This window comes from Leptonotus elevatus, chromosome 1 (assembly GCF_054856555.1).
Source record: "Leptonotus elevatus isolate MCC_2025b chromosome 1, RoL_Lele_1.0, whole genome shotgun sequence".
Classification (NCBI taxonomy): domain Eukaryota; kingdom Metazoa; phylum Chordata; class Actinopteri; order Syngnathiformes; family Syngnathidae; genus Leptonotus; species Leptonotus elevatus.
The window spans coordinates 33,325,367-33,613,724 of NC_141239.1; the positions used below are offsets into that span (position 1 = coordinate 33,325,367).

The following is a 288,358-nucleotide window of genomic DNA, read 5'->3' on the forward strand; positions in this document are numbered from 1 at the left end:
GCAATGAAACAAAGATAGGACACGCACTTATGGCTTGTACGCCTACGTTTGACACTGAGCTAGGAGGGGCAATGTCGTTAGCGACAAGTGTCAGTGTCAATGTACACGGTGCACAAAAACGTACAAATTACAATCATTACAAGCAAATTGGGAAGAAGTACTTTCTACATCTATACACACACACACACATATATATATATATATATATATATATATATATATATATATATATATATACACACACGTATGCTCTTGCTCAAATGTACTGTATTCATAGCACACGTTTAGGCATTAACTGAGTAAACCTCATGAAAATCTGTGAAGAAATGCGCAAGTTTACAATTAGGACTCTTCAATGTCCATGCTTTGCCTTTGACGGTAAAGTTGCCCCTATCAACATGGCCGCCACGTAAGCACGGAGGTTAGCTTGCTACCCGTGGCAGTCGCTACCAAGAGATTTCCGGGACTTTTCCCGCATCGAACAACCTCTACATAGGAAAAGATTAGTTTAAACGGAGACGTTATTTGCCCATTACAACCGTGAAGCCTCACACAATATCGTAACAGGTAAGCATTAGACGGATTTATTATTGTCCATTCCACATGTTGCGCCGTATGGTATGGTTTAATTTGCTAACGGGCTTTGCTAACGCTGTCATATTAGATGATGGTAAACTATGCTCGCTATTGTTTCACGTCACTGTGTGCCACGTAGTTCCGTTGTACGAACTCACAGCCGGCTCATCTCTACTCCGTCTATGTCCAAGCGAGATGACTACATATTTCACAACTGTGATGTTCTAACCAGGGGTGCGAAACAATGTTGGTGTGGTACTCAAATGAGCACCAGAGCTTGTGTTTTTTGCTGTTCCTTTTTTCCCCGTCACCGGCATCAGGGATGAACGTACAGTAAGCAAAACGGGGCCCGCGGGCACGTCCATAGTATCACACTGGCCCTTGCAGTCTTTATAAAGTAAAAATAAAACGTATATGCTTCTTTTATTTTCCTGTGTCAGTAGGACAAGCGAGCAAGATCAGCAACTTGGCTTCAGTATAAACGGGTATCGCACTGAGCGAATGCTTGCGAACATAGTGAATTTTTGGTTTTCAATTTCATCAGGTTTTGTAGCATGTTGGCACACCGTTTTGTTGCAAACAGTTTTTCTCGTCGCAATTTTGTTTTTTTAAGCTTTTGCGAACCCTAACAAAAGCTAAACTTTCTCTAAATTTGCAAGTATCCGCTGCCCAGTGACATACTAGCTTTAGATGTAATGGGCCTCATTCACAGAAATTTGAGTACTTGAAATTTTGCATAGTCTGCTAACCAACTTCCACAGACCATGCATATGCATATGTGCATATGTACTTAACTGTATGAATAATCCACCAATGTCTGTGCCTCCACAGTTTATGGCTGCATGTTAAAAAAATAAATTAAATTAAAAGACGTCAACCGCAAAAATTGAACAACACAACAATATATGGCTCAACTCTATAATTAAAAATGTTAAAACCTTATTTGCGATGTCCAGAACATGGTTAGCCCATTTTTGCGAGCTCTCAAGATTTTATTTACAGTATGTCCTCTATTGACAAGCTACAGAAATATTGTAAAACCATACGGTGCTTGGTATAAACGTAATATTTTACCATTAAAAATACAGTAACACCCCCCTATTGACACAAAAATGATTTGAGACACCCGATGCCTCTAACCTCTTCCCAACTGAACTGCAGTCAATATAAAGTAGTTTGAGTAACTCTCCCTTACTTAAACAAGGACATGTGACAAATCTCTCCACTTCTAGCGCTCAATATCAACACATTCTCATTACCTGATCTAATTTCTGATGCATTTTACCGTAGGTCACGCTTTATGTTGTCAGGGAGGAGTTAGCAAAAAAATATTCTTTAGCTAGGAAACATTACAGATGGTCAGAGAGCGCCACTGCCCTTTTTTTATTTGCAATGAGAAAAGCCCACTTTTGCCATACACACGTGTTAATATGAAAGTGCTGCTGACTCGCTAACTGACCGGATGTCCATGATCTCTGACTGAGTCAGTCCTATTGTGTGCCTGCGTGTGTTTGTATTGACATATTTATTCACTTGGCTGTTTTCTGTTAGGCCTTTTGGCTATGGCTCAAGATTTAATGGAAGAGGAAGGCATTTTTTTTGACGAATTCAACAAACTACGAGCACTCGAACCAGATGTCAGCCAAAAGACTTCAGAACTCAAGGAAGAGTGCAAAGAATTTGTTGACAGTAAGATCTGTCTTATATTATTCTCGCATAATATTGATTAATTTGCCTCATCCGCTGTCTGACAACATGCATGTTTCATTTTGCATCTTTTACAGAAATTGGACAGTTTCAGGAAAAAGTTGGTTGCCTAATTGAGCTTGTAGATCAGTTGGCAAAAGAGACAGAGACCGAAAAGTTCAAGGTAAGGTTGGGCCTTTTTGATGTATATCAACATCAAGTCTGCAAGTGTCACGACTATCATGGATTCTGTCGTTTTAGGCCATTGGAGCAAGAAACTTGCTGAAGTTGGTGGCCAAGCAAAGAGAGGCCATGCAACAGCAGCTTCAAGCTCTCATTGCAGAGAAGAAGACGCAACTTGAAAGGTAAATGACAACGAAAACCACATCTTAGTTTAAAATTACTCGTAGTAGTAGTTCAGAGTGGCAGCTGTCTGCATCTTTCTGCACAACTCGGCACTCTCGCACTTTAAATGGTATTCTTAGTTTACATTTCCTAACGACTCTCTGTACTTTAAGTGTTACGTCCTAAATGTTCTTTTTGTTACAGTTGCTTGTTGCTGTAATATTTGTGTAGCTCAAACTGCCGGAGACAAATTCCTTGTATGTTTTTCGTACTTGGCCAATAAAGATGATTATGATTCGGCTCACAACTCTACTGAATTTTTCACGTTGAAATTCCTAAATTAATAGGTTTTACATATTTATCTCAACTTCATACTGTTTTTGTTGTATTTTACACATACACACACAAAACCCACTTGTACTTATATAATTGTGAGGACATCCATAGACATAATGCATTTTCTAGCCCCTCCCATAACCCCAACCATCAAAAATGATTGCCAACCCCCATTCCTTACCCTAACCTCAACCATAACCCAATTCAAACCTAAACTCTAAAACCAAGTCTTGACCCTCAAAACGAGGTCTTGAGTTGTGAGGACCGGCCAAAATGTCCTCACTTCACAAAAAAATCCTCAATCTGTTGGTTAAAGACGTATTTTGTTCCTCACAATATAGTATGTACAAGTACACACACACACACACACACACACACACACACACACACACACACACACACACACACACACACACAACACAAAAATGTGTATTGAGCTATAGTTGAATTTACACTGTGGGCGGAAGACTACAATTAAGTTATTTTTAGTGTTTACAGGGATGGTCAAACCTTTTATACTGCATCCTTAGGCTGTTATTTGTAGCTCAGCTCCAAATGAACAAGAGGTTCTCTCAATTCCGACATTGAATTATGCAAACTATGTCAACTGCTATGATTGCCATACATTGTACACATCACTTTAGAGGAGACATTCACCAACCATCACTGATTGGCAGAAAAATCATCAGATTTGTTTTTATTATGAAAACAAATGATTTGATATTTGAAAATTGTCAATATTTAGTAGATAGAAGTTTTTATTTATTTTTATTTTTATTTTTTTAACATGTAATGAGATATATACCCTTGTTTCAGATATCGCATTGAATGCGATGCCTTGGCTAAAGTGGAATCTGAGCAGAATGAGTTCATCAACCAGTTTATTTTGCAGTAAGTATGTGCTTTTGTGCTCTATACCCTCATAGGTTTACATTGCTTCACATCAAAATCTCAAACTATAAATAAAACAGGCATGAACAGGCGACATCGCATCAAAAGGAGGATGGCAAACAAGTTCACACTCGCACCTAAACAAAACGCACAACTTGTAATGATACTAGGGTTGTCTGCCAAAGATTAAAAAAAAAACCCACTTGTTTACTTATAAGTCATTTGAGAGCCAACCGGCATTGGCAATAATGATTTAGCCATGAGGTAGCCGCACACGTCAGCAATACGTATTAAGACAAATCCATACAATTAAAAAAAAAAAAAAAAGGTCTCAGACTCATTTTACATGTGGCACGCAAAACTTAGTGGGAAAAAAATAGATGTGACACAAGATATGAAGACAATCTGTGGCTACCCAATGACAAATTGACTGGCTTGCAGGTGAATTATGCATTGTCATAGTGTTTTAATTTGTTCATTTTTTTTCTCTTTACAGTTGATTAAAGAAGCCAACCAGCACTTCATTAATGAGGCATTCAAATACTGGGAGTGACATTGTTCAGGTGGAAGAGTGCTCGTTATAAGTGGAAGGTTCAGGTTCAATCCCTTGTCCCTACTCGGTCCTTTTGAAGTATGCTTGAACCCATGGACATCGGTACATTTGGGTTTCGTCCCTGTGGATGCCTTGCAATGCCCTCTTTGCAGCTGACTTCAGTCTACGTAGCTATCTAACTGGAAGGTGTACAGATTGCACTGGGCTGAAATGGCACGGGATGTGAACGGTCGGCTATTGTGTAGGGACACTAAACCTCGTGTCTCATCTTAACTAAACCTAAACAGGAATGTTTGCAACAGGTGTATTTTATAAAGGTGGTAAAAAGATAGACTCACGGCTTTAATCATATTTTCTTTAGCAAGTTTGATAGATTTGATCTGCGCACAGTCATAGTCAAGACATACTAAATAGTCACAGAAATGGCCAGTGCCTCGTCATCTGTTTAAACAACTAATTAGACTATCTGTCAACTGCACACCAAAGAGTCTCTCATAGCACCAACTGACACAGGCTATGAAACCATAGCAGACAACATTACACAGTTTAGTAACCTCGACTCAATGCCGATCAAAAAATAAATCTGGCACGACTTGACCATGGGAATGGTATAAAATCAACATTGAAAGAACAAAATGCAAAGTGGCACAAATACTGTTATCAGAAGTTTTCAGGTACAAAATTGGAACGCGCAAAACGGAAGCACAAGTCAGAGGAAGATGGCACTGCTTCAAAACACATTTTCACAGGTGGCACGAGCAGTGGTGGTGATGCTGCCACGGGTGGAACAGTTGGCAGCAATTGTCCCAAATGCTTCTTTTGTTCCGAGCCACAAACAAAGGAGAAACTCCGCCAAGTCTGTACATTTCAAGTAGATTATCGTGTGAGGAAATGTGCACATGATCTACAAGATGAAAATCTTCCTGCAAAATTAAGTGCAGGAGACCTTATTGCACAGGAGACAAAGTATCATCCTAAGTGCCTTACCAACCTGTTCAATCGAGCACGTGCAAAGGTCTCACAGGATCAAGACGCCCCAAATGACCAAATATGTAAAGGAATTACTTTGGCTGAGCTGATGTCCTACATTGAGGAGAAGAAGCAAGATGAGGACGTGAAGGTCTTCAGACTTGCAGATCTTGTGAAGCTCTACACTGCCAGGCTAAATCAACTTGGAGTGGAGATTACTGCGCGAGTCAACTGTAAGCATCTGAAAGACCGCATTCTCATGCATCTCCCAAGGATGAAAGCTTACAATGAAGGACGAGATGTGTTCATGGCTTGTGAAGAAGACGTTGGCTCTATTCTCCGAGAAGCATACCAGACTGATCGAGACGAGCAGTTTGTCATGATGACCCAAATTGCTGAAATGAGGGACACTTCATCACCAGTGCTGCATGCACCATCGATCACAACCCGAGCTCCGTGATATCAACAAGTTCATTCCATGGCACCAGCTTGCCCTTGTTCCAAAGTCTCACTCCGCAAGATGTCTGTGGAGTGGAGGGCAATGGCCGAGAATTCACTCATTCAATAACTCAAGAGACGGGTTCGAGAAAAATGAAAGACTTGCCAATTTAGTACACTGAAAAAAACGATGTCTTTGTCCCGCCCCTCCCTGCAGACATGGCTTCTTCCAACAACTCTTTGACCAAGGATACGAATCAGGAATATGACTTGGCTGAGTCATGTTGAGAAACATTATGCAGATGACATATCAGCAGAGTCAACTTTGTCTTGGGCAGCATACCATGCCAGCAGAATGCCAAACCCAGACATTCTGCCATCTGTGAATGCCATGCTGCCCCTCTTTGCCGAGAAAGCCAGTTCACCATCTATGCTTCGGCATTGAATGGAAATAGTGAGGTCAGCAGTTCATCACCCCAACCCCGGCCAGACTCCAGTGATTAGTGTAGACCAACACCTGTATGCTAAACTGAAGCAGCTGCAATGGAATATGTCTGAACTATATGGCGAGGACAAGTTTGTAATGCTTATGGGAGAGCTACACACTGAAATGATGGGCTTCAAAGCTTTGGGCCATTGGCTTGATGGAAGTGATTGGATGGAAGTTCTCCAGGAAGCTGATGTTGCCACGCCAGGCATTGCTGAGTCTTTCCTGAAGGCATCACATGTGACTCGAACCCGTCATGCTCACCAAGAAACTGCATGTGCATTGTACATCGTTCTCAAGAAGGCCTATGATAGATATGTTGCAAACAATTCTGAACAATTCACAGACACTTTCAGCACATGGTGTGAACTGCGAAAAGCCGAACGTCCTCAGTTCATGTCCTGGCGTACGAGTTTAGAACTGGAACTTCTCCTCTTCACATTTTTTGCGATCACTACGTTCTGGTGACTTTGATTTGTACGAGGATACGTTGAAAAAATTGACACCTTGGTTATCCAGTCTCAACCACACCCACTACTGTCTCAGACTCATCCAGATGTTGCCAAAGAATTTCAGCAAGGCAAATTTGTTGTGGCAAAATCCCAGAGAAAGTTCTCTCTCATTGCTATCGATCATTGCCATGAACAAAACAATGGTGTAATGAAGGATGAAGGTGGAATCATTGGTCTTTCCCAGGATGCGAACACCCCTTTGAGATGGGCAGTGGCAGGACCAGAACTTGTCAGAGTAATTTCTGAGTTTGAAGCAACCATGGTAGGAAAACAACAAAGTTCTGGGCAAAGAAACCATTATGAACATACACGGTCGACCTAGAAGTTATTTGCTGGACAGGTTCAGGTGGTTGTCGGTGTAATGGAGGACATGGGGAACCCATTTGAGGAGGAAGGTCCGGACCTTCACAGACTTCATACAAAGGAGATCATGGATGAGCAGTCATTTGAGTGTCCAACCAGTCTCGCATCAAAGGGTCAGAAGCAATATGCAACATTTGTGGAAGAGCGACTCAGAACTAATACTAAGCCAATCACAGCAGCATGTGTCAGGAACAAGGTGGTACTGTTCAATGTCGAAGTCAACCCTTCAAAGAAATTACAAGACAGTCAGTCTCCTCAAAATAGAATTTTTGCTATTTGCAACTCTGTATGTTGCATGTCAGGCACGGAAAGGTGACTTGAACAATTTCTTCAGTCATGAAAACCTCGCATACACTCCATCCCTGTCTGCCAATGGGCAGCGACGTCCAGGGGAAAAGTCTGTTCTCATAGAATGTTTTGAAAAGAAAATGGCATCATCGAGTGAAGTGACACCAGAGACTGAAGTGCAAATCATGGATGGCGCAGCACTTGCTCACTTTCTTCGACCTGAAGGTTGCAAGACATTTGGAGACCAAAGCTGTCATGGCCTTTCTTCCACACATAAAGTCAGGCTTTGAGAGTGGATGTTGTCTGGGACTAGTATTTCATGAATCGCCTCAAGGCACAGACAAGAGAACGTGTCACAGGTCCTATTCAGCACAGACGAGTTGGAGCGTTGAGCCCAATACCAAAGAACTAGCAGCAGTTTCTTCGCCTGGCCGACAACAAGACCGACTTGTTCACATACACTACCGGGTGGGCACCACTGGGGCTGCACCACCGTGCCACGCCGACACTTGCCCCACAACAGTGGAGACTTCTGTGGTATACGTTGCCCGAAGCCAGTGCAAACCTGTCCAGAATGATTGACATTGTTGGAGCCATTTTCTCTAAAGAGAGTTAGAATTACTAAGTTTTTGATTTCATAGAGATTAGTTAAGTTGAAATAAGCAAGTATGGAAGTTATACTTTTTGTGTTACTTTTGCTTTGTTTTTGAAGTCTTAACCATAGTGTGATAATTTGTGTTTTGTATGCCCCCACTGGCCAGGTATGGCTACTACATTTAGATGTGTACACTTCCTTCTTGGAAAAGGTTTAAAAAGCAAGATGGCTACCTTGGCTCTGGTTGTGTGTGTGTGGGGGGAGACGAGCTATAGGCAGGCCTCTCGGCTTGTTACGGTTTTTCAAGCGTTATTGGCATTATTTATGATATTCTGCAACATTTCAAGCTGAAAGGATTATTTTTGTTCATGAATCAACTCCTTAAACTACCCAACATCCATAACCCGGTTCCTGACCTCATCGTCTGAGCAAACAATTATGTCACAGTCCACAAGTGACGTAGTATGTATTGTCTTGTGTAATGAGGGGACAAACAGTCAAATGGAGTTTATCCCAATGTGTTACCTAAAGATGGCGCCAAACAAACGTTTTTTGCCCCAAATTTAAGCTTTCAACAGGATTGCCAGGACATGTAGACAGCATTTGTAGACACCAGTTTATAGTTAATCAGCAAAAAAAAATGCAAAAATTTGTGTTGATTTGTCGTTTAAAAGATGTGTGCACTGAAGTGAATTACTGTATTCCACTTTTAAATGCATTGCATCAGACCCTGTCAAACTTGAGACGTACTGTATCAAATCTAATTGCAATGGATCAAACCGGATCAAATCGTTCCACTTTAAAATAAACTGTCTTTGATTTGTACCACACCGTGACTCCATGTATCGAAATACGTAGTTCTTTTATTGGAGAGATGCACATCCCTAGTCATTCCTCATTAATGCTTAAACAGAAACCAGGTTTTAGGAAATGAATAACAAGAAGTGGAAGGAGTACAAGTTAGATAGACATACTGATGACAATAACCTATTCTGCCCATAGAATCACTCATGAATTTAAACAATATGTCAACGTATCATAAAAAAATAAAAATGAAAGCAGCACTCCTACATAAAACAAAAAAAGTGATACATTTATACATAAATAAAAAATGAAAGCATACCTAATCTTGTCCCACCTTGTTTTTATTCATGCAGAACCAAGACAAGTGCAACAATCTTTGGTGTGTAGATGTGAATGAGTGACATATGAGAAACACCAAATGACTAGCATTTTTTTTTATTTGGAGGCAAATCAATCAGGCTAAAATTCACTAGTAAATAGCTAAGAACAATTATGACTAGCAAATTAAAAAGCAGTGGGAAAAAAAAAAACATCTGAAGTGTGTATTATTTAGTGCTACCTAGTGGTGAACTAATAGAATGCAATGATTTTGAAGCACGCGCACGACAGTGCCTCAAAGAGACCACACTTCGCAAGGCTACCACCAATTATTATTTTGAGTGAGCGAAGCAAGCAAGCAGAAACTCGTGGGAGTGGCGAGCAAGAGTGACTAGAACTCGCTGGAGCGGCTAACAAGAGCGGCTAGCGGGAGGAGCTAGCAAAAGCGAGCAAGAGAAAAGCAGAGACAGACAAACGGCGGGAGCCTCAGTGACCACCACCTGTAAGCCCCAACTGTGTTAGATAAGTAGCAGTCGACCCATTGGGTCCAACACTAGCTGCCTGCAAGTACCACCAGAGGCTAACTACATATCTAGTTCTTCACCTTCAGATATCCGTAGCAGAAATAAGGGGCGAAACATGTTAGCCTTGAAATTAATAGTGGGATTTTTTAAAACAATTTAGTTCAACGCTAGATGGTGCTAAATAATATCCACTGTACCTTTTAACAAAGCAGCAAATGAGGATGTGTTACTTCCCAAATAAGGCTCAGAGGGTAAACAGTATCCACCCATTCTCAAAACACAGAAAAGAGCAGACACATGTAGAGTCTTCACATTGATTTTTTTTGTCACATGATCATGACTAAAATGCCTTTGTAAATACAACAATGACATCTGTATACTTGTACAAAATACATTTAGGGTAAAAGCAGCTATCGCTACAAGGTCACTACAAAAACGACAGGGACCGCTGCATGGTCCTTATTGTTCTGTAGAGAAAAAAAAAAAATTGCGCAAAGAAATTCATTTTAAAGGGCCTACATGCACGAAAACTCCCCTGTTACACAAACATCGGTTTTGTGAAAAATTTGGTATGTTAAAGTTGTCGTATACAAAAAAAAAATTGGTTGTGTATAGAGGTACTGCAATCCCCTATCCAGGTACGTTTGACATAAACCCATGAAAATCAGATAAGCTCGAACCCCGAGATGCCAATTCAAAGTCATTATGCATTTAACATGCCTGAGTGGTGGATTGGTTTGAGAGGTGCAACACACCTCGCTCTCTGTCCTCTGCCTGTCAGATCGCCGGACCTCACTGAGTGTGACTTTTTCTTGTGGCGGTAACAAAGTGAACGTACCACCACTTCCAGCAAATATCGATGACATGAAAGATTGAACAGTTGCTATCATTGCATCGCGACATCTTACGTTTGGGAGGAATTCTCATATCGGCGGCTTGATGTTGTCCGTGCTGCCCGTGATATTTTTCTACTTCTCTAGATGGTGATCTTGGTTTGAAGAAGAAAAAATACAAAGAGCACCATCTGGAGTAAAAAAACAAAACAAAAAATCAAGTGGCTCTTGAATTTTCCCATCAGTACTGCTTACCAAGAAAAAGTTGTTGAAGGCCTAACAATAAACAAAATGAACTCATGAAATTTACAAGATGTTTAGTGGTTGGAGGACAAGTCCTTTTGTTTTCAAGCTACGCTCAAGCACAGATCATTTATGCATATGCGCAGCAAAAGATTGAGAGATGAATTCCCATGTGTTTTTATCTGTTATCAAAACCAAGCTAAATCGGAGTTCAAACCTACAGCAGGAGTAAGTTAAGTCATGTTCATTTTTATTTTGTATAGTCCTTACTCACAAAAACAGTCTTAAAGGGCTTCACAGGCTCACAGCTGACAAAAACTGGCCACATCCCATGATCCAAATCTCCAACCGTACGAGGAAATACCCATTTCGGGGAAAAAGCAGAAACTTTGAGAAGAGACCAAAGATGAGGATCTAAATGCACAAAATCTCATAAAACTTTGCACACGTTAGGGCTGGCAAAAAAAAAAAATCCACGTTAGACGTTTATTGTACCATTTTCAAAAATATTCCAATTCCAACGTGCCAGTGCCCCAATGTGCCAGTAGCCCAACATGTCCAGGGCTGCGAGAGCCCTTTTTATCTGCTCACAGCTCTAGTCTTCTACTTCTATTTCAACTGCTTTCTCTTCAAGTTGTGCTTCTTCTAATTCTTCTGCTGCCTTTCCAATTGTGTCCGCTTCAACGGCCTCTGCCGAATCATCGCGTGTTTCTGCATGTTTGTGTTCTTCTGTATGTGATGGGAGAGTCGTGTCTTCCTCTGTCTCGTCCACACTATCATCTGAGAGGACTTCCTCATTTTCAGTATCAACCGAGAGCACTTCCTCATTTTCATTATCATCCGAGAGTTCTTCCTCATTTTCAGTATCATCCAAGAGTTCTTCCTCATTTTCAGTATCTGAGAGTTCTTCCTCATTTTCAGCATCATCTGAGAGGACTTCCTCATTTTCAGCATCATCTGAGAGGACTTCCTCATTTTCAGCATCATCAGAGAGGACTTCCTCATTTTCAGCATCATCTGAGAGTACCTCCTCATTTTCTTCTATTATTTCTGCTCTGTCTTCCACTTCTTGCTCGTTATCATCTTCATCTGTAGCAGACTCCTCTTCTGTGGGCTTTATGGAATCATGCAAAAATGTTGGATTGATATCTTCTATTCCTTCTGTATGCCTCTCAGAAGGAACTGCCTTCTGTTCTTCGGCTACATCCGCAATGACTTCTCTTTCTGTTGATGGGATGTCTTCGGTGGGATCATAAAGAGGCGGTGACCCCCCTTCGCCCGTTTCCTCCACATTCTCTTCTGAGGGTACGGCCGCCTCTCTTTGGTCATATTCAGCATCAGCCCGCACCTCAGATAGTTCCTCGGCTGTTTCTACATTTTCCTCTTCCTCAGTGGTTTCCTCATAGTCCTCTGTGGCCCATTCTGTAGCTAGCTCCTCGATATCTTTCCAAGTTTCTGGGGAAGTTGCACTTGCTGGCATTTCTCCACTTTGACCAACCTGCTGAACAAAAGAAAAGACATTTGCTGTGGACTCAAAATGTTTGTGTTTGACATTAAAAGTTATGAGACAGGTGATCAACATTTCATCTTTTATTTTTCAGGTATTTTACACCTGGAACCACTAAGAAGCACAACTAAGACATCACCTTTTCTTTTAATTCCCCCCTAGTTTTTTATAGGAGCAAAAAGTATTGGAAGACAATTGGCAGATGTGTTTTGTTGGCCAGGTGTGCATAAACATTGACAAAGCTCAGTTTCAGATTTCAATACATACAAATACCAAATGCAAAGAAAAACCTGTCAAATATATATATTTTTAATTTCAGACTTTTGTCCCAGATTTTACGTGGGAGCGTAGTATCGACTGAGCGGGGTGTTGAATCATGAGGGACAGCTGCACAAAATTGCTTTGGAAACTCCCCCAGTGACGGTGCTTTCAGGAAACGTAGGAAATAAAAAATCAAACTCCATACTTATGTACACCATGTTTATGTGATTTGCAGAATAAGAAGTGATGGTCCGTGTACTTTTCGACCATTCGTAAAATATTGCCGTGACCGGTGTGCTGCCGTGAATCGTCTCCTAAAATTAAATTAAAATGGCAAATTCTGTTGAGTGTGTACATATTCATGGTGTATTGATTAAGGTGTTTGCCTCATAAGTGCAAAGTCAAGGGTTTGGTTCCCGTCACCTTTTTTATTTTATTTTTTATATAATAATACATATATTACTACAATTTCTTGACAACAGCCTGTATGTGTTTTAAGGGTTATGGTTGAGGTGTGTATATAAGTATTGTGTTCGATTTCTTTCCTACGTTTCCTGAAGGCACAGTCACTGGGGGAGGTTCCAAAGCACTTTTGCGCATCTGTCACTCATGATTCAACGCCCCGCTCAGTCGATACTCTGCCTCCATGTAAAATTCCCACACACAAAAAAAGAAACATAACAAAACCAAGATTTGAAACTGGGAGGAAAAAAAGATTTGAGACTGAAAAAAGAAAGTTCTCAAAGTGAAAATAAGTTTTGAAACGGTAAAGAATAAGATCTGAAAAGTAAAAACATGCAACTGAAAAAATAAGACCTCAAATGTCAAAAATATGAACGGAAGCGAAAAGTGAAAGTAATTTATTCAAAAGAATGACCGAAGAGAATCAAAATTTAATTTGACCCGAAAAAATGTTTCTCACACTTATTTTTATTTTGAATACAATTTTATATTTTGCAAAATTTAAGATCAACACAACAATTTTCAGTTCAAAACTACAAGGAATAATAAAATAAAGGAGGGGAAAAATACCTGTTTTTAACCGAAAGTCACACACACAATTGTACATTATGGAACTTACAAAAAAGCTGAAATCAAACAAAGGCCGGTCCAAATTTGCCACCGTTTATGCGGTCCACGGAGGCTACATGAGGAGTCGCCTTTGAAGGACGCAGAATATGAATTTGGACACAACTAGTCTGTGTGTGTGTGTGTGCGGTCTTGTTTTTGTGACATAGTGGGGCCGACATTCCAGGAATTCACAGAGTTGTGGGGGCCCACAAGTTTAGACCTCTTTTTGAGGGTCAAGACTTGGTTTTAGAGTTTAGGTGTGAATTGGGTTATGGTTGAGGTTAGGGTAAGGAATAGGGGTAGGCAATCATTTTTGATGGTTGGGGCTCGGGGGAGGGGCTACGAAATGCATTATGTCAATGACATGTCCCCCACGATGATACAAAGTGTGTGTGAAATTTGGCTTAATTATGCTTCATAAAAATTGTTTATTTACATTCTTTTTGATTATGTTTTTTCATTTATATTGCAGTGTAATACTTCAAAGTATTTTATTTTTTTTGGGTGGGGGCTGGAGTAGATTAATGACATTTCGATTCATTTCAATGGGGAAAATTGATTTGCTCTATGAGTCATTTGACAAATGAGATCTCACAGAATGAATTAAACTGGAAAGTCTAGGTGCCCCTCCCTGTATAACAAATATTTTACTGTACAAACAAGGTCATGTGGAAGCACAGTAGCTACGCACCTTGCTGGCCAAATCTTCAACAGGTCCGCCCATTTCAACAGCAGAAGGCTCCTCCTGCACCGCCTCAGGCTCTTCCTCAAATATCTGAAAAGGAGCATGAGTGTTATCAACGTCTCATCAATACTTATGGCAGAAGTTCTTTGAAGCTGATGTACTTGCTGATTCAAGAGTTTGCATTGTTAAAGTGCTCAAAAAAGCTTTTGTTAGCATGATTACAAGAGCTTTAGCTTGTGGGTGACTATTTGCTTAGTGAGTGCGAACTGTAAACCACATGCCAGCCCTCATAGATGAGAGGTGGTGAATTGCACCTGTCGATTTGCGCGCAGATCCCTGTATGTGGCGCATGCAGCACACACATCACCAAACACAAATTAGAATTAAAAAGTCATTTTTCAATAAATGTACACATTAAGCACCGTGTATATGAAATATGCACATTTTCCACCAAGTTCCATCTAAAAAAATACATTGTATTTTTGGTAAATAAAAATTCATTTAAGGTGTAAGCGCAAAGTTGCGATTTGGAACTTTTTTTTCCAAAAATAACTTTACAATAAGCTTTTTATTTGACTAGTTATGACTGAAATGCCTTTTAATTAGTAGATTAACACCTCAGCTGTTCTCAATGGGTACTCCTGCGACTGGATTCAGGTTAGAATTTCCCGCGCCCTGTCTGCGGATGTGACGTAATGTGCGTGGTGTGTATGTGAAGAACGGTATGTGCACTTTCATTTTTCGTCAGCAGGTGGCAGTAGCGATTCGAAATGGAACATTCTACATTCAGTAGCTTTAAGTTAAATACAACAGAACTGTACTTGGCCAGTGATTTGTGTAGCCCGCATACTACACTTTGACCATCACTGATCTACCTAATAAAGTTTATCCTTTGCCAACCTCAGCATGGTCCAGATTCTCTTCCTCTAGCTCCTCATCCTGTTCTAGCTCCTCCTCTTGTTCTTGCTCCTCCTCTTGTTCTTGCTCAACGAGGCTGGCTTTAGTTGGATCCTCAGGTTCGGGCACTAGGGAAAAAACAGAAAAGCTGTGCAGAATGTAAGTCTGTCACACTGTTTGACCAATTAATTAGCGCATAATCAACTTTGCAGTGAGAGGGCTGGTATAGTATATATGTCATTGGGCTTCAAATGTAATAGCTATGAAAAGCCAACACCCCATTGGCACCGGTATTTTTTTTGTCAATGTCATAATGGGACTAAGACAGGCTTTGCGGAATTGCATAGCAATCAAGTGGAAAATCAGTCAGGGCTGCACATAAGTGGTGTGCACTGTAAATATTACAAACGCTCCCGATTGGAGTTCCACTGCGCATGAGTGAACGTACTGAAAGGAATAACTTCATGGTCTGATTCATCACTTGCTTGGTTTGAGCTCAGCCAGACGAGCATGCTGCATGGGAAACTCCACCACACGTTTTATTTGTCGGACAGAAAATGAATATTTGGTATGAAATTAAATGGAATATTTAATAAATATTTAAATGAAACTAAATAAGAGTAATTTTAGATTTAAAAACATAAAAACAAGTGATGTGTTCAATTATAGTGGCATATATCCATATTGTCTGACTGCTTATTATTTAAATATAATAATTATTATTTAATGGGAAGGCACTGCCACACCCTGTGAGGAAAGAATGCAACGTGTCGCAAATAGGACGGGGCAGGACAGAACAGGAAATCACTACCGGCGCCGTGTGGTGGTGATGGGAGTGGCTATGCCACTGCTAAAACACCTGTAAATAATTGGACTCTTTGGCACCAAACAGATGTGTCTGAGTTTCTACTTAAAAAAAAATCCAAACATTTAAAGACAAGGTATTATTGATCACTTCATTACCCTCTTGTGAAGGTTCACGAGCAGAAATCACGACTTGGGCAACATCATCTTCATCATTGGAAGCCATGTGAACAGCATTGGCTTTCATTCCTGTGATATTATGCACATATCAGTGACAAATAACACATTTTTTAAATATGGCATTCAAAAAAACACACATGACTCTTAAAATGAAAGCAGATGCACTAGTGCAGGGGTCAGCAACCTATCCTGTCGAGAACGCCATTTTAGGTCGAACAAATAACCAAAATCTGTCTGGAGACGCAAAACATTTGAAGATTGTGATGAAGGAAACTGTTATTTAGTGTTAGTCTAATGTACTGAGGGCCCAAGAGCTCATTGGAGCTGCAGCAGAACATAAAATTATGCAGCATCCAATACTTTGAGATTCCTTTTCTTCTACTTTTCGTTTTCCATTTTTTATTTAAAAAAAATGTCATGCTCCATTTTTAGATTTCCGACCTTTCTGTCAATTGTTTTGAAATTTTTGACAATTTTATGGACAAGACTAATGGTAATTTTATGCTCTCCTTCCTTTTTGGACATTTTATGGCTATTTTTGTGTGTGCATTTTTTATGCCTTTTATGCTATCAATTTCTGACATTTTTAGCAAATTTGTGGACTTTTTATGGTAATTTTCAGGATTTGTTCATTTGTTTTTGGACAATTTATACTTACTTTTTAAACATACTTTTTTTGCCTATTTTTATTCAATTCTCTAACATTCATTATTTCATACTTCATTTTATGGTAATTTTCTGCGCTTTTCCTTTTTGGATATTTTATGATCACTTTTTTAGACATTTTTAGGTAATTTTTAAACTTTTTCATTTACCTTTTGTCTCTTTTCTGACGGCTTAAAATGTTGGACTAATACAAATGTTCTTATCTAAATCATTAATTCAAATTTAAAAAATAAAAATGTAAAAAATATGTATATAATTTATAGTAATTTATTTTAGAGATCACATGGTTGCACAGGAGAGGGCCTAAAGAGCCATATATGGCCCCAGAGCCACAGGTTGCAAACCACTGTACTAGCCCATTTTTTTCCTTTGCCAATCTCGCATTTTGACTGGGGACTTCATTTGGGGGACTTCAAAGCTCACGTGGGCACTTACGCCACTCAGAATCAAGAGTTCTGTTATTGGACTTATGTGCTTGTTATGGATTACTGGTACCTTAGTGTAAAAAAATAAATAATAATAATAAAAAAGCCAGAGCTATCGAGGTGTCAGAAAAGTACCACAGGTGACGACACTTAATGGCTTTCAAGGCCCTGTTATTGGTTTGCACAGCTAACCAAGGTAAAGTGGAAGAAGCTTGAAAATTGTGAAGAAAATGCAAAAGTGACACGATGGGCTACTTTCTAGGCTAGTCTACTTGTGGTGATTTTTTTTTTACAGTATATTCTGCTTTGCAAAATGGGGGAAAAAATAGCCTTGTGTACCGGGTAATCAAACTTCTTTTTTCTTTCCATACATTACTGCATTTCTCATTACATTCATTGCATTCCATTTCCACTGACAACAAAGTAGTTTTTTTTTTCTATGGAAAAATATATACTTGCCAAGAAGCATTTTGGCATCCTCAAAATCAAAGTCGCCATCCCCATCGGTGTCGTATGCCGCCAGTTTACCTAAAACACAAGCAGAGAAGCTTGTTTGTTCTCATTGTAAACTTGCCGCCACATTATTTATGAAATGCCACAACAATTTCATATTACATTATCGGTAATATTACATTATTAAAATAAGAAATGTACACACCGTTTTCCGATTTGTCATTATTTATTCAACTATAATTTTAATAAGAATCATGTACGTGACATGTGATCAAAAATTCCGTCCGTTACTGTTTTCTGTACTGTACATGTTTGAATGCTTACCAATTATTATTCCTTGCTGCTTCTTCCAAAAACTCAAATGGCATTGCTGGTATTTTGGATTTTGTTTGGTAGAAAATAAAAACCTAAATTAAGGCTACAATCGCTTCAAAGGGAAATGGGCGGGATGGCACGACCACATGTTATTACATTCAAAAAGACATCTAAATTTGTCAATTCGGTATGAAACCTTGACACACCAAAATTGGCACACCTTATGACATCGCTGCTTGATGACCAATCCCCTCCAGCTTTGATGTTTTGTTTTTTACTTCAAATTCATCTTTTCAGGATGTCTTGTTAACAAAAAAATAGACTGTCGATCTGTGGTCAATGTGAAAAGTTCAGTAAGATTTGGAAAGAAGGTCGCCTATCAAAGTATTTTTTTGAAAATAATTAAAAAGACGTGCTCTTCTTCCAAGTGTGCGTGTAACTGCCAGCCAGAGTCTTCTGCATGTCCCAAATGGCCGACGACATCTTGTTTCTTCAGTCCATTAGATACTTGTTTTCTAGTTGGACTGAGTTTACACGTTCATAATTTGGAAGGTTTGTTGTATAATGTTTTGTTTCAGACTTGTAAACAAAGCAGATCATGAGCAACGAACACAAAGTAGCAACATTTTGTCCAGACATATGTATTGAAATCAGGGAAGGCTGAACAATAACGATCTAATTTTAAAAAGTAAATAAATAAATGGCTGATGTGGCAATGGCTTGTCCCATGTTCAGTACTCACCAAGAACTTCCTCATAGTCAATTGGGTTGAAGTATACCAGTGCTATAGATGTCCAGACACCCAACAGTGCAAGAACAATGAAACAGGTGAAGAACGTGTTGCCACTTGAAGCGGACTCCATCTTCTTTGCATTTTTTTTTGTCGCCTGAGTCCTCGTACCACCTAAAACAGAAAGGAAAGTCTGTTGTTGTCCATCGTGTCTCTTACAAGACAGGAACGATTTATTAGAACAACACTGTGAAAAATTTGGCTTGACTGTGAGCTGACGTCTGTAACTGTATAGGGATACTTGACTCATTGAGCCATTTTCGGCAGTAAAAAGCTCATACTTTGTCCAAAATTAATTTGATTATTTTTCCTGAACAATGAGTACCGTAAAAAAAAAAAAAGTTTCCCACTTGCTGTTGACTGAATATGACATCACGTGAAACAGGTAACGACCAATCCCGCCTCACCCGTTTTCTGGGTTTGATCAGCAAACTGAGCCATGATTGGTCGCTACCTACTTCCTCAGCACAGGTGATGTCATCTTCAGTCGACAGCAAGTAGCAAAATGGCTTTTTAAAGGTATTAATTGGTCATTAAAAAATAATGAAGTTGTCACATTCATTATAGACAAAATAAAAATAAAAAGTATGTTCTTTAGTAATCACCATTTTAAAATAAGTAATTTGAGTGACATTGAGCGAAAATTGAAAAGATACGAAGAATAGAAGCTTTTTGTGAAAAGATTTTCTGCTCAACAGTGACTTTGACACTAATATTTTTGGTTTATTGACGCTCTGTGAATTAGGTTTAATGTGACAAAGGCTTTGATCATTCACATCATTCTTGAAAACGTTCACCATATCAGTCGTGATTCACAGCAATTGCATACACCGGCAGAACATTGAAAAGAGATACAATGCTGCTATCTGCTGGCCATAGTTTGTTTGTTTGTGATTTCACAAGTCCATCGAGTAGGCAGCACTGCGCAACAATTTCCACTGCCCATTTAGAAAAAAAAACACCTAATAAACGTCAATTAACGTTTTTGGCGGTATTCATTTGGATTTTAGTCAACGTCATTAAACGTTTTTGGCGGTAAAAGCGTTACGTTTATATAATCACAACAAAAACATACTATAACAAGTTTATTAACTCATTCACTGCCATAAATACATAAAAATAAAAAATAAAGATTATTAAAAATTAGGGGCGACAGGCGATAATTTTTTTTTATTGTAATTAATCGCATGACTTCACTAGTTAACTCACAATTAATAAAAATGTTTATATCTGTTCTGAATGTACAATAAAAAATTCTAGGTTTTCATACTCTTGTTAACAAAAGTGGGGAAAAAATGTTAAATAATAGAAATAGTTCAAATTAATTTTTGACGTTTATAGCCAATGGCAGTGAAAGAATTAAAAAAAAGAAAACATTATTAGAAATTTGGGGCGTCAGGCGATTAAAATTTGTAATTGTAATTAATCGTATGACTTAACTAGTTAACTCACGATTAATCACAAATTGTATATCTGTTCTAATGTACAATAACATTTTTTTAGGTTTTCATACTCTTGTTAACAAAAGTGGGAAAAAATGTTAAACTAATAGAAATAGTTCAAATGCATTTTTGACGTCTATAGCCCTCAATGGCAGTGAATAAGTTAAACATAACTAACATGTGTGGAGATAACTGACAAGGAGGCAATATAACGAATAGTAGTAGTACTGTAATACAGAACATTGCTATGGCGGTTTTTATAGTATCGTTTTTCATTAAACTACCTTCGACAGTCTATTAAACTCCCTCTGGAAGTGTCGTAATAAAACAATAAATATCCAAACACAGGCTCACAGATCTGCTTAATTTGTAAGTAATGCAGCTAGAGTCCGTTTGAGGCATACCAGTCCTGCTTTGGCAATTACCGTTAGTAAATTATACGCAAAACAAGTTGAAAAGCGATAATAAGGCAATGTAGTTTCGGGACATAGCGATAGCTAGCTAGCGCTGACTGCTGATGCTAACGGAGGCACTTGCTTACACACGTAGACTTCATGAAAGACAATACATGACAAGAAAATATGACATTGCTTTGTGGCTCAATAAAATAAAAACAAAATAAAATAACCTCATGAAACGGGCCTCAACAAAAAACGATGGAACCGCTAGAAAAGAACGAAAAATAATGTAATTTTTACTTAGCACTGCGCTGTTTGCTATCATGCTGTGTAAACTAAATAAACATGACCCGAGGAAGCAAAGCAGGCAGTTGTCTCAGGAGATTAGAAAGAAAATTAAACACAAGAACACTAAAGGTAAATGCTACAAGGCCACATCCAAGTAGTTTGATGTTCCTGTGACTGCAGCTCATCATATTATTCATAAATTTTAGATCGACGGGATTGTACACTGCTAAAAACAAACATGTTAACAAAAGAGTCATTTTCCTGCAGCTGGGGCGCCAAAAAATACAGTGAAATAACAGAAATGTACTTACTACTCCATAATTAAAACACAGCTTGTAGATTTTGCCTTATTTTCAGGTTGTTTTGAATATTTAAATAGAAACATCATCACATTTTAAAACAATTAAATTACCTAGAAACATTGTAAGTAATTAAAAATGTTATATCTGTTCTAAATGTGCAATAATTTTTTTCTAGGTTTTCATACTCTTGTTAACAAAAGTGGAAAAAAATGTTTAACTAATAGAAATAGTTCAAATGAATTTTTGACGTCTATAGCCGTCCATGGCAGTGAATGAGTTAATTTCTTAGTAATTGTACATAATTCCCCCCCCCCCCCTTTTGTTTTTGTTTTAACGCTGCATTTTACAGTCTATTCCCTTAAATAACAGAAAAATAATTGTGAAATTAAGATGATTTTGTATTTATTCATATTTTAACAATAAAGATATGTATTGTGTTTTTTTGTTTTGTTTTTGGTAAAAGAACACAAACGTGTTTTCACAGTTACAGATTTCATGTTAGCACAGACCAGTCTATTTTAAAAATTAAATGATATTTTAAAAATGTAGGAAAAACCTATAAAATAAACAGTGACATTTTGTTGTTACTTTATTTGTATTTAATTTTTGTGTGTAGCCAACCTCCCTGGACATAGCCGCAGGAGGGAAATTGAAAAGATGGACAATATAAACGTCACAAAAGAGCCCATAACAACCAACAAAGAAATTAAAGAAGAATTCCAAGGTCAAGAGACATCATTGTTTGACCGCATCATCTGTCATTGCTTGAGCCAAAATGGACGTCATAGGCAATGACCAGGGAGGCACACAACTCTCACTGGAAGTTACAAAAAATCACTCGATTGCAGTGATGGTCTCAAAAGGTTGTGAAACAAAATAGGAAGTTGAGGTGTTACACATAAAATCAATAAATTATTACCATCATTATAGTTATTAAGTTTATTCATACACCAGATTTAACTCATAAAATGCCATAAATTAATTATAAAAAAAGATGATTAAAAATGAGGGGCGACAGGCGATTAACATTTTTAATTGTAATTAATCACATGACTTCCCTAGTTAACTCACGATTAATCACAAATTTGATATCTGTTCTAAATGTACAATAAAAAATTCTAGGTTTTTACACTCTTGTTAACAAAAGTGCAAAAAAAAAAAAAAGTTAAACTAATAGAAAAAATTCAAATGAATTTTTGACGTCTATAGCCGTCAATGGCAGTGAATGAGTTAAACAGGTTCAGCTGACCAAAATCCATACAAAAATAACATTAAACAGAATAAAAAGGTAAACAGACACAAACAAATAATGAGCACATGTCTCCTATTCCCTGTCTGTATTGCGTGGATGATTTATAATGGCATCAAAGAAAGCATAGAGAAGGTTTACCTTCTGTAGGTCATTTATGTGAAGTCTACCTCTATTTACATTGCCATGCCATCGAGTCATTAGCACATTGCAAAAACTCTTCATGTGTTTCTAATCAAGCTGTTATCTTACACGTTTTAACCTTTTCTCAAGTGTTTTTTTTTTCAAGCACAACCTTATCTGTTGACCTTTCTTCCTCACCACTTGCCTTCCTTGCTCCGATCACAAAACCGCTCCGACGAAAGCAGTGGATTGGCTGAGTCGCGTCACGTTGGAGGAGGAATCGCTGGTGTGCTTGCTGCTTACATTTACAACCGTAATGAGCAGAAGACTACCGTAAATACGTTGCGCTGGTTAAATGAATGGACCAGAGTCCACCTTTTGTCCCTTAGGTCTAGGGTGTAATCGGTTTGCCATCTGGGACGTGGGGGAATAACTGTGCCACGTACACGCGCAACTTGTGGCGGAAATGCTAACAACTCCACATTGCTCAGAAGCAACATTACAACAGGCTAAACTGCAGCCCCATTGTGTGTGTTTTGTCCTTCACTCATCATACCCCGTGTTCAAAATGAACTTTCTTGGAACATTTATACAAACACCAAGGTGACTCTTGTTACTTGTCGTGCTACTTTTTAACAGCTACACTGTCGCGATACTGTAGTTGGTACAGTATTTTAAACACAGTTCCCTGTATTGATGGGTTCATTGTAGAACGCTGGAAGGCTTTATGTGCCGCGACAAGGCTTGTTTACAGAGTGGTTTTGCTGTAAAAGCTCTTCACCAGACGTTCCGCCAATCCGATCTGCTAGATGGGATCGTCTGATATTTTGCATTTTATGCAAATTTTGTGATTGGCTGTAATGTCATAATTCGCTGACCGTTGATCGGATCAGCGAATGAAGACTTCACTCTTGTTTACTCAAGGGACGTTCATCGCTGCCATTGTGCATGTTTGAGTCCGAAAGTTAGTTTACTTAAAGCCTTGCCGCCTGTCTTGTGAGGGGATCTCGGCACTTGTTGGCAGAAGTTCTGCCTCCGCATCCTCAACCATCCAAACACAAAGTAATTGCGTTTGCATAAGATTTGTGATTGATGTAAAAAAGGTGGAAAATTACGTTACGTAAAAAAATAAATAATAATAATAATAGCCTTGCTTGAATTAAGACAACGAACGGTTAACGTGGCATAATCACACCAGCTATTTAGATGCTCAGATGAAATTGCTTTGCGTTGTTGTTTTTGGTATTGGCATTTTGAGACTCCACAGCAGAAAGTATACCAAAATCTACAGAAATTGTAACATGATCAATAACCCAAGCAGGCAGTGTAAGTATTTAGGTCATGTCTCTTTGTTGTCTCATGCGAGTACAGTAATTTCTGGACTGCAAGCCGCCACTTTTTTCACTTGCATTCGACCCTGCGGCTAATATAAAGGTGCGGCTTATCCATCAGATCACAAGGCAGCGCACTATAAAGGAAGCGCAAGAGCGTCAGGCAGAGCAAAACAAACCAAGTGAGCCCAAATACGGTAGGAGAGAGCAACACAATTTGTGCCCTCATTATGGAAAAGAAAGTAGCGGGAACACGGTGCAGTAACATTAAAACACCTGCGGTTTATATGTTTAACAAACTCGAGTATTCCCCAAAGTTAGCTAGCGCGGCTTATAGTCAGGTGTGCCTTATAGTCCAGAAATTACTGTACTCTTATACCTTTATATAAAATCTAGTTGCAACCAATTTCCTTCAAAGCTTTGTCACAACAATGAAGTTCCCCATTTTCAAAGTTTTCTCCCTAAATGCAAAGTTATGGGCCTGATTTACTAAGATTCCAACAGTCGAGTATTCCCCAAATTTAGCTAGCGCGGCTTATAGTCAGGTGCGCCTTGTAGTCCAGAAATTACTGTACTTTCATAGCTAGATTTAAAGAGACAATGTTGAACTAATGAATGCAACGACTTAAAACTACTAAACGTAGAATCTTCCATTTCAAATCGCTACTGCCACCTGCTGAGGAAAAATGAAAGTGCACATACCGTTCTTCACATACACACCACGCACATTATGATGTCACGTCCGCAGACAGGGCGCGGGAAATTCTAACCCGAATCCAGTCTAAAAACTATTGGCCACAGGCTTGCAGGAGTACCCATTGTGAACAGCTAAGGTGTTAATCTACTAATTAGAAGGCATTTCAGTCATAAATGGTCAAATAAAAAGCTTATTGTAAAGTTATTTTGGGGAAAAAAGTTCCATATTGCAACTTTAAGTTCAAAGCATGCGCACTACGGTGCCTCAGAGAGACCACACTTCGCGAGCCTACTGCCAAATACTATGTTCGCAAGTATGCAATTACTAGACCGACAATTACATTTTACAATTACAATTACATTAAAAAATTTACTTTGATGTGATAGAACATATTTTGTGTATATTATTGAAATCAATATGGGTTTTAAAAATTAATAAACATTCCCCCCAAATTATTATTATTTTTTTAAATAAAAATAATAATATCACAAAAATATTACTGGAACCCCTTACACTCCCATATATAGTATATTTTTTACTGGTGCATTTCAACCAATGTCAAATGAATTTCTACTGCATTTTTAATCACACTTGCTTGCTTATACAGTTAACTATGTAGTAAACATGACAGTTATCATAGGCTGATAAATTAGCTGTAACTGGATGACCTAGTCTTTCCAAATATAAGATCTAAGTTGTTGGTTTCATGTTGAACATTGTAACAATATAGTGGTGGGTGGAGCTAAGGACAAAGCTGAACATCTTGTTCCCAGAGCTTCTTATATAAACATGCAAACATTGCATTAAAAAAAATCATCTCCATTTTCATATTTACATTGCATGCATGCATTGTTAGCAACCCACCCAACCAAAAATAATAATCGGCATTGTATCTAAAATGCCCCACATCTACTCAACCACGTGGCAATGCAAGGTTCAAATAACTTTTGTATTCATTTGTACCGCTTCTGGAACGCTGCATTAAAGCAGATTAATCAACTTTGTGTCTCACGTGTGGAAGCAAAAGTCCCACCCACTTCAACGTAACTCCAAAAGTTCTGAGCACCAAATTACACACACCCTAAACTAAAAGCCAACATTGATGTTTTATATGAAATGTAGCTGTACAACGTTATGGTATGTATCGTGCTATGATATCGTCGGAGCAATGCATTTGCATACGCCAGTACGTGGCTTTGGCACCAAAATAAAACTAAATGAAAAGTGTTTTAAACCCAGCACTTGGACGTACACGTTGCCACAGTGCTGTGGCCCTGCATCAAGTTCACGCTTAGCGTATAACGCACTTTATAACGTCCTTGTTACCTGAAAGCGAATGGGATTAGACGCAGCAACAATACCTTTCGTCTTCATTTTCAAATTGGCGTTTTCCGTTTGGGTCATGATTCTCGGTCACCAGAATTCACGGCAGAGTGTCCTGCTGGACGAGAAGGCGTGTTTCGAAAAGGAATTTGAAGCGCTTGTGCAGTGTCTTAAAAAATACCGAGCTCGTTTGTTGCCAGATTGATAAACCTCACAACCAATGGCTGCTCTCAAAAGAGGACCACGATCATTGCGTCATACACTGAAAACCCGACGAGGGTGGGAGCCCGGCTTAGTGACGTGCTTACGTGGCGGCCACTTTGGTGGGGGCAACGCTCTCATCTGAGGAAACGCATGTAGGAAAGTCAGAACTTTCGCATTTCTCAACGCATTTTTCAAGGTTTTCTTTTATGACAATGTCAAAGATATGCGCTATTAATACAGGACGTTTAAAAAAGGTGCACCAAAAAATATTAGTTGCCCAAAATGACATCACAACGCCTAAGGGCTCAGGTAACTTTGGTCACGTGACGTTTGTAAACTGAGCCTTTATGATGCATTCGAGGAAATTGGGAAATTGGAACGTTGTGACCTACGACCAGGTAAAGTGCACAAGACTGCACCTTTGAACTGGGAGGTCCGATTTACGAGTTAGGGGGTGCTGAGAGGGGAGGAGGGGGTCGGTAACCGGTTTTAACCTGACGTTGTTACACTACAATGGCGACCCCCATATATATATATACACATACACACACACACATATATATATGTATGTATGTGTATATATATATAACATGAATTGATTAATTTCATTAATTTGAAATAAACTTTATGTAACAGAATGTGATTTGTACTGACTGTGTTAACCAGAACAACAAACAATTTATCAGAATCAGCTATTTTTTGTTATTTATATTCACCTCGAACATCAGACATCAGAACCTTCCATCTTCCTCAAACGCAGCATATGGCACTGTGGTGTCTTTTTCAGCAGCAAGTGGCAAAATAAGATTCATCAAATTGGGTGGATTTTGCTGCTTAATTCATATTCCATCAATGTAATTGTAATCACAGAACCATTTTAGACTAAATGTTATTGTAAAGAAAATGTTTGACTTGACTTCCTCTTTAAAAACAATTATGTCAGACGTAGCAAATGGAGTCTATTCAGTTTTTCATCTCACAGTTTTTGCAGTGGAACCAAAATTCAAATGTCCCTAAAATTGTCATTCTGTTCCAACACATTGCCCATCCTATGCCTTGTCTGTGTTGTAAGATGTTTTCCCCCATAAAATCAAATGCAAAATCTAATTCTATATTCATCATCTGCAGCCTACAAGCAATGTATACGCAAGTGAAAGCAAATGCTAAACACTGCATAATAAAACTATATGGCTATAATAAAATCTCTAAAATAACTCACCCTTTGATAATGTGCGATGGAAATGTAGTGATCATAAGAAAAGATTGTTGGAAATGAGTGCATCGTGCTTTTAAACATTCGTGTCAAGTAGGAAAATTGCTAACCGCTTATCGCTGATATTAAAAATCAACATAAATGAAAGAAAATATTAAAATGGACAGTGATCTGGGTTTAATCTTTATCTGAAGACGTCATAACAAGATGATAATCTTACTTTGCACATCTATTATTGCCATCAATGTTACAGAATGTTATCTTAAAAAAAAAACAGGACATATGTTTTGCACTGCCATAAAAAACAAATAAAAAATTGCACCAGAAATAAAATACTAATTATTTGCTTCATGGAAACATTTCGTTTATCCCGCTACCGATGGTGCATGAGAGGAAGATGAGCCACGGGATTCATGGATCACAAGTTCAGTACTCATTCTTTTTAGGAAGCCATTAAAAGAGACAAGACATTGCCAGCCCAAAGTCAGCTCAAAGATTTGAAGGTATTAAACACAAATAAAACAGTTAATAATGCAAAAGGGTAGATTTATGTTTCTGCTGCATTATGAGTCCTGCAGGTTTTGGATGTTTCCCTTCTTCCACACACCTGATTCATATGATCATCTTATCAGCAAGTTCTGCATAAGTCTGATAATGATCCTTGTCATTGGAATCAGGTGTGTTGGAGGAGGAAACCCGCTAAAACCTGCAGGACTCCGGCCCTCACGGACCGAAATTGCCCACCTTTGCTATAAATATTGCTTGGTCCTCCTGGAGAGAGAGAAAAAAAAAGGAACAGTAGCACAAGTCGGTTACAGAAAGTGACATTCATGTTTCTAGTGTATTTCTATCTTTTCTGAAGCAGGTGCTGGACATTTAATTTCAGATTCACAACATCACTATCAAAATCATTATATTGAAATTGATTGCATTTTATTAATTAGAAACAAACACTTCATGTAAAATAAAAACGCTCCACGGAAAACAGAACTGCCAACGACTTCAATAAAAAAAAAAATGGAATCAAACATGACACTGAATCAGGAATGATTAAAATTTATTTTGTAGTACCTGTAGTCTAGTGGAGGAGAGATTGTACTAGTTTTCAAAGAATTTAAGTCAAAGTACTGCTTTTGCCGTTATGCCTCAAAGGACCAAAGCTAAAGCACTGTTAAAATAATGACATAATCACCCACCATAGTTATTGGTTATTGAGACTTGAGAAATAAGGGTGTCCACATGTGCACTCGGCACCAGGACATCCTCGGCTGCAGACTTAGTGCTGCATGTCTTGGACACTCGGGGAGGCGCTGTCAACAGATCACCCCTGGTGGTATGTTGGTGCAGTTGGACGGGGAAGATACCGGTCCAACTTGGCAGACCCAAGCGTATTGTATCGCGTCTGCTGTCTGGAACAGTCCCTTCTCAGAAAGAGTTTCAACTCGCACCTCAGGCTGCTGGAGGACGACTGGAGGATTGCGATACTGCCCTAACTGGAGGAGTTGAAGTATCTTGGGGGAAGAATGAAGCGGAAGATCGAAAGGCGGATGGTTCTGAATCTGCAGTGATGCAGATTCTGTACCCGCCTGTCATGATGAAGCCGGTTTACCGGTCAATCTGGTCCTACAATCATATCACGGGCTGTTGATGACCAGAAGAACAAGATCGACCAAAATGAGTTTACTCTGCAGGATGTCAAGGCTGTCTTTTAAAAGTAGGATGAGAAGCTTAGTCATCCGGGGGTAGACTCAGAATAGAGTCGCTACACTTCTGCATTCAGAGGGTGAGGTGTTTAGGGCACGTTTCACTGGGAGGAGACCCCGGACATAACCCAGGACACAATGGAGAGACTGTCACCCAGTTGGCTTGGGAACGCCTCGCGATCCCTGCGGAAGAGCTGAATGAGGCTTCTACGCGTCCCCGCTGAACCCGCGACCCAACCCGGATTAGCAGAAGAAAATGGATGGATATTTGTCACCAGAAAGAAAAGCTGATCATTCAAAAACACGAGATTTGGTGGGAAACCCAGGCATGGCACCTGACGCCTTTTTGAGGTTACCATGCCTGTGTCAGCAAGCACGACATGATTCAAACAAAAAACATCTGATTATTTACAAATGGCACAACAAAAATGTAACTAGTGACTCAGATGACCATTCATAAAGTTAAGGGTGGGACATGAACTGAGAAATTGTGTTAGTATTTGTCCGCTTTTATGTAGAAAGACAACAGGTTCTCATATTCGGAGACAGCACAGCTGCGGTCCAGCCTAAGAGCTGGCACGTTTTGATTTGCATGCTGGTGAAAGCATTGTTTAGCGCGTTTGAGAATTTTGCACAAGGGCCTTTTCTATGACACACTTGAAAATTTGGTGATTGAAAGACTAAGCTTTACTTCTGCTGGAACCAGGTCTAAGTTCAGAAGGTGTAACATGGTTTTGGTGAATTTGATCAAGATGCAGGCAGAAAGATTCTGAGCTTCGTGAACACGCGTGGTGGAAGTCATGGAATTCCACACGGGCACGAAAGATTGGGGTGGAATGTGAGCTCCAAGTGTCCACTTGGCAGTGGCGATCTGTGATCGCCCTGGTCATCTTCATCCGCCTGCAGGGGTGCCAAGCATGGAATTATTCATACCCCCGGGGAATTTTGAATTAAAGTTACTTGTATTCAACCATCAATTGTTTTCCTGGATTGGAAAGAACAAAGGTGATTCCCAGAAGATAGAAAGTTGTACAAGAGGCATCACTGTGGAAAAAAATACCTATACTTACCGATACCTAATACTTTGTGGGTGTTTTTCAGCCCATGGACCAGGGCACCTACTACCTAATCACAGTAAACCGCACCATGAAAAAAAGAAAAGAAAGAGAAAACCACATTGGGCAGTCTGTGGTGAAATTTGGTTTTAGGCACCATTGGACATTTTAGTATGAAAAAAATCCCAAAACACACAGCCAAAGTGGTTAAGAAATGGTTCATCGGCAAAAATATTGACATTTTGCGGTGGCCCAGACTGTCCAGACTTGAATTCAGTTGATAATCTGTGGGGGGCCCCGAGATGACAAGAAAACCCTCCAACTGGAAAGAGATGGAGCTCATTGCTAAAGATGAGATGGCAAAAATACCAGCCAAGACATGTAAAAAAAAACAAAAAAAACTGATCAGCATCTATAGCAGGGTTCACCAATTCCGGTCCTCGAGGTCCAGAGTCCTGCAGGTTTTAGATGTTTCTGCATACCAACACACTTGATACTAAAAATCAGGATTGTTATCAGGCATGCTGATGAGCTGATTATATGAATCAGGTGTGCTCGTGGGCGGAAACATCGAAAACATGCAGGACTCCGGACCGTGAGGACTGCAATTGGTGAACCCTGAACTATAGGATTTGTTTTGTGTGCTTTAATAGCCAATAAAGACTTTTCTATTGAATTTTGAGAAGGGTATAAAATAATTTTGGACAACATCCTATTATCTTCTGGGAGACACCTGTGTCATTTGCAATCCAGGAAAAAATGGCTGGTTGAATACAAGCAACTTTAAATCAAAGTGGTCCTATGGCCCTTGAAAGGTGCTATAAAAATTGTAACAATAGTAACAGTAATGTACTATTACTACTAAAAATAATAAAAATGATAACAACCCAGATGCGACCTATAAAAATAGGTAACATCCTTTACATAAAAGTGACACATTTCATTTGTTAAACTGTAACATTATAAAAAACACACTTCTAAAGAAATTTGCTTACAGTCACAGAAACAGCATGTAACAGATTGTCAACTAATACACTTATAGACTTATGTATACCTGTATATGATTTCACACATCACCGGGTGTTTAGAAAGCTAGGAAGAAGATGTTCTTGGAATTATAATGAACATTTAGGAAGAAAAAAAAACATTTCTACACCTCAATCTAACTTTGTCCACTTTCGACTCATAACCGCAGTTACAAATAGCAATTATTTGTAACGTTTGTGTTGATCATATTCTCCATCCATATTAAATCTGTGAAGGTGAACAAAAATAAGTAACATCTTCCTCAAATATGCAATCTTGTATGGTGTGTGTGTGTGTGTGTGTGTGTGTGTAAAGGATGTATGAACCTGAGACAGACATCAACTCAGGTGCAATTTGTGGTCCATAGCAGGAGTGCCTTCGAAGTCGTTCTCTGCCTGAACGGTAGCAGAGCTCCAAGTGGAGCAGCGTCACCTCATGTCTGTATAGTCTGCGTAGGTTCCAAAAACCTGGATTGTTCATGCCAAACTGGAGGAATGGAGGTGAGGAATGTTGAGGAGTGGGTGTCATTTAAGACATCTTGATGACATGGATAGTGGTTCCACTCACAAGTAGGGTGAGGTAAGAATCTTGAAGCTTATAAGTGAAGGTAAATTACAGGTCAGAGTACGGAGTGACAGTTTTTCACTCTCAATTGTGTTCACTCTCTTTTGAAATAGTGCGGAACCTGTGCGGAGGCTCACGCGTTGAGAGGTTTCCATAGGCATGAGAGTCAGTTGAGTTCAACGCCCAACTTGCTGGGTAATTCCTTGCTTAGGAGGAAGCGTTTCCTCCTTTGAATAAATTCTGCACCCAGGCAAGGGGCGTGGCCTGATGTCAGGAGTCGTCATCTGTATCATCTATCAGAACCTTGGTATCGCGGGTCTTGGATCTGGAGGACAAGGACAAACGGAAATTGGGAGGCTAGAAATAGCATTGTTAAGTCTATATACATGCATTACCTCTGACGTATAACGTTAACAAATCCAAAAACTTAAGATGCATTATTGGGGCGAAACTGCTGGTACATCATACCCAAGGCCTGATATCAACGTTTTTGCTTACCAGCCGCCACCAGCTACTAGTTTCCCAGGGTTACTGGCCACCCAACATTTTATATATTCATCAAAGGGGGTGGTTGAGTTTAAGGTAGGATGAAAATACAATCATCAACATTTTTAGATGTAAAGATTTAAAAAGCCTTGATGAGAAGATTGCCACCACCAACATGGCCGCCACGCCAAATAGCTGACCGAGATGACAGTCTGTGTTTGTCAGAAATAATAATGATGCAACAAACAGCAAGAATATTAGCCCGGAATAAATATGCCTCACTATAACTTTGTATGTTGATAATGTTTACCGGCAAAATATGTACATGTATCTATCGGAAGACTTACTGTGATGCAAGTCTTGGCCTACGTAGACTCATGCTATAGCTCCGTTTCCAGCTCTTTTTGCCTTGCCGGTTCCTGACTCCATCCTCTTGATCCATCATCTGCTCCAGCAGGGTCTGGTCATCAGCATTTAGTGGAGCCACGCTAATGTCTCGGACAGCTCTGAACTCACCACAGTTATTCAGATGTTCATTCTCCAGCCTGAAGAAGTTCCACACAAAACGCCTGGAATAGAGACATCACAGATGTGACAGTGTTCTATTGTTTCAATTTGTTGATCCTTGCCTATTGCTAAATACAACACATCTCAAGTCCAAGTTTAAGGGGAGGAGCAGAGCAGCTTCTCAGACCTGTCTTGTGACAAAATTGTATCAAACTTGTCTCGAGGCAACAACAAACGTGAAAGGTCAAAATTGGTGGGAACATTTAAGGATAGATGATGTGACGTGCAGAGCAAAGCCTTATACAATAGATAGCCTTTATTGTCACTGGCTATAAACATGTACAATGAGATTAAAAGTAGGCCCTTCGCCAGGCGAGACAAATGTAAAATTTAGAATACAAAATATGGGCGCCAGGGCACGGGCCCTTTTGGCACGGATGCCCAAAGTGCCCTTTTGTCCATTTATTTAGTTATTTTATTTTTGGGGTTTGTGGAAGTAATTTTCTTGCCTTTCAAAACAAAAATTCAGCAACATAATTTACATAGAACCAATTGTTATTTTGGTATCCTTGGATGACGTCATACTACCAGACGCGCTCTCATTCGCTCGCCGCTGCACGGGTTTGGTCGTTCCGTTTTTATTTACGTAGTCTCACTCACAGTAAACAAACGCCAAGGTCATAGAATGCAGAAAACTTAAGCAAAACCAATGCCTTTATTTGATAGATCTTGTCGACATGATCACAGAGCATGCTGCGTGCTAGCCTAGCCTCAATTGAAATGTAGTGACACAAGTTGTAATCAGCCAAGCAACTACGATGAAGTCTGACATTTGGGCGCAGTTGGCTCTGAGGACGCGTGGATGATGTCACCCTCAGTTTCATAAAGACCATGTTCCCTCCCATCTACTTTCGCCGCGGCAAAAATCTTGCCGAGATGTGGCAGTTAATTGTCGAGTACAGCCCCAATAATAAAATATTAACATCTATACCTGCCCAAAAATAATAAAATGAATTTAAGTCAAGCTAAATGTAAAGTGAGACATTTTAAAATTTCATGTATATTTTACATAATTTATTTATGTAAATTTGTTGTTCATAATTGATTCTTCATACACACATGTCAGCCGTGATTCGCCGTCAGCCTATTATCCGGTATGAAATACCGGTACTTCAAGAATACTTGGTCAATTGAGTTGAAGGTCCATCTGATAAAGTCCATAATTTCGATTTCAGGGAAAATACAGCATGAGGCTCGGGTGATAGTTTTAGACAAAAAGACTACTCGAGACAAAGCCAGCAAGCAGGAAATGTTAGGGAAGTGAGGGAGCACAGTAATAAGCTTCTGCCTCTGTCAACAAGAGCCAAGAAGTAATCATTCTTGCCATCCTGGTACACACACACACACACACACACACACACACACACACACACACACACACACACACACACACACACACACACACACACACACACACACACACACACACACACACACACACACACACACACACACACACACACACACACACACACACACACACACACACACACACACACACACACACACACACACACACACACACACACACACACACACACACACACACACACACACACACACACACACACACACACACACACACACACACACACACACACACACACACACACACACACACACACACACACACACACACACACACACACACACACACACACACACACACACACACACACACACACACACACACACACACACACACACACACACACACACACACACACACACACACACACACACACACACACACACACACACACACACACACACACACACACACACACACACACACACACACACACACACACACACACACACACACACACACACACACACACACACACACACACACACACACACACACACACACACACACACACACACACACACACACACACACACACACACACACACACACACACACACACACACACACACACACACACACACACACACACACACACACACACACACACACACACACACACACACACACACACACACACACACACACACACACACACACACACACACACACACACACACACACACACACACACACACACACACACACACACACACACACACACACACACACACACACACACACACACACACACACACACACACACACACACACACACACACACACACACACACACACACACACACACACACACACACACACACACACACACACACACACACACACACACACACACACACACACACACACACACACACACACACACACACACACACACACACACACACACACACACACACACACACACACACACACACCCACAAATTATAATACAACACTATAATGCTTCAAGTTTTTCTTAGTCCATTTCTAGTCCCTCTGTTTCCTTGTGCAAGATGGTGGCTGTCTTTAATGGTGACGACCTGTGACGACTTGTGCTGCCTTATTCATATATTAATCACTAGTGCAAAAATAACAATTTTGTGACCATAAACCAAGAATGCAACATCACGTGGTTTGTTGTGACACATTTTGGTAACAAATTTGTGAAGACAAGTTGGACCGGGGACACAGAGAAATTGATTTTAAACCCATCAAATGATTTGGATGAGAAAAAGCAAACTACAGGTATGAAGGCCCTTAACGAGTACTTCCTTAAACATACCACAACATGGATGGATAGCTACATACCTAAAGACCTCCATTGGGGCCAGTACAGTTGCCAGTATGTCAGAGATGCCATGAACACTGGAGACTGTGCTGAGGGAGATGGTCAAAATCCATGAAAATCTCAACAGTACATCCTCCACTATGGCGCTGTAGTAATAAGCCTACAGAAAGAAACACAGACTTTGTGCATCAACAGACTGCGGTCAGGTACTCGGTGCCCATAGACAGAAGAAGTTGTAAACAGACCTTATGTGGGTAGACGATCTCCTCCCTCAAAAAGGTGTTTTCTCCAGCAGTGCGGTCAAAAAGGCCCCAGTCCATCTTCAGGTCCCAGATTAGTGTGTAGCAAGAGCTGACCACCAAGCATGTGATATATAAGTAGAAGAAGATCTTGGCATCATATGATTGAGCTGAAGAGGCGAGACAACATAAGTAGTCGGTCAGATTGGCAGAAAAGCACACGCAGATATTTGTTACATGAGGATTCAGAATGCGGATTGCGAATAAGCCTTTGGTAATTGGAAACAGGTAAATCAGTCAGGTTTTTACTCATATAGTCTTAATGTAGAATTTAGGCTAATAATCAAAATAGAATATTGTCATAATTAAACTAAAATTTTGATTACCAAGTCAATCTTTCAGACGGATTACGTTGGCTAGCAGTTATAAGCACAACCTGAAAGAAACTCATACTGTGAGGCTGAAAAACCTCATTGACTAAAATTGGTAGCTGCCTACATAAAAAATACGAATGGCGCTTGTTCAAATGTTTTATGGTCAGACAAGACTAAGATTGAGCTATTGGACATGGCTAGAACGGTGGTGTTTCGCTGCCAGTGGTATTGGCACACGAGAATGGAATAATAGGATGACTGCCTCGTATTTTTTCAAATTCACCTAAAATGATTGACATCAATGAAGCTTGTTGTTGAAAGTTTCCCCTCCCCCACAGTTTTCTTGAACTGATTCCATTGTAAGTCTATCAACATAGAACAAAAGCCTAATAGTGCACGATGCGGGCTAAAATATTTACTTAAAATAGCCTTTTCCCATCAACTCTATTTTTATTTCATCATAAGGAAACTTTGTTTCAGAGAATTCTAGAGTACATCCATCAGACTAGTCTCTGATACAGACTAGTCAAAGGGAACAATCCGCTGATTGGTGTATATGTACTACAGTATAAGTTTAACAATCTTTAAAGTGGAAGTCAACCTTAAACATTTCTAGACAATATGTTATATGTGACCTCGCTAGCCTAAACATGACATTCTGATTAATATTACATTTGTGGAATAAGAGTTATGAAGCAAAAACCAGCCGTTTTTATCCATCACAGGACGGCCATTTTGCCACTTAGTGTTGACTGAAGATGACATCAATGGATTTAGCTGCTTAACTCATATTCCACTAACACAATATTAACCAGAATACCATATTTAGACTGCATAGAACATATTATTGTCGAAAATTATTTGTGTGTGTGTGTGTGGGGGAGGGGGGGTGTTGACTTCCCATTTAAATAAAAATGAACCTTTTGTTTGGTCATGGAAACAAACAAACAAGTGATGTGTCTGTCTGAACGTAATTTACGTCACCATAATGGAATTGTTATAAAATTTTGAAATGTTAGTATAACATTTCCTAGTGTATATTGTCGTCATCAATCTGTGTGAAACTGTCTTAATGATACCTTTTTTATGTGTGCTGTAGAGAGCGGCAAAAGTTACAACAAAGAAGGAAGTAGAATATTTCCCAGCATTAACCAGGTGAGGGAAGGCCCTTTTCGTGTCCCGGTAACGACGAAGACACTGGATGAATCTGAACCAAGCAGGAAGACAGTGAACCACTGCGCGGACGCCATAGGAGTAGGTATTACACACATCGTTACCTGAGCAGGATGACATTTCAATCTCGTTACAATAAGATTGGATTGCTGGCAAACTATACAATTTCATTATTTCATTGCAATTGACCTCACCTTCACTGTTGATGAGTCCATCGTGTTTTTTCCAGTCAAGTTCAAAACTGTAAAAACAGATCATGTACTCTATATCTAGCAAAACAACTCCCAAAGAGTTCAACTGGTCAGCCAACCAGAAGTCTGCAAAGCCAACACGGTGGAATGGTGCAGTCATAACCCGAAACTGTGGAAGAAAATAAGGATAATGGTGCTATTTTTTCCCCCCAAGTAACATTTTAGATTGCTTGTGATAGGTGATTCTTTCAAACCGATGACCAGAACGAAATCTAAATCACACTTCAAAGTTGAATCTGCATATCGTTTCGTTTTCTTTACAATCAACATTTTTGTGATAGTGAGTGATGTTACCAGAAGTTTGAGAAGCCAGAAGCGTGACTTGTAGTAGCAGGTCTTGAATGGGTTGATGAGGAAAAGAATGAAGACGCCATAAAGAGCCAAAGGGTTGGCCTGCATTGGCACTGGAATGCTGTCACTAAATAGGCAGGACAGCAGGCTGACACACCACAACACTCCCAAAAGGCCTGCAATCTGAAGACAAAAAGACAAAATCAGCCAAATCAACTACTGTCATGATTTCATTTGCATTAGCAATCACCGTCTTTTGTGATGCCATGATGAATTTGAATGTCTATAATAGCAAGTTCAAAAGTCTTGTTTGTGTGTCTTTGCAGGTTAAATGACATGTTGGCAGTAACTATGTTGCGACGGCATTCAAATTACATTCTGAAGTATTTCCCAAGTATTTGGTTAAATGGAGGAACATTTTAAATATGGGATTTGCAGTAATTTGACAGAATTACAACAAAATAAGCTCACATAAAGTAGTAAAAATTGTACTCCCCTTGATGTTAAATATAAACAATCTGTAGTATGTTCCAAGTGTTATTCCCAGGGTTGGGGGACAACCGTAAAACCGTTTAACTTTCGCCACAGGTGCTTCTATGAGCTCGTTTACCTGCCAGTTAGGTAGAAGCACCTGTGGCTAAATCCAATCTCTGGCAGGACTTTTACTTTCTGGACCTGGATTCCCCAACCCTGGTTATTCCATTTTCCTAAACCAGGGGTAGGCAACCCATGGCTCTGTGTTATTAAATAGTAAATACCCAGTGCATAATTAGTACAATGTTTATTGGTAAATAGAAAATACTACTCTTTCCTCATCGTTGCATTGTCTGGATTTTTTTCTTAATGTGACATGTGTGCCATCTAGTGGTGAACTAATTCAATAAAAAAACAACACTTCCAACAATATGTTGAAAAAAAGTATGTTCCATCACATCAAAAGTTTTATATACTGTAATCATAGAGGTCTAGTAATGGCTAGCTATATTACACATTGGTCGCGCCGCACTTTACAGGAGGCTGACATATTCCACCACCATCTTTTTGCTACGGATACCCTTATAGGAGAAGAACTTCGCGAACATAGTTAGCCTCTGGTGGTGCTTACAGCTAGTGGTGGACCCAATGGGTCGACCACCGCTGACCTTGCACCGCTGGGGCATGCAGGTGGCCATCGCTAAGTCCCGTGATTCGGATTCCCGCCGCTCGTCTCCCTCTGCTTTGCTCTTGTTAGCTTTTACTAGCATCACCCACTAGCTACTCTTGTTAGCCGCTTTTGTTAGCCGCTCAAGAAAATCACTCCACAACAAATATTCTAAAACATTTTAAAGCAATTATTTTTCAAGTGCAATGCATGTTTAGGGTATTGAAAAAGTAATCAAAATCAAAATGTAGTAGAATGCAATTTTTAATCATGCATGTGTGCTTGTACAAACCTCAAACAGATGTTGATGGGATAGGTTATTTCTGGGATTGAGTTCAAATATAAGCACATGGTTGACTCCAGCTTGCCTCCATCCATAGGTGTTAATACCTAGAACATCATTAACAAACAAATACATGTGAGAAAATATGTATTCATAATCATTTACCTTACTAGCATTATGTGTATGAAGCTAGTCACCAGCATCTAGTAATAAAATCAATTCCATAAGAAGTGAGCAACACAATGCATTCAAGATCATGATCACAAAAATATAATTCAACAAACGCAGCTTTCTGGCAGTTTTGCTTTTCATTAGAACAGGAAATCTTTCCACATGGACATCTATTGAAACTCAACCCATATGTGTGACGCGCGCGTGGGTGTGGTCTTGTTTTTGTTACATAGTGGAGCCAACATTTTGGGATTTCACAGAGTTGTGGGGCCCACCCGTCCATGTGGGGCCATTTTGCTGGGCCCCACAAGTTTAGACCTATTTTTGAGGGTCAAGACTTTAGGTTTGAATTGGGTTATGGTTGAGGTTAAGGTAAGAAACAGGGGTAGGCAATCATTTTTGATGGTTGGGGTTAGGGGAAGGGGCTAGGAAATGTGTTATGTCAATGAGATGGCCCCACAAACAAACTTAAAAAACAAACAAACGTGTGTGTGTGTGTGTGTGTGCGTGTGTGTGTGTTTACCTAAGAGGAAGAGAAATTCTATTAACAGGAAGCCTCCTCTGTAAATTCTGATCATTGGCCAAACGTCAGCGATGGGAAACATGACAGCTCCTGAAAAAAGGTGTACGGAATTAAAGGTACAGACTAAAAAATGTAAACGGCTTTCTAAAGCTTAATTTAATTAACTGTAACAAAACTGACAGTATGTCAAAATTCTGGTTGAAATTGTCAAGTTATTCTGAGCACAAAGAAGTATGAATTTTGAAGATTAGATTAAGGGTTGCGGAGAAATTGAGTTTTTTAGTGTCAGCTTTTTGGGGACCTTTTTTTGTTTGATATTGCCCATCGAAAACCTGGTCATAAAAAATACTTTTAGAGTAAAACTGTATAATTATTATTTCTCCACAATTCTCCTCGACCCATTTGTTTCACCTGCTATTTTTTTTTGACAAGTGTCACGTTGTTATTTAAATATTCAAAATGTAGACATTTCCCTGCATGCTAATAAGCAAAAAGATGAAAGCACAATTAAAGTGTAGTTGCTCTGCTGATTAAAGTTTTTTTGAGATGACTTTAGTTCAACACTTTCGACCATGGGTCAATTAAACCCCAAAGATGTTCCAAAAAAAAGAGGTTCAGAATGTTATATTGTATTGGATGCATTAAAATTCCTGACTATTTTCTCGCCACCAATTTACTGCTGGTTAAAAAAAAAAAAGTTTACCGAAGTATTCCTACTTTGCTGATTTTTGCAATTAAATGAAATACTTTTTTCTTACTTGAATGTAAGTTTAATAAAGTTTTTGTTGAGCTGATTTGCACAATTTGCATCATAATGCTGGACCTAATACAATTTGAATAAAGAACAAAAGAAACACAATTATGAATGTAACATTTGAGCAGAACACTGGTAATACAAGCTACATTTCCAAGTTTGACTGATGCACGCAGGTTAAAATAATTTTGTTGCAGTTCCTATAAATTACTTTTCAACACAAAGCTACAAACGTGTTTGTCATAAATATGTTATAAAAGTTGAAAAGCAAGTTTCAAATAAGGCAAACTACAGTTACATTACATCAATTTATTTTTTGATGGATTACTGAATAAAGTGGCCTATTGATTTACAGTATCATATGCAGGACCAATCCTCGCCAATGTGCCGTCTAAATTTTTTAAGTGGAGTGTTTTACAACGGCTGCATGGATGCCTTTAACCAGAATCAAGCATGCATTAAAAGTGGTCTTTAACAATTAAATCCAAAATAGCGTAAAATGAGTCAAGGATTGTGTATTTATACCTTCTTTAGAATACTACAATGCACTGCAGCAAATATAGTAATTCCAATGGTGTGTGTAATACCTGTAATAATAACAGTGACCACTAAGACGAGGAAAACACCGCAGTAAAGTCCAACTCTGAAGGTGGTCCAAGCAGGAGCGGGCTGTTAGAAGACAGAAACAGTATAAGGAACACAATATAACAGATCAAAACACAAAAACAAGACGGAACAGACATAAATCATTCAGTTAGTACTCTATGTGGATGCATCTGGACCATCCAAAATAACTTGTGGAAATATGGCTGGGTACACATCAGGAGAGGAAACGTCACTAGAGGAGCCATCTGCACCGAGAGCAGCACATCGCCCACAACCGCCAAGGTGCCCAGCGGAGGTGTGGGAAGGATACCCAACTTTCACCCGGGCCCCACGGGACAGCACCAAGACAGCCGCAGCAAACCACCGCTCCCGGGGCAGAGGGCTCCCTCAGAGGAACACTGGAAGAACCGAAGAATAATAAAACCCAATAAAATTGGAAAATAGATTCAAAAATGATGATGATGATAATATAACATTACGACAAAAACAGTTAAGTAAAAATGTAAAAATAAAAACCAGAGTGAAAACTTGTTTGGGTCATATGAATAAATCAGGGGTCATCCTCCATCCCAGAATGGAATTCCAACCTTTGACCTCATTGTATTTTTTGGTGTCAAAAAATTGCGTTTTTTACAGTGCTGTGCAGCCTTACCCAGAGTATACATTACATTATCGGAGTGCGTGTCTCACCTGTGCAGCTCCCAAGGGAGGAACTCTAAGTCTCTTCATGGCCTTCTGCCTGTCACCACCTTCCAACTCTGTTGTGACCAATGCCTGAAAGACAGCGACATGGTTCTATGGTGTGAGCCACAGGCTGAATCATGTGAGCATTGTTAACGTTCCTTCTAGTGAGTCCGCGGCATCTGGAAGCCTGTTAGCCCGCAAGCTAAATGCTGGCAAGCACCACGTCACGGTGTGGAAAAGCCCCATGACAAATTGGTGGGATAAATTCCAGCCACCGGAGTGTACAGGGATGTGTAGGCATATGCGGGACATGCAAACAAATTTGATTGATAAAGTTGTGTGGGGCGCGTTAAAGTACCACTGATTGTCACACCCACCTAAGTGGGGCGAAATTCAATCTCCGCATTTGACCCATCCCCTAAGGGAGCGGTGAGCAGCAGCAGGGGCCGCGCTCGGGAGTCATTCGGTGACCAACTCGCGATTCTGAAGCCTCATTTTACATACAGCACTTTTACAATTTTTCTCTTTATTAAAACATGTCAGACTTGTTAACAACATTCTTATTTGTGGTGTGTCAAATTTAGAAGACATTTTTATCTTTACATTACAGGGACTATAAACTCAAATAATCATCTCCATTTTTCCCCCTAAATTTAGTTTCAAGTCTATTTGAGCTGATGTCGGGGCTGTGAATAATTGGAGACCAACCATGCAAAAACAATCAATGGTTATCAATGACTGCATTCAGACTGCAGGTATATCTGATTCCAATCAGATTCCTCCTCAAATTTGATATTTAGGGCTGACTATTCACACTGTTTTTATAACAAGTGACCAAATGGGATCTGACCCTGTTCAGGCTGGGCCACCCATCTCAAGAATCAAGAATCTGTGTTGTCATTATGCAAGCTGAACAAAATTTTGTTCCAGCAGCTTTCGGCACAATTTAAAAAGGCACAATAGTTGAAAAACAAACAAACTTGACTACATAAATAAATAGTGCAGGCGAATTGTGCAAATAAGCAGATATTGCAACATTTTGTTAAGGTGTAGCACAATGTTGTCTTTGCAGTTTAAAATACATAGGGTGAGTATATTTGGAGATGGGATGATGCTGTTTTCACTACGCGGGACAAGTCCTTCCTGTCTTGTGCAGAGCAGTTCCCATACCACACTGTTGCACCTAAACAGAGGATGGTCTCTATTGTGGCTCTGTAGAAGTTTTTTTTAGACACTAAGGTGAGAGTCCAGTCCTTCTAAAGCTTCCTCAGGAACTAGAGCCTTTGTTGGGCCTTCTTCACCAGGTGCTGTGTGTGTATGGACCAAGTGAGGTCAGATGTAATGTGGATTCCTAGGAACTTGATGTTATCCATTTGCTCCACCTCCTCCCCATGAATGAGGAGAGGGGTGTGTTCCATCCTCCTGGATCTCCTTAATTCCACAATGACCTCCTTGGTCTTGCTAGTGTGCAAGACAAGGTTGTTGTCTGAACACCAGTCTGTCCTCTCTGTAGTGGGTCTCATCATTGTCTGATATGAGAGCCACTACGGTGGTCATATTTGTTGGATGAATAGCAGAACAGTCCTGTGTGTAGAGGGTGAAGGGAGTGGGGCTGACCACACAGCCCTGCGGTGTGCCTGTACTCTGGATTAAGGAGGTTTCTGTAGCGACAGCGCTGCAACGGAGGTGTCTTTCAGCAAGTGTAGTGTTTAACGTCACATAATTGGGACAGCGACAACAACAAGGACCCCACCGACCTAACAGTCACTTTTTTTTCAATTGCTCGTGATTATAGGGAATCTGTTTACCTCAGTCTCAGATATGAGCTGCGTGATTTTTTTGCAAGTGTAGAACGGAGCCACTTCAACATGGGCGACTCTCCAAAAAGCACCCCGTGATGTATCCAAAATCTTATCATGTTTCTTCAAGATCTTTCTGAAGCCTGTGAAATTCAGGTTCTGCAGAAATGTATAGAATGAGAGAGAGCAGTTAATGGACTTCAGTGTCACGTAAGCGCAAAAACATTCAATGTGGAATTTTTTTATTTTATTGTTTTTACAGTACAAATAGTTGGGTCTCCTCAATGCCTGCACACTCATCAATTGTGAAATGTGCCAACTAGTTATCTTCCTATCTCAGAAATGTTTCTGTGAGCAGGTGATTCTTGCATAACAACATTCTGCAGTTAAGTAGGGTAAAATTAGCCATTGCTGGTTTCACTCAAGCGCCAGTCATTGTCAGTCTGGACCCGGAGGGGTGAATTACGACATCAAAGCTGGAAAGTAAGCAGAGCTCTACCGGGTCTTGCTGCATGCACTGATTAGAATTAGCTAACAGCGTTAAGCCAATGATAAGCAGCAACTAATTGATTGCTTGGTGCGGTTGTCTAAGCAATGGGGGTGGTGTGCATTTGTGTTTGCAGATGCGTCTTCTGCCACGTACACAAGTCCACATAGTAATTGCGGAATCCACACACATGCTATTATTATTTTGACATCTCTGACGTCCAAACTCTTTTACATTTCTCGACTGACCCATTACATTTTAAGTTTCACCTTCTACATTAAAATAAAAATTCCACAACAATTTCAGTCAACTTCAGCTTTTCAGCGTTAACAAATAAATTCTAAAAAAATTACAATTAATTTTAATTGTTTTTTTTGTTTTTTTGCAGCTGACAAGACACAATAACCATTATTCATTATTCAGGGCTACAAGCTAACTATTTTTGGCCTTTTTATATTTTGAAATTTGAACCTATCCGTTTTTAACCTTCTTCAAACATAAACAAATGATTTACATTTTATGATGGCATCATTGAACATCAAAAGATGACCAAGTCTGAAACAAAACATTTTGGAGTGCCGTTTGTGTTTCTATACCTGGTAGTTCTGCAATAGGATCAGACTGAGATAGAACTCAGAAAAGGCCAGCTGAAGGTCTTTTATATTCCTGTGTTTGCATCTCTCTTGCTGTGATAAGGCAAACACAGTTTTTCTCCTCCGCAGACCCCGCCCATTGGTTGCAATCTCCCTCTGGGCATCCAATGATGACTGCAGTTCATTTTGTAGAGTGGCAAATCTCCGCTGAGCCTCTGCCAACTTTTCTGCAAGATAGAGGAAAATAAAACTGAGGGATAACATTTTATAGAATTAAATGTATTGTGGAACAATGAGCATCACTTATTGTCAGATCTTCATTATGTACATTATATGTTGAGATATATATATATATATATATATATATATATATATATATATATATATATAGATATATATATATATATATATAAATAAATAAATATATAAATAAATAAATATATATATAAATAAATAAATATATATATATATGTATTACCTGAGTAAAACGTGTTAATCTTGGCGAGCTCTTTTTCACATGTCTGGAAGAACTTCTCTTCAAACTTTGCATAATATCTTTTAACGGTGTCCTCATCTGTCACTACAGAAAGAGAAATTAAACATTTGCGAACGCTATACATAAGAAGAACAAGGCATGTCTTTATGAATGTCATATTACTGTAGGACGTCATTATCATTTAATTTTGTCAAAATAAACCATAAAGCCTGAGCATGGCTGAACATTAGAATTACTGGAACCAAACTAGCATGAGAGAGAGAGAATACCTTCAATGGATGGGGCCTGGTCCTGAGCAGCATATAACATCTCTTTGAAAGCCTGAAGATACAGAAACAACACATTATAAATACAGTGCTGAGTTATTTCAGGGACACAATGTCTTTATGTATTTATTTATTTTAAACTAAAATTGGGGTTCACTGAAAAAACGATGCCTCTAAAATGCTTGGCGGTTTAAACATCATACATGAGGTCACACAAGAAGTTTAAAAAAGAAAAAAGATTCCTCCACAGAAGGGCTCACAGTGATGGCAAGAGGTGTATAGAATAGGGGTGCAACTTAGTGCAATAGTAAACACGATTCATGGTTTGGTTCAACCTGCAGGACTAGGGCCCTTGAGGACCAGGATTGGGGAAGTCTGGTTTACAGTAAAGGAAGTCATTTATTTCAGAAAATCTTAAGATACTTCTGTAGCCATGATTCTATATGTCTTCTTTGTCTTTTTGCCTCATAGTCATCTTGAGAAACGTTTCTTGGATGGATGATACACCTGGAGCCTCTTGTGCATGTTGTATATAAATATATAATACAGTGAGTTGATATTGTTTATTGTAATAAATATTATTTTATAGCTTGTGTCTGTTGAAAATATTTTGGAAAAAATATATAATGAATAGTGCCATAATATAATTGCAATATTGAGGGAGAAAATAGCGTTGATTATTTCCCAAAATAGTTCAGACCCATTAAAAATGCCAATAAAAGGTTCAGGAAGCGTCCTGCTAATCCAAAGCCTTACGACAACACCCCACCCTCCCCCACAGTATATGAGACAAGTTTTTTTTTAATGCATCAGCAAGAATCGAATCAAAATGTGGTCGAGCGTAGTAAAAGGAATATATATTAGTGCTGTAAATGGCGGCAGTTAAATTGTATCACATAACACTCCCTAATCACAAAAAAATAACATGCTTAGTCAGCATGTACTGGTGTAGTGGTTCGACTTCAGCGGTGTGTGACATGACGCTGGGTTCTGCTGAGTCGCTAACAGATGATGATGATGATGATGATGATGATGATGATGATGATGATGAAAACGCAAAAGAAAAAACATTGCGGAGATACTGTAATTTCAAATAGACATTGATTCTCTTCAACAATTAAACGACATACAATTTGCAATAACACATTTCCATTATTTGTAAACAACACACCATGAGCTTTGTGTTAGCATGTATAGCAGACTTACCTCATACTGAATATACTGTTTTCTCCATTCCGGGGTGATGTGAGCTGAAAGATGCTCTGTGAATTTCATTTTATATATTGACCCCCCACAGGTCGCTGTCCGCTGATCGAGTGCTCAATGAAAACCCACTAGGACAAACGAAACATGGCTAATCTAAAAATGTGTACGTCTAGTTCTAGTCATGATTGATTTTCACAGTAGCAAAGCTATGGACTCCGAATTTCGCCATTCTTCGCGAAAAGTGATAGTGGTGCCTTGTCTTGACAAATTATACTAATATTGAATCTAGCGCGAAAATGTCGCAAGACAGGGAGTTTAATAATCGCATTATTATGTGGAATGGCCTCTTTCGTGGCTAAGGCTTCTCTTTCTTCTTCTTCTTCTTCTTCTTCTTCTACTACTTCTACTTCTTCTACTTCTTCTACTACTTCTTCTGGAGGTTACAAACAACAACTTTAAGAACATTACCGCCACCTTCTGAAGTGGAGTATGTATATAGCTCATAACCACTAGAGGGAGCCTTAGCTCGTCGAGGATGTACCTATCGTAAATCGTGGAGACAAACATGATGAGCAGACAGGCAAAAAATAAAAAGGAGAAACAGGAACGCCTAACCAAACCAAGACCAAAACCAATGACAAATAAATGACAAAAAATCACATTAAATCTTTAACAACCAAAAAAACACAGATCATGACATGACATAATAATGCCTTAACACACTTTGTTGCTATATCTACAAATTAAAACTCTACCATACAAAGTGAAAGCAATACAGCAACAGCACCCAGAAATGCCCCCAACTCCTCTGAGCTTGGAAAAGTTTGGTGTGGTCTAATGAGTCCAAATTTCAAATTGTTTTGGTAAATCATGGATGTAGTGCTATCTGTGAAAAGTTCAAAAGCCAGCATCTGTGATGATATGGGCATGTGTTAGTGTCCATGCCATGGGTTACTTACATACCTGTGATGGCACCACTAATGCTTCAAGGTACAAATATGTTGAAATCCAAGTAACATCTTTTTAGAGACGTCCCTGCTTATTTCAGCAAGACAATGCACATTCACGTTGACCATATTCTGCAGATGTTAAAACAGCATACGTAATAAAAGAGTGTGAGTACTAGAATGGAATGACAGCAGTTCAGACCTGTCCTTCATTCAAAATGTGTGGAAGTACAATACATGACAACAGAGACCTCGAATTGCTGTGCAACTTTACAAGTTGTACATCCAATAAGAATGGAAAATAATTGCTCCCCCCAATTTTTTTTTAGTAACTCCAGTTCCCAAATTTACTCGGACTTGTTAACAGAAATGTGATAGTAGTAATTGGGTAAACATGTCCCAGTTTTGTAGGTAATCTGAATATTTGCAACAACAAAAACAAAACAAAAAAAACAGAATAAACAAAACGATAGTTTATTAAATATCTTCTTATTGAACTGAAAAGGTTGAAAAGGATTTTGTCAATAATTTTATTTTGTTTTTATTCGCGTCACATTCAGGTCATGTTTTACATGTCCACCTTAATTCGGTTGAGGGTTTGTAGTAATTTCTGAAAGGTGTAAATTTTGAATAATATTCTCACAGACAAAATACAAAACCAGGTATTTTACTGCAAATAATTTGATGTATACAACAATTGCAAAATGCCCATTTATCTACCCGACAACAATACTGAATGCACACATGGTATCATAGTAAAAGCTATTGCAGGTTCATCTATATTTGTGTATGCACAAAGGTTATTAAGGCAACACTGAAAAACCCCCGGAATTATTTAAATAAAGTCAAACTCAGTTCTATTGTTTTATAATAATATAATTTTTACATCACTTGAGCCACGCCATACCCCCAAAACATCCAAGCAGTGTCCGCTCTTTGTCATTAGTGACATTATAATTTCCTTGCGTATGATCGTCAACCCTTGCTCATTGTCTTACACCTCGAGTACAAATACATTCAAAAGAAATACATTTCAGCAGAGCTTGTCATGTACACACATTTTCAAAATATCATGTATACAAAGAAAGTTATATATGTCCATTTTACACCGTTTCATGTATAAAAAAAAATCTGGATATTGTTGGTACATCTAAGTTTATGCCGTTTCACAAAAGCGCAATCAAAATGAGCACATAGCCACATGACATTTTTAGTCATTTAAATACATACATTTAAAAAAGCAAAACATTTGAAGTGGGAATATCTTTTTATTATACAACCCACAGGCTAAATGTACTGCTTATACTTATACACAACACAAAATCACAGTTAATCACGCAAGCATTTAGATTCACAAGCCAAAAATTTGGCACCCCCCCAAAAAAAAATACATTGCCATGAGATAACAACATTGTCGTCAGCAAACATGATACTAATAGAATAGAATATACTAATATTTGTAAAATATTTTAAATGTGTTATAAAACCTATTTTTGCAGTCTTGATGCCATTGCATCATAAAGTGCCCCCTCCAATGGGCCAAACATTGGCACTTATTTTATAGTTAAGCATTCCTGCAGAAAATAAAATACACACCTAAACAGACTCGGCAGTAATTGCACCACATCAGCGTTGATCGCATGATTCGTATCTGCTCAAAGCACGCATTTGCCAGGTTAAAGCTCAGGTCCAAAAAATAATAATGGACCGATCCTCTACTTTGAGTCAATAAATGTTTCTTTTAGTGTAAAACAACTCATAAATATTGGTCAGATCCTTTACTTGAGTCAAAAAATGGGGTCATTTTGTATAAAACGATGCAGAAAGTTGGGTCAAAATCGAGTGGGTCGGTCCATTTTTTATCCATAATTGACCCAACTGTTTTTAGAGTGTAATATAGATTAGCAAGTTTTCAGGGTCTAAAATTCGTGATAGAACATCATTTTGGGGTGCTGTTGCGTTGACGTGAGTGCGTAACGGAAAATCATAGCTTGGCGTGAGCAAACTTGCTAAGAGGACAGCTGAATTTTGATTTAAAAACAAACAAACCACTGTTCATTTAAAAGTGAAGACCTATATAGTCCAATATAGCACTTTCCCCTTAAAATCACATCAAATTAATGGCAATTTTCTATTCTTCTAGTTTCTATAAAATGGCCTCAAGAGGGTGGACAATACTGGTATCAGACCCCATCGCGAGTACCAATACCTCGTAATAAGGCTAGTATCAGCACCGGGGGATACCATCCCTAGACATGAGGGCATGTTGATTTTGATGATGAAAAAGGGACATTCAAAGGGCTTTTATTATTATTATTATTATTATTATTATTTTTCTACACATTGCTCTGATTAATGTCTGATCAAAAAATATATAGAGCGAGCTTGTTGATGTATGATAATATACTGTCATGTTGAAAATAAGGTGCCTATATAACATTGTACTTGATTATGCATTTAGGATAGCAAGGCCATAAAGTAACAGTAGAACATTCTTCAACCGCTTCAATTAAGATATCTGTATAGAATTTAATTTGTGGTCATTAAAAATTGAAGTAATAATAGTTTTGTTAAATAAATATTAGAAATATAGTGTACACTTCATTTGATAGTTTTCTTTAAAACAGTTGACTCTTTTTCTACACCTGATATAATAATCTCATTTTATACATTCTATTGCTTTATTATTTAAAAAAAAAATGGTTACATTTATGTCAAGGTGTCCCTAAAGTCTAGATACATTAGCAACTTTATTCTCCACTTATTCTACGTCGGTTTGTACAATTTTTGCCACAATCAAACAATAATTCAGAGTATATGATGATGTGATGTTGCGCTAAGGGGTCGTCTTCTAAATAGAATCTGATTCATAGATCAACGGATTCATCCGTGCCCCAATAATCAGAGGGCAGCAGCGTTGTGAGGGTTAATCAATTATTGTGAATGAGCTGGTATGATTTTGTCAAATGTAAAAGCAGCGAACAGCCGTCAGAAGTTCAGCGGTTTCAGCAGTCCAGTTTTTTTGTTCGCCAATGAAAAAAGTCTGCTGTGTTCACGTATCCAGTCGAGCTCAAGACACACGTTGTTGAAAAATGATCATCAAACTCAACACGGCAGACAACAATTGTCATCAGTAGGTACTCTATGGGCTCTCAGTATGTTCTCTATGGCTTGTGACATGAATTCGCTAGGTAGTTTTAAAAATGTTGACAAGATAAATACAAGAGGATTTTCATCAAGGCCGTGGAGGGAAATTTCCCAGAAAAGAACATCTCCATTGGTGATGCACGGCAACATTTGATCACGTTTTAGTGGATGCGCTTCACATTAAGCTTCCTTAAAGGCCAACCCGAGATTTGGAGGTGGGGAGTGAGTCATAATGGGGCGGGGTAAAGTAGGTGGAGGGTATGGGCCTTGACGGGCAAACATTCCCTGTAAATGCCTGTTGGGGTGGACGGGGTTGTCTTGAAAACCTTTCAGGTTTTCTTGGAAAAAATTGCCGCTTTCACTTTTGAAGACGTCGCTTTTCTCACAGAGAATGTGATCATTGATAAGCCCGGAATCTTGGCTGAAGTGAATATGCGTGCCGCTTTTTCTCCTCAGGGTGGACTCTCGGCTGGAAGATGCGGCCGACTGGCTGTCGGAGCTGCCATCACTACTGGCAGCAGTGCCTTCCACGGGGGTGACCCGAATGGTCGTGATCGCCTGAGGGTGGTGATGGAAAGGCGGAGCAAATACGGCACTGGGAGTGAAAGGTTTGCTTGAGTTGGGATCCTGAAAATGAGACTGTGACTGATATACTACGTGTGGGAGACTGCTGTGTACACCTTCTGCGACAACTTTGCTGTCCAATTTGGTCCCCGGTACGCCCTGCCGGCCATCCTGTGAGCCGGCATCCTGCGTGGAATGGCAGGTGTCCGAATTTCGGTGGAAATCGTTGATGTGAAAAGCCGGCTGTCGGAGCGATGGACGTTTTTCTGCTGGGTTCCAACGCCAAGAGCCACTTCCATCGGTGCTTGGGGGTTTCACCACAGGCCTATTTGACTCCGGGTGAGCGTCAACACGGATTATGCTGCCGCTTCGTTCCAAACCGTAGCCTTGAAATGAAGGAGAAATAACAACAAATATCATTAGAGACTTTAAATCATCATTTGTCTGCGCACAAAGGTTGCCATACCATTTTTGCCAACTCTGCAATAAAGTCTGTATGGGAAAATCTTCTCCGCATCCAAATCACACGATGTTGCGAAAGCTACAAGACGACAACTTGGACGGGCACGGAAACGTTTCACTGGCAACACCTGGCCTTGAAGCTATGAGAGTATTTGAAATGTTACCAGTCTTCATTTTCTTTACAGTCATACACAAATTTCCAATGACGTAACAAATGTTTAGTTACAACGAGACGGATTCAAAATTTTCCCTAAATTGGGTCGCGTTCCAAGGTAATTTTAAACTAGGCTGTAGGCTGTGGCCATGGTTAAATCGTTTGTTTAAAGTTCACTTTTGTTCATTACATAAAAAGCAGAGTGCTGGGATTTTGCTCTTAATTAATTAATTAATCAGTCATGCATTGATTACTAATTTATGCTACAATATGGTGCACTGTGCAAGACCAAACATAAGAGCAGCTGACAACAGAGATTACAAACCTAGAAGTGGTGGCAAGAGTGTTACCTGGAACAGAGGCCAAAAGGAGGCCTTTGTTTCTACCGGCAGTATTTTGGCAGGACAGTGAGGCTCTCTGTTCCTCCATCTATCTTTGAGGCTTTGGGAAATTGCAAAGCCAGCACTCATTAGCAGCTTCTGGCAAACAGGGTGAGCTGATTTTTGTCAAGGATTTGTTATGTGTGTCACTCGGGCATGGAACTGTCCGTGTTTAATAAAGGAGTAGGACCAGAAAAGTTGAATAGCATAAGGGTGGTTTTATATGTACGTGACCAACACGCATCCTTGTGTTAACCATGTCTCTATTCTTGACATTCTGAAACTGTATCCTGCATAGAGGGTTGCTACTAATTCAAATTAATATGTGGCCATTTAACACACAAGTAAAAACAAAATATCCCAAATGATGTAGCCTAATATGTACAGTCATTTCTCAGCCTTGAAAACCTGCTGGAACAGGGATGGGCAACTGAAATAATGGAAGGGGCCACCATTTTTCATCAGCACTGCTGGAGGGCCACATAGACCAAACACTTCCTAACCAGATAAATGACAAGAATGCAATTTCAATTATGGACAAAATATGTGTTGACCCCCGAAACATGGCCATTGAAATGCATTAGGAAATCTGGGCAAAAAAATAATTTTTTGTAAACCCCCCAAATATATTTTTCTAAAGCTAATAAACCCCAATAAGAATTTATTTCTAATAAAAAACAAAAACAACAAATACACTTGAAAATATTTATTTCCCATTTAAATATCGAAACAAATATAGGAAAAAATATTGGTGAAAAAAAAAAATCACAAATAAGTGAATTTGCAGTGCCGAACCACAAGTATGTGAAGGTCCACTCTCGTTGAGGAATTTATAATTGTTATAATTGTGCTTTCATTGCGCTGTGTTTTTTTTTTTCAATCTTTGATTGATTAGAGGGGCATGTCCTCCTGCGCCGCACCTGTTTCTCATTCACAAATCAACGCTTTAGAAGGACTGGAACTGCCGCCACTCCTCATTGGAGTATTGACCTTGCTACGTCCTCGCCCTTTGGTTCCAAATTCCTATCGCTAGCTTCGTTTCTTGTTTCCAGTTTCTCACGTGAGTCTTTTGACACGTAATTTTATGTTGTTGTTTCCTCGGCTTATTGCCTGAGTGCTTGTTAACCACGCGTTGAGCCTTTCTTGCTCTGTAGTTTTGTGTTTCCTCAGCTTTACGCTTGAGTGATTGGTATCCACGTGTTGGTTCTCCCACGTCGCTTTTAGTTTATCCGCTTTGTATAGCTCGTTTTGTATTTTGTTTTTTCTTATTCGCGTTGTGCGTTTCTACAGCCCTCGGGTGTATTTTTGTTACTTTATTTTCTTTGCATACTTTGCAAGCGACTTTTGTTAACTGTTTTTCTCCTGGCTTCGTCCAGCGCTTTGTGTCGTAGAATTCCGTTGTGTACAATTACATTTGTCAATCCACACCCTTTGTGTCTCTGCGTTTGTGGGATCCACTATCCGGTTATTCCGGAAATCATTACAATAATCCCACAAACTCTTAACCCCCCCCCCACAAAAAAAATTTTTTTTTTAAGAATCTATCATTTCCCAATCTGATCATGTGAGATAGCTTAAGGATATATCCTTAATCTTTTTATATACACATTGTCATAGAAAAGTATGAAATCCTGCCACACAGCAAATATCCGTACCTTCCATTACACCAGTAGTGGAGGCTGGTGGTGATGGGTCCTGGTCCATCAGGGTTCTATACCGGATAGATCCAGTGCAGCTGACAGTGCTGCCACCGTCCTCTGATCGAGAATTGAGCAAACCCTGCTGTTTTGAGAAAGAAATGACCTAGAAAGACAGATTAAGGTGAAAAATGACTTTGTGTTGGCTATGGTGTGATATTTAATATCCACTAAACACAAATACACGCTTACAAACAAGAATCATGGCGTTTCAATGTTAACTTGCTTCTAAGTGTCAGAAAATGATTCACAGTGGACCTCGGCGATACGGACTGCCTGTGAATAGTGAGGATCTGTGTATAATTGTCGAAAAAAACTTCTTTTTTTTTAGCCATGTTAAAATGCTAATTCCTCCCCAAAAACATGACCAAAGTTGTGTTTTCCTCCATTTGCCCCTATATGAGAAATTCTAGGTTATTCTGCTCTCCAAGCACCAGCCCCTCCCAACCTGAGAAAACGAGCTGTTGGCACGGTTTGACGTCATTCCGCCTCTGCGGACTAAACGCACGCCCACTTTCTCTGAAACCTCCCTCCATGGGATAATGACCAAAGTAGCCTTTATCAATAAACATTCTGTCCAAATGAATTCAAAGCAATCAATTATTCTTCACATTTGCAATGCCAAAGTGTAATGAAATGACAATTGGCGGTCTTAAAATCCATTGGCTGACACTGGTGTAAACTACAAGTAAAACATTTGCGCTGATGAATTTAAATGAATGGATGGTGTAGTGGATAATGCGCTCGACCCATAAGCAATAGGGCGCGGGTCGCAAACCCGCTGTGGTGCTTTTTTTCCCCTCCTCCTTCTTTCCTCTAACCTCTACTCCCGTCCTCTTCCACGATTTCTTGCGGCAAGGACCCGTTTTGGTTCAAATGTTTATTCAAGAATTGATGGCTTGCGTGACCAAACGCAGAGATCTAGCAGCCCGTGAAATTTAGTGTCCATTTTAAAAATCGGCTTAAAACCTATCTGTATGTTTCGTGCCACAGGGGGAGAGGCGGGGTTTTACTGAACCGAGCGTTTGACTTCCGGGTAAAAAAAAATAGCCACCGAAATAACTCACATTTCATAAGAAATGACATGCCGATTGTGTCAAAGGTAAGATTTCATCATTATAAGCTTATAGTTAACTGTGTCAAAATCCACAATCTGGGTAAAAAGAAAAGGTCAAGTCCTGTTTCTTTATTTGAAAAAATTAAAGCTGCTTAAACAGGAATAAAAATATCAGCATCAATCACCTGCATGAGTCGAGGCTGACCACCCGCACTGAGGGGTCTGCAGGGGAGGGTGGTCTTTTCCGCGACTCTCATCCATTTCTGTTTAGCAGACCCGACCACATCAAATGCGCAGTCTTCCGATTCACTCTCCTGATCCTTGATGGTCGAATTTTCCTCCTCAGGAATGTGAACGAGTTGGGAAGATCCAGGACGCGACTGAATAACCATTCTTGGTCCACCAGCAAAGCCAGTTCCTCCATTCTGGGTCAAGGGACTTTTATTGGCAATAGGAACACAGCTCGCAGCTATTTTTATATATGAGGCTGGGATGTGGGCTCCAGCGTCCTGGCCAGTGGCTAAAAGAAGGTGGCTGCCACTGTGGACCTCTGTATCCAAACTTATGGCAGACGATTCAGAGGGGTAGTGTAGCTGAACGTCTCTTTGAGGAGATAAGGACGCTGGTTTGATGCCATCCATCACCTGCAGGGACAGTTTCCTTTTGTCGTTTTTATTCTTCCACTGGCTGAGGAGTTGCTTCGATCGGGTTGAGTCCATTGAAGTGTGGATAGAGGCATGACGTCGAGGAATGCGACACCCCTCCGATGATGAGCCACCATGGGACCTGGAGGAAGAAGCAAAACATTGTATGTATATATATTGGATGGATACACATATCTTAATAGATAATTAGCAGTAATTAAACTTAAAAAGAAACTTAAAATTAGCAGTAAAGCAGGATTCAGTGGTTACCTTGGCAACGTGCTGCTGCTGAAGTTTTTATCACAATTCCCCATTGGACTGGGGGGAACGATCATCTCCAAATCGGCATTGGTGATCTTCACATTGGATTGAGAAGGCTCCCGGTAGGAAGCGCTTCGTGTGAGAATTCGTTCTGTCTGGCCGGGGGACAAAGCGTGGGAAGTGGTCCTGATGTTGACCGGCTCTGGTTGGCTGGCTGTCAACATGTGGTGGCCCACTAGATCACAAGGTAAAGAGGTGAAACTGCTACACAGTGCAGAAAAAAATAAGAATAGAACTGCAAATAGAAAAAGTAGCAATATGGTATTTTAATTGTAGGTTTAGTTCCTGCTTTGAAACTGGTCAGAAATGAGATCAACTGAAGTGTGCCGTTTGTTGATGATCGGGATGATGTGTGTTATCTATCTGCATCAAATACACCTTTCTGTACCTTGGTGGCTGTTGCTGACTTCGGATTGGCAGACGCTGTGGAAAGAAGATGGGGGAGGCTTCCTTAGTGTGAAGGGCAGCGTTTGCATTTTTGACTTATCTTCGCCTGGTCGGAAACTTCCCACTGCAAAAATTCCCTGAATACAAATATACACTGTCAGTCTGATGACACGTGAGACACACAAATACATTAGGCTATGATGATGATGATGATGATACATTGCATTGTGCTCAGCAATTTTTTTTCATTCATTTCAAAGTCAAAGTGAGAGAAAAAAACCTCAATGACATTCATCATGTCTATATCTTGTCTCCGCAGTGTATTCAGTTGAATAAAGATTGAAAAGGATTTGCATTTTTTTTAATATACATTTTAGACGACCTCACTAGAATTTGGGTTTGTTTACTTTACAATATACATGCCATTTTTGGGGTCTCCAGAAAAGTGATGATTTTGGAGGTACGAGATTTCCACCTGACAGAAGCGATATTTATTCTGCCCTTTATAATTTAAACTCGAGTCATGCAGGTTTGTAGGCAGTAAGTTCTGATTTTGTTGTTGATTGGATAATTGTCTGGAAGTACATGTGATGTGAAAATAATACTGTCTATTTGTTTTTGCTATTTGTTATATTTTATTTCAAATTTGAGATTGTTGAACATTTGATGTAGCTCACTATGAACATTAGACAGAGTGTCGTCTATAGTTAGCGAATACCATGTTTGCTATTATTTTCCAATTTGATATACACTTATATAGTCAATCACATTTGGTAGGCTTGTGTGTCAAATTTACAACACATATTTATTTAAACATTTCAAGTCTTTAAGCACTTTTGTCTCTTCCTCCACAAAGTTCTTACATTTTAAATCAGATCGGATCTCTTGTGTTATTTTGTTCTGTGAGCAGTACAGTAAAACAAATGAAAACAATTATTTGTTGACTGCTTTACCAGGTAGGTAGCAACAGCTATCCCGAGGATCCATCCACAGTAGACATCAACAGGGTGGTTTCGGAACTGTATGATCCTGGTTAATCCGGCGAGGATGGCCAACATGATGAAAGAAAACACCAAGAGAGGCTTCAGCAGCTTTGTGGAGTCCGTCAGCACTTTGTTTAAATAGATCTGAAACACAGTTCAAAACATTTGACTTAATTCAATTTCAGGCGTGTACCATACATGACATGACATCCATTTCACTTATGAAAACATTATTTCAATTTTTTTTTTAAATAAAATACTAAAGGTAAGTGCCAATGAAACCGAGATAAAATAAGTCACCTGGTGGGATTTGTGCGCGTGTGTGTTTCTTTAAATGCGTGTGTGCACTTACGGAGACATAAACAGCTGCAAAGCCAGCCAAAGAGGCATGCTGGGAGGGGAAAGACTTCCTTTAAAATAAGAAGAATGAGTTATTAGTGGCTTCACCCGGCAAAAAGATATACTGTACACCACTAAATATTCACTTGTGGTTTGAATAAGGTTACAATTATGTGGGAGCCAATAGGAGCTCCCATGACGACAGCACAATTCCATCTTGGGTAGTTGGTCATGTACTGTATCTGTGATCACAACTACTATTTTAAATGCATAAAATGTATGTAATTTGACGTGTGTATGTGCACAGTGGGGGCACTGTCGCCAAAATATTTGCTCCACATCTTTTCACCGTGGCTCCTCCGCACTTGACCAAATGAATCTACCTCAGTTCTAGTGAAGGGTGGTTCATATGGTAATATTGTATTCTGCAGTAGCTCGGCCATCTGTTGTTGTCCATCAGCAGCTTGTAGCAAAAATGCTTGGACAGTATTCTTCTAATTGCTGCATTTGCACTAGAGATACAGCATTTTAGACACAACTCGGAAAGAAATGAGTTACGCCTACCGTGGCCTACTTCTTTGTGTTTCTCAAGAGGAATTAGCTGTGACACTCAAAGATCTTTCAGTAAGATGCCTGGAGGAGTGGTAAATGATCTTGCTTAATCTGTAGCACCCGTAAAACCTCTGATCCTAGAATGGACCCTTTTGTCAACCTAAGGCAGTTGGCAGCAATGCCTTCGTCACATCTCAGGTGAATTATTGATGTAGTGAACCTCTTGCCTATCAATGCGGGCCACCATGGTTGTTGATGGTTTGGTTTGCCACGTGGTTAAATGACAAAATGTCTACTCCGCTGGTTTCAGCTTTACATAGATGTATTTACTTACATTTTGTTTAAATTGTGTTCAAATATAGACAAAAAACCTGAATGAACACATGACTAAAGTATACTTCTTCTTTTTTTTGCCTTTCCTCACTAGCAACTAGTGATGGCAAAATCGAAACTGTGTTTTGGTACGTACCGGAACACAGGCGGAACTTGTGATTCGAATGGCTTTCCTAAATCTGCCTCAGAATCAGGATGCCACGTGACAGTTGCCTTTCGCTTCCATTACGCCTCCAAACGTCACATTAAGTGAACATGTTATCCCTTTTCTAAAATTACTTCGTAAAATTGCCCCGGCTGCTGCTTCATTGACTTACATAATAAAATGTCATCAATACTTTTGTATGCGTAGGTTGGTTCAGTGGGCTGAGAATAGTAATGTGGGTTATTTTTCCTCTTTAATACTTTCTGTCAAAACTTAAGATGCCTTGTCCCCCCCCCCCCCCACCCCAAAAAAAAGCCTTTGAAATGTAGCCTACAGGTTTTGATTAAATGTGATAGCAACATAAAGGTAATACTTATTTTGACAGAGTGGGGGGGTTATTCAGTTTTTGTTTCCCATGATATTATCTCTCTCTTATGTTTTACAATTACAGTATAAGCCGATTGCCAGTTGTGTAAATTAGATGATGACAGACAGCCAATAGTTAGTTTCCTTACTGGGGAGCTGGCAACACTGATCTAGTGTTTGATTGTAATATTTTACAACTGGCCACCAGATGTCGCTGTGGGGAGATGTTTCAAACGTTCCAAAAGATCAATTATTTTTGTGAATCCATCTTTTCAAATGATTTGATCGTTTCAATGTTCCATTTCTACTAGCAACGTCTGAGTCTCATCATCCCATTAAGTAGATTTGTGGCAAATTGTTGCCACTGCTCCCCCAAGTGGTGGGAGGTTTAAATCCACAAGTTCAAGCCGATTAACACAACAGAAATGGCTCGTACAACTGCAATGCAATTAATTTGGAATCAGAGTTGGCGACCCCTCCCTTAGAGGGTTGCATATACTGCTTCTGTGTGCAGATTCGTCAAAACACAACATCAATGCATTAATTGACACTAAGACACTGTCATGCACACAATACATCCAAAGTACATACGGTATACTCTTGTCTTCATCCTTACCTTCCCGCAATGATGAGAATGGTGTCTTGTCCAGAACAAATATCATCCAGAATAAAAGCTTCATCACAAGTTGATATATTAATGTGAGTTAAATTGGGTTTGCACACATCCAGCCAGTAAGGTGTGTGCTGTCCAGTGGAGAGCTGAAAAATGTCAGTTATCAATGCTGTCACACTCAGGCCGAAGATATGGACGCCTGCAAAAAAAGAATTAGAAGGACTTTATTTCATTGTAAATGATCTGACTTTGTCCATTTGACTTGAAAATAATTTGGATAATGATGTGACTGCACAATAGTCCATCTTCAGTTTCTGAACACAACAAAATGGACCATCACCTTGAGGGACCAGAAATGACGAGAGAGAAATACACATCAATTTACCATCTCACCTTCTCCACATCTTTCGAACCAAATAGACATGACCATAATTTAGGGAGTTATTCATCAAACATAAGTCTCTCACTAACACCCCTCTGCCTTTTGACATGTTTTCGGGGTCACATCTTCCATCCAGCCAGCTCGACCTGTCCAAGCCAGAGAGAAAGCTTGGAGCAACATATTAACGAATTGCTGGCCTCAAGTAACATCACCAATTATCCCCTTACCATTATTGATGACTAACCAAAGCACTCTCAAGAATTTCACTTTGTATCCCTGCGAGAAAATATTTGCACCAAATTAGATTTGAGAAATGCTGGAAGCACATAGTCAGAATCACATCTTTGTGGAACTTATTGAAGTCTACACTTTAAACCCCCTATTGACAGTTTATTTCAAAATCATTTTTGAAATCATTTGAGCAATGTGATCTACAGTTTTATTTTATTTATTATTATTATCGTTATTACATATTATTTTATTTGTATTATTTTACAATCAGTGTTAGGGACATACTGACAATCTGTAACAGCTGACTGCTCTGGATATGCTGAAGTTCAGCACGTGGTCTCGTCTGATCTGACGTCGGAGGCGAGGGGCGCAGCCCGAATGTTACTACTTCTAACTCCCATTTAATGTGAGTGATTGTGATTGGTTAATTCTGAAAACAGTCACATCCCTAGTTATAAGAGGGTGTGCACACTTGTGCAACCACATTATTTCAATTGTATATCTTTACCTCCCTTAGTCAAAACACAAAACGAAACAATTTAGTTGTACACATTATGTGTCACATTAAGAAAATATATTTTTTAATGATTTACAGCAGGCTTCCCCAATCCTGATCCGATTCCTCAAGGGCCGGAGTTCTGCAGGTTTTAAATGTTTCTGTCCTCCAAACACACCTGATTTATATGATTAGTTCATCAGCAAGTACTGCAGAAGCCTGATAACGACCCTAATCTTTAGAATCAGGTGTGTTGGAGGACAGAAACATCTCAAAGGACCAGGATTGAGGAAGCCTGATATACAGTATCTTAGTCACAATTTTTTATTCTTCAAAGCAACTTAAACAGAGATGTGTCGAGCTTTTACCCATCCATCCATCCATCCATCCATTTTCAGAACCCCTTATCCTCACTCGGGTCGTGGGCGTGCTGAAGCCTATCCCAGCTGTCTTCTGGCAGTAGGCGAGCTACACACTGAACTGGCCTCTAGCCAACCAGGGCACACAAAGACAAATAACCATTCACACTCACATTCACATTGACAATTTAGAATGTTCCATCAACCTACCATGCATGTTTTTGGAATGTGGGAGAAACCGGAGTACCCAGAAAAAAAACCATGCAGGCATGGAGAGAACATGCATGCAAATTGCACCCAAGAAGGCCGGAACCCAGATTCAAACCCACGATCCCTGCATTGTAAGGCGGGTGTGCTAACTCGTCGGTAACTGAATGTTCGGTGGGGCCTATTACATCAACAGCTCTCCTGAAATCCTTCAGATGCTCCTGACTTGTGCCTAGCAACTGAATCCAATAGGCTGGGTGAGATCCATGAGAATGGAGCCCGAACCACTATCAGTCTACCACACAACACCGCCCTGTCCAGCCAATAAACTTTTGTGGACATGATGGCATCTGACGCACACCACACCCAAACCGCATGGCCCTATTGAGCAGACAACTCCCAAAACTGTATCTTTGCTCATAAAATGCAGGTAGAAGTCGCCAAGCTTTTTCATTTCTCATCTCTGACTGTTGGTGAATCAAATCATCACAAGTTGGAGCGGGTAAACATGGCCTCCCACCGACATGCATACATCCGCCAGTTGCCCATGCCTGGTTCAAACCCAGTCAATCATTTATTTGTATTTTATGTTAGGTTCATTGTAATTTGTAGTCATTGAAAAAATACATATAGTATCCTGCTGTAGGTGTTTACTCACCGATGAAGCGAACAACTCTGCGAATATAGGAGTTGAAATTACATCCTGCTGCACTGATATTTGATTCAGTCTGCATAGTCGAGGACCTCCTGGATAGATAGCAGAATAGAATAGCCTCTCCTATGAGAATCTAAACAAAAGGGAGAACAAGAAAAAATAATAGTGTGCAATGATTCATTGGGCAGCATTGCATCAAGACTATAATGACTACTTATGATGGCTAATGTTCCAGATATTGCTTTTTCAGTCTATTTGTGACAAAGATAGAACGAAACTGCCCAACTATAGAAAATTGTATGCTGACCAACATTTTTGGGTTGAATTTTTGTATTAAAATATAAATTGGTCTTCCTGCTATTTAGAGAAGTAAAAGGTACCGGTAATCTATTCAAGAAAACGGCGTTGGGGATGGCATGAGCAAAGTCAGAAGTGGCAAATCCAGGTCCAGAAAGTAAAAACCCTGCCACAGTTTGGCTTTAGCCCCAAGTGCTAGCTTGCTAGCTCCCTAGCTGGTGCTCATTTGTCAGCTAGGGAGCTAGCTAGCTAACATCAATGGCGAAAGCCAAATTGTGGCGGGTCTTTACTTTCTGGACCTGGATTTGCTAACAGGTATAACAAATGAACAAGACATAATTATGGTCCAAACACTTTGCCTTTTGCAAAGGTGAAGAAATTATTTATTGATTAGAAATATGTCACTCACTGTTTCACCAGTGACCCATTAAGACACCAAATGTGATTTCACACGACAACGCCGACCGTCCAGGCTAGCAGTGTTCCCACTACGGCAGTTCAAGACTAAGAGGATGTAAGACTCATTGGAGAAAACCCACGCACAGTGGGAAACATGCAAACTCCACACAGGAGGCACAAGACACACAGAAGTTCAAAACTGACTTGCTGTGAAGCAACAGTGCAAAAAATAAAATTTTAAATAAAAATAAAAAAACATTAAAGAAAGAAAATATTTTATTTTATTAGCTACAAAAAATATGTACAAATAAATGGGAATGTAGAAAATAAAAAATAACAATCAACAAATAAATAAAGAAAAGAAAATGAGCTTGTCAATGCAGAGCCCAAATAAGACAATTCTACTCACAGTAGCAGTGGGAATGGTAAAAGCCAAACTGAAGAGCAGTGGCAGGGGACAAACTTCTTTTTGGGGTATGACGTAGGGCAGAGAAAGACTTTTGTCATTGCAGCTGTACCCAGAATGCACTGGCTGGAAAATATCTGTTAGCTCCAGGAAGTAGAGACTGATGACCGAGAGGGCTAAAATAGGTATCTGCAATAAAGACAAATACAAGCAAAAACTGAAATAAGAAATTCTTTAAATTATACATAAAATGGTGGAATCCAGAATGCCAGGAGATTACCCACACACAGGCAAAATGAGAAAATGCAAACTCCACACACTCCACATTGGGACGCACACCTCTTAAATATAAGACACATGTGCTGGCTTATTATTATTATTATACAAGATCTCCATTGCACTTTTAATCTCACAAACTAGTGATTCGACAGTGTCACTCACTAACAATCTGTTAATTAACAGGCAAAAGTCTCTTAAAACTGTTGCTGTTCCTACAATAGTTCAACAAAACAAAAATATGACTTTTTGTAGCTTTTTGTGTATGTGAATTGACAAATTGTAACCCTAATATGTTGTCGTTGTTTCTCGGAGGCTGGGTAAAGGCGGGCTACAAATGGTCTCAAGTTTATGATGATTTTCTGGCGTCTTCCTGCTAAATAAACCAACACGGCAGGACAGGATTCGTACACGTCTCACTTTATTCCTCACTCTCTGGAACGAGGCTCGCTCGGTTACACCTCTCTCTCTTTCTCTCGGCTCATGACATGCGCAGTACACAAAACAAAACACCCCAGTATGAAACTAATACACAAAACCAAAAGTAGTCATAATCCACAAAACAAATTAGTAAATTGCAAGTAAATTAAAAAAAATACACATTTTCAAACGTGTTACAGTCTTCCCATGCTACGAAATGAAATGTCCACATTTCAAATAAAAACAAAAAATACACATTTCCAAACGTGTTACAAAATCAATATAAGTAGCATAATTCAATATACTGTATTTTTTTTTTAAATTAGTAATTCATTTTTGCCACTTGGTTAGCAAAGGCTAAAAAAAACAATTCTTAACAAAGAACCAAAATTCCCATCACTGTGCAAAACCCAATATGATATTTTCCTGTTTAAACAGTTGTAGTGCGGCATGCATGGATATAAAAATAAACCTAATTCAGTCCGCTTTGTTGCCTAGCAGCCGGTTAGCGGGTAGGATGATCAGACAGAGTGAGATATAAAATGCGGACACATAGCAACTGAGAGAGAAACAGAAAAATCATCCATACAAAAACAAATAAATGGGATATATGACCAGACCACAAATTACTACAAAATACTGACCTACAGTTCAATGTCCTGAAAACATTGGCTGAAATCAGTGCAGCTTCTGGACAGATGTGCTTGTACCATTTTGACCACTGGACCTTTGGCAACATCAAAGGCGACAAGATGGCCATTCAACTCACATCTCCCACATTACATTTCCTCCTCAGAATTTGAGCTGAATCCTTTAACTTTGACTCCCCCGATTTGTTGCACTGATGCACATGCTTCATCAAAAAGACAGAAACGTCATTGCGAAGTTCATAAAGTCTCAGTCATGTTTTCCCACGAGGCAACCAGCGTACGTCTGTGTGAAGCAACAGCTGTTCGTGTTCTGTGCCGCTCGAATGACAAAGCCGCTCCAGTCTGTGATTCAAAGGCCGAGATGTGATGAAATTGATCATTTTAACAGCATGATCCATATAAAATACTTGCTCTCTTACGAGCCAGTGCTTCGCGATGAATACACATTAAATGTATATTTAATGTCAGGATTGACCTTTTTTACATGTCCAAACAGCCCCTTCACAATTTTCGTCATCAGTATAGATTGGACTGCAGCTTTTCCATTAAAAATCATGTTCTTTGAAGAAGCTGCCCTGTAACAAGTCTTCCACGGTGCAATCATTTATTTCATGAAGGCTCATCAGCGTTCCCCAAAAAACACCTGAGCGTAAAATAACAGAGCTGACCCCATTTTTCAGATATTCTCCCTTTCTTGCATGGGCGTTAATTGTGTCTTTGCAGTGCAAGCATGCTACGTATTGTCATTGTCTAAACGGCAAGCATGTATGTCACGCTTATTTTTCTCCAGTTTGAAAAAAGATTATTACCATAAGGCTTATGTACAAATATAGCACAACGACAGACACACAAAAACTCATTAATTCATCTTTTTCACAAGCCTCATTGTCTGTTACTGTAGATGTGTAATCTTTTGAAACGTATTCCTCCGAGCGATCTTTTATGCTCCTTGGCTTGTCTTGTTGGGACAGGGAAGTAAAACATTGTTATACAAAGCTTACAATAAAGTGTTGCGTTTAGCAGCATAATTCATACTTTAACGGCTATCTTAAATTTTGACATAAATCAGAATTGGCATCGTAGAAATATACCTTAATTGTCATCTGCTCCAATTATTTTGTTCATTAGCCAAGACAGTTTAAATAAATAACAAATATTATTTGTCATAAATAACAGATGATATTATCATTTAACTCATTCACTGCCATTGACTATAGACGTAAAAAATTAATGTGAACAGTTTCTATTAATTAAAAAAATCATTCATTTTTTTATGAAAACCTAGAAAAAAAATTGTATTGTACATTTATAACAGATATAAAATGTGTGATTAATTGTGAGTCAACTATTGAAGTCATGTGATTAATTACAATTACAAATTTGAATCGTCTGACGCCCCTCATTTTTTATATACTTTTTTTAATTAGGGGCGTCAGGCGATTAAAATTTGTTATTGTAATTAATCACATGACTTTACTAGTCAACTAACAATTAATCACAAATTTTATATCTGTTCTGAATGTACAATAAAAAAATTCTAGGTTTTCATACTTTTGTTAGCAAAAGTGGGAAAAATGCTAAACTAATAGAAATAGTTCAAATTAATTTTTTACATCCATAGCCGTCAATGGCAGTGAATGAGTTAATTTAAAAAAATGATTTCACAATAATTGCTATTACGGAGAAGAAGAAGAAGAAGAAGAAGAAGAAGAAGAAGAACTGTATTGTTGATGTATGGTAGTGTCATTATTGTATGTTCTGAAATAATATATATTTTTTAATTATTATTGCGTTTCTTTTAATGGGCCTGCTGTTTGTCGTATAGTATAAAAACACTCAAATAATAAACAGCAACAACAACAACAACACATTAACAATACAATTCAAAGCCTTCAAAGAACTACAAATTAGTTATTATTGTCCACAGGGTTTACAGCTGGTGAGCCTGTGGAAAACTTGGCCACAAAAACACAGGATGTTTTTGACAAAATTGCACCTGCTAAAACTAAAAATGTAGGGAATCAAAAGGCTCCATGGAGAAATGTTGTGGTCACCGTGCAACTAAAAAGAACGTAGCGCCAGGCACAGTGAAGAAAAACAAAACTATAACGATTCATAATGACATCAATAAAGGAATATGAATGAATATAAGAGAGCAATTAAACAAGCTAGACAATGTTATTTTCTCTCTAAAATTAGAACTGAAAATACAACACAATGAATTGGTTTTCTCCACTGTTGACTAATTCATGAATCCACCATCTACACCCCCATGGGAAATGCAATTTGCCTCATTCTTCAATAAGAAAAATCTGTGCCATTAGACACGGAATCAATACACTAAGATCCAAAAACAAACCTGTACTGTCAACTACAAACCCGACCTGTCTGATGGCATATAACTGCCTAAATTGACAGACCTAAAACATATTATTGGTCAGCTGTGGTCCTCCACCTGTTGCTTGGATCTCCTCCCAACTTAAGATTTCAAAACAGTTTTGGAACTAGTTAGCAGGTCTTCGACATCATACTAGTACAGAAACCACTCATCAAAGTTGTGAATGACCTACAAACACATACTACCCCAAAATATCCATACTCTTTTTGCTTTACCTCCGAAGCCGCTTTGGACACAGCTTGCCGTACAGTTCTACTGCAAAGGCAAGAATGATGGGGTGGCTTAACCGGCCCAGTTCTAAACTGGTTCAAATCTGACCTACTTGACAGTCACTACATCTATCTCCATTGGCGATTTTGCATCCAACACTAAGAACATCAGTTGTGGGGTCCCTCAAGGGTCAATTATTTGCCCACTGCTATTCAATCTCTATATGCTTCCTCCTTCTCAAGTCATACGCGAACATGACATAAATTGCCCAAACTATAACGATGATTTAGAACTTTACTGTACATTTCACTTCATCCTGATAATGTATCTCCCATACATTCTCTAATACAGTGGTTCAACCGCAGTCCTCGAGTACCCCTATCCAGCCTGTTTTCCGTGTCTCCCACAAGCAACACAGGTGTTTCAAACGATCAGCTAATCAGCAGGCTCTGCATGAAGCAAGATAACGATTCTCAGCTGTGTTGGCTGGGGAGACGTGGAAAACAGGCTGGAGAGGGGCACTCGAGGACCGGGGCTGAGAACCAGTGCTCTAATATAATCTACGAATGTCAAATGACTTTCTACAACTATACAAAGACAAATAGAAATACTGCTATTGGGTGCACAGCTTGCAGAATAAAAATCGCAACACGTCTCTAATGCTTATCCCTGGACAAAATGGCACACACCATCACAGTGATAAAAAACAAATCAACTTCTGAATGGTTTAGAAATATCAAATAGTCAAAAGTCTGCACTTGAATCCGATTGAAATGCTGTGGCATGACCTTCAAAATTGCAATTCTGCAAGGAAGAGTGGGAAAAAATATCTTCACAGAGATGTGAAAGACTCATAAAGAAAACACGTGGTTTACAGTTGTTGCTGCTGAGTGTGGGCCAAGCAGTTTTTAGGTTTAGGGGGCAAGTACTTTTTCCATACAGGGCCATGTAGCATTGACACCCCCCCCCCCCCCCCCCCCCTAAATCACTATTTAAAAACTGCAATGAACTTGCATCATTGCACCTTCTTGAACTGAGCTGGACTGAATCAAATGGTTTCACTTTAAAATTAACCATCCTTGATTCATATCACACCCCATATAATCGAGGTACTTATTGAATTGTTTTTATTGGGGAGATGGACTGCTGCATTTCATGTTTACTTGGGTTATCTCTCTTATATGTTTCTATCTGTTAAGCTTTCATAAACAGTATATGTACTGTGTGTGTATGTGTGTGGGTATGTGCATGTTTTTGTGTGTGTGTGCGCGTCTGTGTGTGTAATAGTACGGAATATAAATCAATATAGTGACTATTTTTGAGCAAACCTTCTCAACGGAACCTTAATGAAGGTTCATTTAACCAAACACAAATGTAGCCTAACTGTTTTCCTGATTTAACAAATTGATAAAAATAGTTGAACCACAGTACTGTTTATGATAGATAGATAGATAGATAGATAGATAGATAGATAGATAGATAGATAGATAGATAGATAGATAGATAGATAGATAGATAGATAGATAGATAGATAGATAGATAGATAGATAGATAGATAGATAGATAGATAGATAGATAGATAGATAGATAGATAGATAGATAGACAACTAACCTCTACAAAATAAAAACATGGCAGCAGCGTAACGCTGTCCTTTGTCTCCTTTCCAAATTTCAGACGTTTGAGGGTAGTCATTCCGAGCCGTTGCTGATCTCCCCCGTTGCCAAGAGACAAGGAGCTGCACTTGATACTTGTGCTAATATTGACACAATTCTCTCGTTTTCCTGCAAAATGTTGTCTCTCGCCTGGCGAGATGATGACCTGATGCTGACGCCTGTCCTGCGTTTCGGCTTGGTTGTCCTAAATGCGTGTATCTGGCGCTCTACCAAGGTTCAGTATGATCGGCATGACGTCCTCCCAAATTCAAACTATTATCAGAAAGGAGCGCGGTCCCTCAAGTCCACTGTTCAAATATGGAATGTCGAATTCGTTACACCCCCGGCTCCGCTCCGCTGCAATAGATCGGGATGGCTAACTTGCGGCTCGCGAGCCACTAGCCACGCACGTGTACACGCACACGCCTACACGCGCTCGCGCGCGCGCGCAAGCGGGCGCAGATACGGACACGTACAGCCTGCGCTATTTTATTCGTCCACGACTCCACTTGAATACAATTAAACAACACACACACGTGATGACAGATATATACAGTCCGTGGCAAAGCATTTGCACTCTTCTCAAAATTTTACACTGAAAAAAAAATGGGGAGTGATATTTACTTGAAAAAGGTTAAAGGTTGATGCACTCAGAAATTTTAAGTACATTTTACTAGGAGTATAACTAGAATTTCTAATGTGAACTAACGTTACTAGATTTTTTCAAGTAAATATCAATCCCCATTTTTTCAGTGTACTTTTTTTTTTGCATAGTTTTCCCACTTTAACGTTTTGGATAATAAAACTAATAGACAAAATAACCAACAAAACATAAAGTGCATTTTTAAATGTTAATTTTCATTTTTTTTAAGGGAAATAAACTACTGTATTCAAAGCTACCTGGCTCTGTGTGAAAAAAAAATATTGCCCACTATTAGGCCTATAGTTGGACAAGCGCAGTGGAACCTTAAATTTTAGAGAGCAGAACAGTTCAGAGTGCACACTATCAACCGACTTGTGAAGTAATTTCACATTTATTCACTGCATTACTGATATTAGCTTACTGTTTTTTGGGCGATAGCCTAAGCATGTCTACAACACGAGACATTAGATTGCTGTTACAGTGTGTGTCACCCCTATAGACCCTTTTCTGTACGGGGCAATTATAGGGATAGCTAATAATGACCTAATAATAATGATAATAATAAGTTACCTGTAAATTGCAGGGGGTTGGGCATAATTAAACAACAACAACAAAACCTTACATAATGTGAAGGCACAGGTGTTGCACAGATGTTGTATTTGGAATGAAACAATGACATTCAAATAGTAAATCATAGTCAGCACACGTCTGCCTCCCTTTGAAGTGCCCGCAACAATCACAATTCTGAGTCAGTTAATTACACATTTTCAAGAAACACGTATAATCATGTTATTGTCATAAAGTTCTCGTATAGAAAATAAAAGTTCCGCTATTTGGCTTTTTTCTTTCTTTATCGTGCCTTTCGACCGATGACACTCCAGTCTGGCAGGTGGCGGTATTACACCTGAACGCAGGTTTCTAATTCGAACATCCATTCAAGCAAGAGGAAGTCGACGATACCTTTCATCAATGCTGTTTTGGGGATACTTTACAAACTTCACAAATGGAGAAAAGCTTCAGTGAGTGGAAGAAACGGTGTCTCAACAAATGTGACCTTAGTAAAAAGGGAAACGTGGACGAAGACATTGTGCACTTAGTGTCTTTACTCAATAGCTACGAGGAGTATTTCACCACCAGTTCATGCTCTGGACGCATAACAGTCATTGACACGGTGAGCGACTTGTTGTTTTGTTTTAAAACATTACTGCATATAACGTTATGTGCAATTTTCTTTACTTAAATACAAAAATGACAGTGTCGTCATAGTAGGCCAGAAGGGAACTGGGGTGTATCGTTCTTGAAATCATCATCAGAGGTGGGTAGAGTAGCCAAAAATTGTTCAAAAGGCCAAAATATAAAATAGGAATGTGCAACTATACTGTCCAAATGTAAACGGGTCACTAAAGCTCAATGTGTCAATTTTGAACTACACCAAATAAGAATACTGCAACCAGTCAAACATTAATGATGTTAATTTATATACATTAATAATGAATTATTTAATTAGGCGGTTTTATGTTTTTGGTTCAATTGTAGCCCATAAAAATGTCATGTGGGGCGACGTGTGACCTTGATTAAAAAAAAAATAATCCTCAGCATAGGTCTTTAGTTTTATAAGGTCTCAGTAATATCAACTGTTTAGAAACAACAATCTCATATTTTAGTCCCATAATTTCAACGCCACCTTCTCAAGTGTAGTTAATTGACTTATTTTACCTGTAAATCACATCAAACTGCTAAAAAAAAATGTTTGAAAAGACTAAATTCAGGCTAGCACTTAATAATGGGGGTGGGGGGAGGAAGTTGAGCCAAATGATCACGATCAGATCACTTATAAAGAGCCGTATTATTATTATTATTATTTTTTTAACGAACCGTAGAGTCAGCAATACACTCAAGAAAAAGAAAATGCCATTTACAAATCTTCTGTTTAACAACCTGGTATATCCTATCCCTTGTCTTGGTTATTTCTCTGTTTTAGGCTCCCGAAAGCTGTGTTGTACAGAAGAAGAACCTTGTCTGGCTGTTTGTCTCACATACGAAATGCAAATTTGATGACGTGGTGAGAATCTTTTTTCAATATGTCATTAACTCAATGATGTGACTGCTTGAATGTGCCGATTACTACCTTATTGATTTTGCTTTCCAGATGTCTGCTCTGGCCAGCTCTTGTGGAAGTGCTGTGCTTAAATTTGAGCCGTTTGTGCTCCATGTTCAGTGTAGGACACTAGAGGATGCGCGGTTAATGGTGAGTAACAGGATTTTTGCAAAGAACTTTACACAAACAGTGTAAAGTCATTAAACGCACATCCTAGTATTTAGTACTTTCACTTTTGACGGTGCACAAGGTGCATTTAATGACCATCCACAAAACTGGTCATCTGAAATAGAAGAAAAAAACACTATCAATAAATTAAACCGTACAACAATACAAACATTCCACCAGATGTCAAAGTCATACTTGAAATTAGGTCAGTCAATTCCAAATAATAATTATTATTATTTTGATAACTTGCGATTAATCTCATATTTTATATTTGTTTAGAATGTACAAACAATATTTTTTTTAAAAAAAAATTATCCTCATATTTGCATCAAGTGGACAAATATGCAAATATTGTTGTATCTTTTAGCTCATTGATACAGTAATTTTTATAGTAATTTATAGTTATATGAAGTTAAAAAGATATATTACAATACTGTTAAAAAGAAAGCAAAACATTGAGTCTTTGATTTGTATTGAGCTAAATGTGCATATAATTATTCTGCCGCTAGGTGGCATCAGTGTTTTAGATTGGACATTGATGGCACAGTTACTTTTCAGTAAATTACACTGTGCGTCTGTCCGTCAATGTCCTGTCAGCAAAAAAACTTAAGTCGATAAACACAGAAAATGTATGATTAACTTTTTTTTCTAATTTCAAATATTTTTTTCTATTAAAGTCTCTTTTCTATTGTTTAGCTTTCAGCGGCTGTCCAGTCTGGCTTCAGGAACTCTGGTATCACTTTAAGCAAAACCGGGAAGATCATCATGGTACTGTCAAGTTTCTAAATACAATGACACAATTGCTTGTATTACCCTATACAGCAAAGGTTATAATACAGTAAGCCTGTCATGATACAGTATCGAACAGAGGTGGGCATTCCGTCAATACTGACGAAAGGTCTGTCAATCCGTCAATGACGGACACTCATTTTGCTGCACAATTGACGGATTGAAATATTGACGATGACGGAAGGGTGTCCCAACTGTTGACGATTGCCGAATGACGGACGCTCAAAATTCATTGACGTGCCCACCTGTTATCATTTTTTTTTTAAACAATATTCTTAATACATACCTGCGTCGCTTTTGTAATAGCACAACCGTAACACACGCCTTCCAGAGTTTGTGCCTTTATTCCAAATGCAGACGTTCAAGTGTCGACGTGTCCTTGAGCAAGACACTGAACCCTGATTTGCTCCCAGTGGACCTGGCAGTCGACCACTGGTGTATGAGTGTGTGTGAATGGGTGAATGTGAGGCTTAATTGTAAAGTGCTTTGTGCACCATATGGTGTAGTTAAAGCGTTATATAAATGCAGTCCATTTACCATAAAATCCTTGGGAAGAGTGCATTTCCCCAAAGGAGCTCAGCACCGCCACCTGCAGCACTGTATTTTGTGGGCTCCAGAAGATTGTGACTCACTGAGGAGTCTACATTTAAATTGTGATTGCAGTTTGAAAACTGTAAACTCCTATTTTAATTTGTGCAAATTATTGTGTAAGGTTGTAGCTAGAATGTAATAGATTCACATTGGGCTTGGTATAAAGAAAAATGTAAAGTGTAACGAATTGCTCCCCACTTGTTTCCCAATTCACATTTTTAAAGTATGGCTTGCCTAAATATATTTCGTTTTATTTTAGACTTATGTGTGTTTAATAAAACAGGTCTCATGTTTCACGTTTAATCTGTTGTGTTTTCTATCTGTAGGCAGTCCGCTGTACCCATAGCCTGGAGGTTCCGCTCAGTAACCAAGGCAAGCTCTTGGTTTCACATGAGTATATAGATTTCTTAATCGGGATAGCAAATCAAAAGATGGAAGAGAATTTACGACGAGTTGAAAGGTGAGTGTGGTGTTAGTTCACTTTTCTGAAATGGAAACATAGACACAGGTCCAATAACTAACTATTTCTATTTTCCAGGTTTTATCGGAACATCCAAACAACTGTGATGAAAAACAAACACCAAAAACTACTGGACAAAGAGGAGAAGCTTGCGACAAAGAAGAAGAAATCAATTGTGTCTGAGCAGCGGCAAAAACTAGGGCATCGAACTGATGATTGTCATAGCAATGAAGGCAGCAGTATAACAGAAATGGATGAAGATCTGCATTTAGCTAAATGTTTTAATGGGGTTCTGTAAGGCTCATTGCATTTCATGTCTGACCAAGTTTATTTATAAACATTTACAAATAAGTCAAACTGTCAATACAATACTTGTTGGTTGGATAATAATGACACTTACCAGCTTCAGCCAGCGTCTTCACAATGTATTGGGGCTGATATGCCCATTTTGTACCAAAGCACGTTCATCTTTATGACGCAGAATCTGTCTCCTTCCTGAGCGATACGGCGACTGGACATCTCAGATCAAGGCGCCGCCTTCAGGCATCTGGAAACTACACCCAAATGATGAACCAGACTTAATCTATCCTGGTAATGTGGCTGGTGTCATTAACTTCCCCATTGGAACAATACGAATAGTAAATGGTACTTCATTTGAATCGCCGCTTTTCTACCTTACAAGGCCCTCAAAGCGCTTTACATTAGATTACTCATTCAGCATCAGGAGCAACTGGGGGTTCAAGATCTTGCTCAAGGATACGTCAACGTGTTCACAATGGCATGGGACCGAACCCACAAGTTGACCACTCTGCCACACCGCCACCTAAAGAAGTGTGTGTGAATGCACAGGTTTATCGGTAAACCCATCAGAAGCTTTCAAAGCTTTTCCCAAATCTTAATGTATGTACATTTCAGACTTTGAAATAAGTAATGAAAATTGACAAATATTTATCTAGCATTTGGCAAAACTTTTTTTTTTTTTTATAATCCCAATTGACCTCAGAGAAATTTAGTCTGATTTCATGTCAGATAATGAAGTGTGTGTGTGTGTGTGAGAATCTTTTTATTTATTGTGTGTAAAACGTCAGGTTTCAACATTATTGCGAGGACTAAGGAGTTCAGACTTAGAGCAAACGCGGAGGTGGAAAAGGCCGGAAAAAGATAATCATGTATGGCAAGTTAGGCGGTACAGATCTTTACTGGTTGGCCAAAGACAAAGCTGGAAATGTATTGACTTGGTGCCAGTAATGTGCTGGATAGATGGAATACTTTGAGTTGAATGAGAGGAACGGGAAATGTTAAAAAGGATGAAAAATTTAAAGGGAGTTGGTCCTGATGACATACCGTTGGAGTAGTGATGTTTCATGCCTAGGAAGAGTACCAATGATGCATTATTTGCCTTGAGAGTGTTGATGAATAAGTACAGAGAAAAGGAGCTGCATTGTGTCTTTGTCGATCTAGAGAAAGCCTATGACAGGGTTACGCGACGGTTGGTGACACTGCATGAGGAAGTCTGGAGTAACAGAAGGATGTTAGAACAGAACAGCGGTGAGGCGCTAAACCCCTTTGCAATAGTAGATAGGCTAGAAATCCTCATGGACCACATTGTTTGCAGATGATGTGATCTGCAGTCAAAGCAGGGAGCAGGTGGAGGAACGTTTACAAAAGGTGAGGGGAGCGTGTTAACTTCTAAGCTGTTAGCCCGTCAGAAGTTTCGCTGAAGTTCGTGATTCCTTGCGTCTGCCAATCACATGCCGTGTAAAACATGCATGCTTGGCGCGAGATAACTACTCGCTCGGAAGACATGGCAACTGCCCGTCACAAAATACTGTACAACATTTTGGAAGTCGGTTTTAATGTTACAAAATGGCACTTAAACATCAGATGAAAATGTTTTTTTTTGTTTGTTTTTTTAGGAATACAATATAATTGAGCTTAAGAAGTTTAACAGTAACACAAGAACACAACAAAAACTGCACACTGAAGGAGTGATCGACTGACTACACATGGAATAATGCGACAACATGTTAGATCAGGCAATCATTCATTGATCAAACTATACACTCATTTTTAAGGGGAATTGAGAGAAGTAAATGCCAATACAGTGGTCCCCTGCTAGTTCAGAGTGTTGGGGGCCTGGCTGGCACATAAAGAGCGAAAATCTGCATAAGTGAAATGCAGAATTTGGTGGTAAGGGTGATGACTGAAGCTGCTTATATTTGCTTTACTTATGTTCTTTAGTAGGGGCAAAGTAAAGTTCCATGGGTTTGTTCACCTTCCAGTACTTTTCGCTGACCAGCTCCAAAGAGAAAGAACCATTCAGAACCTGCAGAGAGAATTTAGAAACACCATAAATACACAAATGACGAACCCTATCTGATTAGGGAACTTATTTAATCAATTAAACACTCTAGACTTTATTTAATAAAGCCTGGTGTGACATTGTTCAATTTCTGCAGTCTTATAAGACAAACTGACTGCATTTTTACACCCTTTGATAAGAGCTTGCATTGAATCTTGGCTACTAGGGTTGGGCGGTAAAACGGTATCCCGGGGTGTCCAAAAATGGCAACGGTGTCACTTTCAATACCTTAATTAAAAAAAAAAATGCAGCGCATAATAATGACCTATTATGATAACAACATTTGTAGTTGTGTCTTCAAATTAGCAATACTATAACTATTAATATTACTATAACAGTAATAATAATAATAATCGAGATGACAATTTGAGAAAAATAATTCTGATTTCTTTTTTTCTGTCTTATCACACAGCCCTAATATATACACAGTGGTGCCTTGATATATATGAATATGTATATGTACTCACGGTGAACTGGTTTCCAGCAGTAGGTATGTAGATGGTGTACTGTTTCTCTGAAGCAGCCTCCACATTCACAGGATTGGCCTCTGTGTTTCTTCGAAGCTCCTCCAAGGCCAGACGGACAGCCAAGTATTTTGACAGGTGGTCCACTGTTGCGTTTCCAGATGTCTTTATGTAGCGAGGAACAAACTCCACACTACAGCAATACAAACAGCAACAATTATCATTAACATGTCCACAGGCCGGTTATTAAAACAGCTCATTAGTGATTGATTTCTTAGGAATGTTGCAGAAAACCCCGGTTACCCCTGGCTGGCCTAATTTAATTTTAGTTAACTCAAGACTAAGACTAGCCTGAGACTATTCTAATCCATGTCTGAGAAAGCGATTTCAGTAAATCCTTCATTAAAATATGACTTAATCTAGAACTAGGTATATTCCCTGTATGGGGAGCTGGCCCATTAAGTTTTGATTTACCTGTTGTGACCGTCATCCTTTTCCATGAGTGTGGGATGAGGCCTGAAAACCAATTCTATTTCGCTGGCACCGCTGTCAATCACAGAGTCGCCTCCTCCGTTCTCAGCAGCATTGTCCATGTCAAGTCCACTGTCATCACTTGTCTTGGTGCGCTTTATGCTTGGACCAGCCTCCTGGGGGATTGTGTCAAATTCATAGTTATAATTGGGGGGGGGGGGTAAGCTGAGATCTTGCATAATTTAGCTGTATACTCTTGCAACTGATAAGGATCGTTAAGATGCAACTGAAGTGTAGACGCTTGGCTTTAATTGAAAATATAAGCGTAATTTTTTACTACTGCGGTTCCTAATCATTGAACAGCGGTCCAACTTCAACTTGGTGCATTTTCAAATAAAAATTCCGTAATGAGATTAATTACATTTCGGAATCGTTTGTTTGACATTAACAGTCGTTAAAAAAAAAACATCAGAAGCGGTCATTAAAAAGTTTGACTCCTGGTCAAGCATAAGGTAAACTACGGAAGAGGATTGAGGCCAGTGAAGAGAGAAAGAAAAAAGGTTGGCAGGATTCTCACTTCATTCTCAGAATTCTCACTTTTAAGTGCTACTATTATTCTCACTTTAAAGTGAGAATTATGAGAATAAAGTCAGAATTCTCACTTTAGTGAGAATTCTGACAATTATCACTTTAAAGTCAGAATTCTGTGATTAAAGTGAGAATTATGACTTTAAAGGCGCATGTTGCAATATTGATGCAAATTGGAGTGTTTAAATAACACATGTTTTAAGAATTGTATAATGGACAGGAGGCACTACGGTGGCACAATGGCTGTTGCCCCTAGCAGAGTAAAAATGTAATTTTCCTTTGGGATCATAGAGTACTATGATGTGCTGTCGATTAAGAATTACCTGATTGCTGTGGACAGACGCATTACTGCAGTGTGAGGAGTCTCCATTATCTTCAGCTCCACTACCATTCTCCACCGTTTGTCTTTTACCACGCTGCAGTCTGACAATAAAGGAATGCAATTAGTCGTGTGCAGTATATAAACAATGTTTTCACCAACAGTACAGTACAGGGCAGTTCAGTTCAGCACAAATGTTCAGAGTATCTGACCCAGGCAATCCCACTTTCCAGCATGTCTTTGCAAGAGTACCAGTCACATTTTTGAAGTTTAAATACTACTTCAGAAATATACTTGAGCAAGGTAGAGGTTTAAAAAAAATATTAAACTTTTTTTTTTTAACTATTGAAGATTTAGCTGGAAATAATTATTTATACAGTTTGTATTATTTATATTGATGCACGATATGAAAAATTCCAACCAATACCGATAAATTGATATTGTTATATTTAATATAGTGTTCAATTCTTCATATAATCTGTAATTTGTGCATCCTTGAGAGCAACAAATCTAGGCTGTAGTGATGAAAAACTGATATTTTAGTCGCTCTGATCTATAACAGCAAATGTTTTTCTTTCTTTCAAATGCTTATTTTCATAAACATGCATATATTTGTGGTCATTTTCTGTTGATGACAATAACAGTAGCAAAGACACTCACAGGCCAAACATTTATCATATGAAATGGCTAACATAAAACGCACGTTAGCAAGATGTGTTCTGGCGTGATTACGGTCGACAATAACTGCAAATTGGCCCCTTTAAAAGGCAGAGAGCACGCAAACACATTTCTACCGTTAAAGCCGGGAGCGCACCTGCGCTCTTCTCCCTTTAAATCCCGGAGCGCGGATAAGTCATTTTGTTTTGACCAATTCTTGGTCTCTTAGCCAATGAAATGCAGCAGAATGTGCACGAGAGGGTGACGTGGGCCTCGCAGCATGTCCTGGAATTTTATTCGAGCATTACGCAGATTCGCGCGAGTTATGAAATAAATGACGTGATTGACGACGGCGCGGGTGGTCTTCGAATCAGTGGAACCAGTTGACAGTGGCATAGTGTTAAGAAATATATTGTAGATAATGAGGATGTTGAAAATGTTAACGGCTTTGAAACGGAATGGACGACAAATAGCCTAATTATCACTCGATTCTCCGAGGTTATTACAACTGCGCTCCAGTGTTGAAGGTAAATATATCCGCACATGCAACATTTGCTTGTTGATTTAAAAAATATATATATTGAAGGTTTATAATAATACACTTATGTTTGTATTAACGCCACAGGTGTAAGCTCTGAAATGTTTTTGGAATTATGTTTCTATCTGCTTCAGGAGCTGAGATTTATAATATTGTTAAATTTCCAGGAAAACTTCAGGTTTTGGGGGGTGACTAACGTCATCCATAGGTTTTAGAGACATGTTTTGCCAGGCGCTTTAGGCCTTAGTTGGTTAAAGAGTAGTTGTTAAGTTCACCACTTGGCCTAATCATTCACAGACGCTACAATATTAATGCTTTAACTGCACTGGGCATAGTAGTGATTTTTCTGAAGACATAACTTCTTGTTTCTTCCTTTTCATCGGATAAAATGTACCATCTTTTCCCAAATCAGCAGATATTTTACCGGTTCGAAAAATACTGTGCATCCCAAGTTATTTACTGTCCACATAGAACAATGTACCATGTTCTGTTTTCTTTACACACACACACACACACACACACACACACACACACACACACACACACACACACACACACACACACACACACACACACACACACACACACACACACACACACACACACACACACACACACACACACACACACACACACACACACACACACACACACACACACACACACACACACACACACACACACACACACACACACACACACACACACACACACACACACACACACACACACACACACACACACACACACACACACACACACACACACACACACACACACACACACACACACACACACACACACACACACACACACACACACACACACACACACACACACACACACACACACACACACACACACACACACACACACACACACACACACACACACACACACACACACACACACACACACACACACACACACACACACACACACACACACACACACACACACACACACACACACACACACACACACACACACACACACACACACACACACACACACACACACACACACACACACACACACACACACACACACACACACACACACACACACACACACACACACACACACACACACGCACGCTGAGCAAATGCAAGTCTAACAAAGGTGGAGAAAACAAACGGTACTGTATGGCTTTGTCTGAATATGAGAGTCTACGTGAATGCATGTGAGAAGCTGGTTTACCTGGTCATAGCCTGTATCTTCAGACCTTCCTCTATGCTGTGGGAAAGTGCTTGCTGGTTGTTATGTTTGCTAATGCGGGCCAACACTCTTTCCTGGTGTGCTTCATACTCATCCCGGCTGGGGTAAATTTTACCTAATGGGATAAATCAAAAGAAGAACTTAAATTATTTTTCTCGCCGTTTAAGACTGCTTCTTGAGGATCACTAAACAATATATATATATATAAGTATTTTTTAGATTTTTGCTTGTTGACACACTCATTCAGAGGAACGTCCTTCTTGGGTTAACGCAAAGCAAAAATAAGGAATCAAAGATTGGTGCAAGAACTCAGTAGGTACTACTCAAACGGCAGTGAAACATGCAAATGAGCCTGCATCTTTGTCCATAGCAATAATGTAAACATTATAATTAGAAAAGTATAGTCGTGGATGACACCAATGTAACCAAATGGACATCCTCCGACCTGCATTCCATTCCAGGGGTTTGCAATCGATTTTCATTGTGGGACAATCATTCTAATTAAGAAGCAACCATGCCGTGTCAGATAAATTTGGCCCTACAACTCATCCAAAATTTTAAAGCCTGAAGAATTTGTCCAAAAGGGTAGCATATACACATTTAACAACAGGGGTCCCAGGACTGACCCTTGAGGGGCCAAACTTCTAATGGTTACAAAATAACTCCATGCTTCCAAGTAGGACCTGAATCATTTTAGGAGTGTTCCATTTAGTCCTATCCAAGTTTCCAACAATATATTATGATTTACTGCACTGAGATCCAATAAGACTAGAGTTGATTTTTCTTCTGTAAGTGTTCACTCCTATATCATTTAGTATTTTAATAAGAGCTGTATCTGTACTGTGATGAGATCTGAAACATGATATTTTATTGAATAGGTCATTCGAGTTCAAGAAATTGCTGAAATGATAATGGCAGTCAACAAACAAAACAAGTATTGTATAGGAAACTTACTTATCAGGGCATCGAAATTAGGGTCTGGACGCAGCGACCTCTTGGAAACCAACTTCTTGCGGCACGTAGGACATTCTTTATTGCTAAAAATCACAAGACAAAGAAAATAAATTTGCTGCATAAGAAAATAATAGTGGTGCAATGAATAATCTATTACCCGACAATTTATCAATTATCAAATTAATCAATAATTATTCTTGATAATCAATTAATCATTTAGAGACTTTTTAAATTTACAGCAGTTCAAATCCTTTGAATTTTAGCCTTACAACAGTAAATATTCTCAGATTTCTATAGTCCTCAATGAACGCAAACTGATGATCTTGAGGCGGCTTGTTGGGGGGTGTCTGGGGGATTGGGGGCGGAGGGTGGCGGGTGTGGTTGAGGGGCGGGGGCTGTGGGTCGGTGGGGTGCCTAGTGGGACTGCCGTGCCCCGTTCTGCTGCGTTGGGCTTGGCCTGTCCTGGCCAGGGTCGACGGCTCCCTTCTTTGGTGGAGGTTTTCATGCATGTCAGATCTACCACAACAGCATTTAACGAAATTCAAACATAATCTGCTTCTTCCTCTAGTTGCTGAATCGGTGGAGGCTGATGTCTGTGGATCTCACTCTGCTTCATCTATCTATCCTTCCTTCCTTCAGTCTTTCCTTTGGTCTCTTGACGTCTCCTTAATTTGTTGGAATTTAGATGTTTCTGGGATTGGTGAAAGATTCTGGTTTGTAACCCTATGGGTAGTAGGTGGTGTCTGGTCGGTGCTGGATTTCACTTTTCTTTCTTTTCTTTGATCCTTCCTCGGGTCTCCTGACAACCTCACCACTAGCAGGATTCTGAAGTCTTCGGTTTAGGTGAAGGGTATGGGATTTTTAATAGGTTTTAGGTGAATTAATGAGCACAAACTCACACGCATGCACAATAAATAAATAAATAGATAAATAAATAAACATTTTTTTATGAGAAATAATGATAACATGTTGAATCGGTAAGATTACCGAATGAACAATACTGAGCTCTCAAAAAAGAAGGGGAAAAAATGGTTAAACATGGTTTATCTCAACAACTTCAATTATTGTGTGTTCTATACAAAATACATATTTTATCAACAAATGGCAAAAGACAGTAGAAAATTGCCAATAATTTACATTGGCATAAAAATCAGATACATGACACATTGGTTAAAAAAATGGAATTGACCTGCAGTATGAACATAACCTTGGACAATTTTGGCAAAGTGCAGAAAATGATCCAGCCAAGGATTTTTCTCTTAGGTTTTTTTTTTTATGGTACGGCGTTATGTGTTTGTGTGCTTTGGTTTTCAGCATAGAATTTCTCATTTTCAGTTTTACGCATCAGCCAAGAATTTGCATTTGGGTGCATCCCAATTAAAAACTTCTTTGGGGGGTGTCAATTATTTGTTTTTACTATTTGTGGCAGGTGTCTATCCCTATTGAATAGCAAGACTTACCGTACACTGAAATAACAAATAAGAACAATTGTTTAAAAACACTCACACACAAATCATACTTACCCAGATCGCAAAGCTGTGATAATGCAATCAGCACAGAAACGGTGCAGGCATTCTTTGGTTGTCATTGTGTTTTTCAGCATATCCAGACAGATAGGACACATTAGTTCACTGTGTAATGACCTGGGCGAAACTGCAATCTCCAACCCATCTGTTATAGCTTCCTAAACCAACATACAACATAGTTAGTTAGTAATCGTACATAGAAAAGCAGGAAAAATGCGGACATTCTGCTTTCATCTCATCTTTTTACAAAACTTAAGAAATTAATGATGTAGTAAAAAACATTTTACCTGAGGAGTCCTCTGTAGTTCATAAAGGCTCAACTCCCACGTCTTACTCAGGGGTTGAACCCCATTGGTCTGAACGGTTTGAGTCATTGCTGTAAAACAATCAAAATTTACAGATGTAGTTAGGATGGTAACTAAAGACCAATGAAATGAAAATAAATAATATCCTTAATATGCAGCATCCATGTTATGAATTTTGTGTAGTTACTACTAAATTATGTCTTTGTTTACCTAATGTAAGCTGTAGGACTGAACGATAACCCATTACTACATCAATATCTACTAGATATGAACATTCAAAATACTGATACCGCAAAGTATAAAAATGGTAAGGATGTACATTCCCAAACATTCATTTTATGCTTTGCCAGCCAGCAACAAACCTCATTTCATGCATGCCCTTTATTGACAAGTGGAGCCAGCCAATGACAAACAATTGACAGTAAGTTCTAATCAATAAAACTGCACTTTCCACATCCTTCTGTATTATGACCTTTTTATTTGTTTGAAATACTTAGCTTTCACTGAGCTCAGTCATATCGTATCGGTATGATGTGACTGTGTGTTGTGTACATGTTTAAGCGTTATCAGTTGTCACGGTGACAGCACAGACTAACATAGCAGAATATATATATATATATATTTATATATTTACTTTATTTTAGCGTAAACCTCACCTAAAGACCAAAATATGTATTTATAACAAATCAGATTTTGTTCATTGTAATACAATACAAATTATGACATGGGGGGGGGGGGGGTAATCTCAAATTAGATCGTATTTACAACAATGATGTAGAAATCAGAACTACATTATTTTTTTCAAACCTTTTGCCCTCATCTCAGCCTCAGTAATATTAAAATGGAAGGCTAATGCTAACCTTCTTCGCCATTAGGCCAATTCTTCCTGGTCGAACTATTGGAGTCGTAATCATCAAACAAGAAGCCCGAAGCTAGGAAACATCGACTGAATCGTGTTATATTTAACAGGCCACTAAAAACATCAAAATGCTTTCAAATAAAACGTCAGCATCACAAATGTGACGAAGAGTTAGCTAGTCGTAGAGAAATGGAAAACAACAACAGCAATGTCCGACCAATTAACCCTCCAACCCTACCACAAGTATGAATTCCAAACATTAATTCCAACGTTTTGACGGTTGTAAATAGCCACACAAAACACAGATAACACGAACATACATCCAATAACACTCGTAGTTTGTCTACAATAACAACGTCTCCGTACTTACTTCAAGGTACAGGTCGATGGAACACAGTCCGTTTCGGTGTATGCAATATGGCCGAGAGTACGAGCCGAGGAGGCCTTCTTCTTCGCCTCCTTCTTTTGTCTCGACTGGTGCTCAGGAAGCTCAAGTGCGCATTACCGCCACCTTCTGAAATGGACCGTCGTCCAGGCCAGGCTGGTTTCGTAATTAAAAAAAAAAATTGAAAATAAATAAATAAAAATAATAATAATACATGAGAGAAAGGGCCATTTATTGAAGTTGGTCATGTCGCCTGCGATCATACGTAATAGAGTAATGTCCGTAAATTTGTTAGGGGCGGGCCTGACGAACGGCCGTTGTGACAAGAAAAAAATGAAAGCGCAAAGCACAACGATCAGTCTGCGTGGAGCGTGGGCGCGAGTTGTAGCCGACATCAGCTCTTGAATTTGTATTTTGTGCTCATGCGACTGAAGCAGGGGCGTGCAAAAGACATTTGGATGTGCTGGTGTGCAAAGTTGAAAAAGGGGCACATATCACACTTAAAAAAAATACCAGTAGAAACAATGTTATATGTGCATAAAATGGCAATTTGTGGCCGTTTAATACAAATGTAGCACCCTACTGAACATTTGAGTGGAACAATTGGCTAAGTAAATCAAGAGCTCCTTTTATGTAAATTGTATAGAGCTACAGGCCGGCGCTTAAGATTATGGACAAAGATATCAGTCAGATTTATTATTTTATTTTAAAGGCTGGGAAGCTACAGACACTGTCCACATTTTCCAAAACCTAGAAGAAAAAAAATCTCGAAAATCTCCCGACCGCCCACTTCCGAAAAATACTTAAAATATTGGAGGGAAAAAAATGATGAAAAAAATACCCAAATATGCAGGTGTCGACTGTACATAAAAGGAAAAAAAAATGTCTCAACTACGTACACTATTGTCATATTTAAAGTGTGCTAGCTTTTCCCCATGTGCTCCAAAGTCATTCATATCTCTAAAAAAACAGCATACTCCTTGATTTACACTAGCCTTCAATAAACCACACATCTGTGAAAATGAAAACTTAATAATTCCCTGGTTACACATGGTGGGTGTGTCAAAACTCTGGACAGGAGAATGTGTCGATGAAAAGTGGGCCAGCTAAGGAGCATGAGAAAAATGTTCGAACTGGAGAATTGTGTCCAGCATGCTAAAAGTACCTTGGCTAGAGGAATACCATTATATGAATGAAAAATTGGCAACAGATTAGCATGTATCACGTTTTTAATGCATTAGTCAATACAGTACAGTGCAGGTGCACTAGGCTGGCTTTTTCAGTAAGGAACAGTGTGTGAACATAACAAAAGGTGTTACAAATGACTCGTAGTTACTTGGCTTACAGTTAAAAATAACAGCAAAAGTGAGACAAGAACAACAAGGGACACGAATGATGAGGACATATGATCCAAAATTGGCAGGTGATTGTGGTTTGCAATATTTGTTATATTCATTTTTCTTTTCTTTTTTAAATCATGTACATACCTGTAGTATGGTACAAAGCAATCAGCATCGTGGTAATGTTGCACAATTGTAAGATATTCTGCATTCTTTGCCCGTCATGTGAATCCTCGATTTTTGCCCTTGTGCATGAATATTTATCCTTTCGCTTGCATGATCTTTCTGCTTCCTCTCACTGTCCAAAAACACTAAATTGACCGTCGGTCTGACTGTTAGTCTAGCTGTCTGTCTGTCACCGTTGTTGCACAAACTCACAATTAACACACTTATCCCTTATTGCTGCTTCTTTTGTCTTTACATTTAAAAAGATTGCTGATTCCGCTGCTACCTGTACATATAACATTATTCCACTGTGCCTCACTATTTGCACAGCATAATGTACTCTTTCTTATTAGCATAGTTATTAGTTTTACTTTATTGATAGTTGTATTCAATATATATATTTTTAAACAAACTCGGCGTTGCACCCCAAAAGGCTTTCTATTCTATTCTGTTGCACTGCTTTCCCAGCAAATTGGTGGCTGGCGCAGTGGTCACCTGTCCCTTTTATACAAAAATCCCCAGAGGAGGAAAAATGTCAGGTGAGCGTTCAGTCATTGTGGCTTTGCAGTCAGGTCATTAGATGCATGGCAACTTCTTTGCCATGTTCTGGGACAGCGACAACTGATTTCCCTTCAAATGGGCAAATGCAGTGAGTCGAGTGTTGAACTAGCCACCCTACACACATGCATTTGACACTTTGTGTGAAGCTGCCAAATTCACGTGATCATTCGCAACAATCAATACAATTTTGTCCAAAGTGCAATAGTGTAACCACCCCATATTAATTAAATGTACTGCTTTAAGTTGACATTTTGTGTGGATTTAAATCGCCTAACTGTATTAAAAATGAAGCGTTTTATTGAATGAGAAACACTTGTACGACGAGTATGACACTTCTTTCAAATTAATTTCAACATGCAATACATTTCAGTGGCTTGACAATTCAACACATTCATCTAAGCGTAAAAGAGGCATTGGAAAGGGCCTTGCAGAAGTTTTCTAGAAGTCATAAAACACTTCCAGCAGAGTAGCCAAAGACCATGCTTGTGTCTCACAGCTAAATGGGCAGTACTGGCCATTCTCATTAGTCAACTCTGGCAGACCTTTCCATGGAGACCTATGATAGAGGTAGAAAAAAGTTTAGGAAAAGGTGGAAAGCAACAATTGGTCACAGATTAATGTTCTCCATGATGTGTTTTCCATGACTATGCCCACAATAAGATACGGAAATCCACATTCAAAATAAAATACAAATTGAAACGAGCATCATTTTCATGTACGTAACATTCCTACCTTTCCAGATGAGTATAGTGTCGTGAAAGAACATTTTTGACCAGGGTCACCGTCTCGGCGTAGGTTTTTTCGCCAAGCTTTCTGGCGAAGTACAGTTTAGCACGCAAGAAGTAGCCAACAGGCCAAAGCCATTCCTGGACAAACACACGAGTGTGAAATAAGAGCTGAACTGATTCGTCGACTCGTCCAGTGCTATCCAACAAACAGCCTACGGGCCTCAGCCCGCTAAGCACTTTAATCCGGCCCGCAGGATGAATTTAAAAGTGAAAAAAAATGCAAAATCTTCTTCAGAAATCTCAGGATGTTTTGTAAAATCATGTAAAAAAATATATATAGTTGACTCCAAAAAAATCTTGTCATTCACCCTTAGTTTTAAACAATGACTGTCATCGTCCGTCACTGTCACTACCAATCATCAAACTCAAATTGGCTTTCTCACCGGTCCTTGATGGTAGTTGAAGCCCCTTGCCACGTTATAGTTGTCATTGTCCAGTGCATTGTCATACACACCGCAGTAGATCATATCACTGCAAATACACACAATAAGGAAGCAGATTTAAAAATACAACCACAGTAAAAACAAAACAATGAGCTGTTGGAAGTTTTAAAGGTCAATATTTTTGTTTATATGTTCTAATGCTTTTGATGGATTTTCCTTCATAGTTTGGCATATAGACATAAAGAGTTAATGTACTGTAAGTTTACTGCATTTTTATGTATGTATATTATAGAACCATCAGTGTTCACCAATTCCGGTCCTCGAGGTCCGGAGTCCTGCAGGTTTGAGTTGTTTCCGCCCACTAGCACGCCTGATTCATATAATCAGCTCATCATCATGCCTGATAACAATCCTGATCTGTAGTATCAGATGTGTTGGTAGGCGGAAACATCTAAAACCTGCAGGATTCCGGACCCCGACGACCGGAATTGGTGAACCCTTTAAGTTATATGCATATTCTTAGGGTTAGTTTTGCCTCATTTGTGTAGATCACAAAAACATGGCATTGAAACTGTGTGTATTCATAATGATGGGACAAAATACTGATATTGCATCATTAATGTGAAGTCAACCTTGAACATTTCTTGACAATGATATGTTTATATGCGACCTCACTAGTCTTAACATGACATTCTGATTAATATTACATTTGTGGAATATGAGTTATGAAGCAAAATCTAACCCTTTTTATCCATCTCAGGGATAAAGATAACATCACAGTTACTCAAAAAGTTTCACGACCAATCAAAGCTCACCTGCTTTCTGAAGCTGAGCTGTGATTGGTTGTTACCTGAGACCTGAGCAACTGTGATGTCATTTTCACTTGAGTTCAAGTGGCAAAACGATATTGACAAAAACTGTTGGGTTTTGCTGCCTAACTCATATTCCACTAACGCAATATTAATCAGAATTCCGTATTTAGACTAGTTAGGCTGCATAGAAGATATTATTGTCAAGAAATGTTTTTTTGGGTTGATTTACCCCTTAACTCTCACACTACATTATATTTTGCCATTTGATTGTTATGATCCCCACTTAAATTACTTTTTTTTTGGTATAGAGAAATGAGAAAGATGTATTACTCAGGGTCAAGGGTTTTCATTCCAAGGGGTCCCAGTAATTTCTCCTCAGCCAATTCAAGAGCTTTCCAGGCTCTTTCCACGGTAAACAGTTCTGGAGCCTGTCATGAAAAAAAAAGGACCCCCCCCCAGCTCTGTCAGTACTTAATACTAAGTGTATTATAATCGTAGCATTACCAACTTACCACGACCATGGCAATAGCAAAGTTTGGTCTCAGTTGGTAGTCACACCAGGGGCTAGATGCTCCATAACTGTCCTTATAGATGCCTTTTTTGTGTACAAGGTCAGAATGCTTCTCGTTGGGGTCCATTGGCTCACCGGACACCCAGAAACTTGGCTCAAAGGACTGCTGGATCTGTTCATTCCATTTGGCGTACAAAATGAACACCTCTTTACCTGAAACACAATGCAACCAAATCTGAGACTTAGTTTTTGAAATGTGCAGCATTATTAACGTATTAGTTTGTATATATTTCCATGGGGAACATGAAGGCTATTGGTTAGTACGTCTGCTGCACAGTCGAGAGCTTCTAGTTTCAAAACTTGCATATCTCAGGCACTCATATGTAGAGTTTGTAAGCTCTCCCTGTTCTGTTGTGGGATTTCTCCTTGTACCATGGCTTACAACATTCCAAAAACACACGTGAAACTAACTGAGCTGAAATCGTCCATAGGTGTGTGAGTGAATGGTAGGTTGTCTATATGTTGACCAGACCAGGGTGTAGTCAGTTGGGAGATGCTCGAACTCACCCACGACCCTTATGAGGACAAGCGAGAATAAACATGAATGGATGGATGGACTGAATAGTGCTTGGTAATATGTTCAAACCTTGGGGTTAAAAAAAATTAAAAAATCCTGTTTTCATTTTCTACTGTACCGCTGATCAACTATGTCCTTTGGCTGTAAGGTGATATATATTCAATAATGTTCTCTAACAAACCTCTGAGGGCTTCACAGGATAGCTGCTTTTTATTTTTTACTGACAATACATTACACTGAAGCAACCCAATTAAGTGACTTCTGAAGGAATTGGTTATACTGTACTAAATGTAATTTAGGTTCATCTACGTTTCTGGTTTTCCACAAAGTGTGGAAAATCATGCAATACAGTCCAATTAAAAATGGTATTTACAAAGTCCTCTTTAGCATACTGTTTACATTATGACAACAAACACTACACAATTAATCAGAGGTAACTTATTTGAGCAAGTCTTCACACAGGGCAATCTCCGGGTGTACTACTGTCAAGTAACAACTAATTATAGACAGGCTTGGGGAGTAACGGAATACATATACCGCCGTTACGTAATCAGATTACAAAAAAAATGTAACTGTATTCCCTTACAGTTACAGGAAAAAACATGTAATCAGACATGCGGGCAGTTTGAAAAAGCTTCACGGACGGGAGGAGGAAATGGCGATCGGCATTCAATGGAACTTACTCTGAGCAAAAGTTTGAGCTGAGAGTCCAGCGGCATGCTACGCGCTGTAGCTTCTTGCTAGCTAGCCCGCTAGCCTACAACCGTAACGTGAGTTACACCTTCCAAACAAATCTCCCTCCCACCAAATCACTATTTAAACATCATGCACAACATATACACAGCTAAACTTGTGACTGGAAGAAAATATTAATTTGCAGTTGATGTCACACATCGTCATCCTCATTGGTATCTATCTATGTCTGTCTGTCTGTCTGTCTGTCTATCTATCTACCTACCTATGCTTTCAGTGACAGTTCGAAAACTATTGCTATTTGTAGGCTGCCGGGTCCCTATAACCCCCGCAAATAGCAAGGGCGCATTGTATAAAATATATATTGTGGTGATATTTATTTTTATCTTGTCTTCATGAGCATACTCGCTATTGGAGTAATCCAAAGTAGTCAAGTTACATTACATTAATATAAATGGTACTTGGATTACATTACTAACTACATTTAGCAGGTAACTTCTAACTGTAACGGAATACATTTGAAAAGTAACCCTCCCAACCCTGATTATAGAAACCATGAATACTATGTGAAAGCACAATAAGCAGCATCAAATAAAAACAAACTAATCGGGCAAGAAATCTAAATGTGCATTTGCAATGTGCTTGAGACTATATTTACCATTTCTGTGTACTTTTGCTCCATCATAAGGAAACAGTCCTTTGGCATGTAGCTCCACAATCCAGCGGATGGTTGACTTACTTAGACCAATTATCTCCACAGCTGCTCCGTCCCTGCATAGACAATTTCACATTCACGTTAGTAATCATGTAAAATTCCAGGTTTTCATTGACATGTTTTGCAATAGTTGACTCTAAATATTGGGGAAATGAAATTGAGGTGTTTCTTCAAATGCTTTAGTTTAATATGCAATCAATGTTGTCTCTTTTGCGCTATTCCAGCAATGGTATATATATATATTTATATTTCTTCATAGTGATGGTGTCTCAACTTGCTATAGAGAGTCAGGAGTTCTTTTTTTTTCAACCTGGTGGCGCTGCTACGTCAAATTACCTCCTCTCTTGCTGGTGAGTGCTTTGAAATCTGATCATACAAAGGCTTTACAAGTTTGTCCAATCCGGATTTATTTCCCCTTTATGTGTGGTCAAAATGCCATCAAAGTTGGCAGTTTCACGCAAGTCTTGCAGTGTTATTTAGGTACGTTAGCAACTTAGCAGCTGCAAATTCAGCCGCTGACGGCGTCATTTATGCCATAAAAAGTCTTCTTTATGGTGTTGGTCAGAAATTAAATTCAACTGTGTAATATTTATTAAACCGTAGCAGCACAAATGAACGAAACAGATTATTTCCCCCACATTTTGCGTGTGGTAACAGTATAGCATCTGCTGATTCAGCCACCATGTACAAAGTGCAACATTGGCTACGCATTGGTTCCTCTTTTGGTAGCCTGGAGCATGCTCAATCTTTTTTTGTGTGTGCCTGTTCTTGTTGTGGCAGCTGGTCCACAACAGCTATCAATCATTGTTAAAGTGTGGTGTTTGCCGTTCACTCAAAAGTGGCAGACGTGTTTTGTTTTCTATGCTGCCAAAATGGCTTCGCTAACGCCCATTTTGGGACGCGTGAAGTCAACGTCCGGATCTCTATAAACGGACAACTAAAGACCAAGATCAAATCAACCAATATTCTTTGGATGTTTGGTGTTCAATTATTGACTTACTTCTGTCCTTTGGGTTGTTGTCTGTCATTTGTTAAACCTTAATTGACAGAACAAATGAATAGTAACCCACCAGGGTAAAAGTAATTTGTTTAAAAAAAATAGTGACCTCTTTTTGTGAATTACATATCAAACACAAACTCATCCACCAATTCATGTGTGATCAGTCTCTGTGTTACCTGGGAGTCGCTGGCATGCCTTTGTTTCTTGCTTTCTCACTCTCTCCCATTTTATCCATCCAAGTGCCACAGTTAAAACGGTTTCCTCCATGGACAAAGCCCGTTGCAGGATCCACGTTAATAGCCACATTGAACCCTACAAGGAAGAAGAACGCATTGAGATGGTGCCGCTTATGGTCGCCTCAGTACCGTGCTCTTTAGTACCTTTTTTGTTTATTTTCTTGTTTTTTGGCAGCACTATCATATGCACAGGGAAAGCCTTGTTAAGCATCAGGCAGCCTACTGTCAACATTTTCCCCCAATACAAATTTTTGGGGGAAAGAATACTATCACCGGCAAAGCCGCGCCATTTGTAGGGTCTGAAGCAACTAGTCAAATAGTCAACGCTTCTACTTGATCTCTCTGCAATAACAATTACTGTTTGAAGTGGAGTAATCCCATGTCACATGTTTTGGTGTTAATTAGAAATCACAGAAATCAACAGGTGGTTGTCACTTAGAAAAAAAGAAAAGTCTATCCTCAAATACAAGAAAAGCACAAGTGCTATTGAACACCCATCCAAAAATACCCCTGCTAACGCTAGCTGATAAGTAGCCGAAATCATCAAGTTGAAGTCAGCTGTCGGCGAAATCAACCAGAGAACAGGTGAGCCATGATTGGTGGTTATGTGAGCCCTTCGGCACTGTGTGATGTCATTTTCAGTCGACAGCAAGTGGCAAAATGGCCGCCCCCTGAGATTGATAAAAGTGGGTCGATTTTGCTGCTTAACTCATATTCCAGCACTGCAATAATAATACCGTGTTTAGACTAATGGCGTTGCAAAGAACGTATTATTGTGAAGAGGTTTTTTTTTATTTTTTTTAACTTGACTTCAACTTTAACTAGGATTGCTATCGAAGTTGTGGCCAGAGTTATACTAATTTGGGATTTTTCTAACAGTTTTATTTAGTTTTGACTTCTGTTTTTGAAATTCAGTTATTTTCAATTTGGTTCTAGAGGAGTTTTGTTAGTTTTTATTTTTTCTAAAATGCTTTGTTTTAGAATAGTGTTTATTAGTTTGAGTTTTTTTTCCTGAATACTTGAAATATTTTTCGATTGTAAGATAAGAAAATAAGGTCACGAGTATTGTGTGATACACAACAATTCTGAAACACTGAAAGTATGATCTTCCTTTTTCGGTGTGAACGTACATCAAAAATGAAATAATGAAAATTAACCCTGATGTATGTTTGATAGACGAAAATAAAGGACATTTTGAAATGTACAGTAGTTTGAGGTTTTTGTTTTATTAAAAGCATTTTTGTTTTTATTCTATTTCATTAACACAATTTTTTTGTTTCCTTTCAATTTGAGGTAGGCTTGAAAATTACTCTTAGGACTCATCCCAACATGGTCATAACCTTTCCAAAATGTTGTTTCTCCAAATTGCCCTTGACATTGACTTGTTAAACAATTGACTCTTCTTACATAAGTCAATGTAAGACACAGCAACAATGTGTTTGCAAAGCCTTGGCCAGCTGGCACTTTATCCCTTTGCACACTCTTTATACTATAGTCATGATTTCTTTTCATCATTCACTTGTTTTTTTACTCTCACTCTTTCTCTCTTTTTCGTATACACTCCTGCTTTCTCTGCCGCAGACGCAGCAGAGATTTTGAAAATGTTGCCAAACCTCTAAAGTGTAGGGTAACACTCTTCAAACCAACAAACAAACACACCTTCGTCTCTCATGTTCATATCTATCTTGGGTCCAGCATTTCGCTCTCTGAAGGAAATTCCCTCGAGGTGGCGCTGCAGAACCTCTTGGATCACATCATATAGTGGCTGCTCCTGTCCATAAACACTGTATATCTCAATACAAAATTCAACATGATATATATATATATATATATTGGATTAGTAGGATTAGTATTTTTGAATTACAGTCATTTTGGGAGGTGTCAATCGACACATGAAGGTACAAACCACTTCTCCTGGTACGCTGGGCTCACTATCATCAGTTGTGTACATGCGTGTGACAGGAGACTGAAGGATGCAATGCCCTTGGGGAACATGAAGGACATAATCCTGAAAAGTAGGGGAAAAAAGATAAACAATGTGATAGTTGACAATAGTGACAAACTATTTTATGAAGGCGTCTCCCATTTAGCATTTAACCATGACACTCTGTTGAGCGCAGTCTCAATAAAGCTGCATGCAATAAAGACTTGTTTAAGATCTTTTGACTGTCTAAATGAAAAGTGGAATTCTATTATTGCATTTAAATCCTTTAAACCCATCAGCAGTATGGCTTCATATGTTCTTTCTGTTTTCCTCCTACCTGGAGGCACTGCAGCCACCACCACACGGCATCACGGCAATTGTATCTAGCACAGCGGCCCTCTCCGAGCAGGTTTGGGATCAAACCGTGACGTAATGTCCCTGCGAAGGCCAAGATGATGTTTCTAAGGACACAGCAGAAGGGCCTCATTTATTGTTCAATTATTGTTCCCAAGCAGGAAGTCGTACAATGGTCAGGCTTGGGGAGTAACGGAATACATGTACCGCCGTTATGTAATCAGATTGCAAAAAAGATTTAACTGTATTCCATTGCAGTTACAGGAAAAGACATGTAATCAGATTACAGGTACATTTATTAAAAATGGGGATTACTTCGAGGGATTACAATTTCTACGATGAGAGAGAGTGCGAAAGAGGGCGAGAGAGACAGAGCACGTGCACGCCCGCGCCAGTGGGACCGTTGCTACATGTCGGGAGGTGGGAACGAACGAACTGACTAGTCGTGTCCTCCACACGCGGGCAGTTTGAAAAAGCTTCATGGACGGGAGGAGGAAATGGCGACCGGTATTCACTGTAACTTACTCTGAGCGAAAGTTTGAGCCAAGAGTCTAGCGGCATGCTACGCGCTGTAGCTTCTTGCTAGCTAGCCCGCTAGCCTACAAGCATAATGTGAGTTACAGCTTCCAAACAAATCTTCCTCCCACTAATTCACTATTTAAACATCATGGACGGCTAAACTTGTGACTGGGATAAAAGTTCATTTTGCAGTTGATGTCACGCATCATCATCTTGATTGGATCGATCTATCTATCTATCTATGAGGCGTGGTTGCTTTCAGTTGACAGTTTGAAAACAGCATATGGCCTTCAATAAATCAATCCATCAATCAATCAATCAATAGCCTACATAATTTTTTATTACGCAAAGGATTTTTGCTTTTTGTAGACTGCCCGGGTCCCTATCACCCGCAAATAGCAAGGGCGCATTGTATAGAATATATATTGTGGTGATATTTATTTTTATTTTGTCTTCATGGGCATACTCAATATTGGAGTAATCCAAAAGTAATCCAGTTACATTACTTTCATATTATGGTACTTGGATTACGTTACTAACTAAATTTTTTAGCAGGTAACTTGTAACTGTAATGGATTACATTTTAAAAGTAACCCTCCCAACCCCGACAATGGCATATAAGAATCACACAGACGCAGATGCCTACCGGGCTTCGATGTGTCTCCCAGTGAGCAGCATCAGTCCCCGCAGAGCAATAAAAGTGTCTCGGCCCCAGCAACGGAAAATTCCAGTAGAGAAGTGAGGAAGACCTGATAGATTACATTTCAATGAGTACAAATCGCAAGTAGCCATAAAATCATACATCATTTTTTCTAAAGCCATCAAAACACTTTAGATGTTCGGTGACCTGCGGCCAGTGTCGCACAGCACTGCTCCTTCTGTCCAGTTATTGGGCTGGTGCAATACGGAACGTTGTCAATTTTCGTTGAAAGCGGAGGAAGGGCAGGGAAGCGTCCGACGCCACACATCTGAAGTGATCCCAACGCCAAGTGTCGCACAAAGCTTGAGCCACTCTGGACAAAACTGGATAAAAGGCAGAACATGGAGTCAGCCTTCAGGTTGTATTGTGATTTGATGAAATTCCATGTGAAAGGACTGTGCTCCTATTACCTTGACATGAGTTTGTAAGTTGCATCCAGAGCTGTGATGAAAGTTGATACGATGATAGCGTCAAAGTAAGAGGGAATCAAATAGCGTGGGATGTGCTTCAGATAAGCAAACATGGCTTCCAGCCATTGTCCAACCTGCATACATTAAACAATTACATGTTTCAATTATGCAAGTCACACTTTACCGAGATTTCAGTGTGAGCAAGTCTTTTTTTTTTTCTCCGTAGTTGCGTATGATCATATACAAAGAGCTTCTTTTTTTTCTACGCTTTTAAGTTTTACCTGTTTCAGAGGTCCTTCTCTATGTATGAGTCTATTGGAGATATATTCCATTAGCCAGTCGCCTTGTCTGAGGTTAGAACACACAGGATGGCCCAGGTCATTGTTGGCACGAATATCAGCAAAAACTGACATCAGACCTGCAAAGGCATAAGCGCAATATTCAGAATCAGGTACTTGATTGCAAATAAAGACTCATTCGATTGACATTCTCCGCCCCACACTGAAATAATATTACTTTGGTGTTCACTAGCATACACAAAAAATTGCACTGCAAAACTACAGACTAGGCAATTAGTTGGTTTGTTTCAAAGATTGTCATTACACAAGGGTTGTCTGTACACACAAAGATAAAAACGGGATGATTTTGTCCCCATTTTGCCCCTTTCCGACTAAGGACGATGAACGGCAGACTTACGTTTTAGAAGATTATGCTATAAGATTATCCTGTGGTCTGAGGAGTGTTAAGAGTGACGACGTCCGGATAACAGGGTCCAAAACGGGTTAGGGCCGACTATCTTAAATGTTAAACGTGCAAGGATAGACCTTGCCGTGGAGCGCCTTGTCTTGATGCTTTATAAAATGTACAATTATTGAATTATTCATTATTTCTTCTATTTTGTAGTGCTCGAGGGGTAGGCACAGAAATGAAAAGCTTTTGCTTCTGTCTACACCCTTTCGGTTATATATTTATGTATGGAATTAGTTTTTTGACTATGTTGAATTTTTTATTTGCCAATGAACCGAATACATTTTTCATTTATTCAAACGTGTTTAAAATTTCTGACCAAATGTCTTTGTGTGTGGGGAACATCGGGAATTGTGACATGAGGGGAAAAAAAGTGGCCATAAATAAAATTGAAATAATGTTCCACCAACTTTGTTTTTTGTATAAAAGTAGGTTCCAAGATGGCAAGAAGTGTTTTCCAAGGGAAGGTTGTTTTTTGCCATTGTCATGCTACAACACTCCAGATTTGGAAAATATTGGCGCAACATATCCAGTAGCGAAAGTTCTACTTCGTTTTTGGTACATCACATGTGATCACGTGAAATTTCTGCCTTTTGACGTTGGTGGTAGATGTGTGTGATGTTCTCTATTGAGATTATCAGAGCACGCAAAACGTTTAAAACAGTTAAACAATCTTTTAAGATTCGAAAAATCTATGTGTGCACCGGGGTCAACTATGAAAGCAAACAAACATTTAATTGGGCCTTATTGAAGAACAGTCAGTTTCCTGTTAAAACGTGATGTTACCAATCCAATATATCTTGGACTCCAGTGTTACGATTACAATGGCAATTATAAACCTTTACTCACAGATCAATAATCACGGGATGAGGACCAAGCCTTGCCGTGGATCAGGAAAATTCCCGGTACTCCAAAATCACTTACCTTGGAGGCCTGCATATTTGAACGTTCCCCATTCAGGAATATTGTAACAGCCTCCGCCATCCTCTTGCTCTTCAGAATCGCAGCGAAATAGCAAGACATTCATGTCTGCTAGCGTTAGCTTTGACATCAACCTAGGTGAGAATTTCACTCAAGATGATAAATACTGGACAACATGATGCTCGAAAAGACAAAACCACTCAATTTAACTATTCAAAGCGTGTGTGTTTTTTTTTGTAATCACTGTAACTGAATACGGTTATTTGCAAATGGCTGCTTATTAGGCAGTATCTTTTGCCAACTATTGCCTTTGTTGTCCTAATATAATTAAAACCGATGAACATTCAACAAAACAGGGACAATTAACAATAATAATAATAAAATAATAACAATAACAACAACAATAAGAAGAATAAATGTAATAATAATAAATTTATATTGTGCCTTTCTGGACACTCAAAACTGTACATGTTGATGAGTACTTACTGTGCCAAAGGCATCTTCAGAGCCTCCGATGGGTTTTCATCCGCTATACTGCCTTTTCTGTATTTTAGGCTAAATTGGGACAGAAAATACCGGAGTGCCCCAACCAACTTCTGCGCTTTGGGGTCCAAACTAACCCTACAAAAAAGAGAAAAGGTTTAGCATCTTGTGATATACTAACAATTGTTTTCAAAATAATATCAGTGTTTAAAAACATGAATAGAGATTAAAACCTCTCTGAAAAACAGAAGATTACCTGTAGGGGTGTGCCAAAAATATAGATTCTTATAAGAATCGCAAATCTCATTTAGTACGATTCAGAATCGATTTTAAATGTCCCAAAATCAATTTCATTTAAATTATTTTATACTATCTTCCCTTTGTTTGTGTGTGCCTTTATTGGGAGCGCTGTTCATGTTGTACCCAATTTGGCCAAGGGCAGTGTGGTTTCACGCGGTCTGATACACTGTTAAGTTGTAGCCACATTAGAGAGTAGAAGGAAAAAGTCACGATCTAGTTATTCCAACAAAAGTTGTTTGTTTATTTTGCAGCGTGGAGCCGTTCCTTTGAGTGATAAAAGTGCCGCGAGTAGAGCACTAATTAGCATTAGCGAGTCAGACTGGAGTAGATCATTACGATTCCTTGAACATCTAGAAATTGAAGCAAAAATCATTGTCAATCAAATAATTTTGAATAAAAAAAAAACTTTCCTAATCGAAAATCGATTCTGAATCGAATCGCACACCCAAAAATTGGAATCGAATCGTGAGACATTCAAAGATTCCCACCCCTAATAACATGTATTTTAAACATAACCGTATGAGCTATGTAAGTCAATAATGTTCAAACTGGGCTGAAATGTTTACTGTCAGGATGCAGTTTTGTGTAGGTGAGTGCTGTCGTACCTGAAGGCAATGACACTTCCCGGCGTCAGTTTCTTAAAGCTGATTTCCTGAACAAACTCGGATGGACCTTTAGATGTCACTCCAGCTTGTTTCACCACTGAGCTCTCCTCTAACTGGAAATGCATATAAATGTATATTAAAGCATAAACCGTTGTGATAACTGGCATCAACATGCAAAATTAATTACTATTACTATCTAAAATAAATGAAGCAAATCATTTTCCACTTCAATAAAGAGAACTCTGGCATGCACACAATAATGCTGAAGAAAATGTGTATTTTACTGACTGTAATATGTTCTTTTATCTCTACGGTGTATTCAGGCATGCCATTAATGTAGTTGTCATCCTTTTTGAAACTGCCAGCATGTCTTTCCACTGTCCTTGCCTCCAACACCACCTCCTCAATTTTCCCTGGAGGGAAAAGTTGTATAAGAGGATCAATGCGTGACAACAATAACATGACAAAAAACAAAACAAAACAAAAAACATACAAAATAACTAATCAGTCAAATAACAACTATTATTGCCTTGATTCACGATCCCCAATCAAATGCAGAAACACACTACAATCGTCTATAAGCCTCTTAAAATAATTCACATTTTAGCCACACTTTTTCCATTAACTTTGTATCTTTAAAAATGCTCAAACTCCATTTTAACGAGGGGTATCACGATTCATAGGTCACCATTCGATTCGATACCGATTAATCCCGATACAAATGTGTAAATTGATTATTGCGAATTTTTTTACAACTCAAATTTAGAAAATAGAAATAAGTAAACTTGTACATGTACACTGTAAGATTTGTATGAAAATGTATTTATTCACCTAAAAACTCTGGCTTATAACTGAGCCACTGGTTGCAGTCTGTTTCATGTTTGAATAGCACTAAAATAAAAATATTAAGGCTTAATATTCCATTAATATAACATTCTTCCATGCTTAATGTGTGAATCCTAACCCTAAGTAAGACGTTTTGTTGAATATTTCCATAAAAATCGATTTGGCCGCATATTGAATCGATTCGAGAATTGCGCGATATATTGCCGAATTGATTTTTTCGAACACCCCTGTGTCAAGAAAGGGCTTTTTAATATATAAAACAAAAGACAATTGTTGTATGAGAGCATCAAGGGCAAAAAGACAAATCCTGCACTGAAACTATTTGAGCTGCGAGTGATTCTCCTACCAGGTATGAACATTGGCGGCACATCCGTTCTATACTCGTGTGTTTTGGAGTCCTTGAAAGCTGTCCTACACACTGCCACCACTGACTGATGGGTGCTGGGACAGTGGCGCGTAATGGCAACAATATCTTCATCAACCTGGTCGACATAGACCTGTCGAGGACACAGATCGGAACAGGCAACTACATTTAGGACAACGATGCAAAACTCCAAACAGATCGCCTGACGTTCCTTGCCTTTAAATGGGCAAAGGATACAAATAAATACTCTTTACGAAAAGAAAAAAATGACTTTAAAAAATGATACCTGTATGAACCCCTGAGCAGCCAGTTCTTGATGCAACTTATTGAGTGCCAGTTTCCCAGCAATGATGCCAGTCGGTGGTCCAACCTCGCTGGCGCTGGTCGGGGAGGCAGAAGGGTTCCACCTCGGGTAGAAACGCTCCTCTTTAACAACAGAAATCTACACACATAAACAAAACAATAAATTGGAATGCAAAGTGCAGCAGTATTATATTAGATTATAGTGCGACAAGTGAAAAATTGCAGGGTGATGGCGAAAATCTATTATAATGCCGGTTGCATTCTTCATAGTCACTTGTGAAGCTAAGCAGCAGATATTGTTATTGCTCACAATTATTTATTTATAATTCTGTTTTGTGTTGTATTTTTTTCACATTGTACTATAGACGTCAAAAATTCATTTCGATTAGTTTAACATTTTTTCCCACTTTTGTTAACAAACGTATGAAAACCTAGTTGTTTTTTTATTGCATTAGAACAGATATAAAATTTGTGATTAATCGTGAGTTAACTAGTGAAGTCATGCGATTCATTACGATTAAAAATTGGCGATTGCCTGGAACCCCTAATTTTTTGATAATCTTTTCTGTAAAATAACAAAAACAAAAGATTATCAATTTTTTTGGTAATGTTTTTTTTTGGTTTAAAAGAAAAGATTATTAAAAATTAGGGGCATCAAGGCGATTAAAATTTGTAATCGTAATTAATCGCATGACTTCACTAGTTAACTCACGATTAATCACAAATTGTATATCTGTTCTAAATGTACAAAAAAAATGTCTAGGTTTCCATACTCTTGTTAACAAAAATGGAAGAAAAAATAGAAATAGTTCAAAATTATTTTTGTTTTAGTCTTTAGCTGTCAAATGCAGTGAATGAGTTAATAAAGCCCATACCATTGAATATACCTCAAGTGAGGTATAAAAAGATGTTATAATCTGACACAATTCCCCGAAATGACTCTCAATCTGCCTAAGCACTTTTTATATTGATTTGAGTTCTCCTGTTAAGTGTCTGCTACTCGTCTTTCAAAATAATACCGACTACAGGCCACAATGTTAACTCCTTATCGATTCACATTTGTGGTTTCTTTACTCAGGATATACCAACTTTGGAAATGATTTGGAAATATAATGTCTCACATTGCAGCACAAAAACCAAGCATGAAATCTAAGGAACTGTCTGTCAATCTGTTTAAAATTGACACTGACCATCACGTCCATTTTAGTGCCATTAGACAGATTATGACATGTACATGAATCATGTGTGTGCATGCATGTATAACCTGATGTGGTACTAATTCATCATATCCTCGGGTAGAGCCAATAGCGCAGCAGGCCATCGAGACCATTGCCGAACTCGGAAGTGAGTCGAGTGCTGAACGCAGCTGCACAATAGACACAAATAGTGTTCTACTTATTATTCCATGTGCAACTACTAAGAATATCTTAATAGCAATTTATGGGGAAAATAACATCAAACATGACCGGTATTTAAATACTAGCAAATATAATTTCATTAAAATGGTAGATGTTCTGTAATTATATGCTCTTGATAAAACACCTGTATAGGACATTCGTTGTCATGGGTTACATCAAGGAACATGGCATGGGCAATGCAGGGCATCAGTGGGCGGAGACTTGGCTGAACAAACGCTCCAACTGGTTCACCGCCATAACGATAGACCAATCTGCCCTCTTCATGGCTGTCGCCAGCTGACATGGCCTCTAAAAGGTGAGAGAAGGAAAATCTTGTGGCTTTAATGACAACACAAAATGGCTTGCTTATGGCCGCTGCACACCGAACAACGCGACAGAATGGGGGTAAAACGTTGCGCAACTAGTTTTGCTGCAATTTCAATCAATGCCAAAATTATCAAAAGGCCAATCAAAAATGACCTTCTGAATCACATGATATAACTCACTGTACAGTGTCTTTTACAATAATACTTAACTATAATTTCATATGTACCTGCGACTAAAAAATGAAATGTCCTTTATTTGTTATTATTTCACTATCGCTATCAATCTGCTTCTTCTGTGACAATCGCAGCATGTCCTTGTGGTTCAATAAAATGATCATATGTAGCCCCTCGAAACAAAAACAGGCGTCGCAGTTGTGCATTGCGGGTGAACCGGTGGTCAGGTGTGTGCGGCGACTAACTTGTTTGCAATTTTCGATTTCAGTTGTGTTCCGTTGCGTTGCTCGGTGTGCTCAAAAGTTGTTCCCGCCCCCAGATATTGTAGTTTCATACAACACAGCAGTCAATGTGTTATTAAAGTTAGTATGTTCATGGCAAATTGAATGCAATGTTAATACAACACTGGTGTGGTGGTAATAGTTTTTGCGGTCCCAAACTGTAGTAAAGAAATCTCCGGTAATTGGCGACAAACGTTGATCACAGACTTCCCATAGTGTCGCTTGCAAATAACTTCTTTATTTACTTCCCCTTTCTTCCTAAGTAGTTTCTCTTTTCACTGGATGTTAGACAACTTGAACTCACAATATTACAAAATGGATAGACGGTTAAATTTGGTAGTACCTTGTGCACATTTTATGTGGGGTTTCCATGTTCTCTGGGCATCCTTCCATATTCCAAAAACATGCATTAAAGTTATGTTAATTGGTGGCGAAATTTGCCCATAGGTGTGATGCGAGTGTAAATGATCGCTCGTCTATATGTGCCATGCAGTTGGCCGTCGGCCAGTCCAGGCTGTACCTCGCTCACAGTCAGTTGGGAAAAGTTCCATTTCACCTGCAACCCAAGTGAGGTCTAACGATAGAGGAAATGGATGGACGGATGGCTTCTTAAATGAGTGGTAATTATTTGATTACAAAGTCGGGTATGTCACGTTTCCAATCCATTTCAGAGTGATGATGAAAAAAATATTAGGATTTTCAAGATGATAAATGCAAAAGAGTTGTAGCAAATTATTACATCTGTAAGATTAGCAATGTCGTATACTGTAGTTTGGTCAGCTCTGAATGTGAACTTACCTGTAATAATGAAGTTGTTAGCAATTTCCATCATTTGTTTAATACTTAGCATTGCAGTATTTTTTTCATTCGTCTTTACAGATCATTGTTATCCAATGACAACCATGTCTGTATATATATTTTTTGCCTACAAAAAGTATTAAGTTACTTCTTCAGGGTCACGTTTCATCTGCATGGTGAAGTACTGTCTACAGTATCAGAGCATTTGGCTGAAAATGGGTTATAAACGTCCGCATTCATCTTGTTACTTCTATCAGCAGCCACATGAACAGTTGCCATTATTATTTATGTTTGCAGTGGGACTGGAACGGGAACCGTGACCTGGTCATACCAAACTCCAAGTCCTTTCGGATAAGCTTCCGACCTAAATTAAATTGAAAGTAGTATAGATTTAATTGACATGTTTGATTGTTTAATTAACTCATTTACTGCCATTGATGGCTATAGACGTCAAAAATGAATTTGAACTATTTCTATTGGTTTAACATTTTTTCCCTCTTTTGTTAACAAGAGTATGAAAACCAATATTTTTTTTATTGTACATTAAGAATAGATATAAAATGTGTGATTAATCGTGAGTTAACGAGTGAAGTCATGCAATTATTATGCTTTTAAAAAATTTATCGCCTGACACCCTTAATTTTTTAATAATCTTTAAAAAAAAAAAAATTAAAAATAAAAGATTAATAAAAAAATAAAAAAGAAATTACTAAAAATTTATCTTTTTGGAAAAAAGAAAAGATTATTAAAAATTAGGGGCGTCAGGCGATTTAACATTTTTCGTAATTAATCGCATGACTTCACTAATTAACTCACGATTTATCACATATGTTATATTTGTTCTAAATGTACAATCATTATTTTTTTTAGGTTTTTATACTCACAAAAGTGGATTTTTTTTTTTAAACTAATAGAAATACTTCAAATGGATTTTTGACGTCTTTAGCCGTCAATGGCAGTGAATGAGTTCAAATCCATTGCGGATCTAATAGTGCAGAATCATTAAACCTCTGACATAGCTAAATACTTCATATATAATCTATGAATAAAGACATTAAATGCATATTTTTTAAAACACATACAATACTGTACCTCGTATCAGTGATGTAATTCCTAGATCTGTAACGAAGATGTTATCCAGTTCCTCACTGCCAGTGAAGAGTTCAGCCACCACATACAGGTTAGGGCACACTGTTCTAGCCACATCGAGCATGAACTGGTCAACCAGCACCACCAAGCAACACATCAAAGTCCAAGAAGTCCATATAAAGTAATTAAGGTAGGCAAAAAGGAAGTAGAGGAATGGATATATGAAACGATTGTCAAGCCAGTTAGTGACAGCGAACAGAATGGGAAAAGTAACGCCACATTAATCCATGCAGTCCAGGAAAAAAGAATGGGAAGGAAAGTGAAAGAACACAAAATGCAGGGGAAAGAGAAGAGAAATACCACAATATTAGTTTGTTTGAACAAGTACCTCGCACAAGGCTGCTAATTCCCAGCCGATTCACAAATACATTGTCAATGATTTCGCTGCCTGTAAACAGTTCAGCTATCAAATACAAATTGGGTCTGACCACTCTGGCTGCATCAAGCATAGCCTGGACAAAACATTACATTACAGACAGGGAGAAAAGAAGAGAACTGTAAAGAAAAGAAGAGATTTGTAAACAGGATACAACAGTTTTGGAGAGGTTTAATATATATATATATATATATATATATATATATATATATATATATTAGCGGCTTTACTGTCACTCAATAGAACAAGTTATTTAAATTGCTCAGTTCACATCGACGGCTATTACTAGATAGCTTACCTCTGCAACATGTAATGGTGTAGAGTGGCAGTTATCCAGTCTGACTCCATGAAAATATTTGGCGGTTATTTCCGTGTACTTCTTCATGTGAGCCCACAGGAAAGGGCAGTCTTTAGGTCCCTTGCCGTAGCGAAGTTTGACGCTGTCGCCCCAGCATATCAACTCACGCCGAATGTAGACATTGGATCCTAATGTAAGCATAAATTAAGACCACAGACACAAAGAATTAGAGCAAGACCAATCTGACAACAAGGACTAAATGTAATTTAGGAAAGGAAAAAGAAAAGACCAAATCAGTAATTAAATTGCAGTAAAGTGTTTACCTGGCTCAGCGAAGTTGCGCAGCGGATCGTCCCCCATCACCCAACCATTGTGAGCCAGGAAGTTACGCGTCTTGTCTGGGTCATTCAGCATCTGCATCTCCTGCTCCAAAGTCATGTCTTGATATGGGAAGGTGAAATACCTGAGAAAGACAAAAAAATAAAATAAATCAAGCCCTTTTTAAAGGAAAACTACTGAGAACAGTCCGCTGAACAATGCTACAAATAGAGAGTTGCATTTGGATCAGACCGAGTGCATTCAGCAAGTATTCCACTTGCTGAAATTGAGAAAGCTTGAAAGAAGAATACTGGTCTGATCAGTGTGGCATGGTGGCTGGTTTGCCCTGGTACCATCTGAACCTGTGACCCCAACACACTGGAGCCAAAAGCTACAGTAGGCCTGATCTTGGTCAAATGTTATTTATTACAAATAGTATATATTATTAATGTAGTATTCTAGGTACTTTTTTTTTAACAACTTTTTAAATTTTACTCTTTAACACTCCATAGTGCTTGTGTGTTTCTATTATTTCGTTACAACCGTCCTGGTAGGGCTGAACAAAAATACAAGCAAAGAATTAAAATAAATGTACCTGGTAACAAGAGGGTTCTTCTTGCTAATAGGGCCTAATTTGGGTCCATGTTCTGCCAGACGCTCATATGTTACATTTCCCACAATGCAGTTGGCAGCCTGCAAGCAAACAATCACAAGCAAATATTAACTAAAAAGAGTAATATAAGATAATGATTTCCGCTGACTTTTTTTATATGGCTTACCACCTTAACAGTTGATAAGTAGCAAAAATGATGTACATAATGCTTAAAACAAATCACAAGGAAATGATCCTTTATTTTCACAATTTAGATATTGCGTTTGTGGAATATTAATGAAGCAGCAAATTCTACCCATTCTTATCCAGCCCTGAGGCAATGTGTCATTTTGAGACAACAGCAAGTGGCAAAATGGCGACCATCTTACAAGGAAAAAAAAGAGGTGTGTTTTTCTGCTCAATTCATTTTCCACAAACACAATATTAATCAGAATGAAATGTTTTGACAAGTGGGGGCGCACAGAATTTGTTATTGTAAAGAACATTTTGGCTTGACTTCCGCTTTAAGAATTATTCCTTATCTCTTATCTTAGCTCAGAAAAATGTTCTTACTCTACCTGCTCTTGATGCTGATGCACAATGTGGAGTTGTTCCTCATTCAGCTGGTTAAGTTTCTGTCGCAACAAATAGCAACACTCCTCTATGTGCTGTGGGGAATAGCTGTAGGTTGAGTAAAAACAATTACTCTTACGCACTGTCACGCATAAAAATGAATTGCAGATCAAATAAAATGAGAGGTACACTGTGGAGTTTTGCGATTTCATAATCTGTCAACAAACAACAATATAAGGATCAAACACAAAAGAAGACATAAGGTGGCAGAGTAAATTATCTTTTGGACAATATATGAATGAATTGTCATATGTGACATCACACAGAGTAATGTTAACACCCCACCAACATTCATTTTTATTTAACATTTATCAACTACAGACCCAGCCACATTCCATGAATTACATGGTATTACATGATATTATATATAGAAACAAAATGACCACAAAATGTTGCAAGCTGCTGAACCTGAATAATTGTATCTTATATTTATCTTAAGGTCATTTTATAGTGAGCATCAATACATTAAGTGACTTGTTTGGGGGACAACATAGTCACATCATAAAATCCTATTTTTTCTGAAACCCTTATAAGCAGGGGCGAAAGTGGTTAGAATTTCTTGACGGAACTCCCTGAAATAAAGGTCGCTGCACAACCAGAATATATAAATATATTTTTTAATGATGTGCAAAATAGCAGATAACAAAAACACAGACGTGCACACATCGAACGGAATCGTCAGATACACAGAGAACGCAGCCGGTGGACAAAACTCCGTGGGATAAATAAATAATAGATATCGTTGGAAACGGATTACGCTACACAAGCACGATGGAACAATTCAGAAACACTTCATGCTATGTTCACACCAAAACAGGGGGAAACGTTCCGCTGTCGTGCCAAAAGTATTTACCCCGTACAAAAATTGCATCCCCTGCCGTGGGATATTATAACTTTTACCAAAGAAAAGTGGAGATTCTTGGAAAGGGTTCCTTGTAAACCGATATTTAAACTTCAAACATCTGGAACGAAACAGAAAAACAGTAACATTTAGACGTCCGTGTGTGGTCATTGAATGCAGCGCGAGTGCTTGCTTTTCTTTTGCTCCTGCGCGATAAATGCTTTTTTCTTGTTTCAAAACAAAGATTTTTTTTTACGGGAGTATTAAGTGTCTGCCCGTGTTGTTGCATGCAGGTGACAACAGACAGGACGCTGTGTGTGACGTGGTCCATCCCCGAAGCCGATGTGGCACATATTTCAGCCTATCAGGCCGCGATGCGAAATGCAAAGAAAGTTCAAATTTAACTTTGGCGAATATGCGAATTTTTGCCGCACCGCGTCTCCAAACGCGTCCTCCGCGCCGCCCCACGCACGCGCAGGTGCCCGTGATATGCAATCGCGCCGCCTCGCGCCCCCCCCCCCCCCCCCCACCGCTTTTGACTTGTTGTGTATGTAAATCTTAATTAATAATAATTAGTTAATTATATATGACTTAATTATAATAGTAATTCTTGGGTGGCAGCCTGGCAGGTTATTTAACATGGGGTTTTGACAGTTGCCATCATATTTTCGGACCGGAATGATTTTTTTTTTACCGGAACGACCCTGCTTATAAGCCATATAGAAAAATACATACAGAAAATAACTTTTGAAAATGTATTATTATAGCCAGTGTTACATAACAGGACAGACGCTTCATAAGTGCAATTTGAAGGTGAAATATGAGTATTACTTACATAAATATAACACATTTATATCCAAGTAACTAAAGAAATACAATTTCTATGCTACTATTTACGCTATCTCATGTTAGGTGAGAGGAGTCCCTTGAAAGTCCTTTACTACAATTACAAAGATTTACTCAAAAAACATTTACAACTTTATACTATTCAACCCTACTTAATAGTAATAGTGGTAATATAGTCATGTTTAAATCTTATTGAAAGTGTTTTGAAATATTTGTTAAATTGTCAGATTCAATACATGCTTTGACAATGAAAGTTAGGTAAATAATACAACTACCTGCATCAACGTTTTTCTGTTTAAAGGTGTATTCAAGAATCTTCTCGAAAAGTAGAAGCCAAATGTCCGTTTGTCACTTTTTTAAATATGCGCATGCGAAAGACCATCCTAGCAGCTCTCCTGCTCGTCCGGGGGAAACGCCTATCAGATGTCGAGAACGTGCGGGCTCATCTTCATCATCATCTTCATCATGATGATAGCACTTCATAGCCATTTTCAAAGTATGCGGTGAGATCGGTGGAGCTACAACGATGAATAGCTGAATCCGAAGCTCAGCAGCTACACGCTACAAACACTCCCAAGTGCGCATGCACAGCTGGGAACGAGCACGCACGACGTCGTTACGGCAGATTGATTAACGGGATCGAGAACAAACCGTTAAGATGATCCACCCAGACGCCGCAGTGACAAAAGATTCTTGAATACACCTTGAACAGAAAGTTCAAAATAAGAAAAGAGGCATGTAAATTTACAATATATTTAGTAATATCAGATTCAAGAAGTAGCCTATGTACAAATTGATATTCACCACAATTTTCTAAATGTTTTCATGTTGGAATGGTATTGTGGAATTGGAAGAACAGATCACTACAAAGCATTTGTGGGGAGAAAAAATAAATCCAAATGACATTAATGTAATCCTTCTTCCACACATTGAACATACAAACAAGGAAGAAAAAAACGAAAAAAAACACTTGACACATTTATAAAATGTGTCTTACCTGCAAGGTCCAAATGTTTCAAGAGCAGAGTTCATGTCCACTGTGTTGCCATAACGTCGCCAACCAGGATCCTGGATGATGATTAGGCCTTTTTCCCCTCTCGTCTTACTACGATCTGGTTTCGCACCTTCAAATACACATACAGATATGGTACAGTACATGTGACACACAATGATCAGGTTAGTGAGATTCAAGACCCAGGACACGCTGGAGAGACTGTCTCTGCAGGTGTGCTGGGAAAACCTCGGCATCCCGCCGGAAGAGAAAACTTTGGAACGGAGTAGAAAAGTTTGGACCTCCCTGTTGAGGCTGCAGCGAGTGATTCGATCAAGACATTACAGTACTTCACTTTCACTGAAGAGATACAGTTGTGCCTTGAAATACGAGTGACCACACAAGTGTTTTTGAGATTCAAGTCGTCATTCAGCTGATATTTTTGCTTTGACTTGCGAGCAAATATTTTCGTAGCGGTGCTATCACAACCAATGTTACTTCATCTTATTGAGTCACAGTTGTAGAACCAATTTTCACAATAGTAGAACCCAGTTTTTGTTTGTGTCAGCACACTGCTCACCAGTGGCCAAGTTGCGCACAACAAAGGAGATTTTTCTTGTTTCTATAAAGTACGATTTTATACATTGTTAATTAAATGCAACAGTACTCATTTGTTTTTGTTTTTCAGGGGACGCTGGAACCGATTACCGGTAATGGAATTTCTATTCACGTCAATGAGAAATGGTGATTTTGCATAGGAGTGTTTTGAGTGATGAGCCTGCTCAGGCAATGAATCAAACTTGTGTCTCAAGGCACACTGTACTGTATATAATAAAATCTGTTTTGATTATGAAAAGTTACATTAATCATATACTCCAAATCGTGTGTGTTCAAAAGTACGAGACAGCAAAAGCAAAGTCAGTTCCTTAATTTGTCCTGCAAACTCAAAACGTTTGGGTTTGACATCAAAAGACAAACAGTAAACACGAGACAAAAGGTCAAAACAGACAAACTACAGCAGGGCTTCTCAAACGTTGTGCATCCAGGAACCGCTTAAAGAGAATAATTTTTTCCAATAGCAATTGAACACAAGTTGCGTTTCATATTTTGATGTGAAACCCAAATGGTTTTGATCGAAGGCAAAAATGAAGGATTTGGGGTTTCTGTTTGAATACTTTTGAAAGACAGTGTCCAGTATCGCAGCGGAATTGTTGTACTGACCATTTTGCAAGAGAGTTCTGAACTGCTCCACAGCACTGTCCACTTTCACCTGGAAGAACTCCCACAGTTTGATCTGAGGGTACACATCCTGCCACAGCACACTTCGGATCTCCTGACAAACACACACAAGTACGCAAACACACAAGAACACACAGAAAATAGTTTGAAATTCAAATGGTACACACTATTGTATCATTATATAAATAAATAAATAAATACAATTGTATGCTATCATTCTTTTTTTTTTTGTATGACCATCTCCCCCGATCGCTTAATTTAAACGATGGACAATTCTAGGAAGAGTCTGGGCGGTTCTGAACTTTGTCCATTTACAGATGATGAAGGCCACGAATCTCATTTGAATATTCAAATTCAATGTTGCAGAACATTTCCTGTACCCTCCTCAGATCTATTCCTCAACAGCAGTCTCAAAGATAAAGTGTAAAAAGCAGTCGTGCACTTACATTCAGATGATTTTCATTGGTGATGTCGGCAGAAAGGCCAATGTTCTCGTACCGCCCTTCTGCTATTCTGGTGGTTAGATGCCAGATGGCTCTGTCCAAGACCCAGGCTGGACGTAGATGGGGAGAGTTCACCAGGTTGTAACCACATTCGGGATGCTCTCGGATCCACTTGCTATTAGCGGCTGCATACAGGAAAAGAAAAATGAAGAAAAGTGTCTCTCGATTGTAGATTTTGCCAATCATATGCCAACCTTCTGCACAATATTGTGGACATCAGGAAGAAATTTGTAACCATCAACCATGATTTGTTTTAAAATAAAACCCTTGTGATTGTGTTGTGAGGAAAAATCATAAAAACTATGGTAGTGTCCAAATACTTCTGGACCGCATCCTATTGACCATTTGCACCGAAGTCATTTGATCACGTGACTGCCCTATGACGGACGGCGGAATGAAATGATTGTTGAATGGAAGTAGACGTGACCCGGAGCAACTTAGTGACTTAGCGTCTGTTATTTTACAAATTAAAAGTTATTATTGCCCATAGAGCCATGGAATTTACTACTTCAACCAAAGTTCGCCTGTCAGTCAAAGTTGCACATTTAGTCGGGACTCATAGAGCGGGATATTTACTTAAGTTAGAGATCGCTAGTTTGAAAACAGCCCTTGCCTTCTGTTGCATGCTGTTTTTACCAAGTTAATCAAATCGCCGACTTTGCCGGAATTCACAGCGCACGACCTATGTCATGATGTAGTCAATGCCGTCTCTTCTGATTGAAAAGCTTGTCGCTGGCTGAGTCTCTGGGACGAGATGCTACGCTCACACCGGGGGACAATATACCTCGTAATGCAAATGTAAAACTTGTATATCATGCTAAATGACTTATTTTTAAATAGTCCTTTCTATATTGAATCGCTGTGATGATGTTATGTTACTATGTTTACTAGCATGGAACAAATCGTAGTGGCAAGCTATGCAGTAATTTCATGAATATGACTCCGGCTCCAGAGTGAAAAACTCCAAGCACAAAGACGAAATCTCCCATTGTTAATAGTTTTGAAGAAGGTACATTTTAAAACTAAGCTGTGTGTTTGTGCAGTTGGAGTGGACCCTAACCATCTGGCTCGTTAATGTGATTTGAAACACGCAATTCGACACCTCTGTTACAATCTTTGTTAGAGTGTACGTTTACTAGTAAAATGTATGAACATTTATCTACTAACCTCGCAAAAAATTATTGCTGCAAATCCGTGAATACTTTGTGGACTGCTAGTCCTTTCTTTTGATTGCCGCTATCAATCGACGTCCTTTGTCTTCATTAGTAGGTATGCGATAAAAAGCAACATTTGGTTTACTCCTTTGTTTGTCTGTACAACCGACCGCAAAACAAGATATTACCATTTTATAAAATAATCGATTAGATTAAGGACTTTACGCTGTATGAGATTCAATGGTTACAATACAGGCAAGTGGCTCTTTTGCCATCCAGTGTCGCTGAGTGGGCGTTCCCATGAGGGCTGTGATGTCACGTGCAAAAGGTCAATACAACACACATCAACACATATTCAGTCACCTACCAGTATGATTGTACACCACATCAGTAATACACAGCATGTTCCATTCTTTCTTCATCTTCTCCACTAGTGCCCCCACATCTGTCCAGCTATAGTTTCGGCCATCTGGGCTGAACTCAGGGCTAAAGGTCAGCTGGTCTGCCAAGGAGTAACATGACCTGGATTCTCCTAGCGTCTGCAAAGGCGTGAAATGGATCATGTTGTACCCTAGGAAATGGAATAAACATATGCATTATTCGCGTATCATATGGTACAAGCTTGATTGCTACATTCCCGGAAAATAAACCAGCCACACATGAATGACAATGATCAATCTGCGTTCAAGGTAATGTGCACACTTGCACACAGCCGAGACAGAATCAAACGCTCAGGTAATAAGTACACTATAAAAAAAAGAATTGTTGTATTCAATTAGGATTCATTTTGGATTAATTGAATGAGTTCATTAAACTTAATAAATTCACTTTGGATTGTTTTGGATTAACTTAATTCAAGTGAATACATTAAGTTTAATGAACTCATAATTAATTAAACTTAATATATTCACTTTGCATTAGGGCTGTGTAATTAATCAAAATTCAATTACAATTTCAATTATCACACTCCACAATTATAAAATCAGCATAATCGCAAAAAAAGATTATTAATACAAATTTTTGAGTCGCTTAAATTTCTACATTTGCACCTTTTTTAAATTTTAAAATAACTATCCATCCATCCATCCATTTTCTTAACCGCTTGTCCTCACAAGGGTCGCGGGGGGCGCTTGGAGCATATCCCAGCTGGCTTCGGGCAGTAGTTAAAATAACTAATTTAATAAAATTTTGTTTCATCCCAAAATAAATTTCATAATTATAGCGTTTCAAATAATTTTATTGTTCTTAATATTTTTTAAATAGTTTTTTATGTTTAAACATTTTCTTGTTTTGTACCCAAAAATAAATGATCGTCCTACTGCACAGTGCACATGCTGCACTCCAACTTCAAATTTTTGCAAACATAAAAAATAAAATAAAAAAATAAATAAAATAAATAAATATTATTATTATTATAAATATATATTATTATAAATTCTGCTTGGGCCAAAAGGAGCTTACATAATTATAGTGTTTCTACTTTTTTTTTATTTTATATTGGTCTTAATATTTTTAAATGCTTAAACATGTCCTTGTTTTGTACCAAAAAATTAGTAATTGTTTGAATAATCATGATTTCAATTATTGCTAAAATAATCGTGATTATTTGTTTTCCATAATCGAGCAGCCGGACTTTGTATTAACTTAATTGTGTGTTACCAATTGAAGCAATTTAAAAAAAAAGTTGGTCAACAATTAAATTTGTAATCTTAAATTGGTTCAACAATTCTCTTTTTAGAGTGTATGATGACATGAGTTCCATATACAGTATAGTGCATTTGGTCAAATGTTCTGCTTAAAAATAAGTCACACACATACCTGACTCCTTTGCAACTTGCAATCTGGCTGGCCAGTCATCCAAGTGTCCCAAACACTTGGATAAATAGGTCTGAATGCAGATGCAATCTAATGGGAGGACGCGGTTCTCTGGTCCAACACGAAGAACTGGGTTGACAACAATGTAGCCTCCTCCAGATTTCTCCGTGTCTCTGTGAGGGGGGGAAAGTTATTTTTCAATTCGAATGCAACCCCATATATACTGTGTCTCCATAAATTATCATTACAATTTAATAAAAAGCCAGTAAGGGGAGCCATAAATTGATGCCAATAAAGCTTCTTATTTAATTGCTTTAGTTCAATGAGATATGAGGTGAATAAATGTGATGTAAAAAAAACAAAAAACATACACACATTATGTGAGGAAGTGGACTATTCATTGACTTGTGCTAATGATTAACAATAATTCTGTGGAACATAATATTTCGTCAGTTTGGTCTGACAGCTGCTTTTAACTTTTGGTTGCAGAATCCAAAACTGTTCTCAGTTTTTCCTCTATCATGTCAGGAGCTTTCAAAAAAAATGAAAAAAATGTGTATGTTAATAAAACACTAAGATAACAACTAAGCTTTCAAAACTAAAAAAAAAAGCACAAGTATGCCAGCTTTCTGTTTGCAGATATTGATCGTCCGTCCTCACCGCACAGTCTCAACTGTGACTGCACAAACAAGTTGCCACATAGCTGTCGATGAGTCCAATCGTAATCAGCTCTTCTTACTACAGTTTTACTACAGCTAATCTGCAAGGGAAGCTGTGGGGGGAAAAAACATGGGCCTGGTTTCACAGACAAGGCTTATATCAAGACAGGACTAGGCCTAAATCAGATTACTAAAGCTAGGTAATTTAAGTGGCTTGCATGAGTGCGTCTTAAATGTGTCTTAGTTGGTTCTAGACTATGGAGGAGTCCTGGAGCTCATGAAACCCTGAAATGGAATTCAGGACAACTTTGATGGAGGAAACTTTGGCCCGAAAGCATGGCTGAAAGAAAACGAACACATCAAAAAGCTATAGAGTATGAAAAAAAAAACCTCTACAAAAACAAGTTGTGGGAAACCATGCTGTTATTGAAAGTAAATCCCATACAGCTGCCATTGAACATAAGAGGAGTGCTTGGGCTGCCATTTGCAATTCATTTCAATGCAAATAACTGCGGGTTTCTGTTATGAGTTCACGTACACCATACAATTCTGTGACATTGCTTACTTACACTGAATGATATACACTGTAGAAGAAACCAGGTAATGAACATTTGGACAGTGGAGAAGAAAAACTGAACCCAAATTAGTTACCGCTTGTAAATACAGATTATTCCACTGTCTGTCTCTCCCATTATTTTTATTTCATTCTAAGAACAATGTGAGTTTTTAACACTGATGTTTTCCCAGAGGAAATTACTCTAACCCTTGTGAAGACTGTGAATCCGCCACATCTGGTAAGGCATCCCTGAAGAAAAGATGTTGCCTTCCAAGCAGAGAACAAAAAAGGATGTCCATGCATGAAGATAGTCTTGGAATTTCGTGAGCAGAAAATGTAATATATGAAAGATATGACCATTTTTATTTTGCACGTAGAATATGAATATGAAATTAGAAGAGAGAGATGTTCAAAGACAGATGTATGAGAAAGCTGTGTAATGATAAATAAAAAATAAAAAATCGCACTTGAGAGTATTTTGTCCACCACAAAAGCCTTGTTTTAGTTTTGTCATTCAATTTTTCAGCACGTTATTTATATATGCTGTACATCACAAACACAATTGAGGAAAAGCAAGCCATAATCAATCATTTCATGGTTAAAAAATATATATTTTATAACTGAAGAGCTGCAACTTGAAAGGAGCTCTGAGTGTAAGTCCTTGGTTTTTCTGCCACCATGATGGGAACCTCTGTAGTTAATGTTGTTGTTCATTTAGATATTCTAAGTACTCCACACTGCCAAACTATCTGTGCTCCCTTTCACTAACAGTACTAAAATGAAGTTAATTTAATCTTCAATTTAGTCCAACAGTAGCTCTAATCTGCACTCTTGCAATTTGTTTTTGCTTAAACCAGAACAGGCTAATTATATGACTATTTTAGGATACATCTTGGCAAGTGACCTAAAATTAGGCCAGCTCAAACAGCAAATTAGTCTGAGACTAGTTTTAAGCCTTTTCTGTAAAACCGGGCCTAGATGTACTAGAAAAAAAATGACTGGAATTTTGAAATCAGCAAGTCAGTTTCAGTTTTAATCAGTCAAAATTTTTTTTTTTTTTTTTTTAAAAAAGGATTCACTGATTGTCGCACCCACCTAAGTGGGGCGAAATTCATTCTCCGCATTTGACCCATCCCCCTGAGGGAGCGGTGAGGTGAGCAGCAGCAGCAGCCGCGCTTGGGCATAATTTGGTGATCTAACCCCCCAATTTCAACCCTTAATGCGGAGTGTCAAGCAGGGAGGCAAATGGGTCCCATTTTTAGAGTCTTTGGTATGACTCGGCCAGGGATTGAACCCACAACATCCCAGTCATAGGGCGGACACTTTACCACTAGGCCATTGAGCTGTTTTTGATGATTAAATCGAATTAATTTGATTTATTGCCCAGCCCTAGCGAACGGTAATGCTGCGATTTAGTCAAATCAAATGAATAAAACTGATCATTTACATTCAGACAGTTTAAAGTGGAATCTTACCCAAATCCAAAGTAGTACTGAAAAGAACCAGCCACCTTGATATCCAGAAAGCAAAACTTATCAGAGTCATCCTCACGTCCTGTTGGGTTTTTCCAGGCCAAAACACGGAAAGTGTTTCGCTGAAACCGCTGCCCTTCAAGTGGGTAGTTGGTGTGCACTGTAACTCTCCTGCCCTGAAGACTTGGACCAAGACGGAACTGGAGCTCAAAACCTGAGGAAGCATAAGCGCATGAACTCTTTGGAGTCTGAGACTCTTGTTATTTAGGATAATTGTTTTTTCGTCTTCTTCTGTATTGTAAATACAGAAGACTAACTGAAAATAAAATGAAATCTCTGCTAAATCATCTGTTAGAATTAAGCGGATGTATTTAAAAGTAATGTTTGTAATGAAAAGTCATTCATTGACACCATTGATCATCACATCCTCCTACAGAGAGTAGAGTATGGCATTGGCATTAAGCCTAAACTGGTTAATATCCTACTTGCTTACAATGAGTAAATATCAGTAACGAAGACTCCGTTTGTGTAAAATCAATCATGTCGTCCCACGGGTGTCTGTGCTTAGACTTGTACTGTGTTGACATTCTTGCCGCAGGCTGCATGATTAGAAAACACTTGGTTCACTTGAACTTCTACTATTATATAGATGACACAACTTTATTCATGTTGAAATCAAATGAAACAAATCACTGACACAAACTTCAGGCATGACTTAAAAAAAATAATAGTCAAGATTTGCACAAGTGAATTCAGATTATTATTATTATTATTTTTTTTAATTAGTGCTTTGTAACCTCTTGGCTGGGTAATTGTAATTCTGTGAGCTTGCTGCCTGAGCAAGTCAGGTCGTTAAGAAGACTCTCCGGCTGGTTCAAAATGCTGTGGCTCAAGTACTGACCCGAGCAAGATGTGGTTTCAAGAGTCTGGCAAAACTAAAATGGGTGGTTGAATGATTTATCAGTTTAGGATCAAATTTGTGATTTCAGGCAGCGTAGTCAAGTGATCGCTTTTTTTTTTTTTTTTTTTTGCAGCACACTTGAATGACTTAGGTTGGGTTATGTCAACCATTTTACACACCTCCATACCATCCGGCCACGATCACCAAAATAGCAGCCCATTGCAGGTCACACCAACCATATTAGTATTAACCTGTTCCTTGTGCATTTTCAAGTTACTTCAGCAAAACCAGGTGCAGCGTTATAGAATTTAATCAATCATAGCGTTTGATTTGAATTTTGAACAAAGTTTACCTTGATCAAGTCTGAATAGGGTCCTCTCCAAATTCTCTTTGTCATTGAGGATAAGCACTCGGATCTGCTTCAAGTCTTGAGGCAACATTTTGAGTTCTTCCTGAATCCTGGTCACCTGCAAAGGGGACATTTCATCAGAATTCTTCATGATGCGTTATTATACCTCAAACAGATTCTTAAACTAAATCCAATGCATTCACCCTGGGAGGTACATTTCCCTTTGTTGCAAAGTCACAACCCACTTTTATAGATCACTAAGAAATGAACACAAATGTACATATTTGGTTTAAAAATAGTCTTTGATAACACAAGTGTCATATAGATCTCCAAAAGCTGCACTGTATTTGTTTACAAAGTAAATTGCAGGTAGCAGCTACACTTCCTGTCACTTACCCAATATGTTCCTGGTACACTTCTGTACTGCAGCATAAAAATCCCAGTAAGAATAAATGACATTTTAAATTAATTGTCTGCAACACTCCCAAAATGAGTCGCTTTTGGGTCCCGACCGGCCAGTTGACAATCAAAATGTCAAACTCAAGATCAGCAGGCCAAATGTGGCTCGCTACGTCATTTAATGTGGCCCATGAGAACTTCAAAAGCCCCGATTGTCTCCAAATAAATAAGTCTAAAGTGTGCATTGACCATTCATAAACTACATGTGCCACAATGCATGTCAATTATGTTCTCCAAGATGGCATCACTCCACTAGATTGCAATGTATTATGTACGTACTACGTATCCACATTAATTCTACTTTCCCAACAAGTGGAATGGAAAAATACAAATAATGATCCCAAAATGTCCAGGAGGAGTAAAATTGATGCATATCACTGTTGTCGAGCCAAACCTTTCATGTCACAATTTAGAAAATGTCATTTTCCCCCCACAAAGGTATATTAATTTCTGGTCTGAGCGATATCTGACTGCAGCATACGCATTTTCAAAATCACACACACATGAATGTGAATATCTGGACCGTGGCCAATCAGAGAGTGGCAGCATCTTTCACTCTCTCTAATTGGTTTAGAGTCTAATCTTTAGGCCACAATGTGCCTAAGTGTGTAGTTGTTGAATGTGATTTTTGTAAAGGGTAAAGATCATTTTGGGGCTGCTGCATCGCATACAAAGGTCGTAGTAAAACGTTTCAAACTTGTCCGAAACTGTTTTTGCCCAAACTACACCACACATAGATACATTTTGTTTTTATTTGTAGACATAAAATTGACATTGTAAATGAGTATGAATACTTAATATCTCAGTTTTAAACATCAAGTTAATAAAGTGAGTACAGTTCTAAAATTCACCCTTGCAAATTTCAGGCACTTTAGAAATTAAATGTTGACAGAAGCAACACAAATATGCCTGTTTTTTCTACAATACTTCAGACGAATCTACCCACCTGGGCTACTGCAAATTCTACTACTCTAAACCTGGTAATGTCTTCATACAAACAAACGCTTAAAATTCTGGATTAAAAAATAAAAAATAAAAATCAAGATCCTTTCACCATTGCACAATCCTCAACAAATATAGGCTGCAAAGCTGGAAACTGCTGCCATGTCTATAAAATCCCTCACAGTTTAGCCCCACTTCCACTCTAGCTTTATACAATTTAAAACACTTGCAACTATGGTACTAGGGGTTACTCAAGAAGTTTGTGAAATTCCACTAAAAATAACTTCATTTGGTCAATCAATTCTTTCTTATGCCCTGCAGTTGGCTGGCAACCAGTTCAGGGTGTACCCCGCCTACTGCCTGAAGCCAGCTGGGATAGGCTCCAGCACACCCCGCGACCATTGCGAGGACAAGCGGTTAAGAAAATGGATGGATGGATGGATGAATTATTTCATATATGATGATAGGTAATGAGTGGAATGTGATCCCACAAAACACAAGAGAGTACATCTCATACAGCTCATTTAAATATATAAAAATGGCTAATTGACAACCAAATTTGTCAACATTAACACTGTAGTAGGTTTAATTAGTCATGTGTAATCTTGCCGTTTTTATAAATATTGTACGTATATGTATTTCATGCCTATAGCTTGTTTTCGCATCAGCTCCATATGGCCATATTCCTTCAGGCAAGAGGACGACCAAAGGAAATGAACCTTTTGGCTATAATTGGGTGCATTTACATTTTACAATTGAAATGTTGATTAATCTACATGTCTCTCTATCACAAAGAAAAAACAATGGAGGCATTCAGAGTCGCAGAAACTCATCCTCCATCTCCGCTTCAAACTTCTTATTAGTTTTAGTCACAGTACAATGTTGAGAAATTAGGGTGCACATGCGACCAAACATACCAACACGACCTACATACAGTAGAGTACATACTAGGGGTTTTCCCATTAATTACGATAAGATCATCCATGAGTGAGATCGATTGATTAATCAGACAAAAATATATAAATCCAATTTCTTTCTCTTTATTATACAAAAACAGGACATTATTTCAAAATGAATAAGAATAGGGGAGCAAGGAAAACACTCAAGAAATTAACTTACTTTGATAATAAAATCACACTACCAATGACAGTTGACCCATGCTCCTGCACCCCACAAATTGAAATCCATCGTTTCAGATGGAAATGAAGCAGGTTGTTGCCTCTGGTTTAGGCAATATGAAATGACATCTTATAAAGCAGGCAGGGTCATTGGAGCCTGATTCTGCGTCGTGCTTTTCCCCGGACAAGGTCAGGAATCTAACCGATAATGTCAACGTGTATTTATAAAACTCTTGTCACTGTTGAGCTTGCTTGACAGCCTCAGCTCATGTCAACCCTTACGGCAAGAAAATGTTGTTACAGTGCAAATATAGCTTCAAACGGCACAAACTGCACATTCCTAAGGAAATAGCAAACCGTTTATATGTCGAATACGTATGCAACAAAACAAACAACACACATGGCCTGATTATTATTTTTAAACCCTTCAACTGCTCTTAATGCATACATGTTTCTGGGGGGGGGGGGTAACACATTAGCATAACAAATGAAAGTGCACAAATGACAACACAGTCAGCCCTTTCATGCATGTGTGACGCAGTCTCGTTACGACGGAGCATCTTCGATTAAAGTACAAGGCGTTATGTTGGTCTATTTCAACATCCGAAACGTTGCCTTTTGAACCAGAAATGCCTTTGCAAATCAGGAGGGTTAATTCCCGATTCTCTAACGATCACAGGCTCCGTCGACTACGGAAGAGCAGGACCACGACACATGACATTATGATAATATTGACAAAGTGATTTTAAACGACTGACCCCGTTACGTGTTGACCGTATGGATTCTCCGTCCCGGGAAGTGGCAATCTATTCGCTATGCGGCGCCGGCGACTGTTTTACTGTGACATTTGAGACGGGACGGGAGGCGTGGCACAGAAAAGCAGGCAGTAAAGGTTACCGTAATAACCCAATGTAACGCAACAAAATTACAACTGAACAGGGCTGGTTTTATGTTGTAATAAATTAGGTTGATGATGATGAGAATAAAATCATCTTATTGTAGTTCAACCAGCTCACCATTAATGGTTCATATAATTTCCTTTTTAAAGTATGTGTGGTTCTTTTGGCACTTTAATTCCTCCAAATGTGTTTGAATTCTCTATAACTGAAGTGCATCTGGACGTTTTTTTTTTTTTTTTAAATGCATTGGAGTTAAAGACATAATCAAACGTAAATAATAGTTTTCAATCGACTGCCGTTGAAAGGTTATACAGTGTTCCCTCGTTTCCCGCTGGGGTTAGGTTCCAAAAAATACCTTCGACAAATGAAATCCGCAAAGTAGTTAGCTTTATGTTTTACATTTATTCTAAATGTTTTAAGGCTCTAAAACCCCTCACCACAAAGTTGATAACATTTTCTCAACTAGGCATTTACATTTTCTCACATTTCTCTCTCGTTTAAACATTCTCAATGTTCAAACCTTCATGAATGTTATCAAATAGGTACATTATTGTAAATAAAAATGCATGCACTAAAAAAGAAATCCGCGAAACCGCGAAAAGTGAACCGCGTTAAAGTGAGGCAACACTGTATAAGTAATCTGACTATTCAAACATCTGAAGATGCCAGGTAATGGTCAGTCTACTCCAAACTAGGCCATGTGTGTCACTTATTCCTCCAAGGGTCACATCCAGAAAAATTGACAGATGCAAAAAGGCCGCTTCTAAATTCGTTGATTTTTTAAGGTCCCATGCCACACATAAATACAGGCAATTAACGATTATTTTAATAATCAATTAATCTGCCGCTTATTTTGTTTATTAATTCATGAATCCGGTTTTAAACATATATATAAATTTCCATCATTTTATTAAAAAACAGGACATTTTTTCAAATCGACAGTGCACAAACATAAATCCATAACGATTCAGTTACTGGTTTGGTCCATAACATTTCAGAAAATAGGCAAAAATGTCTTTCTCTCTGTCACTCCCCCCTCTTCTGCTCTCTGAACTAACTGCTCAAGGGAGACAGCCTCGCATCTCGTATCTGCGCGAGGTTTCTTCTCAAGAGGGAGTTGCTCATGAGGGGCTCTGTTGGCCTTTTAATAGGTTAGAAGTTTGGTCTTAGACCTGATCCATGTGTAAAACGACTGTACACTGCTGCTCCTGAATCCGAGGCTTCTCTTCAGCCCCCCCTCCCCCCCAAATAGGTTACACCTCAGACACAAAAGGATGTTTGTCTTTTTTGTCCTTTATTAACAAATGAAAAAATCAAGAGAGTATTCACTTGACTCTTTTAGATGCATATTTTAAGTGCAAGACTGTGCAGTATATTGATTGCGAATACACAAAAACATAATTATTTAATATAAAATTGAACACGCTTCAAAATGGCAAAGGGTTGATAAAATAACTAGTGCATGTCAGTAGATATGGGCTGTAACAATAATAGTAAAAAATAAAAACAGGATACTGAAGATTACATGCAGAGCTGAACGTGGCACGCATTTCATAGGCACATTTTCAAATGGCAGCAGTATGAGTGAAAACATTTAAGCAGGAGTAGTAATAATTGTCTATATAATTAACAAATTACTTCAAATAATTGTGTAATTAACTATATACTATTAATCGCCTTGCTTAAACAAAAATGTAATTAAGGTGAAATCTGAATCTTGAACAGGCATCGAAACAGAAGTGAAAGACATTTACAGCAAAATAAACTTAAAAATGCTGCAGTCATCACCAGTTCAAATAGTGTATAATTTAACTATTGCTAATCACGAAACGCACATTTATGCATGTGGGATTGTCTTGAAAGCCAGTTAATTGATCTGGAAACAAATATTGGATACACATTTGACTCACAAATAGTGCTATTAAAAAAAAACAAAATAAAAAAGCAAACCTGTGCTATAATTGTAGAAATGCAAGCTTCGTACACCTTGACCTGAATATTGGCAGCCACCTTAGTGGAAAAGTGAAGTTAAAAGTGTTACACCTTATTCCAAAATGGTATATATTTTTTAATCTATATAAAAATGTATACATGTATAAAATATTATAAGAAAGTATAACTTCATTGACCGTGACGCTGCTAGGTATGAATGACTGACTACACATTAGCTTGCATGAAGTGTAGCATTTATGTAGACAGCATAAGCGTAACTTCATCCTCCACCATGATGATCCCATTTATGGGCACCGTATTGTTTCCGTGTTAACATATTCAAGTCCAAGTTTGAAGTATCAAGTAATGTTAACGACACGTCTAAAGGGGCTTTATGTGCCCACTGCCTAGTGGTCTGAAGGAAACAAGATTTGTTCTACTTAGGTTAAGAGTTTAATTTTGTTTCCATCGAGGGGTGAGGTCAGCTCCCGCGCTGACCCTGGAGAGAAGAGGGGCTTCCATTTGTTTCTCCAGATGACATTACAGATTCGGAACAGCAGCAGAACACATGCCAACACCAGCAGAGTAACTACCGTAATAAAACACACACAAAAGTCCAGAATCATTGCATATTATTACTGAGTCATGACATGAATGATACAGCAATGCTTCATATACATTGTTGAAATACTTTACCATATAAATTTATTAACATAAAACGAATAAGGGGTAGGACTAGATATGTTTTTAACTTCCTCTACCCCTTTTGAACATATAAACTCTTTTTTTTTTTCTTCCTATTCTTGTTTTTTTACGTCAGTTTATATTTTAGACTTGTTAGCCGTTTTCTTCATGTTTATATGTTCAATAAAACCAACCAACCAACAACAACATACATCAGCCCACCACACCATTAGGACTATAGTATGACTGAGTGTGACATTTGTTAAAAGGGCAAAGAAACCCGCTGGATGATTCAAAAAAATTTCACTGCCTTGAATGGCCATTCTTATTTTATTCACCAAGTTTGATTTTGGAGTGAAGTCATGCGATTAATTACGATTAAAAACTTTAATTGCCTGACGCCCCGAGTTTTTAATAATCTTTTCTTATTTTTATTAATTCATTGCCATTGATGGCTATAAGCGTCAAAAATTCATTTGAACTATTTCTATTAGTTTTAATTTTTTTCCCCCACTTTTGTTAACAAGTGTATAAAAACCAAAATTTTTATATTGTACATTTAGAACAGATGTATTAATGATTAATCGTGAATTACTAGTGAAGTCATGCGATTAATTACAATTAAACATTTTAATCGCCTCTTGCCTTTAATTTAATTTTCATAAATTTATGGCAGTAAATTAGTTAATTTAAGTGGATATGATTTTAAATCCTGTCATTATGCTGAGGCTATTTTATTAATTTTCATTCAACATCATATCTGCTTAAATTAGTCCAAAAAAATTGTTCAGTTTTCAGGGCACAAAATTAAAAGTGAGGCTATTCCTCTGAACTCATACACATTTGCAACCCACCTTGGCTTCATTTGGAAACCTCAAGGCATGAAATATCTCAACATAAACGTAAACATTGCATCACCAATTAATACGATTTTCGGTGTATGGTCCTAACATTTAAAAAGACATCAGAAAAGAAAACTGGACATGGACTGTCTTTCTTCTATCATTGTGGGGCAGAGACGACAATAATAAAAGATAAGATGAACACTTTTCCTTTCTTATAATGACAATACCATGAAAGTTTCCACAGCAGTGGCTTGAAGAAATCACCAAATTATTTCCAACTTTTCTCTGGTGTGACAAGAAGCAAATTGGAATTTTGGGTTTGAATTTGAATTTAATTTTTAGGTTTTGTTAAGATGGGTAGTGATGGTAGTTATGTGGTAGGATTTGTGTTTTACCAATCTTCTTATCAGGAATTGATACTATTTTCATTTGGTGTGTTTTCATATTTTGGTAAAATGTCCACGTTAGCATCAGACTCAACAAGTACAGTTTGCATTGCATGCATTTCCTTCCTTGCCTTTGTTGCAATTTCTTCCTGCTCTATGGCCACATTTTCTTGTCAAGTCTTTGCCTCAGATGCCTGTTCCTCCTTTTTTCTTAAGACCATGAAGGTCAAAAATTCTTGTGCAAGCCAATAAAATCCATGCAAAGTAAATTTTTATGGCATCAACATTTGCATCAGCCGCCATTTATTGTTCATTATGCTTTGTGGAGCATGTCAGTTGGGCTAGCTTGTGTCTGCACTCCGCATACCAATAGAAGTGTCTAGCCTTGTGTTTTTCTACACCTTTCTCAGTCATTTTTATTGTCTGCTTTTCACTGTTATCCATGCATGGCAATCAAATATTTCTACACACATATAATATCAATAATGTTGAAGCAATTTAGCGCATCACTTTCTCAGCCGAGCAATCCTTTCCAGGAAAGTGCGTGATGACAACGGGGCCCCGATGTAAGTAAGCATGCCTATATTTGAAAATGCTTGTATGTAACAGCCAACCAGGAAGTAAACGGGAGGCTTTTCCCGCCAGCCCCAATGACCAATCACGGCTCACCTGTTATCTGAAGCTGAGCCGTGATTGGTCATAACCTGAGCAATTTTCAGTGGACAGCAAGGGACAAAATGGCCGCCCCCTGAAATCGATAAGGGGGATTTTGCGGCTTAACTCATATTCCACAAACAATATTAATCAGAACGCTCTGTTTGGACTAGTGGTAGCACATAAAACACATGTTTGTAAAGACATTTTTTGGGTAGATTACTACTAATGCTATAGATAAAATTATTATTTTGAATAGTTTTCTCATCCCTTCTCCTTTCTCTGCATTAGTCACAAAATTGAAGTGAATTTTCTGTCAAGATGAGATTACATTAAACTCACCCATAAAGATGGCATTTGGGCTGGGGTCGGCTGGGACAAAATGTTTGAAGACATTTCCAAGCAGCGCCACGATCACAACCGGGTACACTGTCAGAATGTTGCGCACCCAGCGATCCAGCACCCAGTTTTCAAGAATAAACCTGCATAGAGATCTCTTATTGTTGTACATGTAATACATGAGGAAACTAAAATATGACAAGTTTCAGTATGATGCTGGACACAGTGGGCAGTATCAGAGTTGGGGAATCCAGAAAGTAGAAACCCTGACACAGTTAACAGTTAGGCTTTGGTCACAGGTGCTTCTACTCAACAGATGGAGACGAGCTCGTTTATCTGCCAGTTGAGTAGAAGCACGTGTTGCTAAAGTCGATCTGTGGCAGTTTTTTTTTAAATTTCTGGACCTGGATTCCCCAACCCTGGCAGTACTACACTACAACGAAAACAAATGTTTTTATCTTTATAAATGCAGAAACTAAATGCTTGCTTGGTGCGTGCTAAACTGTCCATTACTGTAAGAACATTCATGAATGGAGATTGACAAGAGATTATTACAGACGACATTTACACTAGCTTTTTTAGGCCACATGTTTAATTTACCCACAATGCTTGCTTGTGTTATACCTGTTTATAACACCTAACACTGACTATGAATGCGAAATTGAGAGCAAACTCACTGCGCAGCGTTAATGTGAAAAATTGGGAATTTTGCATGTGTTGAGGTTGATTACAGAAGTACATGTTGACCAAAAAAACCCTACCAAATATTTATAGAGCAGTGTCACGGATAATGTGATGGACCGGTATACAATTTGGCAAGACTGGCTTAGTTTGTTTTCTCTTGACTGGCAGCCAGGAACAAAGTTTAAACACAGCCAAAACGCCTTTCGTAAGCTTACCAGCCCACCAGCTCAGCAAACAGGAGGCAAAGGGAGACCGTTGCTGCCGTGCTCTTGACCACACCCCACAATTGAAGAACGAGGGTAAAGTTGATCAAGGATGCAATGGTTGTCCACGTAGTGTAGAGAGCCAAACCATTCTGAACCTTCAAAGTAGGCATACACGGAGAAAAAATGAAATGACTGAAAACAAATAAATGGATTTTATGCAAAAATTATCCATCCATTTTCCCGAACCGCAAACTTAAGATAGGATTGGTGGCAGGTGTCTCAACTCACTTGACAACAAGCAGGAGTTTCGCTGATATACTGTAATTAGTAAATATTCTTACAATAAAAGGCTTCAAGCTGTTACCAACTAAAAGAGTTTGAAACAACCACACATCCTCAGATAGCATACATGAGGATGGAGGAAACACCACAGGCACATGATGAGCATTTACTCCAAGCATCGAAATGCAAATGGTACAGCATGTTACATATGCAGCCAATTTAACAATATTCACAGACATATAATCTTCATCCTCTGCGAAGATTACACCGATTTATGTTACTGTCCTTCTGAAAACAGAGAGGAGCTGATACCAGGTACGAATATCCGTATGCCTGTCTCATACTGCCCCCAGGTGGCTAATGTGCACACGCCAGCCAGCCAGCCAGCCAGATATATAGATATGGTGAAGAGCACACACGTCTACCTACCAGAATTGTGAGGCAGGTCTTGTCTTTGGGATAATAGGTTTTTAGCCAGAGTCCATAGTAATCTGTGATAAAGCAACAGATACTCAAGGCACCGTAGTTGGAAATCACTATCAGGATCAACACAACCAGTGCTGACAGCATTAACCTGAAAATGAGAAGAAGAAGAAAAAGAGAGAGAGAGACAAGCCATAAAATCAAATTAGCCGTATGTTCAATATTTTTCTGACAGGCAGATGTTTTATAAAAGTATTTTGTTATACGCTTGTCTTATTTATATAGAGCCAAACAAACTAATCTTTGTTGGACATTACAGTATGAGCACTCTCTTAATGAGATAGTGAAACAGTAGTGGACCTGGAGTAGCTGAGTCTAAATACAGCCATAGTCCTGTTGTGTGCATCCAGCCATGGATGTGTATTATGTTCAGTTTATGTGCCTCTTTTACAGTCTGACAATGGATACGCCGGTGGTGAGCACTTGTGACATGGACATATTAACATTAACTTGCATTCTGTAAAAAGATGAATAAGAAAACAGACATACTCTCTGTCCCACAACAGCAGCCATATCATATTCAGCACAATGCTGAGCAGCCAGAAGAAATAGAAGGCATATGGCAGCAGACACTGAGCCCAGGATCTGTTCAAAAAGTGAAAATTATCTTTCAGCTGATCTGAGAATAAATATTACACTGAAGTACACACTCTGATATTTGCTTACCCTCTGAACACAAATAGGGTGATATATATGACCATCAAGGAGAGCCAGGTATAAATAACACCCCAAATTGAGAAGGTCCAGCCAGCAGGTGTGATGTTTGTCTCATAACGGGCTGACACATTACCTGTTGAGGAACCAAAGAAACCTGCAAGACAGAGTCATTCATTTAATTTTATTTTCTCCCACTTAGTCTGTTCATGGTCACAGGTAAGGTGGGGCCTATCCTAGTTGATTTTGGATGAGGGGCAGGGTATACCCTCGACCGGTCGCCCACTGAACTCAAGAGCTCATTGTAGAGACTAATAAACATTGACATTAACACATATGCACAATTTAGAGTAGTGTTCACCCACATATTCAAAATTCAGTCAAAACTCACCCACTGTATATATACTGTGTATAAAATGATGGAATATATGCTGCTCAAGTCTTGTCTGGAAGCAATTAACCAGCAGAGGGCACAAATCTACTCAATCACTTTATTCATTTACCTCCAATCAATGCGAAAATTAATCAGAAACACGTTTACATGTTAGTCGTTTCTGTATTTAGCTAGTTTCCCAATGGTGATCGTCTTATGAAAATAGGATACAGATTAAGAAAGTTATGGAGGCTTGAAACTCGGATTATACAAAAAAAGGACACACCTAAAAACTCGCCCACCATTTAATTCTATCAACATCAAGACGTTTGCCAGAAATTGGTGCGTTTTCACAGATTCGTAGCTTTCTTAACGTTTGTCAAAGGAAAATGATACTTCTATCTATGGAATCGGTCTGTCCGCGCTTGCTGGTTTCATGTAAATAGTTAATCTATTACATTTTACACACAGAGTATACACACTCAAATGTTATGTGGCAGTGCTGCCTACACCAACGAATCACTAGCGAAGTAACTACAACATACTCACCTCTACCTGATCCAGCTAAGGCATTAACGACCAAAACTGCCACAAAAACCACCGCACACAAGACGATGACAAAGATTCGGGTGAAAATAGTGTCTCTCATTTTAACTACTTGAACTACAATTTATTTATGCAAGTCCGTCGTCGGGTGGTTCCGATCAGAAAAGACACGCCAACAAGTTGTCGCAGGCAGGCTAAACTACGTGCACACGTGGCGGCCATGTTGGTAGGGGCGACGTTCCCATTAACTGAAATGCATGGACATCGAAATTAAGTCAAACGTGCTCGTATCACAACCATGTACGAACACAACGATAAAGTGTGTAAGGTTATTCCCAATTGTAGATCGTTTTGCACAAGTGTATGCGGTAGAATTCGCCGGCATCTATGGTCTTTTTGCTATTTTACGTAAAAAGTAAAATGGGCGGACCCCTTTGCCCCTACTAGCTTAGCGAGGTTGTAGGCACGCATCTCACGAGGGGCGTGTCGTATCTACCTATAACGATATCTATGTGGTTGCATATCATACAATGCCTTACCGTCAAGGGAGTCACTTAAATTGGATGTGGCAGAGCTGCACACCGAACTTCAATAATCGCTTTAAAAAGTGCTTTACGTTCTACGCTTCTCAATCACACATACTAATACACTTGGGGTAAAAATATGCCCCCAATTCAATATACAATACAGTGATTATGTAACTTTTAATCTGATCATTATGTTTACTCAAACACCAAACTAACCTTGTGTGAAGTCCTATTGTATTTTTTGTTACAGCTACCATTCTATGTAAAACAGTTACTGTGATGGCAAATATTGAAATACAAATATTGAATTTGTCAACCTGAAAAGTAGCTGTGACGTGTTTTTTACGACTACAGAACATACGTAAGTCATACACGATACACCCCTTTCATGCTAACCCAGAAATACAATATTGGAAGGGAGCAACTGAAGGGTGACAGTTGGTGTACTGTGGTCTTCGCGAGGGTGGTGGAGGGAGTGTCTGGCGGTTCCTTGGGGGCTGCCCATGCAGTGCCCTAGTGGTATGCGCTTTCGGGGTTCCTGGCAGTTCCTTGGTTTCTGTATCCTGGGGGCTTGGCTAGTTTGGGGCGAGATTAGATAAGCACCACGATTCAGCAATATATCGCGATATTACCGCACGCAATTCTCTATTAAAAATCGATTAATATGCGTCTGAATCGATTTTTAAACATACATTTTTTATGGGAATGTTCAACAAAACGTCTTACTTGGGGTTAAGATATACACATTAAGCATGGAAGAATGTTATATTAATGGATTATTAAGACTTAATATTTTATTTCAGTGCTGTTCAAACATGAAACAGACTGCAACCTGAATTTTCAGATAAATAAATACATTTTCATACAAATCTTACAGTGTACATGTACACGTTTACTGATTAGTATTTTCTAAATTTGAGTAAAAAAAAACCCGCAATAATCAATTTATAGATTTGTATTGGGATTAATCTGTATCGAATTGAATCGTGACCTATGAATCGTGATACAAATCGAATCGATACTGGGTACTAGGCAATTCACACCCCTAATATATATATATATATATATATATATATATATAAAAGTGCTCTGTTTTATTTTTGTTTTAGAGCTTCTGAGCGGGAGCACAGTATTCAAACTTGTTTGCTGCATGACAAAGAATGTATGTTGTTTTTACCAGTCTTGGCACAAACCATACAGAAACATGCAGACAAAATAAAATGACAGAAACAAGACAACTTTACATGCAGGAGTGCTTGACAAAACACAATTTAAATCACTTTTTTTTCTCATTTATCTGAGGTTGGGTGTCTTGAACCTCTGTGTTACTGTTTTCATAGTCCTTTTGGATGTCCAATGGTCCATACTGCTTTTCTAGTACACCCAGAACTCTGCTTTGGACTGAATCCACTTGTTCTACAGGGCAGTACTCATCAAGACTGGATCTAAGGCACATGCAAAAATACAGGCAGAATAAGAATAATTAACAGTATACAATCAGCAGAGTCATATCTCTTTGTAGATACAGTGACCCCCGCTATTTGTGTGGGATAGGGCCCGAGCCCTTCTACGAATAGTGAACATTTGCGAATACTTGACACCCCGCCCCAATAAGGATTATAATTGTCAATAGACGCTTCAAGATGGCGGCAAAGCACAACTTTTGTCTAGATGAAGTTCCTTCAACTCACTTTAAAATAGCTCATTGGCAACAAGAAGCCACAAGATGAATATTTTATTTATTTGGCTAAAGCAGAAACACACAAGATAAGTATGTTTTTTTCCACAAATAACTGATCATAGGTTAAATATATATCATTTTAGAATGCAAAATTGCTAATATGTGGGAGTTCACTGTAATGCCCCTAGACACATCGGCGCTAAAACTAACGGCTGACTAACTGTTCATTCACCTGGACATTGTCACCAGAGTAGGTGGAGGCAGGTGCTCCAGAAAGCGTTGTACAGCTGATACAAGTCTGTCAATTTCTTCATCTGAGCTAATATGATGAGGCAACTCGATTGAGTCACAGGTTAAACCTGCCCGATGTACCTGGGGATGAGAAAGCACAACAGAGTGCCAAATCAGATGTGAAGAAGTTAGCAAAAATCACGTCAAAAAGTGTAGTAAAGATGTCCACGCTTTTATTCATTTTCTTTAGGCTAGGGAAAAAGTGCTGTCATCGGTCGCAATCATTCTATTTGGCATCAACCCGCCGTGAAAAACAACCGAGTATTAGCTAAAGAACACAAACAATCTTTACAGTCAACCAAAGAGGGGTCATATAATCCCCAGGTCAGGGTCAGGCAAATGAAGAGATTCTTGGGGCCAATATATGCCCCCAACGTTTGATTATGCATTATGGGCACATTTCAATGAGTCATTATGCATCTGTGCATTCTGTACAAACATTTATCATTCTTACCATTTCATAATCTGGGTGTGGATTTCTTGACTTCAAACTGGAAACCAGGCGGACAAAACATTCCTTTCTGAAGACAAAAAAAAAAGAAGAACTAACTAAGCACTCTGGAAGTTACCATACTTTTAAATAATGATGTTCGATTACACGGGTGTCAAACTCAATGAAAACAAGCTTGCCACCCTGATCTACCATGACATTTTTTAACTGCCTTTTGAGATTGACACTAAATCTGGGAGAGGTCAGACCTATCAAAACTCAAGAAAGAGAGAACATTCGGTCAATGTTAAGAAAAACCGCCTCCTCACCCAAGTTTGCTGACCCAAAGTGAAACAACCTCTTCTCGATCATCCTCTAGCAGATCAGCGAATGCTGCTTCCAAGTCCTCTAACTGACGTATACGATGATCCACACACTCATCGAGCTCCTCCTGGAGATGTGGACAAAAACACGTTAATAGCTTTAACTGTAAGAACATACACATTTCAAATACATTTAATCTCCTAGCAAGAAAATGAGCATTTCTTTCAGAATATAATGTTCTTCTCCTTGAGAGTTTGCTTTTTGGATGATTTGCGCAAGGACAAGACAACAATGCCGGAGTGGATTCAGAGTGGACGTAATTATGCAGACCTGGCCACGGTGGGGTTGTGGTACATAGGACAATAGTCATGTAGAAGACAGGCCTGATTGGTGTGTGCAAAGTTTTCATGTGTTCACCCAGCTTTACACACTAAAAAACGGCATCATTTTTCTTTGCAGCAAAATGTGACTAAATCAAAAGGTGTCAATACATTTTCATCTTAAACGTCTTTAGCTGAAATGCCCAAAGCTTGAATATGTTTGGATAAATTCTGTAGGAACAGTTTGTTAAAATATGACCTCTATAAAAGACCAAAAAATGAAATCAAATTCCAGTAATATATATATATATATATATTACGTGAAATGTACAACCAGGGGTGCTTTGCTAAAAATTTTTTTTTAGAAGGGTCAAAAATTATAAGAAATTGCACAATAAATAAATAACCCTCTAAAAAGTAATACTGTAGTTTGTGACAAGCCTGATGTGTGTGCAAAGTTTCATGAGTTTTCACCCAGCTTTACACATTCAATAACAGCCTCATTTTTCTTTGCAAACGGCAACAGTGTGCAGCGAAAAATATTATTTCGACTTTGAAACAGGAATGTACTGCATCAGGGCACAGCAGCTTCTTCTTCATCGTCATTGCCTTTGCTGGAGAGTACACAATTGCTAATTTATTAACACAATATTTTGGGATAATATTTGGATCTTGCTCTATCTATTTAAATGTGTTGCATCGATTTAAAAGTGTGTGCATTTCTGTTTTACAGACTTGAGGAAAAGCGGTTCAGATAATGGATGGATGGAGATTTGACTTATTGGTGGGGTGTTCTGGAACGTAACCGCCGTGATTGAGAGATATTCACCGTATTCATAAGTCTTACCTCATTAGCGTTAGGGACAGGCCCTCTAAAGCTGAAGAGTTCCTGAAGGATGGCATACTCCTCCTTGAAATAGACACAATTAATGAATTGATCATATTGCATAGTAAATGAAAATGAAATCCTACGCATTAACACAAGCAATTTACAAGTAAATCCCAATTCCATTAGGAGGTTGGTATGATGGAAACCATTAGAGTAATAAAATGCTTTATATATTTGCTTAATTTAGTTTTCAATCAAATGTAAATTAAAAGTTACGTGGACAAGCTGTTCATTCTGAAGCAATATTGGCTTAACCAGCATAGTATGATACTGTTCCTCCTGGAAGACAATCAAAAATTCACAAATGCTCCTGCTTCAGATATCCAAATACCAAATATTCAAAGTAAGGATTGCTGGGTTTTTTTCAACAACAGTTTCGCATTTAAAAATCATGTATCCTTTAAAACAATGTCCTATTAAAAGGGACGTGGACATGGACTTAATTGTTGACACCCCTCTGTTAATGAATACAATTAAAAATAATCAAGGAAAGACAAATAATAGAAATAATAAATGCCAATGTCATGAAAAATAACCAATGAAAGTCAGACATTGCTTTAGAATTTTGATTCAACAGAATTATCTTTTTAAAATAAACTTGTGAAACAGGCCTGGGGAAAAAATGATGGTACTCCTAATAAACACTGAAATTAATTTGACAATATGGGACATGTCCGACAAAGGTGCGTTATGGCAAGTGGTGAATTGAAATGATTTTTGTATTGTCTGATATGCTTTAAAGAGGAAGTCAACCCCCCCCATAAATAAATAAAATAATAAAAATAAATAAATTAAATACAACATAATAATCTTGACAATTATGTTATATGTGACCTCACTAGTCTAAACATGACTTTCTGATTAATATTACATTTGTGGAATATGAGCAAAACCCAACCGTTTTAGTTCATCTCAGGGGGCGGCCATTTTGCCACTTGCTGTTGACTAAAGATGATATTGATGTTGCTCAGATCTCAGGCAACCACCAATCACAGCTCAGCTTCAGAAAACATGGGAGCAGTGATTGGACGTTGCCTGAACCCTGAGCAACATTGACGTCATCTTCAGTCGACAGCAAGTGGCAAAATCGCCGCCCCATGAGAAGTTTTTTTTTTAAAGGCTGGATTTTGCTGCTTAACTCATATTCCACAAATGCAACATTAATCAGAATGTTTAGACTAGTGAAGTCACATATAACATTATTGTCAAGAACTGTTGAAGGCTGACTTCCACTTTAAGCATAAACTCAAAAGAAATGCTATTGCATCCTAAAATGGCACAGAATTTGAATTATTGCCATTTATAATTGTATTTGTGGCAGTCTAATTAATCTTATATACTTGGCTGATTTAAAATGCAATTTAAAACAAGCCCAACAAATTATTATGTTCATATTTCGGTGTAGGAAAATGGCTATCAAAACAAAAAAACAAAAAACAAAAAACAAAAAAAAACAATCACACCTCAGAGAACACCATAACAAATCTGCTTCTAACAAATCCACAAACACAAAATTAAAATAAGAAGCCATCGGTACCTCAGTATACAACTCCTTGAATGGATTCTTACAGGAAAAGAAATCCAAATCAATATCCAGGATGTATGGCTCTGTGTGACTCAGGAAAGTTGATATCCTCTTAACAACATAACTTGTGGATCCTTCTTCATCTTCACCATTGTAATCCCCTTTTAAACGGCAGCTCTGGTCTTCTTGTCTGGCATCTTTATTAACAGAGCTGACCTGTGCAAGTTGTGGCACATCAGTTCTTGAAAGCGGGAGAGAGCAACTGGCTTCCCCAACTTGTGAACATTCTCTTCTGGGTTTCTTGGCAAGCCAGATCTCAGAGTCCTCCTCAGACGTTTTCATTTCTATAGTATTTTTTTTTTTTGGGAGGAAAGACAAAGAAAAATATTTTGGCAATTTGCGTATGTACCACTAAACTATCACAATATATGATAGTATGTTTGATTTTTTTTTTTATTAAGTAATTGATACAATAATATTATAGCAGAATATTTCAAGTACATCCTTTTTAGGAAGTACACACTCATGTAAAAGGCAAAAAAATAATAATATCACATCTATTTTATTTATTGAACGATAAATTGAGATCATTTTCGTGAAAGGCCGACCAGCATCTAAGAGATTTGCATCATCCCTGGGGATTTTAATCACTGGACTTTGGACTCTGTACTACCCACTCTTTACCCGTATGTCCACTGCACAAAAAGGGTCAATAATACATTGGACTCGCAGTTTGTAATCGCCAGAGATGCATGCACTGCTTCACCCTTGCTCCCACTTATCGGATCACAAAAATTTGCTGTTAACACCCAAGTTTGTCCCAGCAGTTCAAAGAGTTCATGTAACCTCAAGGGTAGTTAGGAAGTCAAGTGACCAATGAGGTGCTACAGGGTTACTTTGAGTGCACAGACTGGAACATGTTCTGTGGTTAACATTTGGACAACATTGATGGCCTCATGTGGCACGTTACTACCCACCTCTGCTGCCTGCAAAAGGCTGCTGACGACCATCAGGGTTGACTTTGATCACATTTAATATGAGAGGTTTTGGGTTTTCAAGCTGTTCCTCTGGAACATACAAACCATCACTGAGGAAGTAATGATCTTTACTTGTCACCCTGCCGGAAAGGAAAAAGTGAAAGTTGGAAAGACAAATTAACTTAAATGACAAATCAAGACACACACAAAAAAAATCTGGCAAAGCCAAATCAATGTTCAAGCAGCTAAGGTGTGCATAATACCTGATGGTGGTGGTGGATGTGTCTTTGCCAACAGTCATCTTGTGTTCCCCTTCCATGATTTGCTGCGACCAGTAGGGATGCAGCCATGCCACACAAGAGACATGGCCAGCATAAACCATGGGCATGATCCAGTTTTCTATACTCAACTCACTGTAAAAAGATGAATGGTGTCTATTATTAATTAATTAATTATTAATATATCAGTCTCACTATCAAGAATGTGATATGACGATTCTTGATAAAACATACCTGAACAACTTATCCTTTTCAAAAACTGCATCAGCACACAAGTTGACAGGAATAAGTAGATCTGGATGGGAGTCTAAATGAACAAGCTTAATGTTCTTCATGGGCAGATGTCTTGATGCAATGGCACGATATATATGGCACACCACCTAGTGGAGACAATAACATGAGCATCTTAGATTTGGAAAACAAAATTGCATTCATCTGTTCAAATGTTTAAATTTTTACTTATCGACTGCAAGCACACAGATAAATGTACATATGTTTACGTAATTTTCCCTTTCACTAAGTGGACTTGTAAGCACAACAGTCACACCTCTTGGTTTATTAACTTCGGGCATTATTATCATTCCAACAGCACAGCAGTAAGAAAATACTTATGAGCAGACCTCTAACGTACGTATTCTTCTCTCTTTGCCTCATTTGCTGTATTTTACTACGTTTACTTTACTTTACATGTGAACGTTATATTAATATTGCTTTACTGAAAGGCTTTCAGGTTATTTTCTGTTGAAAACTTCAATTACTTTTCAAATGATATAGGTTTTTGTTTTGCAGAGATGTACAAACTGATTCACATTGTTACTGGAATTACTGAATCCAATTAACTAATTAGAAACAATCAACATCATGAAGCTTTTATTTTTATTTCATAAATGCACACCCCTATTCATATGCAAACAATCGACCCATCTTTTGTACAAATAAATAAATAAAATAAATAAATAAATTGCAGCAGTTTTAACATAAACATTGCTCGTCTTATTGTATTTGTTTCGCACAATAGAATCAACCACAAAATAATCAAACAATTACATGCACCTACAATTTAATAGTCCACAGATCCCAATTCACTCCCGAGCCATAGTACGATACTATAGTTCAAATGAAAATTAAGGTTTCACAATCAAGCAATCAAGATTTCGCTGGAGGCGGTTGGGGCTACGGTAGTAGTGTACGGTACTAATTAAATTTCTAAAGTATTGACTTACATCGTGGTGATCCTCCACGATCCACACCGGCAGGTGTTTATAGACTCGCACTGGCTGATTAACACTCATTATAAAATAGCGCACCTTAGTTCTAAACCGTGCAAAACAAAAAACGTGGGATGCAGACTCTTGTCAAACCCATCAGTAACCCAAAATGAGACTTTAAATAGTTCGTGAGCGTCACTGGACAGCCATCATAATTTTCTTCTTCGTTCTTATCCTTCTTCTTCCTGTTTGGCGGGTGGCATCTAATGTTTATGGTACAGTAGCGCCACCTATTGTGATGGAGTGTATGTCAGAGGGCTAGGAGAGCAAAACACAAAACTGAATTGTTTGCCCCCATCACAATCAGTCTTTGATTTGCCACCCTGACTTCCTATAAATAACCTTCACGGTTGGATGATGCTTTTCTTTGTAACTCTGTAAATTGTCCCAGTAATTTATCACTTTTATTTTTTATTGTAAATTTTCATGTCTAGGGGAAATCCAGTTCTCTTCCAGATGTATACTTTGTGTTGCCCACCCCACACGAACCAGATCACACATATGCATGCGGGCATTGAGAGATTCAGATTCAGAAAGAGGTGAGCAAAGAGCGCTGCAGTAGCTGCACCACTTGAGCTGGGTTGGTTGAGACTAGAGAGTGGGACGAATCGGACGATGCTTTGCTCAAGGGCACCTCGACAGTTTCCAGCCAGCAGACTAGCATCATTGCCTCCACCCGCCCGCCCGCCCATCCATCCATCCATTTACTATCGCGTATCCAGGTCGCGGGGGCAGCAGCTTTAGCAGGGAAGCATTTCACCTCTCTGCATTATCACCTATTTTACTATTTTGTCCCTATAACATTGGGAGTTATATCAAGTGTCCTGACTCCCAAGTCCTTTCAGACAGAGCCACTGTCGTCCCATCACGATCTGTTTATTTCGTGCAAAGGTCATTTAGCGTTTTCCCCTCAACATTGTTTACATTATTATAGTCTACAGAAATGATCAAAAAGGACAAATACTGAGGCCGTAATAAATGAGCTTGCCACTAGATGACGCCAAACACCAAGTAATGTACAGTTACTACAGTATATACAATATAATGGTAACCGAACACCCCCTATCATCCCGTCTAATACCAAAAGCTACTTCTTAAATCCAAAACTTTGCATTCTATCATCAAAAGCACCAAGCAAGACTATCTCATTTACACACCTTAAGTACTCTTTAAGGCACTTTATTTACACAGTTGTTTGATAGTTTGCTAACAGACGTATTGTGACATGTAAAAGGCACTTGAAAATGTAAACATGTTTCTGAAGTATGCGTTCGATCATACTGTATACGGTGCAGTCAGCCATGCTACTCCAAACAAAACATTCACAAAAACCTCTGGTGTGCACTAGAACAGTGTGGATTTAGAATTAACAAGCACACATGGAAAATGTAACCGTACAAGCAAAATTAATGCTTTCTTAAAAATTGCAATGAATGGCCAGGAGGAAATTCAAGATGCATTTGTCAGAGTAAAAATATGTGAGTAGTAAGAATCCTATTGTAGAAATGTTGTTAGGAAGCTGTAATATCCTCACTCTTATACAATTCAGCTAATTTCTTGAACCTGGGCCCCCAATCACTCAGGTACTTGTAGTCTTGCTCATCTTCAGATAAAGCAGAGCCCAGTGAACTTAATGACCCGGCAACTGAACCTGCTCCCTCGTAAGCATAGGTGGCCAGTGAGTCATACGGTGGTGCGGTCGGAGTATAGTCTTTCTCTTGAACTCTTTCATTGATAAATTCCCGCATGCTCTTATTATCACGTGATACCAAGCTGACAGGCGGCAAGACCGGCGGGAAGGCATCAGGAGCATGTTGACAGTGCACCGGGTAGCTCAGCATGTCCGTGGGTATGATGTCACGCCTCTGTTGAGCGGAGTCTGTTGTCGCTTCTTGGTAATACAGTGCTGCAATGTCAAAGGCCTGAGTGTCCTCTTCACCTCCGCCCTCGTCATTGTAGCTCATCACATTGTCACGGAAATGTTCTTTGGAGACAATCAAAGGCTCCTTTTTCTTTTGCCGTTTTAATTTTAGGAGCAGAACCATAATCACTGAAAGAAATGATGCAGAGATCACATTTGACGGTGAACAGTCACATCTACATTCACAATTTCAAAATCGCTTGAATATAATTAGGTTACCTTTTAGTAGAAAAAGAAACTTAAAAGTTAATTTTTCCTCAGTAACAGCTAATTTACTTAATTCCTTTTTCAATAATGATACTGTTATTGTTACTGTCAAAAAATGCCACTTGTAACTTTTTTAGATCATTGATGCTGTTTTTATCTGACCATGAGATCGCTAAACCCAATGGCATTTTATCTTTTTATTATTATTTTTTTACTATTAGGGGGAACACATGACAACCGTGTACTTTCTGATGATTGGCAGAGGTAGTTAAATTTCGTTGCAAGCCATCCAATGTAGTCTTAGGCAGTTGTTGACAAAAACAAAAGCAAGGGTGGTTACACCAATGCACACTCAACAAGTGGACACAATAGTGAGTTGTGGAGTGAATGGTATGGTTAAATCTACATGCGAAGCAGTCTTCTTGAATTGGAAGTATAGACATTAATTTTTGTAGGTGGTGTGGCTCAGTGGTAGAGTGGTAGTTTCCCAACCCAGAGGTTGTGGTTTCGATCCCATGCCCATGTGACTACGTTGAAGTATCCTTGAGCAAAATACTGAAGACCCATAGGTGAATGAGTATGTAAAGTGCTTTGAGGGCCGAAGGTGGAAAAGGTTTATATAAATGAAGTACCATTTACCATTACCAGTAATTATAATCTTGATTTATTCCTACTGTTTTTCAGACTAGGAGTGCATGTTTCAAATTGGAATTTTAGGTTTGAATTTGAATTGAATTTTTAGGTTTTGTTAAGATGGGTAGTGATGGTAGTTACGTGGTAGGGTTTGTGTTTTATTTTTTTCTGTGGACTAAATTCAATGAAAATATCTGTATGATGAATGCAATGCACATTATGTTACGGACAGAAGCGTCCCCCCCACATTGGTGCCAAGCATTTCAAACCGGACGTAGAGCAAACATCTCCGCAGCTAGTTAGCTCAGCTTTAGGATGCCTCTGATCCTTGTTTTATGAAAACAGCGACAGGCATTCTTCTTCCACAAGAAAAAAAGTTGGAGTCAACCTTTTTCTGTTCTTTTGTAGTCAGAAATAGAAGAGAGGTTGGGTTCACCAAACATTGCCGTTTCGCACAAACGAAGAGAAAACAAGCTTTTATGATCTCCGCTGTACTTGACAACACACAATATGCATTTGACGTATACATTCTTTAAAGGTACACCAATCCGACGTCGGCCAAATGTGACCGACGCCTACCCCGTGGCGTTGGCCCAGACGTCGGCACGTCGCGTAGAAAAATGACGTAAATACGCACCACACCTATTTCGTACCTTCAGCGCATGCGCGGGAAGTAATTCCCCTCCGTACCATCGGCGGCGGTAGTCATTATTCCTAAAGGCAACTGGCAACCTCTTTACGGGGCGAGATATAACAACGTAAACAACTCATACCGGTGTTGACAGCGGCGCCGGGGTAAACGCTGTTAAATGCGCGATTTTGAGGGAATTTTTTCCTTTCCAACAACTTCGATTTCCTCTGCCTGACGGAGACCTGGACTGTCCCTGGTGAGTCCACCGCTATGATTGAATGACTACCGCCTGGCTGTGCTTATTTGGACGCTCCCAGGACATTGGGCCGAGGTGGAGGAACGGCGACTATTTAAAAAACAAAAAACACATTTCAATGTAAAGATGTCTATTTACCACATCGATCTCAGCTTTGAAGCCACCTTCTTTGAAGTCGGCCAAACTGTGTCATTTACCGACCTCCAAAATACAATAAGGACTTTTTAAATCTTCTTGCCGAAATCATGCTGAAATATGATCATATCCTCTTTATGGGGCACTTTAATATCCACGTGTGCTGTCCTGAAAAACCATAAAGTTGAGTTGAGTTGAGTACTGTTTATCCGCGTTGTCACTTGCTCTTCTTGCCCCGTGCGCTAATTCGCTAGCTAACAGCCAATCACAGTGACTCCCGACGTCAGATTGGTGTATCTAGGCCTTTAGAGAAGTCATTTCTACTTCTAGTTAAAGGATGCTGTGTTGGCTCCGGACTCACCATTTTATTTCCATAGTCCCCTGTCACAACTTACTAGTGCATGTCCATTCGTTGTGTGTGTTTGCGCAACCATCCTTGCTGCCTGTTTGTGTCAATAACACACGGCCTAGTTTACTTTTGATTAGCTAACGACGAAATTCAACTTGACCTCAGCCAATGATCATCATTATGTGGTTCTTTCATCCCTACTCACGAAGAATAGTAAAATAAAAAAAACAAAAAAACAAAAAAAACAAGCGATCTCGCCGGTTTGATTCTGATGAAAACATTTTCGTTGATCTAATAAAGTAACGTGAAGCATAATTTGACAGTAATAGCAATGGCAGTATAATGATTGAAAATTAATACATTTGAGTATGTTACAGGACAAATCACTGTTCCTGCACTTACATAGTAGTATGATGACACACAGCAGGATAGCGATGAGCGCTCCAGCGCTGATCCCTGGAGCGCTTATCTGAGCATTAACGCTACACATCTTGTTGTTGCCTTCATCATCACAGGTGCACACCCGCACAGTTAAAGTTTCTGTGCTGCTCTGCATCGGATAATCACCATCAGTGATCACTACGGGAACCAGGTGGACGCTCTGCTGAAGGCGATCATAGCTGGCCCTACGTGTCACAATGCTGCCAGTGTTATCTGAGTTTGGAAAATTCAGTTAGATCATTTGTTGAGCAACACAAAATGGCTCACACATTTTCACAGGCAAAAGCATGTTTAAAAATCACAAATCTATAGTTTGGGACAGTAAATCTGGATGTATGTAGTGATTTTTTAAACACATTGGTTGATTATAAAGTTTTAAATACAAGTTAAAGTATCATTTGATTGTCACACCCACATAAATGGTGCGAAATTTTGTTCTCTGCATTTGACCCATCCCCTGCTTTCAAGTTATGTTTTTGTTGAAAATATTGCCAACAAATCAGCAAATACACAACAGGCAAAGCGTCAAGACTGCTTAGTCGCAATCTAAACATGGTTTTAGCAGAGATCATGAACATGTTTGAAAAAAAATTACCTCCATTGTCTTGGACAGTGAAATTACTGTAGTTGCTTTCCTCTGTTGCAAGATTGAAGAAAAAATTGTGCCCCATTGATGGCTCATCTGCATCGACAGCACTTATTATTTGAATGCGCTGTTGGACAACAACAAATATGAATAAACAATGATTAAGAGCTACGTATGGATAATTTTGTCTATATGACTTGTCTATTCCTGGATTAAGTATTGTTTATTGTTGAAAGTGGGATTCCCATTAGTTTTCCCCATCCATCCATCCACCGTTAAGTGAGAGTGCGCACGTACCTGACCCTTCTTGGTCTTCTCACAGACAAAGCTTTCATAAACTGTGGCAAATGTTGGAGCATTGTCGTTCACATCCAGTAGCTTGATGTAGACTGAAACAGGGCTACTCTTCTGAGGATGATCTAAAATGACAACACAAAAGTGTCGTAGTCATGATGAGAATGTATTCTTTAAATAAAACTTGATTGTAAAAGCCTCTTGTCATGCAGTCAGCAGTAGAACGACTTACAGATCTCAGTGGCGATGACTGAAATGTTATGCCAGGCATTCTTCTCTCTATCCACATTTTTCAGAAGGAATAAAGTTCCATTTTCTGGATGGATATTGAACAGGTGATCCATGTCTGTCCGGAGATCGACTGAGTACCTGTGAAAGTCAATGCAAAAAGATTCTAGAGTGCCTCATGTAAGATCAAATGTTACATGCCGTTCATCAAAGTCTGTTTTGTCTTACTTGACTGGACTGTGTGCTGCATCAGGGTCCATGGCACTGACCAAGCCCATGACCTTGCCCACCGCAGCATCTTCCTTAAGCTCCATTAGATAACTGTGCTTGTCAAACACTGGTGGCTCATCTATGTCCTCCACGGCAATCTGGATAGTGGCCATGTCTCTGGAGCTTGAGAATGTGAAGCGAGGGTCTTCCTGGGTGTTTTGGACTTGGACCTCTACTGTGTAGGACTGTTTGTTCTCATAATCCAAAGGCTGTAGACATGATACAAAATGAACAAGGCAATGCTACTTTGTTGACGTTTTCCCAAAATTAAACATTGAAATGATCATCTTCCAAGAGTGGTGATTTGTATGGCTTGGCTTTTCTTATTCTATTTATTTATTTTTACTTTGTTTTAAACTGGAATGTTGCATCAAGCTACAAAGGGACTTAAATGCCTCAGAAGTTCGGTTTTTCTGACCTTGCTGACAGTTATTACACCCTCCTGGGTTTCTTTCTTGGTGAATATGTCAAATATGTCAATGGCCTCTCCACTAATGATTGTGAAATGCATCTCTGCATTCTTTCCGATGTCTCTGTCTGTGGCTTTAATCCTCCCAACTTCAGAGCCAGGTATGGACAATTCAGGAATTCTGAACTGGTATATACCTTAAAACACAAACAAAAACAAATTTAACATTTTTTTTTTTATTTAGGGGTAAACATAAGCAATCTTAAACATTTAGAAAATGGGATTGATTGATCTAACTCTAAATTGCTCAAAGCTGTCAATGTTAATGGTAACTGGACTGCTTTTTATATATCACTTTAACTACACCAAATGGTGACCAAACCAAAGCGCTTTACAATGCCTCACCTTCACCCTGTCACACACACACATTCACACATTCACACACCAATGGCCGGCTGCTGCCACATCTACTGAGAGCAAATCATGGTTCAGTGACAATTCGACACAGTCACCAGGGTGAAGATCGAACCCACAACCTCACGGATAGGAGACGGCCACTCTATCACTGAGCCACGCTGCCCCGGTGCTCAATATGTGCACCTTGCTTATATCACCCAAAGTCAGATGGGATAGGCTTCAGCTCACTCGTCACCAGGCTAAGTGATCAAATATTAAGCTGGATGGTGATGTTCTTACTATGAGTGAAATGCGGGGGATTGTCGTTGACATCAGTGAGGGTGATGTTAACTACGGTGGTCCCGGTGAGTCCTCCTCTATGTCCAGCCATGTCTTTGGCCTCTATCACTACTCGATAGTGCTCCCTCTGCTCACGGTCCATGTCGCCCGGACCCAAAGCAGTCCTGATCACACCTAGACAACAATAATACTTTGTTGAATCCAGCAATGTTTTTCTCATAGATAGCTTTGTCTTTCATCTAGAACAGTTGTGCTTTTTTTTGTTGTTGCAGACTTTCTCCCTCATAGGAGCATCATGCTCTCATTTAATCTTCTCTTAATGCCATGTGGGTCTCACACAGCTAGTACGAAATGAAATACAAACCCGTATTTGGGTCAATAGAAAAGTATGGTTGTCCTTGTTTGATACTGTACACCAGTTTAGCGCTGTTGCCATACATGTTGTCATCAGCGTCTGTAGCTGTCACACAGATGACTGATGTACCTAAAACACATTCAGAAGACACACATTAATATGACAGGAGAAGATTATTGGATATACTGTAATGCCCATTAATGCACACCCCTTACCAATATCAGACCGCTCAGGTACGCTCCCGGTATAAAACTCCTTGCTGAACTGAGGTTCATTATCATTGATATCATGGAGTTTGACAATGAACTCTGTCTCTGGTTCTAACACTTTGCCTGTGTTTTTGTTGACAACTGTCGCTCTGAGGATATAAAAAGCCTTCTCTTCCCGATCCAGGCGGCGCGTGGCGTGCAGGTCGCCATTAGTCTCATCAATAACAAAGATGGTGCCTGCCCCCTCACCAGAGAGAACATACCGGACAAGGCCATTTCCACTGTCTCCATCTGACTGGAGCTACAGTGCAAACAAAAACACAATCAGCAATTGCTTCAGTAGTTTAGTTTTTCTGATTCGACTAGTACAATCAATAGACTTGCATTAAATCTAGGATGAAATAAATACAAAGTAAAGTAAAGCAAAGCTAAATTTCCAAATCACACAAAATATGTCATGTTTTCCATTGATTCATCTTTGCATAATTTAAAGCAGACCATTCAATTCAATGTATCAGTTCTGAGGTTGAGTGCCAAAAAAGTCTTTCTCCCACCTTCAAAGAGATTGGAATAGCTGAATGGCTAAATTCAATGATGTTTTGGATTTCAGATTGCTAGATTTATTTCCAAATGAAAGGATCCATCCATGTAAATTTACCTGAAAAGACCATTTTTACTTGCAATGGCAACACCATTGACTACATGTTATTTTGTAGTGATGGGAAAATAAAGCTTCATGAAGCACTTGCGATATATATATTTTTAAATTCATCTAGATTCTAGAATCAGATGGGTTAAATATGTAGTGGAAATGTAATACATTTTCATTGCTCTAGCTTCTATCTTTAAACCGAGACCACCATCTAGAGGAGTAAAAAAAAATATCACAAGTGGTTCAAGAAGCTTCATTTTCCCATCAATATTTTGTTATGTTAGGGTCACAGTAGGATTTTTCCTCTGTCTGTACTAAAAATACCTCAATTTGTCTGTGTTAGTGGCTAGTGAAAATGGGATATGAAGAAATTTTGTAGATTTTAAAATGAAAACACTTGCAAAGACTGACAGATCGTTATCAATACATATCAAATTAGTAATAATAACATATAATGTAAGCCAGTACAAACTGTAATTTGAGCGAATGTGTTATTTCAGAAGTGTGTATCAAACTGGTAGCCCTTTGCATTAATCAGTACCCAAGCAGTAGCTCTGATTTCCCCAAAAATTGATGATCTCGGCAAGGAAGTAAAATATCTCTTACCTTTCCAATGTACTGGTAGTCACTGCCTGTGTACTCCTCTTGCAGGAAAAACTGATTCCATAGCCAGCCTCGTCTAACTCTTTTATGTGACTCTTTTTCTGGGATGCCCACAGAAGCTTCTTCCTCTGCCGAGTCTGCCCTCATTCCATTCAAAGATAAAGCATCCCGATGAAGGCCAAGACTGAGCCATAGAAAGCCAATTAAGGCAGTTCTCATATTTGTTTCTATTTGTATGAATTTTGGCTGATGTGTTATTTCCCCAGCAACATCGTTTTGAATTGTGATATGGGTCTAACAGGAAGTCAAGTTTTCCCTGGAAAGAGAAACAGAGAAAAAAAAAAGAATGGATCAAAATTAAGATCGAACAATTAATAAAGTACTGAAATTAAAACCCCATTTTTTGTTTTTGCAGACTTGCTTGCAATATTTGACTCTATTTAACCCATCATGGTGAAACCCTGAGCAGCTTGTAGACAGCAGCATTCACAACATATTTAAAAATATAAAATATAGTCTGTGTGCACAGTTGACAAAAGTGTTGACTCAACCTTCGAATCCTGTATCGTCAACGTCAACTATCGCCATACATGACTCTCTATGTATTACGTTATTATGTATGTGTTACAGTTACTTTTTATTTTTTTTGCTGCATTAGAAGAGTGGCTCCAACTGGAGACAAATTCCTTGTCGATTTTAACATATCAAGACAGATGATTCTGACTGACTCTGATTTAGGAGTTTGTTCTCAATTTAATCAGTTAAAGTTATTTTTCAAAACATCTGAACATATTTTATGTATGTATTTATATATTTTTATCTACTCTGTTGTGTATGGAGGCGGCACGGTGGCTGACTGGTTAGCACGTCCGCCTCCTAGTGCAGAGGACGTGAGATCGAGTCCGGGCTTCGGTCTTCCTGGGTGGAGTTTGCATGTTCTTCCCGTGCTTGCGTGGGTTTTCTCCGGGTACTCCGGTTTCCTCCCACATTCCAAAGACATGCATGGCAGGTTAATTGAACACTGCAAATTGTCCCTAGGCGTGATTGTGAGTGTGGATGGATGTTTGTCTCTGTGTGCCCTGTGATTGGCTGGCAACCAGTTCAGGGTGTACCCTGCCTTCTGCCCGAAGCCAGATGGGATAGGCTCCAGCGCGCCCCGTGACCCTTGTGAGGACAAGCGGTTAAGAAAATGGATGTATGGATGTTGTGTATGGGACATTCTTAGTTGACTGAATACAGTTTTATTTGATCTGAATTTTGTACCTGTTGTTATCCAGTCTTCTAGCCATTGGAAAAGTCTCCTCTCATTCAAATCAGCGCGGGAAGAGGTGCACAGTTTCTGACATTGACTCTGATAATGGTCATACGACACTGAACAGTCCGTATCAGGGATCCAGTACCTTACTCTCAAAGTACCCCTTTCCCAGAAATCCATGAGAGACACGCCGGAACTTAACAAAATTATTACTTGACATTCCAATTAAGAAAGGCATTTCATTTATTTTTAAAATGCACACACAAACCGGGCAATACATCATGAGATGAGACGACAGAGATAAATTAATCCATTTTACTCATTAACAACTGTATACTATTTGTCCTATTCTTGTAAAAACACATAGACATTTATTTTGAAGTATATCACTGATTATCCTGTTCAGCGTCATGGCGTGCCGGAATCTGTCCCAGGTGACTTTGGGCGAAAGGCGGACTACACCCTGAACTGGTCTCCAGTCAGTCCCAGGGCTCATTATAATATTTCATTTTAATTTATTTTTTTCAAGTTGTCTCAGCTTCCTCACGAGCCACCATTTGTTGTACATCTAAAATATACACTCCTAACCACAATAACTAGAGTTGTGTTTGGTTTAAAAACATATAGTATATTTCTATGAGGAACACACACATGAATTAGTAATTGTTTGCACTCCACTAATTAGGAGGTGTTTAGTTTTTGTCATTGTCAAGACATAAGTTCACCTAAATTTTAGCTCTTCGCTTTTTTGATGTGGCTGGTTGAAAGATATATGTGATCAGTGGTGTAGTGGTCCCTGAAGAAGTGGGTATACCTTCAATTTTCAATTTTTTTTATTTTTATTTTTTAATAATCCAGAAAAACTTCATTTTTTAGAAACGGTGACATGTATGAAATAAAAATCCATAATTTGTGCTCACAATAATAAAATCACCATGACTTGTTAAGAACCGTTTGGTAACACAAGTAGCCTGAAATAATGTAATATGTATTTATCATGAGGCAAACATAAAGTATATGTTATAAAACAAATTACAATATTTATAATATTCTAAACATTCTGGTTAGACTTTAGTATTGTTTTGTGCTGAATCTTAAACTATTTGCCCTCATTCTTGTGTTTTAATCTACCGGCACTTAAAAATCAAGTACCAGCCTACTTACTACGCCCCTAATTTTTTAATAATCTTTTCTTTTATTTTTAATTTGGGGCATCAGGCGATTACATTTTTTAAATTGTAATTAATCACATGACTTCACTAGTTAACTCATGATTAATCACAAATTTTATATCTGTTCTAAATGTACAATACATTTTTTTAACAAAAGTGGATTTTTTTTTTAAACTAATAGAAATAGTTCAAATGAATTTTTGACGTCTATAGCCGTCAATGGCAGTGAATGAGTTAAAAGGTTCAACACCTTTTTTGGTTGTTTAATAAAGACAAAATGTTAGTTAAATAATGTACCATTTTATTTCGATTTCCAACAATAAAACATGTTGGCATTATATAAAATATGATAATTGATAATAATATAATAATAATTTAGCCAGAAGCCACTTACCGAGGTGAGCAATTTTTCCTGAAACCAAGCCACGTACAGTGGACCTCCAAAACACATGTGGCACTTCCACAGCTTTTCTCCCATTCACACTCCCACACGTCACATCGCTTCCCCAAACCCCTCACACCTCACTCCCGCCACTGACCTCAGCCCTCCCCTCACCCCGCCCCAGACCATGTAGGCACACACAGACACTCACACGCATACTGCATGCACACACTCAGAGGAGAGGTTATTAAAAAATGTTATGTGCCGAATTTAAAGCAAAATTAAAAAAATAACTCAAACTAAAAATATTTTAGCTTTCTGGAAAAACCTTACCATAATCTATACAACTAAAGCCCTATAATATGGTACTATCTAATAGCCTACTTGCTTTTTCATCTTATTTGATTAGTTTCTATCTATTTAGCTCTATTCAGTATGAAGGAAAGGGGTGCGGATGTTTAAAAAAAAAAATCCTATATCCTGATTGGTTCAGTCTGCCATCCGCACTGAAAAGGAACCAAATGGCCACTACTCATAATTTCTCAGGTTGGGCCTGAATTCTGCTTGTGGATGCCACCAAAACTGAGGTGGATGCCTACCTAAGTGACATCTACGCAATCCTGGTCAAGTCATGTGACTCGATGTGACAACCGTATAAAGTGGTCTGCAGGGCTGACAAATGTCACAGATTAAGACATTGTCCAAAATATTTAACTTTTGAGGCCAACGAGTGTTCATTTAAAAAAACAGTATATCGCACCACCCAATGACCGCCACTTGGTCTTCATACTCTCTTTGAGAATGTCAGCAAGTTTATAACAGCAGGAATTATTTGACTTACTAAGATCAGACAAACAAAAAAGTAAAAAATCTGCATATACAAATCTGAGAGTCGCAGCATGTTAACGCTGCACATATAGAACTGGAAAAAACTAATAGGCCTCTTCATGCATTTGAGTCTTTGTCAAATGTTGGGAAATAATACCTCATGGGAAAACGGCCGACAATATTTTGGTTACAGATAACATATCATGCAATTGCTTTCAAACCCTGCTGACATCTCTCTGAAATATCGGTCCATGGCTTATTTTGGAGACAATATCTAGATGTCTCTCAGGAGGAACATGACTCAATTGATGAACAATTGGTGTCCTTCAGAAGGACACACAGCCTTATAAGGCAGTATGTGACGGGCAAACCCAACCCTTGAGGCCGAAATTTTGGCCAGCTCCTCAGGAATCCTTTGTGATGTTATAGCATATGAAGTTGCCCGCAGGCAGAGTTGAAAGTGCTGCAAGTGTCACATCATGTATTTGACATCGCTTGCAATGCGATCGCAATTTGATTATAAACAAACAAATGCCGTTAGTTTATCCATTGGATCACCATCCACACACACACAGACGGAACTGTTCTTCTGACTCATTTAGTCTCACTTCACTTTATCACCGACGTCCCTCTCCATGACTTCATCATGCCGGGGGGGAAGCTCCTTAGGGTTGTAGCGTCGTAAACGAATGACAGAAGTCCAATCGCGCCAATACTTTTTGTTAAAAAGAATATGACAGCTAAAACACTGCTATAGTGTAAATGATTAGGCATGACGCAAAAATAATTAAGGGTGACTGAAATGTGAATGGCAAAGAATGTCACGGACAAAATGCTGAAAACAGCCCAAGACAGTTAGCACGATGCATGCAAACACTAAATGATTCTAAAAATGCTGGAACAGAAAAACTGTTGTAGGCTGCCGACTCAAAGCAGTACTTTTTAAATATTGTCAGCGTTAACAAGTTATTCGAACGAACAAAAAGTTGGCTTTTCTAACATTTCATTACTCACCGTCCTAAATTGTACATTGCTGTCCCTTCCTGTTTTGGCTGTCATGGCGTCTGTTTCAAGGACACTTTGAACAAAAGGGAGTCCCCCGAAGCTGTCTGTTTCCTGACCTCATTCTAGAGAAGTTCAGCTTGGAATGAATTACATTATTTCATCGACATACAATTAGAAGAATATGCAAAAGGGTTCGTTTTTAATAATGATTATATCTATTCGCAATTAACAACTCTCTTTAATGGCAACTTTAACAGAGAACCTTACCTCACCTGCCTGGCTGACAAACAGGATGCCACAGTTGTGCCTTTTAGCGCATCAGCTCATGATGATGAAGGATTTAGAGAGATGATTCCCCAGCTGAAATAAAAGATGGCCTTGCCCGCGTTTCCCCACTTCCTGACCGGAATGGGAGATTCTACCTCTTTGCTTCCTCTTCAAGCTGGTATGGTGTCCACTTTGAAGGTCATTCGAACACAGAGCCTCCCAGAGGTATTCGTTTCCTGGCTAAAAACAAATGAAAGTCCAGACTATGTCTCTCTCTGAACATGCATTGTGCTTATTTTATATGAGTTAGTTGACATTTGCATTCCCATCCTCTCATCAATTTCAAAGTTCACTCATGCAAACTGTACTTTGGGATTTAATTAAAATGTGTTACACATAAAAGTTAAATACAAATTTTGTGGCTGCAACTAACAATTATTTTGTTGATGGATAAAAAAAAACCTCTGTTAATTTATATTCTTGTATTCAAAAACAGGGCATTATTTCAAACTGAAACTGATTAATTTTGATTCAGTTATTGGTTTGTTCTGTAATGTGGGAAAATAGGCAAAAATGTTCATTGGTCATTATTTTCCAAAGTAAAAGAAAATGTTTTAGTTTGCTTTCATGGAGGAACACAAAAATTGGAGAACATTTACTGATGAGAAATTGAAATGATGAGGATTGGAACAATTATATATATATATATATATATATATATATATATATATATATATATATATATATATATGAAAAGGGTATCTAAATGATTTATTGCTTATCAAAAATAATTGTAGATTAATTTTCTAATCGATTACTTGTCATTTAATCATTACTTGTTGCACGTCTAGAAAATTTCTAAAATAAATCTAAATACATTTAAATGCCAATGTATTGTACTTAAAAGTTAAATACAACTTCTCTTACCAAAGGTAATGTTTTAAGTTGAAGCCATTGCATCTTTTGGGACCCTAAATCAAAGGCCCTGGTGGCTCGATCCAGCCCACCACAACACTTCATGTGGCCCACTAAAGCAATTAAAGTATCTACTTAGGATTTCTTGCTAAATTTACATGTATATTTATTGCAGTTTTTCTAAACTTTAACAGACATTACAAACGTGTGACTTTTATATGGTATTCAGTCACAAGGGCCTACAGGGGAATATCATAATTATGACGTTGAGGACAGCGCCCTCCATAGGCGCATATTATGTTTTTTTTTTGTTCATGGTCTATCAAATCAAATTAAATTGTATTTATATAACACATTTCATACATTAAAATGCAACACAAAGTTCTTTACATCGATTTATTTTCAAAGCAACAAGTATACAGAAACCAACATCTCCCACCAGTACATATAAACACACACACACACGCGCGCACACACCCCCACGCACGCACACACACGCACACATTGAGTGACAGTGTGGACAGTGTGGACAACCATACCCTAAAAGCAGATTAAAAATAAAAATAAAAGAACCCAACTTGGCTTAAGGGACCACCCATTACTTGGGTGTTTTTTTTGTTTTTTGTTTTTTTTAAACAGTATTTTACATATGTTAAATATCTGAAGATGTTGGCACTTGGCTTTTCCTGCTACAAATAAAGGATAAAAAAAAGTTACTTTTCTGATAAGTAATGTCATCTTGGTAGAGTTTGCTCATATCAATCAAGTGTAAAATAAAGTAATTATATGAACTTTATTTTAGACTTGATTGATAAGAATGATCATATAATATATTGTTAATGGTAAACATAAAAACAGCAAATTGTCACACCATTGGATAGGATGTGACTCAAAAGTGACTGGTCTTTTCTGGTGTAAAATGTACTCCGCTTTTTTTTTCATTTTTTTTTCAATGGAACTCATTACTGCCACGCTATAATGAAGCAGCCAAACAAGGTGTGAGCAGCTTTTGTATGCCACGATAAGTTTCTTATAGTAGCCATCCCTCTTTTCCTCTTTTCCATGTAGTTAATCTTTCAATGCTCTTGATCTATAATGAAGTCTAAAGACCTTAGCTAATCACATGAGATATGCAAATGCAGACATCTCATATGATGTCCCGAGTGGCAAATTAAACTTTAGGCATCGCTTGAAAAGTTTGCTAATTAACTGCGTTTTTTTGTACTTTACCTTAGAAACTTCCTGTGGCTCATTAATAACTGGCATTCACAACCATGGCGTATTATTACAACTTCAGTTGACAACATTTTCAAACACACAAACACTTAAAGTTGCTCCGATTAAGCCTACCGTGTGTCTGAGAGATTAAGTGGTGCATCACTCAAGGGGGACGTACCATCTGTGCGAGGGCGGACCAGGGAACAAACACATACAATGTGCCTGTGTTCTTAAATCAATTCAATCATTTGATTGTAATCCACTGTAATCAACTCTGCAGGGAAGAATGCAGTGAAAAGGGCTAAAACACACACAAACAAGTTCTTGGCTTAACTATGGTTTTAGGAGGCGTCATGTTCACTTGTGTTAATGTAGGAGTTCATTTTCTAATGCCTGTTAGAGAATCGCAGCCTTTCTTGGTTTCCCCAACAAACAAATAAAAACGGAAATATATCGAGCGAAGAACGTAGAGATGCTAGTTAGCTTCTAAGAAACTGTAAAAGGACTGAAATTCATCAAACTTACATTTAAGAAACAAATATGTACGGAAGAGGAAGAGGAAGGCCAGTGAAGAAAGAGAAAAAAAGTTTGGCAGGATTCTCACTTTAAATTCAGAATTTTCACTTTAAAGTCATAATCCTTACTTCAATCTCAGAATTCAAACTTTAAAGTGAGAATTCTGATTTTAAAGTGAGAATTCTGCCTTTAATCTAAGAATTCTGACTTTAAAGTGAGAATTCTGATTTTAAAGTGAGAATTCTGCCTTTAATCTAAGAATTCTGACTTTAAAGTGAGAATAATAGTAGCACTAAAGTCAGAATTCTGACTTTAAAGTGAGAATAATAGTAGCACTAAAGTCAGAATTCTGACTTTAAAGTCAGAATTGTGAGATTAAAGTGAGAATTCTCACTTTAAAGTCAGAATTCTTAGATTAAAGGCAGAATTCAAACTTTAAAATCAGAATTCTCACTTTAAAGTTAGAATTCTGAGATTGAAGTAAGGATTATGACTTTAAAGTGAAAATTCTGAATTTAAAGTGAGAATCCTGCCAAACTTTAGTGCTACTATTATTCTCACTTTAAAGTCAGAATTCTGAGATTAAAGTGAGAATTCTCACTTTAAAGTCCCTAATCCTCTTCCGTAATAATGCAAAAGTTATTCTCAAGTGAATGACGTGACAGAGACTGGAGGGAGGGAGAAGGGATCAAGGGATATGTGGGACCAAAAGACATGATGAGAGGGAGGGATACAGACAGAATGAGCGATAGCAGTGGGAACACAGAGAGAGAAAGAGGATGAGGTGGGAAAGAAGAATGATTTCGTGATTTAGTTTGACAAACCTCCAAAAATAAGAAAATTTACCTGGACAATTTTTTTTGGACCCAATCTAAGCAGCAGCCACTGCAAGGGACACAGCAGGTTTGTTTGACGTAACAAGTTATCTCTTATCAGTTCTAGCCCAGCATGTTGATTAGTGTTCTCTCTGTTGTGTAATTTCTGGAATAGAGGAATAATTTATTGAGCTCCATATTTGTTTTGTGCTGTTTTGATTCAAGGAGCAAAGAGCAGGAAAAAAAACCCACATTCGTTATTACATGTGGCGCGCTGTGAGTCTTGAATGTTGTTATAAATTGTGAAAGTTAAGGTTGGAGCAACTTAAAACAAAACCATAAATTTAATGAATAATAATAATAATAATAATAATAATACATTTATTTTGTATAGCGCTTTTCAAGGTATTTAAAGACGCTTCACAGAAAGTCCCAAAAAGATCGAGGACAATAATAAAATCGTAAAAAAAAAAAAAAAAATCATAATACTAAACATTTGACATTAAAAACGACCTTTGAAGAGATGGGTTTTGAGTTCTTTTTTGAAAGTGGAGAAGTCAGGGCAGGCACGGAGTGGCTGGGGCAGTGAGTTCAGAGAGTGGGGGCGGCAATGGAGAAGTCTCTCTCTCCCCAGGTTCGGAGCGTGGTCCTTTAGGGGAGGGACAAAAGATTGGAACCAGAGGAGCGGAGAGAGCGAGATGGAGTGTGGTGGTGGAGAAGGTTAGTGAGATAGAAGGGGCCAAATTTTGGAGAGCTTTGAATGTAATTAAAATAATTTTGAACTGGATGCGTTGAGGAATGGGGAGCCAGTGGAGGTTTTGAAGGACAAGGGTGATAAGTTAACGGGAACGGGTGTGGGTGAGGAGGCGGGCAGCAGAGTTTTGGATGAATTGTAGCTTATTAAGGGATTTGGATGGTATGCCGTAAAGAGTGCTATTGCAGTAGTCAATTCTGGATGTAATGAAAGCATGGATCAGGGTTTCAGCAGCAGAGAAGGTGAGTGAAGAAAGAAGTTGTGCTATATTTTTGAGATGGAAAAATGCTGTCTGGGTTTTTGCCTAATGTGAGGTTCAAACAAAAGAGTAGTGTCAAGGAGGATGCCAAGATTCCGGATGAGCGGGGATGGAGTGCGGATATTGTCATCGAAATTAATGCAGAGGATTATGTCGGTTTTGTCCCTGTTGAGTTTGAGAAAATTGTATTTCATCCAGGTTTTTCCATCAGTTAGACAGTGGGTGAGGGCGGTAATGGTATTGGAGTTTATGGATGTGATGGAGATGTAAAGCTGTATGTCATCGGCGTAGCAGTGGAAACAAAGGCCATGGCGACGGATGATGATGTCAAGGGGGAGAATGTACATAATGAAGAGGAGGGGACCAAGCACCGAACCTTGGGGAACACCCTGCGATAGGGGGGTTATGGAGAAGGAGGAGCGATTGATGTGAATGAACTGTTGTCTGTTTGTGAGGTAGGACTGGAACCAAGACAGAGCAGAAACAATGATTTTAAAATCGGTCTCGAGATGGGACAGGAGGATAGAGTGGCTGATGGTGTTGAATGCAGCGGTGAGGTCCAGAAGAATGAAGATGCTAAAATGGCTGGAATGAGAGAAACCCCGAATTGGAACGGTTCATACAGACTATTGTAGTTGAGGTGGGTTTGAAGTTGTGCAGTTATGACACGCTCAAGGATTTCAGACAGAAAAGGAAGGATATAGGCCGGACGTTTGCAGGGTCATCAGGGTCCAGGCCAGGTTTCTTGAGTATTGGGATGATAGCTGCCAGCTTGAGAGACTGTGGAACGGAGCCAGAGATAAGTGAGGAATTGATGATTCTTGAGATCAAAGAAGAGATTATGGAAAGACAGGATTTGATGAGTGGAGAGGGAATAGGATCCTTGGAGCAGGTGGGAGTTTTGATGGCTCATAGACGTTTCGGGAGTTGTACGGAGGAGATATTGAGAGAGCTGCTGTTTGGAGCTGGAGGGAGGTGACTCGGGAGGTGCAGTATGAGCAGAAGAAAGATTAAGGGAACTGTAAATGGTGTTCATTTTGGACTTGATTGGAAATTATTGCATTTAGTGATGGTGAAAGATGAGGAGGTACTTTGGTTGGGCTTTAGAAGTGTGTTGATTGTTGTGAAAAGAGATTCGGGGTTGCAGGAGCCAGAGTGAATGAGGTTGGAGTAGAAGTTGGACTGGGCAGAATTTAATGCATCTTTGTATTGATGTATGAAGTCAATATAAGATTGATGAATCGACAGTTAATCCAGATTTCATTTTATGGAGCTCAGGGGTGTACCAAAGGGCGGTGTGAGTGAAGGAGGCCATTTTTTGTTTTTATGGGTGCTATTTCATCAAGGCAGGAAGAGAGAATGTTGTTGTAGTGAGTAGCCAGTTCATGGGGGTCATCAGACAGAGGGGGAGGGGGGATGTCCAGTTTGGTGGTAAGAAGCGTCAATGGATTAAAGATTTCTGAATGTTATTTCACGTTTCGTTTTGGTGGTAGTAATAGTAATGTTTATGTCCAATGTGATGGCCAGATGTTCCGAGATGTGTAGGTTATGGCTAGCGAGGTTGTAAACTGTGAGACCAGTGGAGCAGACCAGATCCAGGATGTGACCTTGGGCGCGAGTGGGGAAGTTGACTTGCTGAGTGATGTCGAAAGAGTCGAGAAGATACAGAAATTAATTCCACTGCTGGTTTGGAGATATTATTGTCAATGTGAAAGTTAAAATCGCCAAGTCGAAGGGTTAGGGTAGACGATAAAATGGCACTTAACTGAGTTAAAAGGTTCATGAATTCTAAGAGGAAGGAAGCATTTGGTTTGGGAGGGCGATATATTACAGCAGTGCCTAGGGGGGAGTGGCCAGACAATTTGAAGGCAGTGTATTCAAATGAGTGAATATTGAGAAGAAAAATGTGACTTACTTGAATGTGCTTTTTGTAGATGACTGCTCAACCACCATCAGAACGGGGGGTTCAATGTATGTGAATCCAGGAGTTGTGGGAGAATTTATAGAGAAATATTCCAACGGTTTGTGCCAGGTTTCAGTCAGACAGAGAAAATCCAGTTTGCTGTCAGTGATGTATTTATTTAGGATGAGGCCCTTGTTATTAAGTGAACGAATGTACTATTGAATAAAAACAGTACATAATAACATTTCCATTACATCTCATCATTTATGGCCCTTCAGAGACATAAACAAAATGGCAACAATTCAAAACCATATCGGAGCAAGGAAAGCAAAGTGCCCAATAGATACATTTAATTAAAATGACATCTATAGTTACGTACATTATTATTTACATTAAAAATGCAAACCCCAATTCCATTGACGATGGGGGTGTCAATTCCATGCTAAATGACCCCCTAAAAATGCTGAAAAGCTTTTGCTTCTGCCTACAGACTCTCGGTTGTATATTTATGTATGGAATTTGTTTTTGTTCATGTTGATTTTTTAAAATGTATTTATCTTGTAAAATGAACCGAATACATTTTCATTCAAAATCAGAAAATTTTAACCAAGCAGATTTTGATTTGAATGAAACTTGCTGTACTTGATTGTGATGGCACACCACTAAATCTAAACATTTAGGTCAATCGGAGCAGGGTTTTGGCAGCTACGGCCCGAATTTTTATATTTTTGTGACAATGGGTGTGGCTGCCTTCCTTTGAACCCTTGTATCTCACAAACAGGTATTGTTGGAAAGGGGATTCAAGAAGGATTCCAAATCATTTATAAGATTGGTGCATATTTTAGTAACCTTTTGACCTTGAAATTGACCTGAAGACAATTTTTCATGAAATGTAATCTCTCACATGTTCTGTAAAACCCATAAACGTTTCAGAGGTAAATATCTTGTAATCTATCTTTTTCTCTAGGCATTTTCCAATGGCGACCTGAAAAGAAGAGCAGGCAGTAGCAATTAAAACACACCCTTTATCAGCCATTGGTGAACATTTACCCTAATATCCATACATTGACTTGATCAACACTGAAAAGATCAAACTTTGTTGTGCATACCTACCAGCTAACCCAGTTTTTGATGCAGTCTTTGCTCCACCCTTGAAAGAACCAACAAGTGTAATGACCAGTGATGATCACATGGGAACATGCCACAATATTTCTGGTATGCTCCTGTTTGCTGTTGGACTACAGTTCCCCCAATCCCCGATGCCCTCAGCTCCAGTTTAGGAAAAACTGCAGGGTGATGATGCCCGCCATGACATCCTTAGAGGGCAGGACAAGGCTGAGGCATGGCAGGTCTCACGTTCAGCGTATTAAAAGAGGCTGGGTATGGAACCAGTTCTTTGTTCTGGAAGAATACATGGGCTCTGGACCACAGTACGTTGGTAAGGTATGGTAATAAGATCAACTTTTTTATTGTCAAACTCTGTATACAGCAACATGGATTTATGTTTTCCTGATACTACTATTTATTTGATCATAAACATTAAAGTAAGGAAATTTTGCACAAAAAAAGTCAGTATTTAAATTTGTTCATAAATCACTTAATTAAAAAAAACTGATTTCACAGATTAATATTTTTTTTTGTAATGTTTTCAGGGAGGGTTGCAATTTAATTAATCTACGGCACTTGTTGCACTCTTGAGTTGCAATAAAAGTGCTATACAAATCAAATGTGTCTCATTGATTGAGCAATTCATACACTGTATAAAGATTGAATTTTAGTTTTTTTCTCTATTTTGAAAGTATCATTTAATTTACAAAAAAACCCTCAGATTTTACATGTCAAATTTAAAATAACATGAACTCACTGCATCTGTAAAAACACACGATATTTCTGTTCTTAAAAAAAAAACTGCATTAGAAATACATATATTAATTGTTACAATACGTCCACAAATGTATCGTAATTTCACAAATATTTGTGTTATTTAATGTAATGACAATAAATGTAAAATTCAACTTTAGAACCCTAAAAAAAAGAAAGAAAAATGCTAAGGAGAAATTAATAGTAAAAATTCACAATTTTACCATAATGTCTTTGTGACAGTGACAATTTTTTTGTAATGTCCTATAGATGGTAGCATTCATTGTATTAACATTTATTTTGAAAAGACATCTAATGAGATATACATTGTAAAAAAAAACTAAATAAATAAATATCGACGGTATTTTTTCAGCAGCTTGGGCGCCAGAAAAATACTGTGAAATAACAGATAATTATTCTCTTGCATACAATCTTTTAACAAGATTACATACATAATCTTTTAACAAGATTGTATGTATGTAACAATACAATATAACAGGGTTTGGTCCGCATTGCCGGCAGTAAGTCGGATTTGTTCCCAGTGAGGGTTGGACTCTGCGAAGGATGCCCTTTGTCAACGATTCTGTTAACTTTTATGGACAGAATTTTTAGGCGCTGAGGGATCCGGTTTGGTGGCCTCGATTTACCGGTCGATCTACGTTCCTACCCTCACCAAAGATCACGAGCTGTGGGTCGTGACCGAAAGAACAAGATCCCGGATGCAAGCGGCCGAAATGAGTTTCCTCCGTAGGGTGTCCTGGCTCTTCCTTAGAGATAGGGTAAGAAGCTCGGTCATCCGGGACGGATTATATAGCTGATAGTATAGCTGCTAACCTCCTCGTTGAGAGGAACCAGTTGAGGTGGCTTGGGCATCTGGTTCTGATGCCTCCTGGACGCCTCCCTGGAGAGGTGTTCCGGGCTTGTTCCACAGGCGGGAGGCCCCGGGGATGACCCCGACACGTTGGAGAGACTATGTCTCCCAGCTGGTCTGGGAACGCCTTGGGATCCTGTCGGAGGAGCTGGTCGAAGTGGCTGGGGAGAGGGAAGTATGGGCTTTCCTCCTAAATCTGCTGCCCCCGCAACCTGACCCCGGATAAGCGGTAGTAAATGGAACATAACAGGGGAAAGCTTAAGAGGGTAAATAATACGCGAAGCAAACAATTGGATCTACGGATGCTGCCTCTGCTGAGGCATCAGCACAACCAAGTATACATCTAAAATTGTAAACAGCCGTGGCAGCGTGGATCAAGTGGTAGAGTGGCCGTCTGGTATCCCTGAGGTTGTGGGTTTGATCCCCTTAGTGAACAGGTTGAAGTGTCCTTGAGCAAAATACTGAACTTCTAATGCTGTGTCCTAAGAAAGTCAATGACTAGTCAAAATGTAAAGCAGTTTGAGATCCTTATAAGGACGGAAAACAATTTTTTTTTGTCATATAGTGTTATGTTACATACAATCTTGTTAAAATTACAGTTAAAGCGGTACTTTAATTATGGGAAAAAAAACAGTGTCTTTATTTTGTGTTATTTCACAGTATTTTCTGGCACCCCAAGTGCTGGAAAATTAACGTGTTTTTTTTTTTATGAGAAAGTAATTTTCTGTTATTTTACAGTATTTTTCTGGAGCCCCAGCTGCCGGAAAATTACAGGTTTTTTTTACTTTTTTTTTTTTTTTTACAGTGTGTATATGTAAAGTATTTGCATTTAGTACAATGCTTCTCGATTATTCTTGCTATGCTAATCCCCCCCCCCCCCCACACACACACACAAAAAAGAAGAAAAGATTGCCATCTACTGTAGTACTGGTTGATATGCAATTGCCACTTACACTTTATTCAATTATGACCACAAAAAAACGTCACAATCTTGTGTGTGCGTAAAAAATATATATAAAAGTAAATTTTCCTGTGCAAGCAGCATTTTTGACAAGCTTGCTAATACTAAAGAATAAGATATAATGCAGCAGTTGAAGACAGACACTGTGGAGATGAAATCAGTATGTATGACTAAATGCATTATACCATCTCTGCATTTTGTTCTTTCAGCTCCACACAGATATGGACCAAGGTGACAGTACAGTTAAGTACACTCTTTCCGGAGAAGGAGCTGGTTCTATCTTCACAATTGATCAAATTACAGGAGACATACATGTTGTGATGACGCTAGACAGGTCAGTATTGCTAGTATAGTACTTGTTTGGGCTGGGAGATATAGCTGAGAAGCGTATCACGATAAAAGTATTTCATTGCATGTTAGTCATTTAACTCATTTGATCCCATATATATATTTTTATACTATTTTATATATATATATATATATATATATATATATATATATATATATATATATATATATATATATATATATATACACACATATAAAAAGCTAAAGAATACAGAAGGCTTTCATGCAGCCTCTGACCTGTAGAAGTCGCTTAAAGCAATAGTAGTTATTTAAAAAACGGCCAGCAGGTGGCAGCAGAGCATAAAAGATCAACCAGAGTCATGTTGCAACAAGGTCTTTTCCCCAGTGTTTTTAACAGGTTTGTGAATAATAATGAAAGTTAGTTATATTCTAATGCTAGGTTTTTTTTTCCAATGAAAGAAGAGACTCGAATTTTTCTTTTGGTAGGTTCCATTTTTTTTTTTATAGCAATATAACACAATATTCTGTGGGACTAAGGTGGTTACTTCAGTGAAAATGGCTGGGAGTGAATGAGTTAAAATAAGGAAAAAAAATGATTAAAGATTTTTTTTTTTTAAGCGACTATCTAGAGGAAATGCAGCATTCAAAGTGTCTGGTAGTAAAATTAATACAATGTACATTATAATGCAGTGTAATGTACAATGTTGTTCTCATCCATACTGCTGGCTCAAGTAGTGCCATAAATGTTTATTTAAGATGCTTAACAATGACCCCATTGTTGACACCTTTCTCACATTAACATTAATTTGTTAGTAAAGTGTAGCGACTCTCTTGGAGTGCACATATTCAATTGACCGACCGTCTTAGGTCTACTTTAACTTGTAAACGGGCTCATTATTGTCATAGCAAATGTTCTCATGAATGCAGGGGCATAGCCAGAAATTTTTCATTGGGGTGGCCATAAGTTCATACCTGAAATGTCTAAATGCGTGGTTCTTAACTCTGCAACCATACCGTTCGCGTGCTAAGAAAAAAGAAAACAAGGAATTTGGATGAGCTTATGGTTAAATTTGCATATAAAGCTGAGTATTTTTTTTCTGTCAATGTGACAGTTCACGCTCCAAATTTGTAATGGCACAAACTACCGCCACCTTTTTTTCTTTTATTTGTTACCAGCCATGTTTACAGTTTACAGTACAGGGTCGTTATAAAATGGCTACAACAACATATCGAATGCTGCCGAATAGTTTTGCACACAACTGTTTACAAAGTGAAATGACAATGTAGTTATAACTAGCACAGCGGGTTTTTTTTTTTTTGCATATTGCGAGAGTGGTCTTTCTTTCAGTAAATGATTTTATTTCTCTTATGTGGCAGAGAAGAAAAGTCCTACTACATACTCAAAGCCCAAGCCGTAGATGTCAGAACAGGTCTTCCTCTGGAACCCGAGTCAGAGTTCATTATCAAGGTGCAGGACATCAATGACAATGAACCTCAATTTCCAGACGGACCATACACTGCTGTTGTCCCTGAGATGTCCGCAACAGGTACTGCAAATAATTTTCCTACAATTCCCAAACAGAAAACAAAGTGGGGTATCAGTTATTAAAGACTTTTTCCATGATCATCTATAGATGATATACATTAACACATATACATTGATACAACACAATACTCTTTGTGTAAGATTCACTTGTTGTGCTTGAACAGGGATGAAATTGTATTTAACAGAAACTTAAGCACGCGTGCAAAGCCTGACTTAGTGGCCCATCTGTCTGCCAAATGCTATTACTACTATGAGGTAATTTAACAATCAGGGTCTTTAGATCTAAAGCTGTTAATACGTTGGGACTAGTGCAAAGTTTTGTCTTTTACAGTTGATTAGCAAATCTTGATTGGTATTGCAGTAAATTTGTCATCTCAAATAATTTAGTCAATACATTAATTTTAAGTTTAGGTTAAGACCTGCATTTATTTTCAAAAACACATTTTCCAAATTTGCCTTCAAAATCTGTTTTACGTAAAAACTAAAGTACGCGTAGTATGGGAGGCTTGACCACACAATAATCCGTTTTTAGTGTAATCAGTTTTTGATTAGATTAGTTTCTTTATATTGACCAAACCAAATGAAATGTTTCCAAAAGGACCAAATAGTAGGAACTTTCATTTCTGTCATTTCTTGTATGATAATTAATTATTGGAGGGGTTTTTCAGGGATTCTTTATTTTTTATTTTTTTTATCCTGGGTGCATTCAAGGATGTTTAAGGGTGTGATGTTCTATAGGTAGAGGCAAAGTGCAACAGATTGGGAGTGGGGTGGTTGGGTGGGATGGGGTGATCGGTTCACTTATGTAAATTTGCTTTATCACATTGTTTGTCTAGGGACATTTGTGACGCAGGTCACTGCAACAGATGCAGATGACCCAACATATGGTAACAGTGCAAAAATTGTCTACAGCATCCTTCATGGACAGACATTCTTTTCTGTGGATGCCAAGTCAGGTGAGATACTTAAGGTTTTGCATTGTTGTTTTTGAATAATCACATATCATTATTTTTTTTTTCTCATTTTTGTTTGTTTTTCTAGAAGGGACATTTTAATGATAGGTAGGCTACAAATAAAAACTAGGCTACACTTTATTTGCTTTAGTGGATTCCTTGATTTCCTAAATAAATTCCTATGGCAGGGAAGTACCTGCAGCTCTACACACACTTAATTTCAACGTTTTTAGGAAAACTGCCAGGGAAGTTTTACAATCCAGCAAGCAAAATGTGTTTCTGACACAAATGCCAGCAGATGGACCCACACAGTGTTAATCTGGATTGCCATGAGTGACAATTGTAAATGTATCACTTGTGTCTGAGAAAAGATTAGTGGGTTACCAGCTGCTATGGAGGAAGAACGCTTAAAACTTTACATAGATCCAAGGCCTGCAATAGGAAAAGAATATGTTGCTGGAAACCATCAAGCTGTACTTCATACATACATAGCAACTCACTGACCGTACATGTATATTTAATCTTAACACTGTCCATCTTTCAGATATTCACATCTGAATCAATTTATATAGTTTAAAATAAATCCATTATGACTGTAATGAAATCCTACACATGTAAATGCGTTGCTTTTCCTCCAGGAGTGATCAGGACAGCTTTAGCCAACATGGACCGTGAAGTGAAGGAGGAGTATCAGGTTATAATCCAAGCCAAGGATATGGGCGGTCATCTGGGGGGACTTGCCTCCACCACAACAATCAACATCACACTCGGAGACGTCAATGACAACCCACCACGTTTTGATAAGAGTGACTGAAACTTCTTTCCAATAAAATCAATCATAAATTCAGTACTTGAATCTTCATCCTTTTAAATCATCTAATTGTCTGTCTATGATCCGTAGGTATTTTTCATCTTCAGGTTCCTGAAAACGCGTTACTGGGTTCAGTTGTGGGCCGGATTCTGGCCAATGATCTCGACATTGGCAGAAATGCAAAAGTGGATATTTCCATTGTAGCTGGGGATGACAGCACCATGTTTGACATCATGCCTAATGCTCAAAGTCAAGAGGGCTTTGTTGTCTTAAAAAAGGTACTGTTATTCATCACTAATTTGCTTTTTTCATTTTTAGCAGTTGTCTTACAGTATATAACCTTTTTTTTTTTTTAATCAATGGCCCATGTGTAGTTTTGATAAATATTTAGATTATGTGACCCTTTTGACTAAATAAAGACTGTAAATGTAGTGCACTCATACATTTAAAATAAATGTAAGCCTTGTGTTTAATTTACCATAGCTGCTATGCCTGCCATTTAGCTATTCAGCTAAAAATGTGAATTATTTTTCATAATAATAATAATGATGCATCAGTTTTATATAGCGTTTTTCTAAACACTCAAAGACGCTTTACAATGGAATGGATACATTATTCGTGTACTCAAACATTCACTGTGGCGGCGGTAAGCTACTTAAGTAGCCACAGCTGCCCTGGGGCAGGCTGACGAAGCGTGGCTGCCAATATGCGCCTACGGCCACCCCGACCACCACCAAACATTCGCACCTTCCATACATCAGTGTGAGTAGAATAATCGTTATTGTACGACCTTATCAAAATTGCTTCCCATGCAAAACAATAATTAAATGTTTTCGAAAACCATTAGTTTCTAAAATTTTATTAGATAAATTGCTCGTTAAAATTTTTAAACTATATCTATTTTTTAAATCCGTTTTTTGTGGAGATGGAGTGATTCTGACCTTGACTCGGGACGTCGTGAGTCGGTGGGGAAAATACTTCGAAGACCTCCTCAATTCCACCGACACGTCTTCCTCTGAGGAAGCAGAGTCTGGGGACTCTGAAGTGGGCTCTCCTATCTCTGCGGTTGAAGTCACTGTGGTTGGAAAGCTCCTCGGTGGCAGAGCCCCAGGATTGGATGAGATCCGCCCGGAGTTCCTAAAGGGTCTGGATGTCGTGGGGCTGTCCTGGTTGACATGCCTCTACAACATCGCATGGACAATCAGGGACAGTGCCTCTGGATTGGCAGACCGGGGGTGGTGGTCCCCCTTTTAAGAACGGGGACCGCAGGGTGTGTTCCAACTATAGAGGGATCACACTCCTCAGCCTCCCTGGTAAGATCTATTCAGGGGTGCTGGAGAGGAGGGTCCGTCGGGAAGTCGAATCTCGGATTCAGGAGGAGCAGTGGGGTTTTCGTCCCCGCCGTGGAATAGTGGACCAGCTCTACATCCTCGGCAGGATCCTCGAGGGTGCATGGGAGTTTGCCCAATCAGTCTACATGTGTTTTGTAGATTTGGAGAAGGTGTTCAACCGTGTCCCTCAGGGAGCCCTGTGGGGGATGCTTCGGGAGTACGGGGAACAGAGCCCCCTGATATGGGCTGTCTGGTCCCTGTACGACCAGTGTTAGAGTTTGGTCCGCATTGCCGGCAGTAAATTGGATTTGTTTCTAGTGAGGGTTGGACTCTGTCACCGTTGCCCTTTGTCACCGTTTCTGGTCATAACTTTTATGGACAGAATTTCTAGGTGCAGGTTAGAGCGGGAGATCGAAAGGCGGATCGGTGCGGCGTCTGCAGTGATGCGGACTCTGTATCGGTCCGTTGTGGTGAAGAAGGAGCTGAGCCGAAAGGCAAAGCTCTCGATTTACCGGTCGATCTACGTTCCTATCCTCACCTATGATCACGAGCTGTGGGTCGTGACCGAAAGAACAAGATCCTGGATACAAGCGGCCGAAATGAGTTTCCTCCGCAGGGCGTCCGGGCTCTCCCTTAGCGATCGGGTGAGAAGCTCGGTCATCCGGGAAGGACTCGGAGTATAGCTGCTGCTCCTCCACATTTGAGGTGGCTCGGGCATCTGGTTCGGATGCCTCCTGGACACCTCCCTGGAGAGGTGTTTCAGGCATTTCCCACCGGCGGGATGCCCTGGGGACGACCCAGGACACGCTGGAGAGACTGTCTCTCGGCTGGCCTGGGAACACCCTGGGATCTCGTCGGAGGAGCTGGTCGAAGTGGCTAGGGAGAGGGAAGTCTGCGCTTCCCTGCTAAAGCTGCTGCCCCCGTGACCCGACCTCGAATAAGCGGTAGAAGATGGATGGTTAGATCCATTTTATTCACATTCATTTGCATTGACTGGATGCAGTTGTGCTTGAAAGTTTAATGCCCATATAATGTCAAAAATAATGTGGCAAATGTTATGATATTTCCAAAGGCTGAAGTTGACATGAGTAGAGATGTGCATGGGATTTTTGGTGACAAGTCATACCATTTTTGTGTCCTTAAGTGACATTTAGCTTTTGTACATTTACAGTTGTACTCATAAGTTTACATACCCTTGGGGTGTGTAAACTTTCAAGCACAACTGTACATGTTTTAAATATGTTGTATAATGCAATTACATGTCAGTCATATTATCTGTTTCTCATGATGTTTCAGGCTCTGGACTATGAAACAAAGGAGTCATACACTTTCCAGATCGAAGCGTCTAATGTACAGTTGGATCCCCGTTTTCTGCACTTGGGACCCTTTAGTGATTCCGCTACTGTCAAGGTGAATGTCTTGGACATGGAAGAGCCTCCAGTCTTTACGGAACCGTATTACCCTATGGACGCATATGAAGACACTCCATCAGGATCCACCATTGGCTCTGTTACAGCTCATGACCTTGATGCCAGTAGCAGTGCAGTCAGGTAAAACTAGTGTGGTTTGTAAATACTGAGTTATTTAGGTAAGAATTATTTATTGGAACAGTAAGTGGTTGGTTGAGGTCTGTGTTTTGCTGTCTGAAAATCAAGTCTTTATAGACCTGATATATATTGACCTGAAACCTTTGGACAGTACTGCATGTTAACTTAACAGTATAAATTATTCCTACGGAAATATTTGAAATCATTGTGTAATTATTTTGGTTGTCAATGTCTGTTCCTTGTCCCTCACCTAAGCTTTGTCTGCCATTTTGCCCTGATTTCTGCAGATATTCACTCGAATGGCATAAAGAGTATGACAGCTATTTTGATATTGACAGCATTGATGGCGCCATTTCCTTGAATGAATACTTGGACAGAGAGGAAGCATTTCAGCACAACATCACTGTGGTAGCAACTAAAGTCTGTAAGTAATCATTATTAGGTATAACTATAAATGTTTGCGTTGCTGCTACAGTGGGTGATTCAACTGATATGAGCATTTCCACATTAAACGTCATCCCAACCTCAATGGTTTTAAACTCTAAATGACTTCTTTGAGGGTAGGATGAACAGGAATGGCTGGAAATATGAAAGACGGGTGCCAGAAAAAGACACCGGTGGAACTCATGTGAATTTTTTCACCAGTGCCTTCTTTGATCTGGTGACAATAGCTTTGTGCTGCAAATGGCATTACTGTAATTAGCAGGATATGAAAAGACCAGAGAACAAATGTTCTGTTTTTAACCTTAAGTGAAACTAGTGTGGCAAGGCGGAAGATTTGCACGTTTTTGAATATTTATGTGTGAGAACTGCTTGTACGGCAGCATTTCTGATCATTACAAAAGTTGATTGTGCACAATTATAATCACGCTTTTATTGATGGTTTTATGTTGACCATTTTCAGTAAACCCTTTGCTGTCCACCAAAGTGGTAGTGACCGTCAACGTCCTGGATGTGAACGAGTTCCCTCCTAAACTGGTGTTTCCATCGGATACATTTGTCTGTGAAACTTCCAAAGCTGGACAGGTAAACTGTCAGGTATCTTAAGTTCTGCTTTGAGTCGTAATGCAATGGTGTCATGATCAAATCATTCAGTATAAAGTGTGATTCCAACAAACAGAGGCCTGCACAAACACTTGACATACACAAATACAAATATCGGCATTGAGAGCATTTATTTGCAGAAAATGATAAATGGCCAAAATATCAAATAAGGTTCCATGATACTATCCCAAATTGATGGATATCCAGTACAGTGGATACGAAAAGTCTACACACCCCTATTCAAATGCCAGGTGTTTGTGATATCAAAATAATACTCTTATTTCAAAACCTTTTACACCATTGTGACTTATAAATCAGGCCCGCAGTCAACTGGGCTTGGTTCCAGCTTACCTTATAACCGATCATTTGTTGTTATCATCTCCTGTATACAGGTGATTCAAATGGTCAGTGCTGTGGACTTGGACCTTCCGCCTATCACTCAAAGGTTTTTCTTCAAGACCCCTAAGGATATTCGCAACAGAAAGTTCACTGTTCGAGATTATGGAAGTAAGAAATGTCTCATTCAACCTCAGTGATGACGTGTGTCTACTCAGTGATTCAAATGTGATGGATAAGTAGTGAGTGTATACACAGTATACACTGTGCCCTCGTCTAATGTAATCAAACCAGATCATATTTCACAGATGATCAAGAATAACTGTCAGTGAAGTGTTTTTTTTCTTTCTAATTTGACATGCCATGTTGTTTTTTTCAGACAACACAGCTGGCATAGTGACGCGACGCTTTGGCATCCAGCATGGGTTACACGACATATATGTCCTCCCTGTTGTGGTTGAAGATAGCGGTTACCCTGTTCGGAGTAGCACATCGACGCTGACTATCCGAGTGTGCCTGTGTGGGACAGAAGGCTCGTTGCTTACTTGTTCTGCTGAAGCAATCTTCCTGCCCATGCGTCTCAGCACTGGAACTGCAATGGCTATTCTGCTGTGTGTAGTTCTCTTAATTGGTACGTTCTTTTTTTTTTTTTTATCAATTACTGTACATAATTAACCTACAATATAGCCTATAATCTGTATGTTGTTAGTTTGTTGTACACTGCTAATTTACGCTAGCTATATTATTAATTATGAAAATATGAAGGACAGAGCAGGTAGGTGAGCAACATATGCAAGGGCGTACATATGGTGGTCTATTGCGCATGCGCACTGAAAAAATTTAAAGCACACCGGATTTACTCCAAAATGAAAGCAGACATGAGAACATGAAAGACAGGACTGAAAATCGGAAATTTCACCTAAAGGATGTGACCTAAGAATGCTGAAACGGGGCAAAAATTACATCTAACCACTGCTGACAAAGAATAATACAAAGGCTTGTATAGTTGTCGATAAGCATGTTGATAATCCCCAAGACATTTGGGAAAATATTCTGTGGATTGACAAGCCAAATTTACACTTTTTGAAAGCTAGCTCCAAAATTCTGCTGTATTCTAGCAAGCACAAGGTTGGTGGTTATGTATCGGGACATCTTTATAAATTTTGGCTTGGTCAAGTCAAAAGCCAGACTTAAAGTACGTATTGTATATCCAATTGAGATGATGTGTGTGTGCAATTGTTCGTATTCAAAATCCCTTCAATATGTCTGATTTAAAATAATTCTGTGAAGAAGAGCAGACCAGAATTCTCCCATATACATATACACCACAACTATTCAATAGTTCACATAAGGTTGCATTTTTATAAAATTACTAAATCACAATTTAGAAACTGCATTTTATGCTACATTTCATATTTGCTCAAAGATAGAGACACAAATAAAATAAAAAATCTTACAATTGTCCCTCCTTCCCATTTCTGCCGTCTCCTGCCCAAAGTGAGCTGGGATAGGCTACAGCACACCAGCAATCCTGATGAGTACATGTGGCATAGGAGATTCTTATGTAACATGCACACACACGTCTCTCCCTCTCTCTCTCTCTCTCTCTCTCCCTCTCTCTCTCTCTCGGCGGGTTCACACACAGCAAAGCACATTGTGCAAGTAGCAATAAACAAAAAAAGTGAATCGTAAACTCATTCATCCCTACTTGGTATGTCACATTCCTGTTTTGTACACAGTGTCCATTGGTACTCTAGTCTATTTCATTGTTCAAATGTACTATCGAGTGTGTACATTACACTACCATTTCATTATTTTCCCCAAAGAGATAATAATTATGTGCTTTAATGGTCTCCTGGTCCTCCTAAAGTCCACAACTAGTTCCTCAGCTTTTGTAGTTTTCAGCTGTCTGTACTCCAGTAAAAATAGATGACTGTGCTTTTAAATTTGATACGCCACCGAGAAGATGTCCACAACCCTGCCAAATTTGAAAATAATAATACAATTTAGAAAAAGACCGTGCATAGAAAAAAAGGAAAACAATCATGCCTTCCTCTCTACTTTCAAATACTGTGGGCGTCTTGTTGAATATGCGAAAACCACACCCCGCTGAAATGTCGACTGTCAATCAAACACCACACACCTCTCTTATTCCTACATTTATTTAAATGTTTAAGCGTCTGCACTCGCGGTATTCCCACTATGTTTTCATCAATATTCCTTCAGCTCATTTGACACATTCTCCATGATGATAGATGGAAAAGAGCTCTTGATTTGCGTCTATCAATGCAATGAAGTAGTGATGGTGATGAAGCTTATGAACTACTTGCAATATATTTTTACCCCTCAAGATGGACTGGAAATCTAATCAATTTCCATTGCATCTTTAAACCAAGAGCACTATCGAGAGGAGTACAATTATATTACAAGTGGTTTATGAAGTTTCATTTTCACATCACTACAATAGAGAGCTCTCTCTACATGTTAAATCACCACTATTACTATTTTATGTATATCCATTAAACTCAGACAATTCATGTACAAATTGTCCTTTCATTACAACAATATCGTCATTGCCATGTGAAAAACACTTATGTCCATTTTTGTCTTTTTTTATTTTTATTTTTACAAGTTTGTGTTTTTGGGATGAAACTGAATGCAAACATCCCCAAAACGTAAAAATAAAAATAAAAATGGAAAAAAATGGACATAAGTGTTAAGCGACAATATTCAATTACATTATTTATTTTTATTTTATTATTATTTTAATTTTTATTTATTTATTTATTTTTATTAAAGAGCTCAGTATTGTTCATTCGGAAATGTTATCATCATTGCTCCTTTTTTTTTTTTTTTTTGTATATGGGTGAGTATGTGAATGTGCGTGCGTGCGTGTATTTGTTAGCTCACCAAAAACCTATTAGAAAAAAATCCCATACCGTTCACCTAAACCGAACACCGCCGTCAGGAGACCCGAGGGGACCAAAGAAAACCAAGGAAGGTGAAATCCAGCACCGACCAGACACCACCCACCAGAATTCTTCCCCAACCCAAGAAACATCTAGATTCCAACAAATCCAAAAAATAAAAAATCAGGGAGACCTCAAGAGACCGAAGGAGAGACTGAGGAAAGGAAGGAAGGACAGACGAAGCCGAGTGAGATCCGCAGACACCAGCCTCCATCGATTCAATGACCTGAGGAGGAAGCAGATTGTGTCTGAGTTTCGGTAGATGCTGGTGTGGTGGATCTGGCATGCGAGAAAATCTCCACCAAAGAGGGGAGCCGTCGACCCCCGCCAGGACAGAGCAAGCGCAACACCTCAGGGCCCCCCAGGCCGCGGCAGCGCCAAAGGACGACCCCCGGGCCCCGCCAGGGCCACCGGCCGGAGAGCAAACCTAGGAGCAGGAGCGCCCCCCACCCCAACACGGCCCGCGCCCCCGACCCAACGCAGCAGGACGGGGCACTGCAGGCCCGGCAGGCACCCCACCGGCCCCCCCGCACACCCCACGGAGCAGGTGAACCGGAGCAGAGAGAAATGATATTCCCACGCTCCGATCCACCCGCCTCCCAAGCATGTTACTGAGTGTATGTGGTGCATTAAAAAAAAAATAGATAGGGGGGGGGGGGGACACGGACAGGGGACCGCAGCACTGCTCTATACCGCGGTCCCCAACCATTCAATGGCATTCAATTACATTATTGTACTTATTCTACAGTATCAGTGTACAGGGCACGTGTAATCTGTCATGAAGGCAAATTACACGCTGAGAATTTTTTTTCACTTTTTCTTTATTTTGCAGTTATTCTCGTACTCTATATCGGTCGAAGACACCACAAAGACAAAGAGGCTGTCATGACGTCCAAAGAAGATATCCGTGATACCGTCATACATTATGACGATGAGGGTGGCGGTGAGCAAGATACTCGCGCCTTTGATTTTGGCACCCTGTGTAACACGCACTCGCAACATGAACTCACTAACAGCATCAACTCCGAGAAGGACAAAAACAGTTACGGTCATGGGGTTCTGTTACATCTCAGGACTCGCAATGACGAAGTCAAGTCACCAGACATCCATCAGCAAACCGCCAGCATTATCTCCCCTGTTAATAGCCAGTTGCTTGTTCCCTGTTGCAGAGTGACTCAAGGTAAATCAGAAATAATCCGAGAGTTCGTTGAAGAGCGTGTGGAGGAGAGCCGGAAAAGTTATGTCGTGTCAGCATATGACTCTCTCGCCACTTTTGCATCTGAAGATCATCGCTCTGTGGCAGGCTCCCTTTGTTCTATAGCCGAGTCATGGGTAATGGATGATTTAGGAGATTTGAGCTCTCTTGGGGATTGGGGACAGTCATTCAAATCATTAGCTAGCATCTTTGGGAGACAGGCCCCGACTGTGTCTGAAGAAAGCTGAGTTGGGTAGTTGAGATCATTTGACGTTTTGGTGGGACTATCATTTCTTTTCACAGGCACACATTCTAATTCTAATCTATTTAAAGTAAGGTAGATGGGGTATTAGTTAGCAAGACAAAGATTAGCTTGATCCAAAATGCTTCCAATGAGACATAACAAAATAGAGCTCTATGCGCAGTAGCTATTTGTTAGCTTCAACAAGCAATAAGCTGTACCTTAAGGACTTTCAAGGAAGAAGAACTTCTTCCTTATTTTGCATGTTACCCTTTTCCAAGTAGCTGTCCAAACACATTTTTTGCTAGCTTTTTTCCGAGATGAGCATTTTGACAGAGGATTTGATTTTTCAAATAAAACTATTATCAGTCTCTGAGCTGGTGTCACCAGCTAGCAATTTAGGGACAGCAAGAGTTGGGATTTGAACCATTAACCTTACGATGACTGGATGACCCACTCGACTACCTACAGATTTTACACGTGTACGACTTTGTTGTTAACGTTTTGTCAGTCTTTTCACTGATGTTGTTCACGCCTTTTAAAATTACTGTTGGCGATGAACAAGATGTTTTTATTGCAAAAATCACATAATTGCTGTGTGGCATGCGCATTGGTGCAGGGGAGGGGCTTGCTCCTTGCCACCTGCCACCAGGAATAAAGAACACATTAGACCACTTCTTTTATTGTGTCATTGCTCTTTTACATGTATTTTGTTTGCAATAAAATGCTGACTTTGTCTGACTCTAAGCCATGTCGATAACTCCTTCCACTTCCTGACGTAAGGCCAGCAACATTTGCATTCCGGAAGATGGACGATATTTGTGTGCTACTTTCTCTACTTATCTGACCTTTTTTTTATTTGCCCCTTTGACCTTCCTGGTGTTTTTTATGTACGCTGCCAAGGCCATCAAACAATATTCTCCTTCTTGTTTCCACGTGTTGATATCAGCACCTGAAATTTGGTCTCTGAAAAAATATGTTCCTCTTTTTTGTTTTGTTTGTTATCTTGATTCCCCTTTGACAAGGAATTACTCACTTATTTAAAGAAATCATTGCAAAAATGGGTGGTATGATATACTGTTAACCCGAATAGCAGAACTAAAAAAAAGGTGAGGTAATCGGTTGCCTCACTTTTTTTCAGTTGAATGGTTTGATCACACTAAATTATTATTTTTTTGATACATAGTTACTTAGAAGCTTTCTGTTACAGCAACTCAATTATTCTCAGTTACTAACTTATAAATGTTATAAAACCACTGGATTAAGTTAACAGAAGTCCAAACCATAAGTACACAGTGTTTTCACGAGGGTCGCAGGAATGCTGGAGCCTATCACAGCTGTCTTCGGGAAGTAGGCGGGGTACACCCTGAACTGGTTGCCCGCCAATTGCAGGGCACACACAGACAAACAATCTAGGGACAATTGAGTGTACAATTAACATACCATGCATATTTTTCAGAATGTGGGAAGAAACTGGAGTACCCGAAGAAAACCCACGCAGGAACGTAGAGAACATGCAACCTCCAGCCAGGAAGGCCAGAGGGCCGGATTCGATCTCACAACCTCTGGACTAGGAGGCAGATATGTTAACCAGTTGGCCACCATGCCGCCTGCTATGAGCATATGTTTATAATCTAACATCAATTATTATTAATTTATTTAAACCAGGTAGGAAACTGAGAACAAATGATCATTTACAATGTTAACTATAGGGCTAAAATAAAATTACAAATGATTAAGTAAAATAAATTATGAAACATATACACAAAACATAAAATATTACTTAACATACATTTTTATTTTTAGTATGTTTTATATTTTAGTTGTAAATGTTACCTTTTTTGAAACCATAGAAACAAAGTTTTAATTACGAAATAACTAAATGTTATTAAGTTACAGCTAATTTAGGTTTTTAAGTTACCCAAAAACTAGTATAGTTCAATTTAATCAAAACGTTTTTAGTACAAATTACTCATAAAAGCATACAAAGTTACATCAACTTAAAAAAGTTAAGTTAGGAGTAGTTTTCATAAAACTTTGAGTATTGTATACTTAATCTATTTGATTATTTTGAACGTTCGGGTTTTCAGTGTATGGGTCTGTACATGGCATTTTATTTATTTATTTATTTACTGTATTCCCCATATTGCCGTCAGCAGTAGAACATTGGTTGATTTGAGCAAAATCGCTGATTTTTTTTTAGCAAAAAGAGGTGGGGAAAAACATTTTGTGAAAAGAAAAATGTCAAGCAGTACAACTTTGATGCTTTTATATTTGGGTTTTATGACACCACAAAATGTAAAACAATGAGATTTTTGGGGTCAAAGCGAGTTCGAAAAAAAAGATCAATCTACTATTCAATCAGAAGATGGAGATCTATGTTTTGTTAAACAACATGTATATTCACTCTATAGTCTAACCCCTGCCTTCGCACAATTCCACGTATTATTGACTCCCATTAAAATACACCAGGGGGAAAAAAACTCCAAAATTTATATTTAAAAAAAAAAGAAGCGGAAAAACATAAAATATAACATGTAATGTTAACAATAGCTCTTTCTCTGACATTAATGGGAAAAAATGCATGAACATTGCCAGGTTTTTTGCTAAAACCAATGCTAACAGTTTTAAACAATTAAAAAATTTACTTTGTGCTCTTTTTATATGCACAGGACGTGTGAGTTTCCCCACTATCTACGGAAACTATATTGACTTTGTAAGTAATCAGCTCAAGCCAACGTTCGGTATATTTGTTAGTTTAAGTTGTATCCTAGTTTAGCAAAAGTATAACGCATCTGTATTTCCGTGTTAGTTCCATCAACACGGCAATACGCTAGTTGCTTCTGTGATTGGCTGAATTTGTGTGGCCAGAAGTTAATGATACTCATGCTTAGTGATGAAAGCTGTTTTGAATTAAAGAGATGGTAAAATAAAATTAAAAAAAACGCACATACTGTACTGTACTGTTCTTTAATTTGACATAAATACTATGGTTTCCGGACTTCATACCAGTAAATTAAAATAAACAAGTAGAAAAAAAAGATTAACTTAATTCAGGCTAACATACACTGCACACTATGTCAGCACAGAACGACTCCAGAAAGATGGAGTTTTTTTTTGCTGTCTACTTTGTCTTATTTTGCAGATCCGATAAACGTCGTGATTGATTGCGCAAATTATGGCATTACAGTTGATCACTGATTTTGCATAAAATGCCAAATATCGTCCAATCACAATCCAGGCGATCAGATTGGCTATAAGTCTAGTGATGAAAGTTGATTCAACATCGATGTACAGTGTATATTGACGCTGGCGTCAATATATATTTAATGGAGTATGATAATTATTGTAAATGAAATCACAGGAGGTTGGGATGCATTGCAATAATTTATAACAATGAATAGCTGATACACTAAATTTAATATAACGTTTGTTGCACTCTCTTTTTTTCTGCAGAAATGACAACTGAGGAGAATCCCTTTCATGACTAGCATCTAAAACCAGACACGTGAGGTTCTAGTTCAATTGAGGATTGAAGTGTGCTGGAACAATATCTTGCAGAATTAATTTCTGCAATGATCACGTCACCACCGGCATGTGTGTGATTTCACTTCTTTGCGGGAGGTATTACAGTTTATCAGGAGTTTCAAGGCCACGCTGCCTTAACAACTGATTGTAGGGAATTGTTTTTTGTTTATTGCAGCTTGGTGACTATCATTCATCTCATGTCTACAGTATATCTCTGCCAGTTAGGTTAATTTCATGTTAAGGTCATGGACTGACTCTGGCAATAGGATTGTAATCTGATAACCCAGACAAATCAATTCATTTCTACAAATCATGATGAATTGTAGATACTCGAGCAGAGAGATATGAAATAAGAAATGGTGATGGATTACAAATAACAAGTTATTTAAGCTTATTTAGTCTGGAAACGTTTGGCTTCCAGGATTCATTTTGCACACAAGCAGTGCAGAAATCCATTTCAATAAAGCATGCCTACTTAAATGTAAATGTAGATAATCTACTGCAACCGTGAAAAACTTCACAGAAAGGAACGTCTAGCATCATCAGAAATGACAATTCTTATTTGGCATGTAAATAACTGAATTGAATCAAGAATACAATGTTGTGAGGATTTATTACTCCCTGCTATTTTCAATCTTGAGGAGAAAAAATGCCTCAAAGCTCCTGCCGATCGAAGAGGAAGAGTTACAAAACCTCCTGGGGTGAAGATCATTTATTTTATGCTTTGCCTAACACTTAAGATTGGTTATTAATTTGTAAAAATAACAAACGCACGTAACTTTCTAAAAAAATGTATTGATTGCAAATGTGTTTTGGAAAAGTGACCACACCGGCACAACGGAAAAGTGTCTTAAATGACTCCAAACCTGTGGCACTGAACCATATAGTAATCAAGTGGTTCGAAAGACTGGTTAAAGCACATCAAAACCAAATTCCCACCGACTTTAGACCGACTGCCGTTTGCAAACAGACCTAACAGATCCATGGAGCACACATGTGAAAATACTGCTTCATCTTAAACATCCTCATCATGTGATCTTGACATATCCCACCATACTGTACAGTATCTGCTGCTTGATAATGGATTTTCTCACCAACTCAACCTCACACAGTGAAGCTCCGCCCCCACGTGCCCTCCTCCCTCACTCTCACTCTCACATCCTGCACACAACATGACTGCACCTCGTCCCGCCTCAGTAACAGCATGGTGAAGTCCGACCGAACTTATTTCGGGGAGACGTGCCGTCATACGGAGCAGAGGTCCAAATTGGTCACATGCAGCAAAAGAAACAAGCTGACTTAGGAAGTGTGGTTCTGACGCACAACCCCAACCCTTCCTAGTCCATTAATGGTAACTCTATGGAGAGGTTTAAATTCTGGGAACCGTCATCTCTGACAGGCTGACGTGGACAGAAAAAGGCGCAGCAGCGACAATATTGAAAAAAGAATTCCGTCTCTGATAAACTGCTTGTAAGGACATCCTCATTCACTGTGGCTGAAATTATCGGCTGCCCTCTACCTTCTTTGCGGGGGAATGGCAAAGTATTTAAAATATCACAAGCGTATTCTGACCCTGCATGTTCAGTAATATTTCAACAACTGGTGTCAGAAACAGCAAACAAATTAAAAATATTATCTTTAACAGTGATAAGAGTTTACAATTATGCTTAATGCACAATTATTTTTGTTCATTATTCAAATACTTTTTTGGGGTATTTAAATCATGTGATGAGTGTGTTTTAATATCATTATTTGTCTTATTGATGTATGGATGAAGCACCAGAACAACGTTCCAATTTTGTTGTATTTTGCAATGACAAAAAAAGGCTTCCTGATTCTAATTGTGGGGAATAACCTTCAACTTTTTGTTTGGCGCATGACTCGATGAGTACACCGCCACGAGATGCAAGGAAAGACGTTTGCAAATTTGGCGTTCGGCATTCTACAACAACATTTCAGTCTTGACTTGTTTAAGACAACATGACTGAAACATGTATTTGCACTTCTTTGAAACCTCCACTTGTGCAGAGGCATGTGTGATGTGCAAGTGTCATGTGTCAACAATCCAGAGATCCATGAAAGCCAGGTTTCATTTAGCCGGCAGTGACCTAAAAGGGGAGGGGCACTCCAGGTTACTAGAGTGTGAACTCATGTTAACTAGATCAGATGGCTGGAGTGAGGTCAGTATGGCTGAATTAGCTGAGAGCATTTCTTGTTCATTAAAAGCGTTATTCTTATTCATTTTTCATGAACACCAGTTTTTTCCGACAGCCAAATGTATAAATATAAACTCATCATTTAATATTTAACAGCTTTCAAGTCTCACTGTTTTAGTGGCAGTGCGGACTGCTGTTTTTTTTCTTCTTTTGTTTTGATTGTTTAGTTTCAAAAAACTGTATCTATCTTGGTCAAGCGATCCACTCGTCAATGCTGCAATGGCTTCGGTGACACGGGTACAAAGGTCACATGACTGTGAATGACAAGAGAATAATACAACTCCCCGTCAGTCTCGCAGCCTTGACCTTGAGAAGGCAACTCGCGGAATTCATAAGGATAATGCATATCACTCTTTATCAGCATTTACAGCGCTGCAATTCAATTCTAATCAGGTCTTTCTAGTTCGAAAATGAAGATCTGCGTATTTCAAGTGACCTTTCATAAGAATGGCAGGCTTTTTGCTGCAACATTTTAAATATTGATTTCTGTCCCAAAACACTTTGTATTATTTTATTTTTGAACTGGTACTATAGTGGTGTAAAACTATACTATACTTGTCCTGAGCATACTCAGTGACAACATTATGTCACCTGTATACAGCATTGCAGAAACTTCTTTTTTCTCTACTGTTTCCTTTCCTTTTTTCTTTTTTATATGCACTTGTGTTGCAAGAACTTGGCTCGAGCACAAAGGCCAGAAGCCAAGATGTTTCCCGCAGATAAGTTAACAGATGCCAAGGTCAACAGTTCCAACTTTGACACTCCTTCACAATGTATTCGTACATTTTGACTATTTCTGATAGAGTGTAAAGATAAATGAATAAAATTATTGAAATTCAGATTAAATTTTTTTTTTTAAATATGTTTTTAGTTTATTTAGCATGTCGTAAAAAGCAAACATTTCAAAAAGTTTCTTAATTTGTGATCATTCATTTGTACAGTTGTAACCACAATACATTTTTGCCTACTCAATCCCTACTGAATCTTTGTTGTCACTGTCAGGATTGTTTTCTGTAATCGCTTAAAAGGATTGTACAGTTCCCACCAGTAGATAGACCCAAATGCGGGAAAGGAGGAAAAGTATTTATTAACAAATAAAAGGCAAACACAGGTCGTGGAAGGAAAATCAAAATCAGAGTACAATGATTTGCAAATCCTATTCAAGCTACCGTTTATTCAGTTGATTACACTGCAAAGACAAGATACAAAATGTTCAAACTGAGAAAACTCATTTTGAATTCCATGCCTGCACTACATTCCAATAAAGGAGCGCAAAAGACTGGCAAAATTGAGGAATGCTAAACAACGATGACGACAACAACAACAAACACCTTTTTGCCACATTCCACAGAGGAATATGATTATATATATATATATATAAGGAGTACTGTATCTCCAAAAGACTCAACATCGTGAGCAAATAGTGCAACATTTCTCAACCTACAAGTGCAAGTAATTAAGGGATTTCATCATCTACGCTCCATAATACCATCATGCGAGTGGCAAAGCCGTAAAGCGTCACTGTGTAAAGGATATTGCAATGTGGGCTCAGGAACACTTAGGGAAACCATTTTCAATTAACACTGTTTGTCGCAACTTCTACAAATGCAAAAGTTAAAAGGCTACTATATAGCCAGCCATATATCAGCAACAAATCAGAAGTGCCACCGGCTTTTCTGGGCCTGTGCTCATCTGAGATGGGCTGGCACAAAGTGGAAAAGTAGGCTGCGGTCTGACGAGTCCACACTCCAAATTGTTTTTGGAAATCATGGCTGTCATGTTCTTAGTGCCAACGAGGAAAAGGAGGACCATCAAGATTGCTTTTAGTTAGCAGTTCAAAAACCAACATCTCGTATATCGCTGCTTATTTCAGCCATGCCGCATTATACACGTGTTACAACAGATAGACTAGACGGGCCTGCCAGCAGTCCAGACCCGTGTCCATGAAAACGTGTGGAGCATTATGAAGCGCAAAATACGCCAACCGACACCCTGGACTGTTCATTCATTCTCTTCACCTACGGTATCTAAACCAGCCATGACCTTTTAACAGTCTATTAGCTCATTGACAGACAGATGATACTGCAACCAGACAAAGTTATTTTGGAATGACTCCAAACACGCCTGCGACCTTTATGCTGTGCAGAGGATGGTTGGATGCATCGCCACAGAGATGATGTATTTTACACCAGATTTACAGTCAAATTGGCCGCAGACATCCTACGACATCCTAGAGGCAGCCATCTTGGCAGGAGCAACGGTCTCTTCAGAGGTAACGCAAAGCATTTTATTAAGCATCAAATTTTATTTTATTTTTTATCTTTTTATAATTGTGGTACGTGACAGAGTATTGAATGTAGATTTGAAGGCTGTGTTCAAAGATGAATTTCTGTTTATCTTAACAGACAAATAAAGTTCTCTTCCATGGACATTAGCTTAGCATCACCATAGACACGCAGCTCAAAAGGAGTGTGCCGTATCTACCTCTTGATATTGATGGATGTTGTTTACTCAGCTGCTAGTCGTGTACATTTTGAACATGCTATTTTTGGTATAGTATACAGTTGTGCCTTTATCTATGAAACGGAGGTGAAGCACACTAACATTGAGCGAGCACACCATTGCGCCCCCCTCCCCTCCCCAAGCACCAGTGAGGTGAGTTTGGATAAACTTTAAAACTTTTCTAACAGTTTCAGGCTTTTTCACATTTATTTACAATTATGTTGTAATGGACTGGGTATCGGCCATAAAAAGTGCTTCAATTTAACAAACAATCGTCTCTAATGGACAAATACAGTATTTATCACACGGCATCCAGTTCCATTGAAAACAAAGCAAGCACAAAGCAGGGACCTTGAATCTATTTACCAACCCTTATGTCTTTCAGGTGCCACTGTCCATGGACTCTGGTCAAGGCCATCATACACACAAGCACAATCAGTCCACTGCATGCATGCATGGAACTGGGTTTCCCAGAGAAGCCTCGACATCATGGTGGATGTGGATGAATTGGTTATAATCAATCTCAAGAGCTAACAAAGTTACGAGCAGCGGTAATCACATTTGAAGAGAGAAAAAGCAAGTCTTTATTCGGCGTAGTAGTGACAAAGCAATAGTGACAAATCATCACCCTGCTCAATTGACAGTGATGACATAATTCAACTTTTTTCTTTTTTTTGGTCCGCCTTTGGACCCACCCCAAGACACAATGCAGTTATAAAAACCTCCCACATGGCAATGTGTCATCACTCCCACTTGGGCTCATGCATGCTGCTCATTGACGCACGTGCACATTTACACAATTTTGTTCTCCGTCAAATACCCGAGCCTTTTATTCTCTTGGACCTTCCCCTCATTACTATTGTCGGCGATATGATAATAAGCATCGCTCTAATATGGGCAGTGTTGGTGGGGTTCTGCTGCGTCCTTTGGCTGGCTGTGGGGACACGACGCAGGTAAGACCACAATTTTTGACAGCACAAACATTTGTATGGTACCTAAACAATGTTGAAAAAAATAATTCATTCACCAGTATAAATTCCAGTACTCTTCTTCATATACATATACTTGTTTTTTATATCTTGTGCTTGATTAACGTCTGCTTTAAAAACAATGCCACTGCACCGTCAAGTACAATAAACTCACGGGCCAATTATTTCTTAGAGGAGCATTGTGTATTGCTTCTATCTTGTAATTGTCACAAAAATTATAATCATACAGTAAGATAATAATACAACGTTAAAATGATCACAATACTTCTTTATAATAGAAAAAAGAATTAAGGACATTATGTGATTAATGCAAAAATGCCATCCTTAACTGGTGATGACAATCTAAGAAGCACATCAGGGAACATTCACAAATTGATAGACGACAGAGCATATTTGTAATCGAGCAGAAAAGAAAAGCCACAAATCATGCAAGTCTCATTGAATAAACAAACCGATTTTCATCTGTGGAGGTAAATAAAGTCATTTTCCCTTCAATGTCCGCAGGCAACCTGGGGAGCCTGCAGTTGAAAATGGTTGGATCCCCTTTCTTGGTTGTGCTCTTCAATTTGGAGCCAACCCTCTCCAGTTCCTTCGTAGCCGTCAGAAGAAGTACGGCCACATTTTCACCTGCAAGATTGCGGGCCAATACATTCACTTCCTGTGTGACCCCTTCTCGTACCACTCAGTCATCAGGCAAGGTCGACACCTGGACTGGAGGAAATTCCACTTTGCTACATCAGTAAAGGTATGTTTAGAGAATTTAATAACTCCAGGTTGTGTCATGTGGGGGTTTTCCTCACCCATTTGCGTATATTGTACACTATCAACTGTTGATCTTTTCTTTAGGCATTTGGCCACGACAGCTTCGACCCTCGGCACGGTTACACCACAGAAAATCTCCATCATACTTTTCTGAAGACTTTGCAAGGCGAGGCATTGCCCTCCCTGATTGACAGCATGATGGAGCACCTCCAGGATGTAATGTTGAAGTCCAACACACTCAGTCCCAGCAAGGACCGCTGGGAAGTGGATGGCATTTTTGCTTTTTGCTACAAGGTAAGCCAACAGCGTACCGCTTGTAGTAAAGACTGAACAGATTGGATGAAACTCATTTGGTTCCCTTTCAACTGTGTTCTCCAGGTGATGTTTGAGTCAGGCTATCTGACATTGTTCGGGAAAGATCTTGGTGAGGATAAGTGCCAGGCCCGGCAGGCAGCTCAGAAAGCCTTGGTGTTGAACGCGTTGGAGAATTTCAAAGAGTTTGACAAGATCTTCCCTGCTTTGGTGGCTGGACTGCCTATCCATGTCTTTAAGAGTGCCTACAGTGCCAGAGAGGTCAGTGGCAATCTGGACAAGACTAAACCATTCATTTACTGAAACACTTTCAATATTTCGATGAATGTCTTTATGTGTCTTTTTTTTTGTAAATGTGTAGAATCTAGCAAAAACGATGCATGCTGAAAACTTGTCCAAAAGGGAGAACGTTTCGGATCTGATCTCCATGAGGATCATCCTCAATGATTCCTTATCCACCTTCAATGATGTAAGCAAGGCCAGAACTCACGTTGCACTGCTCTGGGCTTCACAAGCCAATACTTTGCCGGCAACCTTTTGGAGTCTTTTTTACATGATAAGGTATGACCATTTCATTTTTTACATTTTATTTTGGCTGACAAACTGCTATATGTTTTATTCTATCTAATGTAGCCATCTATCTGGTAGTGTGCAGATATCATAATCTATTATCAATCTACTATTGATTTTTTTTTTTTTATGTCACAAAATACAACAATCAAACAGAAAGCAATTGATTGATTGATGTATCAAAATGTAACCAAGATAACTCAGTAGTAAACTTTGTCGCCTCCGCCAGTCATCTTGTACACCTCGTTTCTGTGCTGGAGTTACATCAGGTTATCAAACTTTTATCAACTTCAGATAACTGGTTATGAATATGGCAGCATGGCAGTCTCGTGCTTAGCATATTTGCCCTGAGCTGTAACGTCTGGGTTTTAAAGGCCTTGCTGAGTGTTAGTGCTTGAGGATGTGTGTATAATAGTGATAACAAGAAAACAGACACAAAAAAATCAGTACAGTATGCTTACTAACCGTAAACATTTCTTGACAATAATATTTTATATGACACCTCACATGTATAAACATAACATTCTGATTAATATTTCATTTTTGGAATATGACTTATGAAGCAAAATCCAGCCATTTTTATCCATCTCAGGGGGCGGCCATTTTGCCACTTGCTGTTAACTGAAGATGACATCACAGTTGCTCAGGTCAGGCAACAACCAATCAGAGCGCACCTGCTTTCTGAAGCTGCGCTGTAATTGGTTGGTTCCTGAGACCTGAGCAACAATGATGCCATCTTCAGTCGACAGCAAGTGGCAAAATGGCCGCCCTCTGAGATGGATAAAAATAGCTGGATTTTGCTGCTTAACCATATTCCACTAACATAATATTAAACAGAATATCGTATTTAGAATAGTAGGGTTGCATAGAACATATTCTTGTCCCCCAAAAATGTTTAGGGTTGACTTCCCCTTTAATTTTATGAGCAATCTGTCTTAAAACTGATTTTCTCGTTCAAAAGAAATGACAACACGGCACATGTGAATGACCCGGTTGCTCCTGTCTGTGATTACAGAAGTCCAGATGCGATGAAAGCAGCTCGTGAGGAGGTGAAAAGAGTACTGGAGGCTTCAGGTCAGACCGTTAACCCGAGTGACCCCACATTGAACTTGAAAAGGGACCAATTGGACAATATGCCTGTTTTGGGTGAGTTGATTGCACTACAAAAGTAAATTAATTAAATTATATTGACATATCTTTCAATCACAGACAGTATCATCAAGGAAGCCATGCGTCTCTCCAGCGCTTCCATGAATGTGCGTGTTGCCAAAGAGGACTTTTTACTTCACCTTGACAACCAGGAGGCATACCATATAAGGAAAGATGATGTCATTGCACTGTACCCCCCTATGTTGCACTACGATCCAGAAATCTACGAAGACCCCTATGTAAGAAGCATTGAAATTTAGTATAGGAGCATGATCAGCATCAAGTACAGAAAGTTTGTTAATTGTCCGTTTCTGTCCTCTTGAACCTGCAGGAATATAAATTTGACCGATTTTTGGATGAAACTGGTCAGGAGAAAAGCACGTTCTATCGCCACGGCAGGAGATTACGCTACTTCCACATGCCCTTTGGGTCTGGGGTCACCAAATGCCCTGGCAGATTTTTTGCCATATATGAAATTAAGCAGTTCTTGACTTTGGTTCTGTCTTACTTCGAAATGGAACTTCTGGACCCTGCCATCAAAGTCCCACTTCTTGACCAGTCACGTGCTGGCTTAGGAATCCTTCAACCAACATATGATATTGATTTTAGATACAAATTGAAATCTAACTTTTAATTACATGTAGTGTCAAAATGTAAATAGTGTATATTTAAATGTTAATGTAGACGTCCCGCTACATATGTAAATAGTTGTTTTCACTGCTGTATGTTAAAATCATTTGTGCTCTGGACCACTGTTGCCTTCACCCTCCGCATTTTCTCCAGTTCTTCCTTCAGTCTTTGGTATTTCTCCAGCTTTTTGTGTCCATTTTTCTGGATGTTGCTATCATTTAGGATTGCTACATCTATCACAACTGCTGTCGTTTGATGTTTATCCACCACCACCGTGTCAGGCTGGTTGGTTATCACCAGTTTGTCAGTCTGGATCTGGAAGTCCCACAGGATCTTGTCCCGTTTATTGTCAACCACCTTCGAAGGTGTCTGCCATCTTGATTCTGGGACCTCTTGTCCATATTTGGTACAGATGTTCCTGTACACTATTCCTGCTATGAAAAAAGTATCTTTATTTTTCACACCCAAAGTTGGCAAGTATTGTTAGAATTTCATTACAGCTAAGTTGTATAATGCAAATACAATTCAGAATCTGTCATATCTAAAAGCATATCACACAAACCTGCAAAAAAATGTCCCCTATAGTGATGCATACGTGGAGAAAAGTGAACTTTGTGCTGCAATGCTTTAAACACAACTGTGCACCCTACATCTTGAGTGACAAGTTGGCAACTAACTACAACAACTAACCACACCTGACAAACGAGTTATCTCGCCTATCATTGCACATTCCTTGTAACTTGATTTGTTGTCACTGTTATGCTGTATTTAAAAACAAAACATAACCCTACATAAGTTGAAAGAATAATTTTTTTCCCTTTCAGAAACACAGCTATTGCGTTTGCTGTGAATAATAATGAAACAGCACCATGAGCTCAACTCACCTTCATAAAGCACTTTAAAACAACCATTGCTGCATAAAAAGTGCTGTACAGTAAAAATCAGTCATGCAATAAAGACAGGCAAAATAATAATAATAATAATAATTATTATTATTATTATACCTGTCTTTATTGCATGACTGAATAATAATAATTATTATTATTATTATACCTGCATGACTGTTTTTACTGTAAAATAATAATTATTATTATTATTTTACCTGTCTTTATTGCATGACTGATTTTTACTGTACAGCATATTTTATGCAGCATAATAATAATTTTATTATTATTATTATTATTATTATTATTAGCTTGATTGCAACAACAAAGTAGGCAGACAAAGATGTACAATATCGTGGCGATGTACATGATACTTACCACATGATAAATACGCAGGCCGTCACTGGCAGACAACAAAGTACACTTGCAGTGCGCACACATCCCAACAACACAATGACATGAAAACCAGCATGCAATTACCACAACTATGTACAATATGCCGCAATGTCAGCATCCACTTGTTTCCGATACTATGATACCATAATTATCACAATTGTGATATTTTGCACCGATTCAAGAATGTGCATCGCTCAAGTCAATTATTCAAGTGTGATCTTTAGGCCTACTGTGTTTTGTTGATACAACCCAGTTAGCATCCACCCGTCGTGAGGCAATCACAACCAAGAAATAATTGCTACTAACAATAAAGGTTAGGCTTCTTGTCAAGATAGGTTGCTGGCCAACTTTATGACTCATACAGTAATAGCAGCCTGCCAGACCAATTTTAATGTCAGCTTGAGTTGTTTTTATACTGCTAGGCAATGTTGAACCTGAACAAGTTTAATGAAAAAAGTCCATGAACTTGTTTTGAGCAAACGTGAACTGAATGTAGTGTATTTCTGCCTGACCGTTTTTGCGAACGTGCTCATTCTGGCGTCTGTGAACAGTTTTTGAATGTAGGTTCATTTTTGTTCAAAAGTGCTAAGTTTTGTAAGACTTCCAGGATAAAACTCGGCCAATCGCATGGTAAACAAGCTTTCAAGCCACGGAGCCTCCCCTGGCCGCATGAGTAATAAAAATATAAAGCATGATATGAACTACTTCATTTTTCAAATGGTACACTTAGTGTAAAATGTTGAATAATGAACAATGAATTGAAGTAGTTCATTTTGTGAATTGAACTAGTTCACGTAGCCAATGAACTTTCCCAACATGGCTCCTAGCTGATGTTAATTAAAACATCACAAAATCAAGCAAGCCTCGGCTGCAACAGTACACAGAGCAGGAAAGAGATGTTGAAGATCCTGAGAGTGAAAACCAAGCAGAGTGTAAGAAACATACAAACATCCAGGCTGAATCATAAGCAAAAGGTGGTTTTCCAAAATATGAACTTTTGAGATTTATTTGGAAATATATTTGAAAACCTTGCACTATTTTTCTTCCACTGTGCAATTATGAGCCACTTCTATCACAGGAAATATTTATAAATAACTGTAAATGTAAGTTTAGGGTTGTAACATGACAGAATTTGGATTTTGCAAGTGACTTTGTCTCGATCATTTTATAAGCATTTGCAAGTAAGTGTGTTAACTGTAATAACCCCATTTGCCTGCAATAACCTCATCACTTAACATAGGACCGGACAGGTTGAACTGAAATACCCCCAACTATAATGATTCCGAAAATGATATGCCTTGGGGATCGAAAGGCACATCTGGTTTTTTTTAACTCATTATTTCAGCTGTTGGGCGATTTATTCCAAAAAAGGTTTTGTCTTACTGTCCGGACACAAAAGTTTTACTTTCATGCCCACCTCTGAATACGCTGAGAGGAACCTTAATTTAAAAAAACAACAAAAAAAACACTAGAGTAGAGTAAATTGAGTCTAACTATTTAATTAAATATTTGATTGATTAATTAATTGGAGACTCGAGTTTAATATTTAAATTATTTCAGAGCACCACTTTGTTTTTTAGGTAGCTTTAACAGGATAACAGATGAGACACCTCGGAAAACCAGTCATTAAAGTAAAGGATGCTACATTTTAATAGTTTATATGTTTTCAGTTTAGAGGTTAATATAAATTGTTAAAACAAACACACTACACAGTCAAGTTCTAAATATGTGCACGTTTATTGTTCTAAACTTGGGAATTTAATGGGTCAGGAAACTAGACAAACAACTATTAGCATAGGAATAGCAAAAAGTGAGAACTTAGAAGCTTAAAATAACACTCATCCAATACAATCAGCTAAAAAGGAACAATCTTAACACGCCGTGAAGGACTTCATCTAATCAGGCAAACTTGGGACTGGTTAAGTTTAACCTGACCACCCTCCAAGCCAATTTAAAGGTCTCATATTATTCAACTTTTTAACATACTAAAATAGTTCTCAAATGTGTAAAAGACATGCATTCGTCAAAATTGACTTTGGATCTAATATTTTTGCTGTCCCTAAATCAGCCAAAAAACACTGTTCAAAACAGCCTGTTTTAGGGGCGTGTCACTTTTATGTAAATAGCTGCACATGACAAACGTAGCTCCCACTTTAGGCAACAAAAATACACCAGTAATATGGTAGAAGGTGCACATCTCTTATTAGAAAGGATAGGACGAAGGCTAAAGTTTTTTTTCTTTCAGGTCTGGGCGGGGGCTCCTCACACAGCTGCCTCCAATCTTTAATCACCCTCAGTATTTAAGACCTGGCCTGACCTCCACTCCTCGCCAGAACAGCTCATCGTATTCTCGGTACAAGCTGATCACGCTGCCTGAAAACATTCCTGGTTTTTCCCTAGTTTGGAGTGTTTTTTTAGAAGCTTTTTTTTCCCTTTTTTGTTTGTTTACTACAATTATGTTGTTACTTTGATGTTTGTGTCTGATCCTGGGTCCTAAGCCAGCCACACCCTTAACAGTACGTTCTGGCCTAAACATGGATCCAGCAGACGCGGACTCACTTCGACATGCCGTCCGAGCTCATGGAACGCTTCTTAGCAAACACGGCAAGCTCCTTAAAGAAGTTCTCGATTGTCTCCGGGGCCTTACTGCCGATGTTGGTTCATTGGCCGCCAATCAAAACCCAGGGCGTCTCTTCCCCAGCCCGAATATTGGCTTTGGGTGGTCTATCAGAGGACCTCAAAGCCCATGGGTGCAGGCCCGGCCACCAGGCGCTTGCCAATGAGCCCCACCTCCAGGCCTGGCTCCAGAGGGGGACCCCAGTAAACTCAGGATCATTGGGACACACAAACCCCTTCACCACGATAAGGTGTCGGCTCACGGAGATATTCGATGACCAAAGTATTTCGTTTTTGAGAGATCAAATAATTATAACATTAAACAAGTCTTGCACTCCAGTCACTTCGTAAAGGAATTTAGACTCCAGAGGGATAAAAATCATAGGCACAAAGTTGGACAGTCCAGCATTCTTTCAAAAAGAATTTTTGATGCATTTCCTTAAATTTCTGCCATAAAGTTAATATGTTATTTTCAGGTAAACTTCGGTTAATAAAAGCTTTTACTATCAGGAGTCACGTGCTTAAATATAACTGTGACCTAACAGCAGGGCTGTTTTTTTGTTAAACAAATGGAAGTCATTGCTGTGGCAATCATTGCCCGCCACTTGAATATTTGTACAAGCAGTGTGAGACAGCAAACATGTTATTGAGAAAGAGCTGGATGAACTAAAAAAGCCTTTACAGATCACCCTGAAGGTCAGAGATTTACAGTACATTCATAGTGTTTTTTACCTGACAGCGACACAAACACGAAAAGAACTCTAGGATGTCAAATCAAATACTGTACAGCAAACCAATCAAAACAGTTATGAATTGCAACAATACATATGGTCACTTTTACGGCACCCCTAAAGTTTTATAGAGAATAAAAATGTATATCATTTGATTTAAGCAATACTTTTTGAAAATAAATTGGAAGCAAATTAAGTACATGAGACTAAGAATTTGGAAATAAAGAAGATACGCCTGTCAATTGGTACCTGTATGTGTCAGAAGGATGGGGTTTGGTGGAGGACCCAAATGCAGGGAGCAAAAGCAGCCAGGCAAGGATGCAGTAACAAAAGGGGATTTAATGAAGAAAAAAGGCAAGCAAGGTACTTGGCGAAAATAACAAAATCAACAATATCCAAAAACACAAGTCAAAGCAACAAACCAAACAGGAACACTGCGAAGCAAGGCACGCTGACGACAGGAGCTGGCATGGGGAGTGACAGCGACTATGACTCAACCAAGACTGAACAAAACCAGGGAACTAAATACAAGCCAACTGACGAGACAACGAGAGACACCTGGACAAGACACAAGTGGCTGAGGGCACGGATTGGTTGACACCGGGATGACAAACACAGGAGGACATGATAAAACTTGACGAGACATTGACAAAGGGAGACACACTAGGAAAACATGACCAATAAAACAAACCAAAACACAGACCATGACAGTATGTCATGGCCATTTTCTAAAATATTAAAAGGTGAATGATGTTTAAAATAACTTAACTAATAACATTTTCTACACGCTGTCCTTTATTTGAACTGGTATTTTTACTTCTTTAGATCAAAAGCAAACCAGTCAGGTCGTTCAAACTCTCCCGAGTAATTTAAATAGCATAATAATAACAATTGACTGTTTAGACACACTGCGTGAGGATAACTGGGAATTGATAGTCATTATTTAAACACATTTCATTTTAAATTTTCAATAGTAAGTTCTTCCAGCACAATGAGCAGAATGGTGTTTGACTGACATCTGCTGGACATTGCTCCTCAACTAGATGAATGACCTAAAAGATAGTGTAGGCAAACTCATGCAAATTCCTGTGACTGACGGGCCGGATGGTAAAATAAATAAAATAAAATAAATAAAAATAAATACATAAATGAATAAATAAATAAATGTGTATGCACTGTTTATAACGTGTATTCATAGTTAATTGTAATTATGAATAGTAAATACTTAGATTATTTATTATTTATGTAAAAATTAGCTAATCAAATTGTTTAGTAAAATACATATTTAAAAATAATAAGCTCAGCCATTCCTTTTCAAAATTTGGATTGCAGTTGCACAATACAGCACACCGATTAATAGTAATAATACATACAAGTCTTTTAAAGTGGCACGTGCAATAGGCCTATTCTGTATAACAAGTAAATAAACGCTATAATAGGAAGTTTTTACTAGTTTTAATGTTGGTCATTATTGTGGTCGGCCTACTTGGAGACCTTTTTTATGTTTAAGTCATGAAATATGGAAATGAATAATAACAACAACGTATAACGGTGGTTGTCAAATTTGTCAATATTGTGTCCAACAATACAAAAAATAATAATAATAAATAATGTAACTATTGCGGTTACCTCATGAACAATGCAACTAACAGCCGTGACCTTTCAGCCCACTCTGTGTACAACCATCAGCCATGCAATGTCTTACTTATGTCTTAATTGATACTATTTTCTTTAATGGACCTGTATGTCCTTTTGGAATTAGTTCCTCACTTTTTTTCTCCTTTGTTTTTTTATTTTATTTCCTGATGCAGTTTAGACTGTGCAATGAATATTGTATGACAATGTGTGCCTCAATTGTTTGTTTTTGAAATTATGAATTTAAAAAAGGGTCTTAATAGGTACCTCAGTGGTGCTTAAAGTTGACTATAAACATTAAGATATTATGTTATGAAAGCCCCGATTGCCCACGTATCTGGTACCATAACTGCATGCCTGTGTTTTTTATAACAAACCAACCCGTGTAATTGATCAAGTATTCGCCACTTATGATTCATTCGTTGAATGGAAGCGCTTGCCGGGGAGTCCCGGTTCAAGATGGCGGCTACGTCTGCACATCTTCAACCAGCCAAGCCACTCTCTAGTTTTGGCTCATTTGATAATACATGTGTGCCTTATTTGTTTGTGTATAATAGCTAAAATAAATAAATAAATAAATACAAATACAAATTAAAAATAAACTCGCTTGTTCTGGCTGCTCAATATGACGTCATCGTCTATGTTGGAAAAGAGAAGAAGACATTTGTCGTAGAAGAAGAAGCTTAGCGGAAGTTCTTAGTGTTCGTCGCTTCTGATATTCAATTTACATTTACATTTTAAACATCTTTTGCAAGGCAAACATGCTTTCCCTTCATAGCATGTTAAGGACGCGAGTTTGTTTTATTTCTAACTCGATGAGTAAAACATGCATTGCTGCCACGCGATGTGGAGCGTTGTGGAGCGTGTCTACTAATTTTGGTCGACCGAGGGTAAATCATCTCCATGCTGTCAGAAGGTCATCGCTAAACCTGAAACCTAAGGTACCGAGTTGGATTTATCAAGGCTTCAATATGAACGCATAGGGGTAGACGTGCCCCTTGAGTAAAGAGTGTAGAATCAAGACGAACGAATGATACGATACAGAAGAATGAAAATCTGATGACATAGTGACATTTACATATTTCAAAATGCTTTTATTTTGATCATGTAGAGGTGCAGCGAAGACTCGTTTTTTTAAAAACACGAGCCATTGTTTGGCAGATTTTTCTCCTTTCACTTGTGAGCAAAAAAAAATCAATAATGGTAGCGGTGTGCGAACTCACTTCGGCCACAACAAGCAGCATTTGGATGCATTTGTGGAGACGGTGATTCTGTAGAACCACAACTCCAAACAAAATGTTCTGATTTCATTGATAAGTTTTCAGATGATTACATAAATCATATTAGGTAATTTCAGTGACCATTGTGGGGTATTCTTTCATTTACAGGTGCACCACCAATTTTACTAATCAGGACATACAATATAGAAAGCAAATGTGTGGATGATGAGTAATAAACAGTAAATGTGTCTTCTTTTTTTTTTCTAGGTACAGTCTCGCCTTCCATCGTTTTGTCTCTCTACTGTGCCCCAATCTGAAGATGGGAACCTTATTTACACAGGAAGCTTGGGAACTGCAGTTCGTGGTAAATTGCTTTATTCCCCTCATGTCAACCTGCAAAAAAAGAACATTGCTTTATATTCTTTTTGTTAAGTTAACAACCATGACAATCACTGTGAAGCTCCATGATCAGTTTTTGGTATTGGTCGAGAATCTCTTCCTAATTGAGATGTATTAATACACATTCTAACACTTATCTAATGTTTGCCTTTGTCTTTTTGTTTGGTCTCAGGGGTGAAATTCTTCTCTTATAGCTCAAGTGGAGCCAGTCTCCTTCTCATGCCGCAGATTCTCTTAAAAACTGGACTAGGAGTTCAGAGCATTGCCCTGCAAGTGGCTTTCTGCGGCATTATCGGCTTCTTTACCTTCCTTGCCCCTGTGCTCCTCCACCTCCTTACCAAGGGTTATGTGATCCGTCTGTACCACAATCCAGACAAGGACACATACACTGCGATAACCTGCAGCGTCTTCCTCACTGAGCAAAGGACCGTTTTCCACCAGAAAGAGGTTAGCGTACCAGATGTCAGCAAAATGTTCACCACCTTCTACGCCAACAACACAGGGATGCTGGTGAACCCGGACATGTTTGTCCTCCCTCAGGATTACAACCACCTCATGGGTTATGACAAACCCTTCACCTTCAGAACAGATTATATGGACAGGCCATGAGGTGGCGGACTGGACAGTTAACAGATTTCAGCAGAATCAGTTCAATACAGCTGTTTTTTGTTCATTTTCCAAATTATGTGCAACAGCTTAAAAAAATAAAGTTGTAAAAACTCTGAAACAAATGTCATATTTTGCATTACATATTTAGAACATACTTTGCTGAGGTCATCTTCATGCTTTTATCTCCTATATAGAAACTGTGTGTTGATGATATTCGGGACTTGTATCTGTGATCTAGCAAAAAACATGGAGGTACCCCAATAAAACAAAAACTCCGAAGTATACTATTATTATTTACGTTAATTAATTTGTACCCTTTTGCCAAAACTGAAGGATATAGTTCTATATAGGTAGCGTAATAAATTGATGAAAATGGGATTTTTAAAGTCAAATTAGTCAAATAAATCTCACTGTTGACACAATATCTTTCAATATTGGGATACCATTGCAGACATTTTTTGGACATGTATCTTGTGGAACAAATGTGGGAAACCAAAGTATTGTATAGTGGCCCACATGAAAATGTTACATCTTCACAATATTGTATCTTTATGTCCCTGATTGGAATGATGTTTGGAAAGTGCCGGAATGAGTCTACATTGATTGCACCACGCGAGTGGTTGTGCTATTTGAACCTTGACGAATTTCTAGAAATGCAAGGTATGGATTTTTGCACACACACACGTTAGTTTATGCTATGTTAAACTGTTGTGTCAAATATTTGCCAAATAATTCTTTATTTAACCAAACACTCAAGTAAGTTTACATACCGGCAATGTCTTCAAACCACCTATGGAAGAATTGTTGCTGTAGTTTACGACTCACAATTAATCACAAATAGAGGGTACCATACATCAAAGAATTTGACTTGCCCTTTATTTCCCTGAAAAAACAAAGTCGCCATGTCTAAATTTGTAATTATCAAATAATATTGGCAATCTAGAGCAGTGGTTCTTAAATGTTTTACAAGTGGCACCTAAAAAACATAAAGAAAAAAAAAGGTCTCCAAGTAGGTAATAAAAAGTATATTTCCTTTTATAAGCCACTGCACCACTATTAACAAACACTGTTTAAATATAGGAAAAAAACTAAACGTATTAAAATAATGATTCAATTTGTATTGCACATATGTTTAATAAATAAAATTGTACCTACATAAATGTTTAAAAAGGAACAGAAATAATGATTAAATTCAAGCAGGTTTAGTCCGTGTACTTCGGCTTCCTCCCACATCCTAAAATCACAACTTGCATGCATGTTTTTTTTGTTTTGCCTGGAGTACATTCAACACAACCATCAGCTACTCGACTTAGATGATTGAAATCAAATACAAAAAAAAATGGGAAAGTATATGTATGCATCTGTAACATAACATTTTCCCTTTCATTAATATGTGCTCTGTATCTCGAAAAATTCCACTCATTTGCCTGTTGTCAGTTACTAACTGGCAGCTTTGTGGCAGGCCTCGACTAACCCAGATACAGACGAAGCAGATCCGAACAGATCAATAGACGACAGGCTGATAGAAATAGAGCCGCTCTCCGAGGACCCGGCAGGGAGAGAATCCGCCAAGCGCTTCACATTCCTGCTCGGGCCCTTTTCACCCACCAACACGTCACTCTGGAAAACTGTAAGGCAGCTGTCCACATCCGTCAGCTCAAAGTGCATCTATGAACACAGCAACAGAATCAGACACAAATCTAACACTGACTTGTATTGATATTTGTGTCCATTTAAATACTTTTTACACATTCAAATACTATTTGAAATATGTTGTGACTTAGTTCCATACTTACCATCTTGCACAATAAATGGCAGTTGAAATGCACAGACCGGCTTCGTAAATGTGTTTGATGTGATTGTGAAGTCAATATCACTTGTAATGAATTGAATAACATAACTGGAGTTTAACTCGTAGGGGAAAATTGCATTCAATCAACAAAAACAAAAAAGAAGTGCGCTCTTCAGATAAGATGGACGAGGCACAAACTTTATTGCAGCATTGAAGCACTTCCAAATTTCAAGAGTTGCTGGGTGCAAATGGAGCTCAAACACAAGCCATTTAAAAAAAGACGGCAAAGTCTGCACGCTCGTTCGCATTCATAATCAACTTGTCCGTGTGTGCTGTAGTTTTGAAACTTGATCGAGACGCTAATGTTGAGTCTCAGGTGTTGTTATTTTCTTCCTTCCTATTTCCGACCGGTGACCACTTGCTTCAACTTTCACTGCGCTCCAAGTGGAATCGCAAATCACCCCTAGCCCAATCAGGTTGTGCCCAGCACCAAAGGCGGCCGTTGAGTCCACCCGGGGACGGTGGTGGCGGTGGCGGTGGTGGTGGTGATGGCGGCGGTTTCCTCTTTCTCTCGCCCACTGCTTGCGTTCGTCTTGCGCCACTTTCTTCTTCCCTTCCTCACTCATCTATTTTCAGTCCTCCATTTTGCCCATGTCTGCCATTCTGATTGGAAACCATTTTAAAAGGCCCCTGGCTGATGGAGAGTAATCGTCTTGGGTGACAAATTTGGATACATCTGAAAGATGGGAAAAGCTGGACATTAATGGGGGAAGTCATACATTAACACTACTGGAATAATGATGTATTTTTAGATTGGTTTATTATTAAATAACAATTGTAATGGATATGTGTACAGGTTAATGCAGCCCAAAAAAATAAAAGTTTTTTTTTTTAAACCAATATAAATCATTTCAAAACATTTTCCACCATTAATGTGACCACTAACCTAATTGAAACAAAAAACAAAAACAAACTTATCATCTTCGAGTGAAGGGCAGTAAAAGTAAACCAGGATCACCAGTGTCACAGTTGAGCTTTTTGGACAATGCAAATTTAACTGGCAGCTCTGCGAGTGATACCTTAATGCCCTGTGAGGAATTATTTTCAAAGCTCCTGGCATGTTTTGAATACCACTGCGATAAATTGCCATAGTGGAGAAACAGCAGAAGAATATAAGACTGTGAAAGTACGTGTCCAAGCAAATGACTTTCAAAGTACAGAATTGGAGATCTCTTTTGAAATGTATAAAAAGTATAAATGCAGTTTAGTCATGGTCACTGACTGGAATTGGATGTATGCCGCTTGCTCTTCTTCATGTGCACGACAGAAGGTAAATGTTAGATACTAAAATATTCAGAAATAAAACAAAAATGTCCTCTATAAGAGTTCCAATGTGATTTATTTAGTATGTTTTATTTGCGATCATTTTTAACACATGTTCAGCAAAGAGATGGTGCCTTAAGCATCTGACTAACTTTGTCCTTGCAACACGACCGTGCGCGGTTTACACATTCTGAAAAGCCTCGACACTGACTGCCTGCCTGTGAGTGTATATCTGGCTTGGGGTATCAGTTGCCTGATTGGACAATCACCAGACATGGCTGGTCAGAGTGAACACCGTCCAAATATTGATGTCAAAAGAAAAAAAAAATCAACAGTTGGATGTTCCTAAAGTCATAAAAAAAATTCTGGGAAAAAAAAAGTCAAACAAGCAGTCAGCATTCACGTCAACATGTCATCAGACTTTAAAACGGTCTTCATCTAAGTCTGGATTTCGAACCGCAAACACAAGTGACACCATTCCAAGTTTGAGCCGTCAAGTGGCACATTTGGGATGTGTCTCAAAGCAGCACGAAGAGAAAAAGAAACACATGCAATCGGATATCTTCAAACGCCATCAGGCCTCCTACAAATGTGAGTTACAAATCTGAGATGTTTCAGACCGACGCATCAATGAACAGACGGGATAATATAGAATAGTCGAAAGTAAACTAAACAGTAGGGCTGGTTATTACCAACAGCATCGCAATACAATGCCTATAATGACACAGGTGTCACGATATGATACATATCGCAATACACGACTCCTAATACATGGTGATACACTTTCCGATATTTTACATGCCTTTACATCCATTTTTATGAAAACAGTCATATGTATAGCCAAATGACATTTTGGGGTTGGTGGGAAGATACTTGGAAGATGGCTTCAATTTCATTGACACACCTTCCTATGAGGAAACAGAATCTGGAGACTCTGAAGCGGACTCTCCTATCGCTGGCGTTTCAGTCACTGAGATGGATAAAAAAGCTCCTCAGTGTAGTGGTAAGGCCCCCGGGCCGGATGGTATCCCCCTGGAGTTCCTAAAGGCTCTGGATGTTGGCTCTGGATGTTGTGGGGCTGTCCTGGTTGACGTGCCTCTGCAACGTCGCGTGGACATCGGGGACAGTGCATCTTGATTTGCGAGTGGAAAGGTACAGCTATCCATTTACTGGTGGATCTGTGTTCCCATGAGCTACGCTACGTATGGGTGGTGACCGAAAGAACAAGATCACAGATATAAGTGCCTACAAGTCCCCACTCCACCTCCCATTCATCACTCCCAGATTTTATGCATGTGCAATGACAATAAATTCAATTATGATTCTAAGTAGCCAAAATGAGTTTTCTCCAAAGGGAAGATAAAAACAGGATGAGAAGCTTGGCCATGGCTCAGAATAGAGCCAGTGTTGCTCTGCATCGAGAGGACCCACATTAGGTCATTTGGTTCGGATTCTTTCAGGATGCCGCGCTGCTTAAATTTCCCAGGCACGTCCCGCTGGAAAGAGGCTCCAGGAAAACCCAGGACAAGCTGGAGAGGACCAAGATGGCCTGGGATCCCCCAGAAAGAGCTGGATGAAGTGGCTGGGGAGAGGGGAAATCCGGGCTTTCCTGTTTAGGCTTCTGCCCCTGCCACCCGATGGATGGGCATTAGGGGTGTAAATTGCCTGTACCTGGCGATTTGATTCGTATCACGATTCATAGGTCACGATTCGATTCGATACCAATTAATCCCGATACGAATCTATAAATTGATTATTGCGATTTTCTAAACTCAAATATAGAAAATACTAATCAGTAAACTTGTACATGTACACTGTAAGATTTGTATGAAAATATATTTATCTGAAAATTCAGGTTGCAGTGTGTTTCATGTTTGAACAGCACTGAAATAAAATATTAAAGCTTAATGTTCCATTAATATAACATTCTTCTATGCGTAATGTGTCAATCCTAACCCTCAGTAAGACGTTTTGTTGAATATTCCCATAAAAAATTGATGTTTAAAAATCGATTCGGCCGCATATTGAATCAATTCGAGAATTGCGCGCTGTAATATCGCGATATATTGCCGAATCGATTTTTTCTAACACCCCTAATTGACATTATAGTAAAACAAATTTCATACATCGCAGAATCTCGAAACAGTTTGACTTTGGAAGTTCCATTGTAATGGTAAGACTAAAATTGAGTTCACCTATCCAATTTCAGAAATTTCAGAATGAAAAAAATGTGTATGTTGTTGTTACTTACCCAAGGTCAGATTTAGTCAAGTCAGGAAATGGACAAAAATAATGGCTAGACCCACATTTAATAGCATCACCAGAGCCACCAAGATCGAGTTGGGACCCTGTGGAAAAATTCAAAATTTGACTTCATGGCAATATCATGTAATATCTTTATTTAACTGTATTTAACCTTGATTTATCCAGGTAAGGCAATTGAGGACAGTTTTCATTTGCAATGCATATGGATCGCTTCAGTGCATGGTGAAAATTGGTGCAAGTCTCTCAGCATTTGATTTTCCCACTTGTGCTGTGGTGACCCCTGACTGACAGGGACTAAGCCAAAAGTCAAACAACAACTGTTCCAAGTTTGAAACGCAGGAATGGTTGATATTGTACATCCAGTTCCCACGCACTTGGGCAGAGTTAAATCAAACAAAACTTGGCTTTTATGAATTGGTTATCTTTCCCCTAATTATCAGAGCACTGGATTTGTTTTTGTAAAACGTTTTATGCCTTTTCCACTAACACTTTGAAGTCGATCATTTCAAACTAGATTTTGTGCTTCCAATATCCTATGTTAACACTTACCGACTCTTCCTCAACAATGTCAGGGCTTATTTCCACACTTGCTTTCTTGGTTTCTGCAAAACTTTTTGGTTTGTTTGATTCCACCGTTTTTGTCTTGGAAGACTCCGGAGCTTTGGTGTTCTCTTTTGGTGGGACTGGAGAAGGACTGGGCACGGGTGAGGCTTTTGGTGCTGGTGCCCAAACTTGCTTGGTGGGGGGTGGCAAGCACGCAAGGCTTGATGGGTGAAAATCATCTTCAACTGGTTCTTCAGGTGGCTGCATCTTGACATCCTTGACGTAGTAACCATGATATTGGGAGTGGATTTGTCCATTGTTAGGGTAACCACTGTTTGGCATGGCTGCTTTCACGGATGAAGATTCTGCCTGCTGCCTCACTTCCTGTCCCAGAGAGACTTTCGTTGCTGCCTTTGTAATGCCTGGTTCATTAAAAAAAAAAAACATGAAAATGTCAGATGTGTTACCTGTATATGTCAAACAATAAATAAAGACATTGCATTGCCAAAGATGGGAAAAGTACTGACATTCTCTACTTGAGTAAAAGTACAATTACTTGTGTAAAAACAACTTTGGTAAAAGTAAAAGTACTCACTCAAATAATTACTCAAGTAAAAGTACAAAAGTACAAGCTTTGAAATGTACTTCATAAGTAAAAGTAAAAAGTATATTTACCGTATGTTCCTCCTACGTCAGTTTGAAAGATATTAGCTAATGGATACAAAATGGGGATACATCGGCCAATTGACACTGACTTGCTATCAAGTTCAAATTATCCTCTGTAGTGGCGGCGCGCATTGCCCTCATATTTACGGGTTGTTCTAATCTAGCCAATTCGACGTCATGTTGAGCCAATCACAAGCTAGGATGTATGGGGGCATGTGTAACGCTTTATTTGATAGGCGGAGCCAGGAGACATTGACTGCTGCCTTTTCTTCCAGGTCAAGTACTTTAATCGTTTTCATGCTTTTAAAAACAAAAGTGACAACCTTGTTTTGAAAATGTATCAAGTAAAAAAAAACATATATTCATGCTAAAATATAACAGATAAAGGTAAAAAGTAGTCTAAAAATTAAATACTCAGGAAAGTACAAAGTACTGAAAAAAACTACTCAAGTAAAGTAACAAAGTATTTATACTCCCCCACCCTTTTTTTTCAATTTTATACAAGTTTTGTGAATCTTGTTTTTGAATCTTCTTTCCCTTTTAGCAACAAGAGTGAAAACGTCCAAAATGTGCCCAATGAGTCATTTTAAATTTTTTAATTTTGTGTCACCACTTTAATATGCTCTAATAAGGGTCACTGGAATGTGGCAAAGAACTCTGAGGCGATGGAAAACAAATTGTTGCTCTACATCAGAGGTGGGTAAACTTAGTGTTCGCGGGCCGGAATCCTGCAATTTTTTGATGCTTCCCTTCTCCAACACACCTGAAGCTCATCAGCAAGCTCTCATAAGCCGGATAACAATCCTGTTCATTGGAATCAGGTGCGTTGGAGCAGGGAAACATCCAAAACCTGCAAGACTCCGGCCCTTGAGGACCGAGTTTGTCCACCCCTGCTCTACATAAATATTGTCCAGGCGATAACAAGATTGGCAACCCCCTGACAATTCCATTATTTTTTTACTTGTACCGCCCACATCAAAATAAAAGGAAAAAAAAATGCTTTCCAAATGAATAATTGCAAGCACGTAGTAAATATGTATTTTTATTTCCTAAAGACCTTGCGACGGCTCATCACGACGACAGTCAAACAACAACAATCAAACAGATCTTACCTTCAGTTAAAGTCTCAGCTGTTGGGCTTTTGTTTACTTTCCCAGGAGGCTTTGGGGGACTGACAGTGGCAGGTGGTTTACTGCTGAAGACCGTCTTCTTCATGGGAGTTGGTGAGGGAGTGGGGCTCTGAGATGGAGAATGTGTTGGTGTTGTGCCTTTGCGGTAGAAATGCGGGCTACTTGACGGCGTTTTCTCCATTTGACTCTCCTCGGGGACCTCCTTCACCTCCACTGGTTCATTGTATTTCTGCCGTATATAATCTGGGCCTGCAACACAGTTCCCAAAACGGAATTATAACACATGACAGCTTTCCAACAGATGTCAGTTTTGCTATTTCGGGACTTGGGGTTAATCTACGGCTTCTCGATTATTTTTTAGTAGTGTGTGTTACGTATTATGTTTTTTTACAGCGATCAAAGTTTTTATTCCGCGACCAAAATGTCACCTAGCAAATTATTTGCTGTTAAAATGTGAATAAAGCCTGAGTTGAATAAGCAATGCAACACCCGGTTCCCTTCGTCTGGATTTTACCTGACCGAGACGAGAGCTGCGTTCACGGCGACCCAAACCAAAACACTCCAAAAAGTTAACATAAGTGAAGCTTCATCTCCAGGCTACTACGTCCAATAATGTGCAGACATTATGTGTGTCATTACAGTGTCATTACAATAATGACACTGTGTCTGTGCTAACGACAACGTTATTTATCATGGAATAATAAACACTTGAATGACTGTATGTGAAGTGTAGCTAATTGTGAGTGATATTTTTAATCTTTTTTTTTGTGGGGTTTTTTGGTGCTTGACAACATGAAAATGAAGAGAGTTAATTTTTTGGATTGATTTATGCTTTGAAGCATTAATATTAATTTGCACAATTAAATTGTCTTGTCAGGTTAGTATACAGTCATTGCCATTGAATGAAATAGAAAATATACTGCGGTAACGTGATCCCACGATAATGTTCTTGACAAAAGGTTAAAAATATGGAAATTCAAACAAATTGTTCTGGAAGTGAATTTCAGTAGGTTGGCAGCTTTGAGTTGAAGCACCGTCGAGTCTCTCCATTTATTGTTCAGATGATGTTTAAATCTCTAAGCACATTTTATGCTTTTTTTTCTTCAATGAATTGAAGATATATGCACATTTTAACTTTGTTGAGTATATGGATGTTTGTGTTCCAAGGAGCAGTAAGGCCATGATGTATATTACTGTACTGTATCGTATCGTGTAAAATTGTATTGAATCATATCGAGGTACGTATTGTATCGTGACCTGTGTATCCAAGTAGGTATCATCGCCAGGTTCACAAAGATACCCAGCCCAAGTCTTTTGGTAGGCGTGGTTAAGTGCACAAACAAACATAACCCACCAAAACATACAAAGCACCACCGAATTGTTGTGGTAGCATTCTAAGATGCAAAATTCTGGAGACCACCACCTTAAGTGACAATAAAAGTGTTGTTCCAATGTCATAGTTACCTGGCTGATGGAAACTTGGTGAGAGTTCTCTGGCCACAGTTCTTGCAATATCTGCGTCTTGGCTAGCTGAATGTGCAGCCTGATCTGCTGCCTCTGCTTTGGCCCGAGTGTGAGATGTCCTGCAAAATGCAATAATAACGAAAATTAGGAGTGCATGACCGCGGGCAGCAACATTGTAACCAACTTGCCAGCCTTCGTTTGATCATGTACTGCAGTATATAAACAGCACCAGTCACAAGTTTGTAGATACATTATTTTATTGCAATAGTGCACTTCTGACTGGTGCTGCATGTACTATAAAAGTTGGAAAAAAATTCAAGCAAAAACTGATCTCCAATCAATACAAATACGGTGAAGCTGCTATCAATTAAGGGATTTTATGTTGCGATGTAATTAAAATTTATATTTTAGTTAACGTACCCTATAATGCTGCAAATTCAACAAATGGCTTTTTTTCTTTTCTTTTTTACAGAACAACACATACAATTATTTGAAATTCAGTTGTGTGTAAGATTTTGGAACAGTGCATTAAGAAAATACTGTTATAATGTTAATTTTAATTTTACTTAACATACCCTATAATGCTGCAAATTCAACAAATTGCTTCTTTTTTTTTTTCTTTTTTTACAGTACAACACTTAAAATTATTTGAAATTCAGTTGTGTATAAGATTTTTGAACAGTGCATTTAAAAATAATAATAATACTGTTATTATTGGGAGGTTTGTTCAAACTCATTCACATTATATTCTTAACATCTGATGTGAAGTGACAATAATGCTGACTTATTTGCATTGACTATCAACTCAACTCAAATGCAAAATCAAAGAAAATATAATTTGCATAATAAATTGTAACACAGGGTAGTAATATCATGGAACCCACTAGGAAGCAATATATGACTACACTTGCTCCCTGTGCGTTTTAGAATTGATTTTAAGATTACCTGATTACTGATTACCTTAAAAGCTTGTATGAGGCTGGCCCCAATCTATTTATCCAAATTTTTAATTACTGTATGAGCCAGCCCGCAGTCTTAGATCATATAGTCAGTGAAATTCTCCTGGTTGTCCCAACGTCAAGGCTTATAAATAAATGTGATAGAGCTTTTTCAGTCAGAACGCCTCGACTTTGGAACAACCTGCTTCTGGGTCTGAGACGTGCAAATTCCGTTCCCTCTTTTAAGTCACTTCTTAAGACCCGCTTTTATAGATTGGCTTTTAATAGTTGACGTTTTCTTATCTCGTTTCTTAATCATGTAGTTCTTATTTAACTTTTTTATTTTTTATTTTAACTTTTTATTTAATTCATTTTATTTATTTTTTATGAACATTATTTTATTTTTGGAATTACTCATTTTATTTAGCTTGCACTATTATTCTTATTCTTATTATTGCGGCAAAAATGCACAATATGTATCTTTTGATGTTAAGTCAGACGTTCACAAGAAAAGTGTTTTAAATTCAGGTAAAGCAAAACGCACGTTGTTTTAAAATTTTGAATCTAAGATATAGATCCTGCCATCCATTCTTCGATCAATAAATTTAGCTTAATAAGTGAGAGTAATTGGCAGCATGTTTAAATGATGCAATAACTCGCATACATAGTTACAGTGGAGTCACGTTATTCCCGTAGGAGAGTGACCAGGGGTTGCGATTACCTGGAAGTGGCAATCTCTACTTTGGTTCTGGCAATGGCAGCGGCTCTCACTGCTCCTTCAATGGCGCGATCCACCTTCTGTTTGGTCTTGGTGTTCTTCAGTGGGAATAACTGCTTTCTGATACCTCGGGCCAATACGTTATTTTTATACTTCCCTTCTTCTTTGATGCCGTTCGGAAAGACAGTACAGCCGTAGCCATGGCGCTTATTGTTTAACCATTCTCCTTCATACTTCATTCCATTGGAACGCTCCGAGACGCCAAAGCCGTTGCGTTTGTCATTCTTCCACTCGCCCATGTAGGACTCAGTAGTGGTGGCATCTACATTGTCCTCTAGAGTCAAGTAGTCATCAGCTGGGTCTCCGTCTCCAAAGCTGATGGTGGAATTGGCATCACTTGAACTGATACGACTCATGGTGGTTTCACTGCGTGCCGAGCTGCGCTTACTGGAGATGGAAGAGCGCGAATCGGATTTGCGCAATCGTTGCAGGCTGCCGAAAAGAGAGCCACGACGAAAGAGACCCTTCTTTTTCTCAGTACCTTCACCATCTGAATGGAAGTTGAGCACAAAGCCACCACGTGTGCCAGCAGGGCTATCAGACAGACTGTCTCGTAAAACTGTGCCGTTACTCTGTTCGCTGCGCAGGGAAGCCAGTGAGGTTCGAAGCGGTGAGCGGATGACCGATGCCATACCATATGGGACACTCTGACGAACACCATACCCGTGCCGCATGCCGCCAGTCCACTGACCCTGGTATGTCCCTGCAGCAACAACAGAGACAGAAAAGCAGTTTAAGACGTTAAAGGGAAACAGTGGCAACATGCGAAATCCATGATAATTTGCACTTTTGCAGTGTTCTCCAAAAAAGTAATAAGATGTAATAAAAGTATCAATACAAATAATTTGCAGTGAGCTTAGGTGTCATTTTGCAAGTGAGGTACAGTGGAACCATGAAAACAACAGTAGGTTATAGTAATATGCAACACTCAGGCCGAGTATTTTCTTTGAAGGTACAATGTGTACTTTGTAGAATTTAGTGCCACCTAGTGGTAAACTAAAACAATGCAACGATTTTGAAGCACCTGCACTCAGAGAGACCACATTTGCAAGCTTACCATCAATTACTACCAATTATTATTTGGAGTGAGCGGGTGAGCGAGCAACCTGGCAATAGGGGTGTGCCCAAAAAATCGATTCTTATTTAGTACGATTCAGAATCAATTTTAAATGTCCCAAAATTAATTTTATTTCAATTATTTTATACTGTCTTGCCTTTGTCTGTGTGTGCCTTTATTTGGAGCACTGTTCATGTTGTACCCGATTTGGCCACTTAGGGGCAGTGTGGTTCTACGCGGTCTGATACACTGTTAAGTTGTAGCCACATTAGAGAGTAGAAGGAAAAAGTCACCATCAAGTTATTCCAATAAAAGTTGTTTTTTTTGCAGTGTGGAGCCGTCCTTTTGAGTGATAAAAGCGCCGCGAGTAGCGCGCTAATTAGCATTAGCGAGTCAGACTGGAATAGATCATTACAATTCCTTGCACATTTATAGATTGAAGCAAAAATCATTGTCAATCAAATCATTTTGAATCAAAAATCGTTCTTAATCAAAAATCGACTCGAATTGCAAACCCAAAAATCGGAATCGAATCGAATCGGGAGACATTCAAAGATTCCCACGCCTACCTGGCAAGCAGGAGCTAGTGTGAGCGGCGAGCAAGAGTGGCTAGCAAGAACGGTGAATGGGAGAAGCTAGCAAAAGCTAGAGCGAGCAAAGCAGAGGAAGACAAGCTGCAGGAGCCCAAATCACGGGACTCAGCGATGACCAAAGCAGTGGAAGGTAAGCGGCGGTCAACCCATTTCACACTTGTCATTTGTTGTCAACAATGGCTGCGCAGAGCACGGCGGGAAAAATGCTTTTGAAAAAGAAGCAGTGGCTCAGTAAATTTGAGATGAGCAACAAAACCGCAATCTGTAGTAGGGAGGGTGTGAGCAGGCCTGGCTAATGATGGCGAGTGAGCTAGCGAGCAGCCGGACAACGAGGAGCTAGGGTTAGCGACGAGTACGATAGACAAGTTCTAGCGAGGTGTGGAACGTGGAAGCACTACAAATCCTTTTTACTGTCTAAAACAGTACCACAAATGTCAGTATAAAGTGTGTGAAGCTGCATGCTGCAGAAGCCCCAGTTGAGAACCGTCCACAAGTTTGGGTTTGTCATATTTTGTTCTTTTCATAATGATCTTTAATTGCACCGGTGGATTTGTCAGAAAGGGGAAGAAATTTTGTAATTTGATTTCAGCAAACCATTTATAGCTACCCAAAAAAAAAAAAGTTTATTGCACTTTTCTTGTGAGTAGATCTCAGAAAAAAAGACGACTACTATATTTTATAGGCTATATTTATTTAAGATATATTTATTTAAGATATATTTTTATTTAACTGTGCAGTGTGCACCTTGCAGAGCTTAAATTTAAAAAGGGTACAGCTACTGTTATGAAACATTTATGTTGAAATTTTATTATAATGTATTTATTCGATTTTGCCACTGTTCACTGAAATATCTGGTTTCAAGAAAGCTAGTGACATGTCATATTTGGCTTTGACTGAGATTTTGCTTGTGGGTGGGGTGGCGGACTATATATCGTGATATATATTGTATATTGATATTAAGCCAACATATATCGGGATATGGCTTTTGTTCCATATCGTCCAGCCCTAGTTACCAGTTATTCTACAATAAATGGAGCTCTGCTACTCTGTAACACACACAAAAATGGCATAAGAAGCTAAACTACACAAACAAAACAACTAACTAAACAAAAGTAGGTTCAATACTGAAAGGCTAGCTGCTACTTGTAAAGCCGTTACTGCCCAACACTGCCTAACATGCATGTTTTTTTTTTGCGTAGAATACGTGCAGCAACAAAAGTGCATATGGAAAAGTGGTATCTGTCATTTTTCCACCACATACAAAATGTAATGCTGACAGTGACACGAGTGACAGGTACATACACAAAGTATTGACTGGATGCGCATATTTTCTCACACACAACACTCCTGCTACACAGCGACAGCAACAAGTGGTTCAGCCCCACATGCAATGATGTTGTACTGAAAGGAGTGCCGCAGTTCTCAAAATGAAATTGTAATTTCCAATACATGATTAAAGGGGTAGTCAAGTCAAAAAATGTCTTCACAATAATATGTTGCATGCCCCACTAGTCTAAACACGGTATTCTGATTAATATGACCTTTGTGATTTAAGCAGCAAAATCCACCCATTTGTATCCTTCTCAGGGGCGACCATTTTGCCACTGAGATTGAAAATGACATCACAGTGCTTAAGGGCTCAAGTAATGACCAATCACGGCTCACGGCCGAGCGCCCACAGCAGGTATTATTATTATTTTATTTATTTATTTTTAAATTGCTGTGATTGGCTGACAACGAGTTCAGGGTGTACCCCGCCTACTGCCCGAAGCCAGCTGGGATAGGCTCCAGCACCCCCGCGACCCTAGTGAGGAATAAGCGGTTAAGAAAATGGATGGATGGATGGATGGATATTTAAAAATTGCCGTTGTTTTAATATATTGTTATATTTCTTGTTACTAATTTAGTTTCTGGATTTTATTTCAAGTTATATTTAAAGTTGAGTTTTGGTAGTTTTGAAATCAATGACGGGGATTTCAATATCCACCAAAAGTAATTGTAATGGTTATTTTTAACCATCGCCGGCCCAAGTAAGAGTGGTTAGCACTGCTGCCTCACAGAAACAACAGGTGTAGAGTTTTCTCCCAAGTGCTCCAGTTTCCTACAACTAAAACATGTGTAAGGTTCATTGACCAAGGTGCTGACACAAGATCTGGATTCATTCCCCGGACGTGACATCGTTGCTGCCCATTGCTTATCATCGCGGCATAGAATACATTAAACTGTGTATTGTATGTGTGAAAAATTCAGTATAGTACCTTAGCTACAAAAATGCTTGAATCATCGCATTTTCCTGAGACATAAAATCAGGTTATGCAATCCTTGAAAAATAGCTTTCCCGCAGTGCAATGAGCAAAAGAGGAGTTTCTTCAACTCACAAGCAGATGAGATTCTAACCATCTCGAGAATATACTGTGGTGATAAAATAGTAAGCTTCATGGTCTGGTTATGAGAGCTTTGGCCTCGGACTCGGGTCTTGGCCCCCGATGAGTTAGCTGGAGAATGTGAGAATGAGCTATTTTAAAAGATGGAAGTAACTCGAGACACTTGGAAGTCTGTTGGCTTGCCAAAGATATCTCAGTGCAACTATCTTGCTATATGGAATAAGCCTTACCGACTGACTTGACGAAAGAGCTAAAAAAAAATACACTATGAGATAAAGACGTCCACGCAGGTTAGAATCTTAAAATTTGGCAAATGATGAAAATTAAACAAAGAATCAATGTATTGTACTCAATGTTGTGCAGGGTTCTACATTAACTACAAGGACTGTTTTTTGTGAAAACCATCATTCCCATCGCTACTTCAGGGTGAGCTGGAGCCAATTCAAATGCACTCTGAGCTGGTCGCCAGCCAGTTGCCAGGCCAACGAGAATGTCATCTTGCTTGAACAAAAGAAGATATAAATATGCCCCATTCTCGGTGTAACAACTTCGGGGCATGATATGTAACAATAAGCAGAATCACATTATGAGCAGAAGAGCTGCATCCAATTTCTGATATAATCTCTTATGCAAATGACTTCATGATTCTGTTATGATGTTTAGTGCTGCTACCAGTTTAATTTGAGTAGGTTTGTACTTCTTGTCATTATCTACATTTTGCTGACATCAAGCATATCAAGGCGCTTTTAGCGCTTAATTAGCAGGGACCTTCAATCTAGACACATTAGTTCCTGAGACAAATATTCCCTCTGGAGTACAGAACTGTTGTTTTGCATTCAGACATATGGAAAACTGCACTAGACGTTTGATGTAGGTGCCAATAGAAAAAAACAAAACACCAGAGATGGGAAATCCAGATCCACAATGTGAAAATCCTTCCCAGAGTTTGCCACGGGTACTTCTACTCAACCGGCAGGTAAACGAGTTTGTTAACTTGCCGGTTGATTAGAAGCACATTCGCCACAGGTGCTTTTACATACAACAAGAATCATGCAACTTGAGGTGCGTTCGGAAATTCAAATTCAAATTCAAATTTAAAAATTTGAGCAGAAAAACCAGAAGAAGAGTAAGGTATGAAGAATTAAGCGAGGAACAGCGTACGAGGCCTGCACCCTCAACAGGGTCCTCAAAGGTACATACATGGATGTTTTGCCCAACCAGTCTACAATTTCTTTGTGGACTTGGAGAAGGCGTTAGACTATGTCCCTCAAGGAGTTCTGTGGAGGGGTGCCCCAGCAGTACGAGCTGCTCGGTCCCTATATAACCGGTGTCAGAGTTTGGTCCACAATGTCGATTTAATTTCAGTGAGGGTTTGACTCTGCCAAGGCTGGCACAGCTTCTGTGTATAACCTTTTTGGACAGAATATCTAGATATAGCTGAAGCATTGAGGGTGTCCAGTTTGGTGATCTTCGTATTCGTCACAAACGTATTTTTGTAGATAGTTCTGTTGGCTTTATCAAGCAGCGATTTCCACTTCTCACTAGAGAAGTTCGCCTCCGAGTGTGAAGCGGTTGGGGTGAGAATCAGCACCTCCCAATATGAGGCCATGGTCCTCCTGTGTCGGGGTGCCCTCTCCAGGTCGAGGAGGAGATCCTACACCAAGTATCTTGGGGTCTTGTTCACAAGTGAGTGCAGCTTTCTTGGTCTGACGTGGTGAAGAAGGAGCTGAGCCGAAAGGTGAAGCTCTCGATTTACCAGTCGATCTACGTTCCTACCCTCATCTATGGTGACAAGCTGTGTGTCGAGACTGAAACAACAAGATCCCGGACACAAGAGGTCGAAATACGTTTTCGACGTAGGGTGCCTGCTCTGGGCTAGATAGGGTGAGAAGCTTGGTCGTATCGAGATGAGCCAGATGAGGTGGCTCGGGCATCTGCCTCCTGGACACCTCCCTAGTGAAGTGTTCGGGTCATAGCCCACCGGGAGGAAACCCCGGGGATCACGCCTCGGAATCCCCTCAGGGAAGGCTGGAGAAAGTGGCTGGGGAGAGCAAAGTCTGGGCTTCCCTGTTTAAGCTGCTGCCCCTGCGGTCGGACTTTGGATAAGTGGAAGAAAATAGATGGATGGTTGAAATAAAAGTGTTAATATGACTTAAGTGGAATACAATCATAGACAATATACACCAATTTTGTTGGCATGTTTGTTGATTACAAATGAATATAAGGGGAAGCTTCAGTGGTGGGAAAGCTCATTTCTTCTGAATCAGAAACAGAATATCAGGTCTATATTTTCTAAAAATTCTCTTCTCCTGCAGCTGAAACTTTGAGGTGTCATACTGCTCTAGGCTTAGCTGTTTGAATAGCATTGTCGATTACTCCATACATTACAGCACGTACATTAACCATTTTCTTAACCGCTTGTCCTCACAAGGATCACGGGGGCGCTGGAGCCTATCCCAGCTGGCTTCGGGCAATAGGCGGGGTACACCCTGAACTGGTTGCCAATCACAGGGCACACAGAGACGAACGTCCTGCTTTCTCTTTCCTCTTAAACATTGCAGGAGGTCCTCGGTGACAACGGCCTGACGTAAGAGTTTTTGAAGAAATTGAAACTAACAATACATTGCGAAGCGGCACAAAAACCACGCTCAGTTTGTTGTTCTATATTTATGGCCAAAAATTGCTTTTCACATGACTTTCTCCCGCATTTGCATAGGTCAGGGGTCAGCAACCTTTACTGTCAAAAGAGCCATTTTAGGTATAAAAAAAAATCGGTCTAAGCTGCAAAACATTTAAAGATTGTGATGAAGGAAGTGTTAGTCTATTGTACTGAGGGCCGAAGAGCTAATTAGAGCAAAAATATGGCAGCAACATCCAATACGTAAATATTCATTTTCTTCTACCTTTCCTCATTCTTCTTTGGATTTATTTTTCCTTTTTGGTATTTTTTCATACTTTGTTTTTCATACATTTTTAGGATTTTATGCCTTTCTTTAAAATTTCAGAAATTTTGGGCAATTTTGTGGACAATTAATCGTAATTTTCTGTATTTCTTCTTTTGTTTTGGGACATTTTAACTTTTTCTTTTCTTGATTTTTATTTATTAATTTCTCTGACATTTTTGGCAGTTTCATTTTATGGCAATTTTCTGCTTTTCCTTTTTTTTGTGAACATTTTTAGGTACTTTTCAAAACTTTTTCAGCTACTTTTCGTCTCTCTTTTTCTGATGACTTAAAAATTCGGATTGACATTTTTTGAACATTTAACTATTAATTATTTTAAATCTAAATCATTAATTCATCTGAAGAATATTTTATCTAAAAATATACAAATAAATATGTAAAAAAGAACAACTAATTTCTACTAATTTTTTCAGAGATCCACAGGGAGCCACAGGAGAGGGACTAAAGAGCCACATGTGGCTCCAGAGCAGTAGATTGCAGACCCCTGGCATAGATTAATGACAGTGGCTCATTATGACTTGCGTACAAATTGGGTTTCCACTGCCAATGTAGAAATGAAACTCCATTATATACAGAGGACCCCCTGCATATAGAAACACAGTAAATACAACAGCGCAGTTTGATATCCTGACCCGATTTTGTGGCATGCACATTTATGTACCTCGATTTTTGTGAGTTCCGTTCGGAGTGGCTGGTCGACAAGTTGTGTTGTGTTGGCTGACACGCTACAGTAGTACCAGTAGCTACAACAGGCCCAGCTTGACTTAACTGAAAGTCGCAAAAAAAACACAGTGAATTAAATTAGGGATAACGATAAAGTATGGAAACCTAAACTCGCAATACTCTAAAGACACGGCAACACCGTGAACATCTAAATTCTCATTTGGCTACTCATTTGGTCTTTTTAATTAGTTTTTAATGCAGTGCCGCCGGTGAAATCAACGATCAGGTGCATTGCAAGTTGGTTTTTTGGACTTTTTTACATGCAGAGATTTCTCCAAATTCTCTGAATGTTCTAGATGATACAGTATTATGGACCAGAGATGATGAAATCACTAAATTCTTTGCCACTGTCGCCGCGCTCTGTCAACCACACGTGCCAAATGAATGTATTTATATGAGGAGAATATGAAAATACAAACTGCAAATCCAGCTCAGGTTGGAATTTTTTTTATGCACTGCATACATTTGCCGTGTAGTGAGAATATGAGAGGTGCGCAATTGATCACACGCACACCTTAGAGGGAACAATAGGCAAGCATCGCATTGAAATAAATGGAAATAAAGTCCATTCTAGCCCCAGAATTTTTTTTTTTTTTACTTAATATCTCTCCATGAAGTTTAAAATTTAAGAAACTTTTTTTTTTGCCCTCTTCTCTTCCTTCATTACTTTTTCTTTGTGGTGTCAGCAAAATAACAGCCGAGAATGACGTGCTTTAAAGTGGCCTCGCCAGCAGGAAAACTCAGGTTCGTTGATTCTCAACACTTTCCTTCCCTGCTCTTCCTCTCTCATTCCTTCTCGCCGTGGTGTCGGCACAGTCACAGCGGAGAATGGCGCACTTCAAAGCAATCTCACCAGCGGGTACAGTTAGTCCGTGTGCTGGCTCTAGTCGGTAAGCCTCGCTTTTGCTAATCGCCAGTCACACGAGCAATTTTTACAACTCTTTAAATATTTGAGGTCTTTGCTGCATTTAATAAGTCACTCTTTACTACTACTCATGTTGTCCTTGGGGCAAACTAGTACCTGTTGGCGCCATTTCTTTTTTTTTTAGAACAATGCACATCAATCACAGCAAAACACATCAGTCAAGTCAAGTCATCTTTATTTATATAGTGCTTTTTTTCCATGTGCAACTGCTCTCTGCTTGCCAAGAAGGAGAAGGAATTGGAGTGAATTTACTTTAAAGTGCTGCCTTGTTTACTCAGCTCTGCAAGCAGCCAATCATATTTTGCCCTGATTAAACATCCCCTCAAAAAAGAGAAATGACTCATTACTGGTGACAGGCATTATTAGCGGTTATTGAAACCTTGACTTTTAATAAACCACGATAAACTGTAAAACCGGTGATCGGCCCATGCCTAGCGACAAATCACACAAACTTAAGTTCAGAAAAATAGTTACAGTAGGCTATAAACCAGGTTGTGGCTTTACAACTGGAATTATGTAATTGTGGATTGTAGTAAATTTTTACAGAGGATGTTGAGCCTTGTGAATGACTAACAAGTCAATATCCTGTCAGGTCCAAACGAAGTGATTTGTACTGTGTACTTTGACAAGACTTTGATTTGTTCCAGCACTTTTGCTACCATCAATTCTTTTGATTCCAATGTTGTTGTTGTTTTGAAGGACTGCTCAGATGATTGGGCGCCCACTGTACAAAGAGTCAGAGCTCTTGGCGTTGAACTGTGGGAGGAGTGCCCCACTCGCAACTGCAATGTTCTCCACTGTGTGGTCATCTGGGAAGTAAGCAGTCTGAAGATGATGAGCTTTACGGTTGAATTCTTTGTTGACGAAATGCATGGTCTACGGGCTTCTGATGTCCTTCTTCACCACATATGCGTAGAAATAGTGAAAAAATGCTGCTGTATTTAGCTCTACTGCGACTCTTTGTCTGCATAATTTGTATAGTGTAGCTCTGGTAAGGCAACCTGGCTAAAATATGTGTGGGATGGAATGCCGTAATGTTTATCCCGTGTCTTTACCATAGCTGTAATCCCAACCTTGGTAACTGTGTTGAGGGGGCATCATATATTGCCCAATGAACTCTGCTATGGCATGAGTAATTTCACAGTGCCGTTTTAAATCTTGTTCATCCGCAGATATGCTTTCAAACATGTCGGTTAGTAGTGATCCCTGTCGCATGGTACTCAGCCGACTTGACACGCTGGTCGTCATTTTTTTAAGCAATGCACTTGTCATACACAGCCTTACGATACTTTCGTAAATGCTTTGTTGTAGCTACGGTAACAAGACACGTTCTAAACAATACCTGACTTTGAGCCACATGTTCATTCCTGAATCCAAAATAGGTCCAGACAACCAATGTTCCCTCGAAGCTGTGCATGTGAGCAATTGTGCACTGCCCTCGCCATCTCAGTATGGTAATGTATAAAGTGCAAAAAAATTAAAAAATAAATTACCTGAGCTGTATTTGGATTTCATATTCTCCTCATGTGTAGTTTTAAAGTTTATTTGGCACATGTGGTTGACGAAGTGGTAAAGAAAAATGCCACAAAAAAGATTGAAATGCAAAGCGAGCACCTATGTCATGTAACAATTTCCACACCAGTCATGCTCTCCGCCGAAGCAAACCAGTTCATTTGAACTTGAACTTGGTTCCGTCCTACGCGGGCGGCTTCTTTACCATACCTTACTAAATGAGCAAAAATAGATAGTAATAGACAGTTGTGATGTGTTTGAGAACACGCCAAAAGCAGAGGCCGCATTGTCCAGTGTTCGCGCTGTTGACTGTTACATCACGAATCTGCTCATAACCAATCAGGGGTTAGGAACGTCAATGCTGAGTGAGAATGTCTCTGCATAACTGAAGCATTATTACGGCAACACAATTCACATTTCTGGCAGCTTCAAGCAGCTTTCGGCATCAATGCAGGAGCCAATGCAAATCACACTTTAGCTGGTTCAGTCCAGGGCCGCAGCGAGTTATTTGGAGGCCCAAAGCAAACATAGTCAGAGCCCTCGTGTACTTCAGTTCAATTTTTATAAAAGGTGTGCTATGAAACATAGGCCACTTTGTCCTGCTTTTTAAATGTGTTACACTTATCTGACAAGCTTAAGTTAGCCTACTACTAACATTTACCACCAAATATTTTTAAATACTAATCTTTATCAGCTAAAAGTATGAATTCGAGGAAAATCTCCTTCTTACTGAGCTAGGAAAAGTTCTTAAAATCCCTCGAGGATAGATAGATGGATGGATGGATGGATGGATGGATGGATGGATGGATGGATGGATGGATGGATGGATGGATGGATGGATGGATGGATGGATGGATGGATGGATAGATAGATAGATAGATAGATAGATAGATAGATAGATAGATAGATAGATAGATAGATAGATAGATAGATAGATAGATAGATAGATAGATATATAGATAGATAGATAGATAGATAAAATGAAAACTCACAAACAAAACTAACATGAAACTAAAACGAAGAATTAAAACAAAAATAAGAAGAACTAAAACAAATGATGATTCGCCGATGTGTCAAAGAGTCGCAGTGTAGCACCAGCTACTGGCAGTGGGGACTTAAATTAATGTTTGTTTGTTTTTTGCCATACATATCTGTAGCTGGTATCGGCATTCTTTACGAATACCCGATATCTTGAAATAAGGCTGGTATTGGCCAGATATCGATACCTGGTATTGGCACTAGCACATCCCTGTAAAATACGGTAGTAAACACATCTCTGTCCTACAGTATATGTGCAGTAAAATACAGCTAAGCAGACAGTAAATCAACCAATTCATGTAAATCACGTCACAAGCACGAGCAGTAATCGCATTCATGTGTCCACATCATTTCATGATACGTGCATGAACATTAGAAATGTTATATGCCCGTTATGATGAGGACACTACAATGAAATTGGTTGGTTTCTTATCCATTCTATTTATTTTCCCATTCCTATTTCTTTGGAATACTGCGTTGTCCTTAAATCTGAATCCCAAGTGAAATGTGAGCAGCAGCGATACAAAGATCTTTAACAGTGCTAAAAATGAAGGGAGTGCAAACGAAGCACATGCCACTGTGTTAGGAAGGCAGGTTGTAACCACAAGTTGGTATAAAGAGCCCTCTTAAACATTTGCTGCAGATATAATGCCATTCTTGTGAGGGCAGTTGATTTCATTGCCATGAAGCTGATTTACTTACTTTTACAAAACCAATATGCCAATGGTCTTTTATACATAGCTTTCATACAGTATGGATTCTCAAACTGACTGTACGTGATAGGGTATAAGGCAATTTGAAGGCGGTGCGTTGAGGGACGGGAAGCATATGAATTCCTTGGTTTCCCACATTCACCGCCGACAACTCTTCTAAAGCTAAGCCATGGGTTTAATTTTCCCTACAATGCTCGTCATGACATATCTTAACTGTAATGGTTAATATTATAATTTCATTCTGCCTGTCTCTCTCTCTGTCTCTCTGTCTCTCCGTCTCTCTCTAGGCAAATGGGGACGCTGGGAACATATCGTAAACGTAGCCTTACTTAACTGAAATAGATACCACATGTCAAGTTATTGAATGGAGATCAGCCAACTAAGAAGCTCAAAACATATGGTGACAACCATCAGCGATGTTTTCCACACTCTGCGTTCAGTCAGCACTACAGTACAGCGCCTATAAATAAAACTGGCAAGCTTGCTATAGAGTAGCAAGTTAAGCTTCAAATGCTATTTTACCATTATTAACATGCAAGCTAATCGCAACTACACAGTACAGTGATGCCTCGGAGTTTGAACATAATTCCTTTCTGCGAAGTGTTCAAAGTCTGAATTTTTCAACCTCCAAAACATTTTTTCCCATAGGAAATAATGTAAATGCAATTAATCCGTTCCAAAGCTCCAAAAACAGAAAATTCCTATTTTAATTTCTATTTGTTTTTTACATTTACAGTACAGTACAGTATTTAAACAATAAAAATACCTTACCTTTTTTTGTTGTGGTGTGATGGCATCAGTGGATGATAAATGCTAGCTTTAGTTCAGTGCTGAGTTTGTGTATTTTACATTGGGCATATTGTTAGACTACTAAGCAGTCCTTGCGTGCGTTGTTTAATGTCAGGCACGTTGTTGAACAGCTAAGGGGGGTCCTCGTGCCAATATTTACAAAAGTAGCCACGGTAGTTACAATGACGCAATAATCTCCTTCCTAATTCCACTGTGGTTCGTAGCACTGTATGTTTTTCTTTGCTGCCACTGGCATTGTTGTCTTTCTTTGGGCCCATGGCGAAGAAAATTGTTGCAGAAAAATCTAAATGCACTTGCGAGTATGGAGCACCTCCGGGAGTATTCACAATCTGACTGGAAATGAGCAATGCATCGTTTCAACTACCGCAACGTGAGCATTCGGCATTGCTCGGCATTGCTCGGCTTTGCTCGGCTACCCTTTTTCAAGGTATGTTCGGCTTAGCTTGCTTTGCTTGGGTGTTCGAACTCCGAAAATGAGTTCAAACTCAGAGGCATTTTTTATTCAGATTTTGTGGTTGAAGTCCCATTTGTACGAGTTCCGAGACGTTCAAACTCCGAGGTTCCACTGTATATACAGCCAATTAAAATACCCCCCCCCCCCCCCCCCCCGCTCTGTGGGGGCTTCTTGCTGATGTAGCATGATGAATATTTATTGTGCACTGATACACAGAATGTGGCTTACTTGTCGTGTGTTCTTTATGTTCTAAATAAAGTTATGTTGAAACTGATAACTTATTATAGCAATTATTGGAATTAGAGTATCTTTGTGTGTCTATCTATCTATCTATCTATCTATCTATCTATCTATCTATCTATCTATCTATCTATCTATCTATCTATCTATCTATCTATCTATCTATCTATCTATCTATCTATCTATCTATCTATCTATCTATCTATCTATCTATCGATCTATCTATCCATCCATCCATCCATCCGTCCGTCCATCCATCCATTTATCTGTCTATCTAGCTATCTTTCTGTATATCTTATCATGGCTGTGTCTGAAATCTATATTGCAAGTTAAACAGATATGCTATGTTATATACTGAATGGATGTGAAAATTCCTTCCTATCAATTCATTAGACAGTTACAAAGCATTTTGCATTTCTGCGTGTATTCAACTCGCTACGAATCAGGGCACATATATATATAGAGACAAAACTATTCATTCCCATCATTAACTTGAACTCTTGCCAAGGGATGCTAACAACTATACTGTCAATGATCTTGATTATATTTCCCAATTAAGATTACAGTATTTGTAAAATTCTTCATGCATTTACATTTTGTCCCATCTGTCAGTTGGAGAAAGACAACATTAATAAAAGTTTGTGCACAAAATTATCTTGGTAAATCTGAAAAATAAAAATTATTGACTAATTATTTCAAAAGTTATTCGATTTTTGGTGATGACCGTTTTTTTTGTGTCACCCTTTATTAAAAACAAAACAAAATGAGCACTTCAAATGCCTCTAAGATCGTCAATAACAAATAAACCGATGAAAAAACAATTGACTGCTGAATGACCTATTCTACTGCCCACAATGCTCTTCTCACAAATAATCCTCCATTTGCGCAAGTTATAGCTGCACGTTGTAACAATTTGCCCTAAAATATCTTTACATTAGCCTTTTTATTTGACCATTTATGACTGATTTTTTTTTAAATTAGTAGATTAACACCTTGGCTGTTCATAATGGGAACTTCTGCAAGCCTCTGGCCAATAGTGTTGATTGTTGATGGATTCGGCTTCGAATTTCCCGCTCTCTGTCAGCAGATGTGAAGTCAGGTGCATGTTGTGTATGTGAAGAAGGGAAAATGCAGTTTCATTATTCGGCCACAGGTGGCAGTAGTGATTCAAAATTCTATTTTCAGCATTCAGGAGCTTTAAAGCAACACTACACTCTAAAAACAGTTAGTCAAAAGTAACCCAATTATGGATTTAAAAAAAAAATGGACCAATCCACTTTATGGGTCAATTTGACCCAACTTACTGGGTTGTTTTATACAAAATGACCCAATTTTTTTACCCAAGTAAAGGATCTGACCAATATTTATGAGTTGTTTTACACTAAAAGACCCATTTATTGACTCAAAGTTGGGTCAAAATGACCCAAGCAGACGACCGGTCCATTTTTTACCCATAGTTGGGTTATTTTTGACGTAACATTTTTAGAGTGTAAGAAACTTTCAGTTTACGTTGTTTATGGTGGTGCCATATGGACACAAGCGGTAATGTTATGCCTGAAGGAAGACCACATTTGCCATGAGGACAAGCGAATTGTCGTTTGTTACCTCACGCCAGCGACTGAAAGCCGGGCCAATGTTGATCCTTGACTGTCCTTTTATCCAGGCATGCTTCCCTTTCTCTTTTTTCTTTTTTGTTTTATGAATGGCTTCTTCTAAAAGTGGATAGTGTAATGTTTTAAGTAGCAACAAGATCAGTCAGAATGAATAAACTGGAACCGCATTTGATGAAGTTTGTTCATTCCAAGACTCTATTCACGAAACAAACCAATTTTTCCATAAAAATGAATGAAAATAGAAACAGTTCCAGCCCCAGAAATATGTCACCTTCACACGTGGCCAGCACAGATAGAGTCACCCCAGCACGGGTCAACTTGCCCAACCGGAAGCCTCCCAGCGAGCTTTGGTAGCAGGGCAGTACACGCTGAGTGCCACCAGCGTGATCTCACCCGACACCGCTGGAATCGTGACCCTTTCCAGGGCTTCCTAATAGCACATAATCCTAATAATAGTATAATTACTTGCACTTTTCACTTTTTTGGGACCATACTGATTTAATGAAAGAAAAAAACAAGTAGACATGCAAGCTGTGATTGCTCGCAAGCTGAGGCATGTCTGAAAATGTGTTCAGAAACAAGCTTATTTGTGAACCAAGGTTGCGCTTGGGTGTTGGCATGGCTCAGGTGGTAGAGTGTGTGGGTTCAATCCTCAGCCTGTTACCATGTCGAGTTGTCCTTGAGCAAGGTATTTAACCCCCAGTTGCTTGTGATGCTGCTTTATCAGTAGGTGGATGATTAAGTGAAATGTTTTGACTTGAGTATATTGTAGGTAGAAAAGAGGCAAAGACAAGTGAAAGCCCGTTTACTGGTTTGACAGGTTAAACTCTGATTCTTTTTCAGCATGTTCCTCAACCTCAGCCTGTCTTTAGAGCAGTAAACCACAGGTGTCAAAGTAACTCAGACCCGCCACATCATTTTATGTGGTCCGCAAAAACAAATCTTGTGCATCAACTTTCATGAATCTACAAAATGTTCATACTGTATGCATTAATATTATTTTTAAATCTTTAAATATAATGACAATTAAACATTTATATGCATTCACAGTCATAACCATCCGCTGAGGGAAACCCTAACTACAATGTGGCCCACAACAAAAATGAATTTGACATTTCTGCTCTAAACATATTAGCAGGCAATTCACCAGTTTTTTTAATTGTATAAATAATTTCAATTTTCAAATGTGATTTAAAATGTAATTGCTTTCTGCACATTTTGAGACCATTTATGTGAAGTGTCAGGAAAATGGTGGGAGTGGATGTGATTACATGACTTAAATTTGCAGGCATCATGTGATATTACTTGTATAAAACATTTACCTGTCAACGGCATTATCTGAATGATATTCCAGTTTGTCTTAGTTTAGCTTAGTCACACTATGATCAACATGATTATTTTAAAACTATTAGTATCTTCTATTTTTTATTTTATTGACATAAACTGCTCATTAGCATCACACAAGGATGCTTATTAATAATGCTGTTTTGTTTTTCATAATAATAATAAAAAGCATAATAATGCTATCCAGGAAGAACTCACTTGTTGGATCATCAACTCCTATACCACAGACTTACCCCCATCAGAGTAGGTCTCGACGCCATAGCCGTCCTGCAGCCCGTTACTCCAGGTGCCCTCGTACCTGGCTGGTGTGTTCAGGCTCAGTCGTACTCCGTAGCGACCCTTGAACCCGTGCGTCCACTCTCCCCGATATATCCACCTGCCCTTGGTTTCTACGCCGAGTCCGTGCCGCTTCCCTTGCGCCCAGTAGCCTTGGTACACGTTCCCGCTGGGCCAGGTGTACACTCCGACCACCTCGAAGCCGTTGGACCACGAGCCCGAATATTCGCCCTGGCCCTTGGGTCCGGTGCACACACCGTGGCCGTGAGCTTTGCCGTCCTCCCAGCCTCCGCAGTAGGTGCCACCATCGTCAAAGTCGAAACGACCGCCCGTCATTCAGGAAAAAAAAAAGAGTAGAAAGTAGAACTGTGTTACTTGAGAGACTTTGGTGATTTTTAAAAGCGCGTTACTGTAGACTGGCAAGACCCGGTGAGAATGCGAACTCTCGGCGGGGCTGGGGGGGAACGCTGATGGGGGGCGGCTGGGAGCATCGGTAGTGACCGGACATGGAGTACGACAGGCGGCACAGTCACTCCACAGCTGAGAGCTGTGACGGTTCTCGCTACTTGAAGGCTGCCACACTGTCCGCAATACTATCTTGGGGGTTAGGGCATGCTGTTTCCTTTCGGGATTTTCAAAATATAACAACACCCGAACGTCCGGTTATCGATGTTGCCCTTAATGAGGTTTCAGAAAATGTTTTATCGAGAGCTCTACGTTTTAATACGACGTTCACAAACCGGAGGGAGCCATAGAATCTTCTATTAGAAGGACGAAGCCATAGATGAGCAGCTGCTGTGGTATTTAATAGCATACAAATAAATAAAACAGAAAGTTCATGATTAACAATGCTTTGTTGTTTTAGCCAAAAAAACTAACAAACAGAAAATATGTTGACTTTGAATTTTAATGTTTAATTTGGTAAAACCAGTCCTGCTGTACTGGGGGTCATTCACTTTGCTGTTTTTCTAAATTTAGATACAGTCACACCTGTTCTTCTTCTCCACTCACAGAAATATTTCAAGCCTAATTTAAGATTTATGTAATTTTTTTACATAACAAAATCCCATGGTCTTTTTTTTATTTTATTTTTTACATAATTTTAACACAAACCTACCAAATACAACGTATATGATATATATTCATTAGTCTAACAAAGCCTAATTATTTGAAATGCATATTCCTCAAGTTTATGTATTTAGTATTAATAAAGTATAATGTCTTTTTTTTAAAAACGTTTTTGGGATGTCTGCATTTAGTTTCACCCCAAAAACATAAAAATAAAATAAAAAATGGGGGGAAAAATGGACATAAGTGTTTTTCACATATCACATAATATATTTATTGTGTATTGGTAACCTGATTATTATGCAATTCCAACAATATATTTTATGTGTTTTAAATAAAAACTCTCATTATTATTAATTTAGAGTAATTATACTTTGTTAATACTAAATACACAAACCTAAGGATTATGCATTTCAAATAAATAGGCTTTATTAGATTAATGAAGATGTATCATATAAGGTTTATTTGGTAGGTTTGTGTTAAAATTATCTTTAAAAAAAAAAAAAGAAAAAAAAGTAAATGGGAATTTGTCATGTAAAAAAAATTACATAAATCTTAAATTAGGATTTAAATATTTCTGTGAGGGAATTTCTGGTTCATGTTAAGTGTGACTGTTTACATATTTGAAGACACCTGTGATGCTAATTAGGGGACACATATGTTGAGCATGCTCCTCTGGCAAAATATTTATATATTTTCGAGGTGTAGCACATTTTTTGTCCTGGCACGTGTGCTATGCAACTACTCAAAGTATGATTGAATGTTTTTTTTGTTTTTTTTGTTTTTTTTAAACGAAGAACATACATTTACGTCCTTCCATTGTACAGTGCTGCCCTCTACTGGAATATGCTGTTATAACAGTCTGCAAACGTTTGAACATGTATTCTACATTGTGACATCTATTCACGTTACACAGTATGCACAAATTGCAGAGGCGTGCAGACTCAAGTAGACATACAGGCCTATTATTAAAAAAAAAAGACAAGAAAAAAAGGGGTTGCATGGGTTTAAAAATGAGTTTACATTTTGGGTATGTAAACCCAAATGAAATGAAAAACAACAACAACTACTACAACAACAACACTTTATTCGATTTAAGTATATAAATGAACCAAATATTTTCCTAATTATGCATTACCTCTCATTGTCTAAGTGTGGTAGTGCAATTGTAACACAAGATGGCAATAATAAGCTACCTGATACTTAAAATGATTGGAAAGAAGTAGGCGCGTGAAAAATCTTGTAGTAGGATACCCGAAACACAAGATGGCAGTAAAAACTCAGGCGTAGAACAGCAACCCAGTTGAAAATTATCACTCACTTCCCCCAAATTTTATCGACTTTTAATCTGTAAATGGGAAATTGGAGGGACCAATCAGTGATGTAATCTAAAAGTAACAAATGAGGGTGTACAAGGAAAATGATGTAGTCTATTCTGGTCTCCAGATCCTGTCTGAGGTTTCAACTTAATAAATTGCCCTTAAATGGCAAATTGTCAGCGCTTGTTCCTGCGGAGTGCACTTGGTTATTGAACAAGGTGTGCGGTGCAACTGCACCTGCTCCTTGAGTTATAGCTATTTCTGCTCCTTATTTAAGGTGCCTTGACCCCTGCTGGGCTATATCAATAGTGGCGTTCAATGCGTTTTGCTCATGTGGTTTGGCTGGTATGCAATAGCCTACGTAGTTAAATTATTGTGGAAAATCATTATAGCACATTATTCTGCTTAAAATGAAAACCTTACAAAATAGTAATATATCGATTTTATGATCAACAAAATTTTTATGATTGCTCAATTATTGTTGAACATGTTCAGACTGAGCCAAATAATTATTTAAACTGTAGAAGGTTAACGGTTGGAAACTTTAAATGTCACAAACGGAAATCGATCGAGGCAGCGCGGATCAGTCAAGAGTGTTCTCGCTGTGCTTGGGTTTGTTTTCTCCAGTAAACAAAACAAAATAGGTCTCATGTAAAAAAACAAACAAAAAAAACAAGACATACTTATCACAATTAACATTTTAAGACTAATTTCACAAAGCTTCACAAATGATCAATGTGTGCCCTTTCTGTGACATGCCACGTCCCTTTTGGATGTCCACACTTGTGGTGCTCAAAACCTGGCACTGTGCATATCATATATTTGCCAAAGAACACCAGAATATTGGCAGAATTTTTATTCTCTTCCCAGATGTGACAAATTGTGGAGAACATTGATGGCGGTCACACCAAGATATGCTTTGAACAAGATTGTATTGCTTGACCCAGGAAATGACTTGCCTCAACTTGCTTGACATTTATGGTGCTTGTTTTTTTGCCGCTGGGGACTTGCTTGGAACTTGAAGGTTATGATTTGAGACTTGTGACTTGCACATGTGACATAGCTACGGTGGAAAAGAAACAGTGTAATGCTAATAATAATAATGTGTTAGCAATTGAATCAACATTTTGTAGAAATGATTGGCTTAGGTGATGGGAAAGTTGATAATGGTGATATTTCTGTGAACACAAATTAGAACTGATACATGAGACTGAACATTGGATTTGAAATTACATACGCCCGCCCCCTCTTATTAAAAAGGTTGAGAAACTCAAGAGGCACGCAGTAATAGTTTTTGTCAGATTCATTCTCGAGTGTCCTATTACAGCCCAGCTGGAAGAGAGGAGACATTTTCTCAAACGAGTTTTGATTGTCTTTCACCCAAGAATCACCGGGAGAATAATCAGATCAGTTAGCTAGGATTGGATTTGCAGATGCGACGTAAAAACAAAGCCACTCGACTTTTCTGTTAGACAAAAACGGTCTATCAACAACATAGCTATTTCTAATCTGGTCACTTTTACTTTACTTGGACTGCACTCCCTATAAATCAGCAGCACCTTTTAATATTGCACTCCAGTTCACCACACCTGCTTACGTAAAAACAAAAACACATATCTCTAATCATTCCTAACCAATTATGTGAAAATGAAGCTAATTTTATGTCACTTAAGTAGCTGTGTGAGGCCTCTCCCACAAATAACATTTTGTTAGGATGGAAATGTTCACATTCACTTAACTGCCTTAAAATAACTAATTATGTGGTTCAAAAATGATGCCAGCACTTAAACGAAAAGAAAGCATCCCCAAAAGGACAAAAACCATTACCATGCAGTTATGGGTTCAATTACTGTAAGCCACCAGTCCCAATTTCCATATTTTGTTTTGGAGCTGGACTGAAATTGGTCCTTCTTTCAAGTACTGAGAATGGAGTCTTTGCAGACGTCATGGCGGCCAACCAATTGACAGAAATTTTGAATCTTAAGGGAATGTGTTGTGGTGGGCAAAATAATATTAATAATAATGTAATATCCAGAGTGCCCGAAGGTAATTGATGCAATGTAGAATTATTGCATTGAGTTCATGTGATAGGTCCAACAGGTAGGCGAGGTTCCTTGCGTGGTTGTCATCGGAGACGCAACAGTAGGAAACTTCTCAAGGTGATTCAGAGAAATGTTTTGATTAATATTGCCAATCATGGGAAGCTAATCCAATGGTAATGGCTTGGCTGCTCAATGTAAGGTAGGACTACACTAGGTGCCAAAGTAGTAATACTTTTGAATATACAGTAGCCTATGTATTTTTATTTCTTTAAATAAGACTGTCGACGTATCACTGAGGTGAAGAAATGGCTACTACAAAAGTAGCAATTGACTTTTTTATAGGAGGTGAAGCTGCGATGAAGAGCATCCTCACTCAGTCTTATTTTTTTTAAGTCATTGGAAACCCTTAAAGTAATACTTTACTAATTTTCCAATTTAATATTTTGTCTATCATGAATTTGATAACATCATTATTTTTCATGTGCAATTAATCCCTTTAAAACCACAATGTGCCACTTGCTGTAGATTTAAAATGACATCACACGTGTCGAGGGCTCAGGTAATAACCAATCACGGCTCACCTTGTAAACATTGGATATGAAGTAGAAAATTGCAAAATAAGGGGTACTTTGTGGTATTTTTAGGGTTGAAACTATTAATGTAAGTGATTATACCATGTTAGCGTGGGTCTTCTACTATTCACAATTATTTGATATGGGTCTTGGCCTCTAATCTGTAATTCCCATTTGAGTCAGAATTGGTGTACTGATACACACATCTTCCAGGGGAGATCATTTAAAATAAAAAACAAGCAAAGGACAACAAGTCTATAATTAAATAAATAAATACATACATAAATAAATAAAAGCCCATAATCTTCACAGTGTGACTCAAATCAATCACATTTCAGGGACATTATAACAGAATCAGTGAAATCAGTTTTACCAGCTGTCGCTAATTGGATAAACAACAGGTGGAAAGTAAAGTAAATTAGATCGAATTAGAAGCTAGATAGTCCCTATTAGGTAATGTTTTTGTAGGGAGTGGCCACAATGATTAGGGCATGGCATAGCAACAACGCATCAGCACGACTAGCTGCTCTCTGCTTCTTTCTGGAAGGAAGAACAGAAGGAGAACAGCGAGCGCAAGCCGTGAGGGTGGCATGAGGACATGACGTCAAAGAATTGTCTGAATTTCCATTTTTTAAAAAAAAATTATGTTAAAATTTCTTTTTTTTTACTGTGGGGCACTTAGTGCAGTACCTAAGCATGGGTCTTTATCAGATGTTGAGAATTTTATGCCTACTGGAAAAATGACACACGGTGTTTGTTCTATGATGTCAGATTACATGTCACGCTACCGTTTTCAGACCTTGCTGATATCACTCAATTTAGTTGACAACACTGGCTTGTCCAACAGGCAAGCCATGGATAAGTGTTGGAGGATCCGTCCATGTCTTTCCATGTTTCAGCGATGTCACCCTGGAGGAGCACAACACACTTCAACTCAATCAAATCAAAACTATGAAGTGTTTGCAGGCAATTTATTTTCTTCAGTATAATTATTGCTGATGCTTCATTTTAGCGACAAATCTACTTTGAAAGAATTCTCTGTGGCAATCGACTGGGTAATTTGGGGCCAAGAGAGGCAGATAGATGATCATGAAAACATGGTTATTGACAAGTGATATAACAAGAAATGTGAACGGAGCCACAAGACAAACTTTGTTGTGGAGCAATTCAATCAAAACAAACCATCAACTTGGGCGTTATCAATGCGTGCTTGATGCTACAAACTGCCAAAGACAAAGCTTTCAGGCAGAGGTTACCGTGACATAATCCTCATTATTCTGCATTCACAAAAGAGTCAGCCGTCACTGAACGCCACATTAGCACCAACAACACCCAAGAGAGTTTGAGTTGGCTTCCCAGATGATGTGGGTTCTAATGTGGTTGCACGTTAAATGTGACAAACGTGGCCATAGCAAATTCTGCAAAATCAATGCAGCCACCACCCTTAGTGAGAAATGTGACACCACCGAGTGTGTGTGTTTGTGCATGTGTGCAAACCTGCCTGTGGGTGATAATGGCTTCTGGTGTCACAGCATAACAAGTCAACAATCTTTTTTTTTATTAAACCCTGACTATAATAAGTAATTAACTTCATGCAGAGAACATGTTTGCTCTGTCAATGTCATGAGTTATATTAGCATACCGCACGTCAGAAATGGACCTGTGACATAGCAAGGAGGCAAGGTAATGAGATGTGAATTGGTTGCTTTACTTTTGATGCCTTTAAAGCAATTTTTGACATAAATCAAAGTTTTGAAGGCACAAAATGAACGGAATTCATGTTTGTGTCTATACATCTCTAAATGGATGTTCACTGATTATATTCTATAGACTCTTTATTGCTGAAGAAAATACATTTTCTTATTTCTTTATTTAGGAGTGTTTGTCATTTATCTTTATATTAAATGTTTATTTACGCAAAGTACTCCTAAAAAAAAATATATATATATATACCATAATTACTGAGTATTGTACTGCGTCTGTCTTTGCTCCAAAGACAAACATAATGGTGGAACATTCATTATACAGTTTGTAATCACCACTTTGTGTATAATTGTGGGGCCTAATTTGGGACATTTCATAAGTAAATGACTGCGGGCCATTTAAATAGAGGGCGAGTTCCTTGGAAAATAAAAAAGAACATTTGCCCCTAATGCCCATCTCTCTGTGACGTAACAGGGTAAGTGGTATAGAAAATGCAACCTTAATGACTGTACCCAGTTGACAAGTGGACTGGACAGAGTGACACGAAACAAGACAAGCGGTATAACATGCATGCACCACCACAAAAGTTTCGTTTTGATTGAATTTCAGGTTTAAAGGAACATTCAGTGAGCCCTAGCGCCATCTAGTGGTGAACTAATAATTCATTCATTTGTTTATGTCAATAGTATGCCATTTTTTTTATTGTATCGCATAAACGTATATATATATATATATATATATATATATATATATATATATATATATATATATATATATATATATATATATATATATATATATATATATATATATATATATATATATATATAATCGTAGCCAGCCGTGAGACGTAGTCTCTCCAGCGTGTCCTGGGTCGTCCCCGGGGCCTCCTGCCGGTAGGACATGCCCGGAACACCTCCCCAGGGAGGCGCCCAGGAGGCATCCGAACCAGATGCCCGAGCCACCTCAACTGGTTCCTCTCAACGTGGAGGAGTAGCGGCTCGACGCTGAGTCCCTCCCGAATGACCGAGCTTCTCACCCTATCTCTAAGGGAGAGCCCGGCTACCCTACGGAGGAAACTCATTTCGGCCGCTTGTATCCGGGATCTTGTTCTTTCGGTCACGACCCACAGCTCGTGACCATAGGTGAGGACAGGAACGTAGATCGACCGGTAAATCGAGAGCTTTGCCTTTCGGCTCAGCTCCTTCTTCACCACAACGGACCGATACAGCGTCCGCATCACTGCAGACGCTGCACCGATCCGTCTGTCGATCTCCCGCTCGAACCTACCCTCACTCGTGAACAATACCCCAAGATACTTGAACTCCTCCCCTTGGGGCAGGACCTCATCCCCGACCCGCAGAGGGCACTCCACCCTTTTCCGACTGAGGACCATGGTCTCGGATTTGGAGGTGCTGACCCTCATCCCAACCGCTTCACACTCGGCTGCGAACCGCTCCAGCTGGAGATCATGGCTTGAAGAAGCCAACAGCACCACATCATCTGTAAAAAGCAGAGATGCAATGTTGAGGCCACCAAACCGGACCCCCTCGACACTCCGGCTGCGCGTAGAAATTCTGTCCATAAAAGTTACGAACAGAATCGGTGACAAAGGGCAACCTTGGCGGAGTCCGACCCTCACAGGAAACTAATTCGACTTACTGCCGGCAATGCGGACCAAACTCTGACATCGGTCATACAGGGACCGAATAGCCCGTATCAGGGGGCCCGGTACCCCATACTCCCGAAGCACCCCCCACAGGACTCCCCGAGGGACACGGTCAAACGCCTTCTCCAAGTCCACAAAGCACATGTGGACTGGTTGGGCGAACTCCCACTCACCCTCAAGGATCCTGCTGAGGGTGTAGAGCTGGTCCACTGTTCCACGGCCGGGACGAAAACCACACTGCTCCTCCTGAATCCGAGATTCAACTTCCCGACGGATCCTCCTCTGCAGCACCCCCGAATAGACCTTACCTGGGAGGCTGAGGAGACTTCGACCCCAGAGATAGGGGGGCCCACCTCAGAGTCCCCAGACCCTGCTTCCTCAAAGGAAGTTGTGTTGGTGGAATTGAGGAGGTCTTCGAAGTATTCTCCCCACCGATTCACGACGTCCCAAGTCGAGGTCAACAGCACCCCATCTCCACTATACACAGTGTTAATGGCGCACTGCTTTCCTCTCCTGAGACGCCGGATGGTGGACCAGAATTTCCTCGAAGCCGTCCGGAAGTCGTTCTCCATGGCCTCACCGAACTCCTCCCATGTCCGAGTTTTTGCCTCAGCGACCACCGAAGCCGCATTCCGCTTGGCCAGCCGGTACCTGTCAGCAGCCTCCGGAGTCCCACAGGCCAAAAAGGCCCAATAGGACTCCTTCTTCAGCTTGACGGCATCCCTTACCGCTGGTGTCCACCAGCGGGTTCGAGGATTGCCGCCCCGACAGGCACCAACCACCTTACGGCCACAGCTCCGATCGGCCGCTTCAACAATGGAAGCACGGAACATGGTCCATTCGGACTCAACGTCCCCCGCCTCCCCCGGGACAACGGAGAAGCTCTGCCGGAGGTGGGCGTTAAAACTCTTTCTGACAGGGGATTCTGCCAGACGTTCCCAGCAGACCCTCACAATACGTTTGGGCCTGCCTGGTCGGACCAGCATCTTACGCCGCCATCGGAGCCAACACACCACCAAGTGGTGATCAGTTGACAGCTCCGCCCCTCTCTTAACCCGAGTGTCCAACACATATGGCCGCAAATCCGATGACACGACTACAAAGTCGATCATCGAACTGCGGCCTAGGGTGTCCTGGTGCCAAGTGCACATATGGACACCCTTGTGCTTGAACATGGTGTTCGTTATGGTCAGTCCGTGACGAGCACAGAAGTCCAACAACAAAACACCGCTCGGGTTTTGATCGGGGGGGCCGTTCCTCCCAATCACGCCCCTCCAGGTCTCACTGTCATTACCCACGTGAGCGTTGAAGTCCCCCAGCAGAACTAGGGAGTCCCCGGGGGGAGCGCTCTCCAGCACACCCTCCAAGGACTCCAGAAAGGGTGGGTACTCTGAGCTGTTGTTCGGTGCATAAGCACAAACAACAGTCAGGACCCGTCCCCCCACCCGTAGGCGGAGGGAGGCTACCCTCTCGTTCACCGGGGTAAACCCCAACGCACAGGCGCCTAGCCGGGGGGCAATGAGTATGCCCACACCTGCTCTGCGCCTCTCACCGTGGGCAAATCCAGAGTGGAAGAGGGTCCAGCCCCTCTCGAGAGGATTGGTACCAGAACCCAAGCCGTGTGTGGAGGTGAGTCCGACTATATCTAGTCGGAACTTCTCAGCCTCGCACATCAGCTTCCCTGTCAGAGAGGTGACATTCCATGTCCCCAGAACTAGCTTCAGTAGCCGAGGGTCGGACCGCCAAGGCCCCCGCCTTTGGCTGCCACCCAACTCACTGCGCACCTGACCCCTTTGGCCCCTTCCACCGGTGGTGAGCCCATGGGAAGGGGGACCCACGTTGCCTTTTCGGGCTGTGCCCAGCCGGGCCCCATGGGTGTAGGCCCGGCCACCAGACGCTCGCCTTCGAGCCCCATCTCCAGGCCTAGCTCCAGAGGGGGGCCCCGGTGACCCGCGTCCGGGCAAGTGAAACGAAAATCCAATGTTTGTGTTCATCATTGGGGTCATTTGAGCCATGCTTTGTCTGGTCCCTCACCTAGGACCTGTTTGCCATGGGTGGCCCTCCCGCTAGCCGCTCCGGCTAATTCCGGCTCGCTCGGTTTCGTCATCGTCGCCTGCCGAGATGCTCGTTTGTTCACGCAAAATAAGAATTTGTGGTCGGCTTGGGAAACTGGGTCTCTCTGAGCCACTGTAGTGTGCGTGCTTCTACCTGATTCAAATGCTATTCTTTGACCACTAGATGATGCTAGGAATCACTGAATATCCCTTTAAAACATATTATTTGTAACTTTGAGTGTATCTCACAAGAATTGTCAGTGTGGAGGGACTACAGTATGTAACACTATGTGTGTGCTTCAGGCCTGTGCTCACAATTACCATCACCATCTGTGAGTCAGAGGGTGGCACGTAGCCTACACGCACCATGCCTTGTCCCTGCCTTTGGCTATAAAACAATATACAGTAGTTATGTCATTTTCACAAACTCATATTTTAAAGACTTTTTTCAATGTCAAGGACTATCCATGGATTTATCAAGTGAGACCAAATATTCACTCTCTTTTAAAACAATTTCACACCTGCTACTAAAACATATCCAAGTAACAGTTTGATTATTTTATGAATGGATAGTATTGTAAGTTTGTGAAAGAATATAAAGTGATTAAGAATGTGCTCAGAAACATGTTTAGATAATGTGGTAATATGGTAAAAAGCTGCCTGACATTTAAGTCACAGATTATATCCAGGTCACGGCACCAATTGAAAGGTTTTGAGGGAACTTCTGCCCGGTCCTTTTATGTTTAAAGGCCTTTATACACCAATCCGACGTCGGCCAAATGTGACTGACCCCTACCCCCTGGGGCGTCGGCCCAGACGTCGGCACGTTGCGTAGAAAAATGACGTAAATACACACCGCACCGACCCGACTTTTACGTACCTTCAGCGCATGCGCGGGAAGTAATTCCCCTCCATACCATCGGCGGCGGTAGTCATTATTCCTAAAGGCAACCGGAAACCTCTTTACGGGGGCGGGATATAAAAACGTAAACATTGCCTACCGGTGGTTACTTTTTCTCTCACAATGTCCTACCACGTGAATGAAACCCTCCGAAACCCTTGCACAGTATCATATATAAAAGTAAATCTTACCTGCTATATCCAGTCGCGTCCCCATTTCATGCCATAGTTTGGCTGTCATACCTCTGTCGGCATACCCTTTAACGGTAATATCATACAAGACGGTACGTTTTGTGGTATGGACCGATTTGGGCCGGACAGGAGCGCCACTGTCTGACGGAGACCTGGACTGTCGCCGGTGAGTCCACCGCTATGATTGAATGACTACCGCCTGGCTGTGCTTACTTGGACGCTCAGAGGACTCCGGGCCGAGGTGGAGGAACGGCGACTATTTTTAAAAACAAATTTAAATGTAAACTTTGTCAACAGCTTTGAAACCACCTTCTTTGAAATCAGCCAAACTGTCACTGTGCTGTGCTGTGTCATTTACCTTCAAAATACAATAAATAACTTTTTAAACAACTTTGCCAATCTGAAATCATGCTGAAATTTGATCATATCCTCTATATGGGGGATTTTAATATTCACGTGTGCTGTCCTAAAAAAATGTAAAGTTAAGTTGAGTTGATTACTGTTCATCCGTCCCATCCTCTTCTTGCCCCGTGCGCTGATTCGCCAACTAACAGCCAATCACAGTGATCAAATGCCCCGACGCCGATTCAACATGATGTAGTCCAACTCGATCCGACTTCACGACAGTAATTTATACACGATATGACCAGACGGCCCAACGCTGTCCGACTCCCGACGTCGGATTGGTGTATCTAGGCTATAATGCTCGCAAAGCCAGGGTTGGGGAACCCAACTGTTTCAGGGGTTTAACTTTATGGACCTGGATTCCCATAACCCTGCCCAATACTAATAATAACAACCAGAAGACTGCATTTAGTACACAGCTGTGGAGCCTTTTGTTGACTGCGGAAGAAGGTCTGACCGCTCCAAAATGGTTCCTAACTAAATGCCGCCTTGCCCAAATTCGACGTTACGTTGAAATGGATCAAGAGATGCTTCCGGCACTTTTTCCCAAATTCAGTGACTACAAAAGCCAACCTTCAAGCTTAAAGTGTACAAATTGAAGCACTTTGTTTACCAGCTATGAGGATAGGATGCGTGTACCCCAGCCTCTCTTCTAACTGCTGCAGTTACAGTATGTTTGTTTGAGCTAAACAGCAGTGGTTATAACAGCACTCATATGCAGAATGGTGGTAGCTGCTTGTCCTCGGGTCAAGTACAGGAGAGCTTCTATTTTCATACCACCCACTTATCTAAAACAACCTGGTTGCACTCACCCTGCCTTTCAGTGGTTGGTTTTCACAACATAGAGATCACAAAAACATTCACAATAACTATGCAAAACGAGGCTTTCCAATGATAATATGAAAACCAATGTAATAATCCAGAAATAATGTTGATAAACACGCCCATCCAAAATATGGGAATATTAAGGCGACTTACTTTATTTTTGCTTTTTAATGAAAACATTAAAGGATCTTTGTGCAGTTTGTCACTTTTTTTACTTGCGACTGCCACCTCTGACATAAAGCGTAACCGCAGCATCGGTGTCAGGCTCGTTCATGGTGCGCGTGCAAGTACGTGCACCATCTTAAAGCGACAGCCACAGTTGACAAACAAAGAGAAGACTTCAAATGAGGTAAGAAAAACTCCGCCCCTCCCCTCCTCGATGAAAATGTGGAGTGTCAGGGTCTGCACACTCTACTATAAAAAGAGAAGATAAAAGCAGTCCGAGTAAAACAGTCAGGGCTCTTCGTACTCATCTGGGCATTGGCGGAGCATGCATGATGTAGAAAAATCTTTAATATGGTACCTTTTTTAAACGGCACAATGCACCTTTAAGGTTTGACATCAAACTATAAATAGGTGACAAAAGATCAAGAAAATACGTCTGACTTCCATATATTTACTTCTGGATTTGAGACCGGAATTAGTTTTCTTGAGTGGCTAACCTACCACAACAAGTTTTGCTGTGATCCAAAATTTGAATCATAGGTGAACAGTGTGGCAAAGTTACAGATGAAATCAAAATACACTGTTATATCAAATGGTATTTCGATCTCACAATACATTGTGTCAGAAAAGTTCCAGGACTTGTGTCACAAAGGATACATTTCAAATGCAAACCACAAACTACTGGTTTTCAGCTTTTGAAGTAACCCTCCAGGAGTCCGATGCACTTTCTCACTCTTCATGCACTACTGGAAGAATTATTTTAAGCTCCACTGCAGCTTTGTCGCCATTTGTCTTGACCTCGTCAAAGTCTTCGAAATGGGTCCCCTTGCTCACCTTATAGAGTTTGGGAAAATCACACAGAGCCAGGTCAAGTGTGTAGGAAGGGTTCTCCAGCACGGTGATGTTCTTCTTGGTCAGGAACTGTCAGATGCTCAGGGGATTGTGCGCAGGCACAAGTTTTCCAACTCTTGCCTGTGCAGATGCTCATCTGGACCACACTGAACTGAAGAAAAAAAAAAAGTCATAGTTTGTATTTTGCGTTTGATATACATCTTTTGTAACTCTGGTTGTGGAACTTTTCTAACACACATCTGCATACATGTATGCACAGACAGACACGCATGCATGCAAACACACACAAACACACACACACACACACACACACACACACACACACACAATTTTCCCTTCTCTTCTGATTCGATTCTGCTAAGTAGTCTCCTCCCTTCCTGTAGTGATTTTCCCACCCGATTTTCCTCGAAACAATTACATTCAAACTTTAACAATTAACCCTCCTTTGCCTTGTATGCATTTTTCACTGTTAATTGATACATGATAATACCATTCATTAAGATATTTTGACAGTTTTTGTTTGCAACAGTCCTATCAAAACTTGAAAACGTAAACAACTCAAACAATTATGTCATGTCAGGGTGGCAAAAAAAGAAAAAGAAAGAAGGGAAAAGATAACTGACAGCTTTTTATTAATTTATTGACAGCACATTTGAAAGCATGGTATTGCAGTTTGTCTCATTGGTATATTTCTCGAATCATTCTCAAAATTTGCAAAAGAGTACCGGTAAGTGCATTTCCCTAAAACATTTCATACAAAAGGCAAAACATTGCAGATTATCTGACAAAGCCATCTCATTGTGATTGAGACAACACTGCATAGCACAAAAGTGGACATTTGAACATGGTACAGTCTCTTTAGGAAAATGTTTACCTTTTCTTTCTGTGCAGATGTGACACTGCGATGTGAAGATTGAAGTCGTTTTGACACTTTCCATTCTGATCTGAGAAATGTACCTAAACAACTGAGAAATAGTGCAGACTAATGGTCTTTCGGTTTCTAATTTTTGTTGTGACCCCGATTAGTTCTAGAGTAAAAAAAAATGACGGAGGACTGATCTGTAAGGGCCAACTCACATGCCAAGACTGGGTTTGTCCTCAAGGTCCTTAAAAAAAAAAAGAGGAAATAATGTTTTGTACACGAATGTCTTTGAATAGATTGAATCCACAAATTATAATTTAAATTGTGCTTTGTTAAAAAGCATATATACAACATAATACACAGTTTTCCTTTATCCACTGCTTTGTGAACAAGTCTGAGGAGAACTAATAAAAACAAATTGCAATTAAGATGGTGAAAATTACCCTCTCACATATTCAGTGGCACGACGGCGAGTAGATTTTCTACTTGTGTCATGTTCAATAATTACAAGACTCTAAATTCAGCATCCAGGGACTTGAGTTAAGCATGCACTATTATATTACATTATAGTGACAGTTGAATCACTTAATTTGAATGTGTGCTAGTTCAACCATTTTCTTCTAGTTTTTTTTTTAATCAAAGTAAAAAACAAAAAAAAACAAAACATGAGTTTGAAACCTGACATGCATGCTAAATCAAATTTACAGCAAAGCCAAATTTACTGTTATTAATCAAAAATCTCCAACTGGTTGCAAATAGAAACACGTTTATTCATTTATTTATTTATTTTTGCCAATCCATCTTATTTTGTCCCTGCAAAAACTCTCAAGTTGATAAGGTGATAACAAGCACTGCTCGGTAAAGAAAAAAATAAGCAAATCCCAGAAGAGAAAAAAAAAATCATTTCTCAGTAGGTGTGTGTGTTTGAGTGGGTGTGTTGAACAATTGAAGTGCTTTCAATGGAATAGTCTCATTATTCTGGAGGACCAGTCCTTTAAAAAGGAGACATTTCTCACAATGCATCAGCCTCAGCTGCTGGTTTTAAGGGTACAATTCTGTTAAAAATTCAAAATTTGAAAGGCATCTTTGAAAGAATTATGTCAAGCATCAACACTTTCAGATATTTAAATTATGAATGCGGTATGCAGATGGACAAAACCCATACCAAGATGTATATTTTCCCCAAAAAAGAATCAAACATAATTTGATGATCCTGTCTAACTTTAGACTCCCCTTAAAAGGTCTTGGAATAGTGAAATCAATTCTGAGAAATTTAAACTTTTATTTCCAAGTATTTACATCTGGGTCAATTACACATCCTAGAAGATAAATAATTAGTTTGATCACACGCGTTTTACATTTGAGTAAAATAATTGGAACATGACTGACAATTGTATCATATATGTTTAGGACTTAATTGTAGACTAATTCCGTTCAATGGTCATTGCTCAATTTCAAGTCCTATTTACTCAACCGTTTTTTGGGTGTTTTTTTTACAAAATATTTTGCACTAAGTCAAACGTTGAAGACCGGTATGCAGAAGGACGAGCAAGTCTCTCGACCCATTCGAATTCAACAATGACTACATAACTCAGCGACGTCAGCGGCCATACAAATTTGCTATGAAATGTCATATATGCGCCAGTTTTGTGAGCTCTGTACAAATTGTGTATTTCAATTGATTCTGTAGCTTCCTGGTGGCTAAACTTGTTTATTGTGTTGTTGCAGGTGTATGTTGCATGCTGTTTTTCAATGCCTTTTTATAGGGCATCCCTTTGAAAATTGGATTTTGCCCTCAGGGATGTGTAATACGCGTAATCTTCTGAACTTCTTTAATCTTACATAAACTGCAACACTACTACTTCCTTTCCGTTGTGTTTTGTATGTTTATGTGTTGATAGTTTTGAATTACAATTTTCTGGCAGGTACAAATTACTTTATGCCTTGGTACATGAACAAAGCAGTCAGAGTCAAGAAAGAAAGGATACAAATAAAGTTTTCCAATTGGGTTTTCTGAATTGTGGCCATCAAACATAATAATGCAATCATACAAACACAACTGACAGCATAGTGAATACATCTTTGATCGTGGAAATGCTTTTAGCTATTGTGCCCCCATTGTGAGGTTTGGACAAAATTGCTTTTTGCTTTCTAAATCAAAACTTCTAAATATCTTTTGCAGAGCCCAACAACAGCTGACCTTTTTGTCGCTATTATTTGTATTGTCGTAGATTTGATCAAATGCATTGTTCTTGTACCTGATTCCGCTAAGATGTTCAATTCTCACCTCACATAGCCCCAATAATTTATAAATACAATATAAAGCAAGGAACAAATTCAGATTAGAGGCTAATGTCTCTTTATCGTATAGTGGAGGGGTTTGCGTGTCTCAATGATCCTAGCAGATAAGTGGTCTGGGCTTTTATGTCCCTGTCAGGGTCACCTGTAGCGCAAAGCTCCTAAGGTGGGGCACCAGACAAGGCATTGCTCAAAGACCCTTTATGATGAAAAAGAGCTGCTATTATTCTTTCACTTGTTCATATATAAGTTGTATATCATGATTCATGAACGTGTTCAAAATAAACAAAAAAAAAATGGACAGGCAAACAGAAAGGAGGTGATGAGAGAATGTCAGGAACAGACCAGGTTGGAACCGGGCTCACTCTAAAAATGGATTGGTTAAAAAAAAACGATCAATCTAGTAGGTTAAACTCATATTAAGCTCATATTGGCTTGCTTAACCAATAGATTGGTCAGACATTGTCCATTTCAGGTGGTTATGAGCATACCAATTTTATTGGTTAGCCAAACAACCAATAAAATCGGTTACAATAGAAAGTAAGTCGAGATAGATCACTCTTTATATATCCAGGGCAGAGTGTACGCATGTAAGATTGCAAGGAGATATGTCAGAGTAAAAGAGGCACAAAAACAATTTTACACCACTTAAGCTGTGGGGACAGGACAGCGCCTTGCTCAAGAGACTCTCGGCTGTACCCAGCAAGCAGAATAGCATCTCAACTACACTCTTTTTTGATATTTACCGTATGTCCGCAGCAGGACTCTAAAACGACTCTCCTGCCTTTTGGGTTTTGTCACTTGACATTCGCAATACGAACCCGAGGGCACTCTGACATCAATTTCAGTCGACATCAGAGTGCGGAACAGGACAAAATGGCAGCGCCATGACATTGATGAAAATGGTTGGATTAATCTGCTTAATTCTTACTCCATTAACACAAAAACAATCATATTACGCCATTTCGACGTGTGGGGGCACATAGAATATATCATTGCAAAGAAAGTTTTTGCCTTGAGTTGCCATTACTGGCAGAGAGGAAAGTGTCTTGGTAAAAGTCAATAAGACTGTCTTGACTTAATAAAATTAGGTAAAAGCAGTGACGTGCAGCTCTAGGTTTGAGTAGGCAGGCAGTCGCAAATTGTGACGCACACACCAATTACAAATTTGTGTGTCGGCAGGCGAGTGTACAACATATCCTTTTTTTATTTATTTTTATTATTATTATTATTTTTTTTTGAGAGCTCAGTATTGTTCATTCGGTAATTTTATCGATTTGACATGTCATCGTCATTGCTCTCTTTTTTAATTTTTTTAAAAAAATTTTGGGAGTATGTGCGTGAGTATGTGCATGTGCGTGGGAATGTGTGTGTGGGGGGTGTGTGCGTGCGTTTGTGTGAGTGTGTACTCATTAGTTCACCTAAAACCTATTAAAAATCCCATACCTAAACCGAATACTTCAGAATCCAGCTAGAGTCGTGAGGTTGTCAGGAGACCCGAAGAAGGATCAAAGAAAGTAAAGGACAGCGAAATCCAGCACTACCCACCGGGTTACCAACCAGAGTCTTTCACCAACCCCAGAAACATCTAAATTCCAACAAATTAGGGAGACCTCAAGAGACCAAAGGAGAGACTGAGGAAAGGAAGGAAGGATAGATGAAGCAGAGTGAGATCCACAGACATCAGCCTCCACCGATTCAACGACCAGAGGAAGAAGCAGATTGTGTTTGAATTTCGATAGATGCTGGTGTGGTGGATCTGGCATGCATGAAAACCTCCACCAAAGAGGGCAGCCGTCGACCCCGGCCAGGACAGAGCAAGCACAACCCCCAAGGGCCCTCCAGGCCACAGCAGCGCCAAGGGACAACCGCCAGGCCCCACAGGGGCCACCGGCCGGAGAGCAAACCCAGGAGCCAGGAGTGCCCCCTCCCCCAACATGGCCCGCGCCCCCAACCCAACGCAGCAGACACCCCACTGGCCCACAGCCCCCGCTCCCCCCACTACCCCCCGCCCCCCATCCACCCCCGCCACACACCACAACCCAGCCCCAGCCGCCCCAGGCACCCCCCCCCACCACCACCAGCACCCCCCCCACCCAGCAACCCATACCCCCCCCTCAAACCAAGCCCCCCCCCCCGACCCCACCAACCGCCAGCCCCCGACCCCCAAATCCCGGGGACCCCCCGTACCCAGGCATCGGTGCTGGAGAGGGGCCGGACAGCGGAGCGGCGAGGGCACCCGCCGGGGACGGGCGGCACCCCCGAATCCCATGCCCAGCGGGGAAAGGCATTCAGCATTCTTAGTGAAAGCTAACCCTGTTACTTGTTGGTGAACTCTACCCCTACACCGTAAATGTGACCCCACCATGTGCCCTATGTGTCTATAAACAAAGCGTATTGTGTAAAACTAGCGCAGTGAGTTAAGAGGAGCGACCAGCGGAGCCCTTCCCAACCAGGCGGGGGCAGGAGGCACACCCGCCCACCAAACCCCCCACACCACCCCACCGGGACCCCAGCGGGCATATGGGATTAGCCTGGTGGGGCGATAGGGCTCGGCCCCCGTATACTGGGGCCCGCCCGAGGTGCCAGGAGAACCACCGGTGCGGGGCAGGCACAACACGCCCAACCAACCCGCCCGGCGTGGATGGAGCCCCCGGCCCAGGGGAGGGGGAGGAAGGCGGACAGGGGAGGGGGAAGAAACAGGGGAAGGATACGACAAGAAGGGCAAGGAGCGGCGGCAGGGCAGCAGAGAGAGGGGGAGAGGAGGAGGAAGGGTGACGAGGGAGAAGGGACAGGGAGGCGGAGGAAGGGCGGGGAGAGGCGAGGAGGGAGAGGCAGCAAGAGGGAGGAAGGGGAAGAGGGAGCCACGGGGCACCCCGGAGGCCCACAGGCCCTGAACCGCGTGGGCGGCTCAGCCCCTCTGTTGGCTGCTGGGTGGCGGCTGTGTCTTGGCCGTTCCCTGGGTCTCTTGGGGGGTGCTGCATTGCGGTGCTCTCCCTGGTGTCCGGGGCGGCGCCAGGGGGACAGCACCTATAGAGTTAACCCACTGACATGCAGTGATTCCAAATATTAACCCTTAGTGCCCATTGGAGGTGAATCTTGAGGAGTTGGTGACTGTAAGGGATCGTTTGATGTAGTACAACGTATCCTAAGGTGACCATATTTTCATTTCCAAAAAAAGAGGACCCTCAGCCTGACCTCGAGATTCTTGATTCTCAGATACAAGATGCCATACATTCAAACTATTTTAACATATGCCTCCACTGTGTGGGTAGAAAATAAAACAAAAAAAATTACTCTCTTTTGAAGTCTTACATTTTTTGCCCCGCAATTTATTTTTATTTTTTTTACTTCGAGCTGGGTCCGTACCCATCGCCTCGGCTGTGGCAGCTCAACACTTGCCACTCAGCTAAAGTGGGGGCCGGTGGGGTGCCTGGTGGGCCTGCAGTGCCCCGTCCCGCTGCGTTGGGCCGGGGGCGCGGGCCGTGTTGGGGCGGGGGGCGCTCCTGCTCCTGGGTTTGCTCTCCGGCCGGTGGCCCTGGCGGGGCCCGGGGGTCGTCCTTTGGCGCTGCCGCGGCCTGGGGGGCCCTGAGGTGTTGCGCTTGCTCTGTTCCGGCGGGGGTCGTCGGCTCCCCTCTTTGGTGGAGATTTTCATGCATGCCAGATCCACCACACCAGCATCTACCGAAACTCAGACACAATCTGTTTCCTCCTCAGGTTATTGAATCGGTGGAGGCTGGTGTCTGCGGATCTCACGCGGCTTCGTCTGTCCTTCCTTCCTTTTCTCGGTCTCTCCTTTGGTCTCTTGAGGCCTCCCTGATTTTATGTTTTTTGGATTTGTTGGGGTCTGGATGTTTCTTGGGCTGGGGAGGAGTTCTGGTGGGGGGTGTCTGGTCGGTGCTGGATTTCGCCTTCCTTGGTTTTCTTCGGTCCCCTCGGGTCTCCTGGTGTTCGGTTTAGGTGAACAGTATGAGATTTTTTCTAATAGGTTTTCTGGTGAGCTAACAAATACACGCACGCACGCACGCACATACACATACTCACCCACACACACACACACAAAAAAATATATATATATGTATATATATATATATGTATATGTATGTATATATGTATATATATATATATATATATGTATGTATGTGTATGTATATGTATATATATATATGTATATATATATATATATTAAAAAAAAAAAAAAGAGCAATGATGATGACATTTCCGAATGAACAATACTGAGCTCTTAAAAAAATAAAAATAAAAATAAAATAAAGGCGTGAAAATAGTTTTATATTCTCCAGAGCGGCGTCATCCTACCGTTTTGCCGTGCACTAAGTGTGTTTTGAATTCATGAATGTACGTTCGCATAGAAATAATACAGAGACGTAAAAAGGCTGTGGAGCGATCTGCCTATTTGCGTAAAGGACTTTTCCACTGGGAAACTGACTATGCATGCGCGAACACACATCGCTACGCGGACAGGGCTGGGAAAAGCACAGTAAATAAATAGAAAAAGTCCAAACGGTTTCAACTTTCATTTCAGCCTGAGGTAGGCAGTGCTTACCTTGCCTATCCTGACTGCACATCACTGGGTAATAGATCCTGTGTGAGAAAATGGGAGCCATCGCCTTGAAAGTTCAACGACAGATACTGGCAGATACAATGTATCCGACTCGTGCACTGTTTGATGTAGCGTATCATCACACACATCCCAGCTAGTTTATTACATATAATTACCTATAATTTTGAAATCCCATCAACATCATTTAGATTATGTGAGACACCAGCATAAGAGAAAATTATCCTCTACTTTGCAAAGAGTAATTTTCTTCCCGCCATTGTGACCAACACCAATTATGCTGCTTCAGGTTATGTATACCGATCAATCATTCCCAATGCATGTTCACCGCATTGTTCAGTGCCCCCTCACCCAGTTTAATGATATGATCAAACCAATAGAGAAGGAAAGCTAAGTGGCTGTTGTTTACGCTTTTTATAATGGCAAGTTAGATGACAGGAACACAAAGGGTGAGAAGAGGAACAACAAAATCAATGCGCTGTAACCTCACACCATCCATCTTTGACAGGTAAAACCAGGGAGTGATTTAGAATTTTGCTCATGTGGAAAGAATAGTAGGTTGGAAATATCAGCAATAAACAGAAGTGCAATGTGCTGTCTTCCCCACCTGTAAAGTGCTTTTACATAAATAGAAGCCCAAAAGGAAGAAATAAAGAGCACTTAATTTGGACCGAGTTCCAGCATTGTATGTCTTTTTGCCCAGAGGCTGTGCGAGTCGTGACTGTCGCTGGCGTCACGCTGACACAGGTGCATGAGTAATACAAGACCAGTACTATCATCTATATGGTCGTCAACACAACGCCTGAATCCGACCCGTCACCAGAGCCCAGGCTTAAGGGGGGCACATGAAATGCATGGGTGAGCGCAATTATTAGGAATACCCTACAGACAGCATTAACTTGCCCCAAATATTTGGATAAATTCACATAGCACATCCATTGAATGGCACCCGCTGACAGTATTTTCATAGACAGCATCTACAGTACATACACATACAGTAGACGGCAACGCCATCGTGAGTACATTGACGCCACAGCCATATTGGATGAGGCAATTTGTAAAGACGCCTCATTCAGTTTCTCCTTAGAGATGTATCATCAAGCCACAACTCATTGGATTAATAAGAAACGATTACCTTTGATTATATTATCCCATTCGAACTCAATCTTACAAATTATTTGCCGACATTTAATGGCGAATACAACTGCCACATCCAATATGGCGGATGCACTGACATATCACTTGGAACGGGCCACCTGTTTGAATGGTACCTGCAGCAGAATAAAAAATAAATAAATAAAGCAAAATCCAACCTCATTTTAGATGCCCAAACAATATGTGGCTCCCATGGTTTATTTGCCGACACAAACGTAGTTTGTAGTATGTCCCTCCTCACTTGTCTTGTGTGCCAGCGTCCTCGGAAACTTGCGGCTTCACTTGTACAAAATGTACATGACTCTTGCACGGCAACATTGATGTATTCGTCACGTATAAGCCAAGAATGTTCCTCTCTACTCGACATGAAGATCTGTCTTGAAACACGAGACAGAAGTCTAATTATAAAAGCATGATTGAAATTGCCCTACTACTGTATATTCAGTTTTGTTGAGCATGTTTACACAGAACAACACTTAAGTTTGCAGGTCTGGCTAAAGTAAGTTAAGTTAAGTTAAGTTAAGTTAAGTTAAGTTAAGTTAAGTTAAGTTAAGTTAAGGTCTTGGGTCCACTAATTGACCCAAGTCTGTAGATCTCACAGTCCTACTGGGTTCATATTAAATCAGCATTTCTTGAATGTATTCAGAACCCAAACCATTCAGTTCTTTATAGACCCATAGCAGAATTTTGAAATCTATTCTACAGCTGACAGGGAGCCACTGTAAAACCTATAGGACTCGAGTGATATGTTTTGGTCAGAACTCGAGTTGCAGCGTTCTGAATGAGCGGCAACTGCCGATGTTCTTTTGAGAGAGTCCAGTCAGAAGACGGTTACAATAATTGAGTCAGCTGGAGATAAAATTATGGATAAGCTTCTCTTGGTCTGCTTGGAGCATGCAGTCCTTCAGTCTGGATTTGTGATTGATTGATTTGATATGATTGCTCAAAGTCAGGTCTGAGTCTATCAGAACCCCAAGATTTTGAATTCAAGGTGTTTTCTAACAGCGATCCTCTTGTATTTATTTGCGAAAATAATTACCTCAGTTTTGCTTTAGTTTATCTGAAGAAGATTTTGGTTCATCCAGTTGTTAATTTTCTTTAGACAGTGACACATTACGTTGATTGAACTGTTGTCATTCTGGGACATTGATAAATACAGTTGTGTCATCTATATAAGTATGACAGCCAACATTGGCGTTCTGATTAATAACATATCGGTGACATGTTTTTGTCAAATAACCCCATACATACATCACGTATTTATTGCCTTACTAAAATCAGCCCTGGCTTTCATTACCATGACAACCAGGGACTGATTCTGAGCTTTGAGGCTAGAGACACATCCGCTCACTGCCTCTTGTCCTCTTGCTGAAAAATACATGCATGGTAGCATGATGGATCTTGTCTACGATCGTGGCGGGATCTCATTATCTCATCATTTCACAGGTGAGATACAGATATGCCAGATACTTCCTTAAGCATAGATAAGACAAATACTTGCTTAAGCATTGTCCAGAGTGTGGAAAGAAAGCGAGTGAGGCATGGATTACAATGCATAATAACACATTGTTTCCGCAGAACACTTAAAACGTAACATTGTAAATTCTGAGAACATTGTCCCCTAGGACTAAGGGAGTGGACAATGGTTCATTGATTGACTGACACGCGAATATTTCAATCAGTGTTGCATTCAGATACATTGATGTGCAGGACTTGATAACATCAAGGACCGACATCCAGGAAACATAGGAACATTTTGTGTCATTCCTGTTTAGGAATGAGGAAAATTCAGTAAAATTTAAAGAGGACAAGTCAAGCTCAAGATGTGAGGCGAAAAAGAGCCCACTAGTGATTGTAGCTGCAAAATGACTTGTTCACAAGTTTGAATTTGGAGAACCTTGCATCATCGAGGAAAGCTGACTGATGTTTACGCCTACACCTCGAACAGCAGATTAGACCAATCTTCTTTGAAATCCTGGGTGGTGGCAAAGTTCAATTAGTATGTGTGTGTGGCGCATGCAGTAACACAACTCCACGTCCATTAAGTGTGGGCTGCTTATTCAAAGCTAATGTGTTGTTCTTACAAAAGTGTTCTTGACTCAGGGAGATTCACCTATTTTAAAATGTATTTAAATAGAAAGTACAACATGGTCTATTACATCCTACAGCTGATTTAAATTTGAATCATACGTTTTGAGTCATTTCTGTCACAATGCTTTCTACCTACCTTCTCCTCTTGTGGGGGAATTTTCCACTCTGCTCTTGGCCACTCCTCATTAATCTGCCACCCACACCTGCATCTGCCAGCAGAGGCTCATTCCCCAACTATCTTTGGCCCCGTCCAGACGGAAGCAAAGCCGGCTTCGTTCCTCAAACAAATCTCGTACACGCAGAAGCATTTCAAGACTTGCGTGTGTCCAAAAGAAGACGCTGAGGACGTTTCACGGCTGTAATGTATATGCCAAGTCTGGAGTGGTGCTGTAGCGCAGCCACAATGAGTTAATTGAAAGCGTAGAAGAAGAATCAGCGAAGAAGATGGACACTTTAAAAAAATATATACTTTATTGCAATCTACAGAACAAACATGGCTTTGCATGTATTAAAACAACATGAAAAAGACGAACACAGGAGAAGTGACAATGGCGGGTGGCTCAAGTACAACGCCGCTTGTTGAACGTGGGAATAAAGAAGCAAAATATTAAGCAAGCTAAGGAGGCCGCGCAAAACGACTACGACACGGCTACCTGCCATTGTTGTTGACAGACTGACGGTTCGCGCGCAGTCACGCGAGAATTGGCACATACGTCATCAGTATGCGACAATGGTGTCGTCATCGAGCTGCGACCATTACGTCATCGCTGGAGGAGTATCCTGCATATGGTGTCCAGACGGACAAGGACGGGGCGTGTTTTGAAATCTTTCCACTCTGGAGCCCGCTTTCAAAAGTGATCGGTTTCAAGCTCCGAAACCGCGCCATCGTGTGGACGAACGGCTTAAACGGTAAGAAACTTGTAAGGATACATTGAAACTGGCTTTCGTGTGGTCGGGGCCTTAAAGGCAGCTTGGGAATCCCGGGAAAAAGTACCACCCATCTAAGTGGGGCAAAATTTGTTCTCCACATTTGACCCATCCCCTGAGGGAACAGTGAGCAGCAGCAGGGGCCGCACTCGGGAAACCTCCCAATTTCAACCCATAATGCTGAGTGTCAAGCAGGGAGGCAAACGGGTCCCATCTTTATAGTCTTAGGTATGACCCGGTCAGGGATTGAACCCACAACCTCCCAGTTTCAGGGCAGACACCCTACCACTAGCCACTGAGCTGGTCACACCTAGTGATCTATCTAGACACACATTTCCATTTTTAAACTACATTATAGTAATCACATAATAATGAAAACAATTAGAATACAATAAATTGATAAAATATATTTCCAAGTGATCTATCTAGACGTACTTTCTATTGTAACCAATTTCATTATTTTATTTTTTTTGGGGGGGGGGGGGTCTAATCAATAAAATTGGTATGCCCGTAACCACCCGGAATGGTCAATGTCTGACCAATCTATTGGCTAATCAAGCCGATATGAGCGTAACCTACTAGATTGGTAGTTTTTTTTAACCAATCTATTTTTAGAGTATGCCCGGTTCCAACCCGGTCTGTTCCTGAACTTCTCTCATCACCTCTGTGTAACACCTCCCTTCTGTTTGCCTGTATTGTTCGATGATCGGATCTATATACCTGCTTTCTACCCGCATTGAATGTGTTGGCCAGCTTGGTTCACAGGGAGAACTCTGGGTCATAGGACAGCGGGAAACTCCAGTTCAAGACCAGCTTATGAAACACAACTCCAAATCCAGGGAAGCTTGAATTCTTTGTTGTATATTGACAACCAGGGAAAAAAAACTTTACTGTAATAGCAAATTTGATGATATACTCGCATATTATGTGTTAATTGGACAAATCGAGTCGAATTGTTGCCACTCCACAAATAAGCACTCGTCTTTGCTGTTGACCAAACCTCCCTTTAGGAGTAGGAATTGCAAAGTGACAAAGCCAAAAGGCTAGGGCTGCATTAAGTGTTGTTGGATTTACAGATTTAAAGCCAAGGTTCCATTGTACAGTATTTTGTTGTACAACTGCAAAATTGCACGTTTCAAGGCGTGGTAAACTAAAATCAATAACACACAACAAAACTAATTTTGGACATGTCAATACTTGAATGCTGGTTAATTGATCACTGTGATTTTAGCCACAATTTCCCATGGAATCTGTGATTTTATTTTATTTTTTCATACAAGTTCTCAATTATTTTACAAGGGAGATACTGAACAGAAAAACAATACCCTTTGCTTGCTCATTAAGGGTAGAACTGGTGTCAGATATTGTTGTCAGCTGGCAGGAAATAAAGCAGAACAATTGGGAGAAATGTTTCTGAGGTGTGTGCCGTCTTAAACGGAGGCTATTATGAAAAATCTTCCATAGCAGTTGTCAAGAAGTGTTTCCTCTGCTGATTCAGTCTAGAGCATAATTTAGTATAATAACACACCCAGTCTCAAACCAATTGTCTTCATTATCAGCTCATCTGCCACATCCTGCAAACGCTCCCAGAGAATGTCCTTCATAATCATGTACAATTGGTCATGACACACACCAAAGATATCAGACCCAACACTGGACATTTAAATTAGCTTTTTTTTCAAAAGATCTGACTTGCAAATCATTTTATTGTATTATGTCTTCTGTTTCTTGTTTTGTTTTGATTTTTGCCTGTGGATTCATTTTCCTTTGCCCAATATAAATGTATGGCGCCTAAATGTCCAAATTCTTCTTCTTCTTTTTTTTAACCTCACAACAGTGTGTCATATTACAGCAATATCTAGCTCTCCCCCCCTTGATGTAATGGAAACCTAAATCTAGTGTAATGTAACAATGAACAATGCAATATAAATTATGCTTTAGGAATAAGTGAACGTTTCTCTCCGACCAGTGAGGATGCCGTTTTGCCTCCATACATGGTGGATTCATCCAGGGGTGTATTGGGCTGGCACAGATCTTACTGGAGCCATTTGAGGATGATTCAGCAGCAGTCACTGAAAAAAAAAACCTCACAATAAAGAGGATTCATAGCCACATGGACGTAAAATTTGCAAAGTGCAGATATAGTAAAGTAGAGTAGATATAGTTGGACTTGCTTCCACATCCAGATATGGCTCTGGTTCTAATGCTCTCAAGAGGGGTTAGACTCTCTTCTACCCTGGAGTTGTCCACAGTGAGAGGCACAGAGTATGTGTGGGCATAGTTATTGACCCACGGCTTGTCGCCTGAGGAAGGGCAACCCTGATCAGAACCCGAGTGTTTTTTTGTAATTGGACTTCTGTGCTCGCCACGGATTGTCCGTAAAACACTACTAGGGATGGCTCGATAGCACTTTTTGCTTTTAATTTTTTTTTTATAATTTTTAATTTTTAATTTAATATATATATATATATATTTTTTTAGCACTTTTTCCTATCCGATCCCGATACTGCAGCCTTGAGGATTGGCCAATACCGATCCGATTCTTTTTGTCACGCTAAAAGTTTTTTTTATAATACGTGGATTTAATTTTTTTTTAATACTGCCATATACACCCCACAACAACTATTCTGGTCCCCTAAAGAAAAAAGGAAAAAACACTGGTTATGTGTAATTGCTGCGGCTTTATTCAAACTTAAAGCTCACATCTGATATATCAACACTGTAAACACAGCAGACCCAGCTGCACCATTCAATTAAAAAAAAAACAAAAAAAACAATGTGCAGTGATAATCTAGTACAAATATTTAAATTGAATTAAATAATCCTCGTGTAAAAACAGAAAAGTCACAATGACATTGCAAAACTGCAATAATTTTCCCTAAAATAATTGCAACTCAACTAAGGTAGGTATAACTCAGGAAGTCTGCAAGGAGGCTTTGAATCATATAATACGAGCTGTTCCCTAACCCTAAGTATGCAAGTTTGCTTGAATTGACCCACAATTTTTCTTCCAACAGCCACCGCGTCACACACGCTCCGCTGCGACAGCAGCCCCTCGTTAACAACAAGCTGCAGTGTGTGGGCAAAACATCCAATACGAGCAACCACAAGATGGTCCATTGCCTTTATCATATTGTTAGCATTGTCCCGCAAGATTACATGGACTCTGCTCTTGTCAATTTTCCATGCATACAATATTTCCTCTCCTATGGCCTCTCCTGCGTGTGAGCCACAAAACTGCTTAGCTTGGAGCACAGCTGTCCGCAAAGTAAAACTTGGGTCTATCCGCTGTGCTGTCAGACTGATTAAGGACACTGGACACACGTCTAAACTTCAAATGTCATAATTGCACTTTCCACTCGCTCACCTGTTTGTATTTCAGTGGGACTAGTGTATCAGAGATGGTGTGTCGGTTTGGTCGTTGATAGCGCGGCTCCAAATGCTCGACCCTCGAAACCTCACATTTTCCACGACACAAAGTGGTTGGTCAGCCAGCAAAATGAACTCAATAACTTTGTTATCGTTTTGGCACTGGTGCTCTCCGGAGCAAGTTTTGTAGTCGTCTGTAGTGTTTCTAGCATGTGTTTGCCGCGCATTTCGTTTGCACCCGCCTGTATAAATTCTCCATACTCCTTTGCATGATGCTTCTTCAGATTTTTTATCAAGTTCGTTATGTTGAAATGTTCGGTTTTTCTACCGCCCCTTTGACATACTAATTTTGCAAACATTGCACTCAGCTGTTTTGCTTTTCTCCTCCTTTAACACAAAGTAACTCCACACCGCAGACATGACTACTGTTGGCTTCTGTTCACGTGACGAAAAAACACAGGCGCATGGCAACCATGGCGACGGTGCGTCCGTGTTTACGGTATGTCACACAAAGTGAGATGGATTATGGAATGGATCGGATTGGTTATAATGAAAAACTATTCGATCCCGATGCATCTATTTTGCCCTGGATCGGACTGGATACCGACCCAGTGGATCGGATCGAGCTATCCCTAAACACTACAATAAGACATACAGGCGTCCACATGTGCACTTGGCACCAGCCGCAGTTCGACTTTGTGGTCAGCTTGCGTCCTGGCGTCAACTGATCGATGGTGGGGGAAGTTGCCTGTCCTACCTAGCAGACCCAACGGTTGAGGGGAGAGGTGAAATGACATGATACATAACATATCCTGTATATCTGTACACCACACCTTTTTTTATTTTTAATTAGTTGGGTTTGAGCACATAGTAAAATAAATTTATGTGGGGAACAAATACATGAAATACTAATCGGTTGTGCTCTGCTAATTTTGAGGGGCTGACGATCTGACAAAAAATACCATGGCTGATTATTTTTTTGGTCCCAGTCCAGCCCTGCATATTGATTTTGTATTGTTGGAACTAACAATACAATACATTGTGATATTGATGTTTTTTTTTTTTTGTTTGTTTTTTTTTACTGCATGTAAAGCATGTGTTGCATGTAAGCATGTGTTAGATTTGGATTTATTGAAATACAACCGTATAGTACAGTGAAAGCAGAATGTTCCTTGACTACTATTATAAATGAATACATTTGGAAGGGTCAGTAGTTGATGATGGACTTCCATTTCTAAAGCGGCAACATAACCCAAATTGTTGTAGGCCTAAGTCAAAATGTGCCGTATTTTATCACTAACCTCCATTAATGAAGTAATAAAATCATCCATCCATCCATTTTCTGAACCGCTTATCCTCACGAGGGTCGCGGGCCCTGAACTGGTTGCCAGCCAAGACTCATTATTGCATTAAATATTTGTATGAAAAACACTAGGCTATAAATATTAAACTGTAAAGAAGGTGATAACTGTACCTTTTTGACCCACGTGACATACTCTTACCATGTGGCGCCACATAATTAATTGTGCATTTTTCATAACCTCCAAACGTGTCAGCACTATCATTAACTGAGGACGCCTTTATTTACTTTGAATTTGCCATTTTGGACCCATTTTGTGTAATTTTGCCTTACACATTTTCGAATGAATGAATCTGAATTATAACGATATTGCTTCCACTCTATAGCACACCTGGTACCTGTTACTCAAATGATTTTAAGCACGCACGCACACACACACACACACACACTGAATACAGTATATGCAAAGTCCACCTAACTGGCTTTGCAGCTTAATCTTTATTGTCGTTCCTGTTCCTGACAAATAAGTGCCAAGAACAAACAATGAGGCGACTTGGTTATGTTAGCTGTATGCCTGTTCTTAATTAAAAAGCTTGTTATAGCCACAGCAATGATAACAGATTACTGTGAAAGGGAGATAGTGTTTGAGGAATTTATTTTTCCCTCGTGCATAGAGCATACACAGTTTATGACAAAGGAAAGTGGATGTTTTATATGCATATGTGGTACTTCCTCAAATAGTGGACCCAACTCTATGCAATCGACTTGAAGTGAGTGTGTCTCCAACAAAAACTTCGACAATACCCACCACCGCTCCCCAAATAGATGGCACCCTTTTCCTTCTCAGGAAAATACCGTATAATAACTTCCCATTTTTGAAGTTGTCGTTAAGGTGTTCTTTTGCATTTGAGAGAATCTGGGTTTAAATTTGATCTTGGTTTCTGATCACACTGTGTGTGTTTTCTTTAATGGCAACCAGTCCAGTGCGCGCACTACATATCACCCAAAGTCATGTTGGATATAGGCTCCGCCTCATCCGCGATGTGGACCAATGAGGACAAGCAATATTGTGGCTGTGGATGGAATCAGGTGTACCTTATATTGTGGTTTGCTCAATAGTTTGGCATAAGATGTTGGTTAGATGTCATGTGTACCAAATATAATGAATGTTCCTAATATTTTGACCTATGTGTTCTAAAATGTTGTCCTAATGTTTTGGCCTCATTTCTGAAAGGTTGGCTTGCATTAGGCAAATGTGCAGTTCATTTGGCATATTCTGGGAGGACTACATGCAAATAGATTACCACACACAATGTGATTGATCAAACATGAGGCAATTCACGATGACTGATTTTGCGGCTTTAAATAGCATCGTGAGAAATGCCGCTCGAGTAAACATTTTTGAAATGCCGCAATGTCAGAGATAAACTAACCAATTTCACTCATAAATAACTGTACACTATTTATCCTGCTCATCTAATTCATTCATTCATTTTCATTTTTGTCGCTTTCAAGGTGGCTCAGCTGAGTGGGGAGGGCGGCGCCCTACCTCCCTCTATTGATGAACCGCCACTGGCGAAACCCTTATATTTTCACGGTGGAATAATGGACAAGGAAGAAATACGATAGCAGGTTCAATATGTGTATAAAAATGTGCAGAGGGGAAATGAGACTTGAACCACAATCACTGAAGGCTTCACAATGCCACTCAATCAAATTGTTTATGTTCACTATATAGATTTTTAGTATTACCTTACTGTAGATTGTGGACTTGCATTATTGCTTTTCACACCAGTCTCATTAAAAAAAAAAAAATACAGTAATAATAATAGTAATAACATAATGCGTATGGTAAAACTGTCAGTATGGCCTGACAGTAGAATATTATTTAAATGATCTTTTGGAAAACCATCCCTCTCTGGTCCCATCTTATATGCCTCTTAATTTGAATTGCTATCTCTTCACCGACAGTGGGACAAAATTAGCCAATCAGAGACTGTAGAGACAGAAGTCGTGACTGGGGGATGCGTCAATCATTTGTTAGCATGCACTGCCACTTAGAGAGGCTCGCGGGGACACGTGCAGGCTCTCATAAATGAGATTTATAGATTGTGTAAGACTATAGATTATAGTTCTCTAGATGATATCGTTTCTTGACTGCTAATCGAACTGTGATTAGCAAACAAAATTAACAACAAAACTCACACACACACATTACCCTGAGGCCTTTCCCTCCAGTCACAGTCTCATCCACCACAAATATTAGGCAGTGAGCCTGACTATATTATATTTCTCGACCTTGCAAACACCCTCAGGATTCTCCCATGCCAGAAAGATGACATTCCATGTCTCTAGAGCCATCTTCCGTAGCAGTCAGAGTTAACAAAAAAACACCAAAGCCACCACCCCATCACACTGCAATTCGACCCCTTTGGCCTCTCTCACAAGTGGTTAGTCAATGGAAAGTGGGGATGCACATGACCTATTTGGGCCCATGTGTGTAGGCATAAAATCCCCTGACATCTTACCAACGATCACCAGACAACTGACATTTCTGTCTCCAAACCTAACATATATTTTGAAGAGCTATGTTGCAGATAGCATAGTAATTTAATTATTATTTATGTGTACAGCATATGTCATGAAATGGTGTGCGTAGGAGAGGGTGGACCCAAAGGTGAGGAGACACATCAGGGAGACAGGAATTGTGAACAAAAAGGAGAAACTTTATTGGAACAAGTGGGGACGGGGGAGAGGACGGAGACTGGGGAAGACGTGAAGGGACTGGGCGAGAGGAGGCTGGGGACGACGTGACGGGACTGGGCGAGAGGAGGCTGGGGATGACGTGACGGGACTGGGCGAGAGGAGGCTGGGCATGTCGTGACGGGACTGGGCGAGAGGAGGCTGGGGAACACGTGACGGGACTGGGCGAGAGGAGGCTGGGGAACACGTGACGGGACTGGGCGGGAGGAGGCTGGGGAAAAGACGCAACGGGACTGGGCGAGAGGAGGCTGGGGAAGACGGGACTGAGCGAGAGGAGGCTGGGGATGACGTGACGGGACTGGGCGAGAGGAGGCTGGAGAAGACGTGACGGGACTGGGCGAGAGGAGGCTGGGGAACATGTGACGGGACTGGGCGAGAGGAGGCTGGGGAACACGTGACGGGACTGGGCGAGAGGAGGCTGGGGAAGACGTGACGGGACTGGGCGAGAGGAGGCTGGGGAAGACATGACGAGACTGGGCGAGAGGAGGCTGGGGAACACGTGACGGGACTGGGCGAGAGGAGGCTGGGGAACACGTGACGGGACTGGGAGAGAGTAGCTGGGGAAGACGCAACGGGACTGGGCGAGAGGAGGCTGGGGAAGACGGGAATGGGCGAGAGGAGGCTGGGGATGACGCGACGGTACTGGGGAGAGGAGGCTGGGGACGACGCGACGGGACTGGGCGAGAGGAGGCTGGGGAAGACGTGACGGGACTGGGCGAGAGGAGGCTGGGGAAGACGTGACGGGACTGGGCGAGAGGAGGCTGGGGAAGACGTGACGGGACTGGGCGAGAGGAGGCTGGTTGCCGTGACGGGACTGAGCAAGAGGAGGCTGGTTTGCCGTGACTGGAATGGCTTGACCGGGGTTGACTTGGCAGAACTTGGGAAGCTTGGCTGGATGTGGAGAACTTAGCAGGAACGTGTAGAACTTAACTGTGACGAGGACGACTAGACTGAGATGTAGACAACTAGACTGAAACAAAGACGACTTAACTGTGACGAGGTTTAGCTCGACGGGACGGGACGGGACGGGACGGGACGGGACGGGACGGGACGGGACGGGACGGGACGGGACGGGACGGGACGGGACGGGACGGGACGGGACGGGACGGGACGGGACGGGACGGGAAACACAGACTCCCACCCAGGACTTCGACACCTGACAATGATCCCACACCGACTGGACAAACACAACAGACTAAATACACCAACACTAATGAGACACACCTGGGGAACACAATAGGAAGAGGGCACAGATTGGTCAAACACACTGGGAAGGGTACAGGCACACAGGTGGACGTAATCAGACATAACGAGACAGGAGGAAACACTCAGAAACACAAGACAAACACCAATCACAGAAAGACACAACAAACACATCAAAATAAACAAAACCCTAACCCATACAAAACTGAAATGTGACAGCATAAGACTTTTGTATAGGCTTACTCTATACTATGGTAAGATATTTAGTGTCTCCTTCATATTACGTACAATCCCATTTCAGAAAAAATCCCAAAACATTAGCAGCAGTGAAAAATGCATTTACACTTTATATAGACTAATGAGGATTCTACGACTGAGAAAGATCACTTGATAATGTATCAATTCACAATCTGTGATTATTATCCCATAAAAGATTAACTGGATAAGATGAACTTGCTCCATGTTACAGGCTACAGCCCCTGAGGTGCCATGGTGGTGGTGTTGCATCCTGCTGCCACTAATTTGAGTAGAAGAAAACAATGTGACCTGATGGCAACCATAAAAATGGCTTGCTTTCTTAAAGCACATTGAAGCTGTGGAGTAAGTGATGCCCAAAGGGACTGGTTAGATTCTTGTAGCAGCTGACCATCAACACTAATGCCAAATAAACTATCCCACTGAAATACATTGACACAAGAAGAAAGGTATTAATGAATACAGGTATTAATAAAACCAGGAATTCATACCCCAAATAAAACTTGTGGCCATTTATGACCCACAGGATGATATTTTGCTGCCGCCTATTTAACATACAGATTTAATATTAGTGCGGCCCCCACCTTGCTGTTTTGTAATTATTTTTTTAAATCACTTATAGATTGCTATATCAGCTCAATGGTAGAATGTCTGCCCTGAGACTGGGAGGTTGTGGGTTCAATCCCTGGCTGGGTCATACCAAAGCCTTTAAAAATGGTACCCATTTGCCTCCCTGCTTGACACTCAGCATTACGTGCTGGAATGAGGGGGGCGGGTTGGTTGGATCACCAAATGATTCCCAAGTGCGGCTGCTGCTACTGCTGCTGCTCCTCACCAATCCCTCAGGGGTGGGGGTTGATGGGTCAATTGTGAATGAATTTTGCCCCACTTAGGTGGGTGTGACAATCAGTGGGACTTTAACCTAGGGGTGGGAATCTTTGAATGTCTCACGATTCGATGATGATGATGATGATGATGATGATGATGATGATGATGATGATGATGATGATGATGATGATGATGATGATGATGGTGGTGGTGGTGACTACAGCTATGCATTGTTCATCAAACTATTTACATGACTAATGTTTGCTTTTTTCCGTCATATTTTTAGTTAGTTAGTTAGTCAGTCAGCCACATATAGACACTTTGTTCGTAATCAATAATGAATTTTTAAGAGTACAGATGTTTTTAATATGAGTACTGTAATTGCTAGTAGCATGTTTCACCACTCAGAAAAAGTGACATCAGTACATCATGCCTTCTATGTGCTCACTACAAGGAGCTGTTTGCATGACCCCCCCCCCCCCACCCCCCTCCCCTGCATAGCTATTAAGCATGGCTGCTAGCTGTTTTTTGAAATGGAAACCTAAAAGGGCTCCTAATTGATTTGGAAATGCTGTTTTGTCTCTGAAAGTCAGTGATCAAAATGCAAAGAGAAGAAGGGAACATAATATCTGAATATCTGTTTGGTCGTCACAGGTTGGTTTTGCCTTTTGTTTCTGGACACGATGTGAAATTGGTGATAATGAATGAATCTCACGTCTCATTTGACAGCACATATATTATAGTGAATAGCACAAAAGCAAGCTTGGTGATGAAGGCAATGACTGGATGATGATTTTATTGTCATCATTCACAAGCAACCGGTTACCACCATCAGATTACAGTATGATATTATGGACCATATGTAACAATTTAAATTTTGACTTTGACAAATACAGCAGTAGCTATACACTCCTCCTCCATTATATATTGCCTTTAGCAATATGACGTCGCTTTTAATACAGTAACACCCCGACTGCCGCCTCCTCTCCCTTGCACGTCATGTCACGTAAACTAGAAAACAATACTTAAAAAGCTCCACTACACTGACACATTGAGTAGCAAATGCACCTTAATATTTAAAAGAAAGAAAGAAAGAAAGAAAGAAAGAAAGAAAGAAAGAAAGAAAGAAAGAAAGAAAGAAAGAAAGAAAGAAAGAAAGAAATGCATATTTGTTTTTTCTCTCCTCTCTAAGTAGCCTATTTGCTGATTGGCTGAAAGGTGACCGTCCGTGCCACTCAGTGAGCGCGCGCACATAAATTGCGAGCACAGTCTGCGTCCGTCAGTAATCCCGTGAGTACGTTTGAAGAAGGAATTGCTAACAACGACTTCGTAACTTTAATATAGTGATAAGGTAAGATTTTTGTGCACTTCCAACAATAGTGGCGTTTTCTTATACTGTATATATATATATATATATATTAACAAAAAAAGATTAATAAAAAATTTAATAAGAGTTCCATGCTTTTTTTGTTGTTGCTTTTCCCCCCCTCCTTCCATTATTTCTTCCTCTCAGTCCATGGCTTTCCCCGCACACCGCAGCTGCATATGGATGTTGCTTCTGGGAGCATGCGTGTCGCTGGTAGTTGGAACCGACTGTGGAAAAGAGTGCGCTCTCTGTGTCTACCGCCTGCTTGGACAACATGCTGGTTTATCCTCTTTGGTAACGTTACTTTACGCTTAGTTATTTTTTTTGTTTGTTTGTTTGTTTGTTTGTTCCTGTAGTCAAACAATCAATCACTTCATTCATCCCAAAGGACATGCACAGTACCAATAATTTAAATAAGTACGTTAAAGCATTAAATAAATAAATAAATAAATACAATTATATTAAAATGCGTGGGGGCCACTCAATAATAGTGCCGGTAATACAAAATAGGCTACTATTATATTAGAACATTATTATAATAATAATAATAATAATAATAATAATAATAATAATAAAACTATTATTTGGTAACACTATTATTGAGTGGATATTTTGAAAATGGTCATCACTGAAGAATAGCAGTCTGGTTTGCAATTTATCAAGTTAATCTGCAGGTCAGAAATACTAATAATAATAATGCACATGTCACTTTATGATGTGGAGTAATGCGTGATGTGCAAATATATATATATAGCCATATATATAAATATATATATATAAAATCAAGCACTTCCTGCTCTACACAATAGCTGTTTATTGTATACTTTTCATCACTGCCAAGAGAGGGGGCCGTGCCCCCCACCCCTGAGGTGCCAATATGTCCTCAATTCAATTTTCCTGTTCATTAATTCTGTCTTCATAAGCCAGCGGCACTGAAAGCTCAGCAAGAATCCGTTCTCAGTGCAGTCTAACAGGAGTTTCTGATGGTTCAAATAAGTGAAAAACAATGACACATAGGAGATTTGGAGCATATTATAGTCCAAATAGCCACCCCCGGGTCATAGTAGGGGTCCTGATGTGTTTGGGAGAGTGTGAAGAGAGCAGTTTTGAAATATGAAATACAGACTTTCATTTTCAGCGCTGAAAATTGTGTCATTAACTGAGGAGAATGTTGAGTGTTTTCCTTGATTGTTAAAGGAGTGCAAGTGTGATGGAGCTTGAGATACAATTTGGCTTTTTTGTAATGTGTTGTAACCTCCTTGTCAAGCCATTCCTTCTTTTTTAGAGCGTTTCAGTCATTCCCCAGATAACAATATCCCCTTTTCTTCCTTTTAGTCCAAGTGCCAATTCAGCATGGCTTGGCATATGGCTCGGGGAGTGGATGTGAGGTGAGGGTGGCGTGGAGGGTTAATGAAACAAGGATAGATTGAATGGGTCCCATATGATTGAAAATCCCTGACGGAAAGTGGAAAGGAATCAATTTCCATTAAAATAGTACCCTGGCCATAGCTAGAACTTGAATAGGAAAATAGATCTTTTTAATCAGCCATGAACAATTTTAATGTTGCAATACTCTTGATTGACAACATTGCTGATTTTGTAATATTTATTTATAGCCCTTAAAACTATAATTCCACATTATTTTTGAAAAAAAAACTGCATTAGTGACTTATTTTTAAGATTAGTTTTGTGCCTGTTTCTTTAACCAACATACAACTGCATAGAATATTTCATTTCTCGACACTGCATGGTGGCTGCCCATTTGCAACAAGATGTTGTAATAAAACTGAGTCCTTCAAGCTAATTATGTTTGCAGTACTCATTGGTCTCTCGCATGAAAATGATCAGCATATCAGCAACTGAATGTGCACAGCTGCTAGAGTTGCAGAGGAACAAATGTTGCGCATCATCTAAAAACAGCGAGATCCCAAGGGACTCACTTATGTATCAATATCACAAACTGAGTGGAAGATGAAGGAAAGCACTGGCTGAGCTTAACACCTGCTGTGAATTTGTGTGATTTGTAATTTGTATGAGATGACCTGGAGGCCTGGTTTAAAGAGGTACCTGGTCAAGTTTGACACGCGTCCCGAGCTGTTTTTAAGAACGCTGACTGACTGAATAATATCAATGGCATATGGCTCGTGGGTTTCTCAGACAGATTGGCAGTCGATTGCTGGGACAGTCCATCCGTTTTGGGCAATTTAGAATGTTAAAGGGGAAGTCAAACCATTTTTTTTTTTTTTACAATAATATGTTCTATGCAGCCCCACTAGTCTAAATATCGTATTCTGGTTAATATTGCGTTAGTGAAACATGAGTTAAGCAGCAAAATCCAACAGTTTTTATCAGTATCAGAAGGCGGCCATTTTGCCACTTGCTGTCGAGTGAAAATGACATCACAGTTGCTCAGGCAACGACCAATCACAGCTTACCTACTTTCTGAAGCTGAGCTGTGGTTGGTTGTTACCTGAGACCTGAGCAACATTGATGCCATCTTCAGTCGACAGCAAGTGGCAAAATAGACGCCCCTGAGATGGACAAAAATGGCTGGTTTTTGCTGCTTAATTCATATTCAACAAACGTAATATTAATCAGAATGTCATGTTTAGACTAGTGGTGTCACATATAACACATTATTGTCAAGAAATGTTTAAGGTAGACTTCCATTTTAAGTTAACAACATCCATGAGTAGAATTGTAAACAGAATGTAAATATTTACACAAACAATGATAGTTTCAGTGGGTGTGGACTAACGGAAACTTTGATTATGATGATTAAGTTTTGATCATTCCCCTCCAGGCATGCTCACTTGAGTGTGATGGTGAATTGGACAGTGATAAACTCCGCCTCTGCTGGGACATCCTACTAGAGGAAGAAACCCGTTCTCCCTTTGATGGGGACCTACGGCAACAAGACGAACCACAAGCAGCTGGCATCATTACAACTAATGACGAGGATGCAACATCACCAGGACACCAACTGGCCAAGAAATACGGCGGCTTTATGAAGCGTTACGGTGGCTTCATGTCCCGGCGTTCTTTTTCAGAAGGGTTGTTAGATGATTCCGTAAACCAAGATGAGGAAGAAAAAATACGCCTGGAGATCCTAAAGGTCCTTAATACGGCTTCTCAGCATGGCAATGAGGGGGGCATTCAAGATGGTGAAGCTGTAAAGCGCTACGGAGGCTTTTTGCGTCGCGCTGATGACGGGGAAGTACAGGGTGATCTACTAGAGGCAGTGTTAGGTCGTGGGTTGAGAAAGCGTTATGGAGGTTTCATGAGGCGTGTGGGCAGGCCTGAGTGGCTGGTGGACGGCAACAAGAATGCGGGAGTATCAAAGCGTGCATGGGAAAATGGCGAGCTACAGAAAAGGTATGGTGGGTTCATGGACTAGAAGCCCAAAATTCGAACCTCATTCAGTTCTGGCTCATATAATCCCAAATATTCAACCTTCCGCCACCTTCGTATGGCTTTGTATAAAGTGTTGCTGCCTACTTTGTTGCTTCAGTGGATCCTGTGATGACATGAAAAATAATTATGCATTCTGTCAAAATCAATATTTGGCTGTATTGAATTTGAATATATTATTTATTAAAATACTGTGTTGATCAAAGTTGTTTGGTTGTGTTTTGTATACTTTTATAACTTTGTTAATTTGCCTTGCGTTGTTTTAAATAAATCACATTACACAATTTGTCTTTATGGTCTATGTATGACAACTATAGCCACTTAAATACACAATAATTAACTAATTTACTGCCAATGACGGCTATAGACGTAAAAAAAATAATTTTAACAATTTGTATTAGTTTAAATTTTTTCCCCACTTTTGTTAACAAGAGTTTGAAAACCTAGACTTTTTTTTATTGCATTTAAACAGATATAAAAAACTGATATAAAAAATTAATTGTGAGTTAACTAGTGAAGTCATGCAATTAATTACGATTAAAAATTTTAATCGCCTGACACCCCTAATTTGTAATAATTTTTTCTTTAAAAAAAAAAGTGTATACATTTTAATTTTTTTAAAGAAAATATTAATAAAAATTAGGGGCATCAGGCGATTAAAATTTGTAACCGTAATTAATCGCATGACTTCACTAGTTAACTCACGATTAATCACAAATTTTACATCTGTTCTAAATGTACAAAATAAAATTCTAGGTTTTCATACTCTTGTTAACAAAAATGGAAAAAAATGTTAAATAGAAATAGTTCAAATGAATTTTTGACGTCTATAGCCGTCAATGGCAGCGAATGAGTTAATATTTACCATAAAGCAATGGATATTAGTAGTGTTTACAAATATACACACCCGGAAAACATTTTATACAGTATTTTTTACTTCCATTTCTCCCCCAATCACACCAAAAATCACATCAAGTCAAAAAACATATAGGCTGAAATATTCAGAGATACTGCTAAGCACAATTTTGTGGGGCATATGCCAAACCAATTCAATGTATCACTGTGCTGAAAAATAAAGTATTTAGCATTTTAAAATATAGAATTGCTGCTTTTAACAAGAATTTTGTTTCATCCAATTTGGAGTTTGCTATCCATTGAAATACCAGTTGTGAGGCAATGTGGATTTCTGCCCTGAATTCTGCTGGTTCGTCAGAAGACTTACCTCAGAACAAGGTAAAACAGAGTTTCTTGTCATTGTGCCTGTCTCAGACAATTCCATACATCTTGAACGGTCACAAGATATAAGCAGTTTATATAATTCACATTTCTTAAATACACTACTCAGAAAAAGTTAGGGATATTTGGCTTTTCGGTGAAATTTATGGAAAATGTAAAAAGTTCACGCTACATCATGAAAGTAGGACATTTAAGTAGAAGGATGCACCGGTGATTTCCTCATCTCTAACAATTCATTGAAAGAAAAGTTAACAATAATGGTGGGTACACCACAACAACAAAAATTCAACGTCTCAATAACTTGTCATGTGCCCTTGAGCATCAATTACAGTTTGACAACGACGTCTCATGCTGTTCACAAGTCATTTCAGATATGAACTTATGGCCACTCCTATTAGAATCATGGTTTCACCCTGGCCACCCCAATGAAAAAACTCTGGCTACGCCCTTGCCCTGGCCCATGCAAGACGATGACACCTGCGCCACACTGATGTAAAAGGTTTCGAATGGTCGTCTGACGTGACACTTGGGTGCCTCTCACCTCCCTTAAACATGCCTGGAGTTGAGTGACATTCAACATCCGGTTTCTCAGGACATTGTTCACAATGTAGCGGCCATCAGCATGAGATGAGGCCAAAGGACGTCCACTTCTACTTCTTTCGGTGACTCTTCCAGTCTCTCTGTTGCAACCTGCTGATGACACTCCTTGACACTCTAAGCTTAGTGGCCACTTCCGTCAGCGAACGTCTTGTTTGAAGCATCACAATGGCAAGGTACTGTTGATCCATTGTTAGGTGTTGTTTTGGTCTCATGATGTCAAAATGTGAACAGCATGATGAGGAGGACTGTTTAAAAAAAAAGAAGCTCTTACTGAACCAAGACATTTATTGGTCGATTCAAGGATCAAACACCTGTTGTGAATTTTGCCATTAAGCTCCACGTTAAAGAACAGCAACTTTTGCAAAAAGTACTGAAACATTTAACAGTTGGACATGGGCATTCAAAAGCTTAGTGAAAGTCACCTTAAGTTCACTTGTAAAGGTTTGAATGCATTTCACAGCTTGTCCTGAAATTTCACCCATAAGCCAAATATCCCTATTTTTTTGTGAGTAGTGTATATATGGTGAGTGTTCACAAATACAAATAACTATAGGCCTACATACAGTTAAAATTATTAAACTATGACTACTTTCTTGATCCAGCAATTGACTCTTTTTTTTTCATTATATGAGGGATTGTCTTCCATTTGAAAATCTCAGTTCCTTTGGCATAGGCCTTAAGGCACCCTAAAACACTCTGCGGATGAGGTGGCTTCTCTCCTCATTGACATTTTTAACACCTCTGCCACATGCCAGCCTGTTTAAGTCCTCCACCATTGTCCCAGTCCCTAAGAAGCCACAAATTACAGTACTTAATGACTACAGACCTGTGACGCTGACATCTTTAGTCATGAAGTATTTTGAGCCCCCACCTCAAGTAAATCACCACCCCACTTCTCGATCCGCTGCAGTTCGCCAACAGTGCTAACAGGTCTGAAGGCGACACAGTCAACCTGGCCCTACACTTCATGCTACATTTAACTTATGCCAGTATCCTGTTCGTAAATTTCAAATCTGCCTTTAACTCCAACCTCCCGCCTCTACTCCAGGACAAGATCTCCCATTTCAAAGTGCCCAAAGTAGCAATAGGAATTGCTTGGGTTTTGTTTTATACCCGGACAGTTGTGAGTGACAGACAGTGTATGTTGAATGCGCTGGGATTGTGGAAGCAGCGTTAATAAAAAGTTCCCTGTGAGTGGGGTAATACACAACCGGCCAGTTTGTTTGTCAGTACAGTCATTTGGAGACAGCGCCAACTGTCATGTTTGGGTTCTGTTGTTCCTTGTGTGTCTTCCTTGGTCTTGTTAAGTGTAATCCTGCCCTTCCTCGTGTCAACCAATCAGTGCCCTCAGCCACTTGTGTCTTGCCCCAGGTGTGTCTTGTTGAGTCGTTAGTGTGTGTGTGTGTGTATTTAGTCTCCTGTCTCCCCTCTGTGTCCTGTCTGTGTTGAGTCATTCTGCCAGGAGGGTGGAGTTTGGTGGAGGACCCAAAAGCAGGGAGCAAAAGCAGCCAGGCAAGGATGCAGTTAAAAAGGGGATTTAATTAAGAAAAAGGCAAACAAGGTACTTGGCGAAAATAACAAAATCAAAAATGTCCAAAAACACAAGTCAAAGCAACAAACCAAGCAGGAACACAGCTAAGCAAGGAAATTATGTCGACATGGCATGGGTAGCCAGAGGGGAGACAGGAGACTAAATACACACACACTAACGACACAACAAGACACACCTGGGGCAAGACACAAGTGGCTGAGGGCACTGATTGGTTGACACGAGGAAGGGCAGGATTACACTTAACAAGACCAAGGGAAGACACACAAGGAACAACAGAACCCAAACATGACACCAACTGAAACACCCAACTCCCTTGATAGGTGAATCACAGAATTGCATCCTAACTGGTCCCCAGCCAATCGCAACCCTTGTTTCACTTCTTGCCCAAATTCCCAGCCTCCCATTGTCAAACTCTGTTGTCAAGCCACTTCATTAAAGTAGTCGCGGCGCTGTCCGTTTCTGTTGTGGTGATTTGTATTTGTTGTGGCTATTTGCAGTTATGCGCTTGCTTTTGTTCTCTCCATTGCACTTTGTTGGCTACCATATTGTGTCCTCTTCAGAAGCTCTTCACCTATTCCCAGACTGCCCATTGTGAATCCTCATCTCTGAAAAGCGTTCTCCTCAAGTACCTGTTTTGTACCTCTTGTTGGATTGCAGTAAATTCGAATTTTGATTGAGATCACGTCTGACACGATTTAAGTGGGGAACCTGAGAGCCTAGTTTCCTACTTGAGTGTGTTTGAAATTCCCATGGCGGCATTGTCTGCATTACTGTTTATCACGTTTCTTTGAGGTTCATTATTAACTTTAGGATGTCCACTCACCACTGTGAATTCTCGAGTAGGATAGCCTGCTCGAGCCACTTGAAAGGCCAGGGACTTCACTGGTATACTTTTATTGTATCTTATTTTTTATTTACTATATATAAGAAACTATTGGGATTATTACCTTCATATACAGTATTTGTGCCATAATTACTCTGAACAATGCTCGAACAGAGTTTGGTAAAAAAAAAAATTTTTAAATCAGCTCCTGTTTTATGTTATGCATGGAATATGCTGTTGAAAAGTTGCAAGCTAACTGATTTAATTTCTTGAAACGCTTTTTAATCCAAACTGAGAGTTTTTTAGACAAATTCCACAACATGCACTTGTTTTTCTTAATGTCTTTGTAAAATTCTGTGTTCAATATGTAACTCTAGTTTCTGTTTGTTGAAAAAGAGGGTTTTAATATCAACGGGATATTTCCTAAAAAACAACAAAAAAAATACATTTAATTTGCTATAATACAAATCCAATTCAAAAAGAGTTGGGACACTATATAAATTGTGAATAAAAACTGAATGCAATTATGTGGAAGTGTCAAATTTCAATATTTTGTTCAGAATAGAAATAGAGGACAGGTCAAAAGTTTAAACTGAGAAAATTTATCATTTTAAGGGGAAAATATGTTGATTGTAAATTTCATGGTGCCAACAAATCTCCAAAAAGTTGGGAAAGGTAGCAAAAAAGAGGCTGGAAAAGTCAATTGCACTTGTAAAAAAAAAAAACAGCTGGAAGACCAGTTACCACTAATGAGGTCCATTGGCAACTTGATTGGAGTATAAAAAGAGCTTCTCGGAGTGGCAGTGTCTCTCAGAAGCGAAGATGGGTAGAGAATCACCAATTCGTCCGATGTTAAGCAGAAAGATAGTGGAGAAATATCAGAAAGGTGAAAAATTGCAAGAAGGTTGAAGTAATCATCATCCAAAGATTGAGAGAATCTGGAACAATCTCTGTGTGTAAGGGTCAAGGTCGAAAAATCATACTGGATGCCCATGATCTTCGAGCCCTTAAACGGCACTGCACCGCAAACAGGAATGCTTACTGTAAGGGAAATCACAGAAAGGGCTCAGCAATACTTCCAGAAAACATTGTGGGTGAACACAATCCACCGTGCTAGCCGCCGTTGCCAAATGAAACTCCACAGTACAAAGAAGAAGCCATTTTTTAAAGCAGACCAAGAAGCACAGGTGTTTCTCTGGGCCAGGGGTTATTTAAAATGGAGTCTGGCAAAGTGGAAACCTCTTTTGTGATCAGACGAATCACGATTCGAAGTTCTTTGTGGAAAACTGGGGCGCAATATCATGCTGACTAAAGAGGACAAGGATAACCCAAGTTGTTATCAGCACTCAGTTTATAAGCCTGCATCTGTGACACTGAAGAACTTTCAGAACAACAACGGTCTCAACATTTTGATGGCTTAGAATCGTAGTGTACCCTCTGATTATTGTGAGAAATGTGGCCAAAGTGTGTGGGGATTGGTGGCTAGCTTCATGAGTGGCTAGGTTTGCAGATCTGTCTAATGCAGTAAGCCGTCATCCCACCCCATGGGCAAGGCCGGCTTTCGTCTGCAGGTGAATGTGGGTCGGTGTTTGGTCATATCCTCTTCTGTGTTACTTGCCGGATGATTGCTTCTATTTGTAGAAACAGACCTCAGAGTGAGCATTTCTCTTGTTGTTGTTGCTCATTTAGATTGCCATTCACATTTGCATGTGACACACTGAAACATTGCCAAACAAAAACATCCCCTGCCCCCTGCCACCACATTGACATCACTGAGCAATCAAGTACTGTAAGTGGCTAGTTATCAGCTAATGTTTTTATGTGTGTTAAGCAGAACTCTTTTTACTTACGTTTTACGTCAAGTCACCACTGGATAATTTACACAAAAGCAAGCATCCATAGAGAATATATCGCATTGACACTCGTTGAATCAGCAGCTTATCACCGATCTACAAAATTGCACCTTTCAGTTGATAAAGTGGTTCGGTGCAAAACATCACCAAACATAAATATCCCCATCCTTACCTCGAAATCGTAGTCGAACATGATTATAACTTTAATATTAGAAACTAATGCTACATGTTGGTGAGCAAATGTATGCCATGCCAACACTACAGCTGTGCTTACTTTTTGGCTTGACATGACAGTGCTTCAGGCACCACTTCAAATTGGTTATTTTTATCTTGCCAACCTACCATCCAAGTCACTGGCTGAGTAACTTATGTGCCAGTGGCCACTTTAATTACAAACATGTGACGAAAGTAGGTGCCAAATACATTTGTCGGCTCTGAAAGACCAGAAAAACATATCAGTTGGGCGGGGCGGGGACTTACACTTCTGACCACTTTTTGAGGGCTCTCTATTCATCTTTAGTCTTGAGTATTTCTCAAGTTTAAGTGGCATAATATATTGAATAGAATGTGGAAAAGATGGACTGCTGTACAAATGATTCTACAGGTTGCCTCCTTTTATTATTATTATTATCATCACCTGAACTGCACTGGCAGCAGCAGAGGGGCGAGAGCGACAGCTTCGTCCCATTTATCGCACTGCATTGTGGGACTAGTAGTATCATCATGCCGAAACGTTACTAGCTAGTTAGACATAAAAATAAGATAAAAATAGTCAATAGCATAAGTGAATCACCATTTGGGTGCTTTTCATGGACTCAAGAAGACGTTTAAAGTTCAAATTTAGGGGCGCTTTCGCTCAGTGACAGGTTTATGAGAAGTTACTAACAAGTCACGTGACCTGTCTGGCACCTCCCAGTTGTGTTCCGCATACGTAACATCCTGAAGTTACACGCCCTGAGGCTACATAAACAAACGGTATTATGGGTTAATGAGCCGGACGAGAAGTTTTCAGTTACACCCCTGCTACAGTTGTGCAAACATCCACGGTACGTTAACTGACTAACACGAACTTGTTCGTTCTAACTTCTCTCTATATTGTTTTTGCGTTTTCAGGCTTCGAATTTGTGTGTGCAATGCGTGTTTCCTAACAGTACGAGCGGAGATACTGTAACATATGCTCGTTGTCGGTATGTTCATGTGATGTAAACGTACGTATGGTGCTAACGTAATATCAATTAAGAGTAGTCATATTAACGCCGTTTGTCTCTTGTTTTTTTTTTTATCACCGCTGCTCTTTTTATATAGTAATTGATTCTTTGTTCATTATTAGTTCTAACTTTTGTCCGTTGTTCTTCTTTTTCATCCATGTTTTAGACCAGTCTATCACTTAGCAATGAATTTCTTCCTGGAAACCATAAAAGTCATCCTGTTGTCCATATGGTACAATGTGGAGTCTTTCATTTACTGCTTTATACCCAAGAAGAGGAAGAACATATCTGGTGAGGTAGTTCTAATCACTGGGGCAGGCAGTGGAATTGGTCGTCTTATGGCCCAGGAGTTTGCAGCTCACAGTACTACTGTGGTGTTGTGGGACATTAACCAGGAAGGCATGAAGGAAACTGCCAGATTGGCCAAGCAGAATGGAGCCATTCGAGTTCACTACTATCTTTGTGACTGTAGTGACAAAAATGAGGTTTACAGAGTGGCGGACCAGGTAAGGATTTCAGCATGCACTTATTTTTTTTAGTAGCAGTTGATTACACAAGAAAGTCCTGACTGAAAATTCTGAAAAACAAAAATAAACATTGGCTTGTAATATCTTGATGCATCAAATAATATTCCATTCTACTATGAAGGGAAATTCTGTAACTGTGGTGTGAATTTGCATTAAGCATAAAAGATGATGTAAATTGACAAATTTGTTTCTGTGGGCCAGGCCTGAGAGCTATTTTTGCAGTGATACACAACAACCTCGCAATGTTGTAAAGACGCACAGTTGAGTGACTAGACCTGTGTATCCCCTAAAAAGTGGTCCTATTAACAAAACACTTTCGCCATATTAACAACCTCTTCCAAACCATTGTTTTAGTTTGTCTTTAAAATAAACTGTGCGTCCACTGGTACCTTTGACAAGCTGCATGTTATTTCCAGGCTGTCATTCCTCTCACGAGCCACATAAAATGACATGGCTGATCAAATATGACCGACAGACCTTGAGTTTGGCTCATGGGTAATAGAAGTACAGGTACAATGCCTAAAGGGCAAAGCAAGACACACTGCTGTCAACTTATGGTCATCAGAGAATTGTCAGACACATAAAAGAATAGAAAAAGCTGAAGGTTTTCAGTACATTACATGATTGGACGGGCAGAAATCCTTGGGTGTTCTCCATGTCGACGAAAATGACTGATGTTTTCAAAGCACTTCACTTGCCCTTAAAACCGCTGAATTAGCGCAAATGGAGCATGATTGGTCAGGTGAGCAGTGTGGGCAGTAGAATAGGTACTTTTGTCATCAATATGTTTTTTCTTGAATATTATTTCTTATGGAGGAATTTAACAGAGTTTGAAGTGCTCATTTAATCCATTTTTTTCCAGTGTGAAAATTCCACATAGTTGGCACTGGTAGCCATTTGTCACATTGCTACAACTGCTGCTAAACTAGAACAATACCTATATTTTAATCAACAACTTTTGAATGCATCATTACATTTATAATTGATTAGTCCTTGCTAGAATATTGGAAATGAATTTCATCAGCATAATGCAATGTAACATTTACTAACTCCTGGAATCCCTTACAGGTAAAGCGGGAAGTCGGTGATGTCAGCATTTTAGTAAATAATGCTGGCATTGTGACTGGAAAAAAGTTCATGGATGCTCCCGATTCCCTAATCGAAAAGACAATGGAGGTCAACACCATGGCGCACTTCTGGGTCAGTCTTTAATTTCACTTGACAGTTCCATTTTAAATGCCGAATGATTACATCTTTTGCTGCACAGTTTCGATATTTCTGCCTGCTTTGACCAGTGGTTAACATGGGGCACTCATGATTTATCTTGAAGGAAATTGTACATAAAATGATGATTAATAGTTTGTAGTTTTTGTCTGTATTTCCCCTAACAGACCTATAAGGCCTTCCTTCCTGCCATGATCGCAAATAATCATGGCCATCTGGTCAGTATTGCCAGCTCTGCAGGACTCGTTGGAGTCAATGGATTGGCAGGTACGTTATGTTTCTTAAATTGTATATGTCTGTTTAATCATTTAATTTCCATGCGGTCTTTCTTTTTCCAACGCATACTCTTTGGTCGTTATGTGACTCATACTTATGTTCAAATTTTTTATCGTCAGGGCCCAAGACCTCATGTTTTGGGTACGTCTTTCAAAATAATGTTATTTGAAAAGCAAGCTCAACCTGGGATGCACTTCAATAGTTCCGACAATGGTCACCAAATCTGAATTTGTACCAAAAAAAAAACTGCAGTATGTTCTGGATTTTCACGAACTATGAGGGAACATCCAACTCTGTGGAACTGGAAAATGTTTTGGTTCTAACAAATACAGTTGCTAGATAAGTACCTATTTTTGATCTTTGTGCCTATGCTCACACATGGCCTTCTCTTACATTGACATATGGTCATGTCACTGCCAACACAGTCATTTGCTTTGCACTTTGTTCCCACGTTTATTTCCCAATGCTCCCTCAGATAGATATGCCTTTACCATTCCACCCTTTGCTCGATATGGGAGAGGTTTATCCAATGCTTTTGAATGACTCCTTATGTAATAATAAACTCAACTTTAGTAAACAGATGGATACGACAGTGTTCAGCTGTCATACAAATGTGTTTAAAATCAGCCAAGCACAGTCAATAACATATTTACAATCCCAAATTTATTTAGAAATGTTAGTATTTATTATCTTGCCTGAATGTATTTTGTAAATACTGCATTAGGGGGAGGAAATCATCATGAGGTTTGGTATATTGTGAGCCAAGTGTTTATTATCAGGTCCGTGTGACGTACTGCTGCATTTACTGTGCCAGAACGCAGATGTGTGTGTAAAAGCTTACTGGTGGTGATTGTGGTAGCTCGTCAAACAGCCTGTGGCATCAAGCAATAGTGAAGCAGTTTGTCTGTTTAAATTTAAAAAATCATTGGCATCACAAAGTTGCCGCACCTGTCCATTGTCTGCCATTAAAATTGAGTTTTTCATCCAGTGTACATTTTAATCAAAATATTGTTGTTGTTGTTTTTTTCAATGGCCATTTAGGTGCCCAAGGCTCTGCATAAATCTGGCCATGGCTATACAGTAGTTTAGTACTTTTTTTATTTATTTACAGTTTCACCACTTTAATTTTTAAGATCATTAAGCAAATGTAGATATTAGACAAAGATAACCCAAATGGATAAAATAAACAAAATGGAGTTCTTAACTAGTTATTTTATTTATTGATGGATTTATGCCCGTGTGGAAGAAGTACTTGCCCCCTAAACTTAATACTGTAACTGGTTGGAGGCCACCCTGAGCTACTGTTTATAACGGGCATTGATTCTTTCACATCTTTTGTGGAGATATTTTGGCTCACTTCTTGCAGAACTTCTTAAATCCAACATCACTTAAGGGTTTTTGAGCATGAACGGCCTTATGAAGGTTGTAGCGCAGCTTTTCAATCATCGGACATTGGCTTCTCCAAAGTGTGTGTGTAGAGTAGTGTATGAAACCATTCAGGAGTTGACTTGGTGGTTTATTTCAACTGCAGAACCCAAATGTGCTTCACGTTGAGGTCACAAACTGATGGCCAAACATTCTCCCTCAGGGTTTTCAGATTTAAGAGCAGAATTCATGGTTCCATCAATCACAGCAAGTCATCCAGGTCCTTCAGTAGCAAAGCAGCCTTGACCCATTACACTACCACCATCATGTTTGACTGTTGCTATGATGCTCGTTTTTTGAAATGCTGTGGTACATTTAGGCCAGATGTGACGAGACTAACTAAGATTAACTTTAGTGTGGTCAGATCAAAGAATATTCTCCCAAAAGTCTTGAGACTCATTCAGCTGTTTTAACATCCAAAGATGAGCTTTCATGGTCTTTTTGGTCAGCGGTGGTTTTCGCCTTGGAACTCTGCCATGTATGTCATTTTGTCCAGGAGAGGGCCTGACGTTTTTCAGATGTTGTCTTGGTTCCTTTGTGACCTCATGGATGAGTCGTTGTTGTGCTTTTTAGGGTCATTTCTGTAGGCCGGCCCCTCCTGGGAAGGTACACCAATTTTCATGTTTTCATGCCAGGAGTTGACTTGGCGGCCACACTGTGATTTGTCCTAAAGCTTAAGGAATTACTTTTTAATTCTTTCCAGATTGATAGATGTCTATCAATTTATTTCATATCTGTTTCTGAATTTCTTTGGATAGTGGAATTTTTTTGCAGCATTTTGAGATATTTAACTAACTATGCACAAAAAAAATAAGTATTTGACATCAGACTATCACATGAGACCATCAATTAAGCTAATAGAAAGATTTGCTGAATTATAGCCACTAAAGCTCGTGATATATATATATTTTTTTTATTACTTATACTTATTATAGGTGTGGAATATCAGAGCTCTTTGTGTTAGGAGAATGTTCTTTTATACTGTTGGCCTAATATAAAAGCTTCTTTAGGTTGTGGGGATGCAAACAATTCACAATTGTCCACTCTGCAAGTGAGGATTTTATTTATTTTGCATTATCTGACTTGTGTTTCTTGTTGAATCATGCATCCCTTGCAGACTACTGTGCCAGCAAGTTTGCAGCAGTAGGTTTTGCAGAATCCGTGGGTCTGGAACTCCTGGCAACTGGGAAAGATGGCATCAAGACCACCATTGTTTGCCCATACTTCATTAATACCGGAATGTTCGACGGATGTCAAACTAAGTAGGTGTTTTCGTAGGATCTCAATAATGTAATGTAAACGTTCTTCTTTCATCGTCACTGTTCAACCACACATTATTAGGTACACTTTCACTTCATACACTGGCCACAACAGGGATTGTAAACCTCATAAATCACAATTATGATCAATATTATTGAGTGTATACCTTTTGCATGGTGAGTTTGAGCATTATCTCTGTAATACCATTGAGGTTGTAGAGCTTAGTGTAGTTGCTGATCATTATGACTTTTATAGTCAACATTGCATATGCTCAAGTATTTTGCATAGGGATGGGATAGGATATTGGTTTTGTGCAATTTCAAGGTATCAGTACTCGCAACTGTTATTTGGTCAGAAACTAGAAATTAGGAGACTGGAAAATTGCTATTAATTTCAGGCAACTTTACGGAAACATGCTATTTAGGGATGTGTGGGTCTTTCTGTAGCGTGATCTGTTGTTGTTTTGTGTATTAAAAGTACTAGCGGTATTGGTAACAGTTAAGTAGTCATATCTGTCTGAAAAATTGTGGTATCAAACGTCTCTAGCTTTTGCACGTTTTGTATGAATTGATAACGAACATACCATTTCATTTAATGCTAACTAATTTTTTCGAAGTATACAATTTAGGAAGAAATTATGAAGTTATAGGTCTTGTCGAGACATAAAATATTGAATCATGCTATCATTGCTATGTGATATGTTTGACACAGAAGCATTATTGTATAGAAATATTGTGGACAATATTAATTTGGTTTAAAATATGTAGTAAGTTGGCCTACTACGCAGAAAGAACTTTGTGAAATAAAGCTGAGGTACAATATTGTTATGTTCAGGAATTGATCCCAAAAACACAGACACAAATAATAGTTTTGACATTTATTTGTAAAAAAACAAAAACGTTTCAACTGAAGGTGATGCAACCATCAAGATAACAGTGACATGACAAAAAGAACAAAGTCTCGTGCATCAGCCAGGGCCAAACGCTAAACATGGAATCCCCACCAAATCATTAACTAAGTGGTTTGCGCGAAACATTCACGACTAGATGAGGCAGCGAAAACTAGACCAGAAAGGGACGTGGAGCTAGGTAGCTAACTATCATTTTTTTTGTTACATTTCTGTTGTCATGTTTTTTTCTTCCGTCTTCTTGAATTCATCAACACTTTTTCACTGCAGTCAACAGCCAATCTGTCATACTGTCATGACTATTCTAACGTAACATTGCAAACTGCTTTTCATCTTCCACTTTCGTTGCCTGTATGAAATTATAGCATAACACCTCTATTTTACATTACAGATTTATTATTTGGTATTGCTATTGATTCTGAAGTTCCCACTTCCTCGTGATGGAACATAAAATGCAGATGATTTGTGGACTTAACACAGAGCTTCATATAAAAGACAGAATCCTAAATCTGTAAACACCAATTTTAAAACTGCCCTAGATGTCTGTGCTGATGTTTAGTGCATTCGACATATGAAAGGACTGTCTGGCTTTACCTGCCCTCAAGCTAAAATACCTGGTTTAAGATGACGTAGGTGTTGGAAGATGTGTCAAAATTGTACGTCTTCCATCCTGCAGACCTCAGAAGCCCCCAAATCCTGCTTTATGGTAGCATCTGGATTGTCAATTTCTGTTTTTTGTTTGATACACTCAGGTTCTGAAAAAAGTAGGGGGGAAAATCCCCCAGCTCAACAGTGAAACTGTTTGAGGGATAGCTTTTAGTATTTGTACAGTGTTGCTAAAAATAATCAATCACAAGTCAAACCTCTTGGCCAGGATAATGAATATGCTTTCTTTGGTCTATGAAACATCACTTGGATGTGTCAGTTTTAGTATTTATAAGTGTTAACAAAAACCTCTCATGAAAATGTTGAGCCCCACAATATTGTTTACGGTTTATTGTCCGCCCCCAAACTATTTTTTTTTCTTCTACTTTCGGGCATAGACTGACTTATTAGAGTGATTAGAATGATCACACTTCTTAGTAGACACTAGACAATGCATCATTGTCATTCATTGAGTGGTTGCTTAACTACTGCAAATAAAGACAAACGGCTACAGATGATTGCTGTTTTAACATGTTGTCTTGTCTTCAACAGATGGCCAAGACTGCTCCCAATTCTTGATCCAAATTATGCTGTCAAGAAGATCATCCAGGCTGTCCTCACGGACCAGGTCTTTCTCCTGTTGCCCAGGAGCATGTACTTAATTGCTGCGCTCAAGAAGTTAGTGTCTATTCTTTTTACTAAATTTTACAAAAGTATACAACTTTCATTCTTTTGCAGATCTATATTTCCTTTGTGATATTTTCCAAGTACGTTGTTCTACCAACAAAGGCGATCATGCCTTGAAAGATGAACCACCTAGCATTTGTACAAATCAGTTTGTTGACATTTAGTAATTGCAAAGCAGAAAAAAAGAACTGAACGATTATCAGATAATAAGTCAAATTTAGGCTTTGTTCACACTGCACCGAGTCAATTCAGATTTGGACATTGTACATTTTTAATGATAGTAATAGTTAATTCAGCCACACAGACTGTACATTTGTTATGCCTGTCAATGTCATGACGTCTCCATGAAATGAGGAGATTGTGGAGTGTCGCCTCAGTTCCCCAAATTATTACTTGCTCCCGTGTCGCTCCTCTGTCAGTCTCCTCATGTTCTCGTGCTTGCAAGCAAAGGAGCAGGGAGTGAGGACCTAGGAAGGCGCAAATAGAGAAATGAGGTGAGCCCCTCCATGCGGGACCATATTTACTTCGGTAAACATTGCATGACGTTCTGTGCGCATGCTTGCCACTTGAGGTTGTGGCCATGCGTGTCACTTTGCAGATGCATTTCACATTTGATGTCACTTGTTTTTGTAATGTGAACAACTACATAATTAAAAATATTTAATTTGACATAAAATCTTAATTGGCCATCACGTCCTGCAGTGTGAACTTAGCCTTAATATTTAAATGAAGCAAGGTTATTATAGTAAGCAGCAACAAACAAAAAATAAATAAAAATGGGGAAGAAAAAAACCACACGTTTTTGTTAAATCAAAAAACAACAACAACACAAAGTACCAGCAGTAATTTAACCAACTAATAGGAAATGGGCAAAAATCTTTTCTCGTGTTTTTCCAGAAAAGTCCATTTAATCAGTGTGTATAAAAGGGCACAATAGAAATAACATTTTGCTAGAGCTTGAGTTGTGTGTTTGTATTTTCAGTTTCGTGCATACATCTGATTTTGGGCACTGTCTTCACTCTTTTCCTTTTTGTTCACCCCCGGAGTCATCTTACACATTACCATCAGATTTTGTCTGGCTATTTTATTTCATGTCATTACCTTACAATCTCCAATTGCTCTTGGGTTGCTTCATATACTGTACATACATTTAAATGATAGAATATAGTCCATCTGCGCATGTCACGCTATCTCCTTACTCTTTTGATAACTTTTTTTCTTTGTCTTTGCAAAATACACCACTATCTGTTGTTCCAAATTCTTCTCATTTACACCAAATCTGCCCATCACCACATCATCATCTCTTTTTCCTTCGCCAATATATCCTTGAAAGTTTTGCTCCAATCATCACTCTCTACCCTGCCTCTACAACCTCCTCCAACTCACTCCAAAACGTCAACTCTCATCCCACCAGAGGAACATTACTTCTTGACAAAATTCACTGTCACACCTTGAATTTCTAGCTTCATAATCATCATCCTATCTGACTCACGTTTCAACTTGACAACATCTTTTGAATATTCCTACAGAATCTCAATTCCTCTACCTATCCAGACTGCCAATACATAATTTGGAGCAATTCAGAATGAATATTTATCAATAAACGTTTTATTTATTTATATATAGATATAGATATCTATATATAAAATACAAATTTTGACATACCATACAATTATCACTAGATATGCTGTATTAATGTGCATAGATCACTATAGGCATGATTTGGACTGACCCATGGATGTTAATTTGAAATCAGATTGGCGAAGGAAATTTAGTCTTTAGTGCTATTTTAGCAGAGGCAATGGAAGACTCCTCCGTACATCAAATGTGGTGTCTTTTAATAGAGTTTTGCAGATTTCTGGTCTCATTAGAGGGAGAAAAAGTTTAGATGATTTATCTTTTTACACCACAAAATCTGGCATTTGAACACAAGGTAGACTTTTTATATCCACTGTAGCTTAGTTCTAAGAGTACAAATCCATCGACATGACACGACATTAAAACACACGACTATTATTTATCTCTGGACTGTTACGACCACATCACTTTTAGCTCATCATGCAGTCCATTCACACGCGCACACACACACACACACCTATATGGTGAACCTCAAAAGGAATACAAATGATCACGGTTCTGACCTAAGGGACCTCAGCTGGTTTCGGCCATGATAATGGATGACTCATTGTACCTATTAGGGTCCACCACCACACATTGTGGGGCAATAATTGGTGAGGTAATGGTGGCCCTATACATGAAATTGTTCTGCTCATGATGAGCAGAAAGGGGTTACAGAGCAGCCAATTCAGTGCAGTGGTCATTTTTTGCTTTATAACAAAAAAAGCTACCACAGACTTGTTTTTTGTTTTGGAAATATGACTGTAGTATAGATTTGTACTTTTTCCCCCAAAAATTTTTTAATACTTTTTTGTTAGTTTTTTTGTGGGGGGTTTTGCTTGGGCACAACTTTTCTGTATACTGCACACATTCTGATTACTTGTCAGAATGTAACTATTTTGAATTTTTCTAATTTTACCAACTATTGTATTTCAACTGTGGGCTTCTGCCACACATTAGAAAGTACATCACACTGTTATGCTAAGATGTGTGTAACATAAATGGGAGACTAATGTTATCTGCTTGTGATCCAAATTAGCGAATGTTTTCATAGTCTTGAATTTTGGGGATTTCATATGGATCATTTCACTTTAAAATGCATATTTGAGTGACAATCTCCCACAATAACAACTCTTATAGACCAGGAACTAGCCGCATGCTATTGCAAAGACACAAATATGAGACCTTATTGGTTGTTGTTTTTTACATTTTATAAACAGTTTTTGTTTTATTTATTTTTAGTAAATAATTTTTTCTTTCGGAAAATTGTCATTATAGCATTTCTAAATCTAGAGATATACAGTAATGGCCATTCGTGCTGTCCATTTTTTGTTGCTCTCTCTTTTTTTATCCTTCATTCGCAACACTCATCCTCTTATAACATCCTCTTTAGTGTTCTACAATGGAAGGTGACCTCACTTCTTGGCTTATACCTGGGATTTTCAGTGCAGTTAGACCACACAGACCGCAGCCTGCAATGCAGAATGCATTAGGAAACATTCAAGATTACTTGCCAACCAATCAAGTATGATGTGATGATGGATTATCTCCACATATCCTGTAAAAAGGCTGCTCAGGCTTTGGTTATTTGTCAGTGGATATGTGACACGTGTTCTTAGCAACCCTGTTTTCTGTATCGGAACACTTCAAAATGAATGTCTGGAATATAAAAAATGTAGCATCTTTAAAGTGTACGTTTTAATGCACAATACGACTCAATACTTCACTCTTTCTGAAAAGTCTAATTACATCTTCATATAAAATACTATCATATATTCTACCTAACCAGAAATAGACTTCATCTTTGGAGGGAACACTAATTAATAGCTTGTCTTTGAGCATTGCAGTGCATACATTTTGACGTAAGGAGAAAACTTGGTTTGTTGTACTCTGTGTGCCCCAATAATGAACTTGTGTGCAGTTGTCAAAGTAAATGGAGCCTCTGAAAATTGTTAAGAAATTTGTGTTAACAGTAAGTCCAGCTACCTTTAGGCAAAATACAGTAAGATGCATTTCCACTTATATTTGAAAAAGTTATTATTATTTTTTTTTGTATGTTGTGCTTTGTCGTTGGAAACGCTCAATTTGACTTTCTGCAGGACCAAAGAGATTCAGGTTAAGACATCAAAAAGGATGTGACACTGTTTCACACGAAATTGCCACCCTTTTACATTCGGAATAATTTTATTTGATCATCTTCAACAAATAAGTAAATGAGAAGGAAAATTCCTTCTGACAATCCTCAGAAAAATACTGTCATTAATTATGCTTTGTTGTACTTGATTGATCTCTGAAAGCAGATTATGCACTAGTTAAACTGGTAGCTACCTCGTGTACTTGCTGCACAGATCATTTAAAATGTGTTTCCAATGATGTGAATAGTCAAGCTAGCCACAGAAATTTAATTGGCATCCGAGGTAAAAATGTGAACACCTTCACACGGGCATGTTTACCCTTAAAAGAAGTAGGGTTAGTTTACACAATCAGGATTTTTGGGGCCGATCACTAATTAACGAGTTTTTATAAACCGGTCACCGATCCAATCACGAGGTGGAGCCATTTTAGACATAAATTTAAGTAATATATGTATATATTGTACTTGTGTACTGTTTACTATAACCAACAGTATTCTCAAGCACTTTTATTCATCTTTAACAATCTTTGCCATGCCCCAAGGAATGAAATAGGAAAAAAGTGATTTGATTATAAAACATTTATTTATTAAACAATGAGCAAAACTTGACTTTTAGTAACAATGCAGCTGCTTTCAAATCATGCAATACACAAATTACAACTAAGGCATGTGACATTGTGCACGGGGCAATATGTGTTTGTAATTCGATTTGCATTGACACCACAATTCTCTGTTTGTGCCTCTACACGAAAAGCCCTTCTTCGCAAGTCAATATAGATTCAATCACTGTTGTGCGTGCACCCATTCACAGCAGTAACTGTATCCAGCTTCAAAGTGCCACTCAGGGACACAGTAAAATGTGCAACATGTCCACTGCAACTTGTGGAGGAGTTGAGAAACAAAATTTGGAATAAGCAATAGATTCATTCATATCTTACAACAATGAGAGACTGGAATCTGTTGAATGATACTTTAATATCTTCAAGCGTTTGAAACACAAGCAATATGACCAAACTTCTCCTCGGTCCATATCTTGATATACCATTTACTGGACACAAAAAAGTCGAGCAACTCTAATAGGTAGCACCAGCAAAAAGTATCTGAGTATGCTTATTGATCATACCTAGCAGGGTTTTTCCTGGCTCAAATTGAGGCAGAGGTGGTATCACCCTTACTATAATGGGTAACTACCGATACCGGCTTTATTTACTAGTAGTATCGGTTTTTTGGTAGCAGTGACTACTCAAGAGTTGCGTATCAGTCGGGGGAAAAAGTGGTATTGAACAGCCCTAATCCTGACCATGACGTGCATGTATTCTGTAAATTCAACTGACTCGCTTTCATTTTTTACAGGCAACATATAATAATTCCATGTTTCAATAATGAGAATAATAGTTCCAATATCATGTTAAAGCATTCATTCATTATCAGTCAGTTATGCTGGAGGTGGTGAGCAAAAAAAGGTGGAGGTGGCCGCCGGAATTTTGTACACAGGAAAAACCCTGCCTAGCATAACACTTGAAATAAGCACAATACAAATCACCTGTTTGGTGGGAGCATTTATTGCTAAAGATTTTTCTGTGGTCAAAGGTGTGTGGTTTGGTCACTTAATGAAAATGATTGACCCACATTATGTTGTGCTCCGTACACATTTCAATGACGTAATCCCCTCCCCAACCTCCAAGTGTAACAGTTGGATTAAGCGTGTGTCGGTTGGCATGACCAATCGTTAAACTGTTAAACAAGTAGGCCTACTGTTTTTGTTGACATTTTTCAATGTTTTAATCTGTTGTACATATTTTTGACTACTTTGTTACATGAACACAAGTAGTCAAGGAACAAGAGGCAGTACATTTGTGTAAAAATAAAATGTATTATAAAGTACATTACGAAATGCAGTTTTAGCTGATAAGCAAATAAAGCAATTATTGGCATGACCAGCTAAATGCCAAATTAAAGCAATTCTCAAAGGAATAATGGGTCAAAAATATCTCCACAGAGATGTAAAAGACTAGGCTAGTCAGTTATAGAAAATTCTTGATTTCAGTTATTTGCTGCTGAAGGCAAGTAATGCCAAGTAGCTATTTTTATTTTATTTATATATTTTTTATAGCATTTAAAACCTGAATTTTTTCCTTCTTTTTTTATGTTAAAAAAAAAATGTTTTTACTTGGGTTAGCTTCATCTTATATTTACATTTGTGTTATGATCTTAAACATTGGCAGCTCAGCTTCCATCCATTTGCGGATGAATTATTTATTGTCCGATCAGATTTCCGCTTTTATGTGTTGCCATATCAATGTGAACTTCCCAGGGCCTCCAGACATAGGATTACTTGCCGATGGCAGACACTATTGTTTTGTTTTGTACACCCATCCAAACCAATCCGATTTCACATGCATTTGAACAGAGCCAGTTAGGTGTCAGGTGATGTCAGCATTTTTCCATCCTCTGATTGGTTCATAGCTACTCGTGGGATTCCTGTACATTAGGTCAAGCTAGTGAGCAAAAGTGGATGACTTTGTCTCTAAATAATCAGCAGGGATTAAAAAAGAAAAGAAAAAGAAATCTCATAAAATTGGGAGATAAATACTTTTTGCTTGACAGTTACTATGTAGTGTCTGTGTATGTTTATACAAGCACAGTTTTTAAAATGCATAATGTCAGAATAAATATTCTTATAACCATGCCTCGCCTAACTAAATGTCTATTCATTTCAGTTTTTCCCTTATATTGCATCTGATAAGAACACTTTCTCAAGTTATCTTCTCGCCTTGTTCTTGTTTTCTTTATTTGGTCCATTTGTCTGAGGACAGAGCCATTATTCTATATTAGAAAGCTTTCCTCTCTGGAACACAGCTCATACAAATGGATCTCGTGCCTCGCCTGTCACCTCTGTTAATTTCACATAAAAGCCATTGTATTCAGCCTTCTAATAATGTGTTGTTGTATTAACCATTATTGTCTTTCTTCACTTTGAAGCAAGTCATTGTTAGTCAGAGCATGTCAGTCTTTGAAAAGCTGCAAGCATAGACTGTTAGAAGGGAGGCATTGTTTTGCCATGAGCAACACCTAACAGAAAAAACTTCCTTTGATGCACTGCCATTAAATTGTCTTAACTGAATTACATTGGCGTTATTGGATAAACCTGATACACCTTCATCATCCAGATGAAAAATGAAGTTAGATGAAAATATTTGCAAGTTCAGACGGTTGCTTTACGTGTCGCTATAAGTTGTGCAGATTTGTCACTAAGTAGAACTTGGAGGATGAATAACAATGTACGCAAGTGCTTGCAAGCCAGTTAAATATGGTATCGAGTTCGGAGTGTACAATGTGTAAAGAATTAAAGGTCACTTGACTTTGGATTTAGGAGCCGGTCAAACGTAATAATTAGCAACAACCCCACGCTCACTTGTTAAGACACATCTGTGTTTTGTACATTGTGCTGCCATCTATGAAATTATTACAGAAGAGTGTTTTAAAATGAAGTGATTGGGTTTGTTGCCATGGTGTCACATGAGGCCTTATTGACAAAAATAATTATAGATCTGAATTATGGCTCTTTTTACCCTGTTGCAAATCAAATGTGACTGGGCTGTCTCTGGCCAAATTATATTGCCACCCAAAAAAGAATCCAGTGTGTGTATAGTTCATGAAGGTGCATCAATTAATTCATTGGGAGAATCTGCACAGCCAAAGAAGAAGTTTTTTTGTTTTTGTTTTTGCATATGTAGTCATCAGTTCTGCAATAGTGGGCACAAAACAGGTCACTTTTGTTGGGTCATATTCGAATAAAACTGTGATTTTTCTTTAATTTAGATAATGTTGTTCATAATTGTGTCAATATCCTTGAAATGATCTTCATTTGGGCGCTACAAACTATGAATCATTAGGTTTTTGATTCTGAGAGCTGCTTCTTGCATACTGACTAATGTGAAGGGCACCGTGTTGGTGACCACTGCTACAAATGCCAGCAATGTATCAGGAATGATACAATTAATTAAAGGGTTGTCAACAGTCATTTAAAGATGATCAATTTGGTAGATGGTGGGCTCTCAGGTGTTTCAAACAGACAGTTGTAATGTCTGTAAAGTTTGAATGTATACAATGTGGAAATAATATACGTGATGCATGGATTCACTCTGCTGAATTCTGTATGCAGCTAGATAGGTCTTAATGTTGGCATTTTTAACAGCTACAATATGTTTTGAAGAAAAAAAGCTATAATTTATGCAGTGATTGTAGTTTCTGTCTCACTTTACCGTACCCATCATGTTTTGAAGGGAAAAAAACATCACAGTTGGGTGCTCGCAAAAAGTATTTTCACATACAGTAATGGATAGCAGGATACAGTAAATAAAAGCCTAAAAACTAAGAAACATGATAAACAAGACACAAATCCACAGATCAAAGATTCATTCAGTCACATTTGGGGTTGCTCATTATACAGCAGGCAGATGGAACATGCACTAGTGAATAAGTGAAAAAAAGCGGGTGTAATCTCAGATAAAGGTGCACGCTAGCAGACTCAAAAAAACTATGAAGCAAAATACAAAACTGCAATAAAAAGTTGCGAAGAAATGTGGGAAACACTCGTCACCTCAGATGACAGTGAACAAGACGATAAACAGAAACTAGGTACTAAGGCTACGTTCACACTGCAGTGCGTGATGCCCAATTTGGATTTTTTTGTTAAATCCCATCTATTTATGTACCGTTCACATTACAAAAACAAATGCGACATCTAATGTGAACGCAACGCGCCTGTGATGCGACTCGCATGCGCAAAGAGCACACGTGGAGTGACGTACACCCAAAACGATGACGTCACATTGCGGTGTTCACGGAAGTAAATATTGACCCGCCAGCCAAGCCACTGAGGCAAGCGACTTTTAGCAGTGTCATATGCAAATGTAACTGTGCCAACGCACGCTGCAGATTGGTGGACTGGTGGACTCGTTGCACGGACGTGTTAGGAGTTGGATTCAGGAGTCTTGCCTGCACAAATTATGCAAATTCAGCGAGCGCCCGCACTCCTAGTTGGTGGACTGTTTTCACGCAGTTTTTTTTCTTCACTTATTTAACATTTCTATAAACAAACACTTGTAGAGGATGCAACAATATAAACAACAACAAAAGAATATGAGAATATACAAAAACTGGGGATTCTTGCACATCACGTCACTTAAAATACAATAAACAACTTATAATCAGCCATTAACAAAATAATCTTAATTAAATCCGAAACAGAAAAGTTCAAATCATCCATGAAGAAAATAACATGACTTGATTGAATTTGTGGAACGTCATTAATTCTTACTGACAACGAAGTTCTTATATCAATCCTAAATCTTTGTGAAATAGGCTGACTGTTTACACGCTCGCTCCTGGTTGGCTGCTGTCATAGGCTTCCTCGTGCGTAATTTGGGGGAAATGAGGGGACTCTCCTCGACCTCCTTATTTAATTGAGAAGTCTACCGAAGATGAGGTCGCGTCATCGCCGGTCGTGATGAGCCGTCTGCAGGCCTGAATTTCTACTATCGCCTCACATGCTTCATGTTTCAAGTGTGATTAAATTAAAGACAAATAAAAATTGAACACTGTTACGCAAAACAGCTTTGTATATGTTCACAGACGTGTCGGTAGTCTCTTCTTCCAAGCATAGCGCATATCAGGCTTTTGATGACTTATGAATGGGATACGTGCGGATGAGCGTTCACAGTGCAGACGCATCGCATACAAATCCGATTTATATCCACTTACGAAAGAGGCCCAGGTCGGGTGTGAACAAATCAGAATTGAGCTGCAGTGTGAACGCAGCCTAAATGCAAACAGACTGACAAGACAACGAGGCACACCTGGTCCTGGAAAGATACGGGAGTGCAAAGAGAGAGACGATTGCCTGAAGGGGAAGACAAAGACATAATGATCACACAGGAACACAAACCTCCAGATAAAAGTGGACAGATCTGAGACCCACTAGCTGAATGATGTTATAACCCTAAGTTTGTTTGGTTGGTCCTTTCATCTTGTTATTATTTTTGGCTATTATAGTCTATGATTTTTATGATTTTTTTTTGTTGGTTAGGTTGTGTTTTTCTTCCTTCTTTTATGCATATTTTACCCCTGACGTAGTATATTTTTAAATGTTTTAGCCCTTCAAATTTCATCTTGTTTGTACAATGTTAAGTTTTTGTTTTATATATTCTCATTCTTATATCGCTAATAGTAGTCTTCTACAGCCAGAGGAGGCCGCTTTCTTTACTTGACTCATTTTCAGAAGTAAAAAGTTATTAAATTAATAAATTTAATAACTTTAAAAACAAATTTTTACACGTGCTGTCGACTGAAGATGACATTACCTGTGCTGAGGAAATGGGTCACGACAAATCACGGCTCACCTGTTATCTGGGTTTGGGCAGCAAAGTTAACCATGATTGGTTGTTGCAAATCATGTCATCTTCAGTCGACAGCAAGTGGCAACATTATTTTTTAGAGATATTAATTGTACATGAAAAATAATGAAATTCTCACATAAACCTACTCCTTAGAGTCAAAATGTTGTCATTCACTTGCTCGATTAGAGTCCAGTAAGCCATTAAGCAGTTCTTTTTAGAAACAAATGTTACATGAAATTGCTTCCTTGTCCAGAAGTTGATAAATGATCTGGTGGAAAACATAATGAACTTGATCCAATCCAGTAAATAAGAAGGAATTAAAAAGCTATAGTTGTCATGGGCTTCTTTGCCAAAAGTACATATTGATGTACAGTGCTGCTCAAAAGTTTGTGAACCCTGGGGCAGATTTTTTGTTTAAAATATTAAAATAACCTTATTAAATGTTTAGTCATACCCAAATTGCAGGACATTGCACCTCCTTTTGCAATGAGAACTTCATCCAAACACTTTCTTTAATGACGTTGCAGTCTTTCACATCTACTTTGGGGGATTTCTGCCACTCTTCCTTGCAAAAAATTGAGAGAGGTTGGATGGGCGTCTAGCATAAACTGCCCGCTTCAGGTCTCGCCACAGTATTTTGAAAGCATTTAAGTCAGGATTTTAACTGGGCACATCCAGAACATGAATCTTGTTGTTCTTCAGACATACCTTGGTTGTATTGCTGGGATGCTTTGGATGATTGTCATGTTG

General features: G+C 39.3%; 16 protein-coding genes across 31 annotated transcripts in view; 7 read left to right on the plus strand and 9 right to left on the minus strand.

Annotated features, from left to right (window-relative positions):
• The first annotated feature begins 406 nt into the window (after positions 1-406).
• On the plus strand, positions 407-9,166 carry LOC147181772 (intraflagellar transport protein 20 homolog). Of its 3 annotated transcripts, none has more exons than XM_086093675.1 (6): positions 407-567; positions 2,128-2,265; positions 2,361-2,446; positions 2,524-2,627; positions 3,760-3,834; positions 4,331-9,166. In XM_086093675.1, exons 2-6 carry the CDS (start codon positions 2,139-2,141, stop codon positions 4,332-4,334), a joined length of 396 nt encoding a protein of 131 aa, XP_085949801.1. In that variant the 5' UTR covers positions 407-567; positions 2,128-2,138; the 3' UTR covers positions 4,335-9,166. The 3 variants fall into 3 exon arrangements, with proteins under 3 accessions (XP_085949801.1, XP_085949785.1, XP_085949792.1); XM_086093659.1 differs by lacking the exon at positions 407-567 and adding an exon at positions 732-810; XM_086093666.1 differs by lacking the exons at positions 407-567; positions 4,331-9,166 and adding an exon at positions 732-810 and having other exon boundaries at positions 3,760-3,838.
• On the minus strand, positions 8,883-26,211 carry LOC147181773 (uncharacterized). Of its 2 annotated transcripts, none has more exons than XM_086093638.1 (7): positions 26,007-26,211; positions 18,768-18,929; positions 17,717-17,785; positions 16,146-16,235; positions 15,186-15,310; positions 14,292-14,375; positions 8,883-12,262 (listed from the first exon to the last, which is right to left on the minus strand). In XM_086093638.1, the coding sequence occupies exons 1-7, from the start codon at positions 26,047-26,049 to the stop codon at positions 11,357-11,359; spliced, it is 1,479 nt and encodes a 492-aa protein (XP_085949764.1). In that variant the 5' UTR covers positions 26,050-26,211; the 3' UTR covers positions 8,883-11,356. The 2 variants fall into 2 exon arrangements, with proteins under 2 accessions (XP_085949764.1, XP_085949773.1); XM_086093647.1 differs by having other exon boundaries at positions 8,883-12,259; positions 26,007-26,209.
• Positions 26,212-28,425: 2,214 nt separating this feature from the next.
• LOC147181774 (solute carrier family 53 member 1-like) lies at positions 28,426-47,168 on the minus strand. 2 transcript variants are annotated; one of them, XM_086093694.1, is made up of 17 exons: positions 46,784-47,168; positions 45,581-45,632; positions 45,294-45,395; positions 44,819-45,042; positions 43,745-43,894; positions 41,943-42,026; positions 41,234-41,315; positions 39,893-39,982; positions 39,208-39,305; positions 37,778-37,957; positions 37,427-37,592; positions 37,139-37,336; positions 35,692-35,855; positions 35,467-35,606; positions 32,736-32,788; positions 32,567-32,664; positions 28,426-32,058 (listed from the first exon to the last, which is right to left on the minus strand). In XM_086093694.1, the coding sequence occupies exons 1-16, from the start codon at positions 46,850-46,852 to the stop codon at positions 32,600-32,602; spliced, it is 1,917 nt and encodes a 638-aa protein (XP_085949820.1). In that variant the 5' UTR covers positions 46,853-47,168; the 3' UTR covers positions 28,426-32,058; positions 32,567-32,599. The 2 variants fall into 2 exon arrangements, with proteins under 2 accessions (XP_085949820.1, XP_085949810.1); XM_086093684.1 differs by having other exon boundaries at positions 32,567-32,788.
• A 1,213-nt stretch (positions 47,169-48,381) lies between these two features.
• On the minus strand, positions 48,382-69,363 carry LOC147181775 (phospholipid phosphatase-related protein type 4-like). The gene is made up of 11 exons (XM_086093707.1): positions 68,873-69,363; positions 63,310-63,495; positions 62,208-62,337; positions 59,878-60,073; positions 57,879-57,936; positions 57,497-57,670; positions 56,545-56,680; positions 56,106-56,331; positions 55,377-55,977; positions 54,093-54,240; positions 48,382-51,827 (listed from the first exon to the last, which is right to left on the minus strand). The coding sequence occupies exons 1-11, from the start codon at positions 68,951-68,953 to the stop codon at positions 51,058-51,060; spliced, it is 2,706 nt and encodes a 901-aa protein (XP_085949833.1). The 5' UTR covers positions 68,954-69,363; the 3' UTR covers positions 48,382-51,057.
• A 1,123-nt stretch (positions 69,364-70,486) lies between these two features.
• Positions 70,487-74,019, plus strand: tyw3 (tRNA-yW synthesizing protein 3 homolog (S. cerevisiae)). The gene is made up of 6 exons (XM_086093730.1): positions 70,487-70,727; positions 71,538-71,618; positions 71,706-71,804; positions 72,519-72,590; positions 73,529-73,662; positions 73,741-74,019. Exons 1-6 carry the CDS (start codon positions 70,560-70,562, stop codon positions 73,958-73,960), a joined length of 774 nt encoding a protein of 257 aa, XP_085949856.1. The 5' UTR covers positions 70,487-70,559; the 3' UTR covers positions 73,961-74,019.
• Positions 74,020-75,500: 1,481 nt separating this feature from the next.
• Positions 75,501-84,472, minus strand: rnf2 (ring finger protein 2). The gene is made up of 9 exons (XM_086093717.1): positions 84,294-84,472; positions 83,047-83,135; positions 82,757-82,917; positions 81,234-81,316; positions 80,262-80,394; positions 77,871-77,970; positions 76,963-77,135; positions 76,492-76,681; positions 75,501-75,988 (listed from the first exon to the last, which is right to left on the minus strand). Exons 2-9 carry the CDS (start codon positions 83,131-83,133, stop codon positions 75,887-75,889), a joined length of 1,029 nt encoding a protein of 342 aa, XP_085949843.1. The 5' UTR covers positions 83,134-83,135; positions 84,294-84,472; the 3' UTR covers positions 75,501-75,886.
• Positions 84,473-85,519: 1,047 nt separating this feature from the next.
• On the minus strand, positions 85,520-121,656 carry LOC147181778 (glycogen debranching enzyme-like). 4 transcript variants are annotated; one of them, XM_086093757.1, is made up of 35 exons: positions 121,511-121,656; positions 118,237-118,351; positions 116,987-117,197; positions 114,300-114,469; positions 112,849-113,052; positions 111,271-111,452; positions 110,807-110,918; positions 109,592-109,718; positions 106,853-106,955; positions 106,278-106,375; positions 105,688-105,827; positions 105,365-105,552; positions 104,634-104,757; positions 102,108-102,271; positions 101,830-101,931; positions 100,549-100,704; positions 100,245-100,395; positions 99,341-99,465; positions 99,053-99,165; positions 98,151-98,285; positions 97,668-97,798; positions 96,278-96,414; positions 95,997-96,130; positions 95,734-95,909; positions 95,533-95,635; positions 94,351-94,474; positions 93,996-94,097; positions 93,749-93,860; positions 92,030-92,165; positions 90,797-90,909; positions 88,870-89,081; positions 88,688-88,785; positions 87,546-87,633; positions 87,107-87,240; positions 85,520-86,930 (listed from the first exon to the last, which is right to left on the minus strand). In XM_086093757.1, exons 2-35 carry the CDS (start codon positions 118,322-118,324, stop codon positions 86,813-86,815), a joined length of 4,611 nt encoding a protein of 1,536 aa, XP_085949883.1. In that variant the 5' UTR covers positions 118,325-118,351; positions 121,511-121,656; the 3' UTR covers positions 85,520-86,812. The 4 variants fall into 4 exon arrangements, with proteins under 4 accessions (XP_085949883.1, XP_085949867.1, XP_085949892.1 ...); XM_086093741.1 differs by having other exon boundaries at positions 93,954-94,097; XM_086093766.1 differs by lacking the exon at positions 104,634-104,757 and adding an exon at positions 105,019-105,142.
• A 1,272-nt stretch (positions 121,657-122,928) lies between these two features.
• Positions 122,929-129,952, minus strand: LOC147181779 (uncharacterized). The gene is made up of 7 exons (XM_086093790.1): positions 129,723-129,952; positions 128,813-128,957; positions 128,636-128,731; positions 128,093-128,237; positions 127,391-127,536; positions 126,495-126,634; positions 122,929-124,172 (listed from the first exon to the last, which is right to left on the minus strand). The coding sequence occupies exons 1-7, from the start codon at positions 129,820-129,822 to the stop codon at positions 124,024-124,026; spliced, it is 921 nt and encodes a 306-aa protein (XP_085949916.1). The 5' UTR covers positions 129,823-129,952; the 3' UTR covers positions 122,929-124,023.
• Positions 129,953-131,272: 1,320 nt separating this feature from the next.
• On the minus strand, positions 131,273-138,391 carry c1h5orf22 (chromosome 1 C5orf22 homolog). Its single transcript, XM_086093779.1, has 10 exons — positions 138,185-138,391; positions 137,196-137,341; positions 136,947-137,096; positions 136,684-136,823; positions 135,719-136,050; positions 134,140-134,202; positions 132,978-133,099; positions 132,673-132,739; positions 132,160-132,299; positions 131,273-131,691 (listed from the first exon to the last, which is right to left on the minus strand). The coding sequence occupies exons 1-10, from the start codon at positions 138,251-138,253 to the stop codon at positions 131,523-131,525; spliced, it is 1,398 nt and encodes a 465-aa protein (XP_085949905.1). The 5' UTR covers positions 138,254-138,391; the 3' UTR covers positions 131,273-131,522.
• A 1,058-nt stretch (positions 138,392-139,449) lies between these two features.
• On the minus strand, positions 139,450-150,014 carry LOC147181781 (cadherin-6-like). The gene is made up of 12 exons (XM_086073546.1): positions 149,926-150,014; positions 147,108-147,420; positions 145,856-146,150; positions 145,650-145,769; positions 145,286-145,459; positions 144,599-144,786; positions 144,139-144,389; positions 143,915-144,051; positions 143,686-143,807; positions 143,398-143,515; positions 142,764-143,015; positions 139,450-140,279 (listed from the first exon to the last, which is right to left on the minus strand). The coding sequence occupies exons 2-12, from the start codon at positions 147,321-147,323 to the stop codon at positions 139,741-139,743; spliced, it is 2,412 nt and encodes an 803-aa protein (XP_085929672.1). The 5' UTR covers positions 147,324-147,420; positions 149,926-150,014; the 3' UTR covers positions 139,450-139,740.
• Positions 150,015-155,406: 5,392 nt separating this feature from the next.
• Positions 155,407-175,114, plus strand: LOC147181782 (cadherin-12-like). 7 transcript variants are annotated; one of them, XM_086073598.1, is made up of 13 exons: positions 155,407-155,565; positions 159,361-159,836; positions 162,295-162,419; positions 163,772-163,941; positions 164,777-164,896; positions 165,532-165,699; positions 165,795-165,982; positions 168,332-168,585; positions 168,870-169,006; positions 169,487-169,620; positions 170,019-170,133; positions 170,342-170,593; positions 173,764-175,114. In XM_086073598.1, the coding sequence occupies exons 2-13, from the start codon at positions 159,576-159,578 to the stop codon at positions 174,372-174,374; spliced, it is 2,535 nt and encodes an 844-aa protein (XP_085929724.1). In that variant the 5' UTR covers positions 155,407-155,565; positions 159,361-159,575; the 3' UTR covers positions 174,375-175,114. The 7 variants fall into 7 exon arrangements, with proteins under 7 accessions (XP_085929724.1, XP_085929740.1, XP_085929748.1 ...); XM_086073614.1 differs by having other exon boundaries at positions 169,487-169,608; XM_086073622.1 differs by having other exon boundaries at positions 168,921-169,006.
• An 8,232-nt stretch (positions 175,115-183,346) lies between these two features.
• Positions 183,347-187,940, plus strand: cyp7a1 (cytochrome P450, family 7, subfamily A, polypeptide 1). Its single transcript, XM_086093803.1, has 8 exons — positions 183,347-183,566; positions 184,107-184,347; positions 184,449-184,658; positions 184,743-184,937; positions 185,038-185,237; positions 186,262-186,392; positions 186,456-186,634; positions 186,727-187,940. Exons 1-8 carry the CDS (start codon positions 183,349-183,351, stop codon positions 187,027-187,029), a joined length of 1,677 nt encoding a protein of 558 aa, XP_085949929.1. The 5' UTR covers positions 183,347-183,348; the 3' UTR covers positions 187,030-187,940.
• Positions 187,941-193,956: 6,016 nt separating this feature from the next.
• On the plus strand, positions 193,957-195,799 carry tmem70 (transmembrane protein 70). The gene is made up of 3 exons (XM_086093846.1): positions 193,957-194,228; positions 194,775-194,871; positions 195,079-195,799. Exons 1-3 carry the CDS (start codon positions 194,049-194,051, stop codon positions 195,513-195,515), a joined length of 714 nt encoding a protein of 237 aa, XP_085949972.1. The 5' UTR covers positions 193,957-194,048; the 3' UTR covers positions 195,516-195,799.
• A 1,672-nt stretch (positions 195,800-197,471) lies between these two features.
• On the minus strand, positions 197,472-223,642 carry LOC147181785 (junctophilin-1-like). 3 transcript variants are annotated; one of them, XM_086093816.1, is made up of 7 exons: positions 223,017-223,642; positions 206,358-207,117; positions 204,699-204,817; positions 203,217-203,483; positions 201,445-201,860; positions 200,882-200,978; positions 197,472-198,043 (listed from the first exon to the last, which is right to left on the minus strand). In XM_086093816.1, exons 1-6 carry the CDS (start codon positions 223,393-223,395, stop codon positions 200,898-200,900), a joined length of 2,022 nt encoding a protein of 673 aa, XP_085949942.1. In that variant the 5' UTR covers positions 223,396-223,642; the 3' UTR covers positions 197,472-198,043; positions 200,882-200,897. The 3 variants fall into 3 exon arrangements, with proteins under 3 accessions (XP_085949942.1, XP_085949960.1, XP_085949951.1); XM_086093834.1 differs by lacking the exon at positions 197,472-198,043 and adding an exon at positions 198,688-200,212; XM_086093825.1 differs by lacking the exon at positions 197,472-198,043 and adding an exon at positions 198,688-200,257.
• Positions 223,643-259,651: 36,009 nt separating this feature from the next.
• LOC147181786 (proenkephalin-A-like) lies at positions 259,652-263,439 on the plus strand. Its single transcript, XM_086079866.1, has 3 exons — positions 259,652-259,807; positions 259,970-260,116; positions 262,626-263,439. Exons 2-3 carry the CDS (start codon positions 259,973-259,975, stop codon positions 263,217-263,219), a joined length of 738 nt encoding a protein of 245 aa, XP_085935992.1. The 5' UTR covers positions 259,652-259,807; positions 259,970-259,972; the 3' UTR covers positions 263,220-263,439.
• A 6,788-nt stretch (positions 263,440-270,227) lies between these two features.
• LOC147181787 (epidermal retinol dehydrogenase 2-like) overlaps positions 270,228-288,358 on the plus strand; it is a 21,566-nt gene continuing 3,435 nt past the window's right edge. The window contains exons 1-6 of the mRNA XM_086093910.1: positions 270,228-270,343; positions 270,672-271,011; positions 272,101-272,232; positions 272,424-272,523; positions 275,075-275,219; positions 277,322-277,447. Coding sequence (XP_085950036.1) covers positions 270,691-271,011; positions 272,101-272,232; positions 272,424-272,523; positions 275,075-275,219; positions 277,322-277,447 — 824 coding nt within the window. The 5' untranslated portion in view covers positions 270,228-270,343; positions 270,672-270,690. The remainder of the gene's footprint in view (positions 270,344-270,671; positions 271,012-272,100; positions 272,233-272,423; positions 272,524-275,074; positions 275,220-277,321; positions 277,448-288,358) is intronic.

Bases quoted from the DNA above. Each gene is read 5' to 3' on its own strand.
- cyp7a1 (XM_086093803.1), top strand. From the start codon at position 183,349: ATGTGTCATCACTCCCACTTGGGCTCATGCATGCTGCTCATTGACGCA. The intron at 184,348-184,448 runs GTATGTTTAGAG...TCTTTTCTTTAG, and splicing joins ACTTTGCTACATCAGTAAAG to GCATTTGGCCACGACAGCTT. The intron at 184,938-185,037 runs GTCAGTGGCAAT...GTAAATGTGTAG, and splicing joins GTGCCTACAGTGCCAGAGAG to AATCTAGCAAAAACGATGCA.
- LOC147181785 (XM_086093816.1), bottom strand. From the start codon at position 223,395: ATGACGGGCGGTCGTTTCGACTTTGACGATGGTGGCACCTACTGCGGA. The intron at 207,118-223,016 runs GTAAGTCTGTGG...TTGTTGCTGCAG, and splicing joins CGAGACCTACTCTGATGGGG to GGACATACCAGGGTCAGTGG. The intron at 204,818-206,357 runs GTAATCGCAACC...TGCATTTTGCAG, and splicing joins GTAGAGATTGCCACTTCCAG to GACATCTCACACTCGGGCCA.
- LOC147181773 (XM_086093638.1), bottom strand. From the start codon at position 26,049: ATGACCCAAACGGAAAACGCCAATTTGAAAATGAAGACGAAAG. The intron at 18,930-26,006 runs GTATTGTTGCTG...TTTCTGTTTTAG, and splicing joins TTTGAAAATGAAGACGAAAG to GTGGTACGAGGACTCAGGCG. The intron at 12,263-14,291 runs GTGCGTAGCTAC...TCTTTTGTTCAG, and splicing joins TTGAAGATTTGGCCAGCAAG to CAGGTTGGTCAAAGTGGAGA.
- LOC147181778 (XM_086093741.1), bottom strand. From the start codon at position 118,324: ATGTTGCCTCAAGACTTGAAGCAGATCCGAGTGCTTATCCTCAATGAC. The intron at 99,466-100,244 runs GTAGGAGAATCA...TTTTCCCTCCAG, and splicing joins GCCGCCAATGTTCATACCTG to GGAAAATTGAGGAGGTGGTG. The intron at 95,636-95,733 runs GTCACCGAACAT...GTAATCTATCAG, and splicing joins CTGTGCGACACTGGCCGCAG to GTCTTCCTCACTTCTCTACT.
- LOC147181782 (XM_086073598.1), top strand. From the start codon at position 159,576: ATGATCACATGGGAACATGCCACAATATTTCTGGTATGCTCCTGTTTG. The intron at 159,837-162,294 runs GTATGGTAATAA...TTGTTCTTTCAG, and splicing joins GACCACAGTACGTTGGTAAG to CTCCACACAGATATGGACCA. The intron at 165,700-165,794 runs GTGACTGAAACT...TATGATCCGTAG, and splicing joins CCCACCACGTTTTGATAAGA to GTATTTTTCATCTTCAGGTT.
- LOC147181779 (XM_086093790.1), bottom strand. From the start codon at position 129,822: ATGAGAGACACTATTTTCACCCGAATCTTTGTCATCGTCTTGTGTGCG. The intron at 128,732-128,812 runs GTAAGCAAATAT...CTTTTTGAACAG, and splicing joins ACCCTATTTGTGTTCAGAGG to ATCCTGGGCTCAGTGTCTGC. The intron at 126,635-127,390 runs GTAAGCTTACGA...ATCTCTATGCAG, and splicing joins TTTGCTGAGCTGGTGGGCTG to GTTTATTCTTGAAAACTGGG.
- rnf2 (XM_086093717.1), bottom strand. From the start codon at position 83,133: ATGACTCAAACCGTTCAGACCAATGGGGTTCAACCCCTGAGTAAGACG. The intron at 77,971-80,261 runs GTAAACCAGCTT...CTTTATTGTCAG, and splicing joins AAGATACAGGCTATGACCAG to ACTGCAGCGTGGTAAAAGAC. The intron at 77,136-77,870 runs GTAATTCTTAAT...ACAATCCCCCAG, and splicing joins CGTCTGTCCACAGCAATCAG to GAGGCTGGTCCAAGCATAAA.
- tmem70 (XM_086093846.1), top strand. From the start codon at position 194,049: ATGCTTTCCCTTCATAGCATGTTAAGGACGCGAGTTTGTTTTATTTCT. The intron at 194,229-194,774 runs GTACCGAGTTGG...TTTTTTTTCTAG, and splicing joins CGCTAAACCTGAAACCTAAG to GTACAGTCTCGCCTTCCATC. The intron at 194,872-195,078 runs GTAAATTGCTTT...GTTTGGTCTCAG, and splicing joins CTTGGGAACTGCAGTTCGTG to GGGTGAAATTCTTCTCTTAT.
- LOC147181781 (XM_086073546.1), bottom strand. From the start codon at position 147,323: ATGAGAACTGCCTTAATTGGCTTTCTATGGCTCAGTCTTGGCCTTCAT. The intron at 145,770-145,855 runs GTAAGGGGTGTG...AATGTGTTTTAG, and splicing joins ACCTGAGCGGTCTGATATTG to GTACATCAGTCATCTGTGTG. The intron at 144,052-144,138 runs GTAAGACAAAAC...TGACTTTCACAG, and splicing joins GCAGCACACAGTCCAGTCAA to GTACTCAGTCGATCTCCGGA.
- c1h5orf22 (XM_086093779.1), bottom strand. From the start codon at position 138,253: ATGAGTGTTAATCAGCCAGTGCGAGTCTATAAACACCTGCCGGTGTGG. The intron at 132,300-132,672 runs GTAAGAATGATA...TCTCATCCCCAG, and splicing joins CACACCCAGATTATGAAATG to GTACATCGGGCAGGTTTAAC. The intron at 131,692-132,159 runs GTGAATGAACAG...CATGTGCCTTAG, and splicing joins ACTCTGGTGACAATGTCCAG to ATCCAGTCTTGATGAGTACT.
- LOC147181774 (XM_086093684.1), bottom strand. From the start codon at position 46,852: ATGAAATTCACAGAGCATCTTTCAGCTCACATCACCCCGGAATGGAGA. The intron at 39,983-41,233 runs GTATTACACACA...ACCTTTTTTCAG, and splicing joins GGTCACTGTTATTATTACAG to GAGCTGTCATGTTTCCCATC. The intron at 35,856-37,138 runs GTATCATTAAGA...TCGCCTCTTCAG, and splicing joins CTACAGCACACATAAAAAAG to CTCAATCATATGATGCCAAG.
- tyw3 (XM_086093730.1), top strand. From the start codon at position 70,560: ATGGAGAAAAGCTTCAGTGAGTGGAAGAAACGGTGTCTCAACAAATGT. The intron at 70,728-71,537 runs GTGAGCGACTTG...TCTCTGTTTTAG, and splicing joins GCATAACAGTCATTGACACG to GCTCCCGAAAGCTGTGTTGT. The intron at 71,805-72,518 runs GTGAGTAACAGG...TCTATTGTTTAG, and splicing joins TAGAGGATGCGCGGTTAATG to CTTTCAGCGGCTGTCCAGTC.
- LOC147181786 (XM_086079866.1), top strand. From the start codon at position 259,973: ATGGCTTTCCCCGCACACCGCAGCTGCATATGGATGTTGCTTCTGGGA. The intron at 260,117-262,625 runs GTAACGTTACTT...ATTCCCCTCCAG, and splicing joins ATGCTGGTTTATCCTCTTTG to GCATGCTCACTTGAGTGTGA.
- LOC147181772 (XM_086093659.1), top strand. From the start codon at position 759: ATGTCCAAGCGAGATGACTACATATTTCACAACTGTGATGTTCTAACC. The intron at 811-2,127 runs GTGCGAAACAAT...GTTTTCTGTTAG, and splicing joins CTGTGATGTTCTAACCAGGG to GCCTTTTGGCTATGGCTCAA. The intron at 2,447-2,523 runs GTAAGGTTGGGC...CTGTCGTTTTAG, and splicing joins CAGAGACCGAAAAGTTCAAG to GCCATTGGAGCAAGAAACTT.
- LOC147181775 (XM_086093707.1), bottom strand. From the start codon at position 68,953: ATGACTACCCTCAAACGTCTGAAATTTGGAAAGGAGACAAAGGACAGC. The intron at 57,671-57,878 runs GTAAGTGCACAC...ACTGTGTTTCAG, and splicing joins TTGCAGCTGTTTATGTCTCC to ATCTATTTAAACAAAGTGCT. The intron at 51,828-54,092 runs GTACGGATATTT...CTTCATTTCAAG, and splicing joins CACTACTGGTGTAATGGAAG to GCTACGGTTTGGAACGAAGC.